Genomic DNA, 288358 nt, shown 5'->3' on the forward strand with positions numbered 1-288358 from the left:
GACCCAAGAAATAGAGAGGGCAACAATGAGGGCTGCCAACCAGTTTTGAACTGAATTATAAATAGGGCTCCCGGTTTTCCGTTTTTACGGATTTATACATGTAAATACAGACGGAAAACAATATTTCCTTTGTCTGTATTTACATTTAAAAACGGCAAAATACTAGCAAATTTTGCCGTGCTCCAGTACACAAGACCGTGTACATCACACATGACACCATACACTGAGCATGAGCGCAATGCTGCGATACCGGTCTTTCACAGAGCGCCGCTAGTGCCCAGCCCAGCAGCGCACCAGATCTCACACCAGCCTGTCAGAGAGCTACAGGCTCTGCGAACATTGACGCCGCAGCTGAGTGCTCTGCGCTGAAAGTAATAATAAAAGTAGATGTTGGACCGGCACCAAAGCTGCTCACCTGACTGGACCCAAAACGAGTTAATGCGGCAGACTAATGCGCTTGTCAATGAACACTCCAGTGAGGTCAGCACAGACGGACTCTGACTGCAATGTGAGGTTGCAGAATTCAGCTGTTAAACAGGGCACGCACAGGCAGCTGAAGATGAATGACCATCATGACCGAAGGGCACTGAAAAAGCTATTTCTTTGAGAAGCAGTGAATACTTCACTCCAACAGGCACTTACTCTTTGCGAGACGAGTGGCAATTCGGTACAGACTGCCTCGTGGCCTCAATCACCTGCGGCAACGCTTGGAGTGATTCTGCGGGCGGCTCAGCTGCAGAGTGGACCAGGGTGTGTTGTGGGTTGCTGAGTGAGGAACAACTTCGGCAGTCCGTGCACTCAGCTGCTGGCCCACAGTGGGGTTATGTGTCAGGTCCGGTCACATGATCATTTAAAATGATTACCAACCCACGGTGCGAGCAGGGCTGAGCTGCGCTGCCACTGCCAGCAGCCAAAACTAACTTTATTGAACTGCCGCCCGCTTGGCTAGTGCTGTGGGCGGCAGGAGATCCCAATAATTAAAGTGTGCATCACAAAAGGCAGCTCTTTACGTGTCAGTGATTAGGCCACTGAGCACAGGGAGGCCTGTAGACACTGCCCGCAGTCTGGTAAGAAGAGGGGAAAAAAACTAACAAAGACTCGTCAACAAGTGAATGGCCTTTTTTAAAGACATGTTAAGTACTCGTCAGGTGCGGCTGGCAGCTCAAAAACTGTGTGTGTGTTCCCAGGAAGGTGTCTCTGCCTGGGCTGACACACAGGACGGATGGAGGGGGAAGGGGGGGCTTTGAGCCCACTGGGTGTTGCGCGCCTGGTGGGAGAGATGGCCCCACTGTGCAACCGGGGAACCTGTACAATCCAAGATATGATTTCTGATCACTTGGAAACTAGTCAGCCTAATTTGAGAGCTTGGCATGGATGTTTTCACTGGTTTGTGAAACAATGCAGGGGAGACAGCTACCTACAGAATCAAGCAATCGATTGAAATTCCTCAAAATGGATATCCTCATCCTTGCAAGCAGTACCCTCACATAACCAAGTGCATATGTGCATTGTCAATTAATATAATAAATGTGGAAAAATACTAGCTGTAGCTTCGTCTTTGGCTTGTGGCAAAAATAAATGTGGATAAATACAGAAAAAATGCCCAAAAAATAAATATGGATAAATACAGATGGAAATGGCAAAAAAATAAATACCATAAAACCGGGAGCCCTAATTATAAACTGGAAAGCGAAGGCAGCTATTTGGCTGAAGTCCAGAAGTCTTGAATATGAATCTCCCCCCAATGGTGAAAATTGCAAAAAACAAGTTGATGGACAGAATGTAGAACAATGTCATACATTCACCCCAGCACAAGGATCTGGGCCTAAATCCATCGTTTTTTTGCACTCCACACCACCCTGGATTAGACACTGCCCCCAATGGTGTAACAAAGGCCCCCCGCAGCCCCCACGATGCGGGGCTCCCCAAGCTCCTGTGTGGACAGAGAGGGCCCCCTCCAGACGCAACGTAACTCCGCCTGATGAACCTCCGCGTTGCTGGGGGAAATCCTCATTGCTGTGACCAATCCGAGCGCGGCTTGGAAATGACGATCCCGGGCCGGTGGTGGTGAATACTGGCAGGGTGTTTTCAAGGCTCCTTCTCAGAGCGGCGAACACGGCCTCGGGCGCACAACGCAGCCCGAAGGGTGGCGGTGGAGTCAATGCCCACACAGCGCTCGGGGGCAAAGCAGGCGCTACAAAGTTCCTCAGCGGTGCTTTAATCCGCACACACAGAGCGCGAGGGACTCGATCCTGGGGCAGATCATGTTTGAGGCAGAGCAGGCCTCATGACCTTACGCCCCAGCTGTGTGCCGATGAGCACACCGAGACAGATTTTCACAGGGGGGCAGCGCTACAAAGGCACAGCGCAGAGACCCACACAGCAGCTGGAAGGGTGGGTGCTGGAGAACTTTTGTATCCCTGACTTCCCAGCTCTTCTTAGGCCCTTGGAGACAGGAAGGCTTCAGAGGGGCAAAGCACACAGCACAGCTCCTCTTCAAGTTAGGGAGACACAGCAGACAGTCCCTCCCTCAGCAATCACAGCCAGCAACTGTAGGTAAACATGTCACACAGCATTCCCCATGTTATCCTATGGACAAGATAGCCTTTCAATAGTGAAAAACGAAATTGGCATTATTTCACTATCCGGACATATTACCCACACTAGTAACACCAAACAAAAACCGGGACGTCTGCTCACCCTATCTTTGACCTTTGAGGCCCGAAAAGAGCCCCCTAGAGCCCCCTTTTGAGGCCCCACAAAAAAAACTGGGGCGGGCTCAGCCCCCCCCCCCCTTGAAGCCCTGGTCTTAGAGTATTTCCATTCGTATCCCTATGTAGAGATAACTCTAATCACTAGTATATGCAGTATACCTTTGTACTCTCTACCATTCCTATGTGACTCTTAGAGTATATCCATTCGTATCCCTCCCTTAGGTATTTAGAGATTACTACTTGTACATTTGCAATTTTTCTTTCTGTTTGTTTCTCTTACTTGTGTGACTTTACATCTTGTACATTTGCAATTTTTTTCTGCTTGTATCTTTTATGTAACGCATGTAATCCTAAATCCTTATGTTTCGCAACTGGTTCTTATGTAAAGCGCTCTGACACCTTCGGGTAAAGTTCGCGCTATATAAAATCGCATTAAATAAAATAAATTTTAAAAAAAACACAGGACGGAGGGTGCTGATGCCCTTTGAGCCCAATGGGCGTTTCGCGCCTGCCTACAGTGCATATAGCCCTGACCCCTCTGACGGCGAGGGGAACTCACGTAAAGCGCTCCAGTGCCCAATAGGCTAGATCGATCTACATAAATCTCACGAATAAAGAGGAATTTCATCCGGTGCGTTCTGGGCTGGAACCCGTACGTAGATCACATATATTGTTATTATTATTACAGCATGATGAGCACTAGAATACAGATAGAAAGAAACGGATGACTTCTAATCGGGACTCGAAATTAGACCTCCTCAGGTTTTGAATTGCAGGGAAGTAGAAACTCCGCCCCTGTTCCCGGGGACATCAGCAAAACTCAAGAGCTGGAACTAACCATGGGGCGTGTCTCAGCCAAACCAGGCAGACATTAATTAACGAGAGGCCCAGCTCAACTAGGGCAACGCCCACTCACACCTGGGGCCACGCCCACTCACCTGGAGCCACGCCTTTTCAGCTGTACACACTCCCATTTACAGATGTTCACACGCCATACTGTCTTGCTGCAGGCTCGCCCAGTTACACATGTGTACACGCCCCTTTACAGAAACCACGCCCAGTTTGTCTGCAGACACTCCCACCTCTGTTGGATCCAGCCCTGAGACGCCCGAAGAACAGGAAAAAGACACGCCCATTTCACAGGCTGCGAGAAACGAAACTTACTTTTATATAGGAAAATGGCTGCAAACAAACAGCTGAAGGAGGAGGCCACCTGCTCCATATGCCTGGAATATTTCACAGACCCCATGTCTGTGGAGTGTGGACATGTCTTCTGTCTGTCCTGTATCACTCGGTGCTGGGAAGGGTTGGAGACAAACTTCCCCTGCCCTCAGTGCAGAGAAACCTCTAAGAACAAAATATTACGGCCCATCAGACAGCTGGGAAACATAGTGGAGCTGCTGAAACATCTTCACACCCCGAGTGCGACCGCCCAGGGGGAGAATCTGTGCAGAGAACATGATGAGAAACTGAAACTGTTCTGTGAAGATGACCAGGAGCCCATCTGTCTGGTCTGTCGAGAGGCCGAGGATCACAAGCAGCACACGGTGCGCCCCATTCGAGAGGCTGCCCAGAAGTACAAGGTGAGTAAAATACAGGTGTGTGATATGGGTGGTGCACTCACCAAACTCATCGAATTGCAAAGCTTGCCCAGGATTACAGGGTGTGTATGCCACAGATTTGGCCTTGCATAGGTTCTGATTCAGAAGCCTTTTTATTTCATTTTTGCACTATATAGTCATGGGTTCCTAATATTCCTGATTTTTTTTCTTTGCATTCTGGGACTTGTAGTTTTATTTTTCAATTATAAAAGCAGTATTACACTTCCCAAAATGGTAAGGAAACATCTGGACTCCCACCATGGTAGAAGCCTGTGCCTCTGTCGAAGCTCACTCTTCCTCTGAAAGACAGTTGCACAACCCTGTGATGTTTGTAAATAGGTGAAAGTAAGCAGTGGCTTTATGTGGGTCAAAACTGAAGGAGGGGGTGGTATACGCAGCATCGTGTGGAGAGAGCCAGGGAGAGATTTCCACATATTTTTTTACACAACTCATTTCCGGACCGGCCGCCAACTTTGGGGGTTAGCGATCCAGACTTTCTCTTACTCCCAGCCAATAAATGACTGGGAGGGACGCGCACAGCGGCGTAGTGCCAAAGGCAAGCCCATCTGCGCCCGTCCACGCCTGGATAGCGCCAGGACCCCATCTCCTATGGCCAGATATTCAGGGAGAGAACTTATGGACTTCACCAGAATGGAAAAAGCAGCCACTGTCACCCTCCTGACTAGTGCTTTAGCGCACACAGGTACAGGTGTCGAATGTGTAATTTTACCCCCAAGAAAGTCAGTTGTTTGGAGCCTGCTGTCTCTACAACCTCCACCAGTGAGGGAACAAACAGGCAAATGGCCTTGAATGTGCACTCCTGTATGCTGCTCAAGTCACGGTCTCTTATTAAAAACAAATATGAATTTGCAGACCTTATGTCCCAATATGCTCCAGACATTACTTTTCTCACTGAGACCTGGGCAGATAGTTCCTCTGACATTAAGATCGCCGTGCCGAACGGCTTTCATAGTGAAAGGCTAGATAGAACAGGCAAGAGTGGTGGGGGGTTAGCGATTGTCTATCGCAACTCAATTGAGGCCAGCTGTACACCATTATTTAATCTAGACTGTGAAGTACTTGGCTTTAGTATTAAAATGAACAAATCATACACATTTCAAGGAATATTAATTTATCGTCCACCTGGCCCAAGAGCCAGTTTTATTCATAACATTCAATCCTTTATGGAATCTTGCACAAACTATTCGAGCTTTACGATTGTTGGAGACTTCAACTTTCATCTTGAGCTGTCTTCCAATGTGGCTACAGATCATCTAGTGGATTCTCTTAAGTGTTTTAACCTACACCAACTAATTAAACTACCCACTCATGTGGCTAATCATTCGTTGGATGGAGTTTTTACAAACAATTCATATTTGGAAATAGATACAATCCTGCCACTTCCATGGTCAAATCACAAGGCAATCTTTTTCTCAATCACAACTCCCTGTAACAGAGCAACACTGAATAGTACAGTTAGAACTATCAAATATAGGCCATGGAAAAACATTAATGTGGAGGTTCTGCAGGACACTTTCTAAATCAGTTCCCGCTCTCGACAATAATGTCAATAATGCAGCAATTACCTACACTCTCTGGTTAGACTCGGCATGTCACAAAGTGGTACCGGAACAAACATTGAAGAGCTACAGGAAAAATCCATCAGTCCCATTGTTCTTGCAGGAACTAAAAGCTGCACAACTGAAGTGCAGACTTCAGGAGTGCAAGTGGAGGAAAGATTTTTATCCAGACGAAAAAATCTAATATAAAAAATTACTGAGTATAAAGAGTTAATCAAAGCAGAAAAGACTAAATATTTCTCTGGGAAAATTAGACTAGCTACAAACTCTACCAGGGAACTTTTTAAAACAGTCAAAGACCTGTCCAAATGGAATAACAACAGCACCTTTATTCCTGATGAATCCTTTTGCAATCAGCTGGCTGATTTTTTTTCTAATTCAAAGTCAATTCTATTTTTCAAGCGTTCTCGTTGAATACAGCAAGTATTGATGCAACTTCAAATCAGGAAGAGGTCCTGAACTCCGGATCAGCCTCTGGGCCTTTCGAAACACCCATTTTCAAGAGGTTCTCAACTCTTACATGGGGAAAAAACAATCAGGGTCATTAGCTCTGTTAAATCTGGGCCCCCCTTGGTCCCCTGTCCATCACTGGTCCTCAATCTTGCAGCCAGCAAGTTGGTCAGTCCACTCAGGGATCTATTAAATGAGACACTTCACTCTGGGCAATACTCAACCATTTGGAAAAAAGCTTCCATTCTCTCTTTAGTGAAAAAACCTTCCCTGGATCCTAGGCAGGTGGGAAGTTACATACCCAACTCCCGTCTTCAGTTTCCTGCCAAGATTTTAGAGAAGGCAATGAATGAAGAAAGTCTAACCTTTCTGGACACCAATCAGTTGCTTGACTCTTCTCAATGCGGTTTTAGAGCAAACCATTGTTCTGAATCAGCACTGATGGCTGCATCTGAGGAAATAAAAGGAGTAGTGGACAAGGGCGGAAGAGCTGCATTAATCCTATTGGAACTCTCCCCCGCCTTTGATACGGTTCTTCACGTACTTCTTATTAAACGACTTAATTCACCTGGTTTTAGGAACACTGCATTAACATTGCTGATCTTGTTTGTTGATGGTAGACAGCAGTGGGTAGCACTGGGAGATGCAAGGTCTAGAACTTCCCTGTGTGGTACCCCGGGCCTCTGCGCTTAGCCCCACCCTATTCAATGTGTACATCACCCCTCTAGTCAATCTTATTCATAGTTTTGGCCTGTCCATATTCGCCTATGCGGATGACACACAGATAGTGGTATCTATTTTGTCACAGGTGGAAAAAGATGCAAACAATTTATTCCTGCAGGTGCATGACCCAGGTTGCAGGCTGGAAGAAAAGACATTTTCTTCAGCTAAACTTGGACAAAACAGAGGTTCTGCTTTTTGGAAAGGAGACCTCCTTTTGGGATGCATCCTGGTGGCCCTCGGAGCTGGGCGCTCTATTAAAGCCAATGCAGAAGGCAAGAAACGTAAGTAATTTTCGACACCAAATTATTTTCTTTGCCCAAAATAACCTCAGCAGATTTTTTTATACTGAGGGTTCTCAAATTCTTCTGTTCATTCAGTTTGAGGTACACAAAACGGTGATGATGGCGCTCATCTTCTCGAAGCATCTTCTCAAAGATGGACTACTGAAATGCCCTCTATTTAGGTACCTCCAAACACTTTATATAAACACTACATTCCCTGCAGAACGCTGTAGCAAGAACTCTACTGAAGGTCCCCAAGTTAAAAGCAATCTCTCATTTAATGTATGGCCTTCATTGGTTGCCGGTGAAGAAGAGGATCTCCTTAAAGGCTCTGTGTGTAATCCACAAGGCCCTATATAGAGAGGCGGTCCATTTTTTTAGGGCTCGCCTGCTGTGCGCATGCGCACGGCTGGCAAGCTCTATAGAGGCTTAAACACAGCGTTTAACTAAGCAGTATTCCGCTGGCAATTCCACAGAGTGCATGTGCTTTTTAAGGTCATTGCGCAAGCCCTAAAAAGCGCGTGCACAATGCCACCAGCCGCCTGCCTGCCTGCCTCGCATTATCACATCAAAGGCAGTCCAGCCCCCCTCCCACAAGCTTCTCAGCGTGCGCTCATCCCCTAATTATTCACGGCCGGCCGGCCGTACTTTCAGTTTCACGGCCGCCGGCCGTGTCTCCTTTCATGCATCTAATTTTACATACTAATTGTAAATGGTGTAAAGTGTCTGACTGTGAAAACAGTTCGGCAAATTATAAGCTAATAATAAAAAAATGAGTTATATAAAAATAGCCAAGCTTACCAGCATTTTAGACATAGAGGGTCTGTTGTATGGCACTGGGGAGGCCATTCAGAAGTTCTACTCTGGTGTCCACGAAGACCCCTACGGACACCTCTTTCTGGATATTCTGGATCTTACCCCTATAGAAATGCACGAGTCTAATTCGCCTTTTGAGCTCTTCATACAAGTTTCAGATTCCTTCAGTGCCACTCTGGTATATTAATGTATTATTTTTGACTTTGACAGTCAACGGATGATGTTTAAAATACCAGTGGTAATAAAATATATATTGCACTTAAGTGGTCAGTGCTGGGACTCTGCCTGGCTGAGGCGCTTTTCTCTTTGAATTTGCGCATAGCTCACAGAAGCCACAGCTCGCTGCCTTTCGCTCACTGCACCTCTACGAGCGCCATCTGGGCCGCAGCTCTGAATGTTTACATCTGTCAGATGCCCCTTGGTGCATCCTTGAAATGGCAGTCTCGGGCACGTGACGTAGGCACGCAGGCCGTGACGCCGGCCACGGCGAGGCTCGAGCTCCTCATAAACAAGATGTTCTGGCTGCCTCTCACTTCGCAGACATCGCCTTTTAATTTCTTCCGTCTTTGAGCGCACATCCCCTCAGGTCCAGTGACATTTTTAGCTTTGAAAATTCTTATTCGTTTTGAATACCCAAAGTGAGACAACGCAGCAGCGAGACAGCGAAAGGGAGCTAGGGGGATCTAAGCATCCAGGCAGGAACGCCGACTCCTTCATTCTCTACTTTATCTCATGCTTCCTGTCTTTATTCTTTTTTCTTAATGTTTTCTTTATTTCGTCTTAAGGTTTTTACTTTCTTTTGTTTTCTGTGGGTTTCTGTTTCTTTCCGATCTTTCTTTTTTTCCTCTACTTTCATTCTTTTTGTCTTCCCATTCCTTTCATCTTCTTAGCCTTTTATGTTTTGTTACTTCTGTCCTTTTAACTTAATTTGTCATTTTCTTTTTTGATTCCTCCTCACCTTCTTTGCTTGTTCTTCCTTACTTTTCATCCCTAGTTCCTTATTTCCTTTCTTCGTATTCTCCCATATCTCCTTATTTAAAATTACTTCCTCTAAATTTCTCTTTTCATTGTTTACTTTTTTAACCCTCTTATTTATTTCATTTGCTACCTCATATTTCTTCGGCTCCTTCTGTGAACATTACACTGTCTAAACTAAAGAAACAGTAGGTTTAATATTGCTGGGCAAAAGTAAGTGATGCCCATTGGTCTAACGGTTTCGAGTTTCAAAATGCATTACATTTTGAGAGGAGGACAGGTCAGACAGAGTCTTAGGTCCAGCCCTGGTGAAGCTTTAGTCACGGGCTTTGCATTTAATGCCCTTGTGGACTGAAAGCGTGATCTGGGCTGCTGTGTTGTGTTTATTTTCTATAGCACCGCACCAGTTTGCTCTAAGTGCTTTGCCCACGGGGGTGAGGGCTCCATCGCCAGTCAATCGCCAGCAGCACTCCTCCCCTGCTGCTTCACACCCTCATGCCGCTCTCCCCGCTCCGCCCCCTCCCTTGCCCGCCGTGTCGCATTTCTCATCCCCCCTCCCCACAGCAATGCCCTCAGCCGGCCGTACTTTCACTTTGACGGCCGCTGGCCGTCTCTCGTGTTTCTCCTTGTTTCGCTCTGTCCCTCATAGATATATGCATAATAATTATCCGATCGATTATAATAAAGCTAACAACCGTTACTTATTTTAACTTTATGTCGTTTATAACTGCTTCTCTAGTTTAATGCTGCCAAGGAAAGCAATTTGGTTAAATGATTATTTTGATCTGCGGCTCTTCATTTGGGAACTGAATTAAGTGTACCTGATTTTTAAGCCCCTTGTAGATCTAAATGTGAGAATAGCAGCAGACCTCACATTTATGGGAACGTTTTTGTTGCACTTTGCATTTCGAGACAGCTTTAGCTTGTCCGATTTCCTCAGTGAGGGTTTTAACACTGTATTTAGTTCTGGTCACCCCTGACCTTTGACATTTAATCCACTTTTGCGCACAATGTTCCCAACCAACCTTCTGTTGGCATGCTTCCAAGTAGAAGTGCTGATGCAGCGACCCATAAAAACGTCTCTTAGCCCCTTTCGAATAACCTTAGTTGCCTGCTGGGGTTCTCCATGCCCTTCTTTGAATCCGGCTTGGAGTCTGTCGAATCTTGCTCTGAGGCTTGCTATTAGCTCAGACGGCTATCAACTTCAAACAAAATATACAATCTAGGAATTCCAGACTCTGAGCGGGAGAGGGACAGCACTGCATGATATTTTGGCTTATGAGGAAAAAGTAAGCAATTCAGGTGTGGGCCAAACGTGCTCAACAATAATTACAGGAGCCTGCGCGCTGTTTAAATATCGGCATTACACTTACCACAGTGAGAAGAGTCGGTGTCAAACAAGGTAATATTTTCATGTTGGAAATTGGCTTTTGAAATAATCGAATTTCATATGTCTGTTGTTCTAAACCACAAGTACTAGCTGTGTGACGGGTTGGAACGCCGCATCCACCACCACCACCGCATCCACCATCACCACATCCACCGCATCCACCACCACCGCATCCACAATCACCACCACATCCACCACCACATCCACCTCCACATCCACCATGACATCCATAGCCACATCCACCACCACCACATCCACCACCACCGCATCCACCACCACCACCACCCCATCCACCACCGCATCCACCACATCCACCACCACCGAAACCACCACCACCACCACCACATCCACCATCACATCCACCATGACATCCACCACCACCAAGTCCACCACCACATCCACCACCACCACATCCACCACCACTTCACCACCGCATCCACCACCACCACCGCATCCACCATCACCACATCCACCGCATCCACCACCACCGCATCCACCACCACATCCACCATCAACACCACATCCACCAACACATCCACCATCACCTCCACCATGACATCCACCACCACATCCACCACCACCACATCCACCACCACCGCATCCACCACCACCACCACACCCACCACCACCACACCCACCACCACCACACCCACCACCACTACATCCACCACCACATCCACTACAACCACCACCCCATCCACCACTACCACCACCGCCGCATCCACCACATCCACATCCACCACCACATCCACCACCACATCCACCATCACCACCACATCCACCATCACATCCACCATCAAATCCACCACCACATCCACCACCACATCCACCATCACATCCACCATGACATCCACCGCCACATCCACCACCACATCCACCACATCCACCACCACTTCACCACCGCATCCACCACCACATCCACCACCACATCCACCTCATCCACCACCACATCCGCCACCACATCCACCACCACCACATCCACCACCACCACATCCACCACCTCATCCACCACCTCATCCACCACCTCATCCACCACCTCATCCACCACCTCATCCACCACCTCATCCACCACCGCATCCACCACCACCGCATCCACCACCACCGCATCCACCACACCCACCACCACTACATCCACCACCACATCCACTACAACCACCACCCCATCCACCACTACCACCACCACCGTATCCACCACCACATCCACCATCAACACCACATCCACCACCACATCCACCACCACCACCACATCCACCATCACCTCCACATCCACCATGACATCCACCGCATCCACCACCACCGCATCCACCACCACCGCATCCACCACCACCGCATCCACCACCACCGCATCCACCACCACCACATCCACTACAACCACCACCCCATCCACCCCTACCACCACCACCGCATCCACCACATCCACCATCACATCCACCATCACATCCACCATCACATCCACCACCACATCCACCATCACATCCACCATGACATCCACCACCACCAAATCCACCACCACATCCACCACCACCACATCCACCGCATCCACCACCACCACATCCACCACCACCACCACCACATCCACCGCATCCACCACCACACCCACCACCACATCCACCACTTCCACTGCATCCACCACCACCACATCCACCACCACCGCATCCACCACCACCTCATCCACCACCTCATCCACCACCTCATCCACCACATCCACAACCACCACATCCACAACCACCACATCCACAACCACCACATCCACCACCACCACATCCACCACATCACCACCACATCCACCATCACCACCACATCATCCACCACATCCACCATCACATCCATCACCTTCACATCCACCATGACATCCACCACCACATACACCACTTCCACCACATCCACCACCACCACCACCACCACATCCACCACCACCACCACAACCACATCCACCACCACCACCACCTCATCCACCACCTCATCCACCACCTCATCCACCACCTCATCCACCACCTCATCCACCACCTCATCCACCACCGCATCCACCACCACCGCATCCACCACCACCGCATCCACCACCGCATCCACCACACCCACCACCATCACTTCCACCACCACATCCACATCCAAAACCACCACATCCACCACCACTTTCACCACATCCAAAACCACCACATCCACCACCACCACATCCACCACATCAACACCACACCGACCACCTCCACCACCACCACCACCTCCACCACCACTGATGTAAATATATAATTTACCGTCTTAATTTCTATGCAGGTAAGTACTTAATCAATAATAACTCAGATCGGAAAGAAAGAACCAGAGTCCGTGGTGTTAGAGTTCGTAGGGGTTTTATTCCTCAAAAAGGAATGGGCAGGACCAGAATATCATGTTCTTCCCACCGCAGGGGTGGAAGAAGGGATAGAGCGCTACATTTTATTGACAGTACATAGCTTATATACTTGATTTATGTCATAGAAAACAGTACAGTAGGCGTAACAGCTGAGAGAAGACAAGATAACAGTATACACGTGTTACTAGTACGTAATCAGAAGGCGTGGACTAGGCGTGAACTGGAGGTGTGTACTAGGAACGTCACAGATAGGTGTCACTAGGGGGTGGCACAAAACAGAAAGGTGTCACTAGGGGGTGGCACAAAACAGAAATGTTGCAATGTCAGCAGAAATCGGAAGCTTGGATGCGCGCGCAGCTGCATGACGTGTGATAGACGTGAAACTGGAGGGTGCAGGGGACTTGACATTTACACTGACGGAAAGAGACAGAAGTCTGGCATGTCAGATCAACTTGTACTTCTATCATATCTGATATCTGATGTTTGGGAACCATATTATCTGGACGGAAAGGTCTCTGGGGCAGAAGCTATTCTATACTGACTGTGAGTGCGTGTTTAAGCGCCTAAGTGTCTGCATGAGAAGCATGGGGCATGGGGCCTTCCATGGGAGCATGGTAACAGAGGCTGTGAATTACTTGCACGGAGACAGGTCGGCCCTTTGGTCCCGTAGCTGAGGGGGATGTTTACTGAAGCTAGTAGGCAGGAATGCATTTTCGAGGAGCGGAACAGATAACTCGAAGGTTACAGTCAGTCTTGGCAGGCAGCAGGCTGAGCTGAGCGCGGTGGGCCGCGCTGGAAGTAAGTCAGAGTTCACGGGTACAGAGGCAGCCTGGGCTGAGGCTTTCAGAATCAGAAGCCAGAAAAAGAGGCTCGATGGCAGAAATTCAGGGCCTACCTTGCCAGAGCTGAAAAACATGTAAGGTACACTACAAAAAGACGTTGGCATAGCATACTTAGGAACGGACTATTTAATCCATTCAGGGTGGATTTGAAAGAGGACAAGTTAACGTTGGACGCAAATGTATTTGCGTCTTCATAGCTGGCACAGGAGGGAAGTTACATGCACTTTGAGCTGGTACATGGAGATGGTGGGGTACGCGCTAGGGAACACAACTTGACCATAAAATTTATATTTCCTCACCACCACCACCACCTCCACCACCACCACCACATCCACCACCACCCCCCCATCCACCCCCACATCCACCCCCACATCCACCCCCACATCCACCCCCACATCCACCACCATCACCACCACATCCACCACCACCACCACCACCACATCCACCACCACATCCACCACCACCACATCCACCACCACCATATCCCCCAGATCCACCACCACCACATCTACATGTGTGTGGCTCTGTGTGTAGGTGCAAATGCAATGTTCTTGGATTGTCGTCACAATAAAATACACTGAACATAATCTTCACAAAAGTTATTTACAAACATTTAAGCTATTGCCATTATAAATTACAATAACTTTTATTTAAGTATTAATTATTTACAAAATTAAAAGCCATTGTTATTTGTAATATCAATACATCTAAGTCACGTAAATACAACACACATTGCATTACAAATGCTATAGGTGTCACATTTGCAAAAGTTAAAACTATTGACATTGTAACTGACAAAGCTATTAATTTTGCTACTTTCAAAACCAACACATAAATAAAAAAAGTGTCATTTACAATACCAATAGCTCAAACTTTCCTAATGCGAGACCTATTGCATTTCCAATGCTTGTTTCAGGATCGGTTCTCCTGGTACATTCCCAGCAGGAACCTCAGATCGAGCTCCGCACGAATGGTCATGGTCCCAAGAATTAGCAGAGCAAAATGTGGCGGAAGAACGCTCGTGTACTGTGGAGGGAAGATATGGAATTCCCTGCCTCTTGCACTTAGCTCACAATTCATCTTGCAGCAATTAAAACTCCATCAAACAGTTGAACACCTGGCTATTTTCACAAAAAGTCACTGAGCGATGCCAAAGGTATCCCCTTAGGTTGATGGCTGTCTTGGTTTTGATCCGTCTAGCGCTAAGATACCTCCGGGTATTGTACGCTCTATAAAATTATTTCATTCATTTATTCATGCTGGGGCTGGGGCTGGTAAAGGGGGAATGTGCCTGGCAAAATATTTGTTCATAATTTGTCACTATTCATGGGCTATCTTCAGCTCACCCTGGGTTTGTATTCAGGAACTGGGGACTTGGTGGTCGTAGGTGGCTTAATGTTCAGAGCATCTGACTTTGGAACTAGTGAACCACGCTCTCCTCAACCTCGTTCCACTCAATGTGGTACAGCAGGTCACACAACCAACACCCTCCAAACGTCAACACTCTTCTAAACCTCACCAACAATCTAGGACTATCCACTCATACCCCTGGATTTGCCCAACCACTTAGCCAACCCTATCCCCTTGCCCAGCATCCTACCACAAACCAAGGTCAAAGACTTCTCTTTAGACAACTTAATGATTGAACCCATCTTTCAACCCCATCAACTCCACATCTGACACCATATACCCTTCTAAACAGTTTTAACACATTTTTGGAAACTTGTAAAAATCCACACCCCAAATAAAACATGCAAGTGCATGCCAAAGCTTTCAGCACCCTGGTACTCTAAAGTCCTTGCTGACAGTAAATGATACATCCACAGATAGGAAAGATAATGGAAGGAAAACAGAACTCCTGATGACCTCATGACACTGAAGACCCTCCACATCACACTTAAAACACTTCATCACATCAGTCAAAGCAAAGTATTTTACCAACACGACCAATAAACCCACTAACTGAAGCAGAACACTTTTCAAGACAGTGAAGCACTGCACCAACCTCCTGCTGAATCAACCTATTCCTCACTCCAGGTAAAAGTGCAACCTTTTCTTCAGTGGGAAAATGCAAAAGATCCAAGCGACCATTAAAAAAAAACATGCTTGCTTCATCTCTGAAGCCCAGCCCTTCCTTTACAATTCTAAAATGGTCATCCTTCAAAGCTCATGTCTTTCAGATCTCACCAACATACTCAACTTGCATTATCATGTTCTCACGAAGAAGATTCTTTACCCTGGCCCTTCACCAAAGCTCTCTAGGGAGGCTTTCTCACCCCAACTCTCGATTTGTTAATCCCTCCCTCACTCGAGGCATCTTCACAGAAGCTCCCAAGACAGGCCAGATCCTCCCACTCCTAAAAAAGCTTATATTAGACCCTGATGACCACGCCAACTACTTGCCCATCACCCACCTACCGTTCATTGGTAACATCATTGTAAAAAAGCCAGGATCACATTAATGCTAATCATCTCCTGCATAAATCCCGTTCTGGCTTCAGGTGACACTGCAGCACGGACACCGCTACCTAGCACATCGTAGATGTTGCCCTCCTGACCATTGATAAAGGTGAGCCCACAGTTTAATATTGCTGGACCTCTCAGCTGCCTTCGACACAGTTGACCTTCCCATCCTCATATGCTCCCTGGAGTTCAGAATCTGATGTACTGCCAGTGTCCTCCAATGGTTCTCCTCCCACCTTTCCAACCAACACTTGTTTGTTCACATGGGCAACCCCAGGTCCGAAAAGATCATTGTCACCTGCAGAGTCCCCCATGGTTCCATGATGTCCCGTAATCTTCAACCTCTTCATGGAGCTGTTTGGTCCTTTATTCACAGATCACCGCATCACGATTCACCAATATGCTGATGATACACAGCTGTAGTTGAAAGACTCCTCTGCTTCAGACACCCAACTCCTCAGACACCGCCTGCCATTCATCCAGTTACAGATATCCAGCTCCTCCATGAAGCTTCCCCCAGTCAAGACTGACTTCCTTTTGTTCCCCAAAAACCACAAATAAGAAACATTACAAACCTTGCTTGATTCCTTGAACTACCTCTGAACCCCAACTTTCACTGTGACTATCAATGCCAACCTCACCCTCAAGAAAAACATTTTAAAAAACAAGAGGTCTGGTACCAGCTATCTCTTCTAAATAAAATTAGGCCATTTACTCCAGAAAACAACTTCAGAAGTGCTCTCCAAGCCTTTGTACTCGTGCGTCAGGATGTTAGTAATGCCCTATTCCATGACCTTCCAGCCTTCACACTGGCACCAATTGAGGGCACCCTACACGCTGTAACACATGCTTGAAGTAACATGATCACATCACCCCCATTGTGATGAAATTCCATTGGCTCCTCTTACTGGCCCGCACGATCTTCAGAACCATTTGCATCAATTACAAAGCCTCCCTTCTCAGTCAGTCAGTCAGTCAAAAAACTTTATTCGGTTAATTAAAACCATAAAAGTAATACATGGTACAGATAATATAAAAAACAATTAAATAAGTAAAGAGAGTTAATTGCATTCCTGATTAAAACAAAGAAAAAGGGACATTAATAAAAAGGGATCAGACAAGCTCACCATCTCAGGTGGTCCATTGCACTCCTGCAGCCAGGATGCCATCAGACTAAGAAGTGTAAAAAAGAAGAAAAAAAACAAGGACACAGGCCTTTTTCATGTATGCTCTCAGTATTGGGAACTCTACCCCAATATCTATCACTTCATCTTCCATGTTGCTCCAATTCAGAAAACATTTTAAGCAACACTTCTTTAAAGGACACTACAAATTAGTGAATTAACCATCCACTACCCAGTTTCCTCTCCTATCACGCGCTGACTTTATGCTTGTCTGTGATCCTGTAGACCTCTCTCTGCTAGGTTTGTGCTATTGAAATATCACATACATACATACCTACACAAATATATACAGGCATGCATCCCACGGCCAACTCCAACGACATCACCCCCTCCCAAGCCCTCTGCGACTCCCTAGCCTCATTCTTCCACAACAAAATCGCAGACATCCACAACAGCTTCGACAACCAACCCGTAGACCAACCCACCCAACCCCTTGCAGGACCCCCACCTCCCTTGAACACCCTCAACGACTGGAACCCAATCTCCACTGAGGACACCATCCGCCTGATGAACTCCATCCACTCAGGATCCCCAACTGACCCATGCCCTGACCACATCTTCAACAAAGCAGACTCCATCATAGCACCACACCTCCGAGATGTCATCAACTGCTCGTTCAACTCCGCCACCTTCCCGGAAAGCTGGAAACATGCCGAACTCAGCGCCCTCCTGAAGAAACCCACAGCTGACCCCACCGAACTCAAAAACTACCGCCCCATCTCGCTCCTTCCATTCCCGGCCAAAGTCATCGAGAAAGCGGTCAACAACCAGCTCGCCGCCTTCCTTGAAACAAACAAATCCCTCGACTCCTCACAATCCGGCTTCCGAGCCAAACACAGCACTGAAACCGCCCTCATCGCAGCAACAGACGACATTCGAACCCTCCTGGACAATGGAGACACAGTCGCCCTCATCCTCCTTGACCTCTCCGCAGCCTTCGACACAGTCTGCCACAGCACCCTTCTACAGCGCCTCAAAAACATCAGAATACAAGGAAAAGCATTGGAATGGATCACCTCGTTCCTCACCGGAAGAACCCAGAGAGTCCGCCTCCCACCATTCATCTCAGAGGCCACTGAAGTCATCTGCGGCGTACCCCAAGGATCCTCACTCAGTCCCACCCTCTTCAACGTATACATGAGCCCCCTCGCGGCCATCGCACGCCAACACAACCTCAACATCATCTCCTACGCGGATGACACTCAACTGATCCTTTCACTCACCAACGACCCTAGCACCGCCAAAACTAACCTTCACGAAGGAATGAAAGAAGTCGCCGAATGGATGAAACACAGCCGTCTGAAACTGAACTCAGATAAAACAGAAGTCCTTATCTTAGGCACATCCCCCTCTGCCTGGGACGACTCTTGGTGGCCAGAAGCCCTTGGAAAAGCACCCACCCCGACGGACCACGCACGGAACTTGGGCGTCATCCTGGATTCCTCACTTTCAATGAATAGACAAGTCAACGCCGTCTCTTCATCCTGCTTCAACATTCTTCGCATGCTCAAAAAAACATTTCGTTGGATCCCCACCGAAACTAGGAAAACGGTCACCCACGCTCTGGTCACGAGCCGACTGGACTACGGAAACACCCTCTACGCCGGTACTTCCGCCAAACTCCAGAAAAAACTCCAACGAATACAGAACGCTTCAGCCAGGCTCATATTAGACATCCCGCGCAAAGAACACGTCTCTGGTCACCTGAAAAATCTCCACTGGCTCCCCGTCAATAAGAGGATCACTTTCCGGCTCCTAACCCAAGCACACAAAGCACTCTACGAAATCGGACCAGAATGCCTCAACACACGACTGTCCTTCTACATCCCCCCCACGCCAGCTACGATCATCCAACCAAGCCCTGGCCACTGTACCTCGCATCAACAAAACCACCATGGGAGGCAGATCCTTTTCCTACCTGGCAGCTAAAACCTGGAACTCACTTCCCACTCACCTTCGCCTTACTCAGAACCACCTAGCATTCAGAAAGCAACTTAAAACGTGGATATTTGACCAGTAATTCCTCACCCCTCTTCAAGCGCCTTGAGACCCTCTGGGTATGTAGCGCGCTATATAAATTTTCTGACTTGACTTGACTTGACATACCTGCAAACATACATAAGAAAATGGCATTGCACTACCCAGAAGCAAATGGAAGGGTAGAGTAATAGAAGAGAATGGATGCAAATAGAGATCCTTGCATACTGTCCTGGGAAGAATACCTTTTGTGCTATTCAAAGGGAGGAAACTAAACTCATTTGTGAGTCCAGATTGTGTAAAGAAAAGAATGTTGAAAAATGCCACCAAAGTTGAAAAGTGGGTAAAGAGAAAGTAAGATTTGATAATGAAAGGAACATTTTTACTAGAAGAAATCAAAAGGGATTACAAAAAATAAGTATAGGGGATGTAATGAAGATATGCATTGGTGCAAAATGAGAAAAGGCCTAAGGGCCATTTGTATCAAGCCGTTTTTGAATCGCAAAGGCTGAAATTCACAGAATTTCGGCCTTTGCGACTCGCAAACGGCCGTTTTGCACGCTTTGGAATGTATGAAACATTCCCAAAATAAGGAATTGCAAACTTGTGCGATTCCTTATTTTTCCATAGCATTTAGGGAATCGCAAATTTGCGATTCCTTAAATGCTATGTATGTAGCAATTTTAGCTTGCGAATTTTGTTTAAGAATTCACAAATTACCACCAACTTTCAGTTGATGGTAACTTGCGAATTCTTCCAGAAATGCACAAATTGGCATTTTTAAAGGTGGCATATGATGCACACACATGCCCACAGGGCATGTATGTGCGCCATATGCACACACATGTTCTTTTCAGGGGTGCAGCAGGGTGTCTTTGAGACACCCCTGCACCCTTGCAATAATTCTCAAATTGCGATTAGCAAATTGCGAATTCGCAATTTGAGAATTATTTTGCATTCATTCCTATGGGCCTCTTGGCCCATAGGAATGCATTGGAAATTATTCCTTAATTGCGAATTCGCAAAATGCGAATTCGCAAATAAGGAATCTTAAGGAATCGCAAATAAAAAGCGATTTTGTTCATACATACCATTTTGCATTTCCTAAATAGCGATTCCTTAAAATTCGCTATTTAGGAAATGCAAAATAGTTTGATGATACATATGGCCCTAAGTTCTGTAACCCATTAAAGTGATAAAGTTGGTCACTTAATGCAGTTACAATACAGGATTCACATGTATACATTTTGAGTGGAGTTGTTAAAGCGAGTGACAAAGTTATGGAAAATCAGATGCTATGCAAAGAGATAGGTTAAGGAAGAACAAAATAACTGAGAAAGAGGACAGAGAGAAACCTAAGAAGCATGCAGGCCGTGTGGTGAATTAAATGTACAAGGAAGACGCAGGAGACAAATGTTCATTGTTATCTGTAAATAGGAATGTTGTTTGCCTTCTAGAATATGTTTTGGAAAATAGTAGGCTCCTATTTCGCTTCTTGGAAAAGTTTAGACTTGGCCAAACCTGTAAAATCCGCAAAGAGAGAAGTGTGTGGTATCCTTGAAGCTGTAATGTACGTAGCGGAACATTCCATAGAGTGTGGAGATGGAGATACAGGATAAGATGCGTATCCAGAGAGTTAGTGAGCAGTTAAGGAGCAACCTGGTGGATGAGCTTCATACTGAAGTGTACCAATTGGGAATAAAGGCATGGCCTCCTTTATCAATCTATTTGTTAAATTTTTAAAGGTAAAATCCTCTTCAATTTAATTATTATTTTTGGTGAGTATGTTTCTTGAGTGCTTCTTGCTGTATCTGGTAGTTGTACAGCAGAAACAGAGCTAAAAGCACAATGTACAGTGTGAAAAGCGTAGATGCCTTCAACTTGATTGGAGCGGTAGCTGGTTTCTTGCTACTGCATCTGGGTGCAGAGATAATGAAGGCAGGTTGCTTATTTATTTATTTTAGCATTTTCTTCATCTTCATTCTGATATTGTCATGACCGAGGTTGTGCTGAGAGATGCTGAGCTTGCCAGCCAGATATGCAGTGCCTAGTGATGTGGTCATATTTTTTCATGCCCTTCATAAGGTGTATTGCAGTATTTTGGATGCCTTTAAGGTGGGTCCAGTGTGGATCTGGAAGACAGTTTATTAGGACATTGTCACTGCCCAGATGAGCAAATGTGAGGGCTTGAAGAGCAGTCATGATGTCCCTGTCTAGGAGGGATGGTTTCACTTTATTCAGTAGAGACATGGTATAAGACAGTTTTTTCTTGGTGAATTGTTCCTTGAGGATGAGGTCAGTGCTGAGTGCGCATCGGAGTGGCTTGCCATAGGGGGAAATGTTTGGGTTCTAATCCTTGCAGGTCTGTGTCATTGAGCCGGGTTTGTACTGGTTCTTGCTTGCTGCTCTCTGTATATAACCGGATCTCTGTCTTGGTGGTGTTGAGCTTCAGGTAGCTGCTGGTCATCCGGTCTTGATAAGGTGCAGGCAGCGTTTGAGGCGTTGCATGTCTGCCGCAGATGAGACTCTTGTATGTATTGAGGAAGATTTCTAAGAAGGACAAACAGAAAAGAACTTGTGGAGAGGTAGGAGAATACGAATTGTCTATGTGGCGTCACATTCATATAACGGCGATGTGCACCTTTGAAGCCTAAAGAAGAGTGTGTCTAAGCAGAAACTTGACATAATGACCTAAGAGTACATTGTGGACTGTATTTATCTCAATGAATGCAGTCTGTGGCATCATAGGGCAGCTACAAAGATGAAATATTCATGCTTGCTTGGAGAAATTTAGCTAAATATTGTTATGCAGAATAGATGTTGGATAAGATTAACACATGTACTGTTTTTCAGAAAACACTTCATGGTCACGTGGAACGACTGAAAAAGGAGCTGGAGAGCCTGCAGATCTGGGCAGCCGAAGAAAGCAGGACCGCTTCTAAGGTCGAGGTGAGAGGTTTCCTGACTGTATTTGTAGATAGATGAGAGCGGGGGAGGGGCTCTGATTTAAATAAAGCTGAGAGACAAGGCAGTACTTCTGACTGTCAGAATTGGAGATAGGAGATATGGTGGGAATTCATGACAGACCTTGTGGTAGGAGAGATAAGTGCTCACCAGACAGGGGCAGAGAAAGACCTGAAAATACAAAAAGAGCAGGGAAACATACAATTTCAATTAGATGGTAAGCCAAGGCTGATGGTGTTGTGTAGTTCCCACTAATCCATAGGATCTGTGCGTTTGTGGACAAGATAAACTTTGGGTGAGGTACCTAGACTGATTCCAGGCAGCCCGCAAAATAGGTTGGTATAGAGACCAGCTGGCTCACAGTGCCACCATAAGCCCCCCTAACCCAAACAGGGAGTGAATGGTTTCTGGCAACCACTGAACATGACAAACCTCATTCCCCAGGTAACAGACCTAGAAAACTTTTGCTCAGGCGCTCCTGCTCTCTTGTTCTCGGAGAAATATACAAATAATACACAAGGGGACGTTCTTCTATATATTTATTGAAGTAAAGTTATTCCTGTATAGAATACATGTGCTGCGATAATCAGTAGACCGAAGCATAGAAAGGTGATTACAAGCACCAGAATAGTAAATAGCAGATCTAGTTCCACCATGGTGCTAAGAACAGTGTCTATATGCAGGCATAGAAAACAAGGTAGTAATAAGGCGTACTCCTACTATGCAATCTCCACTCTTTGTGCGTCTAGTGTGTATGTTGGTGTATAGCCAAGAATCCCCCCCCATAGGATGATCTAACCCCATTAACGAGCAAGGAAGAATGAAGGACCCTGTCTTGGTCACAAACTGGAAACCCCTTACAGAGATGTTAGGCAGCTGCTTGGTGAAGCCTCAGTAGGCAGGCACCCCTCGATGTCAGCAGAAGTGTCTCCTCTGGCTAACCCCCGGAAATGGTACTTTATTTAGAATGAAAAACATCCGTGTGATGTATAGGCAGATTAGCATTTATGTGGATATGCTGATGGTCCTATCCGCCCCGTGGTTGAAGATGGAACGCCATTTGAACAGCGTGCATAAAGGCCTCGTGCTTACTGTTCAAGGCATCATGATAATGTTGTGTGAAGCCAGATGTATAAGAAAACAGTTTCAGAGGAACTAATACAACATTGTCACACACACAAATTTATGCAAAAGGTTACCATAAATGTTATTGTGCAGAGAGAAGACGATGTAAGAAAAATGTGCAGCATTGCTACTTGGGCCTAACTCGAGCACATAACAATGGAAATGACCATTTCGACTGCATGGAGAAGACCATCACTTTGTTGTTCAGTGCCACGATTCTAACAATCTGGTTAATGTAACTGACTTTCAACTAGTCAATTGCCTGGCAGTAAAACAAGTCTCATAGGGCAGCCACCAGAACCGCTAAGTTGGTCCAAGAGGAGGGACAACAGACTGTAGAAGTAAACAAGCATTGGCGAAACCAATTGATTGCATCTATATGAGAGCTATTGGCTTTTCCAATGTCTTTTAGCCTCTTTGTACAGAAGTGTGGCTACTTTTCTACATGGCTAAAAGTTGGTGGTGTGACATAGAGAAGAGTGGCATAGAACAGAGTGAAGTAGAGTAGTATAGCGTGACATTGCGTAGAATGGAGAGGAGTTGAGTGGAGTGTCGTAGGATGGAGTGGTGGACGAAAAAGTGGATTAGAGTTGAGTGGTGTAACATTGGGTAGAGTGACGTTGAGAAAAGTAGAGCGGCATAGAGTGTGGTAGCGTAGTGTGGGGTGGCATGAAGTAGGATGGCGTAAAGTAGAATGGCATAGAGTATAGCGGCATAGAGTGGATTGGGTGGAGAAGACCGGCATAGAGTACAGTGATGTATAGCAGAGCAGTGTAGATTAGAGGGGAGCACAGTGGCGTAGAGTAGTGTGCCATAGACGAGTGGAAATCTGAATTTAATTGCAACAGTACAATGTAATGGCACCAGAGCACAGTGCGTATTGCCAGCACTTGCTTCTCCTCCAGTTGTACAAGTGTAAGTGGAAGGACTCTGGCCAGTAGCCATTGGCCAGTGACCTGAAGCTGTGCTTGGTCCAAGCTCCGTGCCACTGCGTGGACAGGCAAAGCAGAGGAACAAGACGTGTAAAGTAGATGTGCTAACCTCTCAGAAGCATGTAAATTAGAGTGAAGTTGGAATCAACCAATGGTAAGTTCAGGTAATCATTGGGTGGATTCTAAGCCCATTTTTAAGATATTCTTTTTTTAATACAAGAGATTTCACAAGCAGACAAAACCTACAAATAGAGCATTGTTTACAGTTTATATGTGAGAGAGGAGGCAGTAACACCACATATCTGACTTGTGGATAATGACCTTCAGAAACATTGTGTTATGTTAGGTGAAAAGTGCAGCCCTAAAAAGAGTGCAACATCCCGAAAAAAAATTTTTGCGACCACAGAACAGCACTGACCATCGCAAAAGGAAGAACCAGATTCGAGTCTCGTCTCAGCATCCCGTGATCCTGGGCAAATCACTTAATCTCTCATACTACAAAAAAGTAATGTGAACTGTGCTCTTGTAAGGAGCTCCAATAACTTCAGGTCAGGTTGTTACGTTGAAGAATCCACAGATAAACGTAGAGAAGTTGAAGTTAGGTTTATTTCCATATAATAGTAAACTCCACCCGATGCGCGATGCTTCCATCCAGAGGCAAACCTCAACGGTGACTGACCACACGTTGAAGGCAACCAACGAGCGGACACATCGCACGTGGATGCATAATCAAATAATAATAATACAATGCATGCGACCACATCGCGCGTGGACGCATAATCAAAAGATAACATGCTGAATGCGTGCACATCGCGTGACGCACCGCGCGATGAGCACGAGTAATTAGGCAACCACTACACCACCTTCCCCCTTATAACAATAAATAGAAAAACAAAAGAAATATAAAAACTAATTTTCATCAGAAAGAACCAACAAACTTCAATATCTGACAAAATCATCGAACTTTCTAGGTGCTCTGATGGTTCTGCCATGAGAAGAAATGACCTGTGAAGAGGAAGCATTGGGAGAATTAACACAAATATTGGCAGGTTGAACATGTGTATCAACACTTCCGTTCACATTAACAGGAGTATTTAACCAATGGCTCCAATCAAGATCCTCAACAGGTTCATTCCTCTTGTTTCTAATGATGTTCGCTTGATGATGAGAAACTTTTCTAAGATGACGTTTGTTCCACCAACCTTTACTATCGATGATAGCAGCACCCTTACTAACTTTAAGGACCCTTAAGGGTTGAAAGAACTTAGACTCTCCTTTTTTAACCTTGACAGGCTTTTTGATCAAAACCCAGTCATCTATGGAAATATCAATAGGAGTAGCATTACACTTTGGATCAAAACTCTTTCTCATATGTATTTGTTTGGTATCCACTCTTTTGCGAATAGCGCCCAGATCAATTTCCTTGTCCCCGGATAAATTCTGAAGCCAGGAAGGAAACAAAATAGAATGAGAACCTCTGTTCCTCAACAAAGTAAAAGGAGAGACTCCTGTAGTACAGTGTGGAGAAGTGTTGTAATGCCATACCTTCTCTAATGAAATTAATCACATTCATTCCACAAGACAACGCTGTTTGAATGCCCTCCTTAATCACTTTATTCCCTCTTTCTACTAAACCATTAGAAGATGGGGAATATAAAGCAACTTCAAGTTGTTTAATGTCCAGATCACTAAGAAATTTCCCCATCTTATCAGAAACAAAATGAGTGCCATTGTCGCTAACAAGCATCTTAGGGGCACCCTCTACATCAAAAATTCTTTTCAAAAATGAAATAGTAGAGTCGGAGTCTGGTGTTTTAACAAATTCATGATACATCGACTTGGAATAATAATCAACCAATAAAATAACATATTTACACTCCTGGTCTAAAACAGAATAAGGACCTGAAAAATTAATACCGACTTTTTCCCACGCTACATGTGGAAATTCAGTTGGAGATAAAGGGACTTTCATTGTATGCCAAAGTTTATCAGAGACCAGGCATTCTGGACAAGAATCAATTAATTTCTTGACCTGTACATCCAAAGAGGGCCAGCAGTAGTGTTCCTTAATCCTCATAATGGTTTTGGTAATCCCTAAATTACCTTTGCGAGCTTCACCTATGATCAAAGGCCGTAATTTGAATGGAGGAATAAATTTGTCACCTCTGCGAACAATATTATTCTCAACCGAGAGCTCATCAGAAACCTGCGAAAACCTACACAATTCACCCTCCAGACACCTAGGCTCCGGCCATCTAAGAGTCGAATAGTGGATAACCTTTTGAAGCACTGGATCACCCTCACATGGTGACACATTCAATATCTTCAGCAGAGATATCCTCATCATCATCCTTAATCATGGAAAGTCTCAAAAGGCAGTCGGCCCTAAAATTTTTACCACCACTAATGTGTTTGACCTCAAAATGGAACTCCTGTAACTTAGAAACCAACCTCATCAATTTAGCGGACATACATGAAGAATTAACCTTATTAAAAATATAGATAAGAGGCTTATGGTCGGTAACTAGCTCAAATTTTCGACCCCAAATATATGTTTTAAATTTCTGAACTGCCCATACACAAGCTGACGCTTCCCTTTCAATGGTGCTATATCTAGTCTCAAACGTCTTAAGCGAACGCAAAGCAAAAGCCACTGTCTGTTCGTTGCTCCCTACTTTCTGAGTTAATACTGCACCCAAGCCAGTGATACTTGCATCAACTGTGATGACAGAAAGACAATCATCCCTGAAAGCGTGAAGAGCTTTAGCAGATACAATCAATTTTTTAACATCACTAAAAACTTTATCTAATTCAGGAGACCAAGCGAAGCTGCAGCCTTTCCTCAATAAGCCGCAGAGGGGTTCAACTAATTGAGAATAAGCAGGAACGAATCTAGCATAGTACTCTGCCAGACCGAGAAAAGATCTGAGAGAATCTTTGTCAGATGGAGGTTTGGCATCCTCTATGGCTCTAATCACCGAGAACTTTGGTTTAATCCCCTCACGAGGTACGGTATGGCCCAAATAATCTAGCTCTTTAACAGCAAATTTACACTTGTCACCGCGTACAGTCATCTTTTTAGACATCAAAATGGTGAGAACACGTCTCAAAATTGTATTATGCTCTTCTAAAGACTTAGCATAAATCAAAATGTCATCCAGGTAAGCCTGAACTCCAACCACCTTCCTGAAAAGGGAATCCATATGCTTCTGGAAGACACTCCCAGCCAAAGCTAGACCAAAAGGAAGGCGTAAAAATTTAAACGCTCCGAACGGAGTGATAAAAGTAGTCAACTCCTGAGACTCTTTTGATAATGCGACCTGATGATAAGCCGACTTTAAGTCGATCAATGAGAACAGAGCCTAATTTCGCCGGTCTTTTTGCGAGCGACCACGATCGAAGCCACCCACTGTGAAGAATCAACTGGCTGAATGATTCCTTGCTCACACAATTCGTTTAAAGAACTTTCTAATTCTGCACGAACACTCAAAGGGACAGATCGAACCTTATGAGCTACAGGTTGAGCTCCAGGAACCAATCTTATCCTATGCTCAAAACCCTCTACACTGCCAACTTTACTGAACACAGGTTTAAACTTCTCCATAATCTGTTTTGCATCAAAAGATTGGTTATCAGACATGCACTCCACACTTGACACAGGAAGATCCCCAACCTTAACTGGATTATCATCCCCAGGAACCAAATATAAACCCATGCGGGCAAGATCCTTCCAGCAACTATATTTTTGCCTTTCTCAGCAACATAAATTTTGGTAACAGTTTCTCTACCTTAACATTGTACTAAACCCTCAAAATACCCAATCATGTTGATGTCCTTTTCCCCAAAGGCTTTCGGGTTTACATCTGAACGCAACAATTCAACTTTTCTTTTCCATAAATCATAGAAGGTAGAATCTCTCAAAATAGTGAAAGGAGAACCAGAGTCCGCCATCACCTGTAAAGGAATGTCATCAATTATAGCAGAGCATAAAGGACCTTTAATGTCACTAACTTGACCATATCATCTAATGTGACAACAATATTACTAAAAGAGTTGGCACAATCATCAATATCATCAGATTCTACATAGTTAACTGTAGGTGTTTTCTTCAAATTTCTACAAACAACTTAAAAATGGCCCATCTTTTTGCAAATGACACAACGTCTGTTAATAGCAGGACACCCTTGAAAGTTCCCCAAATGGTTCTTTGATCCACATCTGTAACAAAAATTAGATTGTTTCTTCTGAACAAATTTTACATTTTTGTTTTTAACATTCACAGAACACACAGAACTGTCTTAGCATGAATCAGTAATATTAACTGAATTGACTCCACCTTTTGAAGCGTCAGCCATTACTTTACTTGTAATTGCAGAACGTTCAATGCTTAAAGAAAGGTCGATTACTTCATTCAGAGATGGATTTTTGCAACCAAGAATCCTCTCTTTAATCTTCCGTGAAGAACAGTTGAAAACGAACTGGTCCCTGATATAGTTATCGCAAAGAGGACCAAACTCACATGTGGTTGCCAAAAGTGCAGAAATGTATTCTTCGACTTTTTCACCCTCTCTGTGTTTCCTAGCATAAAAATTATGTCTTTCTAACATAATATTCGGCTCTTCAGCAAATTGTTTTTTTAAACGAGCCACTGCTTCAAGATATACATTCCAATGACGGTCACCACTTTGAGCAGAAGGAGGAATTGGAGGAATACTTTTAAAAATACGTTGAGCTGCTTGACCAAGACACCCAAAAAGGATTGCAAATTTGCGTTCAGAGGAAAAATCCATAGCATCTATAGCAATAAGATGGTTTTAAAACAAAGCAAACCATTCTTTCCAAATTATTTCAGGGCTCCCAGGTTTACTCAAAAAAGGAGGGGGTTGAGTAATTTGCTATAAATGTAAATTAGCCATAGTAAAATAAACAGTACAAAGTACCCTCTCTCAGCTAAAAGCACCCCCTTTAAATGTGGTAATAAACACCAATACAAACAGTAAAGAATATTGAGTGACCAAAACAATAAAAATAATTAGTATGTGAAAATAAACTTAAAGATGAAAGAACAAATCTTCCCAAAACGAGTGTGATACTGAATTAAGGAGAGCGTGCGCGTCGCTGAAGCAACGCGCAGATAGGCGCAATAAATAAATTCTCATTTGCAGTGTTAACGAGCTGGAATTATAAAAATTGAATGAGGAAAAGCATGCGCGTCGCTGTAGTAACGCGCTGATAGTTACCATAAATGAATTCCCAAAGCACGTGCGTCGCTGTGGAAATGCGCTGAAATAAGGAAATCCATAAAGCGTGCGTGTCGCTGAGATGCCGCACCGATGACAGATTCAATTCCAAAATTTAGTAGGTATTGAAATGAGAAAGCGTGTGTGTCGCTGTAACAACGCACTGATGTCCATCAAATTGACATCTCAAATGCTTGTGACGCCCACAAAACGTCCGTGAAGAACAGGGACCAATAGTAATTGGATATCCAACGGGCAAATTACAGCTGAGTCACAGGCAGAAAGCAGATTAGTAGACGATCTCAGCCTTAGTCTTTTCTGGCCAATCCTCACGCTTGTGAGATAAAGCAGTCTTTTATGGCCAATCCTCACGCTTGTGAGATAAAGCAGTCTTTTATGGCCAATCCTCACGCTTGTGAGATAAAGTTTTAAGCCAATCGCGCATATTGAAGAAAGATATTCGACATACCTTGTTCCTCGATGAAAACCGCTGAAAGTCTCACCGGAATATTTCACGGAGTGAAACCTGGTCAGGTACGTCTTTAATTACACATCAAGGATTTGATGAAAAATTCTTGCGTGGGTATGGGTGAAGTTTAATCCCGGTCGTCGCCAAATGTTACGTTGAAGAATCCACAGGTAAACGTAGAGAAGTTGAAGTTAGGTTTATTTCCATATAATAGTAAACTCCACCCGATGCGCGATGCTTCCATCCAGATGATTCAGAAAAGGGGGTGGTGATGAACAGTGTCTGAATTAAGCAGACCACTCTTACCCAGTCCAAAGATCAGGGCTTGATCCATCACCGTTTTTTAGCTCACTGCACCATCCCAGCTCAGAACCTGGCTACATGCAAATTAGTCTGTTCCTGTCCCAGTGCATGATGGGAACAGGGCAAGCCAAACTACCAAGCCAATTCTTATACTGGGAAGGAAACCAGCTTCCGGGGACCGGTTTCTGGCATTTCAGCCGTCGTCGGCCCGGCTTGCTTGAATCCTGATGGTGCAATGAGCAAGGGACTCACATCTGAGTATACCCTTCCACGCTTATGGTGGACAAAATGATTCAGAAAAGGGGGTGGTGAGGAACAGAGTGTCTGAATTAAGCAGACCACTCTTACCCAGTCCAAAGATCAGGGCTTGATCCATCACTGTTTTTTAGCTCACTGCACCATCCCAGCTCAGAACCTGGCTACATGCAAATTAGTCTGTTCCTGTCCCAGTGCATGATGGGAACAGGGCAAACCAAACTACCAAGCAAATTCTTATACTGGGAAGGAAACAAGCTTCCGGGGACCGGTTTCTGGCATTTCAGCCGTCGTCGGCCCGGCTTGCTTGAATCCTGATGGTGCACTGAGCAAGGGACTCACATCTGAGTATACCCTTCCACGCTTATGGTGGACAAAATGATTCAGAAAAGGGGGTGGTGATGAACAGAGTGTCTGAATTAGGCAGACCACTCTTACCCAGTCCAAAGATCAGGGCTTGATCCATCACCGTTTTTTAGCTCACTGCACCATCCCAGCTCAGAACCAGGCTACATGCAAATTAGTCTGTTCCTGTCCCAGTGCATGATGGGAACAGGGCAAGCCAAACTACCAAGCCAATTCTTATACTGGGAAGGAAACAAGCTTCTGGGGACCGGTTTCTGGCATTTCAGCCGTCGTCGGCCCGGCTTGCTTGAATCCTGATGGTGCAATGAGCAAGGGACTCACATCTGAGTATACCCTTCCACGCTTATGGTGGACAAAATGATTCAGAAAAGGGGGTGGTGATGAACAGAGTGTCTGAATTAAGCACACCACTCTTACCCAGTCCAAAGATCAGGGCTTGATCCATTACCGTTTTTTAGCTCACTGCACCATCCCAGCTCAGAACCTGGCTACATGCAAATTAGTCTGTTCCTGTCCCAGTGCATGATGGGAACAGGGCAAACCAAACTACCAAGCCAATTCTTATACTGGGAAGGAAACAAGCTTCCGGGGACCGGTTTCTGGCATTTCAGCCGTCGTCGGCCCGGCTTGCTTGAATCCTGATGGTGCAATGAGCAAGGGACTCACATCTGAGTATACCCTTCCACGCTTATGGTGGACAAAATGATTCAGAAAAGGGGGTGGTGATGAACAGAGTGTCTGAATTAAGCAGACCACTCTTACCCAGTCCAAAGATCAGGGCTTGATCCATCACCGTTTTTAGCTCACTGCACCATCCCAGCTCAGAACCTGGCTACATGCAAATTAGTCTGTTCCTGTCCCAGTGCATGATGGGAACAGGGCAAACCAAACTACCAAACCAATTCTTATACTGGGAAGGAAACAAGCTTCCGGGGACCGGTTTCTGGCATTTCAGCTGTCGTCGGCCCGGCTTGCTTGAATCCTGATGGTGCAATGAGCAAGGGACTCACATCTGAGTATACCCTTCCACGCTTATGGTGGACAAAATGATTCAGAAAAGGGGGTGGTGATGAACAGAGGCAAACCTCAATGGTGACTGACCACACGTTGAAGGCAACCACCGAGCGGACACATCGTGTGTGGATGCATAATCAAATAATAATACAATGCATGCGACCACATCGCGCGTGGATGCATAATCAAAAGATAACGTGTTGAATGCGTGCACATCGCGCGACGAGCACGAGTAATTAAGCAACCACTACACAGGTTGTGGTCCGGCTATATAAAAATGGGAAAAACGAAAAAAATATTACCTCAATCACAGCGTGAGCAGCTGATGGACACTAATTGGGTACATCGATGTGTACTTGGTCCATGCTCCACACAAGGAAATTAATTGAGACAGGAAGTGACGCCTCTCACACGCTGTCGAATTAGAATCAGCAAAGAAGAGTATTATGATCCTAACAAATGGTAAGTAATGGGTGGGCTAAAAGGCTCTTTTTAGAATTTTTTCTTTTTAGATTCAATAGATTGTCTCCATAGCGACAGTGCATGTGCGCTGCCTGCAGGTCCGATCTTAAAACTACGAAGATGGCTGGAGTCACCTGGAAACTCTCAGGACGTCTTTCAGTAACCAAGGGTATATTGTGCCACGGAGTACACATCTCGGTACTGCTAGAAGCACATTGGTACAAGGAAAACATGGATACTGGTGTCCAGGTCACCTTTCTTTACGAGCCACTTTACAAGACATGTTGCAGACATCTGCAGATAGAAACATTCGATAGGTGTGTGTGGTATATCTTTGCAGAGGTATTTTGTTCATACTTGGGATGTTAATCTTTTTAACCTTCTGTGATAGGAGTTCACTGGGGCTAAACAACAACTTACCACACTAGTCCATGTCCATTGCTCTTGCCAGCTGTAGCCTCCCAGCATTAAATGATTACTGGATGGTTCCACTCTTGGCAAAGTATGTCACTGAATAGTTAAGAGCCTCCTGTAAGTGTGTGTAATTGTATAGACTTAAGTTTGCCTTTTCTAGTTTTTTATTTTGCAAATGTTTTTTTTTTAAGTAAATCCACTACTGATGGGTTTTAAAGGCCTACAGCCTATATTACCAGTAAATCAGTTCTAAACTTTGTGCTGGGAGATGGATAAAATAATGAGTGATAGAGAGTTGAATTGTTTGCGAGTTGTTGCTCAAGTTTATTGCATATGTCTTTGACTGTGTTCTGCTTCACAAATGGTTAGGTGTATAATTCTATGTGTATGTTTGTGGTAAGCACACACCAATGTTTGTGTCAGATGCAGACAGTGTGATTACAGTTGGGTGTGGCATACAAATACAAACTTTATATGCTTTGTTTTGTTGTTTTTAATGAAGGGAAACTTCAAGAACCAGGTGGAGGAGATCCGTGGTACATTTGAGCTCCTGAAAAAGTTTCTGGACAAGGAAGAGCAACAACTTCTGAGTAAACTGGAAAACGAGCATAAAGAAAATATGAAGAACATTCAAGAGAAGCTGCGTGAACTGGAGAAGCAGCAATCCACCCACCGAGACCTGATCACAGAGATAGAGGGGAAGTGTCGGCAGCAGGATGTGGAGCTACTGAAGGTGAGAGTTAAACATCTAAGGAAGTAGAAGAGGAGAGCTCTGTTGATAGAGAAGTGTCAGCAGAATGATCTAAGCCACTGAAGGTGAGAGTTAAATATCTATAGAACTAGAGGGACCTACTGAAATATTTTATTTAAACTTAATTTTTGCTTTTGTGCACCACTCAGTATTGCTTGAGATTCACACAAAATTGTATTGGGAGGGGAAGAGTTACTTAAATTAAAGAGAATGCCATTCACTACCCAGGAGCCTGTTTTTAGCAGTAGTGGACGAGTAGAGTGAAGTTATTCAACCGCAGGGATGAAAACCAATACCTGAAATCCTCTTTTGGGTGAAGAGGTAGGAGAGTTCCATAGAGAAGAGGTGAGACGTCACCTGAAGCTCATTTGAGTTTGTCTGCTGTGCATCGCACTAAATAACGTAATTTACTGCATCAGTGTCCTTTTTCCTTATTTACATCAACTTATCAATGCATTTATTCAATAGCTATCATTGTATTACTTTTTTAAACTTCAATTTACCAGCACCATTCTGAAACGTTTACTGTTTTTATACTTCATGACTTAATTTTACTGGAGTAATAAATATGTCAGCAGTAGAGCGCATAGATTATCTTGTTCAGCTAAAAGAGAACCATCATCTATACAACCTGATCCATGGTTTTGTTTCACATTTTAAAAAGGGAAGTTGCTGATGTTTCCCTCCTTTAAAGAATCCTGCATGTTCATGCTAGAAACACTTACTAGCAACCAGAGCTAGCCGGAAGGTCGCTTTGAGCTGCTGTCTGTGAGCTAGCCCTTACTATGCAACCAGTGTCAGTCGCGAGCTTGCTGTAAGCTGCGGTCTCTATGGCTGTCTTCAGTGTGGCTGCATCGCATGTCCGGGTCGAAACGTCAATGGTTGTTTTTCCATTCATGCTCCATCCATTATTGTTGGTGACCTAAACATTCATTTTAACGATACAACATGCCCAATTAGCACTAACTTACTGTCTGACCTAGCGGCCATGAATATTACCCTACACAACTCAGACCCTACCCACAAGGCGGGCAATCTGCTCGACCCTATTCTATCTAATTTGGATGCAGTATCCTGTAAGCTCCCCTTACCTGTCCCGTGGTCTGACCACTTTGTGCTAGAATTTTCCATTTCATTTGCGCACTCCCTTAATGACCTAGCTATCGCCCCTAAACCTAGAATGACCCGCAACTGGAAGAAATTAGATTCCAACAAATTCAACTCTGCTTTGTCTGATTCTATGCCCCTCACTGAGATCAGTAGCATTGATCAAGTAGACGTCATTCATCGCTGGCTTACATCTGCTGCAGACATTTGTCTCCCACTTCGTAAGCAGACATTTAATATACACCACCCTCCGGCCCCTTTGTTTAATGATCAGCTAAAAAAAGAAAAAAACAGCTGCAAACATCTTGAGCGAAAATGGCGCTCAGACTACGACCCACAAGCTAAACTTCACTATAAAGCTGCTCTAACTAAATACCATTCCCTCTGCAAAACTGCCAGAACTGAATATGTTAATTCATCCATCCTGAACGCTCAAAATCGTCCTAAAGCCTTGTTCAAGGTAGTGCAGGAAATCTCGGGTGCCACCAGTCAACCCAAGGCCCCTTGTTTAGATAAATCACAATGTGATTCCTTAGCAGACTTCTTTGTCTCCAAAATCGAGAGTATATATGCCGATTTTGGTCCATCTAATGTTCATCCAGTTTCTGAACCTACTGCTTCTATTGCCGCAGACTTCTCCCAGCTGGAAGGGGCGGAGATTAAGGTCTGGGACCCACTGACTCCTTCCATACTACTTAACTTAGTGAAAAGCATTAAATCTGGTTCCCCTCTTGATCCCTTCCCTCCTCAAATCTTGCTTACCCTTGTCCCACCCTCCCTAAAACTCATAGTGGATCTATTGAATACATCTCTTAGGGAGGCTAAGGTCCCTAACTCCTGGAAACATGCGATGGTTGTACCATTGCTCAAAAAGGCCAATGCCGATCCTAGTATTTCCGCCAACTTCCGACCAATTTCCCTGCTTCCAGTCTATTCCAAGATTATGGAAAAACATATACACAAGCAACTTACTAGCCATATTGAATCTCACAACATTTTACATCCCTCACAATCTGGTTTTCGTTCTGGTTTTTCCACAGAATCCACTTTGCTGGGAGTCTCTGAAACCATTCGCCATCTGGTAGACAGAGGGGAGACCGTGGCACTTATTCTATTAGATTTAAGTGCCGCATTTGATACGGTCTCCCATCCCATCTTGATTAACACTCTAAAAACATCTGGCATCACTCATTCTGCCATTGAATGGTTCATTAGTTTTTTGTCCGATCGGACATTTCAAGTCTTTTCGGCCACCTCAATGTCAAAAATTCATACATCTGCATATGGTGTCCCACAAGGCTCCATCCTAAGCCCCCTTCTTTTTAATTTATATGTTCGACCCTTAGCGGACATTGCAGAGCAGGCAGGGCTCTCTATATTTTCATATGCAGATGACACACAGATTATTTTTTCCCTCTCCACCAGTCATCTTTCCACTACATCATCCCTCTGTCATGGACTAAACAATATTGCCTCTTGGATGTACAATAATAAGTTCAAACTGAACGGAGGGAAAACGGAACTCCTCCTATTTGGCAACAATCCTGCCTTATGGGGACCCTCCCATTGGCCTGTTCAAATGGGCACTCCTCCCAACCCTTCGAAAACTGCTCGTAACCTGGGAATAATATTCGATGATCAGCTGTCCATGAGACAACATGCCGTGAAAGTCTCCTCCATTTGTACAACCATCCTCAAATGGTTGAGGAAAATCACCTGGATGCTTCCTCTTGAAACCCAGAAAACTGTAGTCCAGGCGTTAATAACATCTCACCTGGACCATGGCAATGTTCTCTTTCTGGGTGCGGGCAAAGAGGTCATTCGGAAATTACAAACGGTTCAGAACATGGCAGTCCGTCTCCTATGCAAACTACCTTATAAATCTTCCACTTCCTTGCACCGTCGTAGTCTTCACTGGCTAAACATTGACAATCGATGTAAATTCAAGGCTCTTTGTCTTGTACACAAAACTAACACTGGCAAAGCCCCCCAGTATTTGAAATCTCTTATTCATCCGTACCTTCCTTCACGCACTCTTCGTTCATCTAGCCAACATAAACTCCGGATCCCCAGGACGAAGAGAGCCAGAATGGGAGGTCGATCTTTTGCTTTTCTGGCCCCATCCCTGTGGAATTCTCTTCCTTTATCCATTCGGATGGAATCCAACTATCTAAAATTCAGAAGGGATGTCAAAACATGGCTTTTTGATCTTTAGTTCTGCTACTGTACACTCTCCTCATTGGTTTAGCGCCGGGAAACCTCCGGGTAGCTGTGCGCTCTATAAAATTAAATATAAATAAATAAATAAATAAATAAAATCAGCCCTGCTAGCGCATAAATTCACATAATTACATTTTCTAGCTGGTGCTATTGTTTATTTGAATTTGAACTTGGAGCTTGTCTTCAAAAGAGTTTTTATTGTAAATAGGTGTACAGTATTATGTCACTCTTGTGTTTAATACACACATTTCGTCACTTTGTCCCCACACTCACTATGTCACTTTAATCACGCTCACATGTGCCGCTTCACCAATCTAATTATCAGACAGTCTTCCCTAGTTTGTTGTGGTAATTTTTGACCTTTTCTGAATAATTTGATAATATAAAGTAAAATATGATCTTTTTGAATAATATACGTTGTTTCTGTTTCTGTGTGTGTCCCTTAGTTATGTTTACTCAAATATTTAATACCACAAAGAAATTGTTTGACCCGACAGAACCAATTGTTGTTCATAGTGCATAGGCCCAGGTTCTGAGGGATACTGGGTTACCCCGTTGTTTTGCATATTGACACTGGCAAAGAGACTCCCATTAAATGCTGTGCCCATGCGCCATCACTCTGAGACAGCTTGCATTCGTCAGCCTGTTTCTTCTCAGCAAACCTTATCAGCAATGTGCATTATTTTTAAAAGTAAGTGCTCTGCCTTAATATTTTGCTATCTACAATACCATCCGTCCTTCTTCAACAAGTCTGTTTCATCAAATAATTTGTTGGGATGGAAGTTCTCTGCCAGGCACTGGAAAGCAGCACTGCCTTGCTCTTAAATGTTTTTCAGAATTGCCCTGCACAGAAGTCCCAGTGAGTTCAGTGGTTCATGCAGTATTACTGAGTTATCTAATTCATTGACACAGCTCTGGGGTAGAGGTGGCCGTGTAATGATAGTGAGAAGGAAGGCTTTTCTATCTGTGCTACTCTCGGAGAACTGCCTTCTGCCATCCCTCTTGTAAAGTTATAGGCAGTCTTCCTAGCTCGATTCGTTTACCTCCATCATAGCTTTGATTTGTGGAAGATATTGTGTCCTGCTGCTATAGACCTATTGTGATAAACCATATCGACCATTGAAATGTTCAGTTGAAGTAAGTGGGGATCTGGGCCTATGTGGGTGTACTTGTTTTTGCTCTACACACTGATAAATAGAAATGCCTGGGACAGGGTAGAGTGAACTTATGGAAATAAGATGTTGAACCCGAAGGATACTGTGGGTAGAAACCGGCCATGTTTGGGTACTTCCATACGGCATTAGTCCACTAAAACAAATGGGCCAAAGCAAAACTGTTTGTAGTAGAGATAGGTTAAACCTTGCTGGGTTTGAGGGAACAGTGGATTTTGGGTATAATTCTGGATCAGAGCCACCCAGAACTTGAAGTGCTGGTGACAATGCAAGGGGAAATAGGAAAATTGGTAGAAGATTTTCAGAGATCAGAAGGAAATGACCACTAGTCCCCATCCCCTAAGGAGCCGTGGACCCAAAAGGCCACCAGCTCACAGCACCAGAGATACTCGGCAAGTCTGAGCAGTTGCATGGAGGAACTAGAAAGCTGAGTCATAAAGAGCACTCATTTTTTTGGGTGCTGCAGCCACAGCTCTCCCGAGATCTGGCACGAAAGAACAGAGAAGAAATGGAGAGCTGCCACCGCAGGACAAGCTCCCCTCTGCCATAGCAATCGCCAAACAAGCCCCAGAAGGCGGCAGAGGGAGAGTTGGAAACTATAACATTCAATAGCAACTGATGGACATTCAAAGTCCTGGTAGGAAGGGGAAGATTGAGTGTTACACCCAATCCATCCTCGAGCACATTTGTATAGACGTGGAGGCTGGATTTAACTCTTTCTTGAGTTGGACCAGTACTGGTCAGTGAAGGCTGGTGGCACAAGGGTGTCTGGTCACTGAAACGTTTGTTTCTTTGGGACTTTCAAACTGATCAGGATACCTTCTCGATGAAGAGACTTTCTTGAAATGTCATGATTTTTAATATAGACAGGGATCAGTTCAGGAACCTGTACGCATTGGAGAGTAGTGGTGATCACCTAGGTTTCAATAAGAAACTAGCATCTATATCTCCACAATCAACCAATAAAACATGGTCTTCTCTACATACAGACCCAGATTAACTTGTTGGCAATCTTGGATATGCTTCAGATTCTAGGTTTCTTGGTGAACTGCCATCATGTTGCAGTGTGGGGTTGTTCAAGGGGCACATACTCTACATTTCCCAATCATATATTTCTTGTGTGGGGAAAAACATGTTGAGAAATGTGTTTTATTTTGAGCGTAGACCCTAGGAGTAATTTGTCACGATGACGTCCACACAATACGTACCCACCATCTTCAGATTCATTTCATTTCAAAAATCTTTATTCGAATTCTTGAAATTTCATAAAAGCACATATATAATATATAATAATACAATTCATAAAAATCCATGACAACAATAATAATAATAATATTCGTAATCAAACACTGGTAAGTCGAATTTAAGCATTTTCCATCATCTTTCGAGCATAAACTGCAATTTTTAAGAAAGTTCAGGTACGACAAATTATCTCCTCATTATCCAGTGAAAGCAGCAACTGGTAGGATTCATCCAGGGTGATTGATCTATGTTTTTTTTTTTTTAAAAAGGGGCTTTAAAGCCATTTAGCATATTTCAAATAATAATTACATGAAAAGAAAAAATGTAAGTCATTTTGGTCGCTTAGCCCATTACAGGGACAGCTTATTTTATTCGAACTTAGGTGGTGCCCCAAGGGAAAGTTTAACAGATCCAGCCCTTAATCAGAATAAAAGGCTTCTTTCCGAATGTGTCATCGGTAAAATTAAGTACAATGGTAGGGGATGTCTGTATAGTCCCATATCCATGTACTTTACAACTGTGGGTTTTCCTGATTGTGTCCTAATTCTACCTGTTGTATAAAGTGCAAAAAAGTGCTTCCTTCAATTCAGTTTTGTACACCATATTAGCATTACTGGGATTGATGAAGCTGTTATCTTTCCCTATCTTACACAAGCTTTTGTGGACAGACGACAACCATGGGATCTCCATCCCCCTTTCACAACTCAAACAGTCAGATATAATTTCTTGGGTCAAAGTGGCCGAGTGTATGTGTATGTAAATGTATAGGCATTTATATAGCGCACTACTTACCCGGAGGGTCCCAAGGCGCTTCGACCGCTGCGAAACCCTTCCTGGCTTCCCTGAGAGATGGTCCCTTAATGGGTATCTCCAGGGTGAGACCAGGCATCACCGGCGGTCTGGTGGGGCCGTTAGTGAAGATGAGGCAAGCTAATGCCCAGAGTTGCCGAGTGTGATCGCTGATCAGAGTGGGCACCGAGGCAAGAGAATTATCGAGTCCGCTGACCCTGGTCCAGAAACCTGCCGCGCCGGGAATCGAACCCTGGTCCCGGGCCGTCCTCTGCTCTCGGGTCTGCCGCCTCTAACCAGTGAGTCACACTACTTCACAACCGAGTTGTTCCTCCATACCGAGTGCCAAAATAGCACTGGTCGGGCTTTAATAAAATCCGAAACAAAGGGTAAGTTTAATTCGCTGTGCACGATATAGTTAGTTGTAGAAATAGGTGTGCCTAACAGCTTCCTGCAGAACCGGTTTTCTTCCCACTGTATGTGACAGTTATCTCCGGTGCCCCATACTTCTGCCCCGTAGGTAACTACGGGTACGCATTGTAGTTTAAAAATTTTGACAATTACTTTAGTGGCGCCTGATCTTTTAGATCGGTCTGTAGTTTACGGGGTCAGACCTATCTCCCTTCTTGTATATAGGAACAATTATACTAGTTCCCCAGGTTTCAGGCATCGTTGCTTGGGGCAAGCTATTAAAAACGTTCACAAGCATTGGGGCCCAGAGGTCAGGTTTCCATTTAATGAGATCTATAGGCAACCCGTCAGGTCCGGGTGCCTTATTGCCGAGACTCTGGGCAATTGCCTCTTCCACTTCCACATCCTCTTCCACTTCCCCCAGGGTTATCTGTATGTTACTAAACTGGCCTGGAGCTTCGAAAATTGGGCTATTTAATGGTAGGGCGTAGATTTTTACAAAATCTAGTTCCCAAACGCTACTAGCGATGGTGCAACTTATTGGTGTTAGTTCTTGGCCCATGATCCGTAGTTCTTTTACCGCGGGCCAGAATAGGTTGCTGCATTTCCCTCCTGCAGTTTCAGCTAGTGTTTCCCAGCGGTCTAGTGCTAATTTGTAGGCTTTCCTAGCCACACTGACATTTGACCTAATTCTGGGGGTCTCTGTAAGGGCCTTGCGCAAATTTCTTTTTGCTACAGAGCAGTTGTGGTCAAACCACTTTGGATCCTTTTGGCCCAAAAGTGCTGGTACTGACAAAAGGGTTCTGACCATAGAACATATTTTAGCAAAATGTGTAATGACATCGTGGCCTCTAGTTGCTATATTTGAGCATATATTAATTGATATCTGCTCCTCTTTTAATAGGGACTTAATAGTCTCGTCTTTATCTATGCCCCTCCATTTCAGCGTCAAACTATCCGTGGTTACACTTATGTCCCTCGCCCCCTGCATAATAACATAGACGAATCGTTGGGCTAATCTTAGAGTGATTGTCACTGGATTGTGGTCCCCAAAATCTGTTGCCACAGTTTCTGTTGCTAGTATGCGGTCCGCCATAGCAGGGGAGACAAAGATAAAGTCAATAGTAGACGTACCTATTCTTCCTCTATGCGTGGGAGCCTGCTGAAGTGTAGGTTGTTGGCCAAGGTCCATTGCATTGCTCATAATATGTTCGGTTAGCAGGGCTCTCAATTCAAATCCCCTCCGCTTAGCTGGGTCCCCTGTCTTATTCCCATATCCCGTGTGTCCTTTGGGAGTTTTGCATTGAAGTCTCCACCCAGTATGATTTCCAGACTTTCACCATTACCTCGGCTAACCTCTAGATTAGAGATAAGTTTAAAACGTGCTACAAAGTTTTTATTTGGAACAGTAATGAAATCATTATTATAAAAATGTATTAGGAGAAAGGGGACTTGGCGCTTATATTCAATAACTTGTATGTTGGTATTATTGGTATTTATATTCCTATAGCTCACCCCAGCCAGTATACTGAACCCCACAAACAAGCCTCCTACTGCTCGACCAAAGTGGGATTTGCGGGCCGCTAAATTAAAACAATGGAACCCATCAATATGTAAGTCATGTGATGCCCATGTTTCTTGGAACATTACTATGTCATACATAGAAATTAAGTGTACCCAGTCTTTATCCACTAGTCTGGGTTCAAGACCAGCAACGTTCCAACTGAGTATTTTGAGGTTGTGGTCATTATTCTGCTTAATTGCTATGCTTTATTAGGGACAGAAGTTGGTACAGTTAATTCATTTAATGGGCTTTTTTGATTATGTGTCTCCTTACCTATCACCAATTGCCCCGGGTAGTTCTTAGCTTCCTTCCTATCCCGCAAGGGGTTTGAAACAGTCAATTCAGATCTGTCCTCTGGAGTAGTTATTACTATTACTAGGGGCGGGTTATCATCACCTTTTCCCATAATTGCTACATCACTACATGAATCAGGGGAATTCCAGGTGGCTGAAGTGGGAGTTTCCTCACACCGTCAGTCCACTCCCTCGAGACCTTCATGTGCATAGAGAGCCTCAAAACGGTTGTAAATAGGGATGTTGAACTGGCTGGTATAAGGGTCCCTGTACCACCGTCCCTGTACGTGTTGTAAGTACATATTGCGTTGAGCCATGGGTGGTGGGGGATAGAAATAACCCAGGTCTACTGTTTGTATCCTGCTCTCAAGGTTTCCTGCTCTCCAACCACTAATATGATTTACCACTCGCCTATCTTTAAAATTTACTACAACACAGTCTCCATCTTGATCTTTTTTCCTCTGCCCTATCCAATGTAATCTGCGAACATGTAGGATTCGACCGTCAACAAATGGTGGAATCGACCTGTACCTATTCAGCCAGTAACTGACTTTATTTTTCAGTTCAAGGTAGTTTTCTGATTTTGCATCTCCTAAGACTGGTACCCCTATTAAAACCACAGTAAATGGGAATGATTCGGGTGGCAGATTGATACTCGTGTGTTTATTCATTGGTCTTGCCCTATCAGGATGGTCAAGTTGTGTCAGCTGGTTCTTACCCAAGGCCTTATCTGCTCTTTTGTCTCCAACCTTCCCATTAGTGTTGCCAGTTTCTTTTTCCCTAATCTGGGGGGCAATAGGTGTCTCCATTCCCTCTGCCCCTGGAGTTACTGGGGGATTGTTAATGCATGTGTGTGCCCAGTAGTGGGTATTACGGGCAATTGCATGTGTTCAGCTGATTTACGTACGCCAGGTATGGCTGCTAGGCTATTCATATTTTTAGGCGGGTGTATATGATTCGTGGTGTTTTGAGTCTGTGTCGGTTTTGCATACATCAACAACAGCTCGTTATCCATCCGCAAGACTTCTTCTGTTTTTTCCAGTTTCTCCCCTATCCCCTTTACCCTTTCATACAGAGGTAACATAAGCAACCTCATCAAATGTTCCATCTTTGAAATAAGCCCCTCTCCACCGTTTGAATTATCCATAGCCTGACTTGCCTGTTCTACCGAAATGATATCAGGACTTATAGTTTTCTTAGTGATTGTTAGCATTGCGTGGTCTATGGAAGTTATAGTCTGTACTGCTCTGCTAGTACTCCTAGATGTTTTAATCTTATTTACTCCCTTTCCGAATGTAATTTTTGCCTTATCGACCCTTGATTTCCTATGTCCTTTGAGATTGTTAGAAGGGGCTTCATTGCATATATTGGTTTTCCCACCGTGATTGGATGCATTTTTGGATTTGGATCTAGTCCTAGGGAGTGGGGTGTTATTACTGACTACGCTATTTGAGTCACTAGACTCAGCTAGTTCTTTAGCAGAGCCACTACTTTGTAACAGTTCTAGGTTTGGCGTAGAGGTAAGTAAGCCATCGTTGTTAATTGCCAGATTCTTTCCCCCTATTGATGGTCTAACTTGGTGTGGTGTGCAAGATTTTGCTATGAGTCCCATAGACGAGCGCCTATTAAATAGTAGTTCCGTTGACAGGCGTTTCTCTTTTAGAGCTATTTCTTTTTCGAGTACACTAGCAGCTCTAATGATGAAATTGTCAGTGTTCCCGTAATGCTGCCACCAACCCCACCTCCTCGCACTGTATCCTTCCTTGTGCACATGGCCTCCAGACTCAAGCAAATATGTTAACAATATCATAAGTGGTACATACACCCAAGGATGTTAATGATGTGGCCCAGCCCAGCCTCGAACAGTCACGAATGGTCACAAATGGTCCCGCCCTTGTCCCGAGCTTCGCCCGGCTCGTCCCGCGAAGCGGGTGACAGCCCTGTTTAAATGCACCTCCTGGCGCTGGCGCTGCGTGGATAGAGCGTGCCGCCGCTAAGGCAGCCGGGAATTGGAGTCCCGGGGTGGTGGCACAGCTTTGACACCAGATGACTCCTGGCAGTGGCGGCGTTCCCCCAAGTAAGAGTATGGCACAGGTAGGTCTCCAAATTCGTTAGCTTGCTCCCCCTCTCCGCCGGTGACAGCCCTGTTTAAATGTGCCTCCTGGCACTGGCGCTGCGTGGATAGAGCGTGCTGCCGCTAAGGCAGCCGGGAATTGGAATCCCGGGGCGGCGGCGCGGCTATGACACCAGATGACTCCTGGCAGTGGCGGCGTTCCCACCCCGACTAAGGTTATGGCACTGGTAGGTCTCCAAATTCGTTAGCTTGCTCCCCCACTCCGCCGGTGACAACCCTGTTTTAATGCGCCTCCTGGCGCTGGCGCTTCGTGGATAGAGCGCGCCGCCGCTAAGGCAGCCAGGAATTGGAGTCCCAGGGCGGCGGCGCGGCTTTGACACCAGATGACTCCTGGCAGTGGCGGCGTTCCCCCCGAGTAAGGGTATGGCACAGGTAGGTCTCCAAATTCGTTAGCTTGCTCCCCCACTCCACCGGTGACAGCCCTGTTTAAATGCGCCTCCTGGCGCTGGCGCTTCGTGGATAGAGCGCGCCGCATCTAAGGCAGCCGGGAATTGGAGTCCAGGGGCGGCGGCGCGGCTTTGACACCAGATGACTCCTGGCAGTGGCGGCGTTCCCCCGAGTAAGGGTATGGCACAGGTAGATCTCCAAATTCGTTAGCTTGCTCCCCCCTTCAGATTCTTTTTTCCACCATTGAGTTCAGAAGCCGGCATCAAGGGAACTGAAAAGCAGCTTCAACGCTTTATTAATAAACACTTGACATCAAAAGCACTTCAAAATCTGAAGAATTTTATTTACCAAAGTTCTAGAGAGGATTGTGACCATGGGACAGATTTTATGGAATAACTGTTTTTTTCTGTCTTCAGGTTTTTTCCACACCTTTTTGTTTTGTACAGAAATCCTTTTAGATTCTGCCCTTTGTGTTATCACCAACGCCTGTTGGTAAATAAGCTCACTGTGTGAAATTATTTGAGCAAAGAATTTAGCAGAAACATTTTACTAATCACACCATGGTAGCGAAATCCAGTCCAACTTCATGATTACAGCTCCAAGAATGATGGCTTCACTTTGGCTATACTGAAGTACAGAGGATTCATCTTCCAAATCAGAGAATGAACAATTTGAGTGGCTACTCAATATCTCTCTTGCACCTTCAATCCAGAAAATGGCCTTGTTGCAGCTTAAAAAAAGTAAAGAAAGATATGTTTGCAATGCCTCCCAGTAAGAGAATTTTCTATAGGTAATCTCAGCAAAACACATTTTGTCTCCATCATCCTATTGTGTCTTTACCTCACTATTTGCAGTTGGAGCTGACTATGTATGAGTGAATAAATAAGTGACTTAATGTACTAAGTGGCCTGTGTACATTTCTGGCTCCGCTCAGCCTTTCCTCATTCTGAGGCTGGTACTATGAGCACCATTAAACTGGGTAACAAAAACCATCTTTTGTCCATATCAAGATACAACTCTAGCTGTGAGTACGCCCTTCAAAAGTAGAGTTGTGTTATGTTATCTTCTGTTCTTTAAAGAGAGATGGCAAATTTCTCACCTGGATACTGCTGCCCGTACTCTTAATCCTATACTTCCTCAGTTTTACAGTGATTCATCTTCCACACAAATATGTAAATATTAAAATAGATATGAGAGACTTTATAAGACTGCTGGATGACACATACAGATGTGAAATATAGCAAGGGACATAAAGTGGGACCTTCAATTGGAATTTAAATGTTTTATAGATCTATATATTGCATGCATATAGAGATACCCATCTCACATTTTATGAAAGGATGGTCTCTTTCCTATGTGACTGCCTTAAAAAGGTTAAAGAGATTGGACCTGCTTTTTAGGTCTCGCCTGAGCCAGTGTGCATGCACCACTCTGCGAGGCTTTTTGTAAGGGCTTCCAACTGGGACTACATGCTGGTGCATGTGTTTTATTTTTTTGGTTCCCAGGCTATTGGCCTTTGCGTGCGTCTTTCTAAGAAAGACAGCAGACAGACACCTGCTTCATGTGTGCGTGATGTGCTAGCGCCGGGACACTCTTTTGAGTAGCTGCGCGCTCTATAAATATGTCATAAGATAACATAACATAACATAACAATTGGCCAAAGACGGGTGCATGTCCCGCCTTCTCTCTCCCCTGGCCAAGGGAGCTCTGGCGCGAGCATCAGCCCCGCACTGTGCCTGCAGCATTCCTGGCGCCATCTGTTTCCAATTATGAACACACTGTCGCTCTTTGATGTGGCTGCAATCTGCACTTGTTTTAAGTGAGCTAACACAGTGACTCACTCTTTTTGACCCGATGCCCCTCATATAGTGACAGAACAGTTCTGCTGCGCTCAATAACTCCCCCAGCCCAGGCATCTTAAAAAAACAACAGTTGCTTACAGGGCGACTGACTCATTACGGCACATTTCGGATTAGGACAGTCTCTGACTCATAAAAGGGATAAAACAAAAAGGTCACGGGTCAGCATCACATAAAGCAATTAACAAAGGCATTTCGAGTGAGATACAGGCCAGTCCCCACATCGGGCATACACCCCAGAATTCCCCACTCAGTTGTCCTCCTCCCCCTCCCCCCAGACCTCCTCTCGGACGATGAAAATAACTCGGCACTAGTCCCCTACGAGTCACTATGTGACGAGTGACCCTCTGTGCTCAGACCCCCCACACGCAGAACCTGCTGAGCCAGCAAGTCATCCTGCAACTTCTCATCCTTTCGAGAGAGCTGCATATTTGTTTCCTCAGCAAGTGTCCATTCCCTCACATCTCTAAGCCACACATCCACCTCAGGGGCCCTTTGTCCCATCCACGTAATGGCAACCCTCCGCCTTGCCAGGACCAACATTAATTGTAACAATTTTAATGGGAGCTTCTGCCTCTTTGGCCTGGGTATCAGCCCTAACATACAGTGCAAGGGGGAGAGCGCAATACGGAGACCGGTAGTGGTCCGAATACGGACCACCACGTCCGCCCAGAAATTTGCAACCAGCGGGCACTTCCACGCCAGATGTTGGCTCCCCTCTCGCCACACCTGGGGCAATTGTCTCTATTATTGTCGGAAAAGCGACTAAGGGTGAGCGGGGTGAGGTACCTGCAGTGTAAAAAGTTATGATAAGCTTAAAGCGGGCATTGCAAGGCACCCAGCACGTTAACACCCCGACGCGCCTGCGCTGTCCATGATCCAGAGGGATTCCCAAGTTCGCCTCCCAAGCCGCCCAGGAGGGCGGCACCAGGGGAACCGAGTCGCGCTTCATCGCAGCGTAGAGCAAGGCAATCAGCCTCCGGCCTCTGCCACAGGACAACAAAATATGTAAAGTGTGGGTCATCGGGGGAATCTCCGGGCACTGTGGCCAGACCGAACGGAGCACGGAGCGCAGGCCCTGGTAGTGCAAATAATGGCGCTCAATAACTTTATCTTCAGATGGATGAGTAGCTTGGTGCAGAGCTAAGTGTGCAAGAGAGCAGGGAGGTAGAGCTTGGTGTGGCTTCGTAGGAGTTGGTTAAATCTGCCACACCTTACCCACAGGTTTGCTGGTGCTGGTCCAGAAGCATCTCTCGACGCGGCCCCCCCCCCACTCTCCCGGAGACCCTCGGCCAGCACCGAACCCCAGGGCTGCACACCACGTCTGGATGTGGCGCGACTAAAGCTGTGGGCAGAAACAGGAGCAGTCAAAGCAGTTTAGTCCCACACAGCAATTGGCGCCAACACCGATGGGCACCCACGTGCCCTTTTCAAACCAGCCATCAGCGTGGGCTTTCTATTTTGGTGTGTGGCGCCCAATCGAATCGTAACATTTTAATACACGTTAATAGAATACATGAATAATAATGATTTCCCCTTGAAAGCAAAACAAGCCAGCGTGAAAACATGAACGAATTTAGCAAATAAGTATTATTATTTTCATGTTCGTGGCACTCATTCAGTGACCTATTTCCAGTTAAGTTCTTTGTTGTATACTGCTCAAGTAGGCAAATGCACCATGGCTCTGCTGTTTTTAAGGGAAACTAAATAAAACCGTTGCAGCAGAAACCCAAATAAATTAAATGTTAAATATACATGGGTTCACCACAAAAGCTCCAATATATTGTCCTTGCCCTCTAGGGAACTTTCAAATTTTTTAAACACTGTGAATATATGAAGTTTTGATTAGCAGGGGTTCCTCATCCCAAAAACGAGACCACGTTTCCTCGCAGTAATGAATATTCGTGGTTAAACAGTTTCTGACAAACAGAAATGCACCTCTGGATTGTTTTTGGCAACTGTATTACTGGCACAATACGGGCAAAATACTTTGATGAATATTCCAGCGCAAAACTCGTAAAATAGCTTCCGGTGGCATCAAAGAGTGATGGGCTTGTCGACATCTAACAGCAAACCGAAACTCCCCAGGTAAACACCCAAGTGAAAGCTGTAGAAACCGATGGAAAAAAAACACATTGGATACCAGGATACTGATGTAACTATAATCAAAGTAGGAATTCACCAGTGTGTTTCACGCCCGGAAGAAAGCAATCTCCTGCGTGCAGAGCACCTGCAAAACTACAGTCAAGCTCTCCAAAGCTTCAGTGACAGCCTCTCCCATAATGTTTTTATCTGCTCCCTCCCCTTGTACCTTCACAGGAGCACGTGTACTTTCAGTGCGGCACACTTGGGGCAGACGGTCCTCCTGTATACAACAGCACAAAATCCTCAGGCCCGTATTATAGCGCTAGATTCTCTTGGACTCTACAAGTGGATCCCGACCGAAACAAGGAAAACGGTGAGACAGGCCCTCGTCAGCAGCAGGCTAGACTACGTCAACGCACGCTATGCAGGAATCCCAGCCAAACACCTGCGACGACTACAACGCATCCAAAACGGCTCCGCCCGACTGACCTTCAACGCGCCCCGCCGCAGCCACACCACCCCCCTCCTGAGAGACCTGCACTGGCTCCCCGTTGGCTAGAGAATCAGCTTCAAGCTCCTCACCCACGAGCACAAGGCACTCCACAACGCCAGACCAGCCTATCTCAACAGCAGACTCAGCTTCTACACCCCCACCCGCCAGCTCCGCTCCGCCAGCCTCGCCCTCGCCGTTGTCCCCCGCATCCAACGAAAGACCTCCAACGGCAGATCCTTCTCCTACCTCGCCGCCAAGACCTAGAACACCCTCCCGATCCACCTACGGCAGACCCAAGACCTACTCACCTTCAGAAGACTCCTGAAGACCTGGCTCTTCGAGCAGTAGCGGCACCCCCCTCCCCTCAGTGCCTTGAGACCCTCACGGGTGAGTAGCCCGCTTTACAAGTTCTTTGATTGATTGATTGATTGGACTCTCGGTGGCAGCTGAGATTATGCAGTGACAGGACGGGAAGAGACCACAGGTCAGAATCACAATTATCTGTTTCCTTTTCCTGGAGTAACTGAGACTTGGAGAAACTGCGAGCAAAAATTACTCTCAGAAAAACCCATTGACCGGTTCACATGTCTAAACAGCACTAGGCGCTACTCGTGTCCAAAAAGCACTCGGCGCTACAGTGCCTCTTAACGATGATTTTCCATTGAAAGCTTTGCTGTGTCTTCACTCTGAGTTTATAAATTGTAGCTTTGTAATGTGCGCTCACTGATGTAATAAACCATACTCTCCTTAACATTAGCACGTTTCTAACGTTTTAACCATTTAATAAAAGGTAGTACGCCCCCAGTGTAATGTAAAAAAAAATGCTTCTCCCCACTGGGCGTTTTATGAATGCGTTAATGAGCTCAGAATGTGTGTGGTCGCTGCGGATGTCGGTGTTATCATTTTATCTTTTTTTTATTCTGACCCCCTTGAATGATTTATCTGACTATTTTTTAAGCTGTGCACAGTGTGCAATATTCATTGTTGTGATGGGCTCTGTGCCACCAGTTAAGCACACTATCTGTCAGCATTCACAAAGTGACGCTTGTCCTGACCGGATCAGGTTTAACCTGGTGTTTTAAGTTGAATTGTAAAATGCAAACTCTATAATTCCTTTCTGATTCGACTTCACCATCTGAGGTTCTTGACGCTGACGAGGAGGGATGTATTTGATGAATGCGGCTCTCCTCACATCTCCTCACTCACACAAAGCTCATTTGTGCCCACTCTCTGCCAAGGGCCTCTGTCCCTCCTGTGTGTTCTGGGCAGAGCCTGTCACTTCCCTTCCTCAATTGTGTCCCTCGTCCCACGCACCTCCCTCAGAGATTGCGCTGTTTTCTAGAGTCCCCCAAAGTTGGCTTTTTTGAGTGAGTGTGTGTCTGTGTGTGTGTATGTGTGTTGGGGGTGGGGGGTGGGGAGGGCTTGTGTGATTTAAACCAGCTTTAAAAGTTATGATCCCCTTCCCCAGCCGTCTGGAAGGAATAGTGCACCCTAACACACACACACACACACACTGGATAATGTGCTGCTCATTGAGTAACAATAGATGTAGCACCAAGGTTAATCTGCTGTATGGCTAAACACTTATATAGACCTAAAGGAGAGGCCTATTGGCTATGCCAATGCTTGTTAATCTTGGGGCAGTGGAGATGGACATTGTGGGTATATTCTCGGTGGCCCAGTAGAGGCATTTTGATCAGGAGGATACTTTATTTGAATCTTGAGTTTGCAGACATTTTGTAAACGTTGTCCTCCATCTCTTTTATGAAACAATGATCACAACAATTGTGTTCTTCCAGAGTGTAATCGATGTTCATGATTACAGCATTATTTCTTAAAAATTGTATCTGTTTCTTTTTTTAGTTTCAAACTATTTTATTGAGAAACTTTCAGATACATTCATACAAAGCTTTCCAAAATATTATATCAAAACGTCTCCATTTTACTTTTTAACTTGCAAATAACAAACTGCATGTTATCCTTGTCACCCTCCCTTGCACACACAAGGACATGTTTTTTTATTTGCTGGTGCTTTTTTTATTCCCACCCTCCCTCTCCTCGTGAAGGGCAGTCCCATCATTGTTTACAGGTTATGGTAATAGTTCAGTTCCGGAACTCCGAGCCTGTGGGGTCTTGTTAGGCCTGACTCAATCCCCAGAAGATTGTACACCACGGGTTGTCAGATCTTACTTAATATTTCGTGCAGATACGGAGGTTGACGTCACACGATACCTCCTCATTTTCCTGCTGCTGGCCCTGGTGGTGGCAAAAAGAGACATTGCGAAAATGTGGGGGGCGCCTGGGAAGCCCACCATAGAGGACTGGAGAAGGGGCTTGGATATGTATATGGCAGCTGAACGAGTTACCTATAAGGCTAGAGGGTGCCCACGGAAGTTCCGAAAGATATGGGCTAAGTGGCGACACTATCATGGATTGGAGTAGAGGGGCGTACCTGACCGGGGGGCTGTGAGGGAGCGGGGGTGGACCAAAGGGATGGTACCTATGTCGCAGGTTTCAGCTGAGTCACTGCTTGAGGGTATGGGCCATGGGATGGCCTACATTCGATTGGGACACGACGCAGGGGGCTTGGTGAGTCACGGATGTCGGGGGGAGGAGGGGGGTGAGGGTGATATGCTGCTTGGGGGGGGGAAGTGGGGGGGGGGGGAAGGGGGGCCTCGGACCGAGGTCCCCCAGTTGATCACTTCCCTTGTTGTTGAGGGGGGGGGGGTGTTCGGGGTGAAAACGAAAAAGTAAGTTCGCCAAAATGTATGCCATGTAACGAAACATTTACAAAAGTTGCGTACTCTCGGGAAGAGCGGAATGTTGACGCTCCCCCGAGACAGTTGATGATCCGTGTAAGAGATTTGCCTGATGCAACAATAAAAAGAATTTAAAAAAAAAAAAATATATTTCGTGCAGATCTGCAATGTCATACATGATATTTTCCATAATTTGGTGTACCGCCTATTGAGTGAGAGGGGGTTGCTTTGGAGGTGTGCGGGGTGGCCGTTCTTCCATATCTGCCACTTTGAGTTGTTTAGTGGCTGTAGTAAGTATTTTAAGTATGTTTCTACCCTTTCACATTGGCTAATAATGAAGTTATTACAAAAGGTCCTATGGATTTATTGGTTCTGTCTCTGAAAGGTGTTGCTGTAACCATCAAAAGCATCTGCCTTCATTAAGGCTCCAGGAAGTAGATTAAGACCTTGCTTTTTGCATCATTATACATTCTCTGTTGTGAATGTTGTGCCAAGATGATCCTGTGTAAGTGTTTAATAACATAGCATAACAGTTCAATATGTGTTATATACTGTAATTGTTGATTCAGTCACAATCCACACCCTTGGCTGGTGGCTAGATACGGTACAAGTGTCTGTCCCATCTGTCTGAAAAACCTCTGGTCCCGGAGTAGCGGCTCAATGTCTCTTCGCAAACGATATCGATGCTCAGCATTGTGGAGGATGAATATTTATCTTCTTTTTTCTCTTTTCCTCTCTAGGATGTGCAGATCATCTTGAGCAGGTACGTTCTCTTCCTCTTATGTACATTTGAGACTTGCCTTTGTCCCATGCTTGATTTTCAAATTCACTTTCATTATGGAATACGTTTTTGAAAAAGTCCCCTTTCACCAAAACGTGGTTTCTTGTTTCTTTTGGTGCATAGCATGAAGCTTGCGCCTGAAAGTTACATTCCACATTTTTTTTGTTTTGCAGAGTTTTATATAGCGCACACTTAATCCGAATCGGGTATCAGAGCGCTTTACATAGCACCAGTTACGTTACAAGAGGACCCACATTCATTTTTTTTAGGCACAGGGAGATTAAGTGATTTGCCCAGAATCACAGGATGTTCAGCGTCATTGCCGAGACTCGAACCCAGTTCCCCAGATTAGAGGTTGACCGCCCTAGCCGAGTGGAATAAGGTCTGAGCAAAGAAGAGCAATTGCTGCTCCAAATATAAGCAGGTATGGTACCTTCATATGGTTGTGCCTGGGCCATTAGCAAAGGAAAATGTGGGCGAATCATGAATAGACCTGTAACTGTGTTAATCATTGTATACTTCTCCTCAAGCAGCGAGCACAATTGTCAAGGTGCTGGAGAAATTTGTCTTTGCAGGAGTATTTGTTAAAAATAAAACATAGCAGCTTGGGAAGCCCAAGTCAGAAACAGGATTTAGCGTAACATAGCAGGGAACAAAGCGAAATATCAGTAGACAAATTTCATTACAACTAAGGACCAGATTTCGATATTGGCGGACAGGGTTACTCTGTCACAAACGTGATGGATATCCTGCCCACCAAATAACAATTCCTTTATATAATACACACATGATCAGTGGCTATGCAAAGCATGCCCGCACATTCAGAGCTTGTACACACATCTCCGGGAATTCAAATGTAAAATTCAAGCAATCCGGTAAGATTTGGTGCTACCATGGTATGTGCACGCTGCCACCTGAGGTTCAAAACCAGACCAGGAAAAGTCCAGTTTGGTGTATAATTGTTCAAAACATACCAAGGTCCACATTAATATATGTCTGTTCAACGAAGTGGTGAGACAAAGTTCTGATTGACTTCCGTGTGGTTTTTTTCTTTCACAATGTTGTTCATTATTGTGGCAGCTCGGGGTGTCCCTGGGTGGCGGGTGATGGGGTGATCGGGGATATTGACCCTTCGAACAGACTTACTGACACCGGTACTCTGGGTAAAGCAGGTTTTATTGTTTTAAATGTTCTTTTCCTGTGGATGGTTTTCCTATAATATAGCAGGGGAAATTCTGAGTCGTCAGACGGTCTTTGCTGGCGCTTTTCCGTGGTTCTCCACTCGTCCCGGTGCCTTCTGGGACTGGTGGTTCGCCCGTCCTCATCCACGATGTCGAGGCGTCTCCCTCGCACAGGAAAGAAAGACAACGAAGATTTAGATACTGGTCGCCGTCTTCGCACAGGGAAAGGAGTGAGGGATCACACGTGCACTCTTATCTAACTATGGGCCGCTGTGTTGGGATAGTGAGGGAGGGGAAGTGCTCAGGGTGTGAAGTTTACGGTCTTTGCAGCGAGGGTTTAGCCCACTTAAATCCTGCCCAGCCCGAAAGCCGTGACCGTACCTCTGGTAGCCACACTTCCCTCGATGAAGTGTGGCTGGGCGGAACGCCTTCCTGTTGGCCTCCTGGCTTGATGTACTCCGCTCCTCCGGACTCTCCGCTTTCAGGGCCGCTCTCTCTGTCCTCGTCTCTATCCGCCGTTCCTCGCCGTTCTTCCTCCTCAGCTGTCGTCTCCGTCTCACTCCTCCGATGTTCTCTTTCGTCCGCCTCCGGCCTCTGCTCCTGCCTCTCCTCCTCCTTCGTCCTCCGACTCTGCTCGCTTCCGCACTCGTTCTCCTCCGTCCTGTTTCTCTCTCCTCTGCAATCGTCCTCCTTCCTCCAACTCCGCTCTCCTCCGCAATCGTCCTCCTTCCTCCAACTCCGCTCTCCTCCGAGTGTATAACACACCTGAGATGCTTCCTGACCGGGCTTTACCTGGGGCGAGGGGGTGTGACTCGTGACGTGGTCCTGTTCTAACTCCGCCCACTTAAAGGAGCAGGGTTCGTTGTAGCCTTCCGGATCCGTCTCTTCCAGGACGTCGGTGTCTCTCCAGGTCCCTGTGTGCTGGTTAAAGAGCGGTGAGACAGGTAAGCCTGGTGGACCCGAGCCCTCCCCGTTACAATTATTTATGTCAATTATTGATACCCAAATGCAGAAAGGCATCCGACACGTGTTTTGTCAAAGAGATTTTCTCAAGGCTGGAATAGGAAGTACAATGAAGAGAATGATGATAGAGTGCGCAGCAATATGGTGTTTCACTCTTGTTACGTGATTTCACTTTTATGGAGCCCATATTCTTCTGACTTTTCTTGCTGCTTGCATACAGGCATTTTACTGCTCGCACACAGGCTTATCAAGGCCTGTTACAGCACGCCCCATACTTGGTTCTGTGAAATCACGTAAGTCAATTGGAACTTTGTCTCACCACTTCATTGAACAGACATATAATACTGTAGACTTCTCTGAGTGCTTCAGTATGGTTTTTGAACTATAATTCCATTATAACCTGTGAACTTGTAATATGGCGGATGGAATGTCCCTCACGTTTGTGACAGAGTATCCCATCTGTCAAGATCATAACCAGGCTCTAAATTCTAAGTTGGACCTGTGCGCTTTACATATAATTCACTCCAGTCCATATACATTTTCTCTTAATGCAAGTCATTGTAGTAGGATCATGTGACAGCGGTTAGTTTCAGCAGAAACGTATCTGGTGTTCAGAACAAGGACTTGCAATGCTAGTACTTTAGAACAGTTCAAACAATGGCAAAATAGGCATGACCGTCAAACTACGCATTCTGCTACAAACAGGGATGGGGCATCATGTTTTATCAATACTGTCAAAAGTGGTCAAATCTGTGGAAGACCGCTTGTCTCAGAGTACCAGAACTATAGGTATCAACACCAATGCACAGTGTCAGAGGAGTAGATCGTACAAGGGAAAGCAAACTGTCTAGATAAACTCGCTCTGGAAACTGCAATTGAATCTCAAATAACTTGGTTAAGTCGAGTTGGAGACACTTTAGATTTAATCAAAAGAAAATTCTCTTGTTTAATCATGAACTCCTACAACTTGTTGGATGCTCACTATTACTTATTTGTGCATGTACTTAAATCAACAAAATAATCATAATGAGATTTATGCTTTTTCAAATAAAGAAATTCTGATAAACTGGGTGCTTGAATCTTTTACATACTCTCAATGCGGGCTTTGACTATGGACAGGAGTCCCTAGTCCACCTTTTATGCTGCTGCCTGATAGTACAGTACAAGCGATGCAGATTGTGCTCACAAATAGATTGGCACGTTAAAGTGAGCCATTGGGACACTGCCTTAACACTAAAGACATAGCTGAGATTTGTCACTGAGCAAAGGTTTTGAAATCTATTTTTTTAAAACTTTCCCAAACAATTTAAATTAATATTGTTATCTTTTAATTGTTTCTAAATCTTTTTTCTGTAATTGTTGAAGCATTCTGCCATTCTATGTTATGAATACTTTATTAATGTTTTATCAGCTTGTTGAACGATTTTAATGAATGAATTACAATGATAACACTGCAAAAATACTCCAAACAGGGTTAGATCATAGATAATATTTTTGTGAGTAAGACAAGACCAAAACGACAAAAATCGAATTAGTAGAACCCGAAGTAGGACATTTTAAAGATAAAATGAAATTATAGTGCTTAATCATAAAGTTCCAACCACGGACATCTGGTTGCTCTGGACCAGCTTAAATCCAAAGTTCAGGCTGACCGCGATGGAGCGCAGGCTGTCTACAAGATTGACACAGGTCCCGCTGATAAAGTACATTGGATGGAGGTAGAGTCGACATTGACGACCCGATATGAGGAGCAGAGGAGGCGATCCATTTTCATCGATCCCGTGGATGTAGGTCTTGCATCGGTTCGGATCCACACAGTCAGTGAAGCCTCATCGATGCGTCGTCGTCGAGCTGCGCAGTCTGTCGTTGTCGAGCCGGGCAGTCCGTCACAGTGATGTCATCGAGCAGCAACTGCATCGCCTTTAAAGGAGATATGTTGGTTTCGATTGGCGCAAAGTCGTCGATGCGTGGGTTCTGCTGGGTCAGCACAAAAAAAGTCACATCCAAGGCCCAGGACTGGATTGGCACCGCTTGACAAGGCACAGCTCACAGATGGCAGAGTCCAGATGCTGTTGCAGGGTTGTAGAAAGTCTTTGATGGCCCTGAGACCTCAGAATAGGGGGCAAGCCAGAAATCCCTTGTAGTCACTCTAGGTTCAGGCGAGATGAGTCAAGTCCTTTTGCTCTGCAGGGCAGAGGGTAGCAGGCAACAGGAAGCACATCAGAGTAGAAAACAGTTCTTAAAGAGCAGCAGTTTAGCAGAGTGGCAGTCCTTGTAGCAGCACAGCAGTCCTTCTTCCTGACAGAGTTCATCACAGGTCCAGTAGTGTACTGCCTTGGTAGGGTCAGAGACCCAGTACTTATATCCAGTTCTGCCTTTGAAGTGAGAGTTACTTCAAAGAAGGGTATTTGAAGTGCACATAGGTCTTTCTTCTCAGCCCTGGCTCCAGACTACCAGTAGAGGGTAATCAGCCATTTGTGTGGGAGCAGGACACAGCCTATTCAGGTGTAAGTGTCAGCTCCCCCATCCCTTCCTGCCCAGGAAGAGCCATCAGAATGCAGATGAGTAGTCAGACACACATACCCTACCTGTGTTTGTGCTGCCTAGAGGGGATGCAAAAAAGTGTAGCTGTCACTTGCCCAGACGTGTTTTGGAGACATGCTGCAGGCACACAGAGCAGTAAGAACAGATTAGGCAATTAGGCATGTTATTACTAAAGCCTCTACCTCTGCCATTAGGCCCGCCATTTCCACCTGGCACACATTCTGCACCATTGAATTGTGCATTAACCGGGGCGTGGCTAGGGCTTCAATAGAGACAGATGTGTTTGGATAGAGCTTTGTAGTAGGCTCCCCTAAACAGGCCAATATCTCCGTATGTAGTCACTTTTGGGGACAGTGATTGACCGGTCTGAATGCCTGAAGTTGTCCTGAAGCGGCGCTGATATTTTGGCCCTGTCCATGTCTGCTGTGACGCTCCTGACTGGAGGGGCTGCCTGCAGTGTGGCCTCAGAGCGGTCGGCCTCTGCTAAGCAAGCCTGAGGTCGGACCCCGCCCACACGGCCGCGAGTGATGGCGCAGTGGAAAGAAACGGATTGCCGGAGGCTGAAATCATGCCTGCTGCCCTTAAGCTCGCTGGGATGTAGGGTGTTGGCGCAGGGACCCCCGCTGCGCGACCTACCCATACTACTGTGTCCTCGACGGAGCCTGCAGCCATCTGCCACGCCATGAGAGGAGGAGCTGCATGCGGCGATTGCGCCCAGACTCCCGTCATGGCCGCTGCTCTGGAGGTACAGTGAGCGACTTGCGACTCGCGGCGCACTGTTGTAAGCGCCCACCCTCACGTCCTGCTGAGTGTTGCTGCTGGGGGAGGCAAGTCGGGTGTTAAAGCCCCGACAGAATCACCCGCATGCTCCCAGGTCTTGCAGTCGCCTGGCTCTGTGCTTAATGGCTGTGGCAGTTGAGGGGATGAGGTGCGAGTAGTCCCCATTTGGTCCTGTCAAGCTACCACCACTACCGCGAGGGACACAGAGAGGAGGCCCCCCTCCTCCACTGACAGGCTGGGGACGTGGCCTGATTGAGAGTCTGCTACAGCCGCCGCCGTCGGCGATGGATCAGGATAATTACACCCCCGCTGCTGTGCCGGGAGCTGCTGCTGGCCCTCCTTGCTGTTACTATATTTCTCTGGGCGCTGGGGTGGTGTAGTGGAGGCAACTCCTGTGCATGAAAGCTCTGATTGTGGAGGCTGTGGAATGGGAGGACGCAGTGACACCACATTGGCCATTGCGGCGTCTCACCACTAGTGTTTCTTTCCGAAGGCAGGGGGACCCACCTACTAAGGAGCACCCACTGCACACCGATGCTCTGCACCGGCGCCAGTGAGCGCCACTAGCCGGAGTTTGATTAGCGAACACTATGCTGGGCTCCGGCTGCCCTTTCCCCGGATGAGACATCCCCCTTTAATGTACTGAGCAGCAGTGCTTCACTACTTCACTACCCCGGAGGCCCTCCTGTTGTGTTTGATGCGAGGAGTGCCTGTGGCTGGCGCCCCTACCAGGCCGTCATCGTGAAGACGTAGGGACTCGACTTTGAGATCGGAACTGTTGCAGCCTGAGGCAGCGGTGTATTCTACGATACTGCACTAACGGACACCGTGCAGCTTTTGCGGGCTTGCTGCTGTCCGACTGGTCTGTCCCTAGCGTGTCCTATAAGCTCAGACTGCGGCGGTGGATGTTTGCGAATGGATGACCCACTAATCCAGGCCTGGCCTACTCATCTGCTGTAGAACACGCTGTTGCACCCTCAATAGCTGAGGTCTGCGTGGCTGAATACAGGGGTGGATGACTAGATCGCGGGGACGATACTGGAAAGTGGTGAGCGGGGCCCTTCTGCTTCGGCCGTGAGTTGTTAGCTGCCTACTAACTACAGCCTATTGGCACTGTGGAGACCTCCAAAGAGGCCCTCGAGCCCTGACGGCACTACACTGTGCTTTCCCTGGATGTAAATGAGGCATAAGTGAGTAGATTCTGCACCAGATGTCGGGCGGCACCCAAGCGGGGACCGGAACGGGGGTAATGCAAGCCATACCGACACCATCCAAGCCCAAAACGGACAACATGGCGAAACAGGGGCCGGCAGTACTGCAATGGAGCATCTGGAGGAAACTATGAATCAAACCTGCACCTCCCTGGAATCAAAAATAGACAAGGTGGCTATTGACCTCACTCACCTGCATGCGGATCATCGGAAGCTGGCGGACCGTACCACTGCGCGAGAGGCTACACTGGAAGACGTCAAACCACAGGTGAGGCAGACGGATAAGCATGTACAAGACTTGCTGAATCGTGTGGAGTTCCTAGAAGACAGAGCGGAGGACGCTGAGGGAAATGCTCGATGCAACAACATCCGTATAGTAGGTGTCCCGGAAAAATGGGAAGGGAACAAACCTGCCCTGCATATGGAGGATTGGCTCAGGGATCCCTTTCGCCGCACTTCGCCATTGAACGTGCCCATAGAGTCCTGATGAGACCTCCCCCTACTGGCTCAAATCCGCGACCCCTGCTCCTTCGGATCCTTAATTACCGAGACTGAGATACTACATTGCAGGAAACAAGGAATCTCCAAGATGTCCACATTGACAACCACAGAGTAATGTTCTTTCCGGACTATACCATCCAGGTGCTGCGTCAAAGATTCTCATTCATGGCATTAAAGAAGTGCCTTCGTCAAAATGACCTGAAATATTCTCTGCTGTTCCCTGCAAAACTGCGTGTGGTCGCCGGCGATAATACACACTTTTTTAACACCTCGGAGGAAGCAGAAGACTGGCTGGACACCTTCACCAGTGCAGGACTCTGAGACAGGGCTGCAACAGTAGCATCACCGAAACTAAAAGGCCCGTTTTGCCGTCGGCTGAGGGAGCGCAGAGCTACTCGAATGGGGACGCCGTCTTCGCCTTCTGTGGGTCCACGTTCAGAACTGATCCTCAGCGGGCAACGGGATGCTCTACAAACCATAGCAAAAATGAGTGGCTCGCTGCGGACGGAGGATGCATCTAACTCCAGCCAACATGAGCTGACTAGTGACGATGAACAAATATATGGCTTGCAGAATTCACAGGACTCGAATGACCAGCCGGATGTCACTCCACAGATGGCGGCCTTGATCTCATAAACGTTGCAAGCTCCTGCATTGGTATGGACTACAACTTAAGGTATTGAGATGCATGAACTGGGACATGTCGCTAGCCGCATAGACATTTACAATGTACGTTATTGAGACCCTGCATACGTTGCAGGTATCGTTACTGTACTTCATGTAGAATGTGGTGAGACTTACGAGATATGGCTTGTTGTTACTTTATGGACACCTATATGCATAACCCACAGGAAATGTACCCCTAAGTTGATGTATATACTCTGCTCTTTTCTATTGTATGTTTCGCCTGTGCATGGGGGGCCTCTAAGGCAATTGACAAGCAGCTTGTAAACTAAAGTAGGGCAGATTGTAGTACACCCCCCATATTGTTTTGACTGTTATCTCCCACTGGAGGTTTGGGCGATTGCTAGTGGCATATTCTCCCTTTTGGTATTATTTATGTTCGTATATTTCTTTGCGATTTGTGGGGGGACGTCATTTGATGCGAAGAGATTCCTGCAATGTCATGTGCTAAGTGTCACTATGCTAGGTAAAATGTGCAATTCTAAGTCATATTCAATGTATGTGCTTGATGGGCTGCCGCAGACACCCGTTCACATGATATATTATAGGGTTTATGTCATCGTTTAAAATTGGTACATGGAATGAGGGGCATGCACTCGCCATCACGCAGGTATCAGATTTACTCATACCTCAAGCGGCATCATATACAAATCGCCCTACTGCAAGAGACCCATGTGGCAAAGGTAGAGATACAGTGCTTACACCGCCGCTGTCGTGGTCAATTATACGCCACAGGGTATTCAGCTTTTGCGCGCGGTTCTTTAATCTGGGTGAGGGCGGGCGTTCCACTCACAGTAACACAAACACTGGTAGATGCATAGGGAAGGTATGTAATAGTTAGGGGTGCACTAGATGGCCGCTAAATAGTGCTTGCGTCGATATATGCTCCTAACACGGAACAGGCTGCATTCCTCAACAGAGTATCACACATTCTTGCACCTTGGCAAGACATCCCCATTTTTTTTTTGTAACATCGTTTTTATTGCAGTACCAAAATAATTGTACAGACATTAATTTCTCAGTAGTATTAGAAAATATAGCAAGAAAACATATTATGAAACTTCACCCCCCATCATTTCTGGCATGTCTCCAAAAAGAAGACTAATCTGCCACTGCGCCGAGGCCATTCCTTGCTGCATAATTCAACGCCCGACACCTTATTTACAAGAAAAAGTGGACTGCTTTTGTAATTTTCGCCCCTCCCCCACCCCTATCAAACACCCTCCCCCCACCGCCCAACATTCCTGAACTCCCCCCCCCCCCCCCCCGTGGCAGCGCCGCGTAAGAATCCTAGTCAGAGTATGGTCTGGTGTGTTGAAGAAGGTCCTATACATTCACTAAGGTGCGTTCCTAGGTGTGCTAGCAGCAGGGTCAGCTACCATCAATTCCTCCCCCTCCTCATCCTCCTCCTCAGTATAATCTCGGAGCGCTTGTACCATCATTTTCCATGCCGTTGCCCTCTCCAGCGCCTTCTCATCATCCGTCCTCCTAGCCAACTGGTACCTCAAAGTACTTTCACACGCTGCCCACCGCAGACATTCACCATACCACCGCTTATACGTGGGTCCCGTTTTCGACTTCCAATTCCTCGTTATTTCCCGCTTAGCAAGGATCAGCCCCAAATCTATAAATCGGCTGGTATTTTTGTTCTTAGACGTGTGCGGAAACCAATGTAGGACCCCCACTGCCTTAGTGTACTGTATGTCCCTATCCGTAGCATTATTCAGAGCCCTCCCGATTTCCTTCCAGTAATCCCCCAAGGCAGGGCAATCCCACAGCATGTGACCCAAATCCGCCCCAACTGTGTTACACCTGGGACAGGCCGCTTGTTCTACCCCAAAGTATTGCCGCACTTTCCCGGGCGTGAGGTATGCCCGATGGATAATGTAAAAGTGTATGAGCTGGAACCTGGCGTTCCTTGAGCTTTTTCGTGCCCGTTGTTGCAACTGACCCCATGTTGCATCAGGGATCTCCGTTTGGAGGTCCACCTCCCACTTAGCTTTCAAAGCCGCGAGCGGCTGCAAGGCCTCCCGCAACATTCTGGAGTATAGACAGGTTACCGCCTTAAAGGTCCCGGCTGCCATCATCGTATATTGGCACGCCATGGAGATCGCCGGTTCCTGCAGACCCTCTCCCCAGTGATCTTGCATAGCGCCTGTCACCGCCGCATGCAACAAATAGTCGCCTCGAGGGAGATCGAACCGCTCCTGCAATTCCTGAAACGGGAGCATCACACCATCCTCATACAAGTCGCCCAGCATTTGAACTCCAGCCTCTTCCCAGCCCAGTAAACGCGACCAGTCCCCACCATGGGGGAGGGCCGTGACCATTCCCAGCAGAATTTCCGGAGCATACATGAGGCGGACTCCCGCTCGTTTACGCGCCCGATTCCAGCAGAGTCGAAATGTCTGCTCCTCCACTGTCAAATCCCTAACCAAGAGCTTCTGATGCAGTGTGATGTATGCCAGCACATGCCGCGGGACGCCCTCATCCCTAGCCTGCTCCGGGCCTCGATATAAGCTCGCAACCTCCTGAGTGAAAGCCTGCAACTGAGCCGCCAGATAATAACCTTCAAAATCGGGCACCGCCATGCCTCCCTCGTCCTTGGGCCGCAGGAGGGTGTCCAGCGCGATTCGTCGCCTACCGGTGCCCCAGAGAAACGCTATAGTCAGCGATCTCAGGCGTCGGAAAACGGAGCTCGGAATCCATATCGGGAGCGTTCTGAAATAGTATAACAGCCTGGGCAGAGCCACCATCTTTAGTAGGGAGACCCGACCGGCCAGCGATAATGGAAGAGTGGACCAAAAATCCATACTCCCTCTCAGAGCAGTAATGCAACGGTTAATATTTCCATCTAGCATATCCGGTGGGGTATGGTAGATGTATTCGCCAAGATAGTGCAGGCAGTGCGGCTCCCACCGGAGTTCCTGCGCTGTGAGAGGGCACGGCTCCCCCTGTCTCAGTGGGTACAGACAGGATTTGGGCCAATTGACCTTTAGGCCCGACAGCCTCCCAAACAGCTCCAACAGACGTCTCGCCCCCAGTAACTCTGCTTCCGCATCAGCCAAGAACATGAGTAGGTCATCCGCATACAACGAGATGCGGCCTGTCCCTGTACACCAGCCCCGCATAGTGGCGGCCAGATCTGGCTTCCACTGCAAAGGGTTCCATTGCCAAAGCAAACAAGAGGGGAGAGAGGGAGCACCCTTGCCTGGTGCCTCGCCGTACAGGGTACTGTTTCGAGATTAGGGAGCCAACCTTGACTCTAGCTGCGGCCTCCGTATACAGGACTTTGGTCCAGTTGATGTACCCGTCCCCCAGCCCGAACCGCCTCATCACCTCGTACAGATAATCCCACTCAAGGCTATCGAAGGCCTTCTCGATGTCTATGGAGAGCACAAATGGAGTAGTGGCATCCGACCAGCAGGCCCCCATTAACCTTGTAAGCCTGCGGATATTGTGGGTAGTGTTACGCGTGGGGATAAATCCGCACTGATCCTTGTGAACCAGACCGGTCATGTGGGCCAGTAATCTATTTGCTAGGATTTTACTCAGGATCTTGTAGTCCGTCGTGAGCATGGATAACGGACGGTAGGATGAAAGGGCCGCGCCCTCTCTGCCAGGTTTTAATAGTGGGATCATGAGGGCCTCACACATGGAGCCCGGGAGCCGACCACGCGATTGCGCCTCATTGTAGACCAATTGTAGTTGCGGAGCTAGGTACTCCAAATATTTACTATAAAACTCTATCGGGAGACCGTCAAGCCCTGGAGTCTTATTCCTAGCCATCTGCTTCACTGCACTCCCTATCTCCCCGATCGTAATGGGCCGACCTAACTCCTCAGCCTCCGATTCCTCCAATTGCGGTAGCTGTAACCCGTCTAGAAAGGTGCCCAGCTCATCCACCCCGCCCGTCTCTCCGCTCTCGTACAAACACTCGTAATACGCCCTGAACCTATCCAGGATCCCGGCTTGGGTGTGGCACAGCTCCTCCCCCACCGCCTGAATCGCCATGATCGGCGTGCCCCGCCTGATCGGATTGGCAAGCCACGCCAGCATCGACCCCGCCTTATCACCTTCCGCATTCGCCTTTGCCATATACGCTTTATGGTCAAAGCTACGCAGCCGTTCTAATTCCACCGCTAGTGCCTCTCTGGCGCCACTAAGCCCCTCCTGAAGCTCGGGGTGATTCGGCCGTTCCCGCTCCTTCTCCCTCAAGCGCTTCTCCGCCTTCTCAAGATCATCCAGCAAAGTCCTACGAGCCCCTGCAGTGCTCCCAATACAGTGCCCCCTGACCACCACCTTAAATGCGTCCCACTCCACCGCCCTAGAAGAGGCGGAGCCACTGTTCTCCTTAAAGTAGCGCTCTATTCGCTCCCCTAAGGCCTCCCTGAAAAGCAAGTCATCCAAGGTATCAGGCTGCAGTCGCCATGTTGGCACACAGTTAACTTCCACCATCCAGTTTAGGGATAACAACAAAGGGTTGTGGTCCGACACCGTGCGAGCCAAATACTCCGCGCTACCCACTGTGGAGAGCATATGTGATGAGCACAGAAATGCATCTAATCTAACATGCAGGTCATGCATATGTGAGTGAAAGGAATAGTCCCTAGTGGTGGGGTGTAGCGTCCTCCAAGCGTCTCCCAGGGCCCAACTCTCCTGCCACTCCAGCCTGCGTTTTGCTACCCTGTGTGCTGGGGATGCGCGCAGCGGGGGGTGGGATCTATCCATATCAACATCCACCACCGAGTTGAAGTCCCCCCCGCACTGGCCCTACTAGGTAACTCGCCAGTTTGCCCGAGAGAGTCGTTAGAAAATCGGGCAAATCCACATTGGGGGCGTACACGCTGCAGAGAGATACCACCCGGCCCCCAAATCTCCCCTCCACCGCCACATACCTTCCCTCCAGGACCACCATTGACTGAGTGACTTGGAAAGGGACCCCCGCTCGTATCCAAATCAACGTCCCTCTTGCAAAGGCCGAAAAGGTTGTGTTAAACAGTTGTCCCCGCCACCTCCTTTGCAGCGCGATCCCCTCCTGCTTGTTGAGGTGCGTCTCTTGTAGGAACGCTATGTGCACACCCCTACGTTTTAGATACGCTTGAACCTTGTGCCTCCGTACCATAGTCTGGAGACCCCGCACATTCCAGGTCACACATTTCAGAGCCCCCGTACTAGCCATATCCCTTCGCACACACAGACATAGCAATAAAAGTCATCGACCATGCGCGTTTGCCAACAGCCTGCTGCCCCTCCCTCCCACTCCAAACAAATGAAACCCCTCCCCCTCCAAAACAACCTGAGCAACCCCAACTACTCTCGGTTCCCACCCCCCCAGGACAGGCCCCCCCACAATCGGAAGCAACCCCATCCAAACTATCACACCCAACAACCCTCAAAAGAAGGCACTAGTATTCGCAGTCTCCACTGCGATGACCGTAATGGCCAGTAGGGCGCGGACCGATGCCGAGAGGGTCCGTCAAAGCAAATCAGTCCCGCACATTCCGTCCCATGATCCCCTCATTACAGAGTCACGAAACCCCATATAGCAATATACTGCGCTCACGGGCATAGCGCCCCAGCGTCTGACCGGTAGGCCGCTCCTCTCGTCTAGCGTATCATGCCTCAAGGATCTCCCCAGAAGTCTGCGGTGTCACTATTGGGTCTTTGGCTCCACCAAATTCCGAGAGCCCCGTCTCCGACCCCGTGCCCTGCTCATCAGAGTCCGTGCCCTTCCCGGACTGGCTTCTGGTCGCGTTAGATAGGTCCACAACTGCCTGCAGGGCCGCCTTCCTCTCTGTCTCTGTTTGTGACATGGATGGTTTACCAGTTCTTCGACGATTTTTCCGAATCCGTTGGGACTTCCTGATCGGCTGCGCCACTCTAGCCTCCTCGGCCCTGGCTTTAGCTCCGTCCGTTCCAGCTTTATAAGTGTCCCACCAGGCCCAAGCATCTGCCGATGTCGTAAAAAATAGCGATTTTTCATCTACCACCACTCTCAACTTCGCTGGGAAGAGCAGGGAGTATTTTATGCCCTCGCCACGGAGCTCCCGCTTGAGGGACAAGAAGTTGGCCCTGAGTTTCTGAGTCTCAAAAGTGTAGTCCGGGAACATGGTGACTCTGTTATTGTCCACTTGAAAGGGTCCCGCTTCCCTCGCCTTCTGTAGTAGCCAGTCCCGGCCCTGTAATGGAGCAACTTGAACACCACCGGGCGAGGTGGAAGGCCCGGGGCCGGAGGCCTAGCCGGTACCCTGTGGGCCTGTTCCAGGGAGAAGAAAGGAGACAGTCCCTCCGGTGCCACCTCAGTACGTAACCAGTTGTCGAGGTAGCCCACCATATCATCGCCCTCAATTTTCTCCGGCAGGCCCACGAGGCGAACATTATTGCGCCTACTCCTGTTTTCCGCATCCTCGGCCCTCCTCTCCAGCACCCTCAGCCTGTCTAGGGCATTCGCCATCTGCGCTTTCAGAGCTGCGTGGTCCGGGGCCAATTCCTGTACAGTGACCTCCACGGATTTCACTCTATCCTTAAGTTTATCGTGATCCGCTTTTAGGAGACCCAAGCCCGTCGCCACCTGGGCGATGTCCTGCTGCAGGGTGTCTTTCGTGGTCGCGATGGCCTCCAATATACGGTCCTGCATGCGCTGGAGAGCAGATTGGTCCCGATCTGCTCCATCCGCCGCCTCTGTGTCGGTCGCTCCCTCTCCCTTCCCTTTCGGTTTCACCATCTCGGCTGCAAATGGCGGCGGCCTCTAGGGTCCCTTTGTCTCCGCAATGTAGAGCTCCGCCACTAGGAAACTCCCCGGGCAACAGGATCAAAGACCACAGATGTACTCAGCACAGTGGGCTCCGCTCCAAGCGCGCTAGATAACGCCGTATTCTAGGGTCCACTGCTGCCGTTGAGCCCTTTGATGCCAGCCTGTGCACTGATAATCGGGACCGTCGTCACAGGGCCGCCGCCATTTTGTCTCTTCGTCGGCGATCTTAATTATGGCCACTAATCCCACCAGCTCGCCTCAACCTGAGGAGAGTTCGGCCGTGCTCGCCGGGTAGGTCAAGAGGGGTCCTTCAGTCCATCCAACATCACCAGTAATAGGACAGCAGAAGAGTCCAGCCTTGTGCTCCCGACGTTTCTTCGTCCCGGGCTCAGGGCGCCATCTTAGATCGATGGCATCACAGCCAGCCTTCTAAGTCCAATTTCAAGGCCAGGAACAGCTCTAGGTCGTCCGCTGTGAGTGCCGCACCCTCCGCGATGACTTTAGATTTTGGGTTATCCCAGTTTTGCTGGAATTCGTTCAGATAATCAGGATGATATTCGGGATCGGGCGCGGAGCTCCGGGCTCACGCTGCCTACCTCCTAGGCATCCAAGCCACGCCCCCTTGGCAAGACATCCCCATGTTGCTTGGGGGCGATTACAATAGAGTCCTCGACGTGTCCCTTGAAAAATCCTTTCCACCCCTCCCAAGCCACGGGCACGCACCTTGCTATGAGGGCACTGACTAATTGGGCAGCACAGTGGCATTTAAGTGATTCCTGGAGGCATTGATACCCCCTTGACAGGATATATTCTTATTAGTCAGGGGCTCATGATCTGCATGTGCGGTTAGACCGATACATGCTCTCGGATGCACTGCTCCCATATGTGTCGGCGGCCTATTGTTTGGGCCGGACGCATTCTGACCACAACCCACATATCTTAGAATTGGCATGGGAGCACCTTCGCCTGCCAATCCCAACATGGCGGCTGCAGCCGGACATACTCTTAGATGCACCTTTCCGTGACTTGCTAGCTGCTGCTATCCACCAGTATTTCGAGGATAATACCGGCACGGCCACGACACCTTTAGCAGAATGGGGCGCATTCAAGGTTGTGATCAGTGGAGAATGCCTAGGTGCACAAGCAGGTATGCGGCGACAGCTGGAGGCTGACATCACGCCCCTTGAGACTGGCTCGCTTGCAGGGAGGGGGAAGCGCTGGAGGAAAACACTGGGCCTCTGGAACAATTTCGGGAAGAACACTCCAGGTTGCTTGAACGGTTCCGTAATCTAAACTACGCAGCACACTCAGTGCGTACCCATCATATGGGAGACAAGTCTGGCAGACTGATGTTGTGGCTGAAACGGCAAGACATGACCACAACACCTGTGACAGCAATACAGAATACACAGGGAGTCATGGTGTACACTCAAAATGATATCCACCGCGCATTTGTGACACACTACTCCACAATATACAAATCCTGTTTGAGAGCTACAGATGCAGAGCTACAGAGTTTCCTATCTTCAATAACACTGCCGCAGCTTATAGACAGTCAGCAGGAAGAAGTAGGTGCTCCTCTATCACCGGAAGACATAAGAGACCGTATCTTCTCTTTATCGAATGGAAAGACGCCGGGTCCTGATGGACTGCCGGCTGAATTTTATAAGGCATACCCAGATGTGTTAGTGGCAGAATTGATAAGAGTATATGCGGCAGCGCTAGAACATTCAACGCTCACCCACACACAAAACGAAGCAACACTAGTCTCCCTTTTGAAACCGGGCAGGGAGCCTGGTCTACTGGGCTCTTATCGCCCACTGGCCCTGCTGAACACAGACTATAAAATCCTAGCCTCGGCCTTAGCCAGACTAATTGCTCTGTCCGTGCCAAGTCTGGTGCATGCAGACCAGAATGAATTTGTGCCCACCAGAAGCACCTCTCTCAATATTCAACAACTATTTAGAGTTCAAAAATATGCTACGGAAGTCTGGCCCAGATCTGTCCAGAGCTTGAGAAGGACTTTGATTCGCTGGAGTGGCCTTACCTTGCAGCAGTCCTACTCAAATACGAGCTGGGAGATGACTACTTGCAGCTGGTACAACTGTTGTACCAGCGCCCCACAGTCCGGGCTCGTACAGGAAGGCTCATGTCAGACGAAATCAGAGTAAGAAGAATGACCAGGCAGGGGTGCCCTCTGTCCTCGTTACTCTTTTCCCTTGCCATGGAGCTGTTGGCAGCACTCCTCTGAGAGGGCGGCGCAGGCTGGGGCATCCCATTGAGCGATTGGTTGCACACGGTGTCCTTATATGCGGATGACCTGCTGTTGTACATGCAAGATCTCCACGCTGTGCCGCTGGAGATATCAGAACTGTTTTGTAAATTTGAGGCAGTATCGGGCTTCAGGGTAAAAGGGGCAAAGTCAGGCGCTTACTCCTTTCACGAGGACGTAGCTGTGACTGAAATAATATTAGACGGAACAACACTTAGCTGGTATCCGACCACGTTCAGGTACCTCGGTATATATGTTTACAGGACCCCAGCGGATATACTACAAGGTAATCTGGTCCATGCCATCTCCTCTATGCAAATACAATTCTGGAAGATCTTGCCACTTGATGTGATGAGCCGTGTCACCTTGACCAAAATGATAGTACTCCCCAGATTACTATATTATTTTGCGAACCTTCCGGTGTATGTCCTGTTGAAGATCTTTAGAGAATTAGAAGGGTTAGTTTGAGGTCTGATTTGAAATGTGGGACGGCCTAGGGTAGCACTGCAGAAAATGTATGCACCCCCGAAAAGTGGTGGCCTAGCGGTTCCACACCTGGAACTATATTACCTGGCGGCGCAATTACAATGGGTTATGCAGTGGCTTAGTGGCAAGAGCCTGGCGGATACGGCAACCGGCATGACAATGTGGACACAAGCCCGAATCTGCGGACTGTTTCACCCGCTAGCGAAACTCGCTCGCCTGTCCCAAATTCATGTGGAACTTGCACATAGGTGTTATAAGAGGAGCCTTTACCTCACGAAGGATGTGATCCCGTATGTCCCGTTACTGCCACTTCTTGGGACGCCCAGAGGCAGGGACTTTATAATGGACGTGGCACTGACCTCTTGGGTGGAGGCAGGGTTGGAGACACTGGGGGACCTATACGCGGACAGTACACTACAGCCATTTGCGACACTGTCGACTGACAGTGGTTTGCCGGTGGGCCAGTTTATCGTACATGCAGCCATTACGCGGACGTTCACACTAGAGTGGGGTGATTTGACTAACGAACCGCCAATCAGTTGCTGCAATATTTGCATGTATTGGGGGAGGGGGTCGCATGTGATACATTGGCTGGTGCAGGCCTTGCTTGCCCATGTACTTAAGCCACTACACAAACTCCGTACACATTGGACCGAAGAGAGAGGCCGCCCCTGGATAGATAAAGAATGGGATCGAGTTTTAGCTGGCGCACACATATACCTCGGAATGCGCTATTCAAACTTATAGAACTTTTATATTGCACAGGACGTATCTTTCACTGGACAAATATTTTAATATCAACACCTCCGAATGCCTAAGCAGTCACCTTTTAGGTGCTGACCTATTGTCCATGCTATGGATTTGCCCTCTGCTTACACATTACTGGCGTACAATATTGGAAACACTTGCTAGCTGCACTAACACTGAGGCACCTACTACGTGAGAGGTCTGCATCCTGGGGTTGTATAAGAGAACCAAGACGAACCGGGTGAGCTCCAGGCTCTGGGACCTAGGCTTCATAACAGCGAAGCGCCTTATAACTAAGAGGTGGAAACACAAGGATCCACCGGAGGCATCGCATTGGGTCAAATCCTTTGCAGTCTGGGCACGAGCGGTAAGCACTACCCTCCACAGGGAAGAAACAGCGAGGCTGCGCAAGTACCCCATCGCGCAGACCTGGGATGGTATGCTCAAAACACTCACACATCCGGACGCTGCACTGCGGCAGCCACTCCCTGCGCAGCGAGCAGGACCAGACACTTAAAAAGCCACTCGGGGGAAGAGGATGTGCTGTCTTTCTATGCCACTCTGACTGTTGCTGTTGAACTAGGCGAGGTCCTCATATTCTTCGGAGACATTCAACAGATATAACACCTATCAAACGTCATCTTCCCACAAAGAAAAAAACATGTTACATCATAGGTAGCTGGAGTGGTGGCCCACACCTTATAGCAGCGCGATATACCTAGCTGCGATAATGCTCAATTGACACACTAAACACTTGCTACATACACTTCAACAGTCAGAGTGGCATAGAAAGACAGCACATCCTCTACCCCCTAGTGGCTTGCAATCTTGCGCAAAATCAAGCACTACCTGTCTGTGCAAGCTCGGAAACAAACTGTCGTAGCTTTGATAACATCCCGGCTCGATTATTGCAATGCCTTATATGCCAGAGCCAATAAAGGTCTGTTGCAAGGCCTTCAATCGGTGCAAAATGCAGCGGCGAAGTTTGTTCTGGACCTTCCGAAAAGGTAGTCAGCGACCGCTGCCAGGAAATCTTTGCATTGGCTTCCTATTGACACCAGGATTTCATTCAAAGTGTTATGCCTGGTGTTTGGTGCCTTAAACAGTAAAGAGACTGGAGGCGTAAAAGATCTCCTCATTCCTTATTCTCCTGCTAGGAACCTTCGTTCCTTGGCGAAATTGCTCCTTACCGCGCCTGGAGTGCGAAGAGCTAAATGGGGAGGCAGAGCCTTCTCCAACCTGGCTCCAAGATGGTGGAACACTGTTCCCTTAGAGATCAGGATCTCACCTTCAACACAATCATTCAGAAAAGCTCTAAAAACATGGCTTTTTGGTAAAGCATACCCTTAGCTTTTGGTTCTGCCTTTTCTTTTCTGATTTCCTTTGGTAGGCGCCTTGATGCCTCTGGGCAAAGTTGCGCGTTTATAAGTGTAATTTCATTCATTCACATTTGGTCATCTGATGTCCCCCCCCCCCCCCCCCCCCCTCTTATTATTTTTTTGGGGGGTTTAGATTTAGTATGGGTTATTGTTAAAAATGTAGTTGTCTTATTATAAGAATCAATCTCTAAGCATACAGGCCTGACATTTGCCTATCTACTGTTTTAATTGATTATGATGCGATACCCGCCTCTATTAAAGAGCTGAGACCAGTTATGGAAAGCCTTGATATGCATGTACTATCGCTTTCCCGTATTACCATGTACGACTACAAAATGACGAAATATATACTGTTCTTCCGGCCCTCCATTGGAGATGACAGAATGTATGGGCTGTAGGAGCCCAAGATAACCTTTAAACGCACGTGTAGCATCAGCCACAACCGGAAACGGCGCGGAAACAGTGAGACAGGTATGTCCTGGTTTACATGTATAATGCTGTCGAGCAACTGCTATTGTAACTGTAGAGAGATGCATATGGATGCCTGTACACTATTGTATTTGAAAATATATAAAAAATGTAATAAAGATATTTTTTAAAAAAAATAATTTGACTAAGCATTAGAACTTTGCACACCAATAGCTGCACCACTAATGAACCAGATACCTGAAAAACGCCTTGGCCACCCTTTTGGAAACATTTGTCCGAGTCACCATCATTTTCTTCTTTGTCATTTTCTTCCTTCCATTGCAGCAATCTCTACAATACTTTGCATAGCCCATTATTCATTATTTTATCCAACAATTCGGCCTTTTAATACGTAACACTTTGCTGATTATGCGAACTAATCTCCGGATTCAATCCAAACACAAAAGCTTAAATGAATTCAGAAACGTCTTCGTTTGTGAGGTTATACTACACGTTCTGTAAATTCGCATCAATCTCTCATGCTATGCATGCACCTGGATCTTGTGCCGCTCTCATGGTCTTTTCCTGTGGAACATTTGTTTTCAAATCCTCGATAACCTGATTACAGTTCTCCATAATAATTGGAGAAGGCTTATTTTGAAGGGCTTCTCTCTATAAGAGACCATAATACAGTGGCCAGAAAAAAAAACAGTCAGTCCACATCTATTGAGGCACTACCATTGAAAATAAAGGATCGAAATCTATCCAAAGCACATTTGAAATTGGCACAATCCTTTTCCCCTCTGTGTACCACTTGTCGGCCACCACTCTGAGCTTTGAGAAATTCTGCGTAAAGATCGCTCCTTGCACAAATGCACCTCCCTGCACGCCTGTGACTGGTAACCCTTTGTCAAGAACCACTTCACATTCAGAATCATTCATATTCATATTTTTCTTTGTCGACACCCTAGAATTATCTGGTGGTTTCATCCATTTAATTTTTCGATACCTCGTCACATTTTCTAACCATGTATAACATTTTTATGAGAATTTTTTAAATTCTGATTCATTCATTCATTTTCAGTCAACCCTATCTTATATGACTCACACATTCTTTTTGTTTTTAATCTACTTTTAATTTGCCTGTCAATTCCTGAACTTTCTCAAATGCACGATGAGCACATATTCATTTTTATTATACATTCGGATTTTGTCTTTATAAATTCCTGTTCCTGCCTTTATACCCAAATCTCCTTTGAGTTTGAAAGTATCAATCTCCATCACATTCGTCTCAGTACGTGAAGATGAACTAGACACCGTCTCATCTCCCCTCGGCTATCCTGCTCCTATCTATTCCCCTTGCACTTACGAACGAGCCTCATTACCAAGAGGTGGTCTCACTTCAGTCAACAGTCTGTCTATCTCATCATCCACTCCTTCAAAATCACTCTCCATCTAATTTTTGTTTATTTATTTATTTTATTTATTTGAAAGGTTTTATATAGCGCTGGATAGACCCGGGGGTATCCGAGCGCTTTAGATGTGCGAAAAACAAGATTTCAGGAGTTGCTCAAAAGCAGAGTATGAAATAATAAATAAAAACAAACGTTCCATTGAGGCCTTATAAACAGAGACATTGCAAGAGCAGATACATTTATATACATTTTTATATAGGATGGGGAGATAGAAGAGGGAGGGGGAGAAGAGGGGAGGGAGGGAAGTAGAGGAGGACAGGGTCGTCCGAGGTATGATTTAAGGACCCCAGTATTTGCAGAGGAGGTGCAGTTTAAGGTCTTTTTTTAAGGCAATGTATGAGGGGTTGCAGTGCAGTTCTTTAGGGCGGGCATTGCAGACGATCGGCCCATTTCCAGGGAAGGAGAGAGATTGAGTGGTTTTCTTTTCGAATAAGGGAGGGATGAGGAGAAAAGCATTTGTGCTCCTCATCGTTCTGGAGCTGCCCGCTTTTTTAAGTTTGTGAGGTACAGAGGGGCATTCTGGTGTAGGGCTTTATGTGTGAAGCATGCTGTCTTGTAGGAGGATCTACCATCAACAGGCAGTCAGTTGAGAGCCTTCAGGGCAGGGGAGATGTGATGAAAGCGTTTGTAGCCAGTGATGAGCCTGGCTGCTAGGCAGAGCACAGATCTGAGTGGGGCTAGGTGGACTTTGGGGGTTCCTGTGAGGATAGCGTTCCCATAGTCGATTTTTGAGAGTACCAGGGATTGGGCGACCCATTTGAAGTCTTCCGGTGGAATGAAGGGTTTGATTTTCTTCAGGTGACGGAGAGTGAAGAGAGCTCCTTTAGCATAGCTTTTTATATGGTCGTTGAGGGTTAGATTTTTGTCAAAGAGCAAAGAACAAAGAGAGCGAGCAGTTGAGTGCATTGAGGTCAGAAATTCAGGTTTGGACGGGGAGTCAGTTGTTTTTAGGGGAGAAGAGGATGATTTCAGTTTTCTTGGGATTGAGTTTGAGTTGGTTAGAGTGGAACCAGTATTGGATCTTGTTTCAGGTATGGGACCAAATCTTATAGTACAGTTGTGTGTCGTCGGCATAGAGGTGGTAGTTGATTCCTGCTTGTTTCAGGATGAGGGTAAGAGGTTCCATAAAGAGGTTAAAGAGTGAAGGGGAGAGAATAGAACCTTGGGGGGGGGGGGGCGCCTAGGGAAACCAGAGAGGGGTTGGATAGATAGTCGTTCATTTTGACTTGTGTTCTGTGTTGGAGAAATGAGGTGAACCATTTAAGGACCTGACCGTTAGGGCCAAAGCGGGACTTGAGTGAGTTGAGAAGGGAGTTGTGGTTGACTGTATCAAAGGCAGCCAAGAGGTCGAGGAGAATGAGCAGGCAGGATTCACCGTTGTCAAGGGAAGCGTGAATGTTGTCGAATATATTTAGATTGCAAGGAGTCAAGAAGGTTGAAGTTGTTAATGTTTGTATCTAATTGAAGCACACATTTTTCCAGGGCTTTGCAAAGGAAAGTTAGGTTAGAGATAGGGTGGAGGTTGTTCAGGTCATCAGGGTCTGAGGTGGTATTTTTAGGGATAGGCGTGATTTGACCAACTTGAGTTCGGGACACAACCTGTGGAGAAGGAGGTGTTGATAATGTTGGTACAGTAAGGGGCAATGATGTGGTTGAGATTCTCGATAAGATTGGAGGGGATAGGGTCTTTGGTGTGTGAGGACCGTTTAAGTTTGGTTATGATGTTAGAGACTTCGAGTTCAGTCACAGGGTGGAAATTAGACCAAGATGCATAGTTTTTTAGTTGCTGAGGGGGAAGGCTTGGATCTGGAGGGGTAGTAGCAAGAGGGGGAGTGGAAGGGTAAGGAGACACTCAATACGGGAGGATCGATAAGTGTATTGTCAGCAACGAGAGAAGAATTGGGTATGATCTCAGTTAGGTGGAAGGAGTGTTCGATTTTTGCAATTTTATCCGAGAAGAAGTTGGCTATTTCTTCACATTTATTTGTTGAGGTAGTAAGTTTAGGGGGGGCTGTGGATGTTTGGTTGCAAAAAATTTTAAATAGTTCTCTGGGTATGTTTTTTGCCCGATTGAGCTGTAGTTGGAAAAAGGAGGTCTTTTCCTTGATGTGTTTTTTATAGGATGATCTAGCGGCTCTGAGACAGGCAAGGTGGGCAGCGGACGGGTGTTGTCTCCAAGATCTTTCAGTCCGTCTAAGTGAACGCCTTTCGTCATTGAGATCAGAGTTGAACCAAGTTTTAGATAGAATGGTTCTTTGTTTTTTTAGTTTGGGAGGGGCTAGGAGGTCTATGACCTCACTGGTGGTCTTGTTGAAGAGTTCTGTGAGCTAATTTGCGTCTTGGGAGAGAGGGGTGAGAAGAATTTGAGCTTGTAGTTTAGACTCCAGCTTGCAGGAGGGATTTGGTTGAGGTTTCTGGTCCATTTATAGGGTGGCTGATTTTTAATAGGAGGGGGAGGGGAGCTGATTCGATCTTGAACAGGATGAGGTGATGGTCAGACCAGTCAATGGGAAGGATGCTGGAGATGGTAGCCAGGTCATTATTGGATATGATGGCATCAAGAGTAGCACCTTTGGCGTGGGTGGGCGAGTCACAAAGTTGAACAAGGCCATTGATTTCTAGAAGATTGAAGAGATGGGTGACTGTGGGGTCAGCAGTATAGTTCCAGTGGGTGTTAAAGTCTCCAAGGAAGATGTGTTTCGAGTTGGAGAGAGAGGATTGTGAAAGAAAGTTGGATAGTTCCTCAGCGAAGGGAAGTGGATCACCCGGAGGGTGGTAGATGTTATGTAGGGGAATTGGGGGAGAACCCTGAATAAGGAGTTCAGCGCCAAGGTATTCAAAGGTTAAGTGTTTGGCATTTTTAACCCTGGAGAGTTGCATTTCATTTTTGTAAACAATAGCTAGGCCACCACCAATTCTGTCTGTTCTGTCTTTCCTAATGATGGAGTAGCCCGGGGGCGTGAGTAGGTCAAAGATGGCCATTGAGTGGTCATTAAGCCAGGTTTCTGTAAGGAAGGCGATGTCAATGGATTCACTAAGGAGGGTGTAGTGTCCTGATGTTGTGGATTGCCTCTCCCATGATTCCCTGTCCCTGGCTTCTCAGCCTGTGTGAGTGTTCTGAATGGAATGCTTGGTGTGTGGGCTATGAGTGGAATGCTTGGGTGACTGAATGAGAGATGACAGTTGATGGATGGGGCTGAGCAGCTAGCAGGCTGCTACCGGTGGGGTCTGCTTTGACTTCTACCTGGACTTGTTTACCTATTTACCTGATACCTGAATAAACATACGTTGACATCATCACTCCAGTGTGGCCTCCTGATTACTACACTTATTTTTGGCGACGAGGATGGGATCCGAACCCACATGTTCATAGCACAATGGATGTGGTCTCCTGATTACTACAGAGGGTTTTGGATATTTCAGTTGTGTGTCGTACAGTTGAGCGGCAGTTAACGAGCATGTAGGATAGGGGCTTAGGGTTGGCTTTGGCGGTAGTGCACGAGTGTATGGTGGTAAGTTTGGTAGGAGGTCTGGGCGAGATGGGAGAGGAGGGGGTTCTGTTCCCAAGATCTCCAGGATGCTGGAGAAATGGGGGGTGCGTTCAGGGATCAGGGGTTTGGGAAGGTAAGAGTTGCATAGATCCATAGTGGCAGAGGGGGAGAGCCTGTACCTAGCACGATGCAGCCTAAAAGGTCTGTTGTAGAGGGGAATCGTTTTCCAGAGGTTATGTTGGGAGGGGTGAGTGAGGCAAGGGCGGGAGGCGGGGATCCAGATTGCGGCGGGCCTTCTTGTTCAGAACCCTGAAGTCTTCTCTGAGTCTCATGAGTTCCGTCTGAACGGTTGAGAGGTTCAGTTCGATATTAGGGAATGTTAGAGCGATAAGGTTGAATGTTTGGCGGGGAGGAGGGGGTGGAACGTGGGGGTTTGGTGTTAGCCGGAGACAAGAGCCTGATGGGTGACGGGGGGAATGGGGAGCTAGTGAGGTGGGACTTTGAGGAGGAGGGGTCAGTCATGCAGGGAGGTTGTGAGGCCGGGGGAGGGGATATGTTGGAGAGAGGGGAGGGGGAGGTGATATCATGATGAGGGGTGGAGTGATATTCGGTGGTAGAGATATAGGTGTGGTGGGGGGAGTAGTGGAAAGCAGTGGGAGAAGGAGCTGGGACTTAATTATCTCCAGGTGCGTGGGGGGAATGTAGTTCGTAGTAGGTGTTTTGGGCGTCAGGAGGCAGGAGGGTTGACGTTCAGGGGGAGAGATTCAGGAGATGTAGAGAGGTCATCAGTAGCGAGGTAGATTTGGGGATGTGGGTCGTTAGATAGCGAGGGGATTTGGGTGGAGGGATGCTCAATTAGGGTGTCTAGGGGGTGTGGGCTCAGGGCTGGTGGGAGGGAAATGTGGGTGACCGACATTTGGAAGGGAGAGGGTTTTAGTGGCAGGTTTTGATAGAAGGTCTGTCAGGGAACTGTAGAGGTGGTTGAAGGTGTTGAGGTGGTGTTCGGGTGCTTGAATGAGAATGTTCTCTGTTAAAAGCTGGGGATGGGAAGGTAGATAGTTTGAAACCATATGGGATATTGCCGGATTTGGTGATTGTGAGATAGTTCAGGAGGATGCTTTTTTATTTGGAGCGGCATTTGGAGAAGAAAATAAGGTTTGTTTTTATAGGCGAGGTGAGGCTATGGTAGGAGTCAACTATGAGCGTTTCGGGGTGATGAGTCAGTAACTTATGCTTAAAGTTTGGATAGATTGGATGGGTACACGATGTTCCAGGAATTGGGACCATATCTAGAGAAGGCGGGATCTGGGGTAGTGGGGACGGGAGATTGGGGGGGGGGGTGATGGGCCGTCAGGGGGGAAGTTGAGAGGAAAAAAAGAGAGGAGAGGAGGGTGGATCAAAAGAGGTGAGAGGTAGGTGACGTTTGAGAATGAAGGTCAGATGGTGAGGGAGGGACATCGGAGGGGGACTTGTGACTATTAGAGGGGAAGGGGGTGTGACATAAAGAGGTGAGAGGTTGGAGGAGTTTGAGATCGTTGTTCTCATTTTTGTTATCTTCTGTTTTCTTTTTGTCTTATTCATCAGTAATCACAGGGCAAGTAGCTTTAGTTTCTAGCACTTCCTGTCTCAGTGCTTCTTCCGAACCTTACCAATTTGCGCTTTCAGCATTTTCTTGTGCGCTTTCTCATTCGTCACGTAGTCCCACTCATTCAAGCTTTCAAACTGTGCCAGTCAGAGCAGCGTTTCATCCCAATCATGGCGCGCCTCAAATTCTCAATCTTTTTCACATCTAATTTACCATACACAATAAACGGAAACTTTTTATTGCCAGCAGTAATTGCATTCCATTTTCTAAGCCACAAACTTGTATGAAATCCATTGTCTAAGAGCATCTCATAGGCGGGGTACCAATTGAGTGTGAACATTTTGCAGCTCAAAAACACTCTGATAATGAACTGAAATGGACTGTGTTGAAAGTACTGAGACTCCCTCCAAGAGGTGGAAATATCGGACAATTACTGAATAAAGAAGAACTGAAGTCCATCATACAGTTCAACTCCATCCAGGATGGCCTTAACAGAACCGAGGACTGGACAAGTCTAATATAATTTGTTCATTTATGATCCCTTCGAAGCATGAGCATACAAAATAATTGTCTGTCCGTTAAAATGTAACATTCTTTGAAATGTCAGTTGGTTCGATAATGCTTGGTTTTTAACAGAACTAGCTCGAGACCGTGGGCACTGCGAACCATTTGGTGGCACCCTCACTAGTCAGCCCCCTTCCTCTCACCCCCTCGGTACCTCACCACTCTTAAATGGCGCCCATACCGGCACAACTCACTCTTGAGTCGTTTGTTCACCACCACTGTCACGGGGCACGGCGGGCACCCCAGACCGTATCTAATCCTAAAAACTGATGACCCCAGGTCTGCATACCACGCATAAGTACCTTCATTGGTCACTCCGAACCTTATTGCTCGGATAATTCACCATTCCAAAATGGCGACCGATACCGGCACTCGCTTGTAGCCCGTCCTCACTTTTTACTCCTGTTTCGACGGAGCATATTAGGCGTCTTTGCATGCAGACGCTCACCATCCGGCCATTGCGCTGCTGTGACGGGACCCCATTGCGGCCCCTCTACGAGCAATTTAAGGTAAGCTTTGGAAAGAACGGCGGCTCCCTTATGGATTTGAACGAGTCCGGTAATACTCGCGATATAATTCGTGTGCGCCTTTGATATTTTCATTTCAGGCTCGCACGGAAGAGGCCATTTCCATTGAGTGCCTTGCGTGGAACCGACCCCCGGTTACGGTAACTAATTGTCCACACTTATCACCAATCGCTGCCAATTGCCCCTCACTCCAATTCTCAACCAATGTTTTTTGTCCACAGACTACACCCCCTTTTAAACTGAAGTCCTGTATTTTACCTTCACTGCACCCACGTTGTCACCTTGGTATAATTGCAGTAACTTTAACTCTGGATTATAATACCTTCTTTTTAGGTCACGAATATTTCGACCGTTGTTGGCCGGCTTTAATCTTCATTTCGATTCCACTGAATCGTCAACCCGGTAATGGTGGTTTTTAATTGTAATATGCCGTGTGTGTAATTTTTCTGCCACACACCGAATAATAACCATAACAAATCCTTTCAGGCATTACCAGTAATCGGAACTGATCGGAAGCTTGTCCATCCACGACTGGCCCATCCAGCCCGGCTCGTGGTAATTACCTCCCCTAATTCACTCCCACCGCCACGATATTCCTTCACCAAAACACTATATTCCCCGCCACTAAGCACCACTGCCACATAAATTGAAAGCGGTATGCCTTATTTGTTTGATCTATTCTCCTGCATCCCAAACACGAGCACATTGAGATCCGTGCCCTTTGGGAACACTCGACTGCATGTGCACACGTTGCATTTTGCATGCAAAAACGGTTGTTGACGAGCACTTTAGCCTTTTAGCACTCACTCTGTAAATATTTGATACAGAAAAATGTCTTCTTCTCTTTTTCTTCCTGTTTATACCCTACAGGCTCACTTGACAACTCAGGCAAAATCAATTCTAGTCCTGAAGATGATCCCACTATAATATTGGAGATAGGGATCGAAACGTTCGTCGACTGTTTTGCAGTACTGCTCGTTATATGATCTTTAACTTTCCCGGCAGTTACTGTGGGTTTGTGCTTATTCAAGAACCTCTTGCATTGTATTATAAGCCACCCTGTTCTCCTTGTTTGCCTGTGAATTCTGTGTCCTTTTCTTTTGTATTGTTTCCCCTTGACTTGGTACAGGCTTGTGCCCAGTTATTAATGTGCGAAATGTTTTCGCTTTATGCTGTTTATCTTTACTACTTTGAAAATAAATACTTCTAGGTCCAACTGGACACTGAAGCAAAAACACAGTCTTTATTTTTAGCCTGTGCAAATTAATCCTCTAAATATCATTAAAAACCTAGGACCTTTTGTAATATAAAATTAGTAGCTTAACCCATGGTCCTTGGCCATTACTTTGGGTTCCCTTGTACACTAAACCTACAATTAGCGCAATCGCTAGATTGCAAGGGTTTCTATTCCCTTGCCCACCTCTCCTTGGGGGGCGGGCCAGTCCTAACACCTTGTCTTCCCCAATCACTCAACACTAGTAATCCCCTTCCCACACTTATCTTCCTAATATGTCAGTCAACACACCTCTTTATACAGACGACTATTTGAAACAACTATGCTCACGTCCTTCCCTATTGTCAGAGACCCCAGAGGCTCCAATCTCGGTAAATGACTCTATTCCAGAACAACTAGAAAAATTAAAAAAGAAGCAAGTTCGGCTGGAACTTATGATTTTGATGCTGACAGATTATTTAAAAGCCAACGTGATCCCGCTGGGTTTACAAGTTCGAAATATCCCGGGAATTTTCACTGATATTCCCAAATACATTCAAAACTTCCGTTTTATAGGTACAACCTGTTCACGCCATTGGCTAGCCCTTGGCATAGATATTGCGAGTGAAACCCTCAAATCTCTGGAAACAGAAATCGCAGACCTCCTCAAACAAGTAACAGATTCCGATCCCAGTGCAGATGCAAAAAAACTACTTGAGCAAATTGACAAAACTGTGGCTGAGTTCCACAGGATTGAACAAAATAAAAAGTCAAATAAAATCAAAAAGGACGTGAAACTATATAATATTGAGAATACTTACCCTTATCTGCAGAAAGATTGTTATATTAACAAAACCTATCCCCGTTACCAAAATAGCCGCCCTTGGGGCCGCTATAACAGACGCCAGAATTTGGTGGGATTCTCAGACACCTCTGCCGAATCTTCTGATAGTTCTGACCCAGGGGAAGGCGGCAGTGGTGGAAGAAGAGGTGGTCTGAATCAGAATTCTTTTTTAGCCAGAGGCGCCCAGGACCCACCGCAGCGCGGGAAGGTCAAGAAAACCCAACGATGGCACAACCCTCCTGGCGAGCGCAGGACTCGCAACAATTATTACCAATGGTGAGCGGAATACAAATTCCGCCCCAGGGAACTGACAGCATTCCTATCTTTAATCTCTCTAAATACACACTTGCACAAGAGGAGCTAACATTACTTATGAAAGGCCTTTCTTTTGTGCCAACAATCCCACCCAACTACATGGATTTACAAGCAGAACTAATGAGATTTTTCAGACGCATACGTCTACAGGCCTTTTTTCAGTTGCACCCCACACCTGAAAGGGTCACCAATACTCCTTTTCGTCCACCATCTATCTTCTCGCCATCTGCTAGTATGATTCCCACAGAGGTGGTTACTTTTGAGAAGGTAATTCTGAAGGAATTGCAAAAACTCCAAAACAAGAAAATGTTCATACCCTATAACATTTCCAGGGAAGAGAAAAATGCCATTTCCCAACTCAAAACCAATGATAACCTCATAATTAAAAGTGCTGACAAGGGTGGAGGTATTGTATTGCAAGAAAAAGCCGCATATGTTTCAGAAATAATGCGACAACTTGAGAATAAGGAACACTATAAAAGACTGAGTCATAATCCTACCAAAGAAATCCAGAGTCTAATACAAAAAATCACGAAAGAGGGACTTGAAGCCGGTTTTCTATCAAAAAAAGAGTATAATTTTCTGAATGTAAAATCGCCGAGAACTCCGGTAATATACACGTTACCCAAAATACATAAAGATCAAAAAAAACCGCCAGGCCGCCCCATTGTCTCAGCCTGCGGATCCATCCTGGAACCATTGGGTTCTTACGTAGACTTTTTTATTAAAGACTTTGTCCCTTCCACACAATGCTATATAAAGGACTCAATGCACATGATTAACATGATCGAGCATCATCCATACAATCCCGTGACTGAAACTCTCGTAACCATGGACATTGAGTCCCTTTATACTAATATTCCACAGACTACAGCATTGCTAGTGATCAAAAAGATTTTGGATTCACGGCCTCGGCCTCATGCCGTACCTAGCATGTTCATCCTTCAACTCCTGAAGATGTGCCTTACGAGGAATTTTTTCCTCTTCAATGGCATTTTCTATGAACAGATCAAGGGGACCGCCATGGGCGCAATTTTTGCTCCGAATTTGGCGATTCTGTTTATGGATGAAATAGAGACTAATGTCATTAACAACCCCACCAATCCCTTCTTACCAGGAGTCCGGTTTTGGCGTAGGTATATCGATGACATTTTCATCATTTGGACTGGAAGTGACGATTGCCTACGCCAATTCCTACACTGGCTGAACAATAATTGTTTGGGCCTTACCTTTACCATCAGCACTGACCATGACTCTATCTCCTTTTTGGACTTGTCCATTTACCACAGTGAAGGTTCCCTATTGACACGTCTCTACCGTAAGCCCACTGAAAAAAACACTCTTTTGGCCTACAACAGTAACCACCCGAGAGCATTACGGGACTCACTCCCATATTCGCAATTTTTGCGAATTAGGCGTAACTGCTCCTGTAAGGAGGATTACTTCCGAGAAGCTACCACCTTGGCAACCAAACTCAAAGATAGGGGGTACCCAAAGAAATTAGTCAAAAACGCCACCAAGCGTGCATGGTATTGCCCCAGGGAAGTCTTACTTACACCAAAAGAAAAGACTACCTCTAAACGCATACCGTGCATATCCACTTTCTCACCCATCTCTAATCAACTAAGAAAAAGTATCCTCAAGCATTGGCCAATACTAAACACAGGTGCCCTCTCCATGGAAAAACCCGTATTTGCCTTTAAAAAGAGTAGAAACCTTAGGGATCACCTTGTAAGAGCTGCTCTACCTGCTCCTCTACCATCAACTACACTTGAAAATGTATGGGGTCTGTCCCCCATTGTTGGGCATGCAAAATGTGGCGGATGCAATAACTGTGATAGCACGATAGAAGGAAAAAGTTTTACCTTTAACAACATCACTATACAATGTCGTTCCTTCTCTAACTGCAACACTTGCAATGTTATTTACCTAATTTTGTGCCCTTGTCAGAAAGTGTATATAGGGCAGACCAGCCAAAAGGTAAAAATTCGCATTGGACAACACAGGAGCCGCATCAGGTGCGGCATCCCGAATGCACCATTGGTGGAACATTTTGCAGCTCAAAAACACTCTGATAATGAACTGAAATGGACTGTGTTGAAAGTACTGAGACTCCCTCCAAGAGGTGGAAATATGGGACAATTACTGAATAAAGAAGAACTGAAGTCCATCATACAGTTCAACTCCATCCAGGATGGCCTTAACAGAACTGAGGACTGGACAAGTCTAATATAATTTGTTCATTTATGATCCCTTCGAAGCATGAGCATACAAAATAATTGTCTGTCCGTTAAAATGTAACATTCTTTGAAATGTCAGTTGATTCGATAATGCTTGGTTTTTAACAGAACTAGCTCGAGACCGTGGGCACTGCGAACCATTTGGTGGCACCCTCACTAGTCAGCCCCCTTCCTCTCACCCCCTCGGTACCTCACCACTCTTAAATGGCGCCCATACCCGCACAACTCACTCTTGAGTCGTTTGTTCACCACCACTGTCACGGGGCACGGCGGGCACCCCAGACCGTATCTAATCCTAAAAACTGATGACCCCAGGTCTGCATACCACGCATAAGTACCTTCATTGGTCACTCCGAACCTTATTGCTCGGATAATTCACCATTCCAAAATGGCGACCGATACCGGCACTCGCTTGTAGCCCGTCCTCACTTTTTACTCCTGTTTCGACGGAGCATATTAGGCGTCTTTGCATGCAGACGCTCACCATCCGGCCATTGCGCTGCTGTGACGGGACCCCATTGCGGCCCCTCTACGAGCAATTTAAGGTAAGCTTTGGAAAGAACGGCGGCTCCCTTATGGATTTGAACGAGTCCGGTAATACTCGCGATATAATTCGTGTGCGCCTTTGATATTTTCATTTCAGGCTCGCACGGAAGAGGCCATTTCCATTGAGTGCCTTGCGTGGAACCGACCCCCGGTTACGGTAACTAATTGTCCACACTTATCACCAATCGCTGCCAATTGCCCCTCACTCCAATTCTCAACCAATGTTTTTTGTCCACAGACTACACCCCCTTTTAAACTGAAGTCCTGTATCGAGCCCACGCTAAACGCTAGGCTCAATCGGTAATGTGTGTTTTACCTTCACTGCACCCACGTTGTCACCTTGGTATAATTGCAGTAACTTTAACTCTGGATTATAATACCTTCTTTTTAGGTCACGAATATTTCGACCGTTGTTTACCGGCTTTAATCTTCATTTCGATTCCACTGAATCGTCAACCCGGTAATGGTGGTTTTTAATTGTAATATGCCGTGTGTGTAATTTTTCTGCCACACACCGAATAATAACCATAACAAATCCTTTCAGGCATTACCAGTAATCGGAACTGATCGGAAGCTTGTCCATCCACGACTGGCCCATCCAGCCCGGCTCGTGGTAATTACCTCCCCTAATTCACTCCCACCGCCACGATATTCCTTCACCAAAACACTATATTCCCCGCCACTAAGCACCACTGCCACATAAATTGAACGCGGTATGCCTTATTTGTTTGATCTATTCTCCTGCATCCCAAACACGAGCACATTGAGATCCGTGCCCTTTGGGAACACTCGACTGCATGTGCACACGTTGCATTTTGCATGAAAAAACGGTTGTTGACGAGCACTTTAGCCTTTTAGCACTCACTCTGTAAATATTTGATACAGAAAAATTTCTTCTTCTCTTTTTCTTCCTGTTTATACCCTACAGGCTCACTTGACAACTCAGGAAAAATCAATTCTAGTCCTGAAGATGATCCCACTATATTATTGGAGATAGGGATCGAAACGTTCATCGACTGTTTTGCAGTACTGCTCGTTATATGATCTTTAACTTTCCCGGCAGTTACTGTGGGTTTGTGCTTATTCAAGAACCTCTTGCATTGTATTATAAGCCACCCTGTTCTCCTTGTTTGCCTGTGAATTCTGTGTCCTTTTCTTTTGTATTGTTTCCCCTTGACTTGGTACAGGCTTGTGCCCAGTTATTAATGTGCGAAATGTTTTCGCTTTATGCTGTTTATCTTTACTACTTTGAAAATAAATACTTCTAGGTCCGGCTGGACACTGAAGCAAAAACACAGTCTTTATTTTTAGCCTGTGCAAATTAATCCTCTAAATATCATTAAAAACCTAGGACCTTTGTAATATAAAATTAGCTTTTTTATTTGGAGCGGCATTTGGAGAAGAAAATAAGGTTTGTTTTTATAGGCGAGGTGAGGCTATGGTAGGAGTCAACTATGAGCGTTTCGGGGTGATGAGTCAGTAACTTATGCTTAAAGTTTTTCTTGGCATGTTTGGATAGATTGGATGGGTACACGATGTTCCAGGAATTGGGACCATATCTAGAGAAGGCGGGATCTGGGGTAGTGGGGACGGGAGATTGGGGGGGGGGGGGGTGATGGGCCGTCAGGGGGGAAGTTGAGAGGAAAAAAAGAGAGGAGAGGAGGGTGGATCAAAAGAGGTGAGAGGTAGGTGACGTTTGAGAATGAAGGTCAGATGGTGAGGGAGGGACATCGGAGGGGGACTTGTGACTATTAGAGGGGAAGGGGGTGTGACATAAAGAGGTGAGAGGTTGGAGGGGTTTGAGATCGTTGTTCTCATTTTTCTTATCTTCTGTTTTCTTTTTGTCTTATTCATCAGTAATCACAGGGCAAGTAGCTTTAGTTTCTAGCACTTCCTGTCTCAGTGCTTCTTCCGAACCTTACCAATTTGCGCTTTCAGCATTTTCTTGTGCGCTTTCTCATTCGTCACGTAGTCCCACTCATTCAAGCTTTCAAACTGTGCCAGTCAGAGCAGCGTTTCATCCCAATCATGGCGCGCCTCAAATTCTCAATCTTTTTCACATCTAATTTACCATACACAATAAACGGAAACTTTTTATTGCCAGCAGTAATTGCATTCCATTTTCTAAGCCACAAACTTGTATGAAATCCATTGTCCAAGAGCATCTCATAGGCGAGGTACCAATTGAGTGTGGAGACTCTCCTCCGTTAGCCAGAATCGCAGATTTATTCAAAAGTTCACCCATTGGAATCTCAACCGAGCTCACAATGCCCACAACACCAATACAACCAATCACAATACAATTGCAAAACGAGAATTGAAACACAATGCAGGAACCAAAACAAATAAACCTTTGTCTGCCCATCGGGATACGGAACTAACTACAGAAAGGGAAAAATACCTTAAGTGCTTTCATCCACACCAATATAGGTTCTTGGTGAGCGGTAACCTACCTTTAGAGTCAGCGTGTCTATCCTCATGCACAAAAGAATAAACAACACTGCCCAGATGAGTTCATAGACAACCAGACTATGAAGGGTTTCAAGGACTTTAACCTATAACTTGACCTGACTCCACATGTCTTTTCAGCAAACAACCTCAAAAAATTATCTTGAGAACTTGGATTTCTATAAATCTGTAAACCTTATACCGAGATCCAAAAACCTTTTCACGTATGGCACAAAAAACCTGAAAATGTAAACCGCTTCAGCAATTTATCCAAAACATTACAGTGCAATGCAGTTTTCAACACATGCACAAGGACCCGTAGTTTTTGTTGTTGGTATCCTGCAATTGAAGCTTGGATACCACAGCTTGAATGTGTTCATGCGATGCTCCTAATGGTGCACCTAATGGCAGTCCTCATAGTCCATATTGTGTGATGCTCGGCTCTCGTAAAGCATGGTGTGGGGGTCTCTCTGAATCTTTATTTGTGCCCTGTTTTAGATTAGAAGAATCATATGTCCTTCTTTGTTGGTTGTGTTTTGCGTTACCATGGCATTACCCTCACCTACTTTGTTATCTTAAGAGTTGAGACATGAAACTTTCTTACTGTGTTTAATGATGGCACTTAAAACATAGGGGTTTAGGTATGTAACACTACGGTTCCTCCATTTGTGAATCTGCACTGCAAATGAATTTGTATGAGCTTGTATTTTAGGGTCATGTGCTGTTATACCATAAAACATTTGGGCTTTTGTAAATTGTCAGTGATCTGGTCTGAACCCCACTGGGTTGTGCCTCATTGCACCTGCTGAGAAACTGGAACAAAGGCTGTTGTATCTTAGCAGAACCATCTTGTCTAGCACCATTTATTTGTGTGACTGGGGACTGGGAACAAAGTCAGAGTGAAAGAACTGAGAACCAAACATTTCCTGTAACCACTGACTGTTCCGGGACCCAGAGAAAAGGGTGTTGAGAGTGCAGTGAGATCCTTAAGAGAAAACTCTTAAGATGTAGCAATGAGATTCTGCAGAGTTTGCTACTCCTTGGTGTAGACTAAAGGATGCAGTGAGAGTGAGCAGAGTATGCTTCTGAGGACCATTTACTGCATCACTCTGTAATCCACAGGTGTAATACCGTGAAGGCTCAGAAACCTCCAGAAGATGCGGTCGTGGAGCAGACTCTGCAGAGCATTGGAGAACATTCCTCCTTGCAGGATAAACTCTTGGAATTAAAAGGTAAACTGACATCAGAGTGAAAGGGAAAGCCCAAGGAAGAACTGTTCATGACAAATGCATCCTACGAAGAATACTTTACTCACAGGCAAAGGCTACACAAGTGCTGTCCTTGTTCTGTGACGTTAGGTTGGAGGGTCGTGTGAACAAATAAAGGATTGTTTTCAGAAGTGAAAGAAAGTAAAGAGCGAGAGAAAAGAAAATTATGAGTACAGCAAGAATGGAGGAGTTGTAAATGGTGCTAATGAAAGTCTGGCTGGACAGGCAGCACTGTGAGACTGTAATGCATGTAACTCAAAGGAAGCCTGTGTCAGCTCACTGCATTTGAACTGAAGATCTGTGTCGTGTGCGGGCATCTATGTACGGTTGCATGGATGTCAGTGAATGGGTTCTGCAGTCTGGATTTTGGGAATCTTCTAGATCGGGACGAGTGTCGCAGAGACGTCTTTGAGAAAATGCTTCACATCTTTGTTTCAAATAGAATGTGGTCAGCAGGATGCGGCAACAAGATCTGAGAAACTTTACTGCATTTCCAAATTAATTGAGGCCTGTGACCCAGTAAGGAATCATTGCTTACATGTAGGTATAAATACCTGAATAGTGTAACGAAGTGGATTATTAATTGGAGTAGATGGTAGTCCACCACGAGAAATACAGTCATTAACTTGTGCAGTCTTGGCAAAGGTTTCGGAAATGTAAACCTCCGCTTAACCCGTGACAGCTATGACACACAGCACACCGGCTTAGCAGAAATGTGTAAAGCATTTAAGAGTACCAAAACAGTCAGAACATGTCAAAAATGCAACTAAAACAACAAAAATCTAAACAGGGGAACTGCAGATGTGAATTTTTTAAGATTAATAGGAATAAAAGCCAACAGAAAGTAAATCATTATTCACTGTTCGAGAGTGCGCAGGTCAGGTACGCCCAGCAGGTTCAGCCCAGTCAAATCTTTTACTTGAGGACTTAATCCCTGAAATGGAAGTCAAAATACTACAGTGGGGCAAGGTTGCAGACTGTATCCAAGAAAGTTAAAATTTGCCACCCAGGAAAGTTCATACTTGAGAAGATTTATGAAAAAGTCACGCAACGCAACACAGCCCCCTTGAGGCTGCGCTGTGTGACAGGGAGGGAGCAGGAGATATGGCTATCTCCTCCCCTTTCCCTTCGCTGATTACTGCTGCTGTGCGCCACTCACACACCTTAGCACCACAGCACTAGGGTGTGTGCTGAGTCCAGCATAGGTTTGGTACAGGAAGGGTACCCTTCCTGTACAAAATACTATCTTCGACACAAGGGAAAGCTTTTCCCACTTTGTATGCATGCTGCACAGTTGCGCCTTATTAAACAGGGTGAAGTTTTCTCACGCTAAACCTAATCTACTGTTTTTAGTAAATTGCGTTTAGCGTGAGAAACCTTGGGTGGTTGCATGGGAATGCCCATGCACCACCCTGGTAGGCCCCCAAGGGTCAAAGTAACGGGAAGCAGCGTAATGCGCTTCTTCGCATTACTTTTATGTTATTTCCAGCACTAAACAAGTTTAGCGCTGGAAAGTAAATTAAAAAAAAAGAAAGATTTTGCATCACTTTTGTGATGCAAACGCGGCGCAAAAGCTTAGTATTTCTCCCCCTTTTCTGTTGTAGCTCGGAATCCTCCACTGGGGAAGGGATGTAGGCTGCATCCAGGACGTTCATATTTAAGTTGGGTAGGCTTGCCACATAGATCCACTCAAAGGGCCGTGTGAGCGGCCAAAACCTCAGAGCGTCACCAACTCGATTTTCTTGTCCAGTGAAGTTGCGCTTTGGGCAGATTGACTTGGGTCAGTCCTGGTCCTCCGGTGGTCTGGCTATCTACAGACAAGGGCCCCAGGACCCTTGGACATCACTTAGGGGTCAGAATGTTTTCCAGCACAGCTGATTAGCAGGGTCCCGTCCTCTTCCAGTTACAACTGCTCTTTCTAGGAAAAAGACCCTGTGCAGCTTGTTGTATCCCAGCAAACGCACAGGAGGGCCAGCTGATCCTGGCGTCCACTTCTTTATCCTGGGTACAAGTGGGAGTAGATCTAGCCCTTTAGGTCTCCTCACCACATGTCTCACTTGTCTCAAACAGCAGATGATCTGTCACGGGTCCAATGTTTTGGAGATGGTTCCTTTGAGTGCTGCATTTATTGTTGGCAGTAGCTAGTCAGGTAAAGGTTCCCAGGTGCAACTCTAGCCACTTTGTTTAGGAGTTCCTGTTTGCCCTACTACAAACAATCCCACAATTGCACTTTATTCCTTAAATCCAAGATGTGGAAACGCTTTGTCCCTTGTGCAGAGTCTGTGTTCCTGCCCAGCGGTGTGCTCAGGGAAATGAGTACGCCCTCCTTTGTGGTCACTCATAACTGGTATTGGAGCTAGCTAGCTTTTTTCCCACTGGATTTATAGCCAGCCCAGGTGCCTTCCTAAGGACTTACCTTTTACTTGTGAAAAGACAGGCCCTTTACTAGTTAATGAAGTTCCTGGATCTATCCAAGATGGTCTTCCTGTAGGGAAGGCAAACAGCTCTCCACAACCAGCCATTGTTTCTGCTCTAGAGGCAGCTTTTACACCTCATTACATCAAGCAATGGCTGGCCTGCTACTGTCAGGTTAATGGAAATTAGACCCCAGGAGCATCAAGGAAGGAAAACCTTTCTAAAGTTGCTGTTCTTAAACATAGATCTTGAATCGTAGAATTTAAGAATGGAAAAGAAACTAAGCTAGACCTGTACTTAGATGTGGAAATGTATTAGCTTGATCTCACAATATAAAAGAGAATACAGAGCTCTGCTAAACTTAATGAGATGTCCAATGAATGGCACTTAGTAGTAACCGAGTAGATAGTACAGAGAGAGGTTTTAAGAACCATTACCCCCTCCTAAAGCTGCAGTGGGGCTATGCTCCTATGCTCTGCGACATGGCCAACATGATCTTGCTGATGGCCCAGGAAGACCTGAACAGGGGCGGTGGGTGAGATTTGAAAGTGGTGGGGCGCAAAGCGATTTGTATACAGCACCGTAGCGAGCGAGCGCAGCGATCGAGCCTGAACCCCAAAAGGGGGATTTGGGGGATTCCCCCCCCCCAAGAAAATTTTGAAAAAAAAAGAAGAAAAATCGTGCATTTTCAAACAAATTTGAGAAAGCAGGAAGGTTAATAAAGCAATTGTGGAAGTGCAGTTATTACATTAATAGATGACTTAACATAGGTAGCTGCTTATTCAGTATAACCACAGAGCTTCATACATTCTGTCCTATTACGCTCAGGTGCTGAATTCAGACTATAAGACTTTCATGAAAATCTCAGATCAACAATATTCACACCTAAGGTGGGAGCAAACGAGGCACTCCACACTTTTCTGGCAAAGAAACACATTTTAAATTACTGTAGGACTGGTATATACATCTGGCGAAACTCTACAAATAATACCCTAGTGCTAGTGCGCCTCGCTGCGCTGGCGAGATTGTGATAAGTTAACATAGGTGATCTACTTCATATGTCGTGGCCTTGTCCCAAAAATACGGCCCCCTCGTTGTGCTTCCTTTCCTGCCCCCTGTTCCCTCGTTGTGCTTGCTTTCCTGCCCCCTGTTCCCTCGTTGTGCTTGCTTTCCTGCCCCCTGTTCCCTGTGTGTGGCTGTGTGTGTGTGGGGGGCTCTGTGTGTGTGGGGGGGGCTCTGTGTGTGTGTGGGGGGCTCTGTGTGTGTGTACGGCTCTGTGTGTGTGTGGGGCTCTGTGTGTGTGTGGGGCTCTGTGTGTGGGGGGGGCTCTGTGTGTGTGGGGGGCTCTGTGTGTGTGGGAGCTCTGTGTGTGTGGGAGCTCTGTGTGTGGGGGGGGCTCTGTGTGTGTGGGGGGCTCTGTGTGTGTGGGGGGCTCTGTGTGGGGGGGGGCTGTGTGTGTGTGTGGGGCTCTGTGTGTGTGGGTCTGGGTGTGTGTGGGTCTGTGTGTGAAGGGCTCTGTGTGTGTGGGGCTCTGTGTGTGTGGGGGCTCTGTGTGTGTGGGGGGGCTCTGTGTGTGTTGGGCTCTGTGTGTTTTGGGCTCTGTGTGTGTTGGGCTCTGTGTGTGTGGCTCTGCCGGGCTGTGCGTGTGGCTCTGTCTGGCTGTGCGTGTGGCTCTGTCTGGCTGTGTGTGTGGCTCTGTCTGGCTGTGTGTGTGGCTCTGTCTGGCTGTGTGTGTGGCTCTGTCTGGCTGTGTGTGTGGCTCTGTCTGGCTGTGTGTGTGGCTCTGTCTGGCTGTGTGTGGCTCTGTCTGGCTGTGTGTGTGGCTCTGTCTGGCTGTGTGTGTGGCTCTGTCTGGCTGTGTGTGTGGCTCTGTCTGGCTGTGTGTGTGGCTCTGTCTGGCTGTGTGTGTGGCTCTGTCTGGCTGTGTGGGTGGCTCTGTGGTTGTGTGGGTGGCTCTGTGGTTGTGTGGGTGGCTCTGTGGTTGTGTGTGTGGCTCTGTGGTTGTGTGGGTGGCTCTGTGTGTGTGTTTAGGTGGCTCTGTGTGTGTGTGTAGGTGGATGTGTAGGTGGCCCTGTGTATGGGTGGGTGGCTGTATGTGGGTGGCCGCTATGTGCAGAAAAACACTTGCGAGTGCAAAATGAGGGTACAGTGTCTGCCCTTAAAGTTCAGTGAGCTCTGCACCGTCTTTCAATCAACACACCCTACCCAACAGCGGTCAATGAACCAATCCAGAGAAGAGTGGGAGCACGGAGGACCACACAAGACACGATCAAAGGCTGACCCAACAGCTGCCGATGGACCACACCAGAGAAAAGAGGGGGGAAAGAGGGTGGTATAAGACTATCAAAAGCCAACCCAACAGTGAACGAGAAGAAACCCCAATGAAGTAATGTGATATGATTAAAAGCCAACTCAGTGATTGCTGATATACAGTGTGGCAGAAAGGAACAAAGATGGCTTTACAGAAGTGTGATAATGACATTCAACTCAATTTTAAAGGGAGTGCTGATAGAGAGAAGGTAGGGGTGAGAGTAAAATGATGTTAATGAAGACAGCTCAGCATCTATCAACATTGCTGGATAATAGAGAGAAGTCAAGGCGACAAAGAGCTGTACTATGTTTCAAACCAACCTTAACTAAATGTGTAAATGTGCGGTCTGACACCAATCTGATAAGACTGGGCTGATTGTTAAAACAATACCACGACGATCATGCCCATGCCAAGCTCCCTTTATGTGCCCTCACACAGCCACACACTATGGCAGTAAGCACAAGCACAGCACACTCTTTAATGTAGGTAGACAAACTCTGCACGTGCACACTGACTTTTATTGCATATAGGCACCCACGCTTAATATATGCACAGACTCACTTTCCTTGTACAAACACACTCGCTGTATGCACTCAGTCACTACCCTTGAATGCACACATGCTTCGTGTGAGGCCACACTAGAACATGCTTCCCGCAGGGACGTGTAGGCCACGCCTGTCTGCCCGCATCTACACTCTCCTCTATACAGATATACGATGCCCTAGTGTGTCCTCACCCACACTGTCCATGTTCACACTTTCCCTGCTGCCCAGGGTTGGACTGGCCTAAAGGCAATCAGGCAGTGCCAGAGGGGCTAATCTGACAGGTCAGAGTGTAAGAAAGTTTTTGGCTTGTTTTATTACCTGCTGGGAGGGTTTTTATATTTCCCAGGGTGTACACACAGACCCCTTTCTCTCAATGGCTGCTCACCATCTCTCTCTCTCTGGCTCCGCACCCTCCTCCCCCCAGTTCTGTAGACAGCCACAGTATGCCACCGGGGACTCAAGTGTACCTGCAGCACACACTGACCCCGAATGCCCCCTTATCTACCCTCAACCAGACCCTACAAAGACATAACAGCATACATGGAGGGAGTCTTCCAATGGTTATGCCAGCGTGCCACCTTCGATACCGGACTTTTGCCAGCAAAACAAGCCCCTCCCCCCGCTCTTTATGAATACTCTGATTCCCAGATACCCCATTAACGCACAATTCTCCAAGGCATGCAGGTTCGCCATGTGCAAAAGAATAGCACAGGTGAACAGAGAGACGAGAAAGATTTTCAAAGCAAAGGGTGGAAAGAATAAAGGAGGGAGACAGGTGGCAAGAGTTTCATGGACCGTACCTCACACATACTACTTTATTTCCATTGTTATCTAGCAGCCTAAGGGCTAGATTTTGCGTTGGGTGGTAATGGATAATCATCTGATACACGTTCGAAATGTTAATTGGAGAGGGGAATCTGTTGGTGGAATTTTCTTCTCCATAGTGGTATCATGGTAAAGGAAGTACCACTTCTGGTACTTTATGATCAGACGATTTATGGACTGTCCCTGTGCCAAGTGTCAGGGTGTGAAACAAGAAATTCTCCAAGTTTAGGCTATACATTCTCCTGTCTATGACCCGCTGGATTCAAGTGTTGCACTTTGCAGCTCTGAAATATATGTGCACTCATTAATTCTAACTTTCCCAGCCTGTATACACCGACTGTGCTGCACTGAGGTTATCTGTTCTCCCTCCGAGCATTATCAATGTTATCATTTGCATCAGTACTCCGGATCTGTTGCAACAGCTTTAAAGCTCCCCCTTACACAATTTCATTAAAGGAAAGAGACTAACATCCAATATATTCTCTCTCGATTGAAATGACGACATGGTGGTGTCCCACATCTAGCACCAGAATGTCACACCTTTGTCGAAACGGGAAACTCAAGGTCTAATAGAACATGGCGAGAGGCATAGGCTACCACATATGCTCGGACACTGCATACTATGCTGGTTGATAAACACACGGCCAAGACAAAGTTTTGCCGGGAGGTTTCAAGACTTATCACGTGTATTAATAGCGAAGAGAGAAATTACGAATAATTGGAGGGCTACAAGGGGACCAAGAACAGAGATCTGCAAAAGAGAGCTGGAGAAGTGGGCAGACACAGAAAATAGAATTCATAGCTGCCAAGGTTTAAGATTGCTTATGTGTGACATTTTCAGAATTTCAATGTTATAATGAGTGACATTCAACATCTATGAGTGACACTTTCTTGCCTGCAAAATCAAGCAATGAAGAAGAGGGAAACATATATAAATATCAGATATTACACCCCTTTGAGCAACTAGAAACTCTAAGAAGATCTTAAAACTGCTGCAAAACTAACCTACTGCCCTTAAATAAACGTGTTGCCTGGAAGCAGTGCGTCACTGCAGTCAAGCCCCAGGTTCAGGTTTTTTTTAATGGAAGCGGGGGTGTGAGAAAGCTACATATATGAGGGTGCTGCCTGGACGCTGTGTGTCCCTGCAGCCAGGCCCCAGATTCAGGGATTGTGAGGGAATCAGGGGTGTGTGGGAAAGCTTCATACACCCAAAGTAGCATTGAGCATGGTTGAGCAGCAGGCAGTATTACCTATGCTCTAATCTCATCCTCCGAGAATTAAAGACAAAGCATTAATATGCAATATCAGAATGAGATACCCATCTAGTGATCAAATTGTTCAGTGAGAACCTGGTAAAGCTGTGACAAATCCCAGCTTCTCTGCATCTCTAAATTGTGTTATCCTAGAAAGTGTTTATTTCACAGAGCCTTCTTTATGTTCATTATTACATATGAGAGTGCCTTCAAATATGTGTGTCATACAAATTAAAACATGTTTGTGTAAATCGTAATGGCACCAACTAATTGTGAAAAAAATTCCTTCATATCTTAGAGTTTAACTGTACTCTGCACATGTATAATACGTCACAGATATTGTGCAACTGAATCAGAGGAAGGCATGCCTTCTGGGGTTACTAAATATTTTCTAAATAACACCATTGCTAAAATGCTGCAAGTAAATGACCTCTGCACAACAAAGATGTCATCAATTGGTTTGAGAGGTGCAAATTGGAATCCTGTTCATTGCTTTTTGTTGCATTTTTATAGTGTGCTTTGGAGCACTTTACATGAGTACCAGTTATATTATAGATGGTCAGATTTGTTTTTTAGAAACAGTAAGATTAAGTAATTTGCCCATATTCACAGGATATTGAGCCAATGCCCCGACTTGAACCTGGTTCCCGAGTTCCAAAGTCTGCAGCTCTGACGGAAACACCACATGCTCTGCCATGTTTCGTGTTTAATTTAATGGACTATAACGGGAATCTAGTTTGCCTATAGGTTACAAGTGAGAACTGACTTACCTCTCAGCAAACAATCAGTAGAAAACACGTCATGCAGATAGAAAACAGTGCTCCCATGAGTGAAATGCTCCTTTCCTGGTGTTCCTTCTTTTAATGACTGCTCCCCTTTGAGTCTTCTGCTCCTGCCTTTTTCGCTAATATATAAGCTGAGTTTGTGATCCCCACTGTCTCACTTGGGCACCACCCCCACTGCCTTCCTTACAGCTGCTGGGAGGGGAGAGCCATGTGAAAGCTCTCCCAGTTGTGCGCCATAAAAGTATCCGACACCATGCGGCCTGCTCGACCACCTCCACGCAGTACACTGTGAGGGGTCACTCCACCTCGCCTCGGGCACTGCACTATACTGTGTTTAGCAAGGTACAGGCGACAGCATTTATAAGAATTACTTCAGGCACGGTTTTTGTTTTATGTGTACATCACCAGCAAAAACCGGAGCTCCAGACCAAACAGGCATACAAACAGCCTAGCTAAAATAAATCAGTTGGCACACTGACCTGCACAGCTACCTCTCAGGACTCGACTATACTTGACAGGCGGCAGGCCGGCAATGAAAAAGGAAGCTGCCGCCCGTCATGGCATACACTCCAATTATGTTTTTCAAGGTACTGTCCTGGTAAATTCGGCAACATCCACCCATTCCGAAAATGGTTGCATAATCCCCAAAGGCCCGAGCCAAACGACGTCATCACAACTTAGGAGAAGCCACACTGTTAGCGCCCATAAAACAAATATTTATCAAGATGCAGTGCGCTTATCTCTAGTTATATTCAACAATAGCTCAAACCAAATCACACAATCTATGTTTGTAGAGGCCACATTAATGTTGGAACCCGTAGGACAATTGCTACTCACCACACTTATCCCCGCAGTCAGGTCTGGCGAGATCCCGTGAGTGCTGTGCAACAACCAGCCAGGCAAACGTCACAGCGCAAGTCCAGAATGACCAATCACTGCATGGCTTCACAGTGAAGTCAAACAGTGATTGGCCATGCAGTGCTGAGCCTGAGCCAGTGTGCCACCAGCCAATCGGCGCTGCATGCAGCGCCAGGATTGGCTAGCGAGGCACATTTGCTGCTCGCCCTGTCGCCCTTAGAAAACCCGGGCTGTGGCACCAAACAAGCACCCCTGGGTTCCGCTGGGGAACTTACAGTGCGCATGCTTGTGAAAGTCTTCAACTTTCCCAAGCATGCGCACTATAAGTTCCCCAACTAAACTGTGCCCTACGGTCTGCTGCAGCCTGAGTGTGGACTGTCACTCAAGCTGTAGCAGGCCACCCCCCTACACAATTCCCGCCGGCAGCTGATTGCTAGTATTCAATGTATTTTATTGCGGCCGGCGGCCGCGATGCGTCCATGGTGGCTGGTGGGGCTACGCCCCTACGCCCCAATGGACGCACCGCTGCTGGACCTGAAAACATCACTAGCTCAATCTATTCAGAATGGGCAAGACGCTGCCAAATACATGATTCTTGCTGGCCTTGATACTATTGCTTTTCTGTGAAGGGCAGTTGGCACTGGTCGGGTGGCTCGCCGCAAAGCGTGGATGCGCTTCACAGGGTCTTTTGGAAACATACAAGCCTCTCTCATGGATATGCCTTTTGATGCATCGTGCCTTTTTAAGAGAATAAGCCATTTCTGCTATGGAAGAACTGCCAAATTGTTTCCTGCATAAATGTAGGAAATCCCAGGCTTTCCCAGGGTGCTGGCATATAGGCACCGCCACTCACCCCAGCCCCTGTGGCAGTCACCCAAGTCCATTAGAGGTCTGATCGTGGATTTTGAAGGCAGCACTCAGGTCATCAATGGTAACTGTTCCCCTGCTTCCACAGCCATGAAACCTCTTTAGCTTACCATCAGTAGCACACAACTTCCCAGAGAGGTGAGATCCAGCCCTTTCTCCCAGGGTTGTGAGCCATCACGCTTGACAAATGGGCCCTCCAAATCTTTCAGCAGCTTTGCCCTGATGTTTCTTTCTGCCAGTTGCACCTTCCTCCCACATTGAAGAAGCTCTCAGACGAGCCCGTATCCATTCTAATCCAAGGAGCCATCAATAGCATTCTCGACTCTGAAATAGGAAAGAGTTGTTACTCCTGCTATATCATTGTTTCAAAGATGGATGGAGGCCTTTGATCTATCTTAAGTCTCTGTCCGCTGAATGCCTTCTTGCGGAAGGACAGATTCCAAATGCTCAGGCAGACCCAGATTTCTACTATTATTGTAGAGAGATATAAAACACATGGATATCTTAATAGAATCTCAGCCAACCAAAGCAAACACTGCCCTTTAAAACCGCCAAGTCTTCGGATGTTTGCAGAATAATGCCTCTGTCATACTGAGGCGGAGGGAGCTACATAGTTTTTGTGCCAAATATCTAAAGGAATGCACTCACCTGTCTGTGGTACTTGAGCCAGACTAAGATTAGCAGAGTGCAAGGATCTTGAAAGACAGTAAGTAGTCACAAAGTGCCTCAGATAAGGAGGTCTCAATTGTGAAAGCACACTACAGACAAATCAAAGTGCTATAAATTGGATGCGCTTTACCAGAGGCAGCCAGTGGAGGTTCCGGAGCTGAGTCGAGACAGTTCTGTACCTAAATATGTGGCCATGGAGACGTACGGTTGCATTCTGGGTTATTTGGAGTCTTTTGGTTGAGACATTTGAAGCTCTAAGATACAGATCATTTCCATACTCTATTTGTGATATGATCAGTGCCTGGACAATGGCCCTTTAGGTGGATGCAGGCAGGAGCCAGAAATCTTCCTCAGGCACCTCAACATACCAAAGCAGCAGCCAATCACAGTATTAGTCTGACCGTATAATCTCAATTCCTTTTCCAACCATATTCCCAAATTCTTCACCACCTTTATGACTTCCTGCAAGACATCCTAATATGTGCAGTCACCAAGGTGAATACCACAGGCTCAGTTGGTTCCCAACTATCAAAATCTCAGTTTTGCTGACATTGAGTTTGAGGCAATTCAGTCTCTTCCAATGGGCAACCGCTTCCAAACGGAGTTTGAGTTGAAAGGTACTTATCTGAGTCCCGAGTCGAGGAGAATGCTATCTGAGTATCATCCATATTAGAGATTATGGAAAAGCAAAAAGGTTCCATTAAAGGGTGGACATAGACATCAACCCCTTCGCTGCTAGGCCTTTTCCCCTCCTGTGCTAAGCCTTTTTTTGGCTATTTGGGGTAGTGCGCACTTAGGCCCCTGTAAAATTTGACCACATAAGGTATCCATGCCAATTTTGCGTCCTTCTCTTCCAACATTATGGGGATACTAAAGGTATTCAGGGTTTGTGGATTCCCTTGGAGGGGTCCCAGAAATCATCCAAAATACAGTAACATTTTTGTTTTTGTTCACAAAAATGGGAAAATGGGCTACACATGAAAGCCTCTGGGTTTTTCCCTGCAAATGTTATCAAAAAAGGGTTTGTGGGGCTGAAATCACCATTTTCCCAGCTTTTAGGGAATGACCGTCTTTTGTCAGAGAACCAACATGTTTTTACACAGTTTTGGGATTTTTCTGGGACATAGCCTATTTTTGCTATTTTTTATTGCTTTCAACCTCCTTCCAGTTAATGGTAAAAATGAGTATGAAAGCAATAATGGATCCTGGAAAGCTATACAATTTAGAAAAGTAGACACAATTCTGAATTCAGAAAGGGGTCATTTGTGTAGATCCATCAAGAATTCTTTATAGAAACTAACAGTTAAATATTGGAAAAATTGAAAATTAGTTGAAAAAAACAGCCTTTTGTGTCAACGTTTTCACCTGTAACTTCTTGCAATTATGACAGCTCTTTGAAAGCAATATACTGTTACATTTGCTGGACCTTCCTGGTTGTGGGGATATATAGGACTTGTAGGTTTACCAAGAACCAGACGAACCCAGAGTGAAAAACTGAGTAGCAATTTGCACTGGCTTTGTATTATGTACCAGGTATATAGCAATTATTGTGTGAAAATGTATACATGGAAAAATCGGTATGAAAGACACCTATGTATTTCTGAAATGGGAACAAATTATAGAGTTCAGAAACAGTACATATTCGCACATTTTTTAAATTGGGAATACTCATACTAACATGAGAGTTATTGGTCATTTTTCAAAATGACTTCGTTTTTACACAATGTCTTTCGTTTGGAAGGCAGAAATGCATCAAAAATCAATAGGTAATAACAGTTGCTTTACAAATCTGAATTACCCTAAGTCTCCGGATAAAAATGGTGCCTCACTTGTGTGGGTAGGCATAGTGTCCACGACTGGAAAGGGCTCAAAACCCAACGTGAACACACCACATTTACACAATGAAAATGTACCCTTTTTTTACTAAATGTGTAGCTGTCGTTTTTTAACCCTAGCTCTGCCGGCACCTGGGGAAACCTAGCAAACCTATACATTTTTTAAAACAAGACACCCACACCTTTTCGACAATTTTGGCTCGAACAGCGTTATGTGATATTGGCCGGTAATTGCAGGGGGTCCGATGGACTGAGATCCTTTCCAGGCTTTAGGGTAATAACCTTGGTTAAAGATTTTCACCAGATGGCTAGTATTACTTTTGGAGCCAATTGAGTTATCTTAGGGTGTCAGGGGCCTAAAGCGGAGGCCAAATTTGTAGATAGAAGCAAGTCCAACACCTAATCAGCCATCAGTGCTGAAAAGCATGAAAGAATGTATAGATTAGTATACAGGATGATTATTCTCCTATGAGTCTGGGATGATGCTTCTGGTTCAGCCTCCAGTAAGAGCTCCCTTTGAGGTGGAGAGGCCTGCTGAGTATTTGCCATGAAGGTATTGTAAATATCTTCTACCTTCACCTGAAAGAAGGAGGCTAGAGTATTGCACAGGGATTGGTTGTTGTTGGTCAGATCAAATAGATCAGACCCACGTCATCTTAGTCGCTTTGGATTGGGCCAGGAGAGGGTGGTACCCTGAACATCTGGGCATGAACATCTGCCCTCTCTTCATGCTACCACTTCGGGATGATCTTGTGTCACAGGAGCAGGGTAGGGTCCGTTTCCCCAGATCCGGAGCAATTTACTCCTCCATGCATCTGTTTCTCAAAGTTGTGGAGGTCATCCTGGCTGTCAGACATCCTTCCACACCAGGTGATGGGACACATTTCTGGCCTGGGCAGGAGCCCGCAGGCGAAACTGTTGATTTTGTATTGTTTGTTTTGCCTTTGACCCAGCAAGGCAGTGGTCACTATTCAAGTTTGACAGTCCTTTTGGACTTATTGTGTTTTCTGTACCAACTGTCCTTGTTTACACCTCCTGTTGTGATTAGGTTTATTAACCTCTTGCATGCTGATGACGGCCGGGAGCCGTCATGGCACACAGTGCTCGTGTGCTGATGGCAGCTCCCGGCCGTCACGACCACACCCGTGATCGGAATGTGCCGCACAGGCGCAGAATCGCTGCAGCATGCAAGAGGTTAAAGTTTTGACACACTTGTTCCCTTCCAAATGTTTTGCAATGCCACATGGAGAACCTAACTTGGTCTTGACGGTTCTCATGTGTACATCCTTTTAGCTGATGCACAGTGTGTAGTATCTAAGTCCATACATACATATAATAATGTAGCCGAGGCAGATGTGGTTAAGTTATGTAGAAGGTTTATACAGCCATAGGTAGGATAGCAGGAAGTATAACTCTGGAACAAGCAGCCCCAGCAGGAGCAGCCTTCCAGCTACTCAGCCCATTCTCAACTGCCAACCCTCATACCAGTCACCCAAGCATTCCATCCATGTCAATCACACCCATGAGCACACGCACACGAAGATGGTTACAAATGCAACATCCTGAGTAAAAGAGAGTCATTAACAACGCACTTGTTCCAAAACGCAGACAGTCACCAATTACCTTGGTTTCAAAGGCACATTCTCCATTAGTAGTGACTTGTTGCACCATGTACGTTGGTTCAAACCAGCTCTGATGTTGAATTTCTGTTGATAGAAAACTAAGACGCTGAGATGACATGACAGCACGACTAGACTAGGGCTGCCTGGTGTGTTTGGCACTGGTGGGGCTACTTTTCGTGCTTGTAGAGGTTCCTTCTTCTTTTGCTTTAAGATGCTTGTTCCACTTTCATTACAGGATACTCCCAACTCTTGTTAAGTTATGCGCAGGAAAGTCTCCTCCAGATCGTCACCATAAAATATGTAGTATCTAAGTCCATACATACATATAATAATGTAGCCGAGGCAGATGTGGTTGAGTTATGTAGAAGGTTTATACAGCCATAGGTAGGATAACAGGAAGTATAACTCTGGAACAAGCAGCCCCACCAGGAGCAGCCTCCCAGCTACTCAGCCCATTCTCAACTGCCAACCCTCATACCAGTCACCCATGTCAATCACACCCACATTCTAACCTGGAACACTCACACTGGCTGAGTAGCTAGATGCAGAGAAGTACAGGAACATAAATACTAAACCGAGAATACTACACAGTGCTTGTTTCGTAATCTGACTCCAAAAACTGTGCTCTTCATTGCAATCATATTCTGACTCCAAAAACTGTATGCCTCATTGCAATCACTTCAGCTCATTGGCTGAGTGAGCTGCAGACACTGTTGTTGCAACTTCCCTACAACAGCCTTTCTGCAGACAAACTGGTGCTCAGGACTTGGGGGGCCTTCTTAGCAAAAGTCATGACTTCTTTTCACGTAGGGCAATCCATCACTCTCCATCAGTTGGACTCTAAAAGAGCTTTTAAACTTGTTTGTACCAAGGACTAGTGGGTGGATACTCAGCTTATTGTGGATTTCAGTGGAGCAAACAAAGGAAAGGCTGTTCAGAAAATACCTCAATCAGGGTGAATTGCTCTTTGCCTTAAGATCTGCTGCGCACTGGCTAAGTCTGCTTCCATCAAGGCTAAGAATGCTCCAGCTGCTTTGGCATGTGTCCTTGACCTCAGCAAGGCTGTGACATGGGCATCGCTGCACATGTTCACAAAGCAATACTGCCTTGACAACCAGTACTGTCAGGTCGGGCTTTTTGCCTGTACAGTCATGCATGAAAGTCTGATTTGAATCCACCCCACAGACTCTCTGCTTTCGGGAGGTACTGCTTTGGTATCAATTCCAAAGGTGAGACATCTGTGAATAGAAGTATTCATCAGAAGAGCAAATTTAGAGTAATTTATAGCACTGTTAGAGAATTGCGAAGAAATATGCTCCCGGATCCAGTCTGGGGCATGGGCAAGATTAGAAAGGTAAAGAATCTGTGGTTAGATAGAGTTTCCACCAGAAAGAGCATTACCTTGTTCAGTTGCATCACTTCTGGGAAAATGAACAGAATGAGCATCTAAACACTTAAACTATAATAAACCTTACCTCAAAAGGTATAAGACATATTAAAAAGCTATATGATAAGTTGGGATCTAATCTAGCGTTTTGTGTCTTTTGTTTTTATACAGAAATGTTTCCTGCAGAATTGGGTAAGTTTAATACATGAAATGTTTTAATGTATCCTATTTACTCTTTGTTGTCTAATTTCACATACCCTCTTTTCTTTTCTTAATTTTAGAGAGCAGATACATCAAACCTGGTGAATGTGAGTAATATCCATATACTTGGAGATGTAGCACTTGCGAAGCCGCAAGTTACAGGGCTATAGAGGTTCTACTTGGGGGTTCAAAGGAGTAATGTGCTGTTGTTACCTAAACCTATTGAGCACCTATGAACTTGTGCTTTAGGACTCTTTTGTTTTTTCCAAGAGTTGTTCAGTTTGGGATTAATAAAGTGATGTGCTTGCTGGCAGAATGTTTAGTTATTTCGCCTAACGTTTGGTGTTTTCTCTTCAATAGTTTTTGAAATTTGGATCTCTTTGTCAATGAGCTACCAAAGGCAATGCACAGTTTTTGTTTTTAAAATCTAACTTTTTATGTTACATATCAGGGAATTCATAAAATTATAATAATGGAAAATAATTGAAACCTGGTATGGTAAATGGATAACTTTGTCAATAAATCCGGGCTACATCAGATGTTAGATTAAATCAATAGCAGACTGGTATGAGAAAAGATAAAAGAGTAGAGATTGGTTTGAGGACCTCTTAAAACCAGACAGAGCTGTCATATTGATTACTTAATTAAAGGAACATGGTTTGGGATTATAGGATTGGCAGATCAGTCAGCAGTCTCCAGCCCTGGGTTAATTTTTATTATGAACCTCAGGCAATAGTGTAACGAAAATACATCTAATAAATGAATATTGCTTTAACAATGACCACCGCCATAAAAAGATGTTTAAAAAAGAAAACTAGTACTACAGCCAACATTATGAAGAAGAGCTTTGAGACTCTTGGTGAGAGTAATCCTCCACCATGTGGTAAAAGCACACCATGCCCTTCACACTCTGTCTTGACCAAGCTTAGACAGCCTTCACGGAGGCAGTTGTGTCTGCAGAGGCCACAAGTCCGTGACAGAGACTGATGTGGTAAGGATGGGATCAAGACGCATCCTGAGAGAAGGTTTCAGAAAAGTTTCCAATGTTTTATTTAAAAGCAAGAAAGCCAGAAAAATATCTAAAAGCTATCCCATTCTCCCTCATTTAGAGTTGGGAGTCATAAGTGTCACTGACCAAGCTAATGGAAGGTAGTGGTGGAAGAAAGAGTCGCATATCAAGAACAACTTGTGTGGGTAATGAGGTGTTGATATAATTAAAAAAATAAGAAAAACTAATCTCAGTGCCACTCATAGTAAAAGAACACCCAACTACCTTGGGTGTAAATATCCGATTTAGTAACAAATGCTCCTTGTGTTTTAACGTTCAAACCTGATATACCCCGGTACTCCCAGCATTTAATGATTTATTATTGATCTAGTTTAACCAAGAATCCTGAAACAATTATGGGAACTCTAGACACAGGAAACACAGGCGTTCACTGATTTATGTCTTTCATTGCTTTTTCTTTTCAATATTTTCAATTATAAAACATGATGTACAAAGACTTCAACACTTCATCGAAGTGATATTTCCAAAATCCTAAACAATAAATATGTTTACAGTAAAGTAACAGTTCAATCTTTGACGAAGAAAAAACACAGCAGCCAACGTGTTTCGTCACATCTGTCACTTTTCAAGGATTGGAAAAGGGAGTATGGTGAGTCCCAAAAGAATGGAAACAAGTCAATAATTTAGGCGAACAGTCGTTTAGGGTAGTTCTGTAGATATCAGATAGACATGGCTTCCAGTTGGGTATCAGACGCTTATCATATAATATTGAAGATCAGTATAATAATAGTAAGAATACCATCAATTTAGTGGCAATCTGTTGGGTCAATATTCCTTGTATGAAGTAGGGAGGCAAAGCAGTTGATAGCAGTAAATAAGTTAAACTGGCTTCGGATGGATTGTGACATGTCCCTTTCTGTTCCCTAAGGCTAGCGCTTCTGTGGTCTGTATCGCCAATTATTAAATCATTAAATGCTGGGAGTGCCGGGATATAGCAGCTTTGAACATAAGTGCCAATGACTCTGCCGTTGGGAAAGCCTTCCTCAGGAGCACACACTGTTGGAGATGGCATCTGAAAATCACCGGAGACCTTCAAAGCCATATCAGCTCTCTGGGTTCTCCATATGAACCATTATGGTCCTGAACAAGAATTACGCCTCCCTGGTCATTCGTTTTTTTATTTCAGTGAAAAAGACTTCTGGTAAGGAAATGCCTCTTTTTGTATGTCGCCCCCATGTTTTTTGACTGATGCTGTTGGTTTTTTGACTCTGAGAGTGCACCGAGGCCTGCTAACCAGATCTCAGTGCCAGTGCCCTGGCCCTAAAGTGTATGTCGTATTGGCTGTACCCATTCGCAAATGGCTAACTTACCTACAGGTTCCTGGTAAATGGCTCCCTGGTACTCTGGGCAGGTAAGTTAGAGGGGTAACTCCAGGCTTGCATGACTGTTTGTGCCACCCTGGAGTTCCTCCAAGTAAGACACGTCTCCCAGTCCGCCACTGCAGACTAAGAGAGCAGTCCTGCACTGCTAGCCCAACTTTGCCATTGAAAGCAATATCAAAGCCGGCACTTCTCTTGTACATGTGTGTTAGTCACCCATCTGGCAGGCCTACCAAGTCCTAAAGGCAGGGTGCAATATATGCCACAGGCAGAACATGTATCTTACATGTTCTGACGGTAAAGCCCACAAAACTACACTTTTTAGTGTGGAAAGACTTGGTCGCCCAATTGGCAAGTACAGAGTACATGGGCATATGAAGGTATCAAACAACTCATTACATTAAGCCTGACTTGTATTGTAGTGTAGTTCCTTTATCCCTGATAGGCTCTGCGCATTTGAATATTATACACTATAGTTTTGACATAGGACTAAGGTCAGTATGTCTCTATCGAGTACATTAAACGTAATTACTTGTGTGTGCCAGCTAACTCGGAGGTCACTAGAAACTTTCTCGAATGAACAAGAAGGGATTAGTTTCTGACAACCGCATAAACATGACAACTTCGTTTCCCTTAGAGTCGGAACAATCTTAGAGTCGTGGAAACAATAGATAACCTTTTCACTTAGTCAATCGTGCATGCTTCGTTCTACAGAGTTGCACAGAAATAGAGAGACGGGCGTTTCAATAAAAAGGGTTTATTGAACAGTCTTATTTCTCATGCAAGAGATATGAACTGCTACAATCGTAAGACAGAATGCGTAGTATAATACGTACAGCATTTGTAGTAAGATAAAATAATACTGTAATAGCATGGTTTGTAACTATGACATATATTCATAAAAATACATACATAAATAACACAGGCTAAAATATTCATCTGGTGCTTCTAAAATAATCCTACCCCAGTGCACCTAACCTAAGTGTAGTACCAGGGAAGAAGTAGATGCTTAGTTATAGGCTAGTTTAGCTATAGTTGCCAAGAGTCCCTCTAGGCTCTAGTCTGCTCCATGAAAAGGGAGGTTCCCAGAATAGAGACGAATAAAGGTTTTTAAACTCTACAGGAAAAGCCCAAAAGGAACCAGTAGAATCATATCCATTGTACTCAAGGAGAACTATTTTGAATTTGACAAGATCACATATAAACAAGTACTGGGCATCAGCATGGGCGCTGCGTGTGCCCCCAATGTAGCTAATGCTTACATGGGGGTATTTGAAGAAAAGTTTATTTATAACGAGGTCGCCCCGTTCTCTGAGAACATTACCAACTATAATCGCTTCATTGATGACATCTTTTTTATTTGGCGAGGCCCACAGGAACAACTTAGCAAATTTATCCTTTGGATCAATTTATGTGACCCCCATCTTAAATTCAGTGCCAACACCAGTTCATTGCAGATCGAATTTCTTGATGTGTGGATTCAAGTTGTCAACAATTGCATTGAGGTTTCTCTTTATACAAAACCTATGGCCCGGAATACCCTTCTGTTGTATGACAGTTTTCATCCGCGTAGCCAGAGAAACAGAATCCCTTTCAGCAAGTTTCTCCGATTGCGCCGTAATTGCACAGATATGAGAAACTTCGAACTCCATCATACACAAATGAAAAAGAAATTCCTGAATAGGGGTAACCCTAATAGACTTATTAGGGACTCCTATAAAAGAGCCAAGTACTTCGATCGAGAGGCTCCACTGAGTCCAAAGGAAAAGAATGAGGATAAGAAACTAGTCATTGTGACCACCCATTCAAATTTTTATGAGAAATTGCGATATATCATCAACTCGCAATGGCATCTCCTCAACATGGACAAAACTGCTGAAAAACTGGACAAACCTATATTTGCGTTTCGTCGCAATAAAAACCTTAGGAATGCTCTAGTAAGGGCTTCACTGCCGGATAGCCCTACTGTTAGTCAGAGAAGTATTACTGGTACTAATCCCATCACCGGCAGCCACAAATGTGGCGGATGTCATGCCTGTGAGAGTGTTCACTCTATCTCGGAACTTAATTGGGGCAAAAAGAGAATTCCACTAAAAGAGATGACGAACTGTAGATCGAGTAATGTCATCTATCTTCTCCTCTGCCCATGCTCTAAGGCAGAGTTCTTCAATCTGTGGTTTGCGCCCCCCTGGGGGGGCGCGACACCATCCCAGGGGGGGCGCGCACTCCACACCAATTTTATCTTTGTTTCCTACGTCCGTCCGTCGCAAGCCTTCTTAGAGCCGGTATGGTTGGAGGGTGGAGGGAGGGGAAATCGACCTGTTCTTTTGTCTTGATAACTCTCCCAGGAGGGGGTTAATTCTTCGCTGACATGCTCGAGCTGCAGTGGGAGGCAAGGAGTCTCTACTGCTAAAACCGAAAGAAAAGAAACAGACACGCCAGTTTTAGCAGAGGAGACCCCTTGCCTCCCACTGCAGCTGAAGCATTTCAGCTGTATGAATTAACCCCCTCCTGGGAAAGTTATCTTCCCAGAAAGCAAACAAAGTTTCCGTAGAAGTTTTGGGAGGGGTTGGGAAAGAAGAGTGTTAGGCAGGAAGTGTGTGTGGGCCAAGAATGTGGGAGAGTAAGTTTGACAAGTCAAAGGATGAGTTTTGGGGCAGAAAAACAATAGGGATATGAAGCAGGAGTGAAAGTGAGAAGGCTGTTAGTGCAAGTAGTGATCTATTAGGGCTTGTATGAGAAGTAGGAGGTGTGAGCAAAGGTGTGTGGGGGAAGTGAATAGGTGGGATCTGTGAAGGCCATGTGTGAAAGGGAATTGTTGACATAGTTCACAGGAGTATTTACCGGTGTTCTGCATCAGCTTTGGCAGCGAGTGAGTGATCTGGCAAGAGGACAGTGGGAGTGAGTGTGAAGGATCTGGTATGAAAATGAGGGTGAGGAAAGTGTCTTATGATGGGACTCTGAATTATCTGTTAAGAGAACATTGAGTGAGCGATCTGATAAAACGGCAGTAGCAATCTGATAACCGGGCTGTGAGAGTAAGTGTGAGGATCCCAGTTAGAGGAAAGCGAGTTTGAGGGATTTTTATAAAACAGTGGGGAGAGTGAGTCGTCTGGTGAGACAGGGAGCGTGAGGAATCTGGCGAGTGGCTGGGAAGATGCGAGGGATCTGGTAAGAGGACAGTGAGAGCTACTGCAAGGGGTCTGTTATGAGGGCAGTGAATTCGAGTGATCTGCTATCTGGACATTTAAAGTTCGAGTTCTGGTGAGTGGACACGAGTGCTTATTGTGATGTCAAACTACTGTGATAAAGAGGGATCTGATTAGAGTACACTGGGTGAGAGATGCCAGAGTGAGAGATATGGGAGTTGTGACAAGAGACTAAGGGTATGTGTGTAACCTGCACACCACAATTTTTTAAGCCTATACTCAATCTCCTATTTGGCAAATTGGTGCAGACCTGCTCCCTGACTAACCCCTGTCAGGTTTCTAAAGTAACTGCACTTACAGACACAACTGTGTCTCATGCAGGAATGCACTGTTCAAACTTGCTCAGGTGCAACACATTTTGTAACTTTCATTCAAATCATGTATCAAAAAATGAATCAAAAGAAGTGTATACATATACAAATAAATCCTCATAAATTACACTTTTTCCAATGTCATTATAATAACAAGACCGCAACTAAACACACTGTGAAATTCATTGTTTACTATGATTTATAAGAGTACATGATTATTCGGGTCTTGCATATTTCAAACTTATTAGCAATTAATTCTCATTGCAAATATGGTTCAAATGTTCCTGACGAATATCTAGTTAATACGAAGACAAAACAGCAATTCCATCTGTGCTTGCGTTGATTCCCAATGCATTTCGATGCATCTGCATCTTCGTCAGGGGAATTACTGTGTGAATAAATAATAATGGTTTCAAAAATAGTAACCATTTATCCTGATGTAATCACATTCGAACATTTTTGTCATGAAACCTAAAAACACATTGTTCCTCTAAGGATAAAATACTCTACTGTATCCAAACTTACCAGCTGTCCAAGCAATAATGTAACTATTCCTACTGTGGTATTCCTTATACATGCCATTAAGTTCAAACTAGTGTAATCAACGAATATATTATGTGAGTACTAGAGTTACTGAACTGCAAAAATAATGAATTTTTACCACATCCGGTCTTTGAAGCCGAGAGGTTCCGCCGCCGTTTTTAACCTCCGGGGAGAACCATAGCCTTTTTTCAAGTAAGTACCTACTCAGAGGGTCGGCTCTATCACGCGACTTTTCTTGTTAATTCTACAGCTTCATTTACATGTTTGTCCTTATTTTAGGCTGTCTATCTTGCCATGCCGCCGTGAACATTTGTTCTCGAGCATCTTGCCATCCCCTTCATTGCCTTTGCCACCAAATTACCGTTCTGAGGTAAAAACATTTAAATATATTTCCTGGAAATTAGTGCATCACCTTTCATTTTAGTCGTAGGTGGTTGCCTCTTTTTGGAACCCCCTTCATCTAGTCCGTTCATGCTATTTTTTCATTGTTGTTGTTGGCATTCTGTTAAGATTTCCCCTTACACATCGGCCCCCTTTTCGATACTATTTGGTATTTGTCTCCATTTAGGGCTTACTCTATCGCCAGCTTGAGGTGCTACACTATTCCTTAGCCCATAGACTTCATTTGGAAGCTGCTATTCTCTGAACCGCGACTAAATGTTGATAATCCGGGAGACCTTCGAAACATATTTCTGGACTATTTCTTGAGGTACATTCTGTATATTCATCTTTCTCCATTGCCCCGCAGATTAGACAACTAGAGGCATGTATGGGGTTGCTGCCCACTCCATACTTTATTTAAGATTGTTGCCTTTTTGCGTTTTATACCCTCTTAGAACTTAGGTTTGGCTTTCTGATTGGTAATTTTTATTATTCCTTCCACCAGCGCTTTTACATTTTCATCAGTTTCATTTTCGTCTTACTTGAATCGGGGCCTTGACGGAACCTTGAGCGTTTTCTAGAGGGCTTAAACCAGTTGCCACTTGCCACCCATATCTCCATAGAGGGCTCTTCCGCAGACAGACTATAGGGTGCGCGTAAAGATGGTATTCTGTTGAGATTGTGGTGACATGCATCCGCTTGTACTCTCTTTGAGAAAGCTCTGTGATCTTCAAAAGCACTTTATCTTTTCACTCTGTTCTTTCTTTTATCTTTTAGGGGATCACGTTTTTTGAGCATGTTGGATTGTATGTTTTATATGTGGGATATAAGGTGCCTGTCCCATTCACACACACCTTTTTCAATAATCTAGGTGGCCTTCCTTTGGGATTGGTTTGTGGAATTGTACTCTGCTTTAACTCGTACGTTGCCCTGTTTTTAGGTTAATGTACTATATATTGTCTTATTTTATATTTCTTCTGCCCACAGATAAGTTTTGCCAGCCATGATTATAACTAGGACTCCTTCCCAGGATTGGGTTGTTGGATCTTGAGAGACCACGTTTATCCATATTACCTATATCTCGCGCCCTGATGAAGGAAGCTTGTACTGGCACTCTTCCGAAACGCGCGTCGGCGCTTTTCTTGAATGTTTTTGTTTGAATGTGTATGTGTGTATTGGTATGGGTATGAATTCTTGGTCTGATTGGACGAGTGAGTGAATTGTGTGACAACATTTTTTATGCTCTTTTGTGTCCTGTGGCTGCTTACATGTGTTTTTTACGATACTTTCAAACAAAATTATGATAAAGAAATGCATTGTGTATTAATGTATTTACTTGAACTGATATATTTTTCTACGTCAATAAAAAGAAATATTTGATATGATTCTACTGGTTCCTTTTGGGCTTTTCCTGTAGAGTTTAAAAATCTTTATTCCTCTCTATTCTGGGAACCCCCCTTTTCATGTTCTTCTTATAATTATCTCGCCCTGGCGAGTTGTTCCCCTCTTAGTACGTTTAGTTTTCAGGGCCCCTCTTATGTCTTTTCATTCTAGTCTGCTCCATACCTTAGAATGAGAGCAGTTGGAATCTCTTTCCCGGGTCTCGATCTCTAAAATCCCGCAAGGGGAGTCAGAAACACGGGAGCTGGATTCCCTGCGAGGAGGATTGCAGCATCTGGTCATTGCGTCAGTTGGGGACTTGACCTCCTTCGGGACTTGCGGTGGCGAGCCGCGTTGTGCAAGTATGTAGCCGAACCGCACCGTGCCTTGCCATATCAAGTGAAGGTATATTTATACTTTGAAGGTGTTTAGTAATGTCAGTATTGACGTTTAAGTCTGGCATGGAGAGAGGAGTTCGCCTAACGGCTAGGGCGCTCGACCTCTGACCTGGGGAACTGGGTTTGAGTCTCGGTAATGACGCTAAAACATCTTGTGATTCTGGGCAAATCACTTAATCTCCCCATGCCTAACAAAATAAATGTGTGTCCTCATGTAACGTAACTGGTGCTATGTAAAGTGCTCTGATACCCGATTCGGGTCAAGTTCAAGCTTTATAAAACTCTGCAAAAAAAAAAACCTGGGAAAGCCAAATGCCGCACTCTACAAGATGTAGTCACCAAGTGGGAGGGAACCTGGTAGCATATTGGCTAACAACTGCATTCAACCATGAGGACACTTTCTCAGCAAAAAGGGGGCACCCTTGGCACACAGACCTAACATCTCAACAAATTTGGAAGTAGGACTGCCCTGCTGCACTGAAGAACCAACAAAGATTGCACCTGGTGTCAAAGATTGCACCTGGTGTCTAGCGTAGTGAGGCGCTGTGCCTGCTGTGTCTTGCTCAAGGAGAAGCTGTCAAGCCAAGAGAAATCAATGGGCCAGCTGACTGGCCTCCTGTTTACAGCACAGGGACACAACAGCTGAAGAAGCCTGCTGGTGCCAGTTGGTAGCCCAACGTCTTGAAGTTGCTACCACCACCACCGCGCAGCACGAGGACTAAGACCTGACGCAGAGTTGCACCCGAGTTCACTGAGCCCGGGAGTGCTGTCTGAGAGTTGCTAGGACCCACAGAAGGCGAGTTATCGACCCAGGAAAGATTGGCCTGAGACCGTGAAACCAGGCGACTGGTTTTGCAGTGGCGACAAGACTTCGACCAGACCAAAGAGGACCTTGTGGAACATCAAACCTGCTACCAGAACCCCCTCACCATTTTTGTGGACTTAGGGAATCAATGGGGTTGCGTCCACTGCCTCATTATTTGCGTGCTTATATAGCGCTATGAATAAACTCCTGAAGGAGTATCTCCGCGCTTGTGACACCTGGAATAAAAACTTTAGAGAACGCCACAGGGAACATGATTTATGTCAGGAAGACTAATATGAGCCAAGGGAGATGTTAAGATGAGCTAAACAAGAAAGTTTTCAGACATTTTCTGAATTTGAGGTGATTCCTACATTGTTTTAGAGAAAGTGGGAGGGAGTTCCAAAAAGTAGGACCTACCACAGACGGGGCCCTGCCTCCTTGCCTAGATTTGGTTATTTTAGGAATGTTTAGCAGGAGCTGCTCGCCAGATCTAAGGGTACGGGTAGGAGCATATGGAACAAATTTAGTAGCCAGATACTCTGGTCCCAATTCATTAAGGCCTTTATGAATAATACAGCAGGTCTTAAACTTTACTCGCTGCCGTATAGGCAACAAGTGTAGTTTTTGCAGTAGAGGTCTAGAAGGAGACCTAGGAGGTGCATTAAGCACCAACCTCGCTGCTGTATTTTGTACCACCTGTAGGCGGTTAAGAACCTCTTCATTAGCTCCTGCCAGGAGACCGTTACAATAATCAAGACGGCTGATAACCAGAGCCTGAACTAAGGTTTTCCTATAAGAGTCAGGGAGGAAAGGAAAGATCCTACGGAGGAGACCTATTACGTGGAAACATGTTCCAACAGTAATGGTGACATGATGTTTCATGGTCAACTCCGGTTCCAATCTGACTCCCAGATTCTTGATTATTGTTTTGGGCTCAGGAACTGGGCCCAAATCAAGAGGCCACCAATCAGGAGACCATTGGACCTTTACATCACCGAAAAGCATCACCTCCGTTTTTCCAACGTTGCATTGAAGGAAATTGGAGGACATCCACCTAGCAACTGCCTTCATCCCATCGGAGAAAGATTGTATTATCTCCGGTGTAAGATGTTTAAAAGGGAAAAGCAGCTGCATATCGTCAGCATATGACACTGGGTGGAATCCAAAAGCTCTGGTTACATCTGCCAAGGGGGCCACATAGGTGTTAAACAAGGTCGGGCTCAGACATGAACCCTGCGGGACCCCCTTGGTGATGTTAACCTCATCTGACCTAAACTCACCCATGGTGACAGATTGGGTGCGGTTGGAGAGAAAGCTTCTGATCCATTCCAGTGCAGTACCACCGATTCCACTCTCAGACAGGCGTTCGATAAGGATGTTATGAGAAATGGTATCGAACGCTGCCGATAAATCTAGCAGCACCAGGACCACAGAGTAACCTTTGTCCTGGTACAGCCGAAGATCGTCTGTTATCGACAGCAAGGCCGTTTCAGTACTATATTTTGGCCTAAAGCCTGACTGTGAAGGATCGAGGCTGCCAGATAGTTCCAGATAGGTGGATAGATGTTTATTACAATGCTTTTCGATGATTTTCCCTAAGAATGGTAAAAGGGAAATAGGTCTAAGGTTTGACAAATTGGTCCAAGGAATTGAAGAATTCTTCCTGATAGGTCTGACAAGAGCTTTTTTCCAACATTGTGGGACTACTCCAGATGTTAGTGAGAGGTTTACAAGCCTCTGAACGTCAGGGCCCAGAGTGCTCCCTAATGGACCCATAAGTCTGGCTGGAAGCAGGTCTGCCGGGCTTCCGCTTTTAATATCCATGAGTAGTCTTTGGACCTCACTCAGTGATATTTCTGGAAAATCATTAAAGGAATGAGACTTTGTAGCTTTAGTAGATGACATGTGCATCGTCAGCATCCTTCATCCCTTGCATCAGGACTACTCCCTAGGAATCCATTGCAATGCGAATAAAGTGTCTGGAACTGCTCCAGGACTGCCTCTTCTGTGAAGGTAATTGTTTCTAAGGACCTTGCTGGTCCCCTGACTAGCTCATTGCAAGAGTTGGTTGCCCCAGGTGCTTCTACCCGACCGCTAAGACACCTAACCAAGTTTTCTTGGAAAACGTTTCTAAGTGTCAAATTCATCAAATTTGCCAAGGCTTGTTTGCAGTTGAGTGAAATTATTTGATTTATTATTTCTTGTAAAATCCATATCTCCAGAACCCTCCGATGGGTCTTTTTCTTTCGCTAGTGTCTAAATTCTTATAAAAATACAGTCTCTTTGTATAAATTGTTGTTGGATTTATTAAGTGTTGTGTTGATCTCTTCAATTGTTTTGTTGCTGTACAAATTCTATACACTTATTCCTCTGTGTAAGCCTGACTGCTCAGTGCCACAACTACCCAGGGTTGAGCTGAGGGTTTAACAAATGTAACTTTAGATTCTGAAAGGGTATGGTAAGTGCATTACATGGTGAGGCTGCACAACCACACCATATAATACACCCCATTCCCTCAAACACCCCCCTTTGAGATTTATTTGTGGAGGGTAAGAGTGCCGACATGCCAAGGCTGCATGGCTGACCTGCAATCACTTCCATGCTTCCCTGCTTAGCTGAAGATTTACTGCTTTTGGTTTAGTTCTTATATTCACTTGTCAAAGCCCAAGGAGGCGATGTGGAACAGTTTTGTGGGGAAAGTTAGAAAATATGTGGAGGAATCAATGCCAGAGAAAAGGACAAAGAGGAGCTTGAATTATAAAGCAATAGGAGAGGGGACAATCTACCTGGAAATCCGACAAAGAAGCTGGTCAGAAAAAACTCAAGTGAGACAAGAGGCCTCCATTTTAGATAATTTGTCTTCTTAAAGTGTAGAAATGATTCTGACCTGTTAGTATGAGACAAAACTTCTCTCACAGTTATCTGATCAGTAACAAGAGTTGTGAAACTGATAGCCTAACATGGAATATCATCCTATAACCAGAAACAGTTGGATTAGTCATCGCAAGAGAAAATATGGAAATCACATTATTTACAAACGAATAGCATAAGTGGATATTAACCTGTCTGCCCCACAAATACAGTATTGAGTTCCAGAATATTGTATCTGATTCTTGTTGTACCTACTTCTCACCCTGTACTGTGAAGTTTGGAGTTGCAATAACGTCCGGGATGCGTCTTCCCCCTGGAAATAATCTGGTACATCACCCCTGGATGCTCACTGCTCAGGTAATGGGTTGATGGGGTGGAAAGAACAAAGAAACGAGGAATGAGGGGTACATAAAGTACTAGGATGAATGGAACAGATGGAGGAAAGGTTGGGATTAGGTGGGGGTAGAAGATTGTTTCAATTAATACGAAGACAACTAAGAATGGACTGATATGATTTGAGATCTAATGTATGAATTCTTTTTCTTTTTTTTAACAGCCAGTTTTCCTACAGAACGGGGTAAGTTTAATAAATGGTTTAGGGTAGCCTACTTCTTGGTGTTCGATTTGATTTTACATTTCCTCCATGTTCTTCTTACTTTCAGAGTGGACGTACATTAAAACCTGGGCAAGTGAGTAAAAATCTTTTACATTGACAGTCACAACCTCTTAACCCTGAATGGAGGCTTTGAGGAATTGAGAGCCGAAGGAAGGGCTGTGACAATGTAGACAATGCACATGCAGCCATGATAGAGTGTATAAATCATATGGGGGCAAAGAAAGTTGAAAGCAAGTGTTAAATCTCGTTTGACACTGTCACAGGGAGTTGACATAACTGGTGTGGGGCATATTACCTAACATGCCCCAGGAGGGCAATAGGCGTCTGTACAAGCTTTCTGCGCACCCAGGGGACTTTGGTATTACAGAAGCGATCGCTGATGCCTTTGCGGCAATTTCTATAATACAAATAGCACCAGCACATATATGGAACCTGCAATATCCTATGTGCCATGCCTATATTTGCATGGGGGTGTGGCCCCATGCAAATGACGGAAATACGTTTCCTCTATCTATGCACCAGATTATGAATGCTTGAATAGAGGTCGTTAGAAGGTGAACTGACTGTGCACCACCTCTTTGTGGCACGCAGTCAGTGCGCCCACCCCCCTCCGAAAACTAACAATACATGTGGTAGAGGCTTCTCATGAACCCCTCCAGTCATCCCCCTGTAGGTGTGTGCAATCACTAACTGTAACAGCCAGAAAAGAGACCTCTGGCCCGCCTTTGAAATGTAGGCCCAGAGCTGCAATGGCCCCTCTAAGAGCCTCACTCAACGCTGCAGCAAGACTTTCATCATAAAATCTTTATTTCGGTTGATATACCATAAAAGATACAAACACATACATCTTTGACAGTGGTTTTCGAAATAAAAGTAAAAGAAATATTCCTTGCATCGTCTCCAAGGATCAAGCAGCCAGACTTATCACAGGCTCCAAAAGAAGCTCACACATATCTCCTGACCTAAAATCTCTTAATTGGCTACGTTTTGAAGCTAGAATACATCTGAAAATAGCATGTATGACGCATAAAGCCATTCACCATAATGCACCTAGCTATTTGGTACAGAAACTAGCGCCCTCATGTTGGGCTAGAGCCTCAAGAAGTGCTAAAACCCTTCTACTGACACCGTGAAAATTCAACAAGAAGAAAACATATACCCTAACCTTTTCAGGGATGTCCCCCTGAGTATGGAATGCACTACCCCAGAAACCAGACTTAATCCTTATATGGCATCTTTCAAAAAAGAAGTGAAATTGCTTCTCATGGCTAAATTCACTTGAGCATGGACTACGGTAATATTGCTACATAACATTTCTTCTTCACAGATCCTTTTAATCTATTTTGGCCAGTCAGGTCTCCTGGATACTGTAACTATATTTTTCTTGTTATGCATTGAATGTTTTGTTATGCACCTAATACTCGTGTATCTATCTATGATAGCAGGTTTTTTAACATCAAGGACCAGCATTGAACCCTATGGTATTTTCTTTGTATTAAAGTAACAATATCACCTACCCTGTAAAGCTCTCTGATACCTGCAAGGGTCTGGTTTTGCGCTATATAAAAGTTTAAAAATAAAATAAAAATAAATAGGCCGCATGCCACCCACAAAGTGAATCAAGGAGTGGCTACTACAAATAGCCGGTCCACGTTTCACAAATGTGCTACCCTAAGTCTGCCATGAATTTGTGTGTGTCCTAGGGCAGCATATTATATGTAACAGGCGTACTATCCCTGTTTGCCCTCAGCGCATCTTGTTTAATGATGCATCAAGGCCCAAGCAGGGACAGTGGGACCTTTACATAATGCTGCCTTCGTGTTCTCTATAAAACTAGAGAGGGAATAACAGGAATTGTAGGATTGTTTCATGTACTCCCTAAATAAACCTGAATATACAAAAGTGGAACAATCCTGGATTGCAGTATTTATAGTGCCGATATCAAAAGTATTTGCCTGTCAGTGGAATCCACAGGACGATGAACCCTCAGAGTAATGTGAGATATGCATACCGTCAACTAGGCGCCCCTATCATACATATTTACTGATGTGGTGGAATTAATGGAAAACAAAAACTGAGAAACTGCATTGGTGGCAACTAAATCATGGAAAACCAATTTTAAGGAAAGACCATTTTAAGGAAATCCAAAATTATGTTCATTAGGTTGGAGTTTATGACTACTGTGGGATTTTGGGTTTCAGTGATTGGAATGCTTAGGGTGATGAGGGGCTTTAGAGGTCAGCAATACTTGAAGTTCGGGCATAGGGTTCATGGATTGATTGAGTGTTGGGGTGATGAGGGATTTTTAGGGTTCACCGATGAGTGGTATTTAGGTATGTGAGGTGTTGTTAGGTAATGAGGGGTTTAGGGCTCATGGATGGGAAGAGGGTCGATTATGGGTAGAGGCTGAGGTGGTGAAGAGTTCTTGGGGTTTGGATGGGGTGGAGTTTAGGCTAGTGAGGGACTTAAGGATGATGATATTTATAATAATAGGAAGTACAATATTTCTATAATTTCATATATTGTTGTCTGGAGCACACCATATAAATTCAATGCCACATAAAATTACAATGATATTCAGACTTATTACAATACATCTTACAAATCTTCCACATTAATTATACATACACAGCACAATTTTTAAATACAACAAAGACATTTTATTTCTTCAATACATGGCAAGAATGGAGTTGGACAATGTGCCGATATATTAGATGCAGCTCAAATATAAGAAATACATAGAACTTATGAAAGTATTTAATATATGTGCAATATGAACAAACAGGTTGTTTTATGTCCAGTCTGAGCAAGCAGCCAACACATATTTTATCTACTAGACTTCCTCAGGGCTTTTCAAATATAAAGTAAAGGCTGGAACTGGAGCGACTGGAATATGGTGTAAGAACTAATTGACATTGTGTAGTTGTTCCTTGTTCACTATAATAACATGGCACAAGAAACTACCATTTACAATTTTAAATTCCACATGGCCAACCAAAGATGCTATTTCAGTCGCAAGAACCAAAGGGGCTAATGTTGTTGCAGATGTCAGAATCCACATCCGAACACTCCGTATTGCAAGTATTGGTTTCCCTCGGTCTTGTCCCCTCACCCATTAGGGAGACTAGCAGGCCTTGGCCCCCTAGTCTTGGTCACAGACAAAGTCTTGCAGAGCTTCCCCTCCTCTTGCAGCCCATCTGGCTACGTGACAGATGACCGGTTTTGGGGTCTCAAATCCCCATTATAATCTATTTCCAGACACCAATTGCGATTTAGGGTCTGGGTCTTTGACGTTTATGCTTCTTTTGGCGTGTACACTTTTATCTCTCTTATTCCTCTTAAAAGGTTGCTTATAACAACAGGAGAGGCCCTGAAGCTGATAGTCCCACAACACAGGCCATGGGAGTTCCTAGAGTTCACACCTGGATGTCAGTCACAGGGATAGGTGCATCAAAAGGTTAATCCTGGGCTCCTAGCCCTCCTCTTTATGGTTCCCTTATCAGTCCCATTTCCTCCCTGAGATATGTCCAGGCCCTTTACTTGTGATCTATCACTGAATCAAAGAGCACCCTTTAAAATGTAGAGGAGGGAGTGTATCTCTCCCTTCCCCAGTTTGCCCCACCCAGCTCACAAGAATGCAGCAATAAACAAATCTATTTGGGGATATTCCTCTACTCCTTATGTCTTCACCTGGCAGGCTTGAGCCTCCCAATATGAAACCCAGGATCCTACATGTAATGTAATATTACCGGCACACTTGCACTCAGTGTATACGCATATCATATGCACTATTAAGTACTGTTACCTTCATGCATTGTGCCATCACAGACACACACACATTCAACCCACACCTTCATTCTGTGTGCACTGCTTAGTACTGTAGCCTTTCTGTGTTGTGCGATGGTGTGTTACTTACAAACACACTGACAGGACCCACATTCTCCATGCATGCACTGCACTACACTTCACCCTTCATGCATTTTATTTCTCGGAAGCACACATACACCCAGCACATGCTTTCACTGCACACACACTGCACAGCACTACATCTCATGTAAATTCCTCTCCAGCATACATTCACCCAGTACACACACTCACCATGCATTCACTTAACTGCACTGCTCTATACTTGTACTGTACCCTTCCGAGGTACACATATATCCAGCTCAGTGACACCACACATGTGCTGTGCAGCTTTCTACATCTACCTAATGTAGGCCAGTGGAACCTTAAAAGAGGTGAGTGAGGCTGTAATCCTCACTCAAGTGACACAGGGTAATAAGAACCTGATCACTCCTACTGATCACTAGAGGGTATGCTGCCACCACCAAGCCCGTACTGCTTAACTACTGGTGAAAGCAGTACCATTCCATCACTACGAATGTAGTGCTTTGGGCACCCCTCCCGGTTCAACAAGACCACAGTCCTTGAGACAGGTCTATGTCATGGTGCACACGTATGATCCATGTTTGCCTATGACAACAAAATTCAGCATTATGGATCCAGACAACAGTACTCAGGCCAGGGGTACAGGTCCATTACCATGCAGAGGACTTTTCAGTCCTAACACATGGGGTCAGTATTTTATCTTTCTCAAGATCCTTTGGCTTGCATGCGACTTTGTAATTATTCATAATAGTTTGTAACTAGTTTGTTCTGACATTTTTGGATGACAGTTGGTCAGAGCGGGCTGAACTGATTTGGAATAGTGGGTTAGTGCACACAGCCTTACCAGCGTACGACACTTAATATTTCTGTTTTGATTAGCTAAAATTGTATTATTTTTCTCATCTGCACATTCAATGTAGTCCTATGGGAAGGATTCCTATGTAAACCCTCAAATTTGTGGGTGAGTCTGAATCTTTCGGGTTCTACTTGGGAGGCTGCCCATTTCTTTATTGATTTTGCTGCTCATTTGGGACTTAGGTTTTTCTCTTGATTTTGTCACTTTTCTGTCCTGATAGCCTTTGTGGCAATGATCTCATGCACCTACGTTTTAATTATCCTCTTCATGTTTGTAATAAACCCTCTGAATTCTTCATTATGCCCTTGAACTCACTTATTGAGTCTGTCCTCCCCTAATTGACTGTTTTTTTTAGATGCTGATTGGTCCCTTCTCTTGGGACACATTGCTTCATGAAATTGAGGTTTAACACCATCCGAATCCTCCAACCCATGGTCGTACTGCTGAGGTATTTTTTTAGGGTGTAGAATTTTTGGGGTACCATGCACCCACACAATCTTCATCACAATAACGTGGTTCTCCCCCACATTCTCAGTGTCCTTATCTCAGGCTAAAGCATACACTGTGTGGACCGTGCACATAAGAAGAAAGGAGGCCTTTCTGTCATCACAACTCCTCCTGGTCCTGCACTGTAGGTAAACAAGTAATACTTAACTCCATGAAGCTGATGACGTGCATGATGACATGCTATTTCCATCTTCCTGACATGACACTTCCTTCTCTTTGCAACAACAAAAAGGTGATGGATGGAATACTTGAATTAATCTCAGCTACTTGAAATCGCTCAGGCCGCATCCCAATCCATCGTTTTTCACCCACCATGCTACCTCCTTGTGGACCAAGCCATATGCAAATCAGTCTTGACCCTGCTCCAATAGGAACAGTACAGCCCTAAGTGCCAAGCCAGGTCCTCCCTGAGGTGGAATACAAGTAACCTAGAACCGGTTTCGTCCTGATAAGGGATCATCAGCCATGTATAGCTTGATTCCAGTTGCACAGTGAGTGCAGAATCCACGTCTGGGCATACCCATCACACTTAAAGCTTCATCTGCAACAACAACAAGGTGATGGATGGAATGCTTGAATTAATCCAGCCACTGCCAGTCGCCAGGGGTGTGGTAGATACGTACGTAGATGTAGATGTAGAGGTATGGGCTTGCTTCGGGCTGCAGACCTTGAGTATCCGGACTTGTTTAAAGACATATCGAAATGAAGCTGAAAAATCTTGTTTCATTCTATTCTGTTGCTTATGGTGCCAGGCACATCTAAAGAAAAGCTCAGATCGTATCAGGGCGAAACCGGTCTTAGGTTACTTGCATTCCTGTTCACAGATCCCATTGGTGATCCCATGTGACCCTGCTCAAGGTGTATGATGTATTGGTTACACCACTAGCTATGATATGTATGAATGATGAATTAATAGCTGTGTTATTCTTTTTAGGTTCTTGCATTATAGTGTAAAAAATGTAATGGACTGTTCTTTATGGCACTGTTTTTTTAAATCAAATTTTGTAAAAGAAGATATACATTCATTAACTTTGCACTCTTTTGAGAGAATGTTTTAGCCCCTCTTTAAGAAAAAAAACTAAAAGGATAGTTTCTTCTCTGTCTACTGATTGAAGAAAGAAAAACGCTTGGTGCTACTGAAAGGATAGGGAAACAACACCCATCAGAGTTTACACTGCGCAAAATATGTTAGAATAAACAACGAAAAAGCACAGTAGACCTTTAAGGGTCGCACTTGTGTATAGTTTTCTATTTTATACTACAGTGCAATCTCTTGCGCTTAACTCTGCGTGACTGCACTGCTTAGAAGCACTAACCAACGAAATCACAAAACAATAATGCAAAATGAGCGCAGACAATCTCAGAATGCTGATATCCTTTGAGTAGAGAAAATTCAATTAAAAATGAAATGTCATTTGGTTCATTCATGGAATGTTCTCCAAATATCACCAATAACACCCACCATTGTATGAAGGAGTTATGTGTTCTTTTCTAAGTCCATTTTTATTGATTTCCAATAAAGATACATGTCAGCCCAGCCAACTTAGGCTTAGAAGAATTTCCCACGTTTTGGATCAGAGTCATAAATAGTGAAGGTTCCACGTAGGGTGAGATACATAAATTATCAAATAGTGATTATTTACCGACCAGTCCTGTTAAGCATGGAGGTACTTGGCGTATGGAAATACCTATCCTCATGAAGTCCTTTTGGACTAAACTCATTGGCCGGGCTGACATGCAAATTTAATGGAAATCAATAAAACTGAGATTAATTTTCTCTACTCAAAGGATATGACCATTCTGAGATTGTCTGCGCTCCTTTTGCATTGTTGCGAAAAATATGTCTTAACATATAAAAAATCATATTAGCTCTTTCATCAAGTCCCAAATTGATTGAAATCTACCACTCCTCGTCCTTTTTTCTGAATCAGAGGAGAAATCAAAGATTGTGCTCAAATTTTCCAGCAGAAAAGTGTCACTTCCTTCTCACAAACATCATCTTTCACAGAACCTTCCCATCTAACTAGTTGTCTTTGAATGGGGTAGAACCAACATCATCTCAAATTCAAACCATCAGCTGATCCCTTTTGAGGGATACTTGTAAAAGACGTAAGTAAACATCTGGACTCTCTCTGAACCGTTCCAGACTGAAGCTCAATTGAAAAATCCTTCTGTAGACACAGAGTATCTAAATAATTGTATCCAGTGTTGTGACTTCAATTGATACTGAAGCCCGGGAAGGTTGCATGGCCACCCTACAAAGTTATTTCTTATTTGGAATGAACCTGCTGGATGAGTTACCCTCTGACTTCTGACCCGATTACAGTATTGAAACTCCTGCTACAGCAAGTTGATAATGCTTTCCGTATATTTCGATGGTTGCTTGTGTATATTGGTCCTCTTAGATTTAGCTGCGCCTTTGGTATGGCCATTCATAAGGCTTTGCTTTACTTGGACACTAAAAGATTATAAATGTCTATATAGTACTGTCTTGAGTTTTTCTGCTATTCTTGGATAAATCCCTCACAGCACATAAGGTGGGAGCCTCTTTTCTGGTCCATGTTTCTCTCACAAAGTGTTTCATTGTTTACATTGCCTTGCATATCATGCCATTAATTATATTTAAAGACCTTCTCACTTTCTTGAGCATTTCAGAAAATAAGCTGTGGATGGCTCTCAAAAATCATCAAATCTAAACCTACAAATAAATGTATACTTGCGAGTCTCTTACTCGACTCGCCTCGTTCAGCGAAGCTTCCTTTCCAAACATGCCTTGGCTACCTCTCCAACTTGGTTTGTAAAATCCACATCTTTTGATGTATAAGTACCTTGGCTCATTCCTGCAAGATTTTATGGTCACTATTTCTGGATGAGCGATAATGGGACATCTACCAAACACTGTTGGACAGCCTTTCACACTCCCTGCATCATTTACGGGTCAAGAGATGGTTTTCCTGATGACAGAACCACCACCTGCTCTACCACTGGGAAACCTCTGGTGTACATGTCAGAAGTATTACCTGGAGCTTTCACACACTACTCTCCCTAATAGGCAAATATAGGTGATCGACACATTTTTGTGGTTTCTGTGTAAGTTAGGCTCTTGGCTGTGTGCCTGTGTGTAAGATGCTGATACCGTGTGACACATGGTGGCACTATGTATGTTGGTAGATCTGGATTTAATGATGTCAGTGGGAGGGCTGTCCTTACATGCACACATAAAGAGCCGCTTTTGCTGACCGGAGTGTTGCAGATGGCCGGGCTTGGCTCCGCTGTGTGTTCGTGGCCGGGCTTGGCTCCGCCGACCTCCTGTCCCTCGTTGTGGTGCCTGAGGGCCGGGCTAAGCTTCGCTCGTGGCCTGGCCGGGCTTGGCTCCGCCGGGCCGCAATAAACTACAAACCCCAGCAGCCCCTCGCGGCAAGGACGCCGTGCACGCAAAATAGGAAGCGCCTGGAGGCGCATAAAGGATCCCTTGCGAGTGAGACCAGGGGGAGCTGCTTTTGCTGACCGGAATGTTGCAGACCGTCGGGCTTGGCTCCGCTGTGTGTTCGTGATCGGGCTTGGCTCCGCCGACCTCCTGTCCCTCATTGTGGTGCCTGAGGGCCGGGCTAAGCTCCGCTCGTGGCCTGGCCGGGCTTGGCTCCGCCGAGCCGCAATAAACTTCAAACCCCAGCAGCCCCTCGCGGCAAGGACGCCGCGCACGCAAAACAGGAAGCGTCTGGAGGCGCATAAAGGATCCCTTGCGAGTGAGACCAGGGGGAGCCGCTTTTGCTGACCGGAGTGTTGCAGACGGCCGGGCTTGGCTCCGCTGTGTGTTATCGGCCGGGCTTGGCTCCGCCGACCTCCTGTCCTTCGTTGTGGTGCCTGAGGTCCGGGCTAAGCTCCGCTCGTGGCCTGGCCGGGCTTGGCTCCGCCGGGCCGCAATAAACTACAAACCCCAGCAGCCCCTCGCGGCAAGGACGCCGCGCACGCAAAACAGGAAGCGCCTGAAGGTGCATAAAGGATCCCTTGCGAGTGAGACCAGGGGGAGCCGCCTTTGCTGACTGGAGTGTTGCAGACGGCCGGCTTGGCTCCGCTGTGTGTTCGTGGCCGGGCTTGGCTCCGCCGACCTCCTGTCCCTCGTTGTGGTGCCTGAAGGCCGGGCTAAGCTCCGCTCGTGGCCTGGCCGGGCTTGGCTCCGCCGGGCCGCAATAAACTACAAACCCCAGCAGCCCCTCGCGGCAAGGACGCAGCGCACGCAAAACAGAAAGCGCCTGGAGGCGCATAAAGGAACCCTTGCTTCCTCGTCCCGCGGGACGCGCGCGGGCGCGCCCGGGAGAAGCCGGGGACAAGGGCGGGGCCGTCTGAGGCCAAAAGAGGCCGGGCTGGGCCATGGACTTTGGTTCTTTCTCCCTGCTTTCAGGACTAATTGTAAGAAATATTTTCTGTTTTTTAACCGTTTCTTGTTTCTTGGCTTCCTTCATCTATATAGATATCTATATTCACTGGGTGAGATATGATTAAACATCCTTATCTGTGTATATCATCTTTGGTTCTGACATGTCAAAGCTTAGAGCAACAAAACCAGCTGTCGCTAATGATATAAGGACTATGGATAACTATCTTGTTAAGGTAGTTAATAAAATAAACAAAGAAAGGCAATTATCAATAAATAGGGCAAGCCCAGATAAGACAAGGTTGAGTTCGCCTACTACTCCGCTGCCCCATTCAGATAGTTGCTTGGATGACCCTAACGTCACTATCACCAGTGATGTATCCATCACGGTGACACCAGATGAGCGGGTAATTATAACTGATTCTATCCCCAGTCAGAGCCCGACACCCTCCCCAAGGCCCTCACCAACCCATTCGGAGAATGGTGCGGGCATGTAGGAAGATCCCTGTTAAAAGGGTGGTGGGCAGGAAGTCAAAAAAGGCAGGTACCACATCAACCGCATCAAACAGCGGGGGAAGTACATCAGAACCCATAAGTAACGCTGAGGCCAATATTTTGCACCCTGCCCATATAGAGCTTCTGGCAACCATCCTTGAGTCAAAACTAGAAGCAATGATTAGACCACTGGTGGCTAAGTTAGAGCAGGTCGCTCAAGAGGTCTCTAGATTAGGGGCCTCCTAGATTCCCATATGACTCGGCCTCATACACCTACGAGCCCCCCTTCTGGTCCCTCTAGTTCTTCTGGTAATACCATAGCCGGGGCCGTAGCATCTGCTTCTGTTAGTACTAGGGATATAGGTCCAGCGGTCACTGTACAGAACTCATCAGCTTCACGATCACAGAAAACTCCACCCTCTATTTTATCACCGGGGGGAACTCCAATAGTACAACCATCAGTACAACCAGCGACATCACTTTCTGTTAGCCAGAACACCACAGCTGGGGGAGAAATAGGTGTGAGAAGTAGGCCTAGGAGGAAAAATTCTGTCAACCTTCCACCTGAGTGTGTCCCATACACTGTGGTATTAAAAAATGTCCCAGAGGTTGACTCTTGTCTGACTAATTGCAGACTAGAAACCCATGCTGCTTTAAAAAATAAAACTCTTGCATGGCTAAACAGGAACTTTGGTTTTCCGTTTGCTTTTTCAAATGATATAATATCCACCCGCAGAGTCAGCTGGATTGGCAACGCTAGAAAGAGTTCGAGAGGGGACTGTATTATTGTAAACTTTAAGCATCCACAACATGTGGCAACAGTCCTTCTCAGATCAGCCTCTTTACCAACCGAGGAAAACTCTGTATGTGCTAGACCCCTTGGTTTTTTCTACAATCACTTGGATAACACGCAATATCCACTACCACATCAGCATAGGTATCCAGCAAATGGACACAGAAGGTGGGTGGCTGGTTGTGTTCCAAATGCCCAACAACGTCAAAATAATGGGGAAACATATTGTTACCAGCTAGCAAATAGGCAATTTGATTACACCCTACCGTTATACAATCGGTATACTGCTTTATCCTCGCTTGAGGAAAATGATTGACTGCCTACTTCCTTGGGGAACACTGACCAACCACCAGTACCGATTTTCAAAATTGCTACATGGAACGTTGCTGGTATAAAGAATAAAATTGGAAATGCTGATTGGCTAAAGACATTAAAATCCTTCGACATTATTGCCCTACAAGAGACATGGGACCAATCGAACAGTTTCTCTTTGGATGGCTACAGCCACTTTTGCAATCCTGCAATCAGTAGCGCTGCAGGAAGAGCCAAGGGAGGTTTATTAACCCTATTTAAACTAGATGTAAAAGGTAAATTAGTTGAGTGTTTTTCTGGTTGTGAAAACTGTTTGATTGTTGAACTTTCCACTCAGGATAAGGCCAAGATTCTTTTTGTTAATTTTTATAATTCTAATGCAAACTAATGTACCAGTCATAATTTGGAAGTACTGGATACATTTCTGTCAGTCTATAGCGCAAATGTAAATACTTTTGAATTAATATTTCATGGGGACTTTAATATTCACCCATGCACCCTACCATGCATTAGTCAGGATGATGAAGGTCCACCCCTCTCCTCATCTACCCACTTGGAACACACCAGGGGAGGAGAGCATCTTGAAACCTTTCTAGCGAGATGGAACCTATATGAGTCAGGCTGTGGGGAGGGTACAAGTAGGTCCCCTACTTTTAAAGGAAAAGATGACTGCACTATTATAGATTATATTTTTATGTCTTCTTTATTGTTGGATAATGTGATAAATTATTATACAGAGGTATCAGTGTTTAGCTACCATAATCCTGTCCTACTTGAAGTGAGGCATACAGACTTACTTTCATGAAAAACAGTGAAACATAGAGGGGGATTAAACGTTGCTGTTAAAGATCAGAAACGCAGGTTAAAGTGGACAAAAATAGTCCCTGAAACATTCCTTCAAGAGGTTCTGTCTAAAGTAGAGGATGAAGTAGCAATAAGTTTAGCAAATCGAACACAAAATAAAGAGGTTATAGGGGCGTTTGATAATATCTGCATAGAAATTAATCCTAGTTTACAGACTGAATCTAGGCAGAAGCCGCTTTTGGGCAAAAGATGGTTCGATAAAAAATGTACAAAGGCGCATGGGGAATTACTCAAAGCACTGAAAGCCATGCCTAAAAATCGTGTAGATATAGCTAGAGCAAGGACCGTATACAAAAGAGCTATTTTAGAAAGGAAAAGGGATTTGAAAGATTCAGCATGGGCCCAACTTCTCGAGCCCGAAACACTAAAAAATAGTGGCTTATTTTGGAAAATCATAAATCAGCCACTTTTTTCTGGTGATGAGAATACCCCCCTTGATGCGAATATTCCAGATGAGGGCTGGATTGAACACTTAAGACAGATCTATGCAGAAATTAGCTGCGCAGATGCCTCTGTCGTAACCCTTGAGGTAGTGGAAGTGTTACTTTGTAATACAGAGGTCCATGCCGCCACTTTTGAGGCAGCAGAAGTGGAAAGGGCAATAGAGCTGACTTTGAAAAACAAAGCACAGGGCCCGATGGGGTACCAGGAGATGTTTTCAAATGTGCCCTGAAATTTTGGTCTAAAATTTTATGTAATGTTTTTAACGCTCTCAAACAGGACAATATCCCGGCCTCCAGGAAAAAATCTATCATTATACCGGTCTTTAAAAAGGGTAACAGGCAAGACCCCTCCTGTTACAGACCCATTTCATCGATTGACTCATCTGTGAAAATATTGGGCCGGGTTATTTTATCCAAATTGAATGACTGGTTGAATGAGAAAGGGGTCCTTTCAAATGTACAGTACGGTTTTAGACCAAAATGGAGTACGATAGACCAAGGTCTTAACCTTCACCTATTGGTGGATAAATACACTAGTGCCAAGGAGGGGTCCATGTACCTGGGGTTCATGGACCTCTCGTCTGCTTTTGATCTCGTAAATCGCTCCCTATTGTGGCAAATCCTAATTGACATGGGCCTGGACAGGGCCCTTGTTAATCTTCTAGCGGATTTGCATACCGATCTAATAGCATCGGTTAGAGTTACCTCTGAGGGCCGTTGCACGAGTCACTTTAATTCTGAAAGGGGAGTCAGGCAGGGGTGCATACTGGCACCCCTCCTATTTACCATCTATATAAATGCTTTGGAACCAGCTTTAAAAGAGGCAACCCTTGACGTCCCACGTATAGGAGAACATGGAATTCCAGTTCTTCTATACGCGGATGACGCCGTCTTGCTTTCACGGACTGGCGTGGGTCTTCAACGCCTCCTGGATGCCTTTGAAGACTTCATGGGTTCTCTGGACCTAAAGATAAATGTAAAGAAGTCTCAAATTATGATAATGGGCAAGGGTAATAAGAATAAGATTTTAAAAACATTTACATGTGGCAAACAAGAGCTATGTAGAGTAGCCACTTTTCCATACCTGGGGATCACTTTTGATGAGAGAGGTACTTGGGTTCCCCAGTTAACCCCTTCCAAGCTGATGACGAGCTGGGCTGGTCATGGCGTAGCCTCCTCGCACGCTGATGCCGAGCCCAGCTCGTCATAAAACAATGTCAAATAGCAATTCCCAGCACAGGAGGCGAATTGCCTTAGCAGCCATGGAGTTAAAAAACAAAAACATTTCCCTTGCTAGATCATCCTCTGCACTACAGGGTTTTACGAAAAAATTAGGAGCTAGGCCAATAGCAACATTAATAAAAATCTATAAAGCAAAATGTCTTGCAGTGGCCACATATGGGAGTGCAATTTGGGGATACTGTTCTCCGGACAGCATTCAGATTACCGAGAATACATTTTTAAGAGCTGTCCTCTCAGTCCCACAGTCCACTCCAACGTACACAATTCACTCTGAATTAGGAGTAGGATATATTACTGACCTGATTAAAGTGGCCCCTGTTCTAGCTTGGCTGAAGACCTGGTTGAACCAAGAAATTCCCCTTAACCACAGTATCCTAAAAGACTGTCTGCAGCTAGATAGAGTTAATAAAATCTAGTGGCTAGCTTACATCAAAGACAGTCTTGTTAAGTTAGGGAGACCGGAGCTCTTCTTTTCCCCGGCCTCTACAACAACTAAGGACATTGCCTTGATTAAAGGTATGATGGGAGAACTGCTAAGTCTGGAGAGGGAACAAATGGAACTAGAGAAACCAACGGTGAGGGCTAGCATTATTATGAGCACCCAAGTAGGCCCCGAACTGTATTTAACTACTGTGAATAAACCTTATCACCGCTTTCTTTTAACCCGTTTTCGGTTTAATTTGATTCACTTGAACCTCGGACATTTTCCAACCTGGTGTACCCCAGATAATGCAATGCCGTGATAATTTCTCTACCCAGAACACATTGCATTTCTTGATGTTCTGTGGCCATTACACGGCAGTAAGAACGAAATACCTGATCCCCATTTTAAAGGAGGCAGGGTTTATCCAGGTTAAGCCAGCACTCCTGTTTTTACAGTTATTGCAGACCACTAGGATTATGTTCCATGTTGCTAGTTTCCTAGTGGGGGCTGTTAGGATCAAGAAGAGGAAGATGACAAATAATTCTTTTAACATGGTTCTTTAGCGGATGAAATTAAATATTGCTTGTATTATAGGGAATGCTCACTTTATGAAATTGATTTGTGTAAATGTAATATGTATCTGATTATCTTTTTATAGTATCTTAATCTATTTTAACATGTATTTATAAAGGAAAATATTTGTATACCTTTTTTGTAAATATATAGATTGTGTAAATTAATCATGATTTTATTCTGTATCAATTATGTATTTTTAATTGCGTGAATATTTGTATAGTATTATTGTCTTTTTATGATATTGATTTATCGAAATAAAGTATTTTGACTGACTGACTGACATAAAGTGGCATCTGACATCAAAATAAATGTTTGGATGAAATGAAGACTACAGAGCCCTTCAGGGGTTCATGTGATATTTATGAGATGGTTTTCTGATTCATTATTTAAACATTTGGCGAAAGCCAGAAACTCAATGCTCCTGTTCACAAACACCCTCCGCTCAGGGGGCGGCTCTTTCTGCCTCCTCTTGATTCACTATTACAACCTGTGCGCTAAAATAACCTGCTACTTAAAGGCTGCAATAACAACACTGCACATGAATTGCCTTCTGATGATTATTATGCACCATTATGATTACTGTGATGTACCGGGTTGTGCTAACTTGGGAGTGTCGTCAGCCGAGGGGGGAGTGGAGGGGGGGGTGGAGGGGGGGGGGATCAGGATAGAATGAAGCTCTCTTTCTGCTGCTGAGACCGGCTGAGTATCAGTGATGTGTTTATTGTGGACGGGGGATTTCTGAGCTCTCATCTCTGCTTCTCTCTCCTGCAGCTGCGGTGACCCTGGATCCGGACTCTGCTCATCGGAGGCTCGTCCTGTCCGAGGACGAAAGGAGCGTGAGGCACGGAGACAGAGACCAGGGTCTGCCCGACACGCCCCAGAGATTTACTAACTACATAATTGTCCTGGGGAGAGCGAGGCTGAGCTCCAGGAGGCATTACTGGGAGGTGGAGGTGGGGGACAAGACGGGCTGGGACCTGGGGGTGTGTGACGAGGCTGTGAGCAGGAAGGGGAAGATCACAGCATCACCTGAGGATGGGTGCTGGAGAGTGTGGCTCAGAGATGGTAAATACAAAGCTTTCACTGCCACCTCCACGTCGACCCTCCTGAACCCCTCTGTGCCCCCCAGGGCTGTGGGTCTGTTCCTGGACTATGAGGCGGGCAGGCTCTCGGTGTACAATGTGGATGACCGGTCTCTGCTCTACACCTACTCCGGGGCCTCCTTCCCCCCCACCCTACGGCCCTACTTCAATCCTGGACTCAAAGACGGAGGGAGGAATGCGGGGGCGCTGCGGGTCCTGCCGGTGACACAAGGGTGAGAGCAGCTCCCAGCAGCGGCGGTGGGTGAAAATGTATTCGGGCACTCACTGCAGTCACAACTCACCCCGTACAGTCAGCGCACTTGTAACCAGTGCCCCAATCAACCCCCCTCTCCCACCACCATATACTGTATCTCTGCATTGTTTTAAGCTGGTGGACAGTTTCATCAGCACAGCAGTACAGTTTCTATATCTGCCTATGCTCTCCAGTTCTCCACTAAAGGTGAAACCAGCAAAGGATTTGTTTCAGATCAGTGTGATGCTGGACCCGGTGTTGCCCTTTTGTAATTGAGCATTTTGCTGAGCACTGGGCAGTAAGTGCAGAATATGGCTTCCTGATGACACCTCCAGCGACCCCCTTCCCCGGGATACAGCTCTCTCCCCAGTCAGGGACACTGCTGTGAGTGAGGATGCAGCTCACATTTTTCAGGGCCTTGTCCAATGAAGCCCACCCTCCATATTCCACTCCAGTATCAGGAAGTGCTGCAAAAGAAACGTTTAACCCTATCATGTCGGTCCTTCTGATTTGGAAATTGTCTTGATACTGACCTGAACATCTCAATAGAATGAAACCAGTTGTGCCTTTGTTTCCTTTATCAGTTTTAATTTTAAAAAGCCAATAGTTCTTCAATAAAAAACGTTTCAGTTACTTTTTTGGGGGGGGGGGTGAAAATGTCAGTTACTTTTTAAATCATTCATTGAGCAGTTTGATATGGAAATATTTTTACGATAAACATCTTCAACCGTGACTTTACCACCTTCTGCTCAAGTGAGGATCATAGTCAGGAGTATTTTTTCGGTGAGCTGGGGCATGCCCCTCCCCCACCCCTCCTAGAAATGATTTACAAGGATTATATTTTGTCTCCCGTAGACTTTCTCCCTTCCTGTACATCTTGCTGTCATTGATCTTCCTTTACTTTCTTACACTATGTGTTTCCTTTTTTCTCCCACATGTGTTTGCCTTTACTTAACCTTTCTCCTACCATTTCACCTGCTGGTACTCCTTTCTACCTCACCACTCCTGGCCCTGGTATTCTCTCCCCCCTCTTCTGTCCCTCATCCCCCTCCCTAGTTGTACTAGACTTGACTCTTCTAAAGCACTCACATTCATGTATTTGCAGCCAGGTTACCATTATGTAGTGTTGATTTAACTATCAAGGTCACAAATATCAGCCTGTGTGTCTGTGGACTTCACAATACCCAACATACAGTCCAGGGAGGCATCCAAAGGCACTTGCAGGTTTATTACTCCTGACTCCACATCTGCTGCTTTGATGATATGTTGGTAGTTCATAAAGTGGAGTTGACCTAAGTGCGGATGGATATTTAATCTATAACAAAATGGTAGGGCATGCCTAGGTACATACTGCTGATTACCCTGTAACTGCTCTACTCAAACTCAAATAGGTTCCAGTGGCGCAACGCAGATGATGGAGCCCCCTGCAGAATGTGGTGAGGGGCCCATGTCTCACAGATATACCTTGACATTAGGCCGAATAGGGGCTCCCTGTGGGGTTAGGGGCACCTTGAAGACATTTCTGCACCCTGGCGTTGTGGCCACTACAGGGGCCTGCATTACTGCCGTCATTGGTTGTAAAACTACATGATGAAGCCCTGGTCCATGACCCATGATGTCAAACAAACGATGTCCTTCCCACCTGCACTCCTGTTGCTGTGGTCAGCAGAGTGCGTCTAGTCTTCATTGCATTATCTCTTGTTTGGCTGTTGTATTCTCTGCTCCACGGCAGCTGTTAATGAATTTCCATGTGATGAGCCTTGTCTCCCCTGTGGTTGGCTTTTCCTGCACTCGCACTTTCCTTGGTTTGTTGTACGTTCCTCGGGCCCCAGTCTCAGAGATGTGTTCTTCAATCCAGACCTGTGCTTGTATAAAATGCTCAGAGGGTTGTTGTTCTGGACTAATATTATTTCACTGCTCTTGAGGAGGAGGCCATTGAAGGTGAGGCCGTGAAAGTGACGGAGTTGGCTGCCACAGCCAATCAGAGTGTATATTACTCTGAGGTACAGGAGGTGCCCTGAGTCTGCCTAGGTCGGTTGCCCCTGGGCAGAGAACAAGCAGTGTGCAGAGGTGGGAGGGGAATATGGAGAGAAGGTGAATACAGATTCTCTGGCACCTTGTTTAGCTGAGGTAGGTTACGGGTGTTACGAATACAAGTTTGCACCAGAGCCTGAGTATTCTGCAGACTGAAGGACACAAAAGGACTAAATATGAATGAAGAGGTTATGGGAGTGCTGAGTTCAAAAACTGACACTTTTGTTTAAAAAAAACACTTTACTGAACAGTTTCTAGGATTGGGTGGGGCGTATTTAAGGGGTGCAAGCACTCAGACTACTCTGTTCCTGTTTGGATAGTCGGCTGCACGTGGCACTCTCCTCAGCATACGCTGCTGGATCCAGTATGTCTTGTGCTCTCCACACGGAGATGGTTGGGGGGGGGGGGGGGCAATTGGATTCCTGTGCTCCCAGCTTGTTCCCAGTGAGGCACACACAGCGTCTTCCCTGGTTTCACAGGGCAGTCCTGGTTCAATCCTCATTGCTTCGTGCTGACATATGGGTCATGGCTCACATTTCTCAGGTGACGGCAGATCTTTGCAACCACTTGGATGTCAGCAGCCCCTCCCACCGTAATATTACTGGTCATGACGTCCGCCTTCAGAACATGGTAGTCTGTACCTAAGTGACCTGTCATGCGAGGTCACCGGAACAGGTACTGCACAGCTTCACTCCTCCCACAGTACACTTCTTTCACGGCAGCCTCCTCCTGACTTACGAGGGTCACTGACTGGAATCTGCACAGGCAACGACCCGACTGGTGCAGTAGCTGTCTCCTCGCATCAGGAGTCCAATATGGTGCGCTTCCAACCGAAACTCGCTCCCTCCAAGGAGCTCCTCTTTCTCACAGGGCGCACTGGTCCTGGCAAGCAGGCAGGTGCTGGTGCTCCAGGCTCTAGAGCAGGTGGTCTTGGTTTCCCTGAGTGATATCCCCTCACCTAGCAGACAGTCTATTAAGCCATGGCCTCCATTCCTGGTCACAGGCAGAAGTCTTGCAGAACTTCCTCTCCTCACAAGGCCTTTTTGGTTGCTTGGCAGATGACCAATTTTGGGGTCTCAGCTGCTGCTTGTAGTCCATTTCCAGACACCAAATGTGATTCAGGGACTTGGTCTTTGAAGCTTTGTGCTGGGGTTCTACTTCTCATAAAGTGTACACTTTTATCTCTCTTCTCCCTCTTAAAAGACTGCCTGTAGCAGCAGGAGAGATTCAGAAGCTGATAGTCCCACTGCACAGACCATGGGAGTGACTAGATTTCACACCTGGATGTCAGCCACGGGGATAGGTGCATGAAAAGGTTAATCCTGGGCTCCCAGCCCTGCTCTTTATGATTACCTTATCAACACCATTCTTCCTGAGATGTGTCCAGGTCCTTTACTTGTGATCTTTCACTGAATCAAAAGAGCACCCTCTGAAGTGTACGTGGGGAGCCTAGCTCTTTCTTCCCCAGTACTGTAAGCTTTGTGTGTTTTGCCATCTTGCAAATACACACACTGACAGTAACTGTACAGACCTAACCATTCTACTGAGACCGCCCTTATAGGTGTCACAGAGTACATCAAATTGACAATAACAAGGCAGTGCTGCTTGTTTTGCTGGATTTGACAGCCTCCTTTGAAATAGTGTCTCACCAGAAGCTAATTCATAGACTAAGAGAGAACGGTATTCAGGGTCGGGCGCTAAAATGGCTTGCAAACTTTCTGGACCAGCGGTCTCAAACGGTGAACCGGGGTCCCTTTATTCTCACACCTTAAAGCTCACCTAAGGGGTACCCCCGGGCTCCTGACTTAGCCCCACCCTGTTTAGTGTGTATGTGGCCCCCCTTGCAAAAATCATCAGAGACCATGGGTTCACGCCACATTCCTATGCAGACGATACACAACTGCTTTTATCTTTTGATAATGATAAAACTCAACCAAACGTCTCCGCTGAGGGCATGTTAGCAATAGCTGGTGGATGACTGATAATTTCCTCCAGCTGAGCGCTGCCAAAACTGAGATTCTGCTATTTGGCGTTGCTCAGAAGATCTGGTCGCCAGACTGGGGGCCCGCCGCGCTGGGCTCAGCCCCCATCCGAAAGGTTAAGGCTAAAAACTTGGGGGTCCAACTGGATCACCCTCTATTTATGAGAGACCATGTTATGGCCACCTCAGGCACCGGCTTCCACATGCTTATTCTTCTGCGCAGAGTGTTCCAAATGCTTCCTTTATCAGTCCGCAGAACCCTGATTCAGGCTTTGGTTATAAGCCATCTTGATTACTGCAACGCTCTCCTTGCTACAGCCAATGAATCTCTTCTGAATAGAATAAAGGTGATTCGGAATACAGCAGCTCGCCACACCCTCAATATGCTTCCCAGAACATCTTCTAGGCCATTTCTGAAGCAGCTGCATTGACTTCCCATCCGCCAGAGAATTCAAAATCCGCTGTTTGGCCCACAAGACACTTCATGGCGGTAGCCCAAGCTGTCTGGGAGAAAAACGTAAACTCTACCATCCTGGCAGGTTTCTGCGTTCAGTGGGCAAACGGCTGCTTGTTGTCCCCGCTTTTGAAAACTTCGAACTGGGGGCAATACTTTTGCCTACTTCGCTCTGAAATACTGGAACTCTTTGCCTCTTGAGCTACGTAAGTGCACCAATTTTCTCTTGAGGAAACTCCTAAAGACAGAACTGTTTCATTACTCGTGGCTTTGACCTGGCATACTCTTCTTCTGCAGCGCAGAGATACCCCTTCGGGGGCAATTCCAGTGCTTTACAATCCTATACAAATTCAGTACCCACATGTACTGTGCATTCACTACACACTTCACCCTTCATGTATAATACTTCTTGCAAGCACACGTAAACCCAGCACATGCTTTTACTGGGTATACACTGCACAGCACTACATCACTCGTGTAATGTATTCCTCTACGGTATACATCCACCCAGTGCACACACTCATCCTGCATGCACTGAACTGCACTGCTCTATCCCTGTGCTGTACTCTTTCCAGGCACACATACATACAGGGCAGTGTCACCACTCCTGCCTCGTGCAGCATTCTACATCTACCTTATGTAGGCCAGTGGAACTTTAAAACAAGCGAGTGAGCCTGTAGGCTCACTCCAGTGACACAGGGTAATAAGAACCTGTTCACTCCTACTGATAAGTAGACGGTATGCTGACACCACCGCACACGTGCTGCTTAACTCCTGGTGAAGGCAGTACCTTAGCACCACCTCAGTTGTAGTGCTTTGGGCGCCCTTCCCTGGTCCTACAAGACCACAGTCCGTGGGACAGGCCTATGTCATGGCGCATACTAAGGACAGGTTTGCCTATGACAACAAATATCAGCATTAGGGATCCAGACAGTCCGGTTGGGCACTCATGGCAAGGTTACAGGTCCATTACCACCCAGCGGACTTTACCTTTCCAAAACAAAGGGTCAGTATTAAATCTTTCTCATTGTCCTTTTGCTTGCATGCGGTATTGTATTTATTCATAATAGTGCAATGTTGTTTTTGCAATTAGTTTGTTCTGATATCTTTGGATGACTGTAGGTAAGAGGGGGCTGAACTAATATTGAATAGTGGGTTCGTACTTACAGCCTTACCACTGTATGACACTTAATATTTTTGTGTTTTGATTTGCTGAAGTTTTCTTTTGCTCACACCATGATGAATATGATGAATCTGCACTTTCAATGTATTCCTATGAGAAGATTTCCTATGTAAACTCTCAAATCTTTTGGGTCTGCTGGTGATGCTCTCCATTTCCTTATTGATTTTGCTGCACATTTAGGACTTGGGACTTAGGGTGGTCTGATGACCTTCGTGGCAATGATCTTATGCACCCGCATTCTAATTGTCCTTTATTGTACCCTTTCAATTTAAATTATCTAAATTCTTCCTCTGCCCTAGAACTCACTTATTGACTGCATTTTTGTGATGCTGATTGGTTGCTTATCCTGGAACACATTGACTCATGAAATTGAGGTTTAACACCATCCCAATCCACCAACCCTTGTGCGTGCTCTTGAAGACTTTTTGTGGTGTAGAATTTAAGGGGTATCCCGCGCCCACACAGTCTTCATCACATCTGGTTCACCTCCTCATTCTCAGTGTCCTTCCCTCAGGCTATAGAATCCACTGTGTGGACCATGCAAATAAGAAGATTCATCATCCATAACTCATGGTCCTGCACCGTAGGAAAACAAGTAACACTCAACTCCATGGTACTGATGACCAGTTCTTTCCAATTCTCTGACATATCACTTCCTTCCCTTTGAAACAGCAACAAGGTGATCCATGGAATACTTGAATTAATCTCAGCTCCTGGCAATATCTCGGTTGTGGTGGATACATACACAGATGTAGCGGTATAGGCTGGCTTCGGGCCCAGTCCTTGAGTACTCAAACTGGTTGAAAGTAAGGTTGGGCAATAAACTCTGCTCCGCCAATGGAGTTTGAGGAGTTTTGCCCACTTTACTCTCCGCTTGAAGTGCGGAGTTCAGCAAAATCTCCGCCAGTGGAGTTTACCGCCCACCCCCTGTTATCACATAGGCTGCTGTAAAGAGGCATCCCCATGCAATGTCATGTGAACATATAAAAGATCTGCAGTCCATTGCTGGTCACGTGGGCGTTCAGAATGCTGGGATTGTGAGTAGCCTAACAGGTCACACCTTAAGCTTTTGTGATGCACGTGCAAAGTGTGCCTGTTAATGGCGGTCGTCTCACGCTCTGCTCCGAGTACTGCTTCGACAGACCTCCCTCATCTGCAGAGTGGACTGCAGGGGCCGCAGCAGGTGAGCGACTGCTCATCCTGGCTGTGGTGGCGCTCAGCTAGCTGCTGTACACCAGGGATTGTTACATCAGGTGTAAACGATCATTGCTCATAGTAGGCTGTTTGCAAGAGTCACAGCGACTTTTTGGTGGTAGGGGGTGCGCTGGTGAGGGCGTGTCTAGTGGGTTGACCTCTGGCCCTTGTCTAAACAAGTGTTGTTACAGGTACAGTGGATGATTCTCCACACCACCTTACAGCAATGCCTGGCCCTGTGCCAGTGGATACCTCTCACAGTCAGCAGTGTCCACTGTGAGAGTGGTTCTCTCTCTCTCGTTCAATACTGCAGCCCATTGTCAAAGGTTAAGTGGGTTCCCTTGACCGGGCGGGCAAGTGTCCTGAGTTCCACATACCTACTTGTCAGTGCCCCCTCTTTTGTCTACGACTTGTCTTGTACAATTTTTACTATTAAAAATTGCTTCTCCTTTTATAATGCGGACTTAGCTGTTCTATTGCCCACCTTTATTGCGTTCTGCTGACCTGGGGGTGAAGTCCGCCAAGCGTTTTCCATCCGGGTTGAATGAAGCTCTCTTGCTGCTGCTGGGACCGGCTGAGTATGAGTGATGGGTTCATTGTGGACAAGTGATTTCTGACCTCTGCTTCTCTCTCTCCTGCAGCTGCGGTGACCCTGGATCCTGACAGTGCTCATCGAGCCTCATCCTGTTTGAGGACAGAAGGAGCATGAGACAGAGACCAGTCACTGCCCCATTGTCCTGGGGGAGAGAGAGGCTGAGCTTCTGGAGGCCTTACTGGGAGGTGGAGGGGGGAACAAGACGGCCTGTGACAAGGGTGTGAGCAGGAAGGGAAATATCTATCACCTGAGAATGGATTCTGGACAGTGCGCTTTAGACATTGTGAATACCAAGCTCTCGCTTCCTCTCCCACCCTCCTGACCCCTCGGGCGCCCCCCAGGGCTGTGGGTCTCTTCCTGGACTATGAGGCGGGCAGGCTCTCGGTGTACAATGTGGATGACCGGTCTCTGCTCTCCACCTTCTCCGGTGTCTCCTTTCCCGCTACCCTGCGGACCTTCTTCAGTCCGGGATGCATTGATGGAGGGGGGGATACGGGGCGCTGCAGATCCTGCTGGTGACACAAGAGTGAGAGCAGCTCAGCAGGCCTGGGTAAAAATGTATTTTGGCGCTCACTACAGTTGTTACTTATGAGCAGCAACGATGCTATGATCTTGATTGTGACACTTTCTTCTTGGCCTCCCCTGGCAGAAAGGGGCTCTAACTGTCGTACTCTGCTCGACTACATCTGTAACATTCGTCAAGCAGACATACTGCATTTATATTGCATTACACTGCTCATGAAGATGAATACGGCACTTCTGAAATTTATATGCAAAATTTAATATAAACAGATAAAAAAACATGAAAGGTTATATTTTGTCTCTCTACCTGTACATCTTGCCGTAATATATCATCCTATAGTATGTGTTTCCTTTTCTTCTCCCTCCCGTTGTTGCTTTTACTCCAACTCTCTCCTCCCATTTCACCCTGTGGTACTCCTACCTACCTCACCACTTCTCCCCCACCGCTCCAGGCCCTGGGTATTCTCTCACCACGTCCCTGATGTAGTATGGTGAGACGCAGTCTAGTGGTTGAGGGGTGGAGACAGAGGGAGGAGCAGGAACGGGAGGAGCCGGGGAATAGGAACCAAGGGGACAGTTAGAGTAGGGACAGGGACGAGGATGGATGTGCAGCAATAAAGCTCTCCTAAACCATTAAGAAGTGTCGGTCGTTATTGCCACCACGACGCGACAACTGGCGACGAGGGTGGGATGTGCTTGAAGCCCACTGACCCTCACGAGAGAGCCCTGTCCCCAGCGTGCCTCGAGGAGCAGGCGACGCTGACCAGAAGGACGAAATTGCGACCTGCCACGTGAAGCCAGTAGCAGGTGACCCTGTCCCCCCCCAGCAGTTGGGAGGGACTCAAGAGGGAGCCGAGGCACCAGGCGTCGCAACGCCCGAGGCAGAAGTGACCCCTTCGCGCTAAAACGCGACTTGTGCAAGAGAGCGCGGTGTCCAGCCAGCGTTGCAGGAGCAGAAGCCAGGAGCCTACCCTGACTCTGCCAGACCCCAAGAGAAAAGAGAAAGTGCCCTCGCGTGGAGAACGGCGCCCCACGGAGACCGCCTGCCAAGCGGTGCTGACCGAGCGCTGTTCGCGCCAAAAGAAGTTGCAAGTACCCAGAAGTGCCCACCGGGAGCCCACCCCGGCGGCAGAAGTCAAGACAAGTGACCCTACCTGAAGCATTGACTCCAGCGGTGGATCCTGGCTGCAACCGGCAAGTGGTGAGTGGAAGCGCTAAGAAAATACTGTGATTCCGGTGAAAAACGAAGAAAAACGGCCGAAATCCCGTCGAAAACGAGATTCCCGCGCGGCCATTTTGGAGTCAGGCAGCAGTGTCCAATCCCCTGCGAGGGATCATCGGCGGCCATTTTGAGGTCAGGCAGAAGACCTGAAATTGCAAATAAACATTGGTGAGTGCCACAGGGCCCGAAAACAAGCACTGGTAAGTGCAAAACAAACATTGGTAAAGACAAAAGAAAAACAACCATTGGCAAAGGGAAGTCAACAAGCATTGGTGCATACAAAGACAATTATTGACTAAGAATAAACAAGCATTGGTAAAGGACGAACAAACATTGGCAAAGACCAAACAATCATTGGCAAGGGCAAGAGACATACAAACAAGCAGTGGCGAATGCAAGTGAAGAGTAAACAAACATTGGCAACTGTAAGTGAAGCAAGCATTGGTGACTGTAACAAAACAAACATTGACGCATGCAAACAAGCATTGGCGAATGCAAGTGAAGAATAAACAAACATTGGCAACTGTAAGTGAAGCAAGCATTGGTGACTGCAACAAAACAAACATTGACGCATGCAAACAGGCGTTGGCGAATGCAAGTGAAGAATAACAAAGCGCTGAAAAGACGACAAACAAGCCCATGCAAATGCAAGAAGCAATCTAGGAAGACAAACATTGATACATGCAAATCAACAAGCATTGGTACATGCAAAGACAAAGTACTGGCTAAGAGTAAACAAGCACTGGTACGTACAAAGGAACAAGCACTGATCCAGGCACAAAGACACAAGCATCGATACACGCAGATCAACAAGCATTGGATAAATCGCAGCCAAGAAAGAAAACAAGTATCGCTGAAAACCAAACAAGCACTGGCGAACATACCAGAATCAAGCATTAACAAAGACCGAGCGAGCACTGGCGAAGGCCAAACAAGCATTGCTAACGTCCCAGCGCATGACTAGACCGCAGGCTTCGACTACATACAAATCAATTACGAAGACGAGAAGACAAGTGAACAGCCGGTGCTCTGCGAACATGATCCATCAAAATCCTCCTCTTATGGCGGGGGAAGAAATCGCACAACAGTTCAATCCCTGCTTTGAAGCACCACCCCCAGGGATGCAGACGGACACCTGGAGTCTGTGTCTCCAACGGAACCAATGGCTGGCCACATTGAGTGATTTCCTGGATGCCAATGGAGAACAAAGAGAGACGAAATGCCTAACGCTGCTCCTCCATCTGGTGGGTCCAGAGGGCCGATGCCCAATCGAAACATTTTCCGAAGAAGACACAGACATCTATAAAAGACTCCAAGAGAAACTATGTGCCCGTCTCTCCGCACACACAGAAGTGGATCGAGAGCGCATCACCTTCAACACAGCTCGGCAGGAACCAGGTGAACCACTGCCAACCTTCATCACTCGGTTAAAAAACCTGGTACAAGGCTGCCACTTCAACACCTTCACGAATGAGGACGCAGTCCGACTCCGGATAATTGAAGGCTGCGCAAACCCCGACACGAAACTCAAGATCTTGCGAGGAAAGTGGTCACTGGAAGAAATCATCAGGAAGGCTGAAATTGGACTGCACGTCAAGGTAAGAGACAAATCAAAGGCCCCGAATCTGAAAGCAAATTATCAAGCCGCCCGGACAGATAACCCTCAGAACACAAACAGAACTGAAAGGAGAGAGAGGGAAGACAGACCAGCAAAAAGACAACGAGAAAGACACAGTGACAAAGAAAATAACACGGATTACTCAGAGTCAGATCTCTCAGCAGCCGACTACTCAAGGTCAACCAAGGACTGCTCGGAGTCAGATGACCCAGAGTAAACCATCCAAAAGACGATTCCAAAAAGTTATTCACCCCCCAGGAGTTCCTCAAAGAGTCATTCAAAGAAGGAAGAAAGAGCATCAAGTGGGACAGATCGCACTCCTGGTCAAGAAGGCATCCCGCACAGCAAGTGGGAGAGAAAGACTAACCAGAGAAGAAGGGGTTGCACTGGCCAACACCGAAAGTCGGCGCAGGGACATCAGTCGACAAGCAGTGAAGACGAGTCCAAGGAAACATCTGGCCGGAGAACACACAAACCCCAAGTCAGAGGTGCTGGAACATCAAGCAATTGGGAAGGAGAACCAGATCACACAAGACGGACTGGTCCATGCCATGATTCATGCCTTTATGGGCCCCAAAGCATCCATGGGCCCCGCGACAACGAAGGAACAGAGCGTAGATGGGTAACATCAGACGAGAAGGACGAAGAGGCAAAAGCTCGGGATCAAGCACAAGGAACAAGCACGGAATCTTCAAACAATCTCCCAAATGAGACAGCGGTGAAGATATTCCAACAAAGACACATGGAGAAGCTTTTCGAAAACAATTCCGAAGGGGAAAGCAGCTCGTCACGGACTACCCGGCTCCGAAGACCACCTAGTAGGACACTCCCAAATGAACACTCACAGAGGGAACTGACGGAGCACCCCTCTGATTCGGAAAGCACGTCGGTCCGATCTTTTGAGTCGGCAGAGTCATGGTCCCGACAACGACCACGTGCAACATTCTCAAAGAAACATTCTCAGAGGGAAGCGAGGGAGAACTCCTCTGATTCAGACATGTCGGTCCGATCTTTTGAATCGGCAGAGTCATGGTCCCGACAACCACCACGTGCAACATTCTTAAAGAAACATTCTCAGAGGGAAGTGAGGGAGAACTCCTCTGATTCGGACAGCATTTCGGTCCGATCCTTTGAGTCGACAGAGTCGTGGTCCCGACACCGGCCATGGCGCCAAGCACCTGAACACATCAGCAAACCAAGGGACACTCTTCACGTCGAGAGCGACGTGTCCCACACCAACGTCAATGCACACTCGATCACTCCACCAGACAACCCGTCGCATCGAGTACATGTGCATCGTGACACTAATACCACACCGTCACCCCGGGTAGGGGCAGCAAGGTTGACTCGAAGGCCCTGGTCCTGGTCCTGTAAAACGGAATCCGGCATCGTGGCCAAAAGTACCCAAATAAAAACGGACCAACCAGTCAATCCGCAAAGGAAGCCAGACGTGTCAGGAGAACTAAGTCATCATCAGAGGAGAACAAGACACACTAACATTCAGCCGACCCCAGAGTCTGCCTGTTCCAGGCGCGAGCAGGTGTGGGAGACACAACCCGAGACAGCAAATCAATCTCCAAGTCATACCAAGCTGACCTCCACCGTTCATACCTCACTGGCCGGCACCCCAGACTCGAAACAGGAAGACAGTGTTGGTCTTGACCTGACGAAGCAAAAGGCAGTAAAGATAAAGGCGGTGAATGAATTACTGGACCAAGCCAAGACAGTCTCATCAGACAACACCATACCGTCTGGCATACATGACCCTGAACTGGAGGACAGTGTTGCCTTCAACCGGACAAGACAAACGGAAGCAAAAGCGGATGAGGGTGCTCGGAAGAGGACCAGAACACTATCCACCCATGAAAGAGATCGAGCACCTAAACCAACAGTAGTTACACCACGGGAAAGAGACATGCCGACTGCGGAATGTGAGAGCAGACAGTCCACACGCAACGTGATCAAGAACGCCCTGATTGAGACAACAGAAAAATCGACCAAAGTCAAGCCCACCTCGGATTCGACACTACTGAGGCTCGAAGAGCAGGCTGTTCGCCAATCTGTGTGGCGGATTGAAGAACTGCGAACACTAAGGACATTAAGCTCATTTTGTTAAGAAAGGGGGAGATGTAGTATGGTGAGACGCAGTCTAGTGGTTGAGGGGTGGAGACAGAGGGAGGAGCAGGAACGGGAGGAGCCGGGGAATAGGAACCAAGGGGACAGTTAGAGTAGGGACAGGGACGAGGATGGATGTGCAGCAATAAAGCTCTCCTAAACCATTAAGAAGTGTCGGTCGTTATTGCCACCACGACGCGACACCCTCTTCTGTCCCTCACCCCCTACCTAGTTGCACTAGTCTTGACTCTTGTGAAGCCCCCACATTTCTTTTCAGCTAGGCTCAGTTTGTAGTGTTGTTGGTTAAGTGTCAAGGTCACGATTGTCAGCCTGCGTATATATGGACTTCACAGTAACCAAAGTATAGTCCAGGGAGACATCTGAAAGGGCCAGGCCTATTCCTTCTGAAACTTTTCAAGAGTCACACTCCAGTGGTTCTGTAAAGCAACATGAAAGTGTGAAGGGGAGGAAAATCGTGGCAGCAACATTTTAGTTCAAAGTAACTCTTTCCGATACAAAATTACCAAAAGACAATTAAAGAAAGTTAGTTGGAATTTAGTACAAAGCCAAAAATAACCGACAATAGACAAACCTCAACACAAGGGTATAAAAATACAAAGTAAATAGCATGAAGCCAAACCTCCGAAACCAGTTCTTCCGGTGCAGCAAAAACAAAACTAGTAGCTCACGGATGATGATACATTCGATCAAAAAGCAAGAGTCCAAATTCCCCTGCATCGAGGGTTGATGAGTAAAGAGCATTTAGAATCAATCCCTACACTATCACTAAGATAATCCCTATCACTATCCCTAAGTTAATGAATAAGCATCTTGAAAAGGAAGGTGTCAGTCGTGGAGTCTTCCTAAGAAGCCTCTCCACTGTTGAGATGGGTCAAGCAGCATGAAGCCATTATCACAAGGGAATGAGTTCGCTCTGAGATGCTCCCTCTCCAAAGGCAAGGAAGAAGTGGGGCTCTATCCCTAATTCCAACATTTATCCACGGGTAGAAGTCCCATGATGCACCTCTCTCACATATTCTACAATGGGTACAGTCCGCGTGCTTTTCTACTGTGTTCTTCATGTACATCTCTTGCAACAATTCGTCCTTGGTTCCCTCGCCTTCTCCCGTGTGAAACCGACTCGTCTCTCTTATCATCTCGAGGCCACGCAATTGTAACGTCTTTTTCTCCTTGTCTAGCAACTAAAACAAAGACCTTACTTTGCCCCCAAAAATGATTTGCCAACTGCAAAGTAGAACATGAGAAGGAACAACTTGCACAATACACATGAAATTCCGAGCATTAATCCTAAAGCGAGAGTTGTTTCAGCTTCGAGTAACATAAGAGTACATTACTAGCCTCATGATTTTGCATAAAGCTATATTGCATTTTCACTAACGTTTCTATTCGTTTACGAGAGGTATTATTATTATTAAACCATATCTAATACTTGAGCAGTGTCAATACTTCAAAACACGGTCCCTTCATGTTAATGTTCTCCGATAGTCACATTTATTCCCTATGTTATCATTTTACACTGTTTAGTATTAAACTAAATATGTCACGTAACTACATCAACATGGCTCACATTTCTAATAATCATGTTTACATGAAACAAGAATTTATGCAGGTGTGCTGTACACATGATTATAATGCACCCCTACAAATAGATAAATGCAGATGCAAAATTTGCACTCCATCCCATCCACAGGCAAGTGTGGGTTTACTACTCTTAACACCACATCTGCCGCTTTGACGATATGTTGGTAGTTCCGGTTTTATGGTATTTATTTTTTTGCCATTTCCGTCTGTATTTATCCATATTTATTTTTGGGGCATTTTATCTGTATTTATCCACATTTATTTTTCCCACAAGTAAAAGACGACGCTGCATCTAGTATTTTTCCACATTTATTTAAACCCTGGCCACTACACTGACCACTTGAAATACTGACCCCTTGAATTAAGGTGCTCTTTCACACAGACTCCTTTCTCAGACCTAAAATACATATTTGTCATCACTGCAAGTCAGTGGATTTATTATGAAAGTCTTCAATAGACACACATGAAATAACCACCTTTTCAGACACACCGGGTGCAGTTGAAAAGCGACAGACTTGTTATAAATGTAAATTTGCTGCAGAAGAAACAGATCTTGCAGGCTTTGTGTTCGAGGATGAGATCAGTGGAATCAGACCAACAGGAATACCAATAAGGAGTAGCTTATAAGTAAATGTACTCCAGCGCTAAGAAACAGCCTTCAGTGAGCAATAACCAGGTTATTGGCTTGCGAGTGAAGCTTTCTTATGAAGTACCTCCTATCCATCAAACCTATCCCTTCTGGGCTGACATGCATAGCTCAAGTAATGCAGGCACCCTCACTTAACACCTGGTGTCTCTGGTAACAGAGATGTGGTCTCACGGCTTGACTGTCGACTTTGGAGCTGGGACTCCACATCCTGCGATTCTGCGCAAATCACTTAATCTCCTAAGGGCAGATTTATGAAGACCTTGCGCCGCCGGTGCGTCATTTTTAACATGGGAAAAAGTGACGCACCGGCGGCGCAAGTCCTTCATAAATCTGCCCCCTAGTGCCTAACAAAATGAATGTGTCCTTGTGTAACTAAACAGTTGCTCATGTGAAGCACTCCGATTGCTGCCCGATGTCTCGGTCTAGTTCGCGCGACATAAAACTGAAAAAAATATATACTTTCCCCCCAGTTTGAACGTTATACTACACAAGTGAGCGGTCCCGATCCTTCCTACCGAGCCGCACTGATACATGTTCCTTCTCTTTCCCTTCTTCCATTTATTTTATTTGAGTTTTTCCTCAAAGCCATTCTTTCCCACGTACCTTCATTTGCCCCCTTCTAGTTATGTCCTCTTTCCTTTGGATTCCTTTTTTCTGTATTTCATGCATGCCTTTCCTTGGCACGCTTTTCCCTTCTTTGCACCCTCGTTCAATTTTCCTCTCAACTTTTTGCATTGTCGTTTCGGTTTTAATAATTTCTCCGTCACCTCGTTTAGCCTCTGTGCCCCCATACCCAGGTCAAAGTTAGGGGTCTTGTTAACATTGTATTCTGCCCCAGTAGTGCCCCCCTTGAAGTGGATTTAGGGGGCTACAATGCACCCCAGGCAGTGACGTTTAGATCATTTTTCCTGGGGGTCCCAATTTATAGACCCACTCGTGCAGCCCCGTTTCAAGCAGCACCTTCAGTTTCCTGAAAGGGCAGGAGACCTTGAAAACACCCCCCTATCGGGCTATGATGGGCAGGTCTGACGGAAAGTGTGGATTCGGCGCCGACCACAATCAGGAGTTTGTGTGTGTGTGAAAGAATGAGGCACAGGCCTTCGACCGTGGCCGGAAGCCCTGCGTGGGACTGGACTCTGTGTGCACTCTAGAGAGTGTCACTCCTTTAGACTCGAGCGTGGGGGAGCGGGGTGCTCCATTTCAAGTGACTCAATTCTAAAAGTTAAACTTTTTGGAAAAACGATCTTCACTTTTGAGCTAATCCAGTCATTGTTCTCAAGTTTGCAGCTTTAATCTAGTGCTTTATGCTGCCTCTGAGCGCTTCCGTTTTTCGTAGCTAAAGGAAGTAGGGGCGGTTAGGGAATTTGCAGAGGAGCACAACTGAGCTGGTTCTCCGTGCAACTTTTTTATTTTCAAACACAAGCATTGCACTTAAATTATTTGCTGAGCCATGCTGAATGTAATAAAAATTAAGTGGCAGTTTCAGGGTCACTGCAGAAGACACCGCCCCACTCTTACTGCCATCACATGTCCCAGAATTTTACTTGCCCTTTATTTCACCCAGATTTAATATCTGGAGGGCTGCTTCTATGGTCACAGTTTAATTACCTACAAGTCACAGACAGTGAAAAATGCAGATACCATGAAATTGTGCTTCATGGTAAATGGTGCAGCTGGAAACAAACGGGGTGCTCCCATCACAGAGCTTGCAATACCTGTGCAGCGCCGAGAAGGCACAATCCTGGCTCCATGCATTATGAAAAAAACGTTGCCAAGAGCGTTTCAAATGTGTACTCCAAGGAGAGAACCTTAACGGGTAAAGACGCTTTACATTAAAGTACTGGACCAATGATTTATCTGAATATTGTCAATATTAGCTGCCACCTACGTCACCCGCTGATGCCGCTTCTAGCGCCTACTACAGGGGCTAACGTTTCTAAAGCACTTCCACTTTTAGTAGACACAGTAACAACGCCGAGATTTCTTTACATTAAGGTAAATTCCTGTAGGTTACCAAGACCACCACACAGCTAGAAAATAGCAGGGTTTCAACCCCCGTCTCCCGAGTCAATGTCATCACACGTGTGCCGCCTGTTGTCTAAATCTCCCACAGTTACAAATGGCAAGGATGTGCTACTAAGCGGCCCCTGGGACGGGCTGGGTACTTCCAAAAGCATTTTTTAAAATGAGTTCATGGATTGGGCATCTTGGCGCTAGAGGGGTTCACAAACATTGCTCGCATTTAAAGGACTGACAATACCTCCCCCCTAAGTCGTGTGTGTCAGCCTGGGCTGAGGCGGCCCCCTGGGCGCACACACAGACAGATTTTGAGCTGCCAGCCGCACCGAGTACTTCACAGGTCGTTGAAAGACCAATCACTTGTTAACGAGGCTTTGTTGTAAATGCTGATAACACCAGAGGCAATTGCTATGTGAACAATCACCATACCTCCCTACCACCCTGTTTTGCAACTCTCTGCTGAAGGACCTAGCACGGCAAAATGTACTAGTGTTTTCCCGTTTTTACATATAAATACAGACAAATGAAAACTTTTTTTCCGTCTGTATTTATATGTAAAAATCCGTTTAAACGGAAAACCGGGAGCCCTATTCATAAAGTGGAGTGGACTTAAGAGCAGATCGATATGTAATCTTTAATCTTACGGTAAGACACACTGTAGAAGGCAGGTTCGTGCATAGATGCATACTGCTGATTATCCGGTTACTGCACTACTTAAACAGGTTGCAGTGGCCTAGCGCAGAATGATGGACCCCCGTGCGGAATGTGAAGAGGGGCCCATATCTCACAGATATACATTGACATTAGGCTAAATAGAGGTTCCCTGTGGGTTTAGGGTCCCCTTGAAGACGTTGTGGCACCCTGGCTTTGCGGACACCACAGGGGTCTGTGTTACAGCTGTATTAGTGTGTAAAACTGCTACATGAAGGCCTGGTCCATGACCTATGATGTCCTTTCCACCTGCACTCTGACTTATGTGGTCAGCGGATTGCGTATGGCAGTAAACGCTAGTCTTCCTTACATTATCTCTTGTTCTGCTTTTGTATTCTCTGCTTCATGGCAGCTGTTGATGAATGTCTGTGTGATTTGCCCTGTCTCACCCTTGGTTAAATATTCCTGCAGTTTTCTTGGTTAGTTGTAGAGTCCTGGGGCCCCAGTGCCAGAGCTGTGGTTTTCACTCCAGACTTGTCATTGTATAAAAAGCTCAGAGAGGGGTGTTGCTCTGAGGCTCTGTGCCTGGTGTTCTGGGCTAATATTAATACTAATATTACTTTACTCTGACCTGCAGATCTAGTCTTCTGATGGAGAAGGGCCAGAGGCTTCCTGCTGCAGCAAACTTTACTGCTCTTGAGGAGGAGGTCATGGAAGGTTGACCTTGGTAGTGATGGAGTTGGCTGCCACAGCCAATCAGCGTGTATATTCCGCAGATGTCCAGGAAGTGCTCTAAGTCTACCCATGGTAGTTGTCCTGAGCAGAGAACATGCAGTGTGAGAGGTGGGAGGGGGAAGATGGAGAGAATGTGAACACATATATGAATAGAATCCTGTACATTCCCCAGCGCCCTCTTTATCGGAATTAAGTTATTGGTGTTACTGATGCAAGCAGGCAGCAGACCCTGAGTATTCTGTAGACCGAAGGACACAACAGGACTAAATATGGAAGAGGAGCTTATAGGAGGGCCCAGTGAAGAAGCAGCCATTTTTGTTCTCTAAAACAGGACTTTACTGAACAGTTCCTATCATTGGGTGTTGCGGTGTTTGTATGTCTTTAAGTAAAGCTGCACCGTGGGGCACATTTAACAAAATGCTAGGGTTAGTAAGAGATATATGCAGAGAGAGCAGTAGAAAAGAGGGAGAAAGATTGTACACAAAAGACTCAGCAATAGTCAAGGCCACTGTGACATCTGTTTCCATAGATGCTTCTTTTACACGTATATATGAACAACCACCGCCCATCATCTGTCAGATATATGCAGATTGCAACCAAAATGTTTCTAGTGCAATCACATCAAATGTTATAAAATTGCTCCACCTGGGGAGAACATTGCACCTGGTACTGTCAAGAGTTAGTTAGTCACCTTTCAGTTGTTGATTGCTCTATTCGATTCAAGCACTGATAGTTTAATCAGCCGCACTTCTTGTACTCTGAGCTTTTCAGTCAGCAAACAAGAACCATAACGAAGTAAATGAAATTCAAATGATGGAAAAAATGTTTCATTTGGTGTCATATGAACGTTTCATTTACTACAATGGACACTGTTACCAATCTAAAAGTTATCTCCAGAGCGCCAGCATGTAAGTTGGGCTGGGTCGACTATGCCGACCTCTCCGTCCTAGAAAATACCCCATTGGGTCAGTGTGCCCCCAGCGCGAATGATGCCAGCCGCTGCGCCCTGCCTCAACGAGCACGTACTTGGACAAAGATACTGTGACACTGAACTCTGACATAAGGTGGAGAGTAGAGAGAAACTACCCATTGTACCCCAGAGATTCCTCACCTCCAGGGTATTGGGCCAAAGTACATTTACCATAGTAACCTGTCCTTATACCTATGGTAGGTAGTGTAACCATTAGTGTCCGTCATATATATCCACTGTAAATTACCCGTGTATTTGTATTGATCGCGTGAGCACATGTAAAGTATGTTCTTTGACTGGGCAGTGATTTGTTAACTTCTGTTTGATGCTCCTGAGAGGGAAATGCTGAAAGGATATTCTTGCTGATCAGTGTTGGGTCCAATAGTGAGGCTAAGTCATTATACTTAAGTGATTCAGGGTGGAGCCGCGCTTGCAGTTCTGGGGCAAATCCAGGATTATTGAATGAGGAGGTTCTGATAAAGAACAGTTTTGTTGGGAGCAAACTTTAAAGGGATTCTCCTCTGTCCAGAAAGGTTTCAATCAATGGTCAAATATAGGTACACCCAACTTCCAGGTTCAGACCTTACAAAGACGAATTAGACCATAGAGCCAAACAAAATGTGGATTTAAACAAAATATCTAATTGACAGGAGAAACCTTGTAGGCGAGGGTATCACACAGCGGAGCTACCCCCCAGGTTTCCTACAACTTACCAGCTCACATCTCAAATAGCAGACCTAGTTCACGATTCACAGTTTACTTGGATTATTTTGCTTATGTTATTAGTTTCACTTTTCATCAATTCTGCGCCTTGCATATTGCCTGGGTCACTGGAATTATGCATCATGAGATGACCAAGTTATGCAGTGGAGTTGAATAAATAATGCAGCAGGAAAGGGCAAATTATGCAGCATAATGTTGCACATTTTGTGTTCGCGTTAGCTAATTATTTGGAAATTTGTACACGTTAACTCTTTCGGGGCAAACTTTTCACCTTATTAGTACCACTTTAACACCCAAATACAGAAATAAGTGATAGAAAATTGACCAGTCAACTTTGCGAAGGGCCTCCAATTGCACGGCATCGCGTGTTGCTGATTTGTTAGTAACTTTAGATCCATTTGAGCAAGAAACATGTTTTTCTGATAAATTTGCAGTTTATCTATGTTGGACTTGGCCCCTTTTCCCCAAATTTTTCACTTTTGAAGTACCGAAAATTATTTATTACCTCCCAATTATAATTATATTCATAACCAGTCCCATTCCCATTACCAATAATCAGTCGGTTGGCAGTGTAGAAGGTCCAAGCATTTATTATGACAAAACAAACGCTGCCAGAGGAGCTCCTTGCGACCTAACCCCACGAGGTTCGCCAAGAAGGCACACAGTCAGAGCATCACATATATACAGTTGCGTTTACAGAATCATTGCCCAAGATGGAAAAATACAAACTGGTACAGGTTGGCTCGGAAAGGAAGAGCCATATATGGCAGACAAAGCGCTCTTGGTGTAGCTCTTCTTAGATTAGCAAGGTCGAACGGGTGACTCCCTTCTGCCAGCTTCGAGACAGTCCGCCCCGCACCCCTCCTGGAATGTGCTTATCAGGCCTTCTCCTGCTACCTACAACCTTGACGGGCCTAACGAGCTGAGACAGCAGTTCTGCAACAGTTGGGCTATTTATTAGAAGAACGGCTTTGGTGCAAGGAATGAATGGAGCCTGCTAATGTAAGACTTCGAGCGAGGCCACAAAATGGCGTTGGTCAAGTCAAGTGAGTGTAAAACGCAGAAAGCAATGCAAGCTAGAAATCTAAAATACTGCAATACGAATTTATGCTAATGTTTGCGTGCGTATACTAATTTATTTAGATACATCATGCTAATCATAACATATCGATTATAAGTGTTGCGTAACCGAAAATCGATTCCGGTTCCTCAAACCCTCCTTTTAGCGTGGTGTAGCTAAATACAAAGTCAGGCATTTAGTCCTTAAAAATCTCCTCATTAATGGCCATCAGTTCATGCATCTCTTGTTGCAACATCTGGAGTTTGGCAGGGACTGGGGTGGGCACGCACAGTGTAGTAACTCGGGAGGCACAATAGGAGCAACAGGCCGGGCCACACTGTATCAGGATGCAGCAGGTAAATATTATACCAGCAGCTCCACCTAAAATCAGTAACAACTTCCATCCCCAGGTGGACAGGAGCCCCCAGAACCAACCCGACAGTGACCAGGACCCATTATCAGTATGCATTTCAGAGGCAATGCAGTGCAGTTTTTGAATGGCTAGATGAACAGAGGGGGCGGAGTCTGGAATATACACACAGCAAGAGCTGCCAATCACGCAGCATGCTCCGCCTCGATCAGCTAAGATAACGTCCAAAACCATACGGTTTTGGAGCGCAACGAGTCTGGTCGCCTGAAGCTCGACAGTTAGGTTGGCTAGGATATCAGTAGTTATGTTAATGACATTTTCCACAATCCTGGACAATCTCCTTATTTCCCTGCTATTGAAGATGGGTCCCCAGAAAGGCACTAAACCCTTGCTAAAATCTGTGAATTGTTGCAAAGAGGTGTCAGTTTGATCGACTTTGGTCATGTCAAGTTGCCTTCGTCGTCTATGGGGTAGCGCGGTGGGTGCTGTGCTTACATGTTGTAGCTGCATAGGGTGTAGCTGGTGAGTCTTGTGATAATCAGATGGTGCTATGTAAACAGGTGGGTAGAGGAAGGACAAGTAACAGCGCCCAGCCCAATTAGTTGGTAGCCAGGTATATGCATTTTCTCCACAGACGAAATACACATTGGGTGGCGTAATTAACGGGGGGCTAATACGTTTCTTCATACGATAGGTATAATTGCAGATACTGTCTCCAACCTGTACACGGCCTATTCCTTGTACACAGAATTCGGAAGAAACATTCAAAATAGGAATGGGTACAATACGGTCACTTGTAACATTGTGTGCAACAAAAAGTCGAAAATATTGAGAAGCATTGAAATGGCTAAAATCATTAAGTTCTTCCTGCAACCAAGTGTTGTTCCTAGCCACCATATACCTGTTCATGCATGCCTGTGGGTCTATTGACCCCGTCCCCCATTTCCCTTTCTGGTTAAAACCCCCATGCTCGTCAATATATGCCAAAATCATATTGTATTCTTTTATATCGTGATCTCTGCGATTATCAACCCAGTTACGATATATAGCAGAAAACAGTTTGTACCAGGCTTCACAGCTTCCTAGATAGGACAAGGGTAGTGAGATAAACAGATCATGATTGTGCACCACGGATGGCAGAAGCCCACAAACCCAGCAATCAGTAGCGTTGGTGACACTGTGTGTCTGATGAAGCATTTCAACAAATACATTTTTAGCATAAGTCTGGCGATGTCGTTCTTTGTGGGGCGCTAAAGTACACAGCAAGTGCTCAGATGGGGCAGCAGTGGATGGCAAAAATTTCTGCAAAGGGTATTCATGTTCTAAATATACAAACAGGCCCATAAACACAGCAATTATAACAGCTATAACTACTACAAATGCCACTTTGACCCTCGTGGTCCATGTGGAAAACATCGGCTCATAGAAAGGTACGTGTCGTGGTGCAATTGGAAATTCTTCTTCTAAGACAATACGGCCAAAAGGGTACATTCCTAGCTAAAAGTCCAAAAATAAGCTCGGGCCTAGCAGTCCGTCCTGCCAGAGGGTTCTTCTCCCTGTGTCCGTTAGAGTCTCACAGGTAGACTCCTATCGTTCATCTCAAGCAAACAAGAGTGGTGGTCAAACTTCGTTCCGTTGTGCAACCTGGCCATTGACAATAGCCGGTCTTCTTTCTGACCAGAGCACAGTGATCAAAGTTCCCGCTCTCAACGTGTTCAGTCCAGTGTCTCGCTCAGCACCTCAGACCAACAAACTAGCAAACCCTATCTATTCAATCGAGTCTTTCCTTATCTCCTAGCAGTGGGGTCTGAGGCACCATTATTTGTTTTCCTTGGCCGCAGGTTATACCGCACATGACCCGGAACTTCCTTATCAGAAAATAGTACACCAGGTACCTTTCGAACATGAGAACTTTCGTTTGCCGGGGTACTGAAAACAGGATTCAAAGCGATTGCAGATTCAGCAGAGACCAAGTCATCTGATCTCGTCACTCCCTCCTCTAGCCTTGGTTCAACCTCACAGGCGTCAGAGAAGGGTACGAATGCAGCAGCTCTCTGTTTCCTGCGTTCAAATTCCCCCTGGGCGTTGCTGATCATAGGGAAGTGGAAGCGGCAGCCTCTTCAGATGGGAGACGTGGATCCAATGTTTTCTCCCATCCACTTTAACCGCCGTCCAGGTGGCAAGCAGAATCTGCCATGGCTCGGACCACCTTTGAGCCAAGCTGTAGTCACGTTCAAAGTTCTTGACCAGAACCCACTGGCGGGTTGTAGTCGATGTCCGGGGCCCTCTGGCAGAGGCTGCAGTACGGAGGCTACCTGCTGATGAATAGAACGAAGATCTTTAGTCAATGCATATAGGTAATCGATCAACATAGGATATTCAATGTCTGAAAAGGTTCGTGGCCTGGGTACCCCCCATACGTTCGCTGGTCTGCCAAAGATAATTTCATATGGGAAAAGGCCAGAGCGGGAGTGTGGGGTAACGCGTAGTGACATAAGGGCTAAAGGCAAGGTGTCAGGCCATTTCAACCCTGTGCTTTCCTGAATCTTGGCCATTTTGAGCTTGAGGATACCATTATATTTCTCCATGAGCCCTGCTGATTGTGGATGCCGGGCAGTATGGAATTTTTGCTTAATCTGTAGGCCCTCGCAGATATGCTTGACAAGGGCCCCATGGAAGTGGCCCCCGTTGTCCGACCAGATCAAGCGGGGCAAACCAAAGCGGGGTACAAACTCTTTGAGAAGGGCCTTTGCTGTGGCCATAGCAGTATTCTCCTTAGTAGGGTAGGCCTCAACCCATTTGCTAAAAGCGCAAACCACCACTAGGACGTATTTCAAGTTGTTGACACGCTCAATGTGAATGTAATCCATTTGGAGTACTTCAAAGGGCAGCGCTGGGGGTGCAAAATTTCCACTCAGGACACTCTCTCCCTTCACCGGATTGTGTTGCAAACAGATCATGCAGTATTGGACCAACCGGACAGCCGTCCTTTGAATGTTAGGGTTGTTCCAAACTGGGTCTAGGAGCCCGCAGATACCTTTTGCTCCTATATGTGCAGGGCCATGCGCCATAGTCACTACGGCCTGTACTAGTGCATTAGGCAGCAACCATCTTTGTTTTTCGGTCAGATCAACCCAACAATTATTCTCATCCAATCTTCCTACCTCCTTTTCCCATCTCTCTAATTCTGCGGGGGGTAGCTCCCTTCTGTAATACCCTCACACTTTCAATAGTGTTATCAAACAGTTCAGATTCCTCCACCCATCTGGCGGAGGAGTTTGAAAACATGGCTGACATTGGGGATTGTGCTGTCTGTTTGGCTACTTGGTCCGCAAAGGCATTCCCTTCCCCCACCTCATCCACTATTGCTTTGTGCGCACTGCTTTTGATGATGGCTAGTTTCTTGGGCAGGGTGAGGGCATGTAGCAGCCGCAAAATCAAGGGACCGTTCTGTATTTTCTGGCCATGGGAAGTAAGAAAGCCCCGCTCCCTCCACAACCGCCCAAAGCTATGGGCCACGCCAAAAGCGTATTGGCTGTCTGTGTAAATATTGACTTCGAGTTCCTCACTCAACTCACAGGCTCGCAGCAAGGCCATAAGTTCAGCAGCTTGGGCTGACCGGTGAGGTACTCGGAATGTTTTGACTACTGTCTTCAAAGTGGTAATTGCATATGCAGCTGTTGTTGTTCTATCTGTTAGTTTAAAACAGGACCCATCTACAAATAACTCCCCTTGAGGGTCAGACAGAGGAGTGTCAGTAAGGTCAATCCTGCCCTTAGTTTCTTCTTCGGTGTGATAAATGCAATCATGCGTGTCATTGGTAAGTTCACTCGGAGGGAGTGGTAACAATGTGGCAGGATTTAGTGTTGTACATCGAGTGATCGTGATATGTGGTGCAAACAATGTCAGTTCATATCCAGTGAGGCGTGCACTTGTAAGATGCTGCGTCTTTGTTTTGTTTAGTAACGTGTCCACAGCATGCGGCACCATCACTGTCAGATTGGAATTGAGGACGAGTCCTTCTGACTGCCGGATTGCCACTGCAACAGCCACTGTGGCCCTCAGACAGCTAGGAAGTGCTCTTGTGACATTATCTAGTGTACCTGACTGATAGGCGCAAGGTCTTTGCTTACCACCAAAGTCCTGCGTTAACACTGAAAGTGAGCAACCGTCGACCTCATGCACGTATAGTACAAAAGGTTTACGGTAGTCAGGAGTGCTTAAGACAGGAGCAGAACACAAAGCAGTTTTTAAAGAGTCAAAAGAGTGCTGACATTCATCCGTCCAGGGAAGGGGTTCATGCACTTCTTTAGTAGTCAGATGCAACAGAGGTTTAGCAAGAAGAGAAAAATTAGGTATCCATTGGCTACAGTAAGAGGTGATGCCAAGAAAAGCACGAACTTTGGGCTGCGTGCAAGAAACAGACATATTAGAAATAGTAGTAATACGTTCAGGTGTTAGTCGTCTACCCTCCTTCGATAGTAGATGACCGAGGTAGGTCACCTCCTGTTGACAGTATTGGAATTTAGACAGGGATACTTTGTTCCCTTTTTCAGCCAAATGGTGTAACAATTTAACAGTGGCTGTTTTGCAGCCTTCTTTCGTGTCCGAGGCGATGAGTAGGTCATCCGCATATTGCAAGAGGACATTGCCTTCCGGTAAATCCAAGTCATCTAGTAAAGCCTTAAGGGCTTGGCTATAGATGCTCGGACTTTCAGTATAGCCTTGAGGTGCGCGACAGAAGCGGAAGCTTCGTCCAGCTAATGAGAATCCGAAGAGCTGCCTGCTATCAGGATGGATAGGGATGCCGAAGAAGGCGTTTTTCAGGTCTATGACCGAAAAGTACTGGGCAGTCGGCGGAATCATCGTAAGGATAGTGGTGATGTCTGTCACCAAGGGATACTGTGGTACCACGATTTTATTAACAGCTCTAAGGTCGATCACAAAACGGTAAGCAGCGCCATGGCCCTGTCAATCAGAATCAGAATTTCTTTTCAAAATGGGCAGAATCGGGCTATTGCAAATATTAGCAGCCGTTTCTTCCACCACTTCTTTGTCGATCAGGTCTTGGATAATTGACAGCAAAGCCCGTTCTCCCGCGGGTGCTATTTTGTACTGCGGGATGCGCGGCATTTTCGCGCCTTGCTTCAGCGTAATGTGCACTGGGGGGATATCCAACTTACCCAAATCAGCGTCTCCTGCTGCCCAAAGAGTTGCGGGGATGCCATCAAACTCTGGTGGAAGAGGTTCATTTTTAGCAAAACATTGCTTCATGTGGTCACTGTTGGGATGTATTGTTAAATAAACCCCGTCAGCAGAGCAATGTATCGTCGCGTTCAATCTCTTCAGCATATCCAAGCCCAACAAGTTCTCCCCACAGTGAGAAGTTAGCAAGAGGGGAGTATCAATAGTGGCGGGACCAATCGTGAAGGGGAGAGGTTTGAAGATGGAACTGACAACTGGGACTCCCGAGAACCCCACTGAAACATTATTTTGCCCGGACAGAGCCGCCCCTGGACCCAATGATCGAGCAACAGAACTATTCAATGCTCCCGTGTCAATTAGGAAATTCTCAGAAGTCCCCATCACTTCCCCTTTTACATAAGGTCCCTTTTGATTGACCGGGATCGATACTTGGCCCCTACTCTGTCCCTGGCTGTCCTATGCTGGTATGCATGCATCCTGATCTTCGTATTCGTAATCATCATGATAGTACTGCTTGCTTTGGCTGTTATCGAAATGATTTAGTTCAGACTTGCCTGATCCTTCCTCTCTACGCATATCACTGCAATCGGGGCCCCCTCGTCCACGCCCTCGTCCTCGGACCGCTCCGTTCTGGGCGAGCAGCAACGGACACTGTGCCTTCCAATGCCCCTCCTCTCTACAATAGGAGCACTGATTCAAACCCACAGTCGGAGCCCCACCCATGCCTCGGGCTGCACCCGCCCCTCGGGACATGGGTCCTCTGACTCCTCTCCCCGGACTACCTGCTGAAGCAATACTCGTGTTTTAAGGTCTTTGGCCTTTTTCTCCACCTTCCCTTTACTCTCGTTCTCCCTATGTTCATAGTACTGGGCCATGCTTAAAATAACAGAAGGCGTGGAGGTAGTCCAGGTACTTTCCGCCGCCTCTAATCGTGCAGAAATTTCTGGAGCCAAGTTTGTAACAAATCTATTTACAAATAATCTAGTTCCACCTTCTGTAGCCAAATCCTGTCCGCTAAAATCAATGAAGACCTCTTCGAACCTAGTGAAGAAGTCGGACACACTTTCATCCTTCTTCTGTCGGCAAGCAGTCAATTTGTCCCAGTCAACCTTCCTTGGCGGTATCAGAGTGTGCATAAAGGCTATAATTTTTGCTGGCAAAGACGTTATTTCAACCTTTGGTTTGTCTCCCGGTTTGCGGTCCCGGTCCCACCCTCTTAACTCATCCCACGTCCCCCCTAATTCAGCACGATCAGAGTCGTGCACCTGCCGCCATTTGTCAACAGGCACAAGTCACCCAAAGAATAGCTCGACATCTGCTAATGTCATTACGGCAGATGCCGCAGCCTCGGTCAGTTCTTTATAGTAAGCTGTAGGATTCTTTCGGGGATCGGGCAGTTGGGATTTCAGAGCCAGGACCTCACTTCTTTTCCATGGAGTGTACACCCATTGCTCCTGAAACCGGGCGTCTATTCGTGCACGGGTGATCTGTTAGTTATCATCGCATAGTTCGGGAACTTCGGGGTGATAAATGGGATGCACCTCCCAAGACCAAATGAGGGAATTGGACATCTGGAATATCACGTGTTGCTGCATCACTGGTTCTAAATCTTTCACTGTACTCCATATGTCAGCCACTGTATACGTGTCACTCCTTATCCATCTGATAGCCTGATCTGCTAACACTTCCTTCTCACCATATGCCACAGATGATCTAGTGAATAGTCGTTTACCATCCAACCCTCCGGATGCCCCTCTCGGAGTCTGTTCCGACATACCGGGTGTGGTGCTGGCTGATTGAGATGCCCATGCGGGACTCGGGATGCTTAATTGTACGCGAGGGGATGTTAGAGTCTGCCTGGAATCAGGAACAAGGGTGGCCAGGTCCCCTGTAGAGGGGGATGGAACGCCGGCATCACGTCTAGGGGTGACAGAGCCTCGTTCCTCTGGCGCGGATGCTTGCGGTGCTGCCGCCGTTTGAAGAGGGACCGCAGGATATATGCGCTGCGGGGCATATGGCGGGGGAGGTCTTTTGTCTAACAGATCCTCTATTTCATCTTCAGCTTCATTTCGCGTTACATAGCTCTTATCCACTTGCAACCTGAACCGTCTATCCTCATTTTCAATGTTCTTTTCTGTTCTATTTTTGTCATGCGCAATAGGTTTCTGTGTTATAGTTTGCCCTTGCTGTATCTTGAGGAGTTTTTCTGATCGAATGCGCCTTCTCTTTGCTTCTTTCTGCCATTTGTTAAGAGTGTCAAACATGGCCTGCCGGCTGCGTTTAACAAAGAGACGCTCTTGTCAGTACTGAATCTTTTTCTCATCAAAAGATCCAGTTTTTGGCCACTGTAACTCTACATTATCCTTGGTATACTTGTGCCATAAGGAATTAAAAAGAAGGGGGCCTATACCGTGCTTGCAATACATATCATGACTGGGCGTTCCCTCCGGAGGGGCTGGCTGACTCTCATCTAACCTCACGCTCTCTCGGTGAACACAGCCGAAGCATAATTTACTAAAGCATGGCATTTCCCTTCTTTATTCTTAATCGGGCTGAAAGGAATCAAGGATTGTTATTCACAAAATATAGCACAATCAAGTTTCAGTAATCACAACCTTCTCTTACACATGGCCATGTTTTCATTCAAAGTCATACTCACGTTGCAAAAACATACTTTCAATTTTTAACATAAAATGAAGACACAAAGATTTATAAACAACATAAAATGGAAACACCAATATTTTGCAAACAGAGGGTGGAGCCCGTCGACTCCCACCTATAGAGAACTCTTTCAAATATTCAAAAAGCTGCAAAGAACACCTTCTGACAACAGTCTTGTCCTTAGACTGCCTGGAGATAGCTACACAGGTTTCCGACCTACAGGCCATCCGACAGTATACATGGTTCACCTCCCGAACTATGCTGGCTAAGCCCGCTTTTGCAAGCGCCGCTCCAGATCTGTCCGGGTGCTACCCAATCTCAACTGTCGGCGTTCCCGAGAACAATCCGGCCGAGCGAGAACCGCAGTCCCCACGAAAGGCGTATAGTCTCTATCTCCAGTATCTCTACACCAACCAACCCAGAGGCATCTGGACGTGCAATTTCAACGTTGCCCCGTCAGACCCCCTATTCAGAGTTCCTCCGCGACCATAGGTCACCAAATGCCAAGTACCAAAATCCGGAATTCAAAAACATAATCCAACACAAAAACGGGACGAAACACTCACCTGGTGCACACAGGTCAGATTGCACGTTCTTCACTGCCAACTCTTGCTAAGCCCAACATGGCTGGTTCTCGGGTCACGCCCGAAGGACTCCGGCGTGGGGCCTCTAGCAGCTGAGGTTCTCGGGATCGGGAGATTGGAGCAAACCCCGAATTCTCGTTGGTCTATTCTGCAACCCTCCCGATCGGGAGCACCCCTTTAAATTTCCCGGTTGTTATCTGAAATACAGAGGGACGACCCCAACGCGGAGTCCCGGCGGAGTCGCCAACTGAAATACCGAAAATTATTTACCACCTCCCAATTATAATTATATGCATAACCAGTCCCATTCCCATTACCAATATTCAGTCGGCTGGCAGTGTAGAAGGTCCAAGCATTTATTATGACAAAACAAACTCTGCCAGAGGAGTTCCTTGCGACCTAACCCCACGAGGTTCGCCAAGAAGACTGCTGGTACACAGTCAGAGCATCACATATATACAGTTGCGTTTACAGAATCATTGCCCAAGATGGAAAAATACAAACTGGTACAGGTTGGCTCGGAAAGGAAGAGCCATATATGGCAGACAAAGCGCTCTTGGTGTAGCTCTTCTTAGATTAGCAAGGTCGAACGGGTGACTCCCTTCTGCCAGCTTCGAGACAGTCCCCCCCGCAACGCTCCCGGAATGTGCTTATCAGGCCTTCTCCTGCTACCTACAACCTTGACGGGCCTAACGAGCTGAGACAGCAGTTCTGCAACAGTTGGGCTATTTCTCAGGAGAACGGCTTTGGTGCAAGGAATGAATGGAGTCTGCTAATGTAAGACTTCGAGCGAGGCCACAAAATGGCGTCGGTCAAGTCAAGTGAGTGTAAAACGCAGAAAGCAGTGCAAGCTAGAAATGTAAAATACTGCAATACGAATTTATGCTAATGTTTGCGTGCGTATACTAATTTATTTAGATACATCATGCTAATCATAACATATCGATTATAAGTGTTGCGTAACCGAAAATCGATTCCGGTTCCTCACTTTTCACCCCCCTAATTTCAGGATGTCTCCTACATGGTAAAGGTCACTGTATAGGCCATGTAAGGTATGAGATGCCCTTTGTAATGTGATATTGTCATGCAATGGTGTGTACAGTTATTTTCCCCCATTGTGTAAAATGTACCCTGGTGAACTGCTATTTTTAAAATGGATGCCAAGGCATGTGTGTGCCACCTGACTGCAGTAGGTTAGCGGTCTAGACGTTAGGTACCCAGCCACCCCTGCTTTTGGAGGGAAAGCCTGGCACCCAGGGTGCTCTACTCCTCCCCCTGAGCCAGTTAGAACTAGTTCGCCTGTCTGAGGTGGGTTAGCGGTCTAGTTGTCTGGTACCCAGCAATCCCAGCATTTGGAAGGACCTTCTAGAAGCTTCCAGCCTTTCTGGTATAGGGAGAGCAGTAGAGATGTGATGTGCAGAGACAGAGCTGGGACAGGAATGTGAGGGGACCTGCTGCCAGGGGATACCGCTACTTGGGCCTGTGTGCTGGACCCTGCACCCCTCTACTGTCCCCAGTGCTAGTGGAAGCCCCACTGCAGGAGTTGAGGCTGCTGTGTAGGTAGAGGGCCACACTGCAGTGGGGATGGTGAAAGCCTACCACCCTGTTTTGATGATGCCCCCAATAACTGCTGACCTGGCCCAGTAGAGCCTACTGCTCTGTCCCCCTGGCCCCTGAAGAAGGAGGGCCCCCCTAGGTCCCTGAAGTGCCAGGACCCTGCACCACGCAAGCGATGCGCCCAGAAGCGCCTAGGAGGGAAGGAGCATTGTGGACTGGACCCCCCCAGTAGGTGAAGAGTGGTACCCTGGAGCCCCTAGAGCTTGCTGCTGGGACTGTCTGCCCCCCTTTTGCAATGTGTCTAGAGGAAGCGCTGTGTGCCAAAGCGCTATGATCTGGGAAGCACTGTGCTGCCTCTCCAGTGCTCCCTGTTGTGGCCCCTTGGCTGTCCTGCCAGAAACTGTTGGGAAGTGGCCCCCTGCTGAGTGTTGGGCTGCACGGTTCCGGGACTGATGTGTTGTGCACCCATTGTGTTTTATTCCAGCGCTGTACTTACAGAGCGCTACGTCCTCTAAGCGCTGTGCATGAGAAGTGCTGCGGGTGCCTACCCCGCGTGTGTGCTGGCTAAAATCACGAAGTGGCCGCCCAGAGGCAGAAGGAGAGCCAAGGAGCCCGGTGAGTGGGGGCTCAAGTAACCTGTGAGAGGGTTGGGGGTGTGTCGGGGCAAATGGTCGGTGCCCACCATCAAGACTAGTGTTTGCTGCATTGGAGGCCGCCCTGCCCCTGCTGGGAACAGTTTTTGGGCCCCATTGGCCCCCGCAAGGCATCAGAACTGGGCCAGAACCCTGATAAGGCCCTGGGTGACTGGGTTTGAGGCGGAGTTACCCTCCTGGCTAGGCAGGAGCCTGTTGCAATATTTGGGCTGCTGATGAATTCCTGCAGAGTTCCCTGCCTCAGGTGTTATGCCCAGGTTGATAGGGTGCCTAATATTTCCCACGCTTGGGTCCTGCAGAATGTTTTGATGCCTAGGGGTACCCTGTTACCGTTTTATGCCTAATATTCGGGAGAGCCCCCTGTATACCCGCAGAAAGTCACGCCCAGGATGTTCCTATGCCCGATGTTGATGCTAGGTGTTGCATGTGTCTTTTGCAGGAGGTGCTAATGCAGGCCAGGTGGTGTTTAGGCCTAATGTTTCCTTGTATACTAAAAGCCTACTACTAAGGTGGTGCCGAGGATTAATGCCTGTGTTTGCCCTGCAATATTGACCCTATGTTTCATGCATTTGCTAACGTTCTCTTTAATTCAGCTGGACACTAATGGACTTACCTTTTTCTTACTTTTCCAATTTTCCGTGTAAATAATCCCCCCTGGTACCCATTGCCCTAGCGCCTGTTGGTGCCACCTTGTGATTACTGTGATTTCTGTTGCAGGTTGGAGATAATGCAACAGTTATTCTTTTTTCCAACTATAAGCGGTGTCTTGTCTCTTTTGTGGTGTGCCTGGTGTGTCGTCTGTGGGCACTGCATGGATGCTTCACATGTCCTCAGGAGTTTGGCCTGCCTGTTCTGCTCCATGCTACCCCCCGTAGAATTGGTAACCCCATTTCTAACAATCTAACAGATGATGGATTGTGTGGCGAATTCTGCAAATCCACAATAGTGCGGAAAGCGTTTAACTGCAAAAATCGCATGATTTCAGTGTCCATGCATATTGCTTATGGGGCCAATGGAACTATCTGACAATGGAGGACAGTGGGAACTTCTGCAACAGTCCCAGGGCAGGCAAGTGTCACTGAGCTCAGTTTTCCACTGATGTCCCAGAACAGCTGACATTCTTGACTTGTGCCTTCCTGTTTGATGTCAAAACGAATGTATTAACAGTGGTCCATCTTCCTTCTTGCCCAACCTCTGAGCCCTAAAGTGCCTTCTAATGAGGCTTTTATTGACCCTGTTCAGGCAGCCTGGGAGAAACCTTCTTTTGCCTAACCAATAAACCAAATGGTGGCCAGATGTTTCTGCCGTGTCTGGGAGGCCCTACCTTTTTTGTCAACTCACCCCTCACCAGGGAGTCTGGTGATTCAAGTTTCCTACTCTTACAGACAGCTTCAAGGGACATTCCCTTCTACCTCAGCAGACCAGGTGTCCCAGCGTTAGAAGCATGGGTAAAGAAAGTTTTCACACCCAACAATATGGTGTTAAAATCCATAAGTGCAAATTGCTTGTTAGTTCGATATATACATTCCTTATTAGGTGTGTTGCAACAGTGATTTCTCATGCTCCTACAGACCTGCAAGACCATTTCCAAGAAGACCTTATGGATGGTCAGAACGCCGCTCGTCACATAATTAAATCTTGGCTACATACCACAGGTTTGGTAGCCTGTTCCAATACCTCTGGATTTTCCTCTGACGTACAATCTAATTTTTTGGACCTACCATTTGAGGGTTCCAAATTATTTAGGGAAACTACAGTATTTTAAAGCTAGCAAAACCACTGTGCATTCTTGTAAGCTTTAGCAAAACCAACTTCAGAGAGATACCACCAATATAAATATTTTTGTGGCTTTGCAGGAGGATTCTTTAGGCACCTTCAAGCTTTCCAGCCACAAGGTATTCAGCTACAAAATCCTTTGGTCCACCAATACAAAGGAAGAAGTAAAAGCAGAGTACGCTGTTATCATCCTCTTCCTCCTCTTCCTCTCAGAACCCACTGTAAAGCAGTCTTATTTCTCTTCCCAGTCTGCCCCTGGCTCGTGGGGGGAAGGGTGGTGTTCTTTCTACTGGCCTGGAAGGCCATTAATTCAGACTAGAATGTCCTTCAAATTGTGGAAATAGGTTATGCCCTTCCCTTCCTGCAGGCCCCATATTCTGTATCCTCCATCCATCCACCCCCCATATGGATCACTTGACAATACTACAACAGGAAGTGGTAGCACTTCTGTTCAATGGAGCAGTGGAGATGGTATTGTACGCACATTGCTACCTAATGCACAAAAAGGACAGTGAGCTTCATTCATTTCTAGATCTCAGGAGCCTGACTTTTTTCATTAAAATGGAGAAATTCAAGATGCTGACTTAGCTAAAGTACTACTGGCGCTTGGATGTGGAGACTGGATGGTGTTGCTCAACCTGCAGGATACATACTACCATATTCTTATCATGCAGTTGTATCAGAAGTACTTGCGAGTGGGTTCTACGTACTATCAGTTTGCGGTACTACCTTTTGGTCTTACTTCAGCATGAGACTGATGACAGTAGTTGTGGCCCATCTCAGAAGGTCGGGCATTTAAATCTGATCTGGATGACTGATTGATCAAAGCCAGTTTGCCAGTTGGTTTCCTGCCATTTGCAGACCACAACATCCCAGTTGTTAGACCTGATATTTTCAATTAACAAGCCCAACTCTAACCTACGACACTCCGAAGATCACCAGTTCATATGGTCAGTACTGGACATCATCCTTATTTATGCCTTTCCTCCTCCACAGAGGATCATGGACATCCAGTAAATGGTTTCACTCTGTTTGTAAGGCATGAGAATTCCTATCTTGAAAATGTCGAATTTCCTCAAATCTGGTGGACAAACAATCTGGATTTTATTAAAGACACACAGGCTAATATTATTGCAGTCTCCTTTAATGCCACCACAATTCAGCAGCCCCTTAAAGAAAATGGAACACAACAAAGTTCCAACAATATAAAACAGTAGAACACCCAGCGATCATCCTTCTTTGTATCTTTCTTTGTCAAACTCAAAGAAAGTACCAAACAACTTTCAAAATTAATTAACAAAGTCCACAGTATACTCAAAGTCCAAGTTAAACCAAAACAGTCGTCCAGAACATCCAACGATTATTTACAGTGATTCCGATGTCCTCTGTAGCTCTTCCTCATCCTTATTGTTGTGCTCGAGCTATAACATAAATAACATCATTAATTCTGGGCTGAGTACAAGCAAAGGATATTAGCCTCCGGGTCTTTAATAAAATCCAGATGTTCTGTCCATGCGAGTAGAGGAAAATCTTCGCTTTATGGGAAGACTGGAGGCAAATGTTATTGCAAGTTTAAAGCTACCTCAACAAACAATTAGCTGCATATTCTACATGTTTAAAATGAAACCTTGTGAAAACAACATAAATTGACCAATCAGCACACAATACATAGTCCTGTAATGCATCTCCAAGCATAAAAGGAGTAATGCACATCCAAGCAAACATCTCTCACATAATGCACCCCAAATACCCTAACATCCACACCAAAACTCATCAACACCTCTTTCACCCAATGAGCAGGAGTAGGTGAAGAAACTGCTTTATGTGGACATTTAAAAGAAATAAGCAACTGTTTTTCTGAATCAGTGCTTAACTGAGCTGCCCTCCTCTCATACTCCTTCACTTCACGTACCTCATACACATGTCCATGCTCGTAAAAAATTGATACAAAATTGACCTAGAATTTGTCTTAGTTTTTTATTTAAATGAAAACATACTCCCTCTAGTTGAAAAATCCTACTTTTAAGGTCCAAAGCCCTAACATCCAAAATCCTAAAAGAAACTAGACACAACTGTCAACTTCTGGAACTACCTTCAAACTCAAAGTCTCATATGCCTCCAAACTTTAAGTAATCTAAGATCTTAGTCACATCCCAAACCAAATTGTACTGAGACACTGAAGGTCTGGAAATCCTTATCCTCCTCAACAACCATCTCATCAGCACATCCTGACCAATTGCGCTCCCATTATACAAGACATGCCCTGCAGCAATAGCTGAACTATGCACATTTATAGTTGTGTATGAAACATCCCTTCCAAACATTCTGTCAAATAATTTACTACTTCCACTACATACACTGAAATGGGATCAAACCCCTTCTCCATGCACCAGCAAACCCATTTTCGCCATGCACATCTATACATCTTCCTATTTCTTGGTGCACAGGAGTCTTTAATAAGATTCGCAGCTTCCTGTGAAAGTCCCGGCACCTTCCAGAAATGCCTGACATTTTCCATGCCGCCAGCCTCAACTGTGCTGACATAAACAACTCGTGTCTCTCTCCCCATGGACTCAGAAGAATGTTGTGAAAAAATAGAATTAAAATCTGTAACCCTACAGACATCTCCAGGAATACTGGATACCAGACCTGTGGCTTCTGAAGAGGTGTCACCAACACCAATGCCTCCTCCCACTTGCGTATCATCCCAGTCCCAGTAATCATCGAAAATGGGGGATATGTATAAGGTCTGAGACCCCTGTAATTTTGTCGGAATGCATCTATCCCAGCCGACTCCAAATCCGGTCGGCAACTGAAAAAAGTTGGTAAGTGTGCATTCAGTCTGTTTGCAAATAAATCAAATTAGCAAAGACCTCCGAGAATCACTAACCTGTGAAATACTGTCCAGGGTACAATCGCAGGAATCCCTGTAATGTCTCAAACACCAACCCGCCTCCACATTACTCAACCCTGTGTTATGCTCTGTTTGAAGTAAAATATTCTGTTTTAAACAATAATCCCCAAAAAGGTCTGCCAGATCCTTCGATCGCTGATCCCAACCTGTTCACATATCTCACTGCCGAGCTATTGTTCATTTTTAACAAGACCCAGCACATTACCTTGTCCTTCTTGTAACTTCTTAACACAAAGGACCATGCCAACAATTCCAGACAATTTATATGAAGCCTGTTTTCCTCTTCTGAACATACTCTGCCTGTTATGAATTAACCGCAGCGTGCCCCCAAACTTCCGGATTCGCATCTAAATCTATATCTATTTTGGGACTCCCCCCCCAAAAATAGCTCTTTCATTCCATGCCTCCATATTCTTTAACCACCAAACCAGTCTCACTTTTGCTGTCTCCGTCAGTACAATCTTCTCTGAATACTTCAGACGACTCCATAAATGCCTGTATTTTAATTTCTGGAGGGCTTGATAGTTTAAAGGACTTGGGGAAAATGTATGTATGTATGTATCGCCTATTTATATAGTGCTGTCACCCAAAGGGTATCCTGGCGTTTTGACCTTCCTGAGCATGCGCAATGTTACTCTATAACGATGTTACGCTGTCCTAGGAAAAAGGTGAGATTTTAATCCCTTTTTAAAGGAGGTAAGTTCCCCCGCACTCCTTAGGGACAAAGGTAAGGAGTTCCAGAGCTTGGCCGCAGTAAAACCAAAGGAGCGGCCGCCCATCCGACTCCTAAGAATTCTGGGAACTGCCACCAAGCATGCCGACGAGGATCGCAGAGGTCTGGCTGGCGTGTACCAGAGGAACAGCTCCTGCAGCGGAACAGGCCCCAGACCATGGAGTGCCCTGAAAACTATGCAGAATGCTTTAAAGTAGATGCGCTGGTGGATAGGCAGCCAATGGAGGTCAGTGAGCGCTAAGGAAGAGGAGTCAGAGCGCACCCGAGACAGAGCCAGCTTGGCTACCATGTTCTGTATTCGCTGCAGCTTACCAATCAAGGTGTAAGGTGTGTCAAGAAGTAGTGCATTGCAGTAATCAAGCCTGCTTAAAATGATACTGCGTACTACCTCTGGTCTGGCTTGGACTGGAAGCATGGGGAGTGTAGGAGAGTAGGGTCTGCAATCCTATGATCACCCAGATTTTTTGCTTGTGTTTCACTGGTTTACGACTTTCTCTGGCTGTGGGCCTGCTAATCAGACCCCCAGCCTGGCTGTTCTCTTTCTAAAATTACGAGATGTACCCTAGGTGCATTTACCATTTGGTACTGGGCCACCTTATCAGACCCTGTAACTCAGGGCATAGGTGTACCCAGGGCCGCCAGGGGCTGCAGCATGTATTATGCCACCCCTGGCTGGCCTCCTAAATTTGACACAACTGGCTGCGTGACAGCTGGGGCGAAGTCGTGTAATCACCCTTTGCTTTAGATATAGTAGCTCTATATCTAACCATACAATGGACACCCGAGTTCCTATCAGTCACTCCTATGGCAGGCCTTGACAATCCTGAAGGCAGAGTGCGTGGGCTCGTGTGAACTGTATTCTGGCCCGAGCCGAGCCCGGTTGCAGCTTGCGGGATCAAGACCCAATGGCTGTTCCATGATAACGCGTACCATCTCAGTAACTTCGGTGCCGCGTTATCAAGACATGTCGAGTAAGGTGTCATACGAATCGGGATGCTGCCCTCTCACCAACTCTGGCGACGAGGTTAGCGTTCCGCCCTTCTAGAGGGACACGACATGTACGTAACTGTGAACCCCGGTTAAAGTTAACTAAAGCCTCAGCTCCACAAAATGGATGCTGCCACCACAGACACGAGTCTGACCTCCTGCTGCTGGGAGTCCTTCCAGCGAGGAGCGCTTGGGCAAAGGGTTTCCTGTCAAGGGCGGTGTTCGCACCGTCCCAGACAGGGTTTGTGTATTCTGGGTAGGTAGGGCTTTTGCGAGAAGGTGACTGCGGAGTGGCACCCCGGTGCTCACTACGCATCTGCCGGTCAGAACCAGTTCCAGGGGCGCCAGCCCTGGCCTGGGGAAAGTCCGGCAGGGGAGAGGGGTGTAACTACCCCCCTTCCTGGTCCCACCCTTAGGGCAGGACCTAGTCATGTACCCACCCCTTCCTTTAGGATAAAGGCCGGAGCAGGGACCCTTCCAAATTAGATCATCTTTGAATCAAGAACTACTTTCTACGAAAGGACATTCGAGACTCTTCTCAAGATTTCTCCCTTGTGACTAAGGAGTAGTCACCCTGCATCAGCGGGCACCATCTAAGAACTCTGCGGTTTGCTGCAAGTCCTTCCTCAAGGATCCGACGGCCCAGCTCGACGAGAACCGGCTTCCCTGGCACCTCTGACCTCTACCCACGTCATCAGCTCAGCTGTGATCTATTGGGTGCGACGAGACCTCGAGGGACCGGCCATCATCAGAACCTGCACGCTCTTAACCAGCACGACCATCGAAGCAATTCCCTGGTGAGTGCTCTGGGGTCCGAGAAGCCCCGACCCTGAGCCGCTCCAGCACCGAAGTGCAGTCTCCCAGCATCTCCACGATCTGCGTGGGGCCCTTCTGCTCACTGCTCAGCACGTGGTCTGGTCACTAGCCGCTGGCTTGTGCCCTTCTGTGACGACGTCCGACAATCAACACAGCTGGTCTGGTTGTTCCAGACTGGCCCTTGCTTCCATCTTTGCGAGAAGCACCCCGGACCCTCCTGGTCCACTCAAGACGCCATCTTAGGCCCACCACGTGGCCCTGAGATCTGCCAAGGCTTGTTGCCCCATCCTGGGCCCAGCGACGCCGACAGCATCATCCTTCGTGGGACAGCTCGCACCTCCACCGTGGTCGCCGACAACGCCTCCTGGTCCGTGAGACTGCAGAGCCTAGCGTCGCCCACTCACCTGGTCGAGGTGACGGCCAACCGGTGCCTTCCTGGTACCCTTTGACTACTGGCTAGTAGTACGAACTTGGTCCCCTCTGCTTTCAGGTATCATCAATCTCTGATCCAGGCTTGGATCTCTACGAACTATTCATCACTGGTCGCCGGCCAGCAACTCCTTTTCTTCCGGCTCCTGGCTCGTCAGCGAAGACCCCGACGCCTGTAAGACTTGTGCAGCCGCAGCCCTCGTGGCTAGGTAACTCGGCATTTCGGTGCCTGCATAGCCTCTTTACTCTAGGGTCCCGAGTCCCTCGCTTCCGACTTGCCTCATCGGGTCCGCCCGAGACCTTAAACTTTCCGTGTCCTCGGACACTTGTTCTAATTGTGCACTTGAAGTATTTTCCTAAGAGATTTGGTTTGTGCTTAGTACCCTGTCCTCATAAAGAGTACAGGGCTGTTGTGATTCTTAATAAATATCCTGTTTATTTTCATAACACTTGTGTGGTGTCCTTTCACTTGGTGTTCAAGGGGTACATGTGTGGTAAACAGCTGGCTTAACACGCCCTCTCGAGTCTTTAGCCTTAGACTGCTCGTATCCACGCTACTAGGATAGCTGGTCTATAGGTTGACTTACAACCAAACACCATAAGGGTCGTTGGAACGATACATAGCGGTCGCTAGAATAGCGAACGTTGCATATCGGGCCAACTTCTCACATTGGTGGCAGCGGTGGGATTTGAGCTTGCTGTTGTTTTACCACATGTATCCTAAGAATATCTTGTTGAAAGATCGCATAAGTACTGTTAGTACATATAACTAAAGCTTAGAATACTCTGAGTTCTACTGAACCAGCTGTTGCAGCTCCTCAAGGCTTAGCACACCTTGGCTGCAACTCTCAGCAAGGAAAAAGTAGGTAAACACATAGTGTAGGTAGGTGCATCACTTACACCACACTAGAAACAGTATGTCGGACAAAGGAGGAAACTCTGAGTCTCCCCTTGTGTCAGTTGACCCTCCACAGGTCATCCCTTCGAGATATACTGTGCTGAGCTTCAAGGAGTTAAGACAAGTGTGTCACTCCAGGAAGATCAAGCAGGGGTCTAACCCCACAACGTCCTTTCTGATTGGTCTCTTGGAGACTTATGATGCCAGAAAAGCTGAGACCCGTCCCAGCTCTTCTGATCCAGAAGGAGACATGCCTCCCCTCGAGGGAACCAGAGACGATCCTGACCTCATCCACCTCGCAACTGAGAACGAAGATGCAGAGGATGATGAGGATGAGGATCCCTCTGGGGATGAGGCAGATAAGGGACAGGTAGAAGTCGTCAGACTAACACGGTCCAACTTAAGCAAACATGATAGTGGTACTGGGGGACCCCCGGCGCTACTGTCAGGTCCGCTTAACATTGGGAATGGACGAGCCCGATCTCTGTCAAGAGACTCTGGCAGATCCCTTCAAACCAATGGCTCTCGCAACTCTTCTCAGAGAGGGATGACGTCCCCTCAGCGGAGAGTGTACGAAGCTAAGGAAAGGGCAGCTAATCTGAGGATCGAAAGGGAAGAACTTGCCCTGGCCAAAGAAAGGCTTGCTTTTGCTAGAGAGCAACAGTTAAGTGGGGTAGTCCCCACTGGTGGCAGCAATGTACCTAGTAGTAGGGAAAAGAGTTTCGATACGAAACACCTTGGGAAGATAGTGCCCCCCTTTAAACAAGGGGACGACATCCACAAATGGATTACTGCTTTGGAGAGGGCCTGCACTGTGCAGGGTGTTCCCCAGAGTCAGTGGGCAGCTATCTTGTGGCTCTCCTTTGAAGGAAAAGGAAGAGACAAGCTCCTCACCACAAGGGTGGAGGATGCTAACGATTACCAAGTCTTGAAAAATACACTCGTTGAAGCGTTCGGCCTAACCACTGAGCAGTACAGGGTGCTGTTCAGGGATACCCAGAAAACGCAGTCTCAAGATTGGTCTGATTTTGTCGATTGTGCCACTAAGGCTTTTGAGGGCTGGTTGCTGGGCAGTAAGGTTACTGATTACAAAGGATTGTATAATTTGATGATGAGAGAACAAATTTTAAACAATTGTCAGAACCAGTTGTTGCATCAGCATCTTGTCGACTCGGATCTGACCTCTCCCCAAGAATTGGGAAAGAAGGCAGACAGATGGGTTCGTACGAGAGTTAAACAGAACCAGGGCCAGAATCAAGGTGGTCAGAAGAAAGCAGACCAGAAGGGTAAAGATTCTAAAGGGGAACAAAATGACCAGAAGTCTTCGACAGGTCCCCAACAACCCAAAGAGGGTGGGGGTCAGGCTCCCCAAAAGAAGAAAGAAGGCCAATCCAAAAGATGGTGCCAGTACTGCAAAAGTAAATCTCACTGGTTTAGTGAGTGCACCAAGAAAGGAGGAGGGCAGACTCCTGCCACTGCAGCCCCTAAGGCACCTGTGCCCCCTAGTACAGTCAGCAGTGGTAGTGCGCCTCCCAAGGGTTTAGTAGGGTTAACCCTGGGTTCTGAGGGGCGTGACAACTTAGTTGGCACACTCACTCAGGCTGTCCTTGTCAGTACAGGGGATGTGGACGTGTCCCCTGACGTAAGCCCCAATACTTTGGGCAAATACCGACAGACGCCTTTCATAAATGGAAAAATGGCTCAGGCCTATAGGGACACTTGTGCCAGCGTCACCATGGTGACGCCTAACTTCGTGGACCCTGGACAGATCATGCCAGGTACAGAATTCCTGGTGACCAATGCAAGCAATGTCACTACCAATCACAGTATGGCAATTGTAGCTTTCTCCTGGGGAGGGGTAACTGGCCAGAAGAAGGTTGTAGTTAGTTCAGACCTCCCAGTGGATTGTTTGTTGGGCAATGATTTGGAGTCATCACAATGGTCGGAAGTGGAGCACCGGACTCACATGGAAATGTTAGGTTTGCCAGCACATGTGTTCGCTGTGACCAGGTCACAGGTCAGGAAATGCCCCACTGAACAGGTGCTGGATCCTGGAACAACGGACCAGACACCTCCCAAGAAAAAGAGCAGTAGGGTTAAGGCTGCGCCTTCCCCCTTGCCCCAGGTCGAGGATCAAGTCTCAGAGGAGGCTGACCTACAGGAATTGAGGGAAACTGAGCCTAGAGAGTTTGAACTTGATCAAGTTGAATTCTTGGGTTCAGGGGGACCCTCAAGGGAAGACCTGGGGAAGGACCAGTTAGACTGCCCTTCTCTTGAACCCCTCAGACAGCAGGCTGCTGCTGAGGCTGCTGGGAACGCCACAGGTACCCACAAGGTATACTGGGAAGATGGACTCCTGTACACTGAGTCAAGAGACCCCAAGCCTGGCATGACCAGGAGGCTGGTTGTACCCTTGTCTCAGCGTGGTTTCCTACTTACCTTGGCCCATGAGATTCCCTTAGCAGGACACTTAGGTCAGACGAAGACGTGGGACAGGCTTGTCTCGCACTTTCACTGGCCTCACATGAACGAAGATACCAAGGAGTTTTGCCGCTCCTGTGTCACTTGCCAAGCCAGTGGTAAGTCAGGTGGCACGACAAAGGCCCACCTTATACCAATGCCTGTGGTGGGGGTGCCCTTTGAACGGGTGGGGATCGACATCGTCGGTCCCATGGAACCACCAACAGCATCAGGGCACAAGTTTATACTGGTGGTAGTGGATCATGCCACCAGGTATCCTGAAGCTATTCCCCTTAGGACCACTACAGCACCTGTTGTGGCAAGAGCCCTAGTTGGAGTATTCTCCAGAGTGGGTTTCCCTAAGGAGGTCGTCTCCGACAGAGGTGCAAACTTTATGTCGAGCTACTTAACTGCTATGTGGAAGGAATGTGGTGTCAACTACAAGTTCACTACACCCTATCATCCACAATGCAATGGGCTTGTTGAGAGATTCAACAGGACCCTAAAAGGGATGATTCATGGACTACCGGAAAAGCTTCGGCGTAGATGGGACGTCCTGATCCCCTGCCTCTTGTTCGCCTACAGAGAAGTCCCACAGAAGGGGGTTGGCTACAGCCCTTTTGAACTTTTGTACGGACATCCTGTAAGGGGACCCCTGTGTTTGGTGAAGGAAGGATGGGAGAGACCTCTCAAAAAGCCTGCAGCCAACATAGTGGACTATGTGCTTGGCCTCCGCTCGCGGATGGCTGAATACATGGAGAAGGCATCTGAAAACCTTAAGGCCAGCCAAGAACTCCAGAAAGCTTGGCATGACCAAAAGGCTGTCTTGACTGTTTACCAGCCCGGACAGAAGGTGTGGGTGTTGGAGCCAGTGGCCCCAGCAGCACTCAAGGACAAATGGTCCGGGCCCTACACCATCCTGGAGAAAAAGGGAGAGGTCACCTACCTGGTCGACCTGGGAACTCCCCGGAGCCCCCACAGGGTGCTTCATGTCAACAGGCTCAAAGCATATGTCGACAGGAAGGACATGAGTTTGCTCATGGCCCTAGATGAGGGACAGGAGGAGGAGAGTGACCCTCTCCCCGACCTGCTCACTCAGAATCCTGACGATGGATCGGTAGATGGTGTTGTCTTTTGTGGCAGCCTCTCCGAACATCAACAGAACGACTGTAAACAGGTTCTTCAGTCGTTCAGACATATGTTTTCTCTAACACCCAGTCAGACCGATTGGTGCACCCATGAGGTTGACACTGGTGACAGCTTGCCCGTAAAGAGTAAGATCTACCGGCAGCCTGATCACGTTAGAGACTGCATCAAGAGTGAAGTGCAGAAAATGTTGGAGTTGGGAGTCATTGAACCCTCGGATAGCCCTTGGGCTAGTCCCGTAGTTCTAGTGCCGAAGCCTCACACCCAGGGTGGTAAGAGAGAGATGAGGTTTTGCGTAGACTACAGGGGTCTCAATGCAGTCACTAAGACTGACGCCCACCCAATACCAAGGGCCGACGAGCTTATCGATAGATTGGCTTCGGCCAACTACTTAGGCACGTTTGACCTGACGGCTGGGTATTGGCAAATCAGGTTAGCTGAGGACGCCAAGCCTAAAACCGCATTTTCAACCCCTGGTGGGCATTATCAGTTCGTGGTGATGCCCTTTGGTCTGAAAAATGCACCTGCCACCTTCCAAAGGTTGGTGAATCAAGTCCTTACTGGGCTGGATGACTTCTGTGCGGCGTATCTGGACGATATTGCTGTCTTTAGCTCCACCTGGGAGGATCACCTGGTCCACCTGCGGAAAGCGTTGGAGGCGCTGCAAGCAGCAGGCCTCACTATCAAGGCCACCAAGTGCCAGATAGGGCAGACACAGGTTGTATACCTGGGCCACCTTGTAGGTGGAGGCCAGGTTCAGCCACTGGAGAGCAAAATACAGTCAATCAGGGACTGGGCTCCTCCAACCACCCAGACTCAGGTTCGAGCTTTCTTGGGCCTGACTGGATACTACCGAAAGTTTGTCAGGAACTATGGTTCCATCGTGACACCATTAAATGAACTGACAAGTAAGAAAATGCCAAAAAAGGTTCAGTGGACAGCGAGCTGTCAAAAAGCATTCGATGACCTAAAGCAGGCCATGTGCACGGCGCCTATCCTTAAGAGTCCAGACTACTCCAAACCATTCATTGTCCAAACAGATGCTTCTGAGTTGGGTGTGGGAGCTGTTCTATCTCAACTGAATTTTGATGGTCAAGACCAGCCCATTGCTTTTATAAGCAGAAGGCTGACCCCTAGAGAGAAGAATTGGTCAGCTATTGAGAGGGAGGCCTTTGCTGTGGTTTGGGCCCTGAAGAAGCTGAGGCCATACTTGTTTGGCACTCACTTCAAGATTCAGACCGACCATAAGCCCCTCTTGTGGCTAAATCAGATGAAGGGTGAAAACCCCAAACTGCTTAGGTGGTCCATTTCCCTACAGGGGATGGACTTTACAGTGGAACATAGACCTGGTACTGATCATGGCAATGCCGATGGGCTCTCCAGATATTTCCACTTAGAACAAGAAGACTCACCTGGTCAAGGTTAGCTTATTGTTCCGACGTTTGGGGGGGGGGTCATGTAGGAGAGTAGGGTCTGCAATCCTATGATCACCCAGATTTTTTGCTTGTGTTTCACTGGTTTACGACTTTCTCTGGCTGTGGGCCTGCTAATCAGACCCCCAGCCTGGCTGTTCTCTTTCTAAAATTACGAGATGTACCCTAGGTGCATTTACCATTTGGTACTGGGCCACCTTATCAGACCCTGTAACTCAGGGCATAGGTGTACCCAGGGCCGCCAGGGGCTGCAGCATGTATTATGCCACCCCTGGCTGGCCTCCTAAATTTGACACAACTGGCTGCGTGACAGCTGGGGCGAAGTCGTGTAATCACCCTTTGCTTTAGATATAGTAGCTCTATATCTAACCATACAATGGACACCCGAGTTCCTATCAGTCACTCCTATGGCAGGCCTTGACAATCCTGAAGGCAGAGTGCGTGGGCTCGTGTGAACTGTGTTCTGGCCCGAGCCGAGCCCGGTTGCAGCTTGCGGGATCAAGACCCAATGGCTGTTCCATGATAACGCGTACCATCTCAGTAACTTCGGTGCCGCGTTATCAAGACATGTCGAGTAAGGTGTCATACGAATCGGGATGCTGCCCTCTCACCAACTCTGGCGACGAGGTTAGCGTTCCGCCCTTCTAGAGGGACACGACATGTATGTAACTGTGAACCCCGGTTAAAGTTAACTAAAGCCTCAGCTCCACAAAATGGATGCTGCCACCACAGACACGAGTCTGACCTCCTGCTGCTGGGAGTCCTTCCAGCGAGGAGCGCTTGGGCAAAGGGTTTCCTGTCAAGGGCGGTGTTCGCACCGTCCCAGACAGGGTTTGTGTATTCTGGGTAGGTAGGGCTTTTGCGAGAAGGTGACTGCGGAGTGGCACCCTGGTGCTCACTACGCATCTGCCGGTCAGAACCAGTTCCAGGGGCGCCAGCCCTGGCCTGGGGAAAGTCCGGCAGGGGAGAGGGGTGTAACTACCCCCCTTCCTGGTCCCACCCTTAGGGCAGGACCTAGTCATGTACCCACCCCTTCCTTTAGGATAAAGGCCGGAGCAGGGACCCTTCCAAATTAGATCATCTTTGAATCAAGAACTACTTTCTACGAAAGGACATTCGAGACTCTTCTCAAGATTTCTCCCTTGTGACTAAGGAGTAGTCACCCTGCATCAGCGGGCACCATCTAAGAACTCTGCGGTTTGCTGCAAGTCCTTCCTCAAGGATCCGACGGCCCAGCTCGACGAGAACCGGCTTCCCTGGCACCTCTGACCTCTACCCACGTCATCAGCTCAGCTGTGATCTATTGGGTGCGACGAGACCTCGAGGGACCGGCCATCATCAGAACCTGCACGCTCTTAACCAGCACGACCATCGAAGCAATTCCCTGGTGAGTGCTCTGGGGTCCGAGAAGCCCCGACCCTGAGCCGCTCCAGCACCGAAGTGCAGTCTCCCAGCATCTCCACGATCTGCGTGGGGCCCTTCTGCTCGCTGCTCAGCACGTGGTCTGGTCACTAGCCGCTGGCTTGTGCCCTTCTGTGACGACGTCCGACAATCAACACAGCTGGTCTGGTTGCTCCAGACTGGCCCTTGCTTCCATCTTTGCGAGAAGCACCCCGGACCCTCCTGGTCCACTCAAGACGCCATCTTAGGCCCACCACGTGGCCCTGAGATCTGCCAAGGCTTGTTGCCCCATCCTGGGCCCAGCGACGCCGACAGCATCATCCTTCGTGGGACAGCTCGCACCTCCACCGTGGTCGCCGACAACGCCTCCTGGTCCGTGAGACTGCAGAGCCTAGCGTCGCCCACTCACCTGGTCGAGGTGACGGCCAACCGGTGCCTTCCTGGTACCCTCTGACTACTGGCTAGTAGTACGAACTTGGTCCCCTCTGCTTTCAGGTATCATCAATCTCTGATCCAGGCTTGGATCTCTACGAACTATTCATCACTGGTCGCCGGCCAGCAACTCCTTTTCTTACGGCTCCTGGCTCGTCAGCGAAGACCCCGACGCCTGTAAGACTTGTGCAGCCGCAGCCTTCGTGGCTAGGTAACTCGGCATTTCGGTGCCTGCATAGCCTCTTTACTCTAGGGTCCCGAGTCCCTCGCTTCCGACTTGCCTCATCGGGTCCGCCCGAGACCTTAAACTTTCCGTGTCCTCGGACACTTGTTCTAATTGTGCACTTGAAGTATTTTCCTAAGAGATTTGGTTTGTGCTTAGTACCCTGTCCTCATAAAGAGTACAGGGCTGTTGTGATTCTTAATAAATATCCTGTTTATTTTCATAACACTTGTGTGGTGTCCTTTCACTTGGTGTTCAAGGGGTACATGTGTGGTAAACAGCTGGCTTAACACGCCCTCTCGAGTCTTTAGCCTTAGACTGCTCGTATCCACGCTACTAGGATAGCTGGTCTATAGGTTGACTTACAACCAAACACCATAAGGGTCGTTGGAACGATACATAGCGGTCGCTAGAATAGCGAACGTTGCATATCGGGCCAACTTCTCACAGGGAGGATCTTACGCAGCGTGCGAAGCAGCGTCATGCATGTGGCGACTGTTTTATTCACGAATACATCCAGCTGTAGATTTGGTCCGAACATGACACCCAGGTTGCGGGCAGAATCTGCTGCTACAACTGTACCCTGGGAAGAAATGGGCCAAAAGTCCGCCGGCAGAGGACGGGGGGTACGATCCATGGAGCAATGCAGTACCTCGGTTTTAGAGCTGTTAAACTGAAGAGAGTTACAACCCAGCCATTTCGCAGTGGCTGTCATGCAACGATGAAAAGTCTCCTGAGGCACGGCATCACTTCCTTCAAAAGAGAAGATGAGCTGCGTGTCATCAGCATAGTTGATAACCGAGACACCAAAAGATTTGATCAGCCTGACCAGAGGGCGGAGGTAGAGATTAAATAAAATAGGGCTAATTGCCGACCCCTGGGGCACACTGTGGCCTACTTTTTTGATCTCAGATCTATAAGGCGGCAAGGCTACTACCTGACGTCTATCGTGAAGATAGGAAACCAGCCAGTCCCGGGCCAGGTCGGCTACCCCAATTTCCTCCAGTCTGCTGACAAGGATAGCGTGACTGACCGTATCAAACGCGGCCGACATAGCGAGCAGCACTTAAAAGGCTGACCGACCGGAGTCGACTCGCGAGCGAAGATCGTCCAGGACGACTACCAGTGCGGATTCAGTGCCATAAGCTGGCCTGAAGCCAAACTGGGCCACGTCCAGGCAGGTATTAGTTTCTAGAAAGCAGGACAGATGTTTGGTGACCAACTTCTCCAGGATTTTAATGGGGAAGGGAAGCAGCGAAATTGGCCGGTAATTCGCCGAGCATGTAGGATCCAGCGTTGCCTTCTTCAAAAGAGGAGAGACCACGTTCAGTTTCCAACATTCGGGAACCCTGGCGGTGCTAAGGGACTGGCAGCAGATGGCATGTAGAGGAGGAAAAGGTTCCTCTTGGAACACCTTCCAAAATCTATGAGGCAGCGGGTCCAAGGGAGAACCCAAGGACACGCCTTTAGCCATTAGGCATAAATCCTCAAAGGAAGGGGGAGGGAAGCTGTCCAGCCGTGTCTGTTTCCAGGCTTCCTCATGAACCCCAGAGATGGCTGAAGTAGCCAAGTTCAGCCGAGGCTGGAGGGGAGGAGTAGCCGGGTCACCGAGATTGCTCAAAATAGTGGCAATCTTGTCCTCAAAGGCTGTTGCCAAAGAATCACATAAGGATTGAGAGGCCGGGATGGTATTAGTGGCAAAGGTAGGATGGGAGAGATCCTTAACGATTTTAAACAAGGTCTGGGACTTATTCACTGCCTGCATTAATGTCTCCTCGAGAAACTTGGCTTTCGCGCACTTAATTTGCACTTTATAGTTCAACAGTGTCTGTTTAAAGAAGACTTTATCTGGCTCCAAGTACTGTTTTCTCCAGGCTCTTTCCGCCTGCTTACACCGAAGTTTCAACTGGAGGAGATCTTTTGAATACCAAGGCATGGCAGGTTTAGACCTATCCATTGCATTCCGCCAGGGGGCCGCTTTGTCCAGAGATTCCGTGATTCGCTGGCTTAGGCACACATAGCTCTCCTCCACATTTCCTCCCAGGGTAAAACCCCCTGATAGTAAGATTGGTAGGCTAGAATGTTTCATAAGCCTGGACCATTGCCTACTAAGTTTGGTGGTAACTCCCGTGGTGCCTCTCCTCAAGATGTCAGCAGGGAGAAGTAGGGTGAAATGCACAAGAGCATGGTCCGTCCAGCATTGGGGGATTATGTCCCTGATCACTACCTGATTAACATCTGCAAAAACCAGATCCAAAGCGTGACCCTTTAGGTGAGTCTGGGAGAGCACCAGCTGCTGTAGATGAATATTACAGCAAGCCTGGGTCAGGTCTCTATAGGCTGAGTCCAAAGTCCCATTAGGCCACAGATTGAAGTCTCCCAGAACTATTAGCCTGGCATGGGTATTGTAGAGATCATAGATAAGATCTACCAGTTCAGGTAAGGCTGACAGAGTGTTGGTAGGAGGTCTATAACACAACAGCCCAGAGTGCAGGACACCTCCCTGACCTTTTAAGGAAAAGCCCATCAGCTCAAAGCCCCGAACTTCCTTAATCTCCAAAAGTGAGAGGTCCAGTGTGTCCCTAAAAATGAGACCTAAGCCACCCCCTCTATTCCCTACACGAGGGTTATGCCTGATTCTATAACCCGGGGGCAGGCTAGGCCCAATTCCACCACACTGTCGAATCTAGTCCACGTCTCCGTCAGGAATAGCACATCTAACTCATGTGATTCAATGAGGAGAGCAGTTTCCACATGATGCTTACTGAGAGATCTAACATTAAGCAGGCCGCAGGACAGCGTCTCTAAACGGCTGGTGATGGTATTTGAACGGCCACTCAGGTTGGATCGCTGATCAAATCGAGTAAGCTCATCTCTGGAATATACTAAGCGGGAACAGACAGAAGAGGCAGCATTACCGACGCCGGTCGCTACCTGTGCGCAAACGGGCGCAAACGGGCTTACCTCTGGCGCACCCACGGCGCGTCCACAGCGCGCCTGAGAAGTAAGCATCTTATATTACCGTAAGTGCGGGAGTCCTACGAGGAAAACCTCTAGCCCCACAACAAAGATGGCGCCCGTAAATCGGCACCCAACCTAGTTTCCCCCACCCAAAATAGCTGGATCGTGTAAGACAACATACCTTTAACTCTTGCTAATGCCCTTAAAGAATCCTTTCTCTGAATAAGGCACGATGTCTGTCTGTTTACTAAAATTCCTAGATTCTTCAACAAATTTACTGCAATACTTGTGTACTCCAGTAGTTTCAATTTCTTTTGATCCATCAACAAAATGTCGTTTAGGTAGATAATTAGGCTTTCACCGCTCTACCTCAGAAAAGCAGCTACTGGACGAAGGACCTTTGTGAAGCACCGGTGGGCTGACGAGAACCTGAACGGAAGACAAACAAACTTCCACATCTTCCCATTCCATCTGAATTGAGGAAACGTCCGATGTGCTTCCCAAACTGGAATCGATAAGTATGTGTCCTACTAATCTGGTTGAGTCAACAAGTCCTATGGCTGCAAAACTTCTCAACAAGTTTATTTCCTCCATTTTGAAATGGTATTACTCCATCCAATCGTTCAGGCCCCTCAAATTTACCTCAGGCCTCACTGCTTGTCTTTTTTCTCTACCAGAAAAATATTGGTCATGAACCCCTTCACATGGTGCCTTACCTCCACAATTGCTCCCTTTGCCTCTAATTCCTGAACCTCTTTGATTACCAAGGTCTAAAGTTCTGCATTGAACCTAATTATCCCTGAATAATGATACTGAATAGGATCTTCTAAAAAAGCTATGTCATATCCTTGCTTTACCTGTCTCTTTGGTACCCATGTCCTTTTCTACCTCTATTCTTTTGTCTCTGGGGGTAAAATCCCCCGTCTGACACAGAGTCTGGTAAGAACTAGACTTATATGATACTCTTACAATGCCCTGACTTTGGCCGCGGAACCGACCCCTCATTCTCCGGCCCTTCCAAAAACACATTTTTCAAACACATTCTTTATCTCCCGTTGCTATTCCTGCAACAAACTAAATGCCCCATTCCCTATTTGGACATTTTCTTAATTAAATCCTTCCCGAACAGCAAATTGACCAGAGAGAGAGCTGGATTACTGATCGAAAAAGCAGGCCTTTGATGGTTGCTTGGTGGCCTTCTCTTCCATCCCTAACTATTTTCTCTACTGATGAGGGAAGTTATCCCGAAACCCGAGCCATGTCTCGGGAGATATCCAAAATCCCGGGACATGTATCGGGTCTAGAGATCATCAGTTCAACAAGTACCTACTTGCACCCACTGGGGTGAACCACTCAAGAACTCCATGTACCAGAGTCCCTAGGGGCGATCCGGAGGAGGGGCTAGCGGTGTGCAGTCCATTGTGATTGTTTCCACAAATTGCTCCCTTGAGCTTTGAGCTGACGAGCTCCTGGATGACGCACCTGCGTGCCGGTTCGGGCATCGAGGCCTTTGACGGTTGCTTGATGGCCTTCTCTTCCACCTCTAACTATTTTCTCTACTGATGAGGGAAGTTATCCCGAAACCCGAGCCATGTCTCGGGCGATATCCAAAAACCCGGGACATGTATCGGGTCTAGAGATCATCAGTTCAACAAGTACCTACTTGCACCCACTGGGGTGAACACTCAAGAACTCCATGTACCAGAGTCCCTAGGGGCGATCCGGAGGAGGGGCTAGCGGTGTGCGGTCCATTGTGATTGTTTCCACAAATTGGCTCCCTTGAGCTGACGAGCTGACGAGCTCCTGGATGACGCACCTGCGTGCCGGTTCGGGTATCGAGGCCTTTGACGGTTGCTTGATGGCCTTCTCTTCCACCTCTAACTATTTTCTCTACTGATGAGGGAAGTTATCCCGAAACCCGAGCCATGTCTCGGGCGATATCCAAAAACCCGGGACATGTATCGGGTCTAGAGATCATAAGTTCAACAAGTACCTACTTGCACCCACTGGGGTGAACCACTCAATAACTCCATGTACCAGAGTCCCTAGGGGCGATCCGGAGGAGGGGCTAGCGGTGTGCGGTCCATTGCGATTGTTTCCATTGATCGAAAAAAGGAGTTAACACTGCTCCTTTTTGTTAGGATTGATATGGCACATTCAGATTGGTAGACTCCAGTCTGGACCAGAGAGGGAACATCCGCTCAGATTCAGTATTCTTTTACTAGAGAGCTTGAACGGAACTTCCTGTTAACACAGAAAGTGGTCACGGTTTTCTCATGCTATGATCCAAACTACATGCTTTGAGTGGTTGCTTTGATATACGGGCCAGAGAGGGAACCTTTTCCCAGACAGAATAGTTTCTCCTATGATGCAATTGGAGTTTGCAACAAGCTTTTCAATTGGCTGATACAACATATATAAGGGACAGAGAAACCATCACAGTCCTCAACGGATAGACAGATGGCCTCACACACCCAAGCGGATAACATGCTAGCTGCGTACTCCTGAAGGAAGGGACCTCTACGGGCGGCTGGATTTTCTGATCACTTGGCAGTATTTTATACGTGTGGACAAGTAACCTTGCTGGTTCTTGGACCCTTATATTTGTCTAGAAATATTGTTATTAAGGTGAAACCATTCTTGGCCATGGGACTATTTTTAATTAGTTACTATTCACATCTCTCATAAGCTTAAGTGCATTTTTAGGAAGGTTTACTATACTATTTGATCCTAAATAGCAAATGAAATTCTCTTGTCTTTTAGCGATAATCTAAGGCAATTATCCTTTTAAGATTTTATTGAACAGACGCAACAGTGATCACCAGCTCATTGACACTACATCTGGCAATAAATTAAGCTTCTGGGTGATCATCAATACGATAATCTCAAGTGAGTCTATTTTTGAGAGATTTATTTGGTTGCTGTCATATGGTAAATGGTCTTTATACTTAATTATAACTTAAATTATTTCTAGTCACAATGAAGTGAACCCTTAAATCTGGGTGCTGCGATCTTAGTCTTAAGCTTAGTGGTCTATATATTTAGCCAGAAATAAAAAAAAATTCTGGTTACAATTATGAAGACTTATAGATCTCAAGTTAATAACTAATATATAGCCATACCTTGGTATAATATTCTTAATCCAATCATTGGAAGAGAGATTACTGAACTTTAATAGTAAACGATTTCCTGTTCCTTTTTCATTATGAATCAAAGGCATTAATTCCTTCAAAGTCTTTATCTAATAGACGCTACGGTTGTTATAATAGAGAAACATCTTGGTGATCTTCACAAAGACAATTTGCAGTGAGAATTTGATTTTGCTGCTGCCTTTTTGTTCAGTCTGTTATTGGTCGAGACATTCAACCAGGAAGTAATTTATTTTTCTGGCCATATGAGGACCCTTAGATCTTGCATGGAGAATTTCTCCTTTATTTTTAGCTTTTGATAAACATATGTGTTGTCTCAATATCGGCCGACTGAACATGTGCAATTTGAAAACTTTAAGACTCACAATGAAATCTATGTTGTATTATCCATGTCTGACTTTTAGTAAATGAAGTCACTTTTTGAATTCATAATGCTGCTGTGTTTCATTAACCAATCAATTGTTATTTGTAATATTATATTGAGATTGTATATAGGCAGGAAGTCTTTGATGAGATGTAACATCTCTCTTGGATTATTCATGTTTGTTTATTCAAAGGTTGATTTGTTTTCGCAATTTTTTGTATTTCATGTCTATCTAGTCTTTGCACCTAGGTTTTACAAACTTGTTGGTGTATATGAGATATTTTTTTTTTGAAAATCTTTATTAACATGAAGGCATATTAAGCATGTATCTCGTTACAATCAATCATATAGTCTCTTGTACATAGTAATATCTTCGTATTGTTCATTATGTATTATACAATTTCTATCTGTGATTTTACCTACCTACAGTAAAGCTAACGGAATCATTCTTATATGTTCAGATATCAGTCATCGGAGTTTACCAAATTGTCTTCCGTTGTGTGTTGCTTAACTTGAGCCCCCCCAAACATAAGTCATCATTTTCAAGTATGCTTCCACATCATTCTCCCCATCAGCAAGCCTCTATGCCTCTCCGTCACCACTCAGTTACATTGTTTTAGAGCGTCATTACATTCAACCCACCCAGGCAGCCATCTCCAGCCCTATCCGTTACTCATCCTCCCCCTCGGAGTCCAGTTCATCCCCCTCCGGCAGAGGTTCACATATCTCTCCTCTATAGACATTCCATGCTGCCCAAACCTTGTTCCAATTACGGGGGGAAGCTCGAAGGACATACACCGCCCTCTCCGTAACCATCAGTATATCCATATTTGTAGCCCATCTGTTCACAGTGGGTAGCTCCGGAGCCCCCCACATCTGCGCGATATCTCGCTTAGCCACTGTCATGGCCAATGTAGCCCAAATTAGTCCATATCTGTCTAGGTCGTTGGGATCCCAGATGTTTAGGAGGCATTTGCGTGGTTCAGGCAAAACAGAGATCTTAAGTGTTTGGGAGATTGTACCCATTATTTGCCTCCAGAATTCCTGTATGCGTGGGCAGTCCCATAATGTATGAAATAGTGTATCCTCCTCCCCGCAGCCCCGTAAGCAAAAGGGATGTGGTGTTCTATGTATTTTGTGGAGCAGCGTTCTAGTATAGTAGATGCGGTGTAAAATTTTGAGTTGCACCAATCTGAACTTTGCCGAAATTCCCACCTCTCTCGGGGAGGCTAATGTCTCATTCCATTCCGATTCGTCCGCCTCACCTACCTCCCCCATTTTTCTTTGAGTTTCAGTGTAGGGTCCTCCAAGTTGTTGAGTAGTTTTTTGTATGTGAGGGAGGTCGCTCTATGTTGCATAAAGTCTGTCAGTAGTCTATCCTCCAGTGGTGAGGATTCCGGTATGGAAGTGCCCGCTGGAATTGCCCGGAGTAGTGCGTGTCTGATTTGTACGTATCTATATGTTTCAGTGGATCTAAGTCCATATTGCTGCGGGAGCTGTGGAAACGGTATTACTGTGTCTTTGTCCCAAAGGTCCCCTACCGTGGAAATGCCTATTTGGTCACACTGCGCAAATCCTTTACACAAACTAAGGGTGCCCAGTGACTTTGTATCCCACAGTGGTGTCATTTTAGTGATTTTCCCTTTCCAGCCCAGTCGTGCCTGTGCTATATGCCACAGGGCCGCTGTGTGCCGCGTTGGACCGATCAGATGATTAAGCTGCGGTTTATTATATAACACTGAGAGCATACAGTCCGTCCCCAGCTGTGACCAATCTGTCCGATATGCTGGGTCGTCTCTCGGGCGTGGAGCCATTGGTTGATTATTTTAAGCTGAGCTGCCCAGTAATATAGCTGTATGTTTGGCAGCGCAGTCCCCCCCTCGTACCAACTTTTTACCAGTTTGTCGTATGCTATATGTGCCGGGCCATTATTCCAGAGCAGGTTGGAGACCAACGCCGCAATTTGTTTGAAATATCGCGGTGGGACGAGATGTGGGGTGTTTTCCAATACATAGAGGAACCTGGAGAGAGCCATCACTTTATATAAGGCTGCCCTCCCTAGGAGGGTCAGGGGTAAAGTTGCCCAGTGCTTAACGTCTGCACGCAGGCGTTCCATAGGTGGTTTTAAGTTATTAGTAAAGAAGGCTGCTTCATCCTGCGTGACGACAATGCCCAGGTATTTAAAGGAGGTCGTCGCCGTTGCCAAAGGGCAGTCCACCTGTAGCCTTGGTGCCGGGCCCTTCAGTGTGTATATCACTGATTTTGACCAGTTCAGGGTATAGCCTGAAGACTTCCCGTGCGTATTGCAAAGTTCCAGTAGGGCTGGAATTCCGACATCCGGGTCGACCATATAAACGAGCATGTCGTCCGCATACAGTGATACTTTATCCTCCCATCCTTCCTCCCATTTAATGCCTCTGAATAAGGGCGTTGTCCGAAGCAGGATAGCCAAGGGTTCGAGTACCAACGCAAAGAGTAAGGGTGACAAGGGGCATCCCTGCCTAGTCCCCCTGCCCAACGGGAATGTCAGCTAAGCATGGGCGAATTTTGCGAATCTCGCGTTCGCGGATTTTGCGGATTTGCGAACTCGCAATCCGCAAAATCCGCGAATTCTCGCGAATTAGCGGATTTTTTTTTTATGTTCGCACGGGTTTCTGCAAGTTCGCAAGGGTTTTGTACAATTTCGCAAATTGAGAAATTGTACAAAACGCGTGCGAACTTGCAGCAACCCGTGCGAACACAATGACATGAAGAGAAAGAAGCTCCTGGTCACAGGAACAGCACGGGGATTGCGCTCATGAAAGTCAAGGATGCAAAGGCCTCTACCCAGCATCACAGCTGATTTTCCACAGTAGATTTGAGAAGAGGCACACCTATCCCGCCTCGAAGACGCTCATGATTGTTTTTGAGCTAATGAATGAGTCACTGAATTTGAGCATCAACTACTTCGAGCGACCATGTGTGTGTTACTATGCAATCGCCCCGAAGGGCGCAGGGGTCCCTTGAGTGAGCTGTCCATCATAGTGGGTGAATGGCGGGAAGACGGTGCAAACCGCGAGTGTGTGCGCAGGGCCAAACGTGCGGGGCTTCCATGCGAGTTCACATGCCCCTTGTGTGCATAAAAGGTCAGAGAAAGATCAGTTCAGCAGATGAAGAGAAAGACGCCCCTGGTCACAGGAACAGCACGGGTATTGCGCTCGTGAAAGTCAAGGATGCAAAAGCCTCTATCCAGCATCACAGCTGATTTTCCACGGTACATTTGGGAAAAAAAGCACACCAGCCTGGCCTGTTGTAACTATTTTACGATGGCGCCGGCAAGCTGCCAGCGCCATCCTAAAATAGTTACTAAATTAGCTTCAACAGGAAGCTCTAATAGATAAAATCGAGCACCTGCTTTATTTTATCTATTAGAGCTTCCTGTTGAAGCTAACTTAGTAACTATTTTAGGATGGCGCTGGCAGCTTGCCGGCGCCATCGTAAAATAGTTACAACAGGCCAGGCTTCAACTTTTGCCCCCAGATCCGCCGCTCGCGGATTTGCGAATTCTCGGTAAATTCGCGGGAGTTCGCGGATCGCGAATTTACCGAAAATCCGCAAAATCCGCGAGCGTAACGGATTTTCCGCCCATACTTAATGTCAGCGAGATGTGGCCGTTGGCCACCACCTGCGCAACCGGTTTCGTGTAGAGTAGTCGTATCCAGGCTATGTTTTTCGGCCCAAAGCCCATACGTGCAAGTACTACAAAGAGATATTCCCATTCTACTAGGTCAAAGGCCATTTTGGCGTCGAGGGAGAGAATTACTGCCTTCTCCGAGAGGAGGTGTGAACGAGCCAGTACCCCATGAACCCTCCGGAGATTCAATGCTGTACTTCTGTGGGGCATAAAGCCTGATTGGTCAGGGTGGATCAGGGTGTGCATATGTGGCATCAAACGGTTGGCCAGAAGTTTGGCTAGTACCATGGCCTCTATATTAAGCAGGGATATCGGACGATAGGAAGCACAGTCAGTTGGAGGTTTTCCCGGCTTCGGTATGGCTATAATCGGGGCCGTGCGCTGATCAAGCGGTAATTCTGCCCTTTCCCGGCTCTCCATATACATGTCCAGTAGGGGTCTACTGAGCTCCGAGGCCATTGCTTTATACCATTCCACGGGTAGTCCATTGGGACCCAGCGCTTTGCCTGATTGCAATGCCTGAATCAACAACTGAATTTCTTCCTCTGGTGGGTCTACCTCTAGGTCCTGCATAGCCTGTAAATGTAAATGTATTGGCATTTATATAGCGCACTACTTACCCGTAGGGTCCCAAGGCGCTTCGACCGCTGCGAAACCCTTCCTGGCTTCCCTGAGAGATGGTCCCTTAATGGGTATCTCCAGGGTGAGACCAGGCATCCCCGGCGGTCTGGTGGGGCCGTTAGTGAAGATGAGGCAAGCTAATGCCCAGAGTTGCCGAGTGTGATCGCTGATCAGAGTGGGCACCGAGGCGAGAGAATTATCGAGTCCGCTGACCCTGGTCCAGAAACCTGCCGCGCCGGGAATCGAACCCTGGTCCCGGGCCGTCCTCTGCTCTCGGGTCTGCCGCCTCTAACCAGTGAGCCACACTACTTCACCTCGTGCGGTATACTGGGGATGTCGATTTCAGCTAGCGAGACCGATGCCATCTGTGCAGTGACGGCATGGTCCGGGGTGTATATATCCTGGAAGTGACTCGCTAAAGTGCGCACAATTTCTTCCGGGTGTGTCAGTACCTGGCCATCATTGGTGTGAAGCCTCTGAATACCCCTCGCACCCCCCTTTCTCCTATCCAACCACGCCAGCATTCTCCCTGCTTTGTCGCCCACATCATAAATTCTGTGTGTAGTGTTTTCGATGTAACCCTGAACTGTCGTTTTGAGATGGGCCTGGTACTGTTGCTGCCTTAATTGCAATGTGTGTGCTGTGGCCGTGGTGGGATTCGCCATGTGAGCAGTGTTTGCGTCGTTAAGTGTCAGTTCCAGCTCTGTGAGTTCTCGCCGGGAATCCCGTTTGTGTCCCGTTATTGCTGCTATTGCTGCGCCTCTGAGGACCGTTTTATATGCTTCCCATAGGACTGATGGCGAGGTCACCGTGCCAGCGTTTTCTTCGAAGTAATGTGTTGTTGCTAGTTTGAGTTTCTTCCGGATCTTGGGGACTTTTAAGTAATTCGGGTATAGTGGATAGATCCTAGCGCATTTCCTTTCTCCGGTGGTGAGAGACATAGTGATTGGTGAATGGTCAGATATACCCCTGGGCAGGATATCTATTTTGTCCACAGATCCCAGCCCAACCCCCAGGAACAAAAAGTAGTCTATGCGTGAGAGGCTATTATGCACTGCGGAGTAAAAAGTGTATTGTATCGCCGCCGGGTGTAGGTGCCGCCACACGTCCGTAATGCCCAAGGCTTCTAAAAAGTCAGGTATTGATGCATTTCCCCTTGAGCGGTCTCTGGTGGGAAAGGTATCCAACGTAGGGTCCATTATTGCATTCAGGTCACCCCCTATGATCGTATCCCCTTCAGGGAGGTCAAGGAGGAATTTACCCAGGGCAGGCAATGCTACGGAGTGGAGTGCCGGGGGTATGTATACGGAGATTACATTTAGTGGCCTACCCTCCCATTGGCCGTGTATAGCTGCGAAACGACCCTGATCGTCCGTCGCGCGGTGTGTAATGATAAAGGGCGACGTCTTTTTCATTAGGATCCCTGTCCCCCTGGAACCGGTGGTGAATTCCGCATGTATTGCCATCGCATAGCCGCGCCTATCAAGCGCTTTACACGTTGTCCCTGCTAGGTGCGTTTCTTGGAGTAGCACTAAATCTGGGCTCTGTCGCTTAATGGCTTGTAGGACCAATCCCCTTTTAATTTTGTCCCCTAGGCCTCTGACGTTCCAGGTTAACAGGCGCAGTGGGGGCACCCCCACAGTCATAGGGTTACTCTCGGCGGGTGTAGCATGAAGTGGTCGGGCCATTAAATCATTGGGATAGTGTCACTTGTACTGTGCCGCCAGGTTCAATGCAGACGTTGCGTGTCATGATGGTGCATAGGAGTGTGCCGATACTTGGAGTGGTAGTGTAGCGTGTGGACTGAGTGATGACTTGAAACAAACGTGAACAACAAAACTTTATCCCTATCCCCCCTCCCTGCTCCCCTGCTCCACGGACAAACCCCCACCCGTGTCCCCAACATTGCAGAGTGCTTTAGTCCTTCCCCAACTATCTTACTTGCTCGTGGGGTTGGTGAGTCCCTTACAGGCACTAACTGTGCCCACCCCACTCAGCTGCATCAGGACCAAGGTCCATCGCGTCACACTCAATCCTTCTCATATACAGTCAATCATCAGACTGGAGCTGGTTGTCCAGAGTCGAGCAGATCTTGTGCAATGTCAGACTCAGTTTTTTCCGTGCCATCTTGACGTGCCGGTTGGCTGGCCTGGCTGCTCAGTTGCTTGCCGTTGCGCTGATTAGGCCGATCTCTGTGCGGACGGTGTTGTTGCCCCACCTGTCTCCAACCATCAAGCCAGTCTTGTGCCGCTTCCGGTTTGTCGAAAAACCACGCCTTCCCATCGGCAACAATCCGTAACTTGGCAGGAAACAGCATAGAGTACGGCAATTCCCTGTCCCGCAGTGCTTTCTTCACCTCCGTGAACGATTTGCGGCGTCTGGCCACCTCCGCCGTGTAGTCCGGGAAGAAGGCCAGAGTTAACAGGTGGAGAGACTCTCGCTGCTTGTAGGATTGCATCCCTGTCTCTAAAATTGAAGAGTCTGGCCAGCACAGGCCGTGGTGTGGCTCCCGGTTTGGGTGCTCCGCCCGGGACCCTGTGTGCTCTTTCCACGGAAAAGAAGTGGGACAGTCCTTTTGGTTGTAGTTTGGTTTTTATGAGATCTTCAATGTAGAGGTCCATTGCTCCCTTCCCCTCTGTTTCCGGAAGTCCGAGGATGCGTACATTATTTCTTCAAAAACGCCCCTCTTGGTCATCCAGCTTATCCTGTAGAAGTCTGGTGACCTTCTCCATACGTTCCATGGCTATTTGTAGTTCCGATGTGTCCTCCACAAGAGATTTCGTGACCACCTCCACCTGGGATACTCTTTCAGTAATTTTTTGGAAGTCCGCTCGTAGCAGAGTGACCTCAGAGGAGATGGAGCCTACTGTAGTTTTGACTTCCGAGAGGGTCCTCATAATGTCTTCCAATGTTACTTTCTTGGGCCCCTCCGTTTCTTGGGAAGCACCCGTGGAGTTTCGCCCACCGGTCTGCGATTGTGCGTGTTGGCTGTAGGCAAACTTGTCCAACTTGGCCTGCGTGGACCCACTCCTAGTACCTTTGCCCGCCATGTCTTTGGGCTTGTGGAGACCGGTTCCGTCCCTCACTGCGTCGCGGCTAGCTTTTGCGATGTTCTTTGTCCGGTGCGTGTGGGTCGGGGAACAGTGGGTCGGTGTATATCCCGTGATGTCGAGTGTCCGTGGGGAGCTTTCCTCTCATCCACCTGCCGCTGTGTTACCCGTCTCCTAACCATCTCGCTACGCACCAGCGATAGGTATTCTTCAGGACAGTTCCATCCGGTGTGCCGCCAAAGTGGTCCTATTGAATGCTGTTCTGTACACCGCCAAGCGTTTGTGCTCAGTTTGTCTTATCGCTGCCCGCCTCTGAGAGTGCCTCGAGTAGGGAGAGTTCTGTGAATCCTTTTGCTGGGCTCACCGGGCCGGATCAGGGTAGATGTTGCATCGCCAGGCTGGGGGTCCTGCTGGGTGTCTGCAGCACTACCGACGGGCCATGCGCTGTGTTAGCGTCACTAGGTCGTCCGGGGCCCCACCAGGGTTCTTTCCGCTTGGTGTCTCAACCTCTGTACCCCCACTATGTCCGGACTGCCGTTTATAGTAAAGCAGGATAGACGCTGCCAGCCCCTCCGGTGTTACTATTCAGGTCAGCGTTGTGCTCACCGGGCCCCCGGGGGTACCTGCTTCTACCGCCACTGGCCGGGTCCAATTGCGTGCAGCCGTACCGTCTCAGGGGGTGAATGAAGTCTTTCTTACCCGTCGCGGCCGCGCTCTGTCAGCCGCTGCCGCTCCGAGCAGGTCGCTGTCTCTCCTGCAGCATGCCGCCGGCCGCTCCGTCTTCCGCCCGCCTCCGTAATCGCCGCCTCCCTTCGGCTGCAATGAGCAGATGTCGGCAGGTGTATCTGGTAGCCTCACTCCTGGGCAGCGCCTCAGAAGGTTTTCTCTCTGTGCCGGTCTCTCCAGTGAGTGGTTTCGTGCTGTAGGCTGGGTGCCGGGGAGCGCCTCCACAATCAGGCCGGCCCGGTCTCACTTCCGCCGGGGCCGGAAGATCACGCCAGTCCGATGCTTTTTTCCCAGGCACAGGCCCAAGTGCGCCAGTGTTTAGTTAGGCAGATTCCAGTCTCTGTTGTGCCTCAAAATCGGATCGGGTGGTGCCGCTTCGAACCCGGACCCGACTGCTGCCGCTTCGGGTTAGCAATGTGCTGGATTAATGTGCCGGATTATTGATTAGGCCACAGTGCCCTCAGGAGCTCTAACGCTATGCTGCCGCCATGTTTGGCCACTAGCCACGCCCCCCTATATGAGATATTTTAAGTGATGTACATTTTATTATTATCTTTTCAGCCCTGATGAAGTCCATGTTGCATGAAACGCATTGGCTGGGCTGATGCATTTGACTACAAATAAAGAATAGTTGAAAATAAGAAATCTCAAGACTCCTTGCACTCCATTTTTGCTTGTATTTTGTGGATCGCATTACATTTTGTATAATTTGGGGGAAAGAAAGGAAAAAAAGATGTTTCATTACATGCTTGTGCATAATTAATTAAGGTATTACGTTCAATTGTATGCTCCTTTTCAGAACCTAATTACTTGGAGAGAAAGTCTTTTTTTTTATATTTGTGACTTCTTAGCGGTGGGGTCACGGGAAATTGTGCATCTCTACAATACATATATGAGAATTAAATACACTGGTGCAGCCCCTATTGCCCACACTGCTGTTTGCATAACTCCCAACAGCAAAGTATTTGCTGCCTGACCTGCCTCGTTGTTAGCCAACTCAACCAACTTCGGGTCACTCTTGAGTAAAATACTCTTCCTTCGTCCCAACGATAACACAGTGTTTGTATTTCCTAAAAGGCACAATGCCCTTTATATCCACTGCCTTAGCTCTACCACATTTAAAGTTTTTTTTTGCAAAATACACCTCCTCAGCCATATTAAAAATCTTTGTGATTGGTCAGTCAGGTCCAACAATTGATCTTGTCACATTTTAAGTCCTTTATCAAGACCTTTCCTGGGGTCCCGTCCCCCTTTGCCTATGGAGGCCATACTTTTTGCATCAAGGTCAGATATCAACATAATCTTATTTACCAGACCATGTCTCAGGCCCTCAGACCTCAAGTGAAGCGTAACATCCTTAGGTATCTGCCTTTGTAACCAGGTCTCCACATACTTCACCACGTGGGCTGCCAGAGACCACTCTGGAGAATAAATGTTTTAAAAGCACTGGGTCAAACATGTACTCCCCCAAACCAATCTGTAAATGCCTCAGTTTCTTCACTTTTTTCGCCCACCTCCGGCGCTGATTCCAAAACGCTTCCTCTGTTCTCAATATCTGAATTGAAATCAGAGGAACAACTTAACTATACCCCCGCACTGCCAGAGGACTCATCATACAACACTGCAGAATGTTTGTGAGTCTCAGTTATCCTCCTTACTGAGTTCTCTGTACTCTTTCTCTGGTCCCCTTATGCGTCCATGACACCATCATGTTTCTTGTGCCCACACATTCATTATTCTGTACCAGCAGGTCAATAATTTCTTTGCCTGATTCTGCACCTCAATAAGGTGTTTTCTGTTTCCACTCACTTTCCCCCTCTTTCTTTCTGCCGGACCCTCTCCAGCTGAATAACATCTCTCATCCTGAGTGGCTAACCCTTTACTCTGAATGAAGTCATCCAGCTTTCTCTCCATCTTATTATTAAAACCCATGGAAAGCTTTGACAGCATTTTCACAATCCTCTCCTCAATAGTACTCTCCATGCTGCTCAATATACTTAGCTCAATCATCTCTATAATCCTATAATAACTATTAACCTGACATCCTAAATCACCAAATCAAACCAACCTCTGCAAAACTCAATCAAATTTCAATCTGTGCTCTTGTCAAATGTCTGAATTATAGAACAAGGGGAGCCCACAATTTTCGAGAACATGGGGCCCTGTGGCAATAAATGTTTTTGGTAGAAAATAAGAGCAGTGGTTCACTAAGGCCATATGGTCTCCACGGTGTAGAAAACCCCAAAGGTCTTGGGCATTTTTTTAAAAGACCCAGTAATGCATAATACATAAAAAGCTAGTGTAGCAGCAGGACAGTACTTAACTTCGTAATGCAATTAATATATTCATTGCATATATTTTTGAAACAATTTTTAATTATGATAAGGTACTCACAGCTACGTGACGAAGGCATGCAGTGCGGAGTGAGATTATTAAAAACATGCAACAATACAAAAAAAGATCTTAGACTTCTTTTTCAGTCATTTATATGATAAAAAAGGAGAGTCACATTTACTTTAGATTAACTCGGTGCGAACCAGGATTAGCTTGAGCTTCCTAAAAATCACTGGCTTGTAACCTATTCTTGCAATGACCCCCTGAGTAGGCCTTTTGATCCAACTTTGTATCCGGACTATAAAGACATACATCCCTCATGAGACCCTGTTTGGACTAATGACTAACAATGTACAGGAGTCAGAGAAGTTCCAACTCGGTTTAAATCAACATTACCATAGCCAGACGCTCTTACCAAATCTGCAAGTCCATAGCAAATTAGCTGGATGGATAAACCTTATACCATCGCCTTGCTACGCTATTGCTTTCTTGAATTAGCGCCTGTTCATCTATATCAATACCAGGGACTCACACACCTTGTCTTGATGATGATCTCAATTTGATGAGATCGAAACGCCGCCGACCACAGATCAAATTGACTCCCCTTTTTATTATTTATCTACCGTTGAGTCCTTTTTTATTGTCCTCCATCTTAACTAGCCAACCGCATCTTGGCTTCTCCCTCCTACCGATACTTTGCCTAAGTTCTCTTTGTACCGACGCGCTCTAACTGATTGTGCCTAACCAGCCTGTTTCAAACGAAATGTTCATCGGGATAGTATTCCTGGGCGAACCTCATGCGGACCATGTTCAACAATGATCAGCGGCCCTGCGCGAGCCGCAAGCTCAGCTTGTCTGACAAAGAGGGAGACAAAACTCACAATCCCAAAAGCAACCAATGGCTTCAACTTGAAAACCTGCAAAGTACTTAAACTTTCATAATTTCTCAGGGTGTATTTATTACCATAAAATGTTGAAAGCACATACTACCATTGCTAGAGCGCGCAGTTTTCCCCAGGTCACCCGGGATACCAATTCTCTAACACGCACTGGGCCCTTGGCGTGAAGAACACATTAATTTCGTTTGGGTGAAAACTGGGTGAGGATTTCTCCTCCTGCACGCTGCTAGGAGTAATCAAGTTTGGATTTACCTCTGCTTACCATGCACCCGACTTACCACAGGCGCAATTCTTTGACGGACCTGGAGCTGTTAAGGAAAAGTAGACAGGCCTAACATCCAATACACCTTAAAATCCACAATATACTTTCCACAGTTTGTAAAATGACCACAGACACCTGATTAAGTTCGAGTTTTTATATAAGAATTCAAAGTGAAGAAGCCAGAATAATAAGCGATACACAGAGTAATATATCAAACATCAAAATCAATACCAAAAGGTAACTTTGCACAAACAATATGACCATTTAGAATATATGGGAAACTACAGGGAGAAGTTTAGCACATACTATCCACTGCAACTTTATACTAGAACATAGGAATGGGATGGGACCTAGAACATGTACTTAACCTAAGTATTGAACTATTCTTGCTACTTTCACTGCAATCCACTAAAGGAAAGGGAAAAACGGGAACATGCTATGGTTTATAAAATCAATGAATTTCCAAAGGAAAGGGGAAGAGAAGGAACCAACTAAAATTCAAGCACATATAAGTTCAATGGCAATAAGGCAATAACACAGGTAAGAATGCTTTATCAGATCAGAGAGAGAGAGAGAGAGAAAGATACGCAAACCCACAATCTATATTCACCTAATTCAGATTGAAGACCAAACCTGGCCACGGGTCGGTTGGGAAGACGGGGACAGGGACCCTCAGAAAAGGAATGCCAGACTGCGAGCAGGTACAGCTCACGGAGAATAAGGACAGGATACCCCTCAGGTTCGGATCAAGGACTGGGCCTCCCAGGGTACGACCAACACCCACAGCTTCGGACAGCAACGCCTGCGTTACCCCCTCCTGCAAGTAATCCGCCAGAAACCCTGATTGGATTTCGAATTCCCCAGCAAAGTGCTTCGCCAGCACTTAGGATTTTCCACCCCTTGGGAGTTTGTGGAAAGTATGGACAAAGTGCTCCGCAGCACTTTCAGAATGAGCACCTATTGAGATCGTAGGGTCGGTGACAGGTCTGCTACTCGGACAAGTCGGACAATTTTCCTAAGCTAAACTAGGGTAATTATACAATTTTGGGGACCCTCAGACCACCCCCTAATGTTGCAAGTGACAGTTTCCCATATTGTGATTGGTCAGGAGAGGTGGTGTGGTCTTTACCACCTCCTAGAATTCAACTTTCGCACGTTTAATATTCAGTTTTCATACCCGCCCCCCAGGTTCACGTTCTCATGCACGGAATACAGTAATACAGGACAGTCTTTGCAATAGGTAGCAACAGTGTTGCATCTCTCAAGGTGAGGCGCCGTATTCCCAGTGATGTTCCCAGGCGCATTGTGCTTCAGGTGCCAGCTGGCTAGGCTTAGCTTCTGCGCAGTTGGAACTTTCTCCGGTCACGTGACAGTGCCCAGCAGAGCTTCAAGCATGGCTCCGCTCATGATTACCCAGCCCACAAAGACGCGGTACATGAAAAGTAAGCGAAAACAAATTAGAATCATACATAAAAATGATCGCACTGTATACCACGATAAGAGATAACCAACCCTTACTTTTATAATAACTATAGCATTAGAGATTAATGCGAAAGAATAGATAGGCTAAAAGCTGCTGCAGTAAGCAGAGAGCGTGGTGAGAGACAAGCGGCCATATTCAGCATCAATGCGCATGAGCACAGAATCCCTCCAGAATGCGAGTGCGTCACATCACATGGGTATGACCGACGCATGCGCAGACTGAATTGCGGCAAAGCAGCCATATTCAGTGCAAGCTTCGTTAGTACTTGAAAAGACAACCAAGCAAGCATCCTAGGGACACCCGCGTGTAGGGAAAAACACGTTACAAATGACGAACAATGGTGTTAATATTATTATGCCATTTAGATAAGGGTTTTGCATACGAGCAAGGCGCTATACGTGCGAATCCTTGCTCCATCAATCCCCTCTTTGATGATATTTACTATCATCACTACATGAAGGAAACAGATGCCAACTTTTCTCATTCATTCATATCGTCCATTTCGATTTCAATAAACTTATTGTTTAGTTTTCTTTCAGCTTCCTTATGAGAGTGGTGATTTTTCGCCTTTTTATAAATTGCACTTTTCAGCTCTTCTAATTCTAGTTCATCAATGTTTCTTTTCACCCCCCTCGGATTGACTGTATATTTCTTCTTACACTTCTGACATTTGCAGCAGATAAAAATGATCAATACAATCACACCTATTATGACTATTGGCATCAGTATTTTCCACAAAATATTTCTACCTAGATTAGTAAACCAACTACCTATTGAGGAGAGACCTCCAGTCAGTCTCGTCCAGGCACTGTCAACCTCCAATGGTTTGAGTTCCTTTTCCAAATTAGTTATGTTCCTCACATATTGTTTTAATTCGATACTCTTGTCAGGAATGTAGGTGCAACAATGTTGCGCCTTCAGCATTCTACAGACTCCGCCCTCTTTTGCTAATAGGGTGTCAAGGGCAAGACGGTTTTGTAAAACCATTGATCTGATCGCAACCATTTCAGTATTGACCAGCAGGAAACCAGCAGCAGTGTCCGTTGATAACCGGTCCACTACTGTAGACAATTTGCAGATTCTATGGGTGTTCAGAACTACCCCCATTCCAGGTATCAGTGCACTAAAAATATCACCTACAATTTCGCCTACACTTTCGCGTCTACTACGCACTAAGCCATTAGTTTCATCATCGCTTCCAGCTGCATTGTTCACATGGTATATTTTCGGGAAAACAATGCCAAAGTAGCAGCTCCCATACCAGTGATCCGGCAATTTGAAATAAGCCTTGTTCCCACATATATAATATATTCCGGGAAACACAGGTTCTGACCCATTTTTGAAACCCCAACCTCCAATTACCTTATAATTATGTTCACACTCGCTGGAACCGATGAATACATTGTTATAGTACTCTGTCTTTTCCCTATGGATACAAAGTTTCCCCTTTCTTTCAAAATCCAGCAACAAGGCAGGACTGGCTTCGCCTTCTGAGGTGTAATTCATGTGCTCAGCCCACTTAGGGATTCTATCCTTCTCGTCATTTGCCTTCTTCTGAAACTTTTCTCTCCTTCTGTCTGCCATCTTTATAAACATCTTTTCCTGCTCTTGCAGTGAACAGGTCAGATTGTCTTCCCTTGCTTGATCTAAGTCTATGTTACCTATAGTCAGGAAATATTCTCCCATATAGCGGGTCACGTCACTGGTAGTATGTACACGGTTCAAATGTCCTCTAACAGGAAGTTCAGAAAATACTACGTCATCATTTGAATAATAGTACTGCAAGGTGCTTCTATAGAACAAGCTAGCCAGTATACTACAGGATATTCCATAGGTCAAAGGTAGGTGGTGGTATGTCACGCCTTCAGCCACTGAAGTTGGCAGCTTCATGCAGACATAACAGTCCTCTATTTCCATAGCTTCTACATAATGCACTAACAAGTTAGCAAAAACATTTAAGTGCGTCCTGTTCTTTATTTTGTGAAAATGTAGTCCATCCTCATCTGGTGCTTCTAAATCAGGTCGTGTGTGTGTCAGTCCTACTCTTTTGTCGCGTCTCTCTAGTCTTCGTGGTGTGTCTGCAGTCGGTACAACCCCTTCATCTACTGCTTCGGGTTCAGTAGGGGACAAGTTAGGATTCTTACTTATCATAAAAGGTAGAAAAACTGTTAGTCCTATCCACATTACTATTAGCATAGCTACACTACACAAGCATATCTTACAACAGGTTTTGAGACACCCACAGCGGGATCTCCCAGAGACACTCGGATCAGACATATTTAGCTTACAGGTGGCTTTTGCTACCCCTCTTCGTTTCTCTGCACCAAAGGCTCACTTCGGGCTCTCTTAAGGAGGGTCTTCGTCCGAACTCCGATCAGCAATGGACTCGTGGTCACTGTTGCCGCTGTGGTGAGGCTCGTCAATTTCTTCCAACACAAAGTACGTCCACTCAGGGCTCCGATACAGTCGGTTCTGTTTCTTTATTCTGTCGCTCTTTCTCAGCGATTTGCCTTGGGCTGCACTCCTTTCACTTAAAGCCCTTTTTCGGTCTTTATCGTTTTCTTCGACTGTCTTTAGTCTGAGCCTTAGTCTCTTGACGTATCGAGGTGTATTTCTTCCTCCGTGCCTCCCAGTGGTTGAGGAGACTTCTCCTTCTCCGTGCACTCTTTTCACTTTTTGTTGTGGCACTTCTGTTGTCCTGCCTGTCTGACTAGTTCCAGGTCTTTCGTCTATTGCTTCTGCCTGGTCGCTAATCTGTTCCTGCTCGGATTCAAATCGCACTTTCTTCTTACTTTTTTTTACTGTTGTTTCCGTTGTCTGAGCACTTTGATCTAGTTCTATCTGTTCCTGTTCATGCTCTTCGACCTCTTCGCTTTCTTCTGCATGAACGTCAGCCCTAATTTCTAACTGTCCCTCTCCCTTCTCGGGAGTTTCAGGAGGAGTGTCGATGTCCTGATCTGACCCTACTTGGCCTACTTCCTGATCAGGTGGGTTGTGGCTTTCGTTGACCTGACCTGCTTCTTCTATTTCTGACTCACCTGGACTATCCCACTCACTATCTAAGTAAGAATATTTCCGGGTTCGTATTGGATCATGAACCGGTTCGTCGGCGGGATACCATTCAACGTCTTGACTTGTGCTCGGCAGTTCGATGTCAGCTAGCTCCGGACTCTCTTCCTCGGAGGTCTCTTCAGCTGTGCTGCCTTCAGCTCCAGTCGCGTTTTCTCCAGATACCCGCTTTGTGTGGCTGGCGTGGATCCACTTCGGTACACCAGCGCACTTCACAGCAGTGGTAGTGACGAGGATCACTTGTCGTCGCTTTCCCCACCTTGGCTTCAAGCAGCTGCTCCGGGTGTGTTTCTTTAACACCACCCAGTCTCCTGGCTGCAGGTTGTGTGCTGGAGTCTTTGGCCACTCGTCTTCAGTCTCTCCAATCTGCTGAGAGAGAGAACGCACTTGGTCACCCAACTGCTTGCAGTATTCTAGCACCATATCATCAGAAATGCTTAGCAGTTTGTTTCCGGGTACCCATGCCTGGCGCATCACTCTTCCCATCAACACTTCATGGGGACTCAGGCCAGTCTTTCGATTTGGGATACTTCTCAAACTCATCAGTACCAGGGGTAAAGCTTCTATCCAGTTCATTTTTGTGGAATCACACATTTTTCCCAGTCTGGACTTCAGAGTGCCATTTATTTGTTCCACTACCCCAGAAGCCTCTGGGTGGTAGGCGCAGTGCAATCTTTGCTTCATTTTGAATGCTCTACAGAGTTCCAATAGGACATCGTTGGCAAAATGCCCACCTTGGTCCGTTTCGATTGTCTCTGGGATCCCATACCTAGGTATCAACTCCCTGAGCAATAGCTTGGCTGTGGTGATAGCGTCATTTTTCTTAGCTGGATATGCTTCCACCCACCTAGAGAATAGACAAACTATGACTAAAACATATCTGTATCCGTTGCATCTGGGCATGGTTATGAAGTCTGCCTGTATTCTTACGAAGGGACCTACTGCCTTTCCAATAGTACTCTGTTTCACTACAGTCTTCTTTCCTGCATTGAATTGCTGACACACTAGGCACCTCTGGCAAAACCTGTCCGCCTGGTCCCTGAACCCTGAATTGCAGAACACTTGTTCAAACACCCGACACATCGCATCTCTTCCCATATGTGTTGGCTCATGTATCATTCTGACCATGGGGTCGATCAAACTATCAGGCAGTACAGGCACCCCATCCGGATTTACCACCACACCATCTTCTCGCAACTCGCATCCCTTTGCGGCCCACCTGCCTTTTTCTTGCCTGTCTGTGGCTTGTTGTATCTCTCTTAATTCTTCCCACGTTGACACATTATCAAACAACATAAGTTGGCAGCTGGTTCCATCCCACCGGGCAATTTGTAGGGACATCTGGTGTCGGGCACAAAACTGTGCAATTTTGTCAGCGTACCTATTACCGGCAGTCACGTCGTCATTTCCAGACCTGTGAGCCGCACACTTGACCACAGCCAATTCTTTGGGCAATTGGATAGCTTCCAGTAAGTTATGCACTACTTTCCCATTTCGGATAGGTGTGCCAGAGGAAGTCATGAATTCTCTTTGCAACCACAATTGGCCGAAGTCATGAACAACCCCGAAACAGTACTGACTGTCGGTGTAAACAGTAATTCTTTTGTTTTTTCCCCTCTTGCATGCTCGAGTCAACGCTATAAGCTCCGCCACTTGTGCAGATTTCACCTCGCGCATGTAAGAGGCCTCGATGACTCCAGTCAGAGTAACCACAGCATAGGCAGCACTCAGACTCCCACTCTCATGTCTCAAACACGAGCCATCCACAAACATTGTTTTATCCCCGTCCCGTAGTGCTATTTCACGAATGTCAGGACGGGGCTTGGTGCTATATTCAGTCAGATCAATGCAATTATGTTCCCCACCCTCATCCGATTCTGCATCCAGAGGGACAGGTAACAGTGTCGCAGGATTTAGGACATTGCACCGGGAGATAGTTATATTTTCAGCACCAATCAAAATTCTCTCATACTTAGTCAGCCGACTAGGTGTGAGATACTGGGTCCTAGTTCTAGTCAGTAGGATGACAACAGAGTGAGGAACATAGACAGTGACGGGATGTCCCATGACAATGCTCTCGCTCTGTTCCAGACTGACGCAAGTAGCAGCAACGGCTTTTAAGCAGCCAGGCAGTCCAGCCGCCACTGGATCTAGGGTGGCCGAAAAGTAGGCGACCGGCCTTCTGACTGATCCGTGCTCCTGGGTTAGGACTGAAAGAGCACAATTTTCTCTAGTGTCACAGAACAGTTCAAAGGGTCTATTGTACTCAGGCATACCCAATGCAGGTGCGGTACACAGACAGTTTCTCAGAGTTACCCAAGCATTCATACTTTCACTGTCCCAATGGACGGGGTCCTCCACTCCTTTCTTTGTCATATTTATCAGGGGTCGGGCTAGAGCCGCAAATCCTGCAATCCATTGCCTGCAGTAACCCACAACTCCCAGGAACATTCTCACTTCTTTCTGAGTTTTGGGCAGTTCCATTGCTCTAATTATTTTGATTCTTTCGGTAGTTACTTTCCTGATTCCTTTTTCTATCTGGTGCCCCAGATACTTCACTGAGTTTTTACAAAACTGCAATTTGTCAGGCGACACTTTATGTCCTCCCTTTCCTAGGTGATTCAGCAAGGCAATTGTGTCAGTGACACAGTCAGACTGGGTTTTAGATGCCACTAACAGGTCATCTATGTACTGCACCAAAACAGACTCTCTTGGCAGCACTAGGGATTCAAGGCACTTTTTCAATATCTGGTTGAAAATCGATGGACTTTCAGTGTACCCCTGAGGGACACGATTCCAGACATAGATATGGCTGTCGAATTCAAAACTGAAAAGGAATTTGCTTTCAGGGTGCAATGGGATGGAAAAGAACGCGTGGCACAGATCAATGACAGTGAACCATTCTGCATTCCAGGGAATCTGGTAGAGAATGACTGCAGGGTTGGGTACAATAGGACAGCAAGGCACGACAATTTGGTTTACCTTGCGCAGATCTTGCACTACCCTGTACTTCCCACTAGGCTTCTTGATCCCAATGATAGGCGAATTACAGGGGCTGCTCAACACTTCTTCAATTATTTCTGCTTCTAGCAGTCTCGTTATTTCAGTCGCTACTCCTGCCTTCACTTCTGCACTCATTTTGTACTGTCTTGTTTTGGGGTATACAGCATTTGTTTTGATTGTTATTTTAACCGGGTCCACATTTGCCATCAGGCCTACATCCTTTCCCGTGAAATCCCACACTTCGGGTACTACTCTTAGCTGGAGTTCCTCAGGTAAATCCTCAATTGTTAAAGGCTTGATATCAGCATCTTGTCTGACTAACATTAGTTTGTACAGGCCATCTTCATCGGGGGTCTGAATTTCAACGCCATTTGGTGTGCAGTAAATGGTACAACGCATCTTGCACAACAAATCACGTCCCAGTAGGTTTACAGGACTGGAATCACAGACCACAAATCTGTGCATTTCCTTGAAATTTCCTATAGAAATTTCCATTGGTTCAGTTACAGGGGTACTTATTATCTGATTTGATACGCCCACTACTTGGATCGCTTCTCCCGAGAGGGGTAGGTTAGGAACATCCACTGTTCTTACAGTAGATCTGGTAGCACCAGTGTCCAACAGAAAGGTGACGTCTCTTCCTTCAACCTTTCCTTCAATGTATGGTCCAGTCTGGTCTACCGGTAAGGAGGCGCCAAGTACGCACTCCTCATCCTCCCCTCTCAGGCCCCGTCAATCTTGATCTTCACAAAGGAAGGTATCACTTAGCAGGTACTGTGGAATGACCGCATTTCTTTCACTCTCAACCTCCCATACTTCCGCCCTCTCATTCTGCTGACCCTGACTCTTAAAATTCTGTCTAGGAGCGCGAGGTACTGGAGGTAATTTTACCTGTTGCTGTGTTTTCCTTGTCCCCTCTTTCGGCACCTGTGGATTTAAACCATTTACAGGGGCATTACCAGCCTGTAGGTGTGGACACTCGTCTCTCCAATGCCCCATCTGGCCGCACCCATGGCACGGAAACTTTTTCATGGCCTCCTCACGACTCATTTTAGGTCTGGGCTTTCCTCCCCCCCCAGAATTGGTATTCTGAACATTATTATCAGAAGTCAATTTACTTAACTGTTTTTCTTGCTGTTCAGCTAATTTCACCTGTGCCCACATCACTTTCTCCTTGAGGGCTTTCTTTTTATTTTCAATTTCATCTTCGCAGTATTTTGCATATTTCAGGACATCATCTATGGGCTTTCCCTGCCAACTGATTTTGTTATCTCGAATCCACTGTGATATTTCAGGCCTTAATCCTAGCACAAATCTGTAACTGAAATGGGTCATGTCTTTCATGTCCACATTATCAATACCACTGTAAGTTTTGAATACCTGTAGTAACCTTTCGTAAAATGAATGCACTGTCTCATCACGTTCTTGGGTTGTTCTATCTATTCGGGTCCAATCTGTCTCTTTGGCTGGCACCTTTTTCTTAAGATACTGTATGACTTGATCATATTTCCTCATTACTTCAGGTGCAGGCGCACCTGTTTTCTCATCTCTTGGAAATTCCTCACTGGGCCAATCAATTTCAATTTTACAGTCGGTCCACAGATCTACAGGGACCACAATGTCGAAAAACCCATCCAGGTCTTTCAACAGGCATTTCTGAACCTTTATGAACCGCTCTACCTGTCGGTACCAGTCAACTGGTTTCTCACGTAATTTCGGGAAGTCATTCGTAAATGACACAATGTCTTGTCTGGACCAAGGGACATGGACATACTTTCCTCCCGGGACCTCCCTCATGGGACACAACTTTTCTGTTGGGGTTACTTCCTTTAATACAAATTCTGATGTTACTGACCCAGCCCTGCTGCCTTCCTTTTTCTTCGCCCACCTTGTTCTCCACTTCCCCACTTCGCCCCATTTCTGCAGGAGTTTTAATAATTCCTTTACTTGGATCTGTTTCCCCATCACATTCAGGCTTTCTAAGTCTTTGTCTGTGAAGTCTACTCTGTAAGGTTTCTGAAGAACTTTGGAGCGACTAACATCAACTCCCATTTCTGTGGCGGCATCCATTATCTTTTCGTGGAGCACCCTAGCACTCCGGGTAAGATTTTTACTGATGAATAGTAACTCTTCTTCATTATACGAGCTCAGGCGCTCAACTCCCACGTTCCCAGCCATCATTTCTTCTATTTCTATTCTTAACTTATATATTTCCAATGTTTTAGGTTGAGAAGTGGTCTCTTTCTCTATCTCCTTTGTCCACCGGTCTAATTCTTCAGGGGAAACTAAAGAGGCGTTCCTAATTCCAGATGCACTTTCAATCACCACTTCCTTTTGTCTGGGCTGACTCCTTGTCCCTATTACACTGGCCCTCGACTCCCTTATGGGCAAATCCATTAAACTTCCAGATTCACACTCACTTTCCTGATCCTCATCTATGAATACTTCTTTCCTCGGGGTCTGGCAGCTAGGAGTAGGCAGTATTGGGGTGATGACAGGAGGAAGGGGACTAATCAAGTCATTTTTATACATTGGGATAGCAGGACCAATAGTTACCGGAATGGTCAAGGCCTCAGGATGGGGATGCATCTGTGCAATGGTTCTGGCTAAATCCTCTCGTTGTTTACAGAGGACTTCTCTCTCTTTTTCCTGCAACCCCCTTTCAACAGTATTGCCATGTAATACCTGGGGTACTAAGGATGGATAAATACTCGGGGCAGTCGGGGTAACCAATCGAGGGGGACTTTCCCCGAATGGCTGATAATTCGGGACTGTGGACTTGGGTCTGCAAAACTCATCCCTTCCACTAGGTTTACTGCTTGTAGCTATCCTGTCTGTATCACTTTCCCTCCTACTCCGGGGGTAAGTGGTAACAGAGCTTTGAGAATGCATCGAATCTGATTCTGCTACATAGGGAGGTGGATCCTTCATTAACAAGTCTTCCAGGTGTTCATCTTCTACATCCCCCATAGGTGCTAGGTGATGGGTTTTTGCTTTACACTTTCCTTTTTTCTCCTCTGATACTCCCATCATGGGAAACAGTCCTTCAGTTAACATAGACTGCCTCCACTGTTTCATTTTCTGCTCTTTGGTCGGCGTGGGAAGTCTGGGATACCACTTACTCACTCCTTTATCCATTCGGGGTTTATCTCGCTCTGCAGCCTCAATCTCCCATTCCTCCAAAGCTTCGTACTGGGTCAACCTAGGTCTAGGGTGTAATTCATTCATGCGGGTCCTTAAGTTAAACAGGATCCGACCATTAAATGTACCTTCAACAGGGAATGCCAGGACTCCGTCATCTATAGTATACTTTGCCCAATTTTCTAGCCAGACACAAGTGTGATACCCTTTATCAAACATCATGAAAGAAGCAGGGGTATTTGGCGGGGGAATGAGTACACCTTCTCTCGTTCTAATGGGCTTGTCAGTTTTGAAAAAATTCTTTACTTTATCCGAAAATGACAATTTTCTCTTTATTCCATACATCATGTGCGGTCTACCTCGTCTAAGCTGATCCTTATAAAATCCTAGGTATTTGGGATTCGGTATAAAATCTGGATACCACATATAATCTTCGGGACTTTCTTTGAACTCGGCTTGATCAATTTTGTTTACTTTCGTGCTTCCAATGCTAGCGCGACTTTTATTTCGCGCCACCCAATCAGGTCAGAGAATACAACTACAGTCAACCAATGGGTGCGCGGCCTTTTCGCAAGACAGAGTCTCCCGTTTCGGCACTCACCCCTCCTTCACAAATTCAGCTCCGCTACACGCCCGCTGTCCTGACCAATACCAGCGCGGCACGGAGTGACGTCAGAGCAGCTCTCCGACTGACTCCCGCCTTCACAAGGTAACGGAAACTTTTTACTCTCTCTAAAGTGCGAGTGCAAGTTTTAGTTAATAACACGCAACGTTTGCCACTATGTCTGAGTGTTCTAAAAAGAGAAAAGACTTTTCTTTCGCTACTAGTAAACCACTTCTGTCTACTTTTCATTCACTCTGGATAGACTTCTTTGCCTGTCCCTTCACACTAGTAACATAGAACCCGTTATTCTTCTAGCTCATCCACCTTAGTCGGGGATATGTACTGAGCCAGGATTTCACCAGCGAACTATTTTACTTACCAGACAAGCCTCGGAGACCCTACTACTCCTTCCGTATGCGACCCTTACTAGGTGATATCGCAATGAAAGTTTTATAACGGACTCGTAGCTATCATTCACTCCAGAAACAAAGGTCCTAATTAGTGCTTCCAGTTATCCTTAACCCTGCACTAATTATTCAAACTTAGTGACTTCAACAGCTAACCGGATTCTACTCACCGTTAGCTAAAATACTTCCCCGGGGATTCAGACTACACTGAACACTTACAAACAATTCTGGGTTAATTCAACATGCAGTATTTATAACAGCAATGCAAATTCATGAACATTTACATATAAAAACACATTTCAAAATTATTGTAAAAATACAGTAACAATCAACAGCACGTTTTTGTATTCACGGTTTGTTTATGACTATCCTGTCTACCTAATCCAACTAGTCCAAACCATCCTCTGCTAGCCAGAAATTACTGCTAGAGCGCGCAGTTTTCCCCAGGTCACCCGGGATACCAATTCTCTAACACGCACTGGGCCCTTGGCGTGAAGAACACATTAATTTCGTTTGGGTGAAAACTGGGTGAGGATTTCTCCTCCTGCACGCTGCTAGGAGTAATCAAGTTTGGATTTACCTCTGCTTACCATGCACCCGACTTACCACAGGCGCAATTCTTTGACGGACCTGGAGCTGTTAAGGAAAAGTAGACAGGCCTAACATCCAATACACCTTAAAATCCACAATATACTTTCCACAGTTTGTAAAATGACCACAGACACCTGATTAAGTTCGAGTTTTTATATAAGAATTCAAAGTGAAGAAGCCAGAATAATAAGCGATACACAGAGTAATATATCAAACATCAAAATCAATACCAAAAGGTAACTTTGCACAAACAATATGACCATTTAGAATATATGGGAAACTACAGGGAGAAGTTTAGCACATACTATCCACTGCAACTTTATACTAGAACATAGGAATGGGATGGGACCTAGAACATGTACTTAACCTAAGTATTGAACTATTCTTGCTACTTTCACTGCAATCCACTAAAGGAAAGGGAAAAACGGGAACATGCTATGGTTTATAAAATCAATGAATTTCCAAAGGAAAGGGGAAGAGAAGGAACCAACTAAAATTCAAGCACATATAAGTTCAATGGCAATAAGGCAATAACACAGGTAAGAATGCTTTATCAGATCAGAGAGAGAGAGAGAGAGAAAGATACGCAAACCCACAATCTATATTCACCTAATTCAGATTGAAGACCAACCCTGGCCACGGGTCGGTTGGGAAGACGGGGACAGGGACCCTCAGAAAAGGAATGCCAGACTGCGAGCAGGTACAGCTCACGGAGAATAAGGACAGGATACCCCTCAGGTTCGGATCAAGGACTGGGCCTCCCAGGGTACGACCAACACCCACAGCTTCGGACAGCAACGCCTGCGTTACCCCCTCCTGCAAGTAATCCGCCAGAAACCCTGATTGGATTTCGAATTCCCCAGCAAAGTGCTTCGCCAGCACTTAGGATTTTCCACCCCTTGGGAGTTTGTGGAAAGTATGGACAAAGTGCTCCGCAGCACTTTCAGAATGAGCACCTATTGAGATCGTAGGGTCGGTGACAGGTCTGCTACTCGGACAAGTCGGACAATTTTCCTAAGCTAAACTAGGGTAATTATACAATTTTGGGGACCCTCAGACCACCCCCTAATGTTGCAAGTGACAGTTTCCCATATTGTGATTGGTCAGGAGAGGTGGTGTGGTCTTTACCACCTCCTAGAATTCAACTTTCGCACGTTTAATATTCAGTTTTCATACCCGCCCCCCAGGTTCACGTTCTCATGCACGGAATACAGTAATACAGGACAGTCTTTGCAATAGGTAGCAACAGTGTTGCATCTCTCAAGGTGAGGCGCCGTATTCCCAGTGATGTTCCCAGGCGCATTGTGCTTCAGGTGCCAGCTGGCTAGGCTTAGCTTCTGCGCAGTTGGAACTTTCTCCGGTCACGTGACAGTGCCCAGCAGAGCTTCAAGCATGGCTCCGCTCATGATTACCCAGCCCACAAAGACGCGGTACATGAAAAGTAAGTGAAAACAAATTAGAATCATACATAAAAATGATCGCACTGTATACCACGATAAGAGATAACCAACCCTTACTTTTATAATAACTATAGCATTAGAGATTAATGCGAAAGAATAGATAGGCTAAAAGCTGCTGCAGTAAGCAGAGAGCGTGGTGAGAGACAAGCGGCCATATTCAGCATCAATGCGCATGAGCACAGAATCCCTCCAGAATGCGAGTGCGTCACATCACATGGGTATGACCGACGCATGCGCAGACTGAATTGCGGCAAAGCAGCCATATTCAGTGCAAGCTTCGTTAGTACTTGAAAAGACAACCAAGCAAGCATCCTAGGGACACCCGCGTGTAGGGAAAAACACGTTACAAATGACGAACAATGGTGTTAATATTATTATGCCATTTAGATAAGGGTTTTGCATACGAGCAAGGCGCTATACGTGCGAATCCTTGCTCCATCAATCCCCTCTTTGATGATATTTACTATCATCACTACATGAAGGAAACAGATGCCAACTTTTCTCATTCATTCATATCGTCCATTTCGATTTCAATAAACTTATTGTTTAGTTTTCTTTCAGCTTCCTTATGAGAGTGGTGATTTTTCGCCTTTTTATAAATTGCACTTTTCAGCTCTTCTAATTCTAGTTCATCAATGTTTCTTTTCACCCCCCTCGGATTGACTGTATATTTCTTCTTACACTTCTGACATTTGCAGCAGATAAAAATGATCAATACAATCACACCTATTATGACTATTGGCATCAGTATTTTCCACAAAATATTTCTACCTAGATTAGTAAACCAACTACCTATTGAGGAGAGACCTCCAGTCAGTCTCGTCCAGGCACTGTCAACCTCCAATGGTTTGAGTTCCTTTTCCAAATTAGTTATGTTCCTCACATATTGTTTTAATTCGATACTCTTGTCAGGAATGTAGGTGCAACAATGTTGCGCCTTCAGCATTCTACAGACTCCGCCCTCTTTTGCTAATAGGGTGTCAAGGGCAAGACGGTTTTGTAAAACCATTGATCTGATCGCAACCATTTCAGTATTGACCAGCAGGAAACCAGCAGCAGTGTCCGTTGATAACCGGTCCACTACTGTAGACAATTTGCAGATTCTATGGGTGTTCAGAACTACCCCCATTCCAGGTATCAGTGCACTAAAAATATCACCTACAATTTCGCCTACACTTTCGCGTCTACTACGCACTAAGCCATTAGTTTCATCATCGCTTCCAGCTGCATTGTTCACATGGTATATTTTCGGGAAAACAATGCCAAAGTAGCAGCTCCCATACCAGTGATCCGGCAATTTGAAATAAGCCTTGTTCCCACATATATAATATATTCCGGGAAACACAGGTTCTTACCCATTTTTGAAACCCCAACCTCCAATTACCTTATAATTATGTTCACACTCGCTGGAACCGATGAATACATTGTTATAGTACTCTGTCTTTTCCCTATGGATACAAAGTTTCCCCTTTCTTTCAAAATCCAGCAACAAGGCAGGACTGGCTTCGCCTTCTGAGGTGTAATTCATGTGCTCAGCCCACTTAGGGATTCTATCCTTCTCGTCATTTGCCTTCTTCTGAAACTTTTCTCTCCTTCTGTCTGCCATCTTTATAAACATCTTTTCCTGCTCTTGCAGTGAACAGGTCAGATTGTCTTCCCTTGCTTGATCTAAGTCTATGTTACCTATAGTCAGGAAATATTCTCCCATATAGCGGGTCACGTCACTGGTAGTATGTACACGGTTCAAATGTCCTCTAACAGGAAGTTCAGAAAATACTACGTCATCATTTGAATAATAGTACTGCAAGGTGCTTCTATAGAACAAGCTAGCCAGTATACTACAGGATATTCCATAGGTCAAAGGTAGGTGGTGGTATGTCACGCCTTCAGCCACTGAAGTTGGCAGCTTCATGCAGACATAACAGTCCTCTATTTCCATAGCTTCTACATAATGCACTAACAAGTTAGCAAAAACATTTAAGTGCGTCCTGTTCTTTATTTTGTGAAAATGTAGTCCATCCTCATCTGGTGCTTCTAAATCAGGTCGTGTGTGTGTCAGTCCTACTCTTTTGTCGCGTCTCTCTAGTCTTCGTGGTGTGTCTGCAGTCGGTACAACCCCTTCATCTACTGCTTCGGGTTCAGTAGGGGACAAGTTAGGATTCTTACTTATCATAAAAGGTAGAAAAACTGTTAGTCCTATCCACATTACTATTAGCATAGCTACACTACACAAGCATATCTTACAACAGGTTTTGAGACACCCACAGCGGGATCTCCCAGAGACACTCGGATCAGACATATTTAGCTTACAGGTGGCTTTTGCTACCCCTCTTCGTTTCTCTGCACCAAAGGCTCACTTCGGGCTCTCTTAAGGAGGGTCTTCGTCCGAACTCCGATCAGCAATGGACTCGTGGTCACTGTTGCCGCTGTGGTGAGGCTCGTCAATTTCTTCCAACACAAAGTACGTCCACTCAGGGCTCCGATACAGTCGGTTCTGTTTCTTTATTCTGTCGCTCTTTCTCAGCGATTTGCCTTGGGCTGCACTCCTTTCACTTAAAGCCCTTTTTCGGTCTTTATCGTTTTCTTCGACTGTCTTTAGTCTGAGCCTTAGTCTCTTGACGTATCGAGGTGTATTTCTTCCTCCGTGCCTCCCAGTGGTTGAGGAGACTTCTCCTTCTCCGTGCACTCTTTTCACTTTTTGTTGTGGCACTTCTGTTGTCCTGCCTGTCTGACTAGTTCCAGGTCTTTCGTCTATTGCTTCTGCCTGGTCGCTAATCTGTTCCTGCTCGGATTCAAATCGCACTTTCTTCTTACTTTTTTTTACTGTTGTTTCCGTTGTCTGAGCACTTTGATCTAGTTCTATCTGTTCCTGTTCATGCTCTTCGACCTCTTCGCTTTCTTCTGCATGAACGTCAGCCCTAATTTCTAACTGTCCCTCTCCCTTCTCGGGAGTTTCAGGAGGAGTGTCGATGTCCTGATCTGACCCTACTTGGCCTACTTCCTGATCAGGTGGGTTGTGGCTTTCGTTGACCTGACCTGCTTCTTCTATTTCTGACTCACCTGGACTATCCCACTCACTATCTAAGTAAGAATATTTCCGGGTTCGTATTGGATCATGAACCGGTTCGTCGGCGGGATACCATTCAACGTCTTGACTTGTGCTCGGCAGTTCGATGTCAGCTAGCTCCGGACTCTCTTCCTCGGAGGTCTCTTCAGCTGTGCTGCCTTCAGCTCCAGTCGCGTTTTCTCCAGATACCCGCTTTGTGTGGCTGGCGTGGATCCACTTCGGTACACCAGCGCACTTCACAGCAGTGGTAGTGACGAGGATCACTTGTCGTCGCTTTCCCCACCTTGGCTTCAAGCAGCTGCTCCGGGTGTGTTTCTTTAACACCACCCAGTCTCCTGGCTGCAGGTTGTGTGCTGGAGTCTTTGGCCACTCGTCTTCAGTCTCTCCAATCTGCTGAGAGAGAGAACGCACTTGGTCACCCAACTGCTTGCAGTATTCTAGCACCATATCATCAGAAATGCTTAGCAGTTTGTTTCCGGGTACCCATGCCTGGCGCATCACTCTTCCCATCAACACTTCATGGGGACTCAGGCCAGTCTTTCGATTTGGGATACTTCTCAAACTCATCAGTACCAGGGGTAAAGCTTCTATCCAGTTCATTTTTGTGGAATCACACATTTTTCCCAGTCTGGACTTCAGAGTGCCATTTATTTGTTCCACTACCCCAGAAGCCTCTGGGTGGTAGGCGCAGTGCAATCTTTGCTTCATTTTGAATGCTCTACAGAGTTCCAATAGGACATCGTTGGCAAAATGCCCACCTTGGTCCGTTTCGATTGTCTCTGGGATCCCATACCTAGGTATCAACTCCCTGAGCAATAGCTTGGCTGTGGTGATAGCGTCATTTTTCTTAGCTGGATATGCTTCCACCCACCTAGAGAATAGACAAACTATGACTAAAACATATCTGTATCCGTTGCATCTGGGCATGGTTATGAAGTCTGCCTGTATTCTTACGAAGGGACCTACTGCCTTTCCAATAGTACTCTGTTTCACTACAGTCTTCTTTCCTGCATTGAATTGCTGACACACTAGGCACCTCTGGCAAAACCTGTCCGCCTGGTCCCTGAACCCTGAATTGCAGAACACTTGTTCAAACACCCGACACATCGCATCTCTTCCCATATGTGTTGGCTCATGTATCATTCTGACCATGGGGTCGATCAAACTATCAGGCAGTACAGGCACCCCATCCGGATTTACCACCACACCATCTTCTCGCAACTCGCATCCCTTTGCGGCCCACCTGCCTTTTTCTTGCCTGTCTGTGGCTTGTTGTATCTCTCTTAATTCTTCCCACGTTGACACATTATCAAACAACATAAGTTGGCAGCTGGTTCCATCCCACCGGGCAATTTGTAGGGACATCTGGTGTCGGGCACAAAACTGTGCAATTTTGTCAGCGTACCTATTACCGGCAGTCACGTCGTCATTTCCAGACCTGTGAGCCGCACACTTGACCACAGCCAATTCTTTGGGCAATTGGATAGCTTCCAGTAAGTTATGCACTACTTTCCCATTTCGGATAGGTGTGCCAGAGGAAGTCATGAATTCTCTTTGCAACCACAATTGGCCGAAGTCATGAACAACCCCGAAACAGTACTGACTGTCGGTGTAAACAGTAATTCTTTTGTTTTTTCCCCTCTTGCATGCTCGAGTCAACGCTATAAGCTCCGCCACTTGTGCAGATTTCACCTCGCGCATGTAAGAGGCCTCGATGACTCCAGTCAGAGTAACCACAGCATAGGCAGCACTCAGACTCCCACTCTCATGTCTCAAACACGAGCCATCCACAAACATTGTTTTATCCCCGTCCCGTAGTGCTATTTCACGAATGTCAGGACGGGGCTTGGTGCTATATTCAGTCAGATCAATGCAATTATGTTCCCCACCCTCATCCGATTCTGCATCCAGAGGGACAGGTAACAGTGTCGCAGGATTTAGGACATTGCACCGGGAGATAGTTATATTTTCAGCACCAATCAAAATTCTCTCATACTTAGTCAGCCGACTAGGTGTGAGATACTGGGTCCTAGTTCTAGTCAGTAGGATGACAACAGAGTGAGGAACATAGACAGTGACGGGATGTCCCATGACAATGCTCTCGCTCTGTTCCAGACTGACGCAAGTAGCAGCAACGGCTTTTAAGCAGCCAGGCAGTCCAGCCGCCACTGGATCTAGGGTGGCCGAAAAGTAGGCGACCGGCCTTCTGACTGATCCGTGCTCCTGGGTTAGGACTGAAAGAGCACAATTTTCTCTAGTGTCACAGAACAGTTCAAAGGGTCTATTGTACTCAGGCATACCCAATGCAGGTGCGGTACACAGACAGTTTCTCAGAGTTACCCAAGCATTCATACTTTCACTGTCCCAATGGACGGGGTCCTCCACTCCTTTCTTTGTCATATTTATCAGGGGTCGGGCTAGAGCCGCAAATCCTGCAATCCATTGCCTGCAGTAACCCACAACTCCCAGGAACATTCTCACTTCTTTCTGAGTTTTGGGCAGTTCCATTGCTCTAATTATTTTGATTCTTTCGGTAGTTACTTTCCTGATTCCTTTTTCTATCTGGTGCCCCAGATACTTCACTGAGTTTTTACAAAACTGCAATTTGTCAGGCGACACTTTATGTCCTCCCTTTCCTAGGTGATTCAGCAAGGCAATTGTGTCAGTGACACAGTCAGACTGGGTTTTAGATGCCACTAACAGGTCATCTATGTACTGCACCAAAACAGACTCTCTTGGCAGCACTAGGGATTCAAGGCACTTTTTCAATATCTGGTTGAAAATCGATGGACTTTCAGTGTACCCCTGAGGGACACGATTCCAGACATAGATATGGCTGTCGAATTCAAAACTGAAAAGGAATTTGCTTTCAGGGTGCAATGGGATGGAAAAGAACGCGTGGCACAGATCAATGACAGTGAACCATTCTGCATTCCAGGGAATCTGGTAGAGAATGACTGCAGGGTTGGGTACAATAGGACAGCAAGGCACGACAATTTGGTTTACCTTGCGCAGATCTTGCACTACCCTGTACTTCCCACTAGGCTTCTTGATCCCAATGATAGGCGAATTACAGGGGCTGCTCAACACTTCTTCAATTATTTCTGCTTCTAGCAGTCTCGTTATTTCAGTCGCTACTCCTGCCTTCACTTCTGCACTCATTTTGTACTGTCTTGTTTTGGGGTATACAGCATTTGTTTTGATTGTTATTTTAACCGGGTCCACATTTGCCATCAGGCCTACATCCTTTCCCGTGAAATCCCACACTTCGGGTACTACTCTTAGCTGGAGTTCCTCAGGTAAATCCTCAATTGTTAAAGGCTTGATATCAGCATCTTGTCTGACTAACATTAGTTTGTACAGGCCATCTTCATCGGGGGTCTGAATTTCAACGCCATTTGGTGTGCAGTAAATGGTACAACGCATCTTGCACAACAAATCACGTCCCAGTAGGTTTACAGGACTGGAATCACAGACCACAAATCTGTGCATTTCCTTGAAATTTCCTATAGAAATTTCCATTGGTTCAGTTACAGGGGTACTTATTATCTGATTTGATACGCCCACTACTTGGATCGCTTCTCCCGAGAGGGGTAGGTTAGGAACATCCACTGTTCTTACAGTAGATCTGGTAGCACCAGTGTCCAACAGAAAGGTGACGTCTCTTCCTTCAACCTTTCCTTCAATGTATGGTCCAGTCTGGTCTACCGGTAAGGAGGCGCCAAGTACGCACTCCTCATCCTCCCCTCTCAGGCCCCGTCAATCTTGATCTTCACAAAGGAAGGTATCACTTAGCAGGTACTGTGGAATGACCGCATTTCTTTCACTCTCAACCTCCCATACTTCCGCCCTCTCATTCTGCTGACCCTGACTCTTAAAATTCTGTCTAGGAGCGCGAGGTACTGGAGGTAATTTTACCTGTTGCTGTGTTTTCCTTGTCCCCTCTTTCGGCACCTGTGGATTTAAACCATTTACAGGGGCATTACCAGCCTGTAGGTGTGGACACTCGTCTCTCCAATGCCCCATCTGGCCGCACCCATGGCACGGAAACTTTTTCATGGCCTCCTCACGACTCATTTTAGGTCTGGGCTTTCCTCCCCCCCCAGAATTGGTATTCTGAACATTATTATCAGAAGTCAATTTACTTAACTGTTTTTCTTGCTGTTCAGCTAATTTCACCTGTGCCCACATCACTTTCTCCTTGAGGGCTTTCTTTTTATTTTCAATTTCATCTTCGCAGTATTTTGCATATTTCAGGACATCATCTATGGGCTTTCCCTGCCAACTGATTTTGTTATCTCGAATCCACTGTGATATTTCAGGCCTTAATCCTAGCACAAATCTGTAACTGAAATGGGTCATGTCTTTCATGTCCACATTATCAATACCACTGTAAGTTTTGAATACCTGTAGTAACCTTTCGTAAAATGAATGCACTGTCTCATCACGTTCTTGGGTTGTTCTATCTATTCGGGTCCAATCTGTCTCTTTGGCTGGCACCTTTTTCTTAAGATACTGTATGACTTGATCATATTTCCTCATTACTTCAGGTGCAGGCGCACCTGTTTTCTCATCTCTTGGAAATTCCTCACTGGGCCAATCAATTTCAATTTTACAGTCGGTCCACAGATCTACAGGGACCACAATGTCGAAAAACCCATCCAGGTCTTTCAACAGGCATTTCTGAACCTTTATGAACCGCTCTACCTGTCGGTACCAGTCAACTGGTTTCTCACGTAATTTCGGGAAGTCATTCGTAAATGACACAATGTCTTGTCTGGACCAAGGGACATGGACATACTTTCCTCCCGGGACCTCCCTCATGGGACACAACTTTTCTGTTGGGGTTACTTCCTTTAATACAAATTCTGATGTTACTGACCCAGCCCTGCTGCCTTCCTTTTTCTTCGCCCACCTTGTTCTCCACTTCCCCACTTCGCCCCATTTCTGCAGGAGTTTTAATAATTCCTTTACTTGGATCTGTTTCCCCATCACATTCAGGCTTTCTAAGTCTTTGTCTGTGAAGTCTACTCTGTAAGGTTTCTGAAGAACTTTGGAGCGACTAACATCAACTCCCATTTCTGTGGCGGCATCCATTATCTTTTCGTGGAGCACCCTAGCACTCCGGGTAAGATTTTTACTGATGAATAGTAACTCTTCTTCATTATACGAGCTCAGGCGCTCAACTCCCACGTTCCCAGCCATCATTTCTTCTATTTCTATTCTTAACTTATATATTTCCAATGTTTTAGGTTGAGAAGTGGTCTCTTTCTCTATCTCCTTTGTCCACCGGTCTAATTCTTCAGGGGAAACTAAAGAGGCGTTCCTAATTCCAGATGCACTTTCAATCACCACTTCCTTTTGTCTGGGCTGACTCCTTGTCCCTATTACACTGGCCCTCGACTCCCTTATGGGCAAATCCATTAAACTTCCAGATTCACACTCACTTTCCTGATCCTCATCTATGAATACTTCTTTCCTCGGGGTCTGGCAGCTAGGAGTAGGCAGTATTGGGGTGATGACAGGAGGAAGGGGACTAATCAAGTCATTTTTATACATTGGGATAGCAGGACCAATAGTTACCGGAATGGTCAAGGCCTCAGGATGGGGATGCATCTGTGCAATGGTTCTGGCTAAATCCTCTCGTTGTTTACAGAGGACTTCTCTCTCTTTTTCCTGCAACCCCCTTTCAACAGTATTGCCATGTAATACCTGGGGTACTAAGGATGGATAAATACTCGGGGCAGTCGGGGTAACCAATCGAGGGGGACTTTCCCCGAATGGCTGATAATTCGGGACTGTGGACTTGGGTCTGCAAAACTCATCCCTTCCACTAGGTTTACTGCTTGTAGCTATCCTGTCTGTATCACTTTCCCTCCTACTCCGGGGGTAAGTGGTAACAGAGCTTTGAGAATGCATCGAATCTGATTCTGCTACATAGGGAGGTGGATCCTTCATTAACAAGTCTTCCAGGTGTTCATCTTCTACATCCCCCATAGGTGCTAGGTGATGGGTTTTTGCTTTACACTTTCCTTTTTTCTCCTCTGATACTCCCATCATGGGAAACAGTCCTTCAGTTAACATAGACTGCCTCCACTGTTTCATTTTCTGCTCTTTGGTCGGCGTGGGAAGTCTGGGATACCACTTACTCACTCCTTTATCCATTCGGGGTTTATCTCGCTCTGCAGCCTCAATCTCCCATTCCTCCAAAGCTTCGTACTGGGTCAACCTAGGTCTAGGGTGTAATTCATTCATGCGGGTCCTTAAGTTAAACAGGATCCGACCATTAAATGTACCTTCAACAGGGAATGCCAGGACTCCGTCATCTATAGTATACTTTGCCCAATTTTCTAGCCAGACACAAGTGTGATACCCTTTATCAAACATCATGAAAGAAGCAGGGGTATTTGGCGGGGGAATGAGTACACCTTCTCTCGTTCTAATGGGCTTGTCAGTTTTGAAAAAATTCTTTACTTTATCCGAAAATGACAATTTTCTCTTTATTCCATACATCATGTGCGGTCTACCTCGTCTAAGCTGATCCTTATAAAATCCTAGGTATTTGGGATTCGGTATAAAATCTGGATACCACATATAATCTTCGGGACTTTCTTTGAACTCGGCTTGATCAATTTTGTTTACTTTCGTGCTTCCAATGCTAGCGCGACTTTTATTTCGCGCCACCCAATCAGGTCAGAGAATACAACTACAGTCAACCAATGGGTGCGCGGCCTTTTCGCAAGACAGAGTCTCCCGTTTCGGCACTCACCCCTCCTTCACAAATTCAGCTCCGCTACACGCCCGCTGTCCTGACCAATACCAGCGCGGCACGGAGTGACGTCAGAGCAGCTCTCCGACTGACTCCCGCCTTCACAAGGTAACGGAAACTTTTTACTCTCTCTAAAGTGCGAGTGCAAGTTTTAGTTAATAACACGCAACGTTTGCCACTATGTCTGAGTGTTCTAAAAAGAGAAAAGACTTTTCTTTCGCTACTAGTAAACCACTTCTGTCTACTTTTCATTCACTCTGGATAGACTTCTTTGCCTGTCCCTTCACACTAGTAACATAGAACCCGTTATTCTTCTAGCTCATCCACCTTAGTCGGGGATATGTACTGAGCCAGGATTTCACCAGCGAACTATTTTACTTACCAGACAAGCCTCGGAGACCCTACTACTCCTTCCGTATGCGACCCTTACTAGGTGATATCGCAATGAAAGTTTTATAACGGACTCGTAGCTATCATTCACTCCAGAAACAAAGGTCCTAATTAGTGCTTCCAGTTATCCTTAACCCTGCACTAATTATTCAAACTTAGTGACTTCAACAGCTAACCGGATTCTACTCACCGTTAGCTAAAATACTTCCCCGGGGATTCAGACTACACTGAACACTTACAAACAATTCTGGGTTAATTCAACATGCAGTATTTATAACAGCAATGCAAATTCATGAACATTTACATATAAAAACACATTTCAAAATTATTGTAAAAATACAGTAACAATCAACAGCACGTTTTTGTATTCACGGTTTGTTTATGACTATCCTGTCTACCTAATCCAACTAGTCCAAACCATCCTCTGCTAGCCAGAAATTACTGCTAGAGCGCGCAGTTTTCCCCAGGTCACCCGGGATACCAATTCTCTAACACGCACTGGGCCCTTGGCGTGAAGAACACATTAATTTCGTTTGGGTGAAAACTGGGTGAGGATTTCTCCTCCTGCACGCTGCTAGGAGTAATCAAGTTTGGATTTACCTCTGCTTACCATGCACCCGACTTACCACAGGCGCAATTCTTTGACGGACCTGGAGCTGTTAAGGAAAAGTAGACAGGCCTAACATCCAATACACCTTAAAATCCACAATATACTTTCCACAGTTTGTAAAATGACCACAGACACCTGATTAAGTTCGAGTTTTTATATAAGAATTCAAAGTGAAGAAGCCAGAATAATAAGCGATACACAGAGTAATATATCAAACATCAAAATCAATACCAAAAGGTAACTTTGCACAAACAATATGACCATTTAGAATATATGGGAAACTACAGGGAGAAGTTTAGCACATACTATCCACTGCAACTTTATACTAGAACATAGGAATGGGATGGGACCTAGAACATGTACTTAACCTAAGTATTGAACTATTCTTGCTACTTTCACTGCAATCCACTAAAGGAAAGGGAAAAACGGGAACATGCTATGGTTTATAAAATCAATGAATTTCCAAAGGAAAGGGGAAGAGAAGGAACCAACTAAAATTCAAGCACATATAAGTTCAATGGCAATAAGGCAATAACACAGGTAAGAATGCTTTATCAGATCAGAGAGAGAGAGAGAGAGAAAGATACGCAAACCCACAATCTATATTCACCTAATTCAGATTGAAGACCAACCCTGGCCACGGGTCGGTTGGGAAGACGGGGACAGGGACCCTCAGAAAAGGAATGCCAGACTGCGAGCAGGTACAGCTCACGGAGAATAAGGACAGGATACCCCTCAGGTTCGGATCAAGGACTGGGCCTCCCAGGGTACGACCAACACCCACAGCTTCGGACAGCAACGCCTGCGTTACCCCCTCCTGCAAGTAATCCGCCAGAAACCCTGATTGGATTTCGAATTCCCCAGCAAAGTGCTTCGCCAGCACTTAGGATTTTCCACCCCTTGGGAGTTTGTGGAAAGTATGGACAAAGTGCTCCGCAGCACTTTCAGAATGAGCACCTATTGAGATCGTAGGGTCGGTGACAGGTCTGCTACTCGGACAAGTCGGACAATTTTCCTAAGCTAAACTAGGGTAATTATACAATTTTGGGGACCCTCAGACCACCCCCTAATGTTGCAAGTGACAGTTTCCCATATTGTGATTGGTCAGGAGAGGTGGTGTGGTCTTTACCACCTCCTAGAATTCAACTTTCGCACGTTTAATATTCAGTTTTCATACCCGCCCCCCAGGTTCACGTTCTCATGCACGGAATACAGTAATACAGGACAGTCTTTGCAATAGGTAGCAACAGTGTTGCATCTCTCAAGGTGAGGCGCCGTATTCCCAGTGATGTTCCCAGGCGCATTGTGCTTCAGGTGCCAGCTGGCTAGGCTTAGCTTCTGCGCAGTTGGAACTTTCTCCGGTCACGTGACAGTGCCCAGCAGAGCTTCAAGCATGGCTCCGCTCATGATTACCCAGCCCACAAAGACGCGGTACATGAAAAGTAAGCGAAAACAAATTAGAATCATACATAAAAATGATCGCACTGTATACCACGATAAGAGATAACCAACCCTTACTTTTATAATAACTATAGCATTAGAGATTAATGCGAAAGAATAGATAGGCTAAAAGCTGCTGCAGTAAGCAGAGAGCGTGGTGAGAGACAAGCGGCCATATTCAGCATCAATGCGCATGAGCACAGAATCCCTCCAGAATGCGAGTGCGTCACATCACATGGGTATGACCGACGCATGCGCAGACTGAATTGCGGCAAAGCAGCCATATTCAGTGCAAGCTTCGTTAGTACTTGAAAAGACAACCAAGCAAGCATCCTAGGGACACCCGCGTGTAGGGAAAAACACGTTACAAATGACGAACAATGGTGTTAATATTATTATGCCATTTAGATAAGGGTTTTGCATACGAGCAAGGCGCTATACGTGCGAATCCTTGCTCCATCACCATGCATCTCGTCTCACCTTAGTCATAATTAACATATTTTACCCGCAACTGTCCACTGCTTCCTGACAACGGATATAACTAACAAAACTGTTACAGCTTACGATCTCATGACTCATATTTTCTTCAGAAAAAGTACTTATTCAAACATTCTACACCACTTAAACAAAAAAAATTGAAAAAAAATAACTCAGATCTACACTCAAGATGAGTACTTACGTGTCAATGCAGCATCAAAAAAGAAGAATGATGGTTGCGTGTTCTACTGTTATATTGTTGGAATTTTGTTCTGTTCTATGTTCTTTAAGGAGCTGCTGAATTGTGGCATTAAAGGAGAGTGCAATAATATTAGCCTCCAGTATAACCCTAAAGTACTGAGATTATTTGGTTTGCTAGCTTCCTGCATTCTCCAGGACACACACTCATGTTAACACAAAACTGCCCTGACTTGGTTCCTCCGGAGTCAATGACTCTCGTACAGGGGATATCTGTCGGACTCACACCTAACTCATGGTATGGCCTTTGCTCCCCCTCTGACCATGATTACGGTAGTGATGGATGCTTACACCTTAGGGTGGGTTGCTCATCTGGAGTTGAGATGCTTCTGGGAAGTGGTATGTAAACAAGCAAGGGGAGTAAAGTCTCACCTCCGTTGCCTCGCAATGCAGAAACTGTAGTCTTGTGCACCTTGAATGGATCTGGCTCACCGACAATCACCAAGGGGGGTCTCTGAATGCCAGAGCCGACAGCCAGAGCCACATTATCATGAGTGGCATCTTCTGCCGGAAGTAGTCCAAGACATCTTTGTCCAGTGGGGCACGCATGAGGTGGACTTGTTTGCCTCCTTGTATAATGCTCAATGCCAGCTGTTCTGCACCATCCGGTATCTGCTAAGAGGAGCCTTGGGGGGTGAGATTCAGATGAGGTAGAACTTTCAGCTGCATTAAACATTCACCTCCCCAACCCTTGAGTTCTGAGGAAGATTCACCAACACTGGTTGCAGGTTATTTTCATTGCCTAGAATTGGCTGAGATGAGTGTTGTATGCGGACCTTCTCAGAATCTCCACATGTCCCTTGCCCCGCCTGCCATATAGGCCTGGTCTTCTCTCCATGTAGGAGGAGATGGTACTGCACCCCAATCTCTGTGGCCTTCACCTACATGCTTGGAGATTGGGCTGGATCATCTGAGTTGTTTTCAACTGCCACCAGAGGTGGTAGATGTGATCATTCCTGAATGTCATCCCTCCTCCAAATCGGTGTACTCTGGCTGACGGAACTACTTTGTTTCATCATCAACAGACCATAATGTGGGCCAGCTACAGGCCAAATTTTCATAAGTTTTGCAATATGTGCTTTCCTTGGCACAGAAAGGCTGTGTAATCACTACTTTTGAGAAATAGGGTTTCTGGTTGGCTATGGAATGCATCTAAGCCAGGCAGAACCCACCACTCTAGTCAGAGAACGTAGGTTACACACCAAGTATAACCTGTGCTCACCCTCTGGTAGCTTGGCACTGAGCAGGCAGGCTAATCATCTGAGGTAATTTGTAGTGTTTGCGCAACACGCTCACATACAACACAATGAATACACCACATAAGAGACTACACACAGAATTATAAAAAAATATATATTGTATATAAAATCAGAGCAAAATGACATGAAACATAATTATCGTGAAAACAATGATATAACTCAGAAAGTACTCGTTATCTTGAACAATTCAAGTCAAAAACAACATATATCAGTAAATACTTAGGCACGTAATGCAGCAGATTTATGAAAAGGTACATGAATCACAAAATATTACCATCAACACATGAATCACCAAATATCCTCATAAACACATAGGGCAGACACGGACCACACTGCAGGGCACAGGTGTACCTGAGTGCCTACTACACATATTATATGCAAAGCATCCGACTGCCTCCATTCACCTACGCCCCCAAAAACATCAAATGCTGCATTCTACTCAACCTATCCTCTCACTCACCAAGGACCCCTCCAAAGCAAAAATCTGCAAAGCCATGACCAACGCTTATTTTTTTTTTTGTAACATCATTTTTATTGCAGTACCAAAATATTGTGTATACATTACAATGTAAAATATGGAATCAATGCAGTGTCGCTATGCACATTTGTCCAGCAGATGCCATTACACAGCCTGTATGCCCACATCCAGAAGGGCGGTCGGCGACGGCAATATGTCCATCTTCTGCATCTTCCTCCGATTCATGTTGGCTGAAATCACAGGATGACGCGGACCGCTTTTGTATTTCCACCCCGCCCCCTCCCCCTATCAGCAACCCCCCCTAACTCCCCAAAACCTCCCCCATGGCTGCGCTACTGTAGAATACTAGAGAGTGTAGGTACTGGTATGTGCAAGAAGAAATGTAACATTCGCTAAGAGTGTGCTCCCGGCGTGCCATTGGGGTCACCTATATCAGAGTTCGTATCATCACCCTCCTCCTCTCCAGTGCCATCTCGGAGTGCCTGCACTAGTATCTCCCACGCCATTGTCCTTTCCAAGGCCTTCTCATCCCCAGCCCTTCTAGCCAGTTGGTATCAGAAGGTGCTTTCACTCGCCGCCCACTTCAGACATTCATTGTACCAACGCTTATATGTGGGCCCCCTCTTGGACTTCCAATTCCTGGTGATTTACCTCTTCGCCAATATCAACCCCATATCTATAAACTTGCTGGTCGTCTTATTTTTAGGTGTGTGAGGAAACCAGTGCAGCACCCCCACCGCTTTGGTATACTGTAGCTCTCTGTCCGTGGCGTTGTTCAGTGCCTCCCCAATCTCCCGCCAATAATCCCTCAACTGGGGGGAATCCCACAGCATATGCCCCAGATCTGCCTCCAGTGTGTTGCATCTAGGGCAGGCCGCCTGTTCCACCCCAAAGTACTGCTTCAGTTTCCCTGGTGTAAGGTATGCCCTGTGAAGAACGTAGAAGTGTATAAGTTGGATTCTGGCGTTTCTCGTGCTCTTCCGCGCCCTCCGCAGCACCTGACCCCAGGTGGTATCGGGGATTTCCATTTGGAGGTCCTGTTCCCATTTAGCTTTCAGGGCAGTGAACGGTTGCAGGGTCTCCCTCAGCATTCGGGAATACAGACAGGTCACTGCCTTAAAAGTTCCCGCCGCCATCATCATGTATTGGCAGGCCATAGAAGTGGTAGGTTCCTGCAGCCCCTCGCCCCAGTGTCCTTGCATGGCTCCAATCACTGCTGCATGCAATAGATAGTCCCCCCTGGGTAAGTCGGACCGGTCCTGCAGAGCCTGGAACGGAAGCAACGCACCGTCCTCATAGAGGTCACCCAGCATCTGCAACCCAGCATCCTCCCAAACCTGCAGTCTCGACCAATCCCCGCCATGAGGTAGGGCCGTTATCATGCCCAGCGGAATCTCCGGTGCATACATTCGCCGAAGTCCCGCCCGTCTACGCGCCCGGTTCCAGCAAAGCCTAAATGTCTGCTCTTCCACAGACAGGTCTATGACGAGAAGTCTTTGGTGAAGGGCAATGTACGCAAGCACATGACGCGGGGTACCCTCGTCCCTACTTTGCTAGACCCTCGCAATCTCTTGGGTAAAGGATTGCAGCTGTGCTGCCAAATAATAGCACTCAAAGTCAGGAACTGCCTTACCCCCCTCATCCTTGGGTCGCAAGAGAGTGTCTAGCGCTATACGTCGCCTACCCGTACCCCAAAGAAACGCTATAACCATCGACCTCAGACGGCGGAAGACGGAACCCGGTATCCACACTGGCAGGGTTCGGAAGTAATACAGCAGCCTTGGAAGCGCTACCATCTTCAGCAAGGAGACACGACCCGTCATCGAGAGTGGCAGAGTGGCCCAGAAGTCCATATTCCCCTTCAAGGCATTTATGCAACGGGTGATATTACCATCCAGCATATCAGCTGCAGTATGATATACATAAACTCCTAGATAGTGTAAGCATGAGGCTCCCACCTGAGCTCCCGAGTGGTGAGAGGGCACAGCTCCTCCCGTCGCAACGGGAATAAGCAGGATTTGGCCCAGTTGACCTTCAGGCCCGACAACCTCCCGAAAAGCCCAAGAAGTCGCCTCGCCCCCTCCAGTTCCTCATCCGCATTAGCCAAGAACATCAGCAGGTCGTCCGCGTACAGTGAAATGGCGTGTGGTCTGGCCCTATATACCAGTCCCTTATAGTAGCGTCCCGATCTGGCTGCGGCTGCGAACGGTTCCATCGCCAACGCGAATAGAAGAGGGGACAGCGAACAAGCCTGTCTGGTGCCGCGGCGCACCTGATATTGTCCCGAGATAAGCGAACCCACTGGAACCCTCGCCGTGGCCGCCGTGTACAGCACCTTGGTCCAGTTGATGTAATCCTCCCCCAGCCCAAAATGCCTCATCCCTCCATATAAATAGTCCCACTCCAGACTGTCGAACGCTTTCTCGATATCTATGGAGAACACCAGGGGTGTAGTTTCTCGACAACCGAGCGCCCAGCAGTCGAGTCAGCCTACTGATGTTATGCGTGGTGTTCCGTGTAGGGATGAAGCCCGACTGGTCCCTATGAATCAGGTCAGTCATGTGGGTGAGCAATCTATTGGATACAATTTTACTCAGAATCTTATAATCTGTTGTTAGCATGGATAAGGGGCGATAGGAGGAGAGATCACTGCTCACTCTACCAGGTTTCAACAAAGGGACCATAAGAGCCTCACACATGGAGTGGGGTAGTCTCCCTCTCGACTTCGCTTCATTATACACCAATTGCAACTGCGGGGCTAAGTACTCCAGGTATTTACTATAGAACTCTATTGGCAGACCGTCTAGTCCCGGGTTTTATTCCGGGCCATCTGCTTCACCGCGCATCCTATTTCCCCTATCGTAATACTGCGGCCTAACTCCTCTGCCTCTGTTTGTTCCAGCCGTGGCAACTGCAGCCCCCCAAGAAAGGCTTCAAGCTCTTCCTCTCCGTCCACCGGCCTGTTCCTATACAGTCTTTCATAATATGTCCTGAACCTATCCAGGATCCCGGCCTGGGTGTGGCAAAGCCCGCCCCCCTCCGCCTCGATGGACACGATTGGATTGCCGCGCCTAAGCGGGTTAGCGAGCCAGGCCAGCATAGTCCCCGCCTTGTCACCCTCCGCATGCGCTCTGGTCAGGTAGATCTTGTGATCAAAACTACATAGTCGCTCCAACTCCACCGCCACTGCTTCCTTAGCTTTGCCAACCTCTTCCTGAAGCTCGGGATGATTCGGGCGCTCCCGTTCCAATCTCCGCAACCCCCGCTCCGCACGCTCAAGGTCATCCAACAATGTTTTACGGGCACCCGCAGTGGCCCCAATGCAATGCCCCCGGACCACCACCTTAAAGGCATCCCACTCCATCGCCCTGGTGGACGTAGTGCCACCATTCTCCTCAAAGTACTGAGTCACTCGCTCACCCAGGGCTTCTCTAAATAACAAATCATCAAGAGTATCTGGTTGCAATCGCCAAGTTGGAACACACGAAACATCCACCATCCAGTTCAGGGACAGTAACAATGCGTTGTGGTCAGATAATGTGCGAGCCAGGTACTCCGCACTTCCTACTGCCGTGAGTATGGAGGAAGAAAACAAAAACACATCCAGCCTGACATGTAGATCGTGTATACTAGAAAGAAAGGAGTAATCCCTCATCGTGGGGTGTAGTGTCCTCCAAGCATCTCCCAGATCCCAACTCTCCTGCCAATCTAATCTCCGCTTCGCTAACCTATGTACAGGTGATGAATGTAATGGAGGGTGGGACCTATCTAATGTGGTGTCTACTACTGAATTAAAGTCCTCCCCATGATAATTGGGCCTGCCAGGTAGCTCGCTAGCTTGCCCGAGAGTGTCGTCAAAGGCGGGTAAATCTACATTTGGAGCATACACACTACACAACGACACAACTCGACCCCTGAGTCTCCCTTCTATAGCCACAAATCTGCCTTCCGGATCTACCACCTGCTTGGTGACCTGAAAGGGAACCACAGCATGTATCCATATCATGGCGCCCCTTGCAAAGGCTGAGTATGTCGTATTAAACAGCTGTCCCCTCCATCTTCTTTGCAGCACCACTCCCTCCTGTTTCGTGAGGTGCGTCTCCTCTAGAAAGGCTATGTGTACCCCCCTACGTGTTAGATAGGCATGGACCTTGTGTCTACGCACCATGGTATGTAGACCCCGCACATTCCAGGTCACACATTTTAAGGCCCCGTACTAGCCATAACTCCCTGCATCCCCGAACAGAACAACAACATATTCCAGCCATGCGCATATGCCAACCCAATACTGAACCCCCCACAGTCGCCCAACAACTGAACCCCATACCCCTCCAACCCCAACCTGAGCCTACCAAACTACTCTCGGTTCCCACCCCCCCAGGACAGGCCCCGTCTGGACCAGAAGAGAACCCATCCAAACTATTGCAATTGGGTAAACCTCCCTCAAAGAAGCACACTACAATTCGCAGTCTCCACTGCGATGACCTTAGGGGCCAGTAGGGCGCGGTCCAATTGTTGGTCAAACAAGATTAGCCCTGCATGTCCCACCCCGCAATCCCCCCATGATCACTCACGAAACTCCATAACATTATTTATCAGCCCGTGGCATCTACGGGCATGGCAACCCAGCACCAGTCCACCAAACTGTTCTCGAAACACCTCTCTCAGCCTTCGATGATCTCTCCCGAAGTTTGCGGCGTCACAATAGGGCCTCTGGCACCACTAAGTTCTGAAAGGTCCGTCTCCGACCCCGTGCCCTGCTCCTCGGAGTCCGTGCCTTTTCGGGACTGCCTCCGCACTGTCCCCGAGAGGTCAACCACCGCCTGCAAAGCCGCCTTCCTCTCCTCCTCCGTCTGTGACACTGATGGTTTTCCAGACCTGTGTCGGTGTTTCCGAATCCGTTGCGATTTTCTGGTCGGCTGCTTCTTTTGCGCCTCTTCTGCCCTGAATCTGGCCCCATCCGTTCCAGCTTTATAAATGTCCCACCATGCCCAAACGTCCGCCGAAGTGGTGAAGAAGAGCGTTTTGTCATCCACCACGATTCTCAGCTTCGCTGGAAAGAGGAGGGAGTACTTGATGCCCTCCACACGGAGTTCTCGTTTAATCGAGAGGAAACTAGCCTTGAGTTTCTGCGTCTCGAATGTATAATCCGGGAACAGGGTGACCCTGCTGTTGCCAACCTGGAAAGGACCTACTTCCCTGGCTCTTTGGAGTAACCAGTCCCGGTCTTTGTAATGCAGAAGTTTGATCACTACAGGGCGAGGGTGCAGGCCAGGGGCCGGCGGTCGGGCCGGGACTCTGTGGGCCCGCTACAGCGAGAAGAAGGTGGAGAGCCCCTCCGGTGCCACTTCAGTGCGTACCCAATGATCGAGGTAGCCCACCATGTCATCACCCTCTGTTTTTTCCGGAAGGCCTACCAGGCGAACGTTGTTGCGCCTACTCCGGTTTTCCGCATCCTCCGCTCTCCTCTCCAGTGCTTTTATTCTATCCAGAGCATCCTCCACCCGGCCGTCCAGTGCCTTATGCGCCGGTGCCAGTTCTTGCAGGGTTATCTCCACGCTCTTGACCCTGTCCTTAAGTTTATCATGCTACGCTTTCAGGAGCCCTAGGCCTGTCGCTACCTGGGCAATGTCTTGCTGCAGAGCGTCATTTGTGGCTGTGATAGCCTCCAGGATGCGGTCCTGCATACGTTGGAGCTCAGTGGGGCTCTGGTCCGCTCCGTCCATCATTTCAGGGCCAGCCGCTCCGTCTCCCTTCCCTTTTGGTTTCCCCATCGTGGTGTGATCGAGCCAGGGGCAAGAGGAATCCCAACTATCAGCCGTGGGCCTCGGCAGCTACGTTCGACCCGTTCCCAATCTCCGTGCAGCCCGTCAGCGGTTCAGGACCCTCCACTCCGGAGAGTTCCCTGTGGCAACAAAGGCTGGAGATCCGGAACACGCTCAGGTCATCGAGCGTTGCGCTAGTCCCCCACACGGGGCGGGTCTGTCTCCTGTAGACAACGCTCTGTCGATGGGGCCTCCGTCACCACGGGCCGCACACAGAGAGCAATGGCAAACTCACAGGGCCGCCACCATTTTAGGTCCTCCTTGACGGACTCCCCCAATCCACCGTCGCACCTTCACCAAGGGGGGTGGGGGGGGGGGGGGGGGGGAAGGCCACCCCAGCCACCTCACAGGACCAAAGTTGGTCGTCCGATCTAGCAAACCCCGCTGGTATCGGAGCAGATCTCCTTTGTTCTCTGCGTCACCAGCTCAGGAATCGGCCGCCATCTTAGATCGAAGCTGTCCGTTCCGACGGCGCTAAGTCTGATTTTCTGGAAGATGAGCGGTCGGAGTTTACAAACCCAGGATGCCGATGCCTCCGTGACGCCTTCAGCCAATGAATTTTCCAATTTCCGTCGGAATTCGTGCGGTTTATCAGGATTATATCTGGGATCGGGCGCGGAGCTCCAGGCTCACGCTGCCTACCTCCTCGGCATCCATGACCAACGCTGATAAAAGGAAAAGTGACAACTGCCTCAACTTCAACAAAACTGAAGCACTGATCTCTGGCAAAAACACCTCCACATTGGATCACAGCTGGTGGCCTACAGAACTCAAACCTACACTCACACCAACCGACCATGCACACTACCTCGGCATCATCCGCGGCAGCCAACTGACCTTGAAACAACAAGCAAATGCAGTCGCCTCCTCCTGCTTCCTCACACTTTGCATGCTCCACAGAATCTTCAGATGGATCCCAACCAACATCAAAAAGACCATAACTCAGGCTCTTGTTGCCAGCAGCCTCAACTATGGCAACACCCTCTACACCAGCTCCTCAGAAGACTCCAGACCATACAGAACTCTGTAGCCAGACTCATCCTGAACCTCCCCAAATGAGCCAACATCACCCCCACCTGAGAGACCTCCACTGGCTCCCTATCCAGAAGAGATGCCAGTTCAAGACCCTCACATGCCTACAAAGCCATCCACAACCTAGGACCTGCCTACATCAACCATTGACTGAAGTTTCACCAACCATGTAGACACCTGCGATCCTCTTCAGTCACTCTCACAAACACACACCCTTCATCCGTCACAGCCGCAGCGGCAGCCACCCCTTCTCCTACATCACTACTAAGACTTGGAACGACCTTCCCCCCCAGCTCCATGCATCCCACTCGCTGACTTCAGAAAGAGGCTCAAGAGCTGTATCTTCGACGGAGACACAGTGCCCAGATACCCCTAGGGATGACAGTGTTGTACTTTACAGATGCTGATTGATTGATTGCTATTATGGTAATCTGTTTGAGTCCTCTCTAAAAGATCCCCTAATGTTGCAAAGAGACAACAATGCCCCCATGAGGAACGGCAACCAGGACACAGCCAACAGGGTATAGCTACACCCTGCATACAGGATTCTTGCACCAATCATCACAGATTTCTCTCGCAGGAGGGGCCGTTCTGATCTTGGGTCTCCACGTTGCCTGGGCAATGCAGGTCTAACAAAGGCAGCCTGTTGGCTTGTGCACGCTCTGCATAAGTGGCGCACGTTAGCATGAATGCTGTGTAGAGCTTGCCACGAAACGACTCCTTCAGAGTGACGGCATGAGAAGTACTCAACATGCACTATCACCAGAGCCAGGAGCATTAGCAGCACTCACTAGGCGCTTGGGGATAACTCCTTCCAGCAGATGACTACAGTACAGGTTTTTGGGCAAGATGAATTGTGTCGCAAGCTCTGATCTGGAAAAGCGAAGAGCAGTTTCTCACAACTCCTGGATAATACACCCTGGTAATCTTGGGAAAACAAAAAGTGCTCCTTGGAGAACACTTGTGGGTCACTCAGGGAGTGACCGGTAGGACAGCACCTTAATGTACTTGGCAAAGTGGCAGTCCCTCCACCAGTCCAAAAGGTAGCAGGCTAGCACAACAAAGCAGGTAGTCGTAATAGTGGCTCTTCCTGACAGCACAGCAGTCCTCTGCCAATGTGCAGTATGAAGAGCTAGTGGCGTCTGGTTTGGGGGATAACCCTGCAGTAAGGGCCAGGTCCAACACAACCCCTCTACAGCCAGGATAGACTAATCAATACCTTGATGGACTTCCCTGATTGAAGCGATAAAACATGGACCTTGGCCCGCTACTGCAGGGGCTCTTACCAGTTCTATGCCTCTCTGAACCTAGTTGGATCTCTTTATCTATACTCTCAAGGCCCACTAAGCTAACCTATGGGGAATCCTTCTCCTTACTTGCAGACTTCATAGGTGAAGCGCCTACGTTTACGTTGTTCATAGATGCATCCCAGTAGGCAGATAGTACCAACATGGCCAACAAAGTGATGTGACCTTCTCCACCCATTGGGTCTGACTTCTGTCCCCAACCCAAGGAAAACTCTGTCCACAAGAACAGCGACCAACAGAAGCCACTGACAGCTGTCAGCGTCCGGAGCCAGGCCCCAGGCCCCAGGCCATCCAGGGGTCTCTGTCCTCTGTAGTCTCTCATTGTGGGAGATGGTAGCCCTAGGTGCATCACCTTCTTTCTCCACTCCACCTCCCACTAGTTCAGAGATAGTATCCTGAAACTGGTCTTCCAGCCCAGGTTCTGTACTTTTAGGCGGACAGTAATCAACAGCGAGTCCTTCCTTCCCCTGCTCCTCCTTCTGGGGTTCTGTACTGTCCTTTTGGGAGTGATACCCCCAGAATCCAGAACTGTCAGGGTGCTTCTGGCAGCTGTCATGCACAATTCTCCCACCAGTTCAGAGGCTCTATCCTACAACTGGTCACCCAACCCAGGGTCTGTACCCTTAGGCTGAGCAGGAGTTAGTACAGAGTCTTTCCTTACCCTCGAACTCCTCCATTTGGACTTCTGTACCCTACTCTGCAGAGTGGTACTGCCAGACAGTAGTACAAGATGATCGCTTGTGTCATTCACCCTCCAAATTCTCCTGAAACTATGGGGCCACCCCTCGGTGGATGGTCTTCCAGTACAGACTACATTTCCCTCCTGGTACCCCCTTGGGGTATTATCCAGGAGCTGAGATTGGGCATAGGGCACCCTGGGAATTTGCCCACCCCACCTCTCCTCCTAATCTAATAAGGGACATGGGATCCTTTACCCTTCCAGCTACACTGGGAACTATCTGGGCTACTATGAACCTCGCCTGCTTTTGGTTGGGGGAAACCTGAGTCTCTCCCTTAAGGATCACTCCAATATGCCTTTCTAGGTCCTCTGGTTCTCACCCAGAGGTCTGAATTCTTTGCAAGTCCCTGGAGTCAGAGAACATACTTTCCAACAGATGTTGGCATAGCCCTGGAAAACAGCGTAAGAAGTGCTCTCTGGCAATCAGATTGTTCAGCCCTTCAAAATTGTTACTGTGCTACCCTTCACCCATCCATCTAGTGCTTTGCAAAAATCCTCCACAAATTCCTCTCAAGACTGTTGAGACTGCTTCCTCCTGCCCCTGAACCTCAACTTATACTCTTCAGGGGTGGATCCATACTTTTTTATCAGGGCTTTCTTCATGCCTGACCCTCCATTCTCCAGCAATATAACTCCCCAGGTCAGTCCCCCAATCCTTCTCAGGGATCCTGCGTATTGCCAGAACTATCTCATAATCCGGCAATCCTTGATGTATGTCATCCCCCTCCTAGGAACCAAGTCTGTGTGTATGTGAATGGGACTTTTAACACCGGACTCACTAACTTTGCTGTCACCTCTGTACTCTACCGTTAGTGCCTGTAAGTCCTAAACTCTCAAACTATGCTCATAGATCAATGTTCTCACTTCAAGAGCAAGTTTTTCTCTGGCGAAGTCCCTATCAACCTTCACCATCCTCTCCGCAGCTAAGGCTCTGCCAGCCTCTGTCCTTCTCTCCTCTATGGCCAGCTGCAACCTCAGGTTTATCCTTGCGCTCCTCAGGGGACAGGGTTTGGAGGGGTCACTGCTCCTGGCACAAGACTCCTAAAGGGACCCCCTATCTATGGGATTATGGGATCCTCTCTGCTTGCATACCTATCCAGTAATTTTATCCCTTCTCCTCAAACTCTTCAGTGTCACTGCCGTCTTGAGGTGTGGGTTGGGAACCCTCCCACTCAGAGTCCTCACTAATCTCGTGGTTCCGTTCTGGGTCATATCCCTTCTGGTTCTGTTTTCTATTTTTTGGTGTGGAACATTTTTATTGAACCTATATAGAAGCTGCTGAAGCATTATCTTGAATGGTGGAAACTTTGTGACTACAAGGTTCCACGTGACTGGAGCATGGAATATCATTTCCTTTCTTATACTAGTTAATATTTTAATTTATTGTTTTGATAAATTGTTAGCTTACTTTTTTAATTTTTCTTTTTTTGTATACCAATTATTTTATTGGTAAAATTAAGAATTGAGAAATAACAGCAAAGGTCGATGGAGAAGAACGCGGCATAATCATCATAATCATAATCATAATCTTGAACAGGACATATCCAGTCCCCTAGTGAGAGAGAAGATTCCTCATATGCCCGTTCATGAGAACTTTTTAACTTACATAAAGATATCAGTCAAATTTTAAAAAGGTATCCGATTTAAAGAGGAAACCAACCTGACCATTACACAGAAGAAAGACCTACTTACTTGGACAAGTGGTACCCCCCCCAGGTAAACCAAAAAACCTACAGTTTCAGTCCAGAGAAGGTTCACGGACGGCTGCTTCTTTTCCCAGGGGTTTTGGCCACAGGAACAATGGGAGACTTTTAAATATATATCTACAAACCGGTGACCCCAAAGAGACGGCATGTTCTGATGAAGGTGTTACAACATCGAGTAGTATAACACCGAAACGCGTCGACGCATTTGATATTAAAATCCAAACAAGGCCACAGAGTAGCAGATGTTATTGTATCTTTAATACTGTATACTCTACCACCAATATCTAAGAAAGGGCCAGTGGATTTAGAAAAGTGGCAGGTGTATCCTAAGGCTACAATGTTAGGGGGTTTGTGAATAGGATTTATTTGTTTATGTATTGCACCAGCAATGATTATTTTTTTCTTGTGCTTTATAATTTTATTGACTGTGATATTGCTTTTCTTGTGTAATGAACTGTGATTTATGTGTTTAAATTTTACTGTACCTGTTCAAAGAGTTGTCTTTGGATTTTTAACCGAATTTTGTGTAATTTTGTGTAACCAGAGGTTTTTTATCTTATCAAAAATAAACAGATTGTGAACGTTCACTTTTTAGTGTGGAACTCTCTAGTGTTCCCTTCCGCTGGAGAATTCTGTCCGTGTTTGAACGCTGGAATGAATGGCCGAATGAATGGTTAGAACCTATATAGTAATATAGCAAGCAGTAACTATAGTACATACCCAGGGATTCCCCCTTGACCTAGAAATAACAGCAAATACAGGGGCATTCAAGTCCAGCTTATAATATATAGAGATATAAAAGTTGATTATGATATATGCACCAATAGCATACGCGAGAGGTGAAAGAATACGCTATAGAAGGAAGAAAGTAAAGAGAGGAAGGGAAGAGGGACAGAGTAAAAAGGAGGTAAAAAAGAGAGGGGAGGGAGAGGGAGGGAGGAGTAGTGTGTACAATGATGGTAATAAGGAAGAAGCAAGAGTCTAAGCAAACTTTGAGGGGAAAGAGGGGAATCTTGCAAAAGGGTGACCATATAAGAATAAAACTTTCTGCTTTGTCCATTAAATTGTAAATGATCTTCACATATGATAACGAGAAATCGATAAGCATGGTGGGTTATTTGGGGAATGTCCAATAAGTTATGGAGCAGAATTAGGGGGCCTAGAAGTGGGCGAGGGCAAATCTATGGATTCCCGGAGCGTGCCCTCTACTGATGTCCAGAAAAAGGGTATGCTAGGACTGTCCAGCAAAATATGGACCATATCACAGGATGTTTGATCACAACGCCAACAGGCAGAATAAGGGAGCAAGCCTGTAGCCGTGCCGGGGTCCAGTGCCAGCCCTGAAGGATCTTAGAAATACTGAGTTTCATCTGTGCCCGACGGACTCCTCATTATAGGATCTCCAAAAGTGCTACCTAGTCTTCCTTGTCATATTCCACCTGCAGACATACCTCCAAGGTCATCTGAGGCTGATCAATTGTGACTGAGAATAAAGATGCGAATAAGGAGGATATAAAATCCAGACATCAGTCCTTTAAACTGACCCCAAGTGTTCAGGTAAGAGCGCACTGGAGAACAAGGAATGTTCCAGGGTTCGCGACCTAATTTGCTCAGCAGACAATGACTTCATTGTATATAACACCATTGTTGGGTAGACAAAGAGCCAACTTCGTCCTGTAGCATCTCAAAGGACTTCAGTTCACCATCAGAGACCAGCTGCATAAGAATCAGACTCCCAGCTCTGCGCTAAGGGCCCCAGTCAAGCATGGTCCTTCGTAAGCAAATGCCTGCATTAGTCCAGATGAGAGGTTTGTTATGAAGATGCGATTCCAGTGAAAAAAAGCTTGTGGTCCTGCATCCGCACACCCTACATCGCTTTCAGCGTGGGATTTGGGCGAGTCGCTGGCAACAGGACCAGTAAGATAGAGGGGTTGTAATCCCAAAAATGCCTTCTGGTGTGTGTTCAATCATAACCCACAACAGAGTCTTGGAACCAGGGGTGCATGTATGACATTTGTGCCAAATGTAGGGCTAAACAGTAATGTTCCACAGAGGGCAGACCTAATCCCCATGCTGATCTGTGGCAATAAACTTCCAAATTACCAGATGAGGTCTTGCTGAGCCCCGGATGAAGCCTTTAATGGTTTTAGCTATCCAATGGCCGGTCGAGAGGGTATTAAATGGGGAAGCATACCTAATACATGCCTGTTTCGGGGAAGGGTAACCATTTTCACCGCGTGAGTCTGTCCCTAGATAGAGAGATTAGATGGGGACACTTTTGCGAAGTCCAGTCACATTTGCTCCACTAATGGGTCCAGATTATCTGTCACCATGCGTTCCAGGTCCCTATTTACTAGAATGCCCAGATACCTTGGGTAGGAATTCTTCTTAGTGAAATAGGTAATCGGCTATGACGGTGCTGGTGGTGATCCACAACAGCGGCAAGGCTTCGTTCTTTCCTCAGTTCACTTTGCAGCTGGATACTGCCACAAATGCATTAAAAGTCTCCAGTATCAAAGCGATAGAGGAGGGTCGACAAAGTAAGTAAAATGTCATCTGCATATAGGTATAATGTTGAGGAACCTCCAGGCGTTGGAATACTTATTATCCAATCTGATTGGCGCATGGACGCTGCTAAAGGTTCCATTGCAGGGGGGGAGGGGGCAACCTTGACCGGTACCCCTACAGACAGGGAAGGGGTCAGAAAGAAATTCCCCACAGTTGACCTGCACCGAAGGGGAATCGTGTAGCAATTTCATACTGGAGATGAAGTCCTCACCAAGGCTAAATTTTCAGAGCATGACAAAGAAATAGTCCAATTCTATTCTGTCCAACGCATTTTCTGCATCTAGTGCCAAGGCCCCATCTGGAAGTTCCTCTGCTAGCCAGACTGTATGAGCTAGTGTGCAAAGATGATTTATTGATGAGTAGCCTGGGACAAAACCCACTTGTGAATAGTGAATAGGAGAGGTAAGTAGTCTCTTAAGACAGGTTGCTAGAATGCTTGCCAATATCTTGACGTCCCCATTGAGCAGGGATACGGGGTGATAACTTCCACGAAGGAAAGGATCTTTTCCAGGTTTTGGTAAGAACAAAATCAGCGTCCTGTTGAATAATATACCCAAGGGGCCTGAGTAGTCAGCCTCAGCGAAGGTCTCTTAGAGAAGATGCCCTACCTCAGATTTTGTGCATTTATAGCACTCTGCCAGGAAACCATCCTCACCCAGGGCATTTTGATAGGGTAAATCCAAGAAGGCCTGCTCCATCTCCTCCTTGGTGATCTCACCCTGAAGCAGCTGCCTGCCATCCTCTAAGAGGCAAGGTAAGTGAATATCTTCCAGGAAGATGTTTATCTTATCTATTTCTTGAACAATTTCCAGAGAGTAGACGGTCTTGTAATAGGATGCAAATGCATCTGCAATTTCCTGTGGCTTGGTGACCACCTTTCTTGAGTCAGTAATGATAGCATGAATGGCCATTCCTCTGCTTGAGTTGCACCACCTAAAGACGCCCACCTTCACTCCCTACTCATAGAGCCGGTATTTCAGCTTCCGTAGTGAATACTCTGCTTTAGAGTTGAAGAGGGTATTGAGGTTCATGGGCGTCTTCTCAAGGCTGCGCCTAGTGATAGTAGAAGGGTGGTCCATATTAGCACACCTGAAGTGTGCAACATCCACTGCTAGTACTTTCACATACTCCCCCCTCTTGTTGTTTGAAAGGGCTGCATCCCTCATTAGCTATCCCCGGAGGGTCGCCTGCGCCACCGCCCACAATAACAGGGCAGGATGTGGCCGAACCATCATTGTTCACCCAGGAAGTGAGAACACGGGCTGGAAGCTGTGTCTTGCCCACCGGGTGGTTGCATCAGGATACGTTGAGAGGCCATAGCTTGTGAAATGGCCATGGGCAAATATATGTATTCCCTATCCGTATGATGCAAAAGACGTTCTACATCGGGGCGGCCATGATCAGCCAAAAGCTCTCCTAGGAGGGCTTTGTCCCCATTACTAGATACATAAATTTGACCATCTGCATTCCAGGCCAAATTCCAATCTGTGCCTATCAGGATGTTGACAGTATCTATCTCCATCAATTCTCTCATGAGTTGAAGAAGGAAAGCACGCTTTAAAGCCATAGGTGCATACACCGAACTTATACATAAAACCTTACCATTAATCTTTAATTTGGCGAACACATAGCAACCATCCGGATACACCCAATTCTTAAGCACTATGTGGGATAACTTTCCTGATTCAGGAGAGATACACCACATTTCCGTGGGGTTGGTAAATCATCTGCCACTCTCAGAGGACAGCAACTGCATTTCTCTTTGCCCACCCAATCCCACTGACGGTTCTCCACTTCTTTCTTGATAAGGTGCGTCTCCTGGAGAAGAGCTATGTCAGCGTGTTTGGGGTGAGATAAGAGAGCACTTTTTTATGCTTGATGCAATGTGTAAGACCGTTGACATTTTTGGAAATAATGCACAAGGGTGTGTTTATGGTTATAGAGACCAAAAGATTTAAAGGGAGGGTAAGTAATAAAGAAAGTATGCAAAAGAAAGGATAGAAAAATGTTGTTTACTAGAAAATAGAAGAGAGGAAGGAAATGGAGGAAAGGAAGAATTAGGTTGGTGAAAGAAAAGAGTAATACACCAAGAAACAATGCTATGTGAGCCAGAAATCAATTATATAATCAGTATAATTGCTGTGTCCTATTAACTGTAGTTGGCATGTCTACACCTGAACAGCCGTTGCATCTGGATGGCCCTGGTGTTCAGTGATCTAGAAGAAGAAAAAAACAGAGTGATTGGAGGATAGACCTTACAAAGTGTTGAAGGTGTTGGTAATGGCAAAGATCAGATAGTGAATGAGTAATGAGATGGAGAAAGAAAGCAAAACTTGTTCTTATGTCTTCAAGCTGAGTGGAAGGGCAATTGATGGAAAATAGGACATACTGGGGCATATTCTTAAGGACTTATTGTTGCGTTATCGGCAATTCAGCGCAGCAAAAGTGGCAAAAGAATTATCGCCCCATTCTCAAAGCTGCTGCAAACTGCCAATATCGCCAGTTTCCCAGCAAAAGCTTTTGCAAAAAACATTGCGACGGATGAGAGCGACAACTAATGCTAATGATATGCAGAGTAGGCGTTCCCATGCAAAAACACACAAAAACACCACTTTGCGATATTCTCAACAACCAGCCAGATCGGCGAAGCGATCCAAAAACAGCTGATAAGGCACGTTAGCAGCAGGGAATAACACCTGCCTTCTACTGGTGTTAAGCAGGGCGCCAAACTGCAGAATAAAAGAGAGTCTAGCCCAGAGCCATGTCCAAAGACCAACGCATGTCATAGAGCTACTGATCATGCAGCTCGGAGACCAAAGAGAGCCACAACACCCACCGCCACCACCCCTAGGCCCCCCTGGCCCTTCCCCCCCACCCCCCCAGGCTTCCACTGAGGCAGCGCAGAAAAAGACAGCTGTCCTTCCGAAAACGCACCAGCCTCACAGACTTAACGCCAGAGAAAGTCATTGCCCACTACAGGCCCAAAAGGACAAACATCTTCTGCATCCTGACCCACATCGCCTACAGACTGACGGTACCAACACAGCGGACAACCAACATTCCTCCACAGACAAAGCTGCTGGCTGTTCTGCACCTGTTTGCCTCTGGTACCTTCCAGCCAACAACTGCCAGAGTAGGAGAAGTTTCACAGCCATCCCTGTCAAAGTTCATCACAACTGTCTTGGATGCCATCATCAGCTTGGTACCCCAGACTCTTCACTTCCCCCACACTGCGCAGGAACAGCTGGAGACCAGCAAGGCTTCTATGTCATAGCTGGCTTCCCCGCACGTGTTGGAGGCAATTGACTACACCCATGTCCTACTTGTGCCCCCTGCCGACACTGCACACAATTACCGCAACAGAACACGCACACATTCCATCAATGTGCAGGCAATAGTGAACCACCGGGGACTCTTCACCAATGTCGTCGCCAACTACCCAGGCAGTGTGAATGATTCCTACATCTTTCAACAGTCCATCATCAACCAGCGCTTCGAGGATGGCACCTACGGAAATGCACTGCTCGTTGGTAAGTACCCAATGAACACACCACACAGCTCAACCCCACAATCATGCAACTCACAACTGTAGGAATGCACATGTCACAAAATCACATACAACATGCCCACCTACCAGACACGACAGCACAAGGAACTGTGGTAACAGGGGCCAGACAAGTAGACAAACCATCCATGTCAGGGCACCTCTGCCACACAATAGCAGGATGAGGTGAGAGGTGGGAACCAAGTATGTACGAAAGAGGCAAGTGACCCATGAATCAGAATGTACACAATGCCAAGAATAGCGGTGATGTGCTGGACAGACTTAAGTATGCAGAGCACAGACATGTCCATGTGGACATATACTGCTGGTGTTTGTACTGTGGTAGACAGTGGACACAACCATGTTACCTCAGGCAGTGGGGTAGACCTTGGACATGTAGCTATGTCATCCCCCCCTGTAAGCGTAATTGGAGTGGGCTGGGCCAGCGTAGGGGTATAAAGTAATTGCTCAGGGCGTGGATCACTTCCGGGATGGCCACCATGCGCAGACAGTCATGACAATGGTGTGTCTTAGGAGTGCAAGTGATGCAACCGCACGGCACACAAAAGTAAATAGGCTCGGGGGGGGAGTGAGGAGCAACTGTGAGGCAATGTAATACATATGGATGCCACTCATTTGCCACATGCAAGACATGTCAAACATGAAACCCAAAGTCCCACACATCACACACCAATATACTAATAAGCCTGCAAACACAGAATGCAGAACCACGGATTGACACATTTCTCTCCCCTGTCACAGGTGATCAAGGATATGCACTCTGCCGTGGATGATGACACCCCTCCGAGACCCGAACACCCAGGCCCAGAGGCAGTACAATGCGGCCCACCAACGCACCTGGGGCTTTGTGGAGTGCTCATTTGGCGTGTTGAATTCACGTTTCAGGTGCCAGATTATCAAAGGAGGAAGACTCCTGTACAGCCCAGAAATATAGTGTGCAAGATTATCATTGCATGTTGTGTGTTGCACAACATATGTGTACGCACCAATGCCCCATGGATCCATGTGCCAGATGCACTGGACGATGATGAGGATGAGGTAGGTCGACCACACCCCAGTGCAGCAGCAGCAGGAATAGCCCGAAGGGTCACTCTCATTAACAATTTCTTCACATGTGCACGTCACATTGGGACAGTCCTCAGCAATCATGGGACAGGACAGAATGACCACAGGCACAGCATGTGCAAACAAATTCATTCCATGACACATTCCCTGTGTACATGTCACTCCTGTGCATGAGCACATCACTCTGACAAGTGTAAGTGCAACATTTAGTGCTGACAATTTCACCAATGGCAAAATAGATGGTGGGAGTGACATCTCTGTTATCGGGATCCTGTTTTCCTGCGGACTGAATCACATCTTCCTCTTGCCCTTACCTGACCCCGGGGTCCCAGGCTGGTACTCCGTGGGGCTTGTGGGGTTCTGGTTGTCCTCTGTATTTGCTCCGGCTACCTCCATGGTGCTTCACAGTTTGTGTTTTTGTTGCCGATTTCATACTGATTTTTGCAGCCTGACTTGTGGGATTTGCAGGCCTGGCGCTGCTTATCACTGACTTTTTTCTCGCAGTAGGGCCCAACGCAGTTTTTTTCGCGTTCTGGTTTGGATTTTTATCGCCATGCCAGTAATGTTATCGCAGACATTTGATGCGCTATCTAGAAACTATTGCATGTTACCGCCGTGTTGAGAATGTGACGTTGACACAGAGTTATTTTCCCGTGATGGATGGCGATATGTGAAATTGCGTTGACCTATTTTGGCAATGATTATAACACGTTATTGAGAATATACCCCACTGTGTCTCGGCATTAGGTGATACAATGCTCCATGTGAGTTAGTACTCCTTAGAGTGTACATTTGAAGGGTAAAAGGAGTGAAAGGTGGGGAAGACGTATGCAGTGTTCTTCATATTCTAATCTGTGAAAAGTGCAACCAAGTAGAGTATGACTTTGCATGTTATTTTATGGGAAGGGAGGATGAAAATGAGATGAATATTTGTTTTTGCAGGACCAACAATGGGTAGAGCTTGGTATTAAAAATTTAATAATGAATAACAGTAAACAATGTATCGAAGACAGACAAGGAGAGAGGTGATCCCACCAGTGACGAACATGCAGTCTACTATCCTCAGGCTGCAGGTTGGGGAAGTTCTGCAGGGCCAGTATTACGTCCAATACATCAGCCATCAGACTGCAGGCAGATTCAGTTTAAGTGGTGATCAACTTGTCTTATCCTCTGTCATGTGTGTGTTCTGCCACCCCCTCTAGCATCTTCTCCATATCACACCGTATTCAGTGATTTTTGTCTTGATGTCGGGCCCTCTTGCACGTGTTTCAGAGTTCCTCTGGGCAAGAGAATCCTCCTTTGCGACAGGTAATCTGTGTCCCCTCTGGGCGAGAGGGACAATGCATCCAACTGTGAGCGCTCAATTCTAAAACGTCCCCTCAGGTGTCAACTGCTGTCGATGCTGCTAGGCCTTTCAGAGTCTTTTTACTATGGTGGGCTGCCTGCGCCAGGGAGCCCAAGTAGCCTTTGTCCTGTCGGGATAATATCAAACATGGTTGTGTCTGGACTGTGGTGTGATGAACGGGGCAGACTGTACTTTGGTCTTGAGCTCTTACCCCTTCTGGGGATCAGCTGCACACCATGGGGAGGGGGGGAAAGGGGACGGGGGAGGTAGAGGGGGGGGGGGGGGGGAGTGGAGTCCATGTGGCGTGTATGGCTCTTTTTCTGTGCTCACCAGCTCAGCTGTTGGAGACAGAGGCGAGGCTCTGATACATATTGCGGTTGAATAGTATGGGTGACTCTTTCTGGCCCCTCAAGTAGGCAGTTTCCTTCTACTGCTGGTTTCTGCCCTAGCAATTGCCTGGTGAAGTTTCAAGTGCAGCAGCGTCAAAAAAAATAAAGATAACTAACCAACCATATGAGTCAATAAAATATATACATATGTGTTTGCCGCCACCGTTGTCCAGTTAGAGTTTCTTTATAAAGGAGAAACCTATTTTATCCTTTGGCTCCTCCTAGTGGTGAATTAAAATACTTATACAGCTGTCCAAGGTGCTGAAACACTCCGTGAGTCCTAACAAAGAATGCTGCTGCTCGACATCGACTGTCAAAAGGCCTGGATTGTGAAGGAGGCATCATTTCCATCACTATCATTGCCAGGCTCTCCCCCAGCTTTTCCGAGTCACCTCATAAGGTTGCAGGGGCTGCGGGCGGGCTGGCGATGCACCTGCTCCGTGCGGGCTGACAGTGAATATCCGTTACCTCAGGACATGTCAGGCCTCCTGCGATGAGGCTGGAGGGCTCAGCAGAGCGCGTCGAGTGTCTCTGGCCGCCCTGCTTTATTCCTTGCACGGGCGGGTGCACGCCCAGCAGTCGTGGTGACCAATGAATGCCGGTTATCTATGCGTTTCCCCCCAGGCGCCAATCATCGCCAGGTTCTCTTTTAAGGTTGTTTCACACTCCACACTTTCAAAATCAATCCGGGCTCTCTGGAGGACACACTTGTCGGATTCCTCACTCACTGCTCCTCCCGTCTCCCTGCAGAAAACCTTTAACTCATCTCTATTACAAAACACCAGGTCGTCCAGGTCACAGATTTATCCCGTTTTGGCTAAGTAACAAAAACACTAGTATAACAACAAGAGTCCCAAGATTGAGAGCTGAAGCAGAAGTAAACAGTAACAAGCATTGGCATAGTCAAATACCCCGCTGTAGGACCTTATGAGTGTTCAGACATGCAGCGTGTTATCCCGGGTCTGTTGCTTCCCTCAACTAACTCATGCTGGTGACGCGGGCGAATAGACAGAGGTAAAGAGAAATGACGCTAAAAGTGTTGGAGCTTACCTATGAAAGGCGCCAGCTTTCAATAATTACTGTGTTGATGTCACAGGCCAGGTGGCTGGTCCGGCATCTACAATCTTGGACTTCACTGGTTGGATAACTGAAAGTCAAAGCCCGGGCCTGCCTGAAGAAGCCACCTACCTCAGGGATCCACTGTGACCCAGGGAATGAACAGCTGTGACCCCTGGAATGAACAGCTGTGACCCAGGAAATGAACAGCTGTGACCCAGGGAGTGAACAGCTGTGACCCATGGAATGAACTGCTGTGACCCATGGAATGTACAGCTGTGAGCCAGGGGATAAACAGCTGTGAGCCAGAGAAGGAACAGCTGTGACCTGGGGGATGAACAGATGTGACCTAGGGGATGAACAGATGTGTCCCAGTGGATGAACAGGTGTGTCACAAGGGATGAACAGCTGTGACGCAGGGAATAAACAACTTTGATTCGGGGATGAACAGATGTGTGCCAGGGGATGAACAGCTGGGATCCAGGAGATGAACAGATGTGACCCAGGGGATGAACAGATGTGTCCCAGTGGATGAACAGATGTGTCCCAGGGGATGAACAGCTGTTACCCAGAGAATAAACAGCTGTGACCCGTGGATGAACAGCTGTGACCGAGGGGATGAACAGATGTGTCCCAGGGGATGAACAGCTCTGACCCAGGAGATGAGCAGATGTGTCCTATGGGATGAACAGCTGTAACCCAGGGGATGAACAGCTGTGATGCAGGGGATGAACAGCTGTGAGCCGGAGAATGAACAGCTGTGACCTGGGAGATGAACAGATGTGTCTCGGGGGATGAACAGCTGTGACCCAGGAGATGGGGATGAACAGCTGTTACCCAGAGAATAAACAGCTGTGACCCGGGGGAAGAACAGCTGTGACCCAGGGAATGAATAGCTGTGAACCAGAGAATAAACAGCTGTGACCCAGGGTATGAACAGCTGTGACCCGGGGGATGAACAGCTGTGACCCAGGGGATGAGCAGCTGTGACCCAGGGGATGAACAGCTTTCACCCAGAGAATAAACAGCTGTGACCCAGGGGGGAACAGCTGTGACCCGGGGGATGAACAGCTGTGACTCTGGGAATGAACAGCTGTGACCCGGGGAATGAACAGCTGTGACCCAGGGGAATGAACAGCTGTGACCCGAGCTGAACAGCTGTGTAACTGCTAACCTCACTTCCTCGTTCCATTCATCCAGATATGACTGTAACGAGGAGCAAGGGACTAATATAATTACTGGTAAGTAATCGAGTTAGTAATCACTTAATCACCATGTGCCTCCGTTAGATAATCTACTAAAATTAGGCGACTATGGAATCAGCCTAAGTAAACACCAATATTGTTCCACCGAAAAAAATGCATCACTCTGCTAAGAAGCTCTGAGAAGCTGCCCTATTCATTGAGCTGCTCTACACACGTGGCATCACTCTCTCCCTCAATAGTCGGCGTCATCGTAGCACATTTCACACTCTTCAGTGCGCTTTGGGAACACGAGGAGAATGTGCAAACGAACGGCACCGGCCGAGAAGGCGCTCACATTCAAAGCACCAGCAGCCCCCGCGGTGTGACCAGTTACCTGACCACATACCTGCATGTAATGCAATGAATCACTGCCACAACCCGGCAGGTCTCTGTGAGACTGAATAATAGCTGTAAAATTTGCCCACTTTACTTACACACGGTATCTAGCCCAGATGGGTGAAGGGTGGAGATGGTTTATTCTCCACTCTCACCCTCCGAAGCGTCAGGTATAGTGTGCTTGAGCACAGGGGGGGAACAGGGCTCTCGAGCTGGCACAGAGGAATGGAGAAAGTGTCAAGAGGGACGATTTGGGAGCGCTGAAAAGTCCATTGTGGGCGCTACATCACACATGCTGACACTGCAAAATTATGTGACTGAGTCAACGTTTTAGCCAGTGATTTCATCTTGACATTTCTCACTTACTTTCTCCCATTGCAAGACTCCTCAACAGAATACTGGAAGTCCAAGGGCAAACTCAGTTCACCTGCTACGACCCCCTACTTGTGCGCTATACATGCACTTAACAAAAGTAACACATATTTTCTTTTTTTTTTTTATTCTGTTTTTATTAACAACATAAAACAAGACAGTGGTCATCACATTCCAAATACATCTTAATCACATGTGCGTCGTGGGAGAACACAAATCGTACCAAGCTTTACATTTTTGTGTATACGGCAGGACATCAGAGTTCTAGTTACAATCCGAGGTGCTCGTCCAACGGGACAATTTTGGGGGGCTCACATATGTTGCCTTAAAACTCGTTCCATTTGGACCAAACTTCTATCCATTTCCGTGGGCATCCACATGCCACGTACACTGTTTTCTCCTGGAGCATGCACCAGTCCATATCGGTCTTCCAGGAGCTTAGTTTTGGCGGTTCCTTAACCCCCACATCCGTGCTATGTTGCGTTTTGCAATTACACATCCCAGCGTCGCCCATATCCTCCCCCTGGGTGGCATGCCCGTGGGTTCCCAGATGTTCAAGAGGCACCTCTCCGCTTCCAACCTCAACTCCACCCTCCACACCTCCTGCATACAGCGGGTCACCCTGTTCCAGTAATTACATAACACGGGGCATTCCCACAGGGTATGAAAGAAAGTCCCCAGCTCTCCGCATCCCCTCCTGCAGCACCCATCCACGCTACAACCCATCCTCTGTAGTCTGGTCTCAGAGAGGTACACTCGGTTGAGAATTTTAAGTTGAATCAGTCGGAGTCTAGCTGAAATGGCTTCTTCCTTAGGGGAGGCCAGTGCACCCCTCCACTCTTCCTCGTCAATTTCCAACCCGTCAGCCTCCCATTTCCTCTTAAGTGGCAGTAGCTGGTCTGGGGAGTTGTTGATGATTTTCTTGTATGTGAGTGAGATGGCGTGGTCAGGGAGGTGGCCGTCCAGGAGTCTGTCCTCCAGTGGGGAAGATTCCGGGGAGTGGGTCCCTGGAGGGATGTTAGTCTGAAGTGAGTGTCTGACCGGCAATTATCTAAAGTGTTCTGTGTGTGCTAGTTCATATGTTTGTTGGAGTGAGGCAAAGGACACCACCCCGTTCGGGCCCCACAGATCTTTGATGCGAGAAATTCCAATGAGGTCCAAGTTACGGAACGCTTTGGTGCGACCCAGAGTGCCCAGCTTCTCTGACACCTACAATGGGGTTGACATAGTCAGGGTGTTGGCCCATCCCATTGTGCGCTGCACAATGTGCCATAGCTGGACCGAGTGCTTCGTTGGTCCCGTGAGTGGGTACCTGCCAGGCCTGGAATAGAGCGCCGCCTCAAAGTTACCACCAGGTAATAGCCACCGGTCCATTCCATACCCAGGATCGTTCCCATCGCAATACATGCCCTGGTTAATTGCTGAAAGGTGTGCAGCCCAGTAATACTTCCGGATGTCAGGGAGCGCTGTGCCTCCCTCGTACCATCCCAGTGTCAGTTTTTGAAGGGATATGCTCGGCGTCCCAGCCCACAGAAGTTCTCTTTGTGTGGCTTCAACGGACGCAAAATATGTTTTCGGGACCAGATCCGGGTGGTTTTGAAGGGCATATATGAATCTGGGCAGAGCCATCATTTTGAAGAGCGCCGCCCTTCCCAGGAGGGACAGCGGGAGCTTGCGCCAGGAGGCAGCGTCCCTTTTGAATCACTGCAGGGGCGATAGGAGATTCCGCTCATACCTCGTGACCTTCTCCTTAGAGATAAAAATTCCCCGGTACCGGAACCCATCTGTTGCCAACTTGATCGGGCAGTTTCGGGGGGCTGTCGGAGGATCTCCATGTAGTACATATATTAGGGACTTGTCCCAGTTGATACAGTATCCTGAGTTTCTCCCGAAGTTGGCGAAGATGTCCATGGCTACAATATGGGACCTAAGGGGTCTTGTGAAGTATATGAGGATATCATCCGCATAAAGCGCTATCCTATCCTCCCATCCGTCAGTCCAGCGGATTCCCTTCAGGAAGTGATCCTGTCTGATCCATGCAGCCAGGGGCTCCAGCGAGAGAGCAAAGAGCAGGGGCGAGAGTGGGCATCCTGGCCGTGTCCCTCTTCCGAGAGCAAACACCTCAGAGGATTTGTTGTTGACCAAGACCTGGGCCAGGGGTTCAGTGTAGAGGAGACGTATCCAGCTTTTGGAGGACCGCCATCATATAGGGCCACTCTAGCATGTCAAACGCCATTGCGGCATCCAAAGACACCACAACCGCATCCTTGCGGCAGGTCGTTTGACCCGAGAGCCTATCCCAGCCGGAGGTCTCTAATGGCCTGGCTCAGCTCTTCTGTGGTAATGGGCAACTCCAGGGTTTCCCGCTCGCCGTCCGATAGGGTGGGCATACGGATGTCAGTCAACAAGGAAACCGAGTCCTCCTCTGGCCTGTCAGAGCCTCTACTATAGACCCTTTGATAGTGTGACGCGAATTCCTTGACTATTGCACGGGGTTCCGTGAGGACAGCTCCTGATTCACCCCGAAGCTCCGCCACCACTCTCTGCGCATGTTGTTTTTTATCTAACCAGGCTATAAGCTTGCCCGCCTTGTCCCCCTGGTCGTAAATCCTGCCCTCCCTGTCTCTAGCTATGGTCTGGGCAGCGTCCGTGGCTAATGCCTTGTACTCTGCCGCCTTAAGCTGCATCTGGCGGACTGTCACCGGGTCGCCTCCTCCCTGAGCGGCTTTTTCAAGCACGAGGAGGTCCTTCTCCATGTCGACCATTTGTGCCTTCCGGTCCCTTCGGCGGCCAGCGGTCACCGAGAGCGCCTCCCCTCTGAGTACAGTCTTGAAGGCCTACCATAGTATCGTTGAGGACTCTACCGTCCCTTCACTTGTCTCAAAGTAGCGTTCAATCGAGAGGATCAGTTTCTTCCTCACCTCTTCGTTGCGAAGGTGCCAAGCATTAATTGGCGCTACGCAACCCTCTTGTCGATCCCCCATTATGATGTGGGCCAGCAACAGTGAGTGGTATGAGACACCCCTTGCAAGGTGTGTGATCTGGTGGATAGTAGTGCCCTGTTGCATAGCTGCTGAGAGGTAGTCAATACGAGAAAAAGAACGGTGGGGGCCTGAAAAGAAGTTAAATTGTGTGTCTGTGGGGTGTCGGAGTCGCCAGAGATCTGTGACCCCAAATGCCTCGATGAAGTCAGCTAACCACTTGTGACCCACTGGTATGTCCCTCGGGGGGTGTCTGTCCAGGACCCCGGAAACTAGGGCATTGAAGTCGCCCCCCACCAGAAGGTGCCCCTCCGGGAGAGAGAGGAGCATCTTTCCCAGGGCGTGGTATGATTGGGTCTGGAGACCAGGCGGGATGTAGGTTGTGACCAGGTTTATCCTGAGACCCTCCCACCTAGCGTCCTAAAGGGTCAGAATTTGTGCAGTCGACAACCAGGGGGAAGTTATGACGGAGCAAGATGCCCACCCCCCGAGATCCGGAGGTGAAGCCCGCATGGACCGCCAATGAGTACCCCCAACGGTTGAGCGCGTGGCATGTGTTCCCCAGCAGATGTGTCTCCTGTAGGAGCACCACATCAGGAAGATGTCGTTTAATAAATTGTAGCACAATAGTCCTTTTAAGTTTGTCCCCCAGCCCGTTGACATTCCAGCTCAGGATCTTAAAGCTTTTATCCCACTTCATTGCAGTTCACACTTTCCATTAGAGGAGCAACCTTTCCCTTCCCAACATCTTGCACATGTGTGACCATATAGTTATTGTGTGACCATGTTGAACAGTTCGCCCTTCCTCCCACCCCCCCAACCCTACATTTCCCACCCCCATCACACCCCTCCTCCCCCAGCAACAGTCCCTCAATGTTCCCCATGCAGAGAATTGAAACTTCCGCCCCCAACAACTGCCTCCCACCACCCTGCTCCCTGCTCCGTAGGTTTCAAACTACCCACAACCCCAATTAGCAGAGCGCCTTTCGCCCAGACCCATCCCGGGAGTGAGGAGGCCTCCCCCTCCCACGTAAACTCCTGAAGGGGTAGAAGTGCGCCGGCTCCACCCACAGCCGCCGCTCGCATCCGCCCCCCAAGCTTGCATACCTTTATTATGTTTAAGACACACACTGACAGTTTGTTTAAATCCCAGTCCTGAAAATGTTAACACACGAGAGTGTCTTGTGGTTGTAACCCCCCAATACTCAAGTTATACATTACAGTTCGGTAGTGTCTGCAGTCGGTACCCATCCTCCTCAGCGATCGTCGGTTTTCTGGAGAGATCCCCAATTGGGGCTAGCTGATCTGGAAAGCCATGACCGCTGGCTCTGGGCATCCACTTCCGACCTCCCCACCGTGGACCCCGGAGAGGTGGCCCGGGTTTCCCTCCAGTCTCCATCATTCGGTCGTCCCTGCTCTTGTGGCGCTTCATTATCCAACCAATTCTGCACTTCTGAATGCAAGGTGAAAAACAAGAATTTACCTCCTGAGATGATCTTTAGCTTGGCCAGAAAGAACATCATGTATTTTATCCCCTTTTCCCGGGGTGCCGCCTTCACGCCCGTGAATGAGCGTTTCTCCCGCTGGACTTGAAATGTGAAGTCCGGGAAGAAACGGATCGTAGCTCCTTCGTATCGTAGGTCCACGCGTTGCCTTGCAGCCTGCAGGATGGCATCCCGGTCCCTATAATTGAGGATCGTTAACTCACTGTTCCAACGCTTTCGAGGAGGTGTGGAGTGCCTGAATCACAGCTTCATTTGTTTTGGACCTTTCCGTAGTCTTGCCGAGGTCTGTCCGGAGAAGGTTTACTTCTATGGAGATTTTATCCATTTTTGTTTCCAGGTTGATGCCCAGAGTTTGGATCGCCGTCATGATCGAGCTCAGGGATGGCTCTGTTTGGCCGGTCTGGCCCTCAGTCGCGCCTCCTGCCTGGCCTTGCCCCAGGGGGACCGCGTATTAGTCCAGCTTGTTAGTTTGAGCGGGAGCGTCCCCTTTTGGCCTCATGGCGCCGGGATGCAGAACCCACGGATGGAGGTACCTCACTCGTGCCCTTTCCGGCGAAGGAATAGGGCTCCCTGCGTGTGCGGTCTCCCCAGCAGCCTCTCTTCGGGTGTATAGTGTATATACCCCCGGCCTGCCTCCGCTGTCTGTAGGCACCCCCCACTCGCCCAGGGGTGGCCCTGCGTATTCAATGGCGCCTCCGGCTCCACATCCGAGGCACTCAGCAAGTATTGAGGCGCACAGCGCAACAGATATCACTGTGGGGGGGCAGAGAGTGGTGCGGGGTGCTGTAGATATCTCCACCCAGGCCTGTAGCAGGTCACTTGTATTTGTCCACGGCTATGCAGTGCCCTACCTCAAGTTGGCGCGTGGAACCCAGTACATAGGGCCGGTCTTGTCACACTGAAGCAGGCAGGGGGGGTCCCAAGGCCATCGCTGCGGGCCCTCCCCTCACGGCGCCACCACCTCCGCTCGTGTACCGCAAGTGCTGCTCCTGACGACCAGCACTGCGCCGGTCAGGGGCCTTGAGGATGTAGCGGTGTCGCTCCAGCCAGTCCTGCCAGGAGCGAGTGATGGGGCGTTTCGCAGGCCAAGGACAGCGTTGTCGGTGGAGCCCCAACTCCTGCGCCCCCTCTGCTGTTGCAATCGGCTGTAGGGCCCAACTCTAGTGCTCAGGGCTCCTCCTCCTCAACTAAGCCCCTGGGCCCGGGCCCCCGCGCAGTTGCGGGCCGCGCCTCGTGGCCTCTCGAGCCACCGGTGGTGGGAGGGGGGAACCGCAGCCCCCACCGCTCGCCACCTTCGTCCAGTCCACCGGAGGTCGCCAATCGCAGGCCACGGCCAGCGCCGCTGGCCGCGACCAGGCCAGAAGCCGGGACCTCAATTAGGTGCTCCCCCTGGGCTCCAGGCACCAGCGCGTCCGCCGCGCACCCGGCCCCACGGATCTAAGGAGCTGACTCAGCCCCGGAAGGGAGTAGGGGCCCGGGAGAAAGACTCCGGTGTAGCCCCCCGCTGCGGCAACCTGGGGAGCACTGTCAGCGGTGTCTCAGGGCGGAGATCTGCCAGATATTTTCGAGGGGCGGATTCAGCCCCGGCGGAGCTCGCTACTGAGGCGGCCATCACTGTTAGCGCCCCCTCCTCTGAACTCAACACATATTTTCTTGAATAATGTGAAATGTGGACACCCGCTGGTGTTCGGGCCGAGACCGGGACCTCAGGAGCCAGAAGTCATAGCACATTGCACTGTGCACGTCACCTGAAAGTGCCAGGAGGCGCTTAAAAACCTAGGGCCTCATTTATGAAAAGTGACGCATTGCTGCGTGAAAACAGCGATGCGTCATTTTTCACTGCGCACTCCTTGCGACACCAATGATGCGTCATATTTAATGTATGACGCATCATGTCGCAAGGACTTACAGATACGTCAGTATTTCTGACGCATCTGTAAGCGCAAAAGTGACGCATTGCTGGAGTGTGTCACAAAAGTGACGCATCTCTAGCAATGCGTCCTTTCACATGGGGAAAGCCCCATGTGAAAGGGCTTGCGTCAGTCTTACGCCTGCTGTGAGGCAGGCGCAAGATTTTGACGCAACAGCATCCTAAAAGTGACGCAGTGAAATCTCATAGATTTCACTGCGTCACTATTACGAGGATTTTTGCGGGGGAACGCCCCCTCTGCATACATTATACCTGACGCAGGTATATTGTGGCGCAGGGGTTTAAAAAGTGACGCATCTACCTAGATGCGTCACTTTTTAAATATGGCGCAACAAGGCGCATGTTTTACACCGCAGATGCGTCGCAAAAAGTGACGCATCCGCAGCGCAAAACTGATGCAAGGCCTCATAAATGAGGCCCCCAGCACGGCTCCCGCAGCGTGGGACACAAGCGGGCTGCGCTCGGGCTAAGCCCAGTCCAAGGGCGGGCTCGTCCTTGCCCGTCGGAGCCAGGAGCTGGGCTGGGCCCGGTCTCTTGGTTCGTGGATCCGGCCACACAATGGACATCAATACTGGTCGCACAACGAGTGGCAGCCCGAATAGAGTCTTCCTTTATGAGTAAGTCCAATGTATACTTGTAATATACCCCTGTCTGGAATTGCAGCAAAACAGAAATCAATGGGGGGAAAGCGGCCACTCCAAAACCATCGTTAAATTCTACACTTGCCTGCTTCCTCCTACGGGCCGCTATGGCCATTAACAAGGCGATTCAGGTCGCAGAGCGTCAATTGTCAGTGGAAGGGGGTTCGGTGGCCTTATAAATGGCCCTATTGTTGAAGCTACCGCACAAGCTGTCCCAACAAGTGAGTTCAGTCAGAACAATCATGTACTCATTAGAAGTCCTTCTGTCTCTCCCCCGCTAGGCGTCCTCTCCCTTTATTTATGGCAACTCCCGGGGGTGAAATTGCAGCCAAAAAGAAAAAAAAGTTAAACATTCGGAGCCTCTATGGGTTATACGGACTAGATCCAGGAAAGAGACTCATGGTTTAGCCCCGGAAGCAATTGCTGACACTTTGCAAAGGTCATCTCTCATGATTGAACCTAACATTAATTTACCTTCCCACCCAGAGGGACTATCTCCGCAAATCATTGACACTTATATCATGCATAGAAAATACTATTGCCAAACATTTTCTACCCATCATGGCTAGACTTGACAAATTAGAGTCAAATGTGGAATTAATATATAATTTGGTTGCTGATATATTATCTGGAGCAGGGGTTAAAACGAAAATGTATGAAGGTGGGAGGGTGATTCTTACAGGGGCTCTAACTCCGGTGAGGGGCCCTCCATATAAATGTCGATTTACCAACTTGCAACAAAAATACTGGAACTAATAGGGATATCATTAAGGCAGTACCACAGAAACAGATAAGGCCCTCAAGCGCTAGTCATCCGGGGAGTATCAGATTGCCCCTAGTAACATCGGGCCTATCCCCTCCAGCTTAACTCCCATAGGGACCTTAATTGATTGCAATCAACAAATATCTCCTGAAATGTCGAATCAAAATGGTCTAACTGATCAAGATGTTAAGGTGACACTTCATCTTCCCCCAGAGTGTTGTCCCTACGTGGCAATCCTAACTAATGTCCCCGCGTTACAGGAAAATCAAAAAGAATCACCGAACCAGTTGTAAAATAAAGTCTGCCACTGGCTAACACAAAACACACATATTTCAAGCACCAACTTTAGTGACATTGTGTTCCTAAGAGGGATAAGCTGGGTTGGTCCGTTGCGCAAGTCCATAGCAGGAGACTGTATCATCATAAACTGTAGATCTTAAACGTTAGCAGGACAGTTGCTCAGCTGGGCCTAGAATAGGGATTGATATTGCACCACTTGGGATTGTTATAGGCATCTTGAGTGTGCAGGCCCAAAAATTCCAGGCATTAAGTCACTTACCGAGCAGCCTTTTGCGAGACAGGAGTTCCCCCTTTTGGAACTGAGAAATAGATTCCAACCTTTGACTGACCTGGATTCTCAAGACTGACTGCCCATAGTAACTACCAAATCACAAATGACATCTGAGGAATCACCTGCTATTCAGTGCGAAGAGTCTATAAAAATCAATACTAATTATGATATTGTAGATTGTGGCCCAATAATTAAGTATTGCCATCAGTTTCAACAACTAGATGATGAGAGAGTAAAAACTACTCTAGGATGTAAATGTAAATGTACAGGTATAGCGCAAACCACCCACATCGCAGGCATCTAAGCGCTTGCTTAGGGAACCCGTCCTGGTATTCCCCTGTGAGATAACCCCGGCAGGGTATCCACAAGGTGAAAGCCAGGCATCCCGCCGCGAGGGGCCGTTGTGGAGATTAAGCAAGCTATTGCCCAGAGTCGCAGAGTGTGAACCCGTGAGTCGAGAAGGCACCGGAGCGAGAATTATCGAGTCTGTGGAATTATTGAGCCCAAGCCCCGTCGAGGCGGGGAATTGAACCCTGGTCCAGGGCCGATCTCAGCTTCCGGGTCTGCCGCCTCTAACCCCTAAGCCACACTTCTCCACACTCCACATGTAGTCCCCGGGAACCCATGCTAGATACCCAGGATGTGAAAATCCTATCCTGGAACACTGCAGGCATAAAGTCTAAGATAATTGACCCTGAGTGGTGTAAGCTAGTGGATGATTTCCATCTATGCTTATTCCAGGAAACCTGGGCGGTAGAGCAGGCACATAGGGTGGGGTTTACTACTTACAGTGTAGTAGCTAGGCAGTCTCTAGTTGGCCGCCCAGCCAGTGGCTTATTAATTTGACTAAAGAAAACACTAGCATGTAAAATCAAGGTGCTGGAACTTGGTTCAGAGGAAATACTTGGGCTGGAACTGACTTCCCTGAAAGGAAATATCCACCTCAGGCTATTTAACATCTACAATTGCTTCAGGAGTCCCCACAAGCTATCTGATACCAGGACCACATTAACTAATTATCCTGATTCAACCACGGGGAACTACCAACTCATAGCCGCAGGTAACTTTATTTGTATTTGTATTTTGTATTTGTATGTCGATTTGTAGAGCGCGATTGCTGCCCGGGGGCGTCCAAGCACTAAGAGACCAACAGAACAAGAGGAGGTAACCCGGTGTTATTGGGCAGCAATGAAGAGGAATGTTTTTAGCTGTTTCCTGAATGAGGTGAGATTGGAATTTTTCCTTAGGTGGAGGGGTAGGGTGTTCCATAGCTTGGAAGCGTTGTAGGTGAAAGTCCTACCGCCAGTTCTGGACTTTTTTATTTTGGGAATTGTGGCCGTGAAGGTCTGGTTGGATCGCAAATTCCTAGTGGGAAGGTAGCGTGACACTAGGTTGCGAGTGATGAGAGGGCCCGTTTTCCAGAACGCCTGGTGCGCAATGCATAAGGCTTTGAATTGTATTCTTTGGGGAATGGGTAGCCAATGCAGTTTTTTCAGTCCATTTTTGACTGATTGACGGCGAGGGATCTGAAGCAAAGTGCGCGCGGCACAGTTCTGCACCGTCTGTAATCTCCGTATCGTGTACTCAGGTGCGGCGAGGTAAAGGGCGTTGTTATAATCCAGTCGTGACTGGATAAGGCCCTGAATGGCTACTTGTTTTGCCTCCATCGGTAGAAGATGGAGTACCTTCCTTAGCACTCTGAGGAGGCCGAAGCAGGTGACTTTAATATAACATTCAAACCTGTTGACTATATACAGGAGTTATTATGTGATGGAGACCAAGCCAGAGGGGTTGAGAAGCTCCAGACTACACCTATTAAGAAGTGTAATAGGGTGGGGCAACAGGTTTTATCATTCACTATTACCTACGGGGTTCGAGCCTGAAATGGTCGGACACACTCAGATAGAGAAGCATGCCACACGATTAAGAGGGGGGAAGCAAAGTCCAAGATTGACTATATCTTGATCTTTGGAAGTGTCAAAGATATGGTCGTATTAATTCGGGATGATAGCGACCATAATGCTCTGTCACTTACGCTGTCTGACCTAGCACTCTTAGATTGACAGTCTTGGCACAAGATCGCCCCTGTAATCACCACTAACAATAATAAAAGAGTAAAATGGCCTCAAATACTGGCTGATCCACTTACTCTCTCAAAAATATATTCTGAGGTAGTGCAGATTCTCCCCGACATGAGTAATACTGCTGCTAGAGCAGACAATATTATGGTTATTTTCAGCAATTGGCCTATACAATAAGACAATTTTCTAACAAACAGTGCAACAATATGTATTTACATGTAGTACTGCACCGTGGTATAATAAGGCTTGTAAAAAAGCTAAGGATGATTGATTTTTACTGTGGCGATAAAAGAATAAATCTTGTATAGATATCATAAATTGCTGGAAGCTGTATAAATCGGCTCAAGACAAGGCAAAAAGGGATTGGAAGCAGGAAATTGGTGCTCACTCTTAGAAGCATCAAAGCAGAAGGACAGCCAATTATTTTGGCATTTCCCGTCGAAAGGGTCACCCAAACTGAAAATGGAAACAAACTTCCATATACAACCCCATGTTTGGGAAGAGTATTTTTTGCATCTTTATGCCGGCCAACAAGTTATCCCTAATTTAGGTTTAAGGTTGAATTATTCAGACCCCACACTAACTGATGAGATTGCAATTACAATAAAAGAAATTATTATAGCTATCAATTCTCTACAGAATGGGAAAGCCCAGGGCCTAGATAAACTCCCGGGAGACATGTATAAGGCAGAACCTATAATATGGGAACCACTGCTACAAATGGTTTTTAATGCTATTTTGTGTGGTAGTGAAATCTCGGCGTCCTTGAGAGGTACTGAAATTATTCCAATTTACAAAAAGGGAGACAAAGGGTCTCCCGCAAATTACAGGCCCATTAGCCTTATAGATGTCTCCCAAAAAATCTTTAGTAAAATTATTTTAACCCGGATCCAAAATTAGTTTTGAGGAAAATAATATTTTATCAAATCTGAAGGCAGAATTCAGGGCCTCCACATGCACTATAGATCAAGTTTTTAGATTTCTTCTGTTAATATGAAAGGAAGAGACCATTAGAGGAGGTCACTTGTATGACGTGTTTGTGGACTTAAAAACGGCTTTTGACTCAATGGAACATACTCAACTCTGGTCAGCCCTAAGAGATTTAGGACTCCCATCATACCGACTTAAATTTTTGATTTGCCTGCACCATGACACTTATGTAAAGGTCACGTGGAATCTGGATGGTAGTCTCTCAAATGAGATTTCTGTTCGCAAGGGAGTACGTCAGGTTTGCGTTCTTGCCCCAACATTATTTACCCTATACATTGATGGGCTAATAGGAGAGTTGTATTATTGTGGAGGGGACCCTCCAAAATTAGTGGGTCGTTCTGTACCCTCCCGGCTTTTCGCAGATGATACGCTACTCATTGCTAGGACGCCAAAGGGAATTCAGAATATTTTTAACAAATTTGCTTAAGCTTGTAAGGACAGGGGAATAGAAATTAATTGTTCTAAGACAAAATGTATGGCATTTAACCCCTATAAATTCTACAAGGGTAAATTGACGTTGGGCTTGCAAACCCTGGAGCAGGCTAAGGCATTTGAGTACCTGGGAGTACGAATTAGTGATAGGCTGGTTTCAAGTCAAGTCAAGTCAATAAATTTATATAGCGCGCTACATACCCAGAGGGTCTCAAGGCGCTTGAGGAGGGTGGGGAATTACTTGTCAAATATCCACGTTTTAAGTTGCTTTCTGAATGCTAGGTGGTTCTGAGTAAGGCGAAGGTAAGTGGGAAGTGAGTTCCAGGTTTTAGCTGCCAGGTAGGAGAAGGATCTACCTCCCATGGTGGTTTTGTTGATGCGAGGTACAGTGGCAAGGGCTTGGTTGGAGGATCGTAGCTGGCGGGAGGGGGTGTAGAAGGACAGTCGTGAGTTGAGGCATTCGGGTCCGATTTCGTAGAGTGCTTTGTGTGCGTGGGTTAGGAGCCGGAAAGTAATCCTCTTATTGACGGGGAGCCAGTGGAGGTTTTTCAGGTGACTAGAGATGTGTTCTTTACGCGGGATGTCTAATATGATCCTGGCTGAAGCGTTCTGGATGCGTTGGAGTTTTTTCTGGAGTTTTGCGGTGGTACCGGCGTAGAGGGTGTTTCCGTAGTCCAGTCGGCTCGTGACCAGAGAGTTGGTGACCGTTTTTCTGGTTTCGGTGGCGATCCAACGAAATGTTTTTTTGAGCATGCGAAGAATGTTGAAGCAAGATGAAGAAACGGCGTTGACTTGTCTGTTCATCGAGAGTGAGGAATCCAGGATGACGCCTAGGTTCCGTGCGTGGTCCGTCGGGATGGGTGCTTTTCCAAGGGCCTCTGGCCACCAAGAGTCATCCCAGGCGGAGGGGGAAGTGCCTAGGATGAGGACTTCTGTTTTGTCTGAGTTCAGTTTCAGACGGCTGTGCTTCATCCAGTTGGCTACTTCTTTCATTCCTTCATGCAGGTTGGTTTTGGCAGTGTTAGGGTCTCTGGTGAGAGAAAGGATCAGTTGAGTGTCATCGGCGTAGGAGATGATGTTGAGGTTGTGTTGGCGTGCGATGACCGCGAGGGGGCTCATGTATACGTTGAAGAGGGTGGGGCTGAGTGAAGATCCTTGTGGTACGCCGCAGATGACTTCAGTGGCCTCAGACTTGAATGGTGGGAGGCGGACTCTCTGGGTTCTTCCGGTGAGGAACGAGGTGATCCATTCCAGTGCTTTTCCTTGGATTCCGACGTTTCTGAGGCGTTGTAAAAGGGTGCTATGACAGACCGTGTCGAAGGCTGCGGAGAGGTCGAGGAGGATGAGGGCGACTGTGTCTCCATTGTCCAGTAGAGTTCGAATGTCGTCTGTTGCTGCTATGAGGGCGGTTTCAGTGCTGTGCTTGGCTCGGAAGCCAGATTGTGAGGAGTCGAGGGATTTGTTGGTTTCGAGGAATGCGGCGAGCTGGTTGTTGACCGCTTTCTCAATGACTTTGGCCGGGAATGGAAGGAGTGAGATAGGGTGGTAGTTTTTGAGTTCGGTGGGGTCAGCTGTGGGTTTCTTCAGGAGGGCGCTGAGTTCTGCGTGTTTCCAGCTTTCCGGGAAGGTTGCGGAGTTGAGGGAGCAGTTGATGACGTCTCGGAGGTGCGGTGCTATAATGGAGTCTGCTTTGTTGAAGATGTGGTGAGGGCATGGGTCTGTGGGGGATCCTGAGTGGATAGAGTTCATAAGACGGATGGTGTCCTCAGTGGAGATTGGCTTCCAGTCATTGAGGATGTTCAAGGGGGTCGGGGGTCCTGCAGGGGGTTGGGTGGGTTGGTCTTCGGGTCGGTTGTCGAAGCTGTTGTGGATGTCTACAATTTTGTTGTGGAAGAATGAGGCTAGGGAGTCGCAGAGGGCTTGAGAGGGGGTGATGTCGTTGGAGTTGGCTGAGGGGTTGGTAAATTCCTTGACGATGTTGAATAATTCCTTGCTGTTGTGGGCGTTGTTATCTAGTCGGTCCTTGAAAGCGGCTTTCTTGGCATTCCGGATCAGTTGGTGGTGTATGCGGGTGGCGTTTTTGAAGGCGTCCTTGGTGCTGGTGGTTGGGTCTTTTTTCCAGGCCTTCTCAAGAGAGCAACAGAGTTTCTTGGATTTCTTAAGATCATCGTTGAACCAGGAGGCCTTCTTGCTGCCTAGTTTGATTTGTCATTTTTTCAGTGGTGCTAGGATGTCGGCGCTGTTGGATAACCATTGGGTGAGGTTGGTGGCTGCTTGGTCGGGGTTTGAGGAGTGGGCTGGGGGGTTTAGAAGAAGCGATGAGATCTGGTCGATGGTGATTTTGTTCCAGTTTCTTTGCAGAGTGGGTTGGGGGTGGTTGTTGGATGTGGGCTTGTTGTAGGTAAAGTGAACGCAGCTGTGGTCAGTCCAAAGGAGAGCTGTGGTGTGGCTGAAGGAGACATGTTTGCTGGAGGTGAAGATAGGGTCGAGTGTGTGACCTGCGATGTGGGTGGGGGTAGTGACAAGTTGTTTAAGTCCGAGGTTGGCGAGGTTGTCCAAAAGGGTGGTGGTGTTGCGGTCGTTATTCTTTTCAAGGTGAAAGTTGAGGTCTCCCAAAAGGATGTAATCCTCGGAGGGGAGCGCGTGTGGAGTGATGAAGTCTGTGATGTCTTCACTAAATTGTGCGCGGGGTCCTGGTGGCCTGTAAAGGAGGGTGCCTCTGAGTGTGGTCTTGGGGTCGGTGTGGATCTGGAAGTGAAGGTGTTCAGTGTTGGCGAGATTGACGTCTGAGCTGGTTGAGATGCGGAAGGATTTCTTATGGACGATAGCGATGCCTCCTCCTATGTGGCCGGTACGGTCCTTGCGAATGATTTTATAGCCTTCCGGGATGGCAATGGTGATGTCTGGGGCTGATGTGGCATTCATCCAAGTTTCTGTTAGGAAGGCGACGTCCGGAGAGATGGTGTCTAGTAGATTCCAGAGGTCGATGCCGTGCCTGTGGACTGAGCGGGTGTTGAGCAGGATGCATTGTAGGAGGTTGGGGTCGGATATCTGTTGTGTGTTAGTAGATGAGGAGTTGTTCTTGGTGCCGTCGAACTTGCAGGAGTTGCAGGAGAAGGGCCCATGGGTGTGTCCAGGAGCGGCTTGGACGCAGTTGGGGGAACGGCCGGGGTTAAGGGCTAGGAGGGTGGTGGCATCGTAAGTAAAGCAGGAGGGGTGGGCATTACGAGGACCAGGGGGTATGGCGCTGGGCGCTGTCCAGGTGCGGACGGGCGTAGACGGGCTTACCTTTGGCGCACCTTCGGCGCGGCCGTAGCGCGTGGACGCTGCACGTGGGACCATCAGACATAAATGGACAGTGGAGGGGGCGGAGCGTGGGAGGGGGAGCTGGGAGGCGTGGGCGTAGGGGGAGGGACGGGCTGCAGGCACAACAAAATGGTGTCCAAACAACAACAAGAAGGACAGCACTACGCTATGGGCGCAATCAGGCAGCAATTGACCTCAGGGGGCAGTGCGGGAAGAGCGGACTAGCGGTGTAATACAAGATAAAAAAGAATACTTTAAATCACCACACAAAGCGATGCGGAGCACTACGCCACCGATCGGGTTCTAATTCTATGTCCTTAATGCTATGGCAGAGGAGAGGAGCAGCGCTACGCACACAGCCACAATGTAGATGAAATATGCAAAGAAAGCAGGGCGGAGCGCTACGTTACAGCTCGAATGCTAAAGCAATTTAGATGAAATATAAGGCAATGTGGAGCGCTACGTTACAGCTCAAATGCGAAAGCAATTTACATGAAATATAAAGCAATGAGAAGCAGCGCTACGATACCACAGCAGCGCTATGATGTCGGGAGGAAGGCTGGAGCGACCGCTTTCCAAGGAGTCAAGCAAGTCACAGAGAATCCCCAGCTTGGCCGTTCCTAGTGACTCGTGGGTGGGAGGGGGAGCTGGGAGGCGTGGGCGTAGGGGGAGGGACGGGCTGCAGGCACAACAAAATGGTGTCCAAACAACAACAAGAAGGACAGCAATTCGCTATGGGCGCAATCAGGCAGCAATTGACCTCAGGGGGCAGTGCGGGAAGAGCAGACTAGCGGTGTAATACAAGATAAAAAACAATACTTTAAATCACCACACAAAGCGATGCGGAGCACTACGCCACCGATCGGGTTCTAATTCTATGTCCTTAATGCTATGGCAGAGGAGAGGAGCAGCGCTACGCACACAGCCACAATGTAGATGAAATATGCAAAGAAAGCAGGGCGGAGCGCTACGTTACAGCTCGAATGCTAAAGCAATTTAGATGAAATATAAGGCAATGTGGAGCGCTACGTTACAGCTCAAATGCGAAAGCAATTTACATGAAATATAAAGCAATGAGAAGCAGCGCTACGATACCACAGCAGCGCTATGATGTCGGGAGGAAGGCTGGAGCGACCGCTTTCCAAGGAGTCAAGCAAGTCACCACAAATTGGACACCACAAATTGAAAAGAGTACTCTGACTCAATCAATCAATCAGGAGTTTGTTAAAGCACGACTACTCACCCGTAAGGGTCTCAAGGTGCTAGGGGTGGGGGGGGGTGGGGGGTGCAGGTTCCATTCCATCAAGGAGGGGGTCTGTCGAAGAGCCAGGTTTTGAGGTTTCTTGCGAAGATGGGGAGCGATGTTGTCTGTCTGAGGTGGAGCGGAAGGGCGTTCCATGCTTTGGCCGCGAGGTCTTTCTGGTGCGGGGGACCACGGCGTAGGATAGCTGGGCTGATCGTAGGGTCCTTTGGGGTGCGTGGAATTTGAGTCGGCTGTTCAGGTATGCTGGTCCGGTGCCGTGGAGGGCCTTGTGTGCGTGGGTGAGCATCTTAAAGGTGATTCTCGCCTCGACGGGGAGCCAGTGGAGTGTGCGCAGGTGCTGGGAGATGTGGCAGTGTTTTGGCAGGTTGAGGACCAGTCTTGCGGCGGCATTCTGGATGTTCTGTAGCTTGCGGATGAGGTTTTTGTTTATTCCGGCGTAGAGTGCGTTGCCGTAGTCGAGTCTGCTGGTGACCAGGGTGTGAGTGACTGTCTTTCGGTGTTCGAGGGGGATGCATTTGAAGGTCTTACGAAGGAGGCGGAGGGTGTGGAAGCAGGAAGATGAGACAGAGTTGATCTGGCGGTCCATTTGGAGCTCGGAGTCCAGGATGATTCCCAGGTTGCGTGCGTGGTCTTTGGGGGTTGGCGGGTTTCTGAGGGCGGTGGGCCACCAGGTGTCGCTCCAGGCGTCGGGGTTTGGGCCCATGATGAGTACTTCTGTTTTGTTGGTGTTTAGTTGTAGGCAGCTGTTTTTCATCCATTTGGCGACGGCTTCCATGCCTTCTCGAAAGTTGCGTCTGGCGGTGTTGGGCTCGTTGGATAGGGAGAGGATGAGCTGGGTGTCGTCTGCATATGACACGATGTTGAGTCCGTAGGTTTTGACGATGGGGGCAAGTGGAGCCATGTAGACGTTGAAGAGCGTCGGGCTGAGGGAGGAGCCCCGGGGGACTCCGCAGGTGATAGGTGTGGGGTCCGAGAGGAAAGGAGGGAGTCTGACCCGCTGCGTCCTGCCGGAGAGGAAGGAGCAGATCCAGTCGAGGGCCTTGTCCTGGATTCCTGCATCGTAGAGTCTGCGTATTAGGGTGCGGTGGGAGACTGTGTCGAACGCCGCTGATAGGTCGAGGAGGATGAGGGCTACTGTTTCTCCTTTGTCCAGTAAGGTGCGGATGTCGTCTGTTGCGGCGAGGAGGGCGGTTTCCGTACTGTGGTTTTTTCTGAAGCCGGATTGGGAGGAGTCGAGGATGTTGTGTTCTTCAATGAATGTGGCGAGTTGGCTGTTGATGGCTTTCTCGATGACTTTCGCTGGGAACGGGAGCAGGGAGATGGGTCTGTAGTTTTTGAGGTCGGTGGGGTCCGCTGAGGGTTTCTTTAGGAGGGGGTTGACCTCGGCGTGTTTCCAGTCGTCGGGGAACGAGGCGGTCGCCAGGGAGCGGTTGATGGTTTGGCGGAGCATGGGTGCGATGGTGTTGGCGACTCTGTTGAAGATGTGGTGGGGGCAGGGGTCCGTGGGGGCCCCTGAGTGGATTGACTTCATTGTCTTCAGTGTGTCTTCGGTGGTGAGGGCTGCCCAGTCATCAATCGCTGGTTTCCGGGTGTCGGGGGTGGTTGGCGAGGGTTCAGTGTGTTGGTTGTCTTCGTCGAAGTTGTCGTAGATGCTCTTGATTTTGTGGTGGAAAAAGATGCTGAGCTTGTCGCAGAGGTCTTGTGAGGGAGGGATGTCGGTAGACTCGCTGGTGGGTTGGGCGAAGTCCTTGATGATGCTGAAGAGTTCCTTGCTGTTGTGTGCGTGGGTGGAGATTCTGTCTTCAATCGCTTTTTTCCTTGTTTCTCTGATGAGTTGATGGTGGGCGTTGGTGGCGGCTCTGAAGTTGTTGTGGGCTTCTGTGGATTTGGTGTTTCTCCAGGCCTTTTCAAGGAGGCGGCATGTGCGCCTGGACTCTCGAAGTTCGGTGGTAAACCATCTGGCTTTCTTGGCATGGGTATTGTTGTTTTTCTTGAGGGGGGCTATGGTGTTGGTGCTGTCCGAGATCCATCTATGCAGGGTTCGGGCTGCGGTGATGGGGTCGTCGTTTTCTGCGATGGTTGGGGTGGAGTTGTTGAGTGAGGAGGTGAGCTGGTCATCGGTGATTTTGGTCCAGTTTCTTTGTGGAAGCAGGTGCTGGTGTCTGTGGATGGTGGGTGTTCTGAAGGTGAAGTGGACGCAACGATGGTCGGTCCATGGGAGTTCGGTGGTGTGGCTGAAGGTGATGGAGTTTCCTGTAGTGAAGAGGGGGTCGATGGTGTGTCCTGCTGAGTGCGTGGGCTCGGTCACGATCTGGCGGAGTCCAATGTTGTGGAGGTTGTCAGGAGGGATGTGGTGTTGGGGTCCAGTTGATTTGGGGGGGCTTGAAGTTGAGGTCTCCCAGCAGGGTGTAGTTGGTGGATGCGATGGCCTGCGTGGAGATAATGTCCGTGATGGAGTTGGCGAAGGGTCCACCGGGGTCCAGGGGGTCGGTAAATGAGGGTTCCTCGGAGGGTGGCGGTGGGGCTGGCCAGTATCTTGAAGTGAAGGTGTTCCATCAGTTCTGTGGACTCGTCAGGGATTGTGGATTTGTGGACGATGGCGATTCCTCCTCCTGGGTGGATGGGGCGGTCCTTCCTGGAGATCTTGTATCCTTGGGGGATGGCGATGGCGATGTCCGGTCCCGAGGTGGTGTTGGTCCAGGTTTCCAACATGCCGACTCCACAGGGCTAAAGGTCTAGGAGCAGCCCTATATGGGGCTCAGTTATGGAGGCTGGATAACCTCAAGGACTTAGTCCTTGCTGAGAACAATTTTATTAGGGTGATTCTTAATCTACCCGTAAATACTCCACTTTTGTCTCTAAGACGTGAGCTTGGTCTAAGACCTATTTACAATTTTGCCATCCTTAGGGCTCTCTTGTTCTGGGTAAGTGTAGGAAGATGGATATCTGACTATGGTTACCCCCAAACGTTTTGCCTGGTGTTTAGCTGGTTTTTGACATAGTTGGCCTGGGATCCTGCTATTCAGGGCCCCAGGCTGATTGCTCTCTCCTTAAAATGGACTCCATGTACCTTAGGTGCATACACAATTGGAACTGGTTCACCTTATTGGCCCCTGTAACAGTGTACCCTAGGTACCCAGGGCATAGGTGTTTCCAAGGCCTACCAGGGGCTGCAGCATGTATTGTGCCACCCCTGGCCTGGCCTCCATATTTTGACACAACTGGTTGATCACTCAGCTGGGGCAAGTTGGTGTAATCACCTCTTGCTTAGGTGTAGTATATCTATACATACCCTAAACTGGACACATATGTTCCTATCAGCCACTCCTATGGAAGGCCTCATCAATCCTGGAGGCAGAGTGCTTGGAAATATGTGAGGTGGTGCTCTAGCATGAGCTGAGCCTGTCTGCAGCTGTCGGGAACAACTCCCTTAGCTGTTCCGGGATATTGCCATACCATATACTCTTAAGTGCATTATAATCCTCGCGGTTATTTGCTAACTTTGGTTTGGCTTTATCAAAACATGTCGAGTAAGGTGTCATACCATTTGGAATACTATCCCCTCGACAGTTCTGTTGACGGGGATAGCATTCCACCCTTCTAGAGGGACACGACATGCACATAGCCTTAACCCCGGTTAAAATTAACCAGAGCCTCAGCATCACAAAATGGATGCTGCCACCACAGACACAAGTCTGACCTCCTGCTGCTGGGAGTCCTTCCAGCGAGGAAGGCTTGGACAAAGGGTTTCCTGCCTTGGGAGGTGCGAGCACCACCCCAGACAGTATTTTGTGTATTGGGTAGGACAGGGCTGAATAGAATCAGACATGCTTGCGGCACACAAGGTGTCCTCGTGCATAGGCCAGTCCAAACCGGTCCTGGGACTTTCCAGACCCAGGCCTGGCAAGGAGCTGGACAAAGGAAAGGGGGTATAACCGCCCCCCTTCCTGGTCCCACCCAGAGGAGGGACCTAGCAGGTGATCCACCCCTCAGATTGGATAAGAGTGGGAGCAGTGCCAGAGCACCTCAGATCATCCTGAATCAACTTGAAACTAAGAAGACGACTGGACTTCGACATTCTGCTGCACAGAAGACTGAAGAGCATCTCTCTTGTGGCCTAGGAGTGGCCACCCTGTGAACACAGGCACCATCCAGCAACTCGACGTCTGCTTTGCCGCCGCCTCCCGCTGTAGCCCGAGCACAGAGCCTGACAAGACCCAGACTCCCAGACTTCTCGCAGCCCGATCCACAGTCCCTGCAAAGAAGGGACCCGTGGAGGCATCGAGAGACTTGGGACCGTACTTCTTGGAAGACCCCAGAGAAGCTGACTGCGCAGCACCCAAGGCACCCTCGACGCTGTGCTTTGGGGTTTCAGAAGCCCCACAATCGAGCAGCCCTTGCACCGAAGATCAGCCCCCCACCATCTCAACGATCTGCGTGGGGCCCTTTTGCATCGTGCCACTTGACGCGCCATTCCGGCCACTTGCCACATGGTCAACGGCCATCTTGGCGACGAAACCTACAATCTACACTGCCGGTCTGGTTGCTCAAGACTTGCCCTCGCTCCTGTAAAAGGGAGCACCCGCTCTGACCTTGCTGGTCCGAGTGATAAGCCTTTTTCGATTCCTGCATGGCTTGCATTAGCCAAGGCCTGTTTGCTCCGATCAAGAAGCCGACACCGCCATCAGCTAGAGCCTTTGTGGGACAGCTCGTGACCAACGCCTGGACGTCCTCGACCTCTTCGTGTCCACGTGGCTGCAGAGAGAAGCTACATCTCATTGCCTGTTTGCACCCGACATCGCCTGGTTCCATCCTGGTTCCACGGTAGTCACTGGCTAGTGACTTTGAACATTGTCCCCTCTGCTTTCAGGTCTTCACAACTTCAGATCCACCCTTGGATCCACCGGAACTCTTCACATCGAGCCGCCTGCAGCATCTTCAGCTCCAAGCACCATCGACCAGCGTGACGAAACCCGACACTACTTCGACCCTATGCACCCGCGTCCTGTGGGTGAGGTAACTCAGCAACGCCAGTGTTCCCACACTGGTACACACCTCTAGTGTCTGTGTCTAAAGTTTCATCCCTCTAGGTCACTCGGAAGGTTCCTTAATAACTAACTTTGTAACTTTTACGCACCATAGACAATGCATTGGTGAATGCGTGCACTTTAAGCACTGCACCCGAGTCCCGCGGGCCTTTCCCGACTTAGTCACTGCTAGTCCCGATCAGCTCCAGCGATTCCCAAGGCCTTAGGCCTATTTCCTTTTCGATTGGTATCTCTTATACCACTTTCTTAGTATATGGTTTAGGTGGCCCCTAGGGCTCATCCATATTGTGCAACTTTTGTATATTTCAACTGTGTTTTGTTTTAACGCTTGTGCTTCTGTGCTCATAAAGAGCATAGGGGATATTTGTAGTTAATAAATATATATATTTTTTCAATATATATCTGTGTGGTGTCCTTTCATTTGGTATTCAAGGGGGTTGTATATGGTAAAACAGCTTGCTTCACATGCCTTTCAGAGTTTAGCCTAAGACTGCTTTGTCCACGCTACCACTAGGATAGCTGGTCTATAAGGTTGACTTACAACCAATCATCATAAGGGTTGCTTGGCATGGTACAAGGTGATCACTAGAACTAGTGAGCATCATATACCAGGCCAACTTCTCACATTTGGTGAGCAGCGGTTGGGATTTGAGCTTGCTGTTGTTTTACCATTACAATCTTTGAGATTATCATTTGAAAGATCATACAGGTACCTGCTAGGTACATATAAAACAAGACTAGTATACTTAAGTTCTACTGAACTTAGTTGTTGTAGAGGATAGGGAGTAGCACACCCTGACTACAACTACTAGATAGGTTTAGTAGGTAAACACCAGTGTAGGAAGATTGCAACATATCCACCCACACTAGAGCAATGTCTGGAGCAGAGGGTTCCACTGAGAATGTCTCTGTTGAGAGTGACCCTACACGGGCACCATCCAAATTTGCTATATTTTCCTTTAAGGAACTAAGGCAGCTTTGTGCCTAAAGAGGTCTGAAGACAGGGCCATCCCCTACTACAGACCACCTTAGAGAGCTCTTAGACCAGTCTGAGGCTCTAAAGACCTCTACAGCAGACCCCACAGGGAATTCTGATGGAGGCTCTCCCACTGAAGATGACAATACTGAGGCCCCTGTCCCTGTAATCCAGCTAGATGAGGATGACCAAGTCACTGGAGCTCCTCATGTAGTTTAGGAGGAGGGAGAAGAAGAGGAGACAGAAGGGGAGAGCAGTGATTCTGATGATGGCAGAAATAGTCAGGTGCTAGTCAGCAGGCTTAGCCCGACTAACTTAAGTGTATTTGGGACTGAAGCAAGGATGACCTTGCCCAGACACCCAGGTGGACTTAACAAGGCGCATAGGAGGGGAGGAATCACTCAGGTGAATCCAATACCTCCCAGGCTTCTAGGGGTTCTCATGGTCACTCCAGAAGGGAGATGACTAGCCCTCAGAGAAGGGAACATGAGGCCAAAATGAGAGAGGCTGAGCTTAGGATCCAGAGACAAGAATTAGAAGTTGCCCTGGCCCAAGAGAAGCTTGCTAGAGCAAGACAGCCTAGAGAGAGTGGGTTAGTACCCACTGGTGGCAGCATTATCCCCAGGGATAAAGACAGGTCTTTTGATAACAGAAACCGGAGTAAGATTGTGCCCCCCTACAAAGCTGGGGATGATATCCACAAATGGATGACTGCACTTGAGAGAGCCTGCAAAGTACAGCAGATCCCTCAGGAGCAGTGGGCAGCAATCTTGTGGCTCTCCTTTGAAGGTAGAGGCCGAGACAGACTCCTCACAGTTAGTGATGGGGATTCTAGAAACTACCTGGTCCTGAAGAGTGCTCTGATTGATGGGTTAGGCTTAACCACTGAACAGTACAGGTTAATGTTCAGAAATACCCAGAAGACACAGACTCAGGACTGGTCTGAATTTGTTGAATGTGCCACTAAGTTGAATGTGCCACTAAGGCTCTGGAGGGCTGGTTGCTGGGAAGTAAGGTTACAGACTAAACAGGATTGTATAATTTAATTATGAGAGAGCAAACCTTAAGTAATTGTCAAAATCAGCTTCTACATCAGCACCTGGTGGACTTTGATCTGACCTCTCCACAAGAATTGGGTAAGAGGGCAGACAAATGGGTCAGAACCAGGATCAGGCCTAAGAACCAGGGTGGTGACCAAAAGAAAGAGACTACCAAGCCTCAAGAGAAGGATGGGGATAAATCCAAAGAGAAGACTTCCCCAGGGCCCCAAAACTCCAATGGAAAGGGTGGGCCCCAGAACACTTCCTCTACATAGAAAAAGCCTTACTGCCATGCCTGTAAACAGGTTGGACATTGAAAAACAGACAGCTGTTGTCCCAAGAATGGTAATAAGGAAAATATGCCCCCAAGTAAGGCTCCAACACCTCCTGTCACTGGTAGCAGTGGTCCCCCAGGTGGTGGGAGCACCCCCAAGAATTTGGGTGGGTTTACTTTTGGAGCTCAGGTGGATTCTGGCCTAACCAGGTCCCCTACCTCAGATATTCTTGTCTATGAAACTGGCATGGGGTTTGCCAATTTCACTGCTTGCCCAAACACTTTGAGCAAGTATAGACAAGAGCCCCTCATCAATGGTTTGAAAGTTGAGACCTTTAGAGACACAGGGGCTAGCATCACCATGGTGGCTGAATGTCTAGTTCCCTCAAGGCAACTTTTACCTGATGCCACATATCAGGTGACAAACATTGATGGAATAGAAACCAAACATCCCATGGCAGTAGTCAATCTTAGCTGGGGAGGTGTCACTGGCCCAAAGAGAGTGGCAGTGTCAGCAAACTTGCCTGTAGATTGCCTACTTGGTAATGGTTTGGAAAGCTCAGCCTGGGCTGAGGTTGAACAACAAACCCATTCTAGAATGGTGAATCTCCATGGAAAGGTTAGTGGGGCTGTGATGGCTACAGCCCCAATCCAAGATGTCCTTCCTGAAAAGGTTGGTAGGGGTGAGCAACCCTCAGCCCCATCTTTAGCTAGATTCCCTCCTGAAAAGATTAGCAGGGCTGTTATGATAACAGCCCATACCCAAACTGAGTCTCCTCCTGAAAAGGTTGGTGGGGCTGTGATGGCCACAGCCCAAACTCAAACTGATACCTGGGTAGTGAAGCCTTAAATGATGGATCACTCCACCCAAACTGAGAGCATTGAGGAGGAAGAGAAATCTCCCTCCCACCAGACTTTAGGAAAGGATCAGCCTCCTCAGGGAACTGATCTTACCCCTGATGAAGAAACTGTCCCAGAGGTTGTTAGGCCTGGCCTGACAGAGCCTCTGATGGCAGTGGACCCTTCTCAGGTGGGACCCAGTCTGGAGCAGGTAACCTGCCCCTCTCTACCTTGCCTTAGTCAGCCCAGGGCTGCAGAGGACAAGAAGGACAGTGAGCCCCAAAGGGCCCCCTGTCAAATAAAGCACCCCCATCAACAGATTAGGGGCACCGAAACTAGTAGCCCTAGTGAGGTGAAAACTTTAAAAACTCCTGAGGGAGCCCTTTTAAAAGTAGTTAGGGACCTCCCACAGATGGATTCTGTTGGGCACAGCCAAACCTGGGACCCCAAGGCCCCAAACCTGACCTGTCCCTCCAGTAAGCCAAACAAAGGGACCCAGCCTCCAGCTTTAGGTAGCCAAAGGTTGACCCTGAGAGCACAGTGCAACTCAGTCAAAGAAAGAAAGGCACACATGGTGGAGAGTGATTGGAGGAAGCTGAGTCCTACAGAGGAATCTCACTTCAGTACTCCAACTCAACACCAGTCTTTGACTTTGCAAAGACACACCACAGGTATAGATTCCCTATGGTGGAGACCCTCAGATACCCGTAGGGCGAGGGATTGCTTAGTTGACCATGAGACAGGGGGTAACCAAGCCAGAGCTGGTACTTCCTTATATGGCCACTTAGGCAATATAGGCTTACCTGGTCAAGGATAGCCTTATCTCCTTTCGTTTGGGGGGGGTTGTGTAGGAAGGTGGATATCTGACTATGGTTACCCCCAAACTTTTTGCCTGGTGTTTAGCTGGTTTTTGACATAGTTGGCCTGGGATCCTGCTATTCAGGGCCCCAGGCTGATTGTTCTCTCCTTAAAATGGACTCCATGTACCTTAGGTGCATACACAATTGGAACTGGTTCACCTTATTGGCCCCTGTAACAGTGTACCCTAGGTACCCAGGGCATAGGTATTTCCAAGGCCTACCAGGGGCTGCAGCATGTATTGTGCCACCCCTGGCCTGGCCTCCATATTTTGACACAACTGGCTGATCACTCAGCTGGGGCAAGTTGGTGTAATCACCTCTTGCTTAGGTGTAGTATATCTATACATACCCTAAACTGGACACATATGTTCCTATCAGCCACTCCTATGGAATGCCTCATCAATCCTGGAGGCAGAGTGCTTGGAAATATGTGAGATGGTGCTCTAGCATGAGCTGAGCCTGTCTGCAGCTGTCGGGAACAACTCCCTTAGCTGTTCCGGGATATTGCCATACCATATACTCTTAAGTGCATTATAATCCTCGCGGTTATTTGCTATCTTTGGTTTGGCTTTATCAAAACATGTCGAGTAAGGTGTCATATGATTTGGAATACTATCCCCTCGACAGTTCTGTCGACGGGGATAGCATTCCACCCTTCTAGAGGGACACGACATGTGTGAAGCCTTAACCCCGGTTAAAGTTAACCAGAGCCTCAGCATCACAAAATGGATGCTGCCACGACAGACACAAGTCTGACCTCCTGCTGCTGGGAGTCCTTCCAGCGAGGGAGGCTTGGACAAAGGGTTTCCTGCCTTGGGAGATGCGAGCACCACCCCAGACAGGGTTTTGTGTATTGGGTAGGACAGGGCTGAATAGATTGAGACATGCCCGGTGCACACAAGGTGTCCCCGTGCATAAGCCAGTCCAAACCGGTCCTGGGACTTTCCAGACCCAGACCTGGCGAGGAGCTGGACAAAGGAAAGGGGGTGTAACCGCCCCCCTTCCTGGTTCCTCCCAGAGGAGGGACCTAGTAGGTGATCCACCCCTCAGATTGGGAATAAGAGTGGGAGCAGTGCCATTGCACAGCAGATCATCCTGAATCAACTTGAAATAAAGAAGAAGACTGGACTTCGACATTCTGCTGCTCAGAAGACTGAAGAGAATCTCCCTTGTGGCCTAGGAGTGGCCACCCTGTGAAAGCAGGCACCAACCAGCAACTCGACGTCTGCTTTGCCGCCGCCTCCCGCCGGAGCCCGAGCCCAAAGCCTGACAAGACCCAGACTCCCAGACTTCTCACAGCCCGATCCACAGTCCCTGCAAAGAAGGGACCTGTGGAGGCACCGAGAGACGTGGGACCGGACCCCTTGGAAGACACTCGAAAAGCTGACTGCGCAGCAACCGAGGCATCCTCGACGTTGTGCTTTGAGAACTGAGAACCCCCACCACCGAGCAGTCCTTGCACTGAAGATCAGCCCCCCAGCATCTCCACGATCTGCGTGGGGCCCTTTTGCATTGTGCCACTCGACGCGCCATCCCGGCCACTAGCCACGTGGTCAGCGGCCATCTTGGCGACAAAACCGACAAACTACACTGCGGGTCTGGTTGCTCAGGACTTGCCCTAGCTCCTGCAGAAAGGAGCCCCCACTCTGACCTTGCTGGTCCGAGTGGTAAGCATTTAATGATTCCTGCGTGGCTTGCATTAGCCAAGGCCTGTTTGCTCCGATCAAGTTGCCGATACCGCCAACAGCGAGAAGCCTGCGTGGGACAGCTCGTGACTGACTCCTGGACGTCCTCAACCCCCGGTGTCCACGTGGCTGCAGAGAGAAGCTACACCTCAACGCCTGTTTGCACCTGACATCGCCTGGTTCCAATCTGGTTCCACGGTAGTCACTGGCTAGTGACTTTGAACATTGTCCCCTCTGCTTTCAGGTCTTCACATCTTCAGATCCACCCTTGGATCCACCGGAACTCTTCACATCGAGCCGCCTGCAGCATCTTCAGCTCCAAGCACCATCGACCAGCGTGACGAAACCCGACACTACTTCGACCCTATGCACCCGCTTCCTGTGGGTGAGGTAACTCAGCTCCGCCGATGTTCGTACACTGGTACACATCTCTAGGGTCTGTGTCTCAAGTTTCAGCTTTCTAGGTCACTCGGAAGGTTCCAAACTAACTAACTTTGTACTTTTTACGCACCATAGACTTTGTATTGGTGAGTGCGTGCACTTTAAACACTGCACCCGAGTCCCGTGGGCCTTTCCCGACTTAGTCACTGCTAGTCCCGATCAGCTCCAGCGATTCCCAAGGCCCTAGGCCTGTTTCCTTTCCGATTGGTATCTCTTATACCACTTTCTTAGTATATGGTTTAGGTGGCCCCTAGGGCTCATCCATATTGTGCAACTTTTGTGTATTTTAAACTGTCTTGTGTTTAACGCTTGTGCTTCTGTGCTCATAAAGAGTCCAGGGGATATTTGTAGTTAATAAATATATATATATTTTCAATATATATCTGTGTGGTGTCCTTTCATGTGGTATTCAAGGGGGTTGTGTATGGTAATACAGCTGGCTTCACATGCCTTTCAGAGTTTAGCCTAAGACTGCTTTGTCCACGTTACCATTAGGATAACTGGTCTATAAGGTTGACTTACAACCAATCATCATAAGGGTTGCTTGGCATGGTACAAGGTGATCACTAGAACTAGTGAGCATCATATACCAGGCCAACTTCTCACATTTGGTGAGCAGCGGTTGGGATTTGAGCTTGCTGTTGTTTTACCATTACAATCTTTGAGATTATCATTTGAAAGATCATACAGGTACCTGCTAGGTACATATAAAACAAGACTAGTATACTTAAGTTCTACTGAACTTAGTTGTTGTAGAGGATAGGGAGTAGCACACCCTGACTACAACTACTAGATAGGTTTAGTAGGTAAACACCAGTGTAGGAAGATTGCAACATATCCACCCACACTAGAGCAATGTCTGGAGCAGAGGGTTCCACTGAGAATGTCTCTGTTGAGAGTGACCCTACACGGACACCATCCAAATTTGCTATATTTTCCTTGGGCAGCTTTGTGCCTAAAGAGGTCTGAAGACAGGGCCATCCCCTACTACAGACCACCTTAGAGAGCTCTTAGACCAGTCTGAGGCTCTAAAGACCTCTACAGCAGACCCCACAGGGAATTCTGATGGAGGCTCTCCCACTGAAGATGACAATACTGAGGCCCCTGTCCCTGTAATCCAGCTAGATGAGGATGACCAAGTCACTGGAGCTCCTCATGTAGTTTAGGAGGAGGAAGAAGAAGAGGAGACAGAAGGGGAGAGCAGTGATTCTGATGATGGCAGAAATAGTCAGGTGCTAGTCAGCAGGCTTAGCCCGACTAACTTAAGTGTATTTGGGACTGAAGCAAGGATGACCTTGCCCAGACACCCAGGTGGACTTAACAAGGAGCATAGGAGGGGAGGAATCACTCAGGTGAATCCAATACCTCCCAGGCTTCTAGAGGTTCTCATGGTCACTCCAGAAGGGAGATGACTAGCCCTCAGAGAAGGGAACATGAGGCCAAAATGAGAGAGGCTGAGCTTAGGATCCAGAGACAAGAATTAGAAGTTGCCCTGGCCCAAGAGAAGCTTACTAGAGCAAGACAGCCTAGAGAGAGTGGGTTAGTACCCACTGGTGGCAGCATTATCCCCAGGGATAAAGACAGGTCTTTTGATAACAGAAACCTGAGTAAGATTGTGCCCCCCTACAAAGCTGGGGATGATATCCACAAATGGATGACTGCACTTGAGAGAGCCTGCAAAGTACAGCAGATCCCTCAGGAGCAGTGGGCAGCAATCTTGTGGCTCTCCTTTGAAGGTAGAGGCCGAGACAGACTCCTCACAGTTAGTGATGGGGATTCTAGAAACTACCTGGTCCTGAAGAGTGCTCTGATTGATGGGTTAGGCTTAACCACTGAACAGTACAGGTTAATGTTCAGAAATACCCAGAAGACACAGACTCAGGACTGGTCTGAATTTGTTGAATGTGCCACTAAGTTGAATGTGCCACTAAGGCTCTGGAGGGCTGGTTGCTGGGAAGTAAGGTTACAGACTAAACAGGATTGTATAATTTAATTATGAGAGAGCAAATCTTAAGTAATTGTCAAAATCAGCTTCTACATCAGCACCAGGTGGACTCTGATCTGACCTCTCCACAAGAATTGGGTAAGAGGGCAGACAAATGGGTCAGAACCAGGATCAGGCCTAAGAACCAGGGTGGTGACCAAAAGAAAGAGACTACCAAGCCTCAAGAGAAGGATGGGGATAAATCCAAAGAGAAGACTTCCCCAGGGCCCCAAAACTCCAATGGAAAGGGTGGGCCCCAGAACACTTCCTCTACATAGAAAAAGCCTTACTGCCATGCCTGTAAACAGGTTGGACATTGGAAAACAGACAGCTGTTGTCCCAAGAATGGTAATAAGGAAAATATGCCCCCAAGTAAGGCTCCAACACCTCCTGTCACTGGTAGCAGTGGTCCCCCAGGTGGTGGGAGCACCCCCAAGAATTTGGGTGGGTTTACTTTTGGAGCTCAGGTGGATTCTGGCCTAACCAGGTCCCCTACCTCAGATATTCTTGTCTATGAAACTGGCATGGGGTTTGCCAATTTCACTGCTTGCCCAAACACTTTGAGCAAGTATAGACAAGAGCCCCTCATCAATGGTTTGAAAGTTGAGACCTTTAGAGACACAGGGGCTAGCATCACCATGGTGGCTGAATGTCTAGTTCCCTCAAGGCAACTTTTACCTGATGCCACATATCAGGTGACAAACATTGATGGAATAGAAACCAAACATCCCATGGCAGTAGTCAATCTTAGCTGGGGAGGTGTCACTGGCCCAAAGAGAGTGGCAGTGTCAGCAAACTTGCCTGTAGATTGCCTACTTGGTAATGGTTTGGAAAGCTCGGCCTGGGCTGAGGTTGAACAACAAACCCATTCTAGAATGGTGAATCTCCATGGAAAGGTTAGTGGGGCTGTGATGGCTACAGCCCCAATCCAAGATGTCCTTCCTGAAAAGGTTGGTAGGGGTGAGCAACCCTCAGCCCCATCTTTAGCTAGATTCCCTCCTGAAAAGATTAGCAGGGCTGTTATGATAACAGCCCATACCCAAACTGAGTCTCCTCCTGAAAAGGTTGGGGGGGCTGTGATGGCCACAGCCCAAACTCAAACTGATACCTGGGTAGTGAAGCCTGAAATGATGGATCACTCCACCCAAACTGAGAGCATTGAGGAGGAAGAGAAATCTCCCTCCCACCAGACTTTAGGAAAGGATCAGCCTCCTCAGGGAACTGATCTTACCCCTGATGAAGGAACTGTCCCAGAGGTTGTTAGGCCTGGCCTGACAGAGCCTCTGATGGCAGTGGACCCTTCTCAGGTGGGACCCAGTCTGGAGCAGGTAACCTGCCCCTCTCTACCTTGCCTTAGTCAGCCCAGGGCTGCAGAGGACAAGAAGGACAGTGAGCCCCAAAGGGCCCCCTGTCAAATAAAGCACCCCCATCAACAGATTAGGGGCACCGAAACTAGTAGCCCTAGTGAGGTGAAAACTTTAAAAACTCCTGAGGGAGCCCTTTTAAAAGTAGTTAGGGACCTCCCACAGATGGATTCTGTTGGGCACAGCCAAACCTGGGACCCCAAGGCCCCAAACCTGACCTGTCCCTCCAGTAAGCCAAACAAAGGGACCCAGCCTCCAGCTTTAGGTAGCCAAAGGTTGACCCTGAGAGCACAGTGCAACTCAGTCAAAGAAAGAAAGGCACACATGGTGGAGAGTGATTGGAGGAAGCTGAGTCCTACAGAGGAATCTCACTTCAGTACTCCAACTCAACACCAGTCTTTGACTTTGCAAAGACACACCACAGGTATAGATTCCCTATGGTGGAGACCCTCAGATACCCGTAGGGCGAGGGATTGCTTAGTTGACCATGAGACAGGGGGTAACCAAGCCAGAGCTGGTACTTCCTTATATGGCCACTTAGGCAATATAGGCTTACCTGGTCAAGGATAGCCTTATCTCCTTTCGTTTGGGGGGGGTTGTGTAGGAAGGTGGATATCTGACTATGGTTACCCCCAAACTTTTTGCCTGGTGTTTAGCTGGTTTTTGACATAGTTGGCCTGGGATCCTGCTATTCAGGGCCCCAGGCTGATTGTTCTCTCCTTAAAATGGACTCCATGTACCTTAGGTGCATACACAATTGGAACTGGTTCACCTTATTGGCCCCTGTAACAGTGTACCCTAGGTACCCAGGGCATAGGTATTTCCAAGGCCTACCAGGGGCTGCAGCATGTATTGTGCCACCCCTGGCCTGGCCTCCATATTTTGACACAACTGGCTGATCACTCAGCTGGGGCAAGTTGGTGTAATCACCTCTTGCTTAGGTGTAGTATATCTATACATACCCTAAACTGGACACATATGTTCCTATCAGCCACTCCTATGGAATGCCTCATCAATCCTGGAGGCAGAGTGCTTGGAAATATGTGAGATGGTGCTCTAGCATGAGCTGAGCCTGTCTGCAGCTGTCGGGAACAACTCCCTTAGCTGTTCCGGGATATTGCCATACCATATACTCTTAAGTGCATTATAATCCTCGCGGTTATTTGCTATCTTTGGTTTGGCTTTATCAAAACATGTCGAGTAAGGTGTCATATGATTTGGAATACTATCCCCTCGACAGTTCTGTCGACGGGGATAGCATTCCACCCTTCTAGAGGGACACGACATGTGTGAAGCCTTAACCCCGGTTAAAGTTAACCAGAGCCTCAGCATCACAAAATGGATGCTGCCACGACAGACACAAGTCTGACCTCCTGCTGCTGGGAGTCTTTCCAGCGAGGGAGGCTTGGACAAAGGGTTTCCTGCCTTGGGAGATGCGAGCACCACCCCAGACAGGGTTTTGTGTATTGGGTAGGACAGGGCTGAATAGATTGAGACATGCCCGGGGCACACAAGGTGTCCCCGTGCATAAGCCAGTCCAAACCGGTCCTGGGACTTTCCAGACCCAGACCTGGCGAGGAGCTGGACAAAGGAAAGGGGGTGTAACCGCCCCCCTTCCTGGTTCCTCCCAGAGGAGGGACCTAGTAGGTGATCCACCCCTCAGATTGGGAATAAGAGTGGGAGCAGTGCCATTGCACAGCAGATCATCCTGAATCAACTTGAAATAAAGAAGAAGACTGGACTTCGACATTCTGCTGCTCAGAAGACTGAAGAGAATCTCCCTTGTGGCCTAGGAGTGGCCACCCTGTGAAAGCAGGCACCAACCAGCAACTCGACGTCTGCTTTGCCGCCGCCTCCCGCCGGAGCCCGAGCCCAAAGCCTGACAAGACCCAGACTCCCAGACTTCTCACAGCCCGATCCACAGTCCCTGCAAAGAAGGGACCTGTGGAGGCACCGAGAGACGTGGGACCGGACCCCTTGGAAGACACTCGAAAAGCTGACTGCGCAGCAACCGAGGCATCCTCGACGTTGTGCTTTGAGAACTGAGAACCCCCACCACCGAGCAGTCCTTGCACTGAAGATCAGCCCCCCAGCATCTCCACGATCTGTGTGGGGCCCTTTTGCATTGTGCCACTCGACGCGCCATCCCGGCCACTAGCCACGTGGTCAGCGGCCATCTTGGCGACAAAACCGACAAACTACACTGCGGGTCTGGTTGCTCAGGACTTGCCCTAGCTCCTGCAGAAAGGAGCCCCCACTCTGACCTTGCTGGTTCGAGTGGTAAGCATTTGTTGATTCCTGCGTGGCTTGCATTAGCCAAGGCCTGTTTGCTCCGATCAAGTTGCCGATACCGCCAACAGCGAGAAGCCTGCGTGGGACAGCTCGTGACTGACTCCTGGACGTCCTCAACCCCCGGTGTCCACGTGGCTGCAGAGAGAAGCTACACCTCAACGCCTGTTTGCACCTGACATCGCCTGGTTCCAATCTGGTTCCACGGTAGTCACTGGCTAGTGACTTTGAACATTGTCCCCTCTGCTTTCAGGTCTTCACATCTTCAGATCCACCCTTGGATCCACCGGAACTCTTCACATCGAGCCGCCTGCAGCATCTTCAGCTCCAAGCACCATCGACCAGCGTGACGAAACCCGACACTACTTCGACCCTGTGCACCCGCTTCCTGTGGGTGAGGTAACTCAGCTCCGCCAGTGTTCCTACACTGGTACACATCTCAAGGGCCTGTGTCTTAAGTTTCAGCGTTCTAGGTCACTCAGAAGGTTCCGAACTAACTAACTTTGTACTTTTTACGCACCATAGACTTTACATTGGTGAGTGCGTGCACTTTAAACACTGCACCCGAGTCCCGCGGGCCTTTACCGACTTAGTCACTGCTAGTATCGAATAGCTCCAGCGATTCCCAAGGCCCTAGGCCTGTTCCCGTTCTGATTGGTATCTCTTATACCACTTTCTTAGTATATGGTTTAGGTGGCCCCTAGGGCTCATCCATATTGTGCAACTTTTGTGTATTTTAAACTGTCTTGTGATTTAACGCTTGTGCTTCTGTGCTCATAAAGAGTCCAGGGGATTTTATAGTTAATAAATCAATATATATTTTCAATATATATCTGTGTGGTGTCCTTTCATTTGGTATTCAAGAGGGTTGTGTATGGTAATACAGCTGGCTTCACATGCCTTTCAGAGTTTAGCCTAAGACTGCTTTGTCCACGTTACCACTAGGATAACTGGTCTACAAGGTTGAATTACAACCAATCATTATAAGGGTTGCTTGGCATGGTACAAAGTGATCACTAGAATTAGTGAGCATTATATACCACGCCAACTTCTCACACAAAGGTTAATGCACACTTACAGACAAGTTGTGTAAAAGATTACAAAGATAAGCAATGCCAAACCTTTGTCATGAGCTGTAGACCACACTGTTTAACCCCTTCCATGCTGATGACGAACCCCAGCCGTCATGCATTACGGTGCTCGTGTGCTGATGACGGCTGGGGTTCGTCACGGCCCGCCCCTGTTCGTGCTGTTTACAGCACACCAGGGGAATCGCGGCCGCATGGAAAGGGTTAATAAAAGTATTAAGAAATAAGTTTCGTACTAACTTTTGAAGGGAGGGTCAGTCGCCTGAGATGTACTGATGTCACAAGAGTCGCGCTGGAGTTGGTTGAAACAGCGGGCGTGAGACAGGAGCAGCTTAGTAAAGGAGGGGTCAGTAGTGAGGAGTAATACTGATGTCACAAAAGGCCGCACTGGCATTGGTCAGACCAGGAGCGTGAGCCGGAATCTGATTGAGTGATTGAATAGAAGCTGTTTTAGGATTGGTCGATGGAAATGTGTATGTTTGATTCTAATTTGTCTTTTCGTGTGAGTCGCCCCGACAGAAAAGCTTGAGGGTTTGCGGATTATTGTTTCCTACATCGAGAATCTAGAATGTATGGAGAAAAGAGAAATATGTCATTAATAAAGAAAATTAAGAATATCTTTAACACCTTAGCTGCGTGTAAACATTCCTCCCCAGTGCTGCGCTGTCCATTGGAACCAGTGCTGAATGGACGTCCAATGGTCGTGCGCAGCACTGGGGAGGTAGCGCTGCTGACGACCATTGGCCGTCAGCAGCACTTAAGGGGTTAAGATAGATAAGCTTATGTTGACTAGAGAGGGAATTTCTATTCCTCCACCAAAAACGCCTGCTTCATTTATGATGATGGAAAGAGGATGTCATACTTGTGTATAGATGGTCAATTGGTTCAAATATACTAAATGCGAGGGTGTTATAGCTTTCTCTGAAAATTTTGCGTTTAATGGAAGAATTCTTCAGAATTTGAGGATGAGGATGAATGATTTGGATCCAAGACCTAAGCTAACACCGTATGAGGCTTTAGAAGAATGGGAACTGAGTCATATGAATGAGAGAAAAACAGGAGTGGGAGATATATGGAACCTTTTCCTCGATATTTACGTGAGTCACGCGAGGGTCAGATGAAGCAATGGAGAAGAGCAATGGTATCAGAAGGTTTATATCCATTGTTAATGGCAGAGGAACAGTCCGGTGGCAAGTGTAAGGAGAAAACGAAACATGATGTGGTGAAGCAGATGATGAATTAATAGAGGATAACTAAAAATCCACCCCATACCAAGAGGGACCCAGCAGAGTAATTACCCCAAGTGCTCCAGTAATGGGAACACCCTTAGTGCCTCAAAATTTACATGATACGTCAGTCAATAGGGTACTTCATGAAAAGGAGAGAGAAGAGTTAAATAAGAATAGAGAAGAATTAATACAGAAAATAAATCAGTTACATTTAAATGCAGAAGCTTTGACAGCACCAGTGACCATAAGTCCTGTAATTCCATTATATGGAGATAACGTAAGTTGCTCAAACCCTCAAACTGTAACTATTCCTTTGAATAACTTCAGGAAAGTAGTAATAACAACAGATGATCAAATTAGTGAATGTGATTCGGTCATTTCATTAATGGACCTCCCTATAAAAGAGCCTGTGCTTATGTGTTCTAAAAGAGTAACACCTGTAAATTTGAAAGAAAAGGGGTCTACAACTCTGATAAGAACTAGATGTACAATAGCAATCACTCAAGAAGACTTGGGGAGATGGGCACAGGGGATAGAAAGATGAAGCTCAGTGCCAAAGATTTTAGATATTTACAAACTGAAAGTAGAATTGGAAGAGATGATAGCGGGAAATGTGGGAATTGATAGGTTGAATCTTTATGATGAGGAAGAGTTGTTATTTATACATAGGAGTATAACAAGAAATGCAAAGGTGTACCATGACAAGTTGACAGAAATTTCTTCAGAGATTGGAGTGGAAATAGGGAGATCAAAATTATTGCAGAAACCATACAGAGTGGAGTTTACTGACAAAGATTTAGAAAATATGAATGTGTCTGGTAGGAAACTACAAGTGAAGGAGTTGATGAATGTTCTACAGAAATGGGGAGACATTGACAAGTGGAGAACTAGGGGGACACGAAAGAAGGATGAAGCACAAGTGAAGGAAGCATCACCTGCGTTCCTATTAAGAGTCAGAAAAGGCAGAGAGATTTTGTCTCATGAGAGAAGTTCCTGATGGTGGATACATTCATGCACCATGAAGTAGACAAGATATCTTGTCATTTACAAATGATTTCCCTAAGTTGAGAGAGAAGCCTGTTGAATGGTTCAAGCAGGTTGAAAGATTTGTGAAAGTTTCAAAGGTTCTATTGAAAGATCTGGATGGTCTGTTTGATAAATTGGTACCCGCTGATTTATGGACAGAATGTAAGATTACAGTTGATTGGCCAAGTGAGGAATATCCAAGAGATTCGAAAACAGGAGCACCCTCAGATGATGTAATGAAGAAATATCACCAAGTAATTACTTTCCTGAAAAGGAAAATCCCCCCCAAAGAAACAGATTGGGTGAAAATAGATAGAACAACTTAAGAGACCAATGCGTCTGTACATGTGTATTATGAAAGGTTACTGTAGGTGTTTAAGCAGTATAGTGGCTTTGATAACATTTGTGATAAGGATATCAGACATTTTTTGTATCGGTTTGTGTATGGTTTAAAACCAGAGATTAGTCAGATTCATCAGCAGCATATTTGTGCTGGCAGAGCAAGACGATAGATGAAATATTGAAGTACGTGATAAGCCTATCGCCTCAGCCTACCCTCTTCTGCATTACATATGTAAACGCCTCATCAAAGCTGACATGTCAAATTCAGTTCGTTTGTGCAAAATCCTCCATTAATAATACTGTTTCATTTCCCTCAAATGAAACTTAAATGCATGTAAAATGGGAAAGGATACTTAAATCC

General features: G+C 47.0%; 1 protein-coding gene across 1 annotated transcript; it reads left to right on the plus strand.

Moving 5' to 3' along the window:
* The first annotated feature begins 3872 nt into the window (after positions 1–3872).
* LOC147660658 (E3 ubiquitin-protein ligase TRIM39-like) lies at positions 3873–134538 on the plus strand. Its single transcript, XM_086951554.1, has 10 exons — positions 3873–4297; positions 22197–22292; positions 33390–33620; positions 52894–52916; positions 89218–89327; positions 104907–104927; positions 105017–105043; positions 117779–117799; positions 117885–117911; positions 133385–134538. The coding sequence occupies exons 1-10, from the start codon at positions 3893–3895 to the stop codon at positions 133930–133932; spliced, it is 1509 nt and encodes a 502-aa protein (XP_086807680.1). The 5' UTR covers positions 3873–3892; the 3' UTR covers positions 133933–134538.
* The last annotated feature ends 153820 nt before the right edge of the window (positions 134539–288358 follow it).

The sequence above is a fragment of the Lissotriton vulgaris genome, unplaced genomic scaffold (genome assembly GCF_964263255.1).
Source record: "Lissotriton vulgaris unplaced genomic scaffold, aLisVul1.2 SCAFFOLD_1773, whole genome shotgun sequence".
Lineage (NCBI taxonomy): Eukaryota > Metazoa > Chordata > Amphibia > Caudata > Salamandridae > Lissotriton > Lissotriton vulgaris.

Bases quoted from the DNA above. Each gene is read 5' to 3' on its own strand.
- LOC147660658 (XM_086951554.1), top strand. From the start codon at position 3,893: ATGGCTGCAAACAAACAGCTGAAGGAGGAGGCCACCTGCTCCATATGC. The intron at 4,298-22,196 runs GTGAGTAAAATA...ACTGTTTTTCAG, and splicing joins AGGCTGCCCAGAAGTACAAG to AAAACACTTCATGGTCACGT. The intron at 52,917-89,217 runs GTACGTTCTCTT...TGTAATCCACAG, and splicing joins GTGCAGATCATCTTGAGCAG to GTGTAATACCGTGAAGGCTC.